Source organism: Phyllobates terribilis, unplaced genomic scaffold (assembly GCF_046119375.1).
Source record: "Phyllobates terribilis strain yellow unplaced genomic scaffold, ASM4611937v1 Scaffold_2__4_contigs__length_985480577, whole genome shotgun sequence".
NCBI lineage: Eukaryota > Metazoa > Chordata > Amphibia > Anura > Dendrobatidae > Phyllobates > Phyllobates terribilis.
Genome location: NW_027362762.1, coordinates 737853897 through 738142254, shown reverse-complemented (window position 1 = coordinate 738142254; position 288358 = coordinate 737853897).

The window sequence follows — 288358 nt, the reverse complement described above, 5'->3', positions numbered from 1 at the left end:
AGCAAATTTTTTTTAAATCAGAAAAGTTCGACGAATTTGTGAATACAGGACAACCTTGGCGTTTGAACAGTTTTGTTAGCATAGTGCAAGTGTATGATGAGCGGTGACATGTGCCAGGTGAGTGTGGGGGCTGTGGAGAGCTTAGAACAGGTCAGATCAGCGGCGCACTGTTTTTTTTTTCTTCCTGTGGGCAGTAACTTTAACTGAGGAAAGCACGGCCAGCCAATCATAGAGTAGGAAGCATCTACACTGTCCAGACATAAGGGCTTCTGCAATTGGCTACAGAAATTACATGTACTCTCAATATAAAAAGCGGCCATGTTCCCTGAGCGCCATTATATCCATGTCACAGCTGGAGACAGACGCAGCTCAGTGTTCTCCTGTGTAATGAGAGATATTAGCTAGATAGATGGGCACTTGTGTGGTAGTCAGATAGTGTAGATAATTCCTGGCCTGTGTACCTCTGCAACCACTGATGCAGCACATTTTTGGTGTTCTTGTGCAAGTACTGAGATTCTGACAGAAACAGAGGGCCCATGCCATACAATAGTGCTGTGCACCACTGGTATAGAGCTCCATGTCTCAGTATACCTTGAATCTTTCTTTGCACTTGCTAATGTGATCAAGCAAGCACAGTGCAACTTTTCATTTAGTGGGGTTGAAATTGTCCTCTGCGCAGTCTGCAGTGCTTCTTATTGCAGAGCACAAAATCTGTTGTTTTTTTCTGTTGCTATTGTGATATTGAAGGCTGTGTGCACTAAAAAAATTTTTAGTGTCAGATACTATTTTAGTGGAGTTTAACTTCAGATGGTTTCAGAGTAAAAAAAATAATTTTTTTCTCTTGCTACGCCCAGTCCAAAAAATATTTTTTCCTGTGCCAAAAGTGTTGGCATATACAACAGATTAGGACTTATTATAAGTGAAAGGAGGACTTTATACTAACCAGACAGCAGATGGCGATAGTGTATAAAGTTTTATGCTTGATGTAATGGGGGAGAAAAGCTCTCAATTGATGGTTGTTCTTACTTCCTGTGTTTTTTCCTTTTTTCCTGGATGTGTTATGTAAGCAGCACACGGACTGTGTGACACTGAATTGTATCTCATGTTTAACCAGTATGAAGTAAATACTGTTTACTCAAGATATCTTGCTGATTGAAGCTCTCGTAAGTACAACGGTGACTGTAAGAAGATGCACTCTGTGACAGGTTATGGGCCCAGGCCGGAACCCAGACACTAAAGCCCAGACACTACAGGCCCACACTACAAGAGGATCCTGTAGAAGCCCTGAAGATGGGAGTTCGAAACGCGCGTCGGGGCATTTCACTTCACGTGTACGCTCCCCCAACGGGTCCCTTGGTCTCAGGCCACCTAAATAGAACCTCGCTTGAATCCCTGGTATGTATTGACATTTATTACTCTCTACAGGGATTGGATATGGAAGGGGGGTTGATGAGTTACTACCTCCTGTTTTACTCTTGGTGGTTCTTTGAGGTGATTTACTTGATTACCATGAATGTATTTACTGATTTTGATTGCCAATTGCTGTTGCTATGATTACAACAGCTTGGTGCTTCCTTAGCATGAGTAATATGACTGTACAAATTAGAATATGTGGGGTTCGTTGGGGTAGTGACAGTGTTTTGTGAGAGGCTTTTTTATATTACTATTGCTCTTAGGTTCACTTCTCCCCTACCTTTGTGCCTTCTAAAAAAATCTTTTTTAAATAATAAACTTTATACATTTTTCTAAAGAAAACCTTTGGTAGTCCCTCTTTCGTTATATGCTCTGTTTTTTGGTGTTAAGTAAACGATGGGATTCAATTAGTCCATTTATGATAGTGCTTCTGGATATTCATACGATTGATTAATACTAAGTATAATAGATCCCAGTTGGGACACATGCACTATCGTGTTCTATGAACTGCTATAGGAACTATCAGCAAGAAGAAAAAAAACAGGAGAATATCTTCAGTACAACTCTCTAAACAAGTAAGACTATATAAAGATGATGAGTAACACAGAACTGAAATTCACAGTAGCTAAACTGAATAGTGAAAATTATCAGTTATGGAAATTCAAAGTAGAGATGTTGTTATCTAAGGATGATTTATGGGAAGTAATTGTTACAGAAAAACCAGATCAAGATAATCAGACATGGGATAAGAAGAATAGACAAGCGAGAGCCACCATTAGCTTATTAGTGGATGATGCTCAATTAATACATATAAGAAATGAAGAAACAGCTAAAGGAATGTGGGAAGAATTAAGAGAACTGTATGAAAGACCTAGCTTGAATCACACATTATTTTTATTAAGAAAGCTTTACAGTATGAGATTGACTGTAAATAACGACATGCAGAAGCACATATTTTCAATGATGGAAGTGATATCACAGCTAAGATCTAATGGTGAAGACATTAAAGATAGTCATGTAGCAGCCATATTATTGTGCAGTTTACCAGATTGGTATACAGCCTTGATAAATGCCCTTGAGACGAGATCAGAAACTGACATTACATTAGATTTTGTGAAAACAAGACTAATAGATGAATATCAGAGAAGAAAAGAACTAAGAAATGATTCTTCTACTGAAAAGGACAGTGAAAACGCTCTTAAAGCTCCAGAATTTAAAAAAACGTATAATAAAGAAACAAGAGAATGCTTCAGATGTAAGAAAAAAGATCATTTAAAGAAAGATTGTACCATATGGAAACCAGAACAACAAAAATTACAACATAAAAAGCATACACAGAAAGTAAAAAACACAATTTCCGATTCATGTGAGAATAATTGGAATGGCACATTTAAAGTAACAGACAAGAAATCATCACTTGGTTGGTTTATTGATTCAGGAGCAACGAGTCATATGACAAGTGACAAGAATTTCTTTACAGATCTTGATTTAGATAAGAAAGAAGCCATTTATCTTGCAGATGGAAGCAAAATAACCGCAGAAGGTATCGGACAAGGTATGCTAAATTGTTCAAACAAGTTCGGACAAGATTCAAAGATACTTGTACAGGATGTGTTGTATGTTCCAAAATTGGAAGGCGGATTATTATCTGTGAAACGTTTAACAGCAAAAGGACTTACAGTAAAATTCAAAGACAATGAGTGTGCAATTATTGCAGGAAGCAAGGTGATCACCAAAGTCAAGGCAGATGAACAATTATATCATTTGACACACCAAAGGAACAGATGAAGGTATGTACACATGATCACAAAAACTGTATTCACATGTGGCATAGACGTCTAGGACATAGACACCCTGACAGTATAAGGGAACTACAGAGAAAAGAATTGACAAAAGATTTAAAGATATCAGATTGCTCAATTACCGTAAGATGTGAATGTTGTATAAAATCCAAAGCCACAAGGATATCTATTCCAAAAGAAAGTGAGATGAAAAGCGAAAGACCACTTGATTTGGTGCATACTGACGTATGTGGACCCATGAAAGTGACTACATCAGGAGGCAATAGATACATGTTGACTTTTATAGACGACTACTCAAGATACACAGTCACATACTTAATTAAGAACAAAAGTGAAGTTTTTGATAAACTTGTAGACTATGTAACAAGATCAAGTAACAAATTTCAAAGGAAGCCAATTGTCATCAGAAGTGATAATGGAGGTGAATTTACAGGTCACAGAATAGAAGACTACTTAAGACAAAATAGAATAGAACACCAGAAAACTGTTCCATACACACCTGAACAAAATGGAGTAGCAGAAAGGAAAAACAGAACTCTAACAGAAATGATAAGATGTATGCTGACGGATTCCAAACTAGCAGAGAAATATTGGGGTGAGGCAGCAATGACAGCTACATATCTACAGAACCGACTTTTTTCCAGAAAACTGACGAAAACTCCATATGAACTGTGGCAAGGTATGAAACCAAGTGTCAATCATTTAAAAGTTTTTGGATGTAAAGTTTTTATATTCATTCCAACTGAAAAACGTTCCAAAGTTCACAACAGATCCATGGAAGGAATATTCGTTGGATATAGTGAACATTGCAAAGGATATAGAATCCTAGATCCCAAAACAGACAGAGTTACGGAGAGTAACAGTGTGACATTCCTTGAAGATTTAAATGAAGACATTATGATTTCAGTTGAAACAAAAAATGAGAAAAACAATAGTGACATAACTGAAGAAATATCTGATGCGAAAAAAGTAGAAATTAATGAAGAACAAAATACTGAAAGTGAAGAATCACAACTACAAACAGACACAGAACCAAGACGTTCAATGAGAGAGAACAAAGGAAAACCACCAAAATGTCTCTCATACAAGACAAGCATAAGAAAAATCTATGAGCCTACCTCTTGGGAAGACATGTCTAAACTTCCTGAAGAAGAAGCTAATAAATGGAAAGAAGCAACAGAAACAGAAATTAAATCCATGCATGATTCAAATACATGGACACTAACAGATTTGTCAGAAGGAAGAAAAGCCGTAGGATGTAAATGGATTTTTAAAGTAAAATACCAAACAGATGGCACAGCTGAAAGATACCGAGCAAGACTCGTAGCTAAAGGGTATTCTCAAAAATATGGAGAAGACTATGATGAGACATTTGCTCCAGTTGTCAAACACACTACAATAAGAACTTTACTTACAGTTGCAGCAATGAAACAGATGGAACTGAGATATCTGGATGTAAAGACAGCTTTTCTGAATGGAGATTTAACAGAAGACATTTACATGGAACAACCTCCAGGATTCAAAGATGAAAGAAATCCAAACAACGTTTGCAAACTACAGAAAAGCATATATGGTTTAAAGCAAGCTGCTAAAGCGTGGAATGACAAAATCACGGAAGTACTTACATATGAAAAATTTCAAAGAAGCAAAGCTGATCCATGCTTGTACACAAAAAGGCTGATTAATAGATGGATTTATGTACTCATATATGTAGATTACATTTTCATTTGTTTTAACCAAGAAAGGGATAAAGAAAACATTCTAAAAATCCTGAAGCAACATTTCAAAATCAAAGACTTGGGAAATGTGAAACAATACCTAGGAATACAGGTAGGAAGAAAAGAAGACGGAAGTTTCCTACTGAATCAAAATCACATGATTCAAGACATAACAGAAAAATTTGGATTAAAGTATACAAAAACAGTAAAGTCTCCAAAGGAAACTAATTATCTCAAAGAGATGAAAAGTGAAAAAATATGCTACCAAATAATGAAGAATACAGAACAACAATAGGAAAACTACTGTATCTAGCGACCGTTACAAGACCAGACATCGCAGCAGCAGTAGGAATCCTAAGTAGAAAGGTATCAAAACCAAATAAAGCTGATTGGAATGCCTTGAAAAGAGTGATGCGTTATTTGAAAGGAACTAGCAATGTTAAGCTGAAATTACCCACAAGTGATAATTGCATTTTAACAGGATATGTTGATGCAGATTGGGCTGGAGATCCAACTGACAGAAGATCTACCAGTGGACATATTTTTTTTCTCTCAGGTGGACCAATAAGTTGGACAAGTAAGAAACAGTCAATTGTGACACTGTCTTCAACAGAAGCAGAATATGTTGCCGCAGTACATGCGAGTCAAGAAGTACTGTGGTTAAGACAATTGTTGACAGAATTAGGACAACCACAGTTGGAACCAACAAAATTGAAAGAGGACAATCAAGGATGTCTTGTTCTTGCTCAGATGGAAATATCATTTCTTGAGAGATCATCAGGAACAAGGAGTCTTGAAGTTAGAGTATTGTCCTACTGAAGAAATGACAGCAGACATCTTCACGAAGGCGTTGAATGCTGATAAACACCAGAGACTAATAAAAAAGTTGGGTTTGATTGAATAAGTCCTTACTGTTGAGAAAGGGTGTTGGCATATACAACAGATTATGACTTAATTTAAGTGAAAGGAGGACTTTATACTAACCAGAAAGCAGATGGCGATAGTGTATAAAGTTATATGCTTGTAATGGGGGAGAAAAGCTCTCAATTGTTGGTTGTTCTTACTTCCTGTGTTTTTTCCTTTTTCCTGGATGTGTTATGTTAGCAGCACACAGACTGTGTGACACTGAATTGTATCTCATATTTAACCAGTATGAAGTAAATACTGTTTACTCAAGATATCTTGCTGATTGAAGCTCTCGTAAGTACAGCGGTGACTGTAAGAAGATGCACTCTGCGACAAAAAGTCACACAGTGCTATAAGCCAGCTACTACGTTAGTGGCGGTTAAATTCAGCTTGTACGCAGAGCTTATTCAGAGTAACCCAAAAATATTTTTTGCTCTGAGTAAAGTGATACAGCAGGCTAGATCTGAGTTTGAAATATTTTGGAGCATATATTCTATGTCATACTGGCCTCATCCACATTCAAAAAATAAATTTCTTCTGTTCCTAAAGTAATACAGCAGGGGACATCTCAGTTTGAAATTGTTTGGAGAATATCTTGTAGGTTTTATCGGCCTCATGCACACTAACAAATTTCTTTTGTCTGTTAGTAACGTTATACGGCAGGCCATATCTTACCTTGTCATTTTGTCATTTAGAGTCGCTGAAATTCAGGTGTGTGCTGAGCTATTGCACAGGAAAAAACATATTTTTCTTTAGTTAACTGTGTGCTCCTACCACTGTATCTGACCAACCTGAGTGGGAAAAAGAGAGGACATGGTGGAAGGGGGAATAGGTTTGGTGTTCAAGGTGTACATGGGGTACGTGGTAATGTTAGTGAAAGCACTAGTGAACCAACACAAACAGGTCCTATCCAAAGACAACTGACAACTTATGTTAGTGGACGGCCTACTGCACGCCTTTCCTTTGGCCACCACACAGCGATACGCCTTGTTGATAAGGCCCAGAAAGAGCAAGTGCTCCAGTGGATGGCAAGCTCTGCTTCCAGTGCCCTCTCATCTTTTTCCTCCTCCTCATCATCACACGCAGTACAGTCCACAGAAGTGGCACCCCAATTACCCATGCTTCCCCCCGCATCACAACTGGCCAACTGCCCAACTGACTGTAGCGAACCACAGATGGGCGAATCTGTAAACCTCTTCACCCATTCTACACCCTGGGTATCAGAAGTGTACTCCAAACAGTCACAGAGTCAAGGGGAGGAAAGCATCTGCACCGATGTCTAAAATTTTTAGCTTGGATTCGGAGCAGGATGAAGTAGGGTCTGAGCAAGTTCCTGACCCTCGTCACCAGACGTTAACCGCAGGGGAGGGAGGTGATCCCGATGAGATTCAGATACCTGAGGCTCATGCTGACTGTACTGTGCTGTCAGGGCAACAAGTGGAGAGGGATCACTCTGAGGGGGAGGAATGGGATAACACATGGGATGGTGACGAGGTTGAAGATCCTACTTGGTGTGAACCCAAAGTCATGCAGCCGAGTAGCTCATCTGAGGAGGTGGAGGAGGAAGACGAGGAGGTTACATTTCGCAAGCACGAGGAGCACTGCATCCTTATCCACAACCGTGGATGTGGCCAGCAGCGGTCACGGGTCTGCAGTTCGCAGGGGCAGCAAGAGTTGCCTAGCATGGGCCTTTTTTGTCACTTAAAAGGATGAGCCAACTCACGTTATTTGCAAATTTTGGGATAAAAAACTCAGTAAAGGGAAAAACTCCAATAATTTGACAACTACAGTTATGATCTACAAACAAGTACTAAGGAAAGAAGGGGAAAGCTTTCCCTACAGTAAGACTAAGCTGAATCCTTACGATGTAGCGGGCTGCCTGTTCCTAGCGAACAGACCCGCCTTAGTCCTAGGCTAGTCTGAACGAAGACCTATAGAATGAAGGGAAGGGGTCCCTAAAAGAACTAAGGACTGGAACAAAAATGGGTCACCTCCTGAACAGAGAAAGTTGTTGCAAAACACAAAAAATAAACTGACAAAAAGGTACTAGAGGTCCCTAAAGTACCAAGCGAACTGAGAGATAGGCACAGAAGCACCTGGCTAGCAAAACAGTCAAACAACACTGAAGTCCAGCACAGCCAAAAAGGAGGATCTTGAATATAAAGGCAGATGGTCACGTGACTGCAAAACATAAGATGGAAAAAACAAACAGGAGGATTCTAACAGTACCCCCTCTTTTAAGAGGACCCTCCGGATCCTCCAGGCCCAGGCCTGTCCAGATACCTCTTGTGGAAAGCTCTAACAAGCCAAGAAGCAGAGACATCATCCGCCCTTACCCAGGAGTTATCTTTGGGACCGAAACCCTTCCAGGAGACGAGATACTGTACTCTCCCTCTATGCCATCTAGAATTCAAGATACGTGAAATTTCATGTTTGCCGTCTTCCACCACAGGAGGAACTGAGACAGTGGCATCCCTATCAGATACATCTGCCTTTTTCAACAAGGAAACATGAAACACTGGATTAATATTCCAGGAAGTAGGAACATCCAACCTAACCGTAGACGGGTTAACAACCTTAAGTACTTTAAATGGACCCACAAACTTAGAACTCAGTTTTTTAGAGGGAATCCTCAACCGCAGGTTCCTTGAGGACAACCAAACCATGTCACCCACATTAAACAAAACCTCCTTTCGTTTCCTGTCAAAATACTTCTTGGACTTCTTTTTAGCCTCTTGAAGGTTGCAACGGACATTAGTCCAAACTCTCTCCAAATCACCGGAAAAATTCTCCTCCTCCGGCACCGCAGACCCCAATTTGGAGAATGAACCAAATGACGGATGTCTCCCAGTACAACAAAAAAAAGGAGAACACCCAGCTGAGGAGGATGTATGATTGTTAAGAGCAAATTCTGCGAGAGGCAGAAACTCAGACCACACCTCTTGATTGTCCGCCACAAAACATCGCAAAAACTGTTCTACATCCTGGTTCTTTCTTTCAGTCTGTCCATTAGACTCAGGATGATACCCAGACGAAAATGACAAATGGACTCCCAACCTGTCACAAAAAGCACGCCAAAAGCGAGCCACAAACTGAGGTCCTCTATCAGAAACAATATCCATGGGAACGCCATGAAGCTTGACAATCTCCTTAACAAACGCCTTAGCAGGTGTCTTGGCGCTGGGCAACTTAATGAATGGAACCAAATGACACATCTTACTAAAACGGTCCATGACCACCCAGATGACAGTAAAACCCTCGGACACGGGTAGATCAGTAATAAAATCCATTGTGAAATGCGGCCAAGGCGCACTAGGAACCTCCAGAGGGCAAAGCAACCCGCAGCAGGAGTATGTGAAGCCTTTGACCTAGCACACACCGTACATTGACGCACCCACTTGATGACTTCTTTCTGCCATCCAGGCCACCAAAAACTGCGACTGATAAGTCTCTTAGTCTCAGAAATTCCTGGATGACCTGCCAACCGAGACTCATAACACTCCACAAACAAGTCTCTCCTAAAGGTTCTAGGCACGAACAACCTCCCATGGGGAGTGTTAGATGGAGCATCGTCTTGAGCATTTAGAATCCCATTCTCCAAAACGGAGTCCAATGCCTCCACCACAATTCCTTTCTGTAATTTGCTCTCCTCCTCCTCGGCACCGACCGCAGAAGATAAGCTGTGAGATAAAGCATCGGCTTTAACATTCTTAGTACCAGGGAAATAGGTAACAGAAAAACGAAACCGAGAAAAAAAAAAGTGCCCACCTAGCTTGACGGGCAATCACACGCTTGGCAGCATCCAGATAGATCAAATTTGTATGATCTGTGAAAACCTGAATAGGAAATCTAGCGCCTTCCAAAAAATGACGCCAATGTTCAAACGCGAGTTTAATAGCCAGGAACTCCCGATTTCCAACATCATAATTCAATTCGGTTTCCGAATTTTTTTTCGAAAAGAAAGCACAAGGATGTACTCCATCCCTGTTCTCCTGAGACAAAACTGCTCCGACCCCCACCGATGAAGCATTGACCTCGACCAAAAATGGCTTGGTCTCATCAGGCTGCATAAGGATAGGGTCTGAACTGAACCTCTCTTTGAGATACTTAAACGCTTCAATGGCCTCAGTAGTCCATTGGACCTTATTCACACATTTCCTGGTGAGATCGGTTAGAGGCTTAACAATTACAGAAAAATTCTTAATGAATTTCCTGGAATAATTGGCAAAATCCAAAAATCTCTGTATAGTTTTCAAACCAATAGGCCTAGGCCATTCCTGCACAGCCTGAACCTTCACCAAGTCCATCTCAAAGCCCTCCCTGGAGACAATGTAGCCCAAAAAACTAATTTTCTGCACAGCGAACTCACATTTCTCCAGCTTAGCAAAGAGTGAATTATCACTCAATAACTGCAAAACTTCACATACACTCTGCCAATGGGACTCCAGATCTGGCAAATAAATCAAAATGTCATCCAAATACACAACCACATTCTTACCAATCAAAGGTCTCAAGATGTCATTAATAAGGTTCTGAAAAAATGTAGGTGCATTGGTAAGACCAAAAGGCATAACCAGATTCTCAAAATGACCTATCGGAGTGTTAAAAGCAGTTTTCCATTCATCACCATCCTTCACTCGTAACAAATTGTATGCCCCCCGGAGATCAATCTTAGAGAACCAATTGGCCCCCACTAACTGGTTAAACAAGTCAGAAATTAACGGCAATGGGTAGGAATTGCGTACGGTAATCTTATTAATTTCACGAAAATCCAGACATGGACGCAAACCCCCGTCCTTTTTTTTAACAAAGAAAAATCCAACTGCCACAGGCGATTTAGAAGTAGTGTTGAGCCACCCCCGTAGTGTTCGAGTTCGGTTCGGTTCGTCGAACACCCGTGTGTTCGCCGAACTGTTCGTCGAACTGTTCGTCGAACACCTTCGAACACCGTTAAAACCAATGGCAGGCAAACAAAAACACATAGAAACACATAGAAAACACCTTCAAAGGTGTCCAAAAGCTGACAAACTGCTCAGAAGACACAACTAACACATGGAAAATTGACAAGTACATATAGTCATGCGAAAAGAAAAGAGGTGGAGGAGTAAAAGGAGGGGGAGACACAGATATAGGCATGTCATGCCCTTCTAAAATCCAAAAAGTGAGAAGCCGAGACGGCCAGTCCGCTCCTGCCCGTGCCACCTCCGTGTCGCCGGGTTTGTGCCAGAGCCGCGGTGAACCCTGACAGCCAGCCCCCCTCTCCCAATACTGGTGCCTGTCCGCTGGTGGGTCGAGAGAGCCCCCCTGTGGTGGAGGCAGCTCTAAGCTTTTTAATTTAAATTGTCCCTCTAATTTGAATGAATACACTTTAAATCCATTTACAAGGATCTATTGGAGGGCAAGTCTCATGCCAGCAGCCGCGTAATTCCAGCTCCAGTAGCGTCCACTAAAGCTGCTGCAGTTAAAAAGCTTTTATAAGGATCGAGCTCGGCTGTCCACCGCAAGGCATCCTAGTGCCAGTCCCAGCCCCTATGCCTTGGGGTGCCTCCTGATGCTCTTCACTAAGTATCCCGTGGTCCCGAAGCATTTCCTTTGAAAAAATTAAGTGTCCAAACTACAGGTGGTGTAGCTTGCTTAACAGCCGGGATAATCCGCTGACTAGCAGACACTGCTACTAGGCACAAAGTATTTCCTGGGCTAGATGCAGTTAAAAATTTGTAAGTAGATACTCTCGTTGGATGCTGAGAAAGCATTCCATAGAGTCTCCTGGCACGCCATATATGATTCTCTTAAAAAGCTTGGGGTAGGGGTCTAGGGGACCCTTTTATAGCCAAAATCACGGCCCTGTATCACAATACGTCACCTAGGCTGAAGATAAATGGAACTGTAGCACCGAGGGCTCGGTTGCTACAGACGTATTGCACCTCACCCAGAGGTGTGATATCTCACTCTCAGATAAGGATGGAGTGTGGATCAGGACCCGACACCTGCATGCATTACACCACATTGCCGTGGGGCAGGGCGACCAATATGCCCCTGAGATGGGCACGACAGTCCCTGTCCCTGGCTGGAGTGGGGGGAGGGAACACTGAGGAAGGGGAACCCTGCAGTGCAGGAGCAGGGAGGAAGCAGTTCCTGGGTGCATTGAGAAGGGAGTATAAAAGGTGGGCACCATCTTAGTTCAGTGCAGAGAAGTCTGAGCAGAAGTGGCAGGGAGCAGGGGCTCTGCATGAGCTCTGCTCCGGAGGCGGGCCTAGTAACAGAGGCCCAGGCCTGCAAGAAGGAGAAGGAAGGAAGAGGAGCGGAGAAGGCTCCAGGAACGAGGAATGAAGGGATCCCAGGGGTGCGGACGGGCGAGTCGCCACCACACGCCCGAATCCACCTGCGTGGAGGGGTCAGGCCAAAGGGGGAGACCGGTCCCCGAACTAGTGGAGGCAGGAAACGACCCTCAGCTAGAAACCGGAGGCTCTGACATTTTATGTGGCGCAGCCCCTTGCCCCACCCGCTAGGAAGGCACCACATAGGGTCAGGGAAACTGGCACCAAGTTTACCAAGAGGAGGCCCGAGGCAGCCGGACAGAAGTGTTGGTAAGAAAGGCCAGACAAAGGACACACAAAGGGGGTCCTGTGAAGCGCTCCAAAGTTATCTGGGAGTTGTCTGAGCCCCTCACCTGGTGAGCACAGTACGACGTGGGCAGCCGTTACCTGCAGACGTGGTCTGGATAATAAGAACTGTGAGTAAAGGCCCTGAACTGCATCACTGACTCCGTGTCGTTACTGCTGCTGCCCTGCACCATCACCCCCATCCTCCGCATACACTGCCCTGAGGCTATACTCCTCCCGTGGGGAGTTATGCTACGCTCTGCTGCACCCACAACACCAGCCTTAGCGGTCTGCCCTGTAGCGGCGGTTCACTCTGACCGCAATCCACGGGTGGCGTAGTCGGACATTTAAACATCAAAACCACATAAATAGTTCCGCCACTGGTTTGACCGCCCTGAGCCACGGAACCGGATCGCCGCCACGAAGACTACAACCACCAGCATCCACCAAAAAGGGTCCGGCTCCGGGTGTCCCAAGGCCCAGGGGGTGCGTCAGAACATTTTCATCACCTTTCACAATCACCAATGGGACAAGGCAGGGATGTCCTCTGTCCCCTCTCTTATACATCCTAGTGACGGAGCACCTGCTCTCATCAATTCGCCATAACCCCAATATTAGGTGGATTGAGGTGGGAGGCACCGAGTACAAGTGCTCTCTATTTGCTGATGATGTCCTAGTATATATCACTCAATCACATATATCCATCCCTGCTGTTATGGCTGAAATAGATCACTTTGTTACATGGTAAAATTTTAAAATCAATGCAGCGAAGTCTGAGGCCCTCGATGTCTCCCTCCCCAAATCCATATAGGATTCCATCCAGTCCAACTTTCCCTTTGCCTGGCCCTCACAGGGTATCAAATACTTAGGAATTCCTATTCATAGAGACCTCTCCCATCTATGTTATCTTAATTTTGGGCCCTTTATTGAACAATTCCATACAGACCACGGTTGGCAAGTTAGAACTGTAAGATTCACTACGTGAACCACTGGTGTTTTGTGGAAAAGCACATGTACACCGCGTTCCAAATTATTATGCAAAAAGTGTTTAGGAGTGATAAGGGAAGAATTTGTTTGTTTGTCAGTTAAACTCATTGATGGTGATGTGTGTCAGGGCTCTTTATATCACTGTAAGCAATTGCAGACACCTGTGCTAATTAGTTTGGCAGGTGTGTCCAATGAAAGGCAAGACTACTTAAGAAGGCTCTCTCACATTATTAAGCAGCCTACATTTTCTGCCAAAATGGGAAAGAAAAAGGATGTGTCGGCTGCTGAGAAGCAACAAATTGTGGAGTGTTTAGGTCAAGGCATGACTACAATCAACATTGTGCGATGATCAGGATGAAGTGTCTTGGCAATCAAGAAGTATGTAGCTGATTCACAGTACACACGTGTGCGTGCTGATAAGGGAAAATTGAGGACTCTTTCCTACAGGCAATTACGTCAGGTTGAAAGAGCAGCGGCAAAAAAGCCTTGTCATAGCAGCAGACAAGTTTTTGAAGCTGCTTGTGACTCCAACGTCCCCCGAACAACAAGATGCAGGGTCCTTCAGAGGTTTGCAGCTGTGCATACGCCATCCTGTCGACCTCCTCTATCCACTTCACACAAGCAGAAACGGCTCCAGTGGGCCAAACATTACATGAAGACTGATTTCAAAACTGTTTTGTTCACGGATGAGTGCCGTGCAGCGCTCGATGGTCCAGATGAATGGAGTGGAGGATGGCTGGTTGATGGACACCCCACGCAAACACGGCTACAGCGCCAACAAGGAGGAGGTGGAGTAATGTTTTGGGCTGGAATCATGGGGAGAGAGATTGTCGGCCCCTTTAGGATCCCTGAAGGCGCTAAAGATGAACTCCATAATGTATGTGGATTTTCTCAAACAGCACTTCCTGCCATGGTTCAAGAAGAAGAACCGTGTATTTCACAGCAAGATCATTTTTCTGCATGATAATGCACCATCTCATGCTGCACATAAAACATCTGCATCTCTGGCTGATATGGGCATAAAAGGGGACAAACTTATGGTGTGACCCCCATGCTCCCCTGACCTCTACCCCATTCAGAACCTTTGGAGCATCATTAAAAGGAGTGTCTATGATGGCGGGAGGCAGTTCACATCTAAGCAACAGCTCTGGGAGGGTATTCTGTCCTCATGCAAAACAATTGAAGCAGAAACCATCCAAAACCTGACAAATTCAATGGACGAGAGAGTTCAGAAGCTCCTTTCGAACAAGGGGTCCTATGTGAAAATGTAACATCACCTAGAATAAAGTTTTGAGTTGAAAACTGTTTGATTTCAGTTTCTAACAACCTGCTAATGCTTATAATTTCAAAAATGACCATTTTTTTGGTCTTTATTAAAATGAAAAGGTTGATCGAAAAGTTTGGGGGATCTAAGAGTGTGGCAACCCAGTAGTCATGATTACTTCGAATTCTGACAATATGAGGGTCATGCTGCAGGTAGTGCAGCAAGAAGGCACTTATGTGTCTTGCGCATCTCGGAGCCCCAAAATTATTTTCCGGGCTAGATGCAGCTAAAAATTATTTTTAATTTTAAATCTGGTGAAGCTTATTATAGATGGCCTAATAGGATCAGTGCTGCACACTGCTACAAAGCCCAAATTATTTTCCAGTCAAGATACAGATAAACATGATTAGTAATTTGAAAGCTTAAAACGGTTGGTAGGGTGATTTTAACCAATCATCAAGCTTTTACTCTCCCCAGGATGACACAGGGGTAGAAAAGTCGTTTCGGATCCATGATTTGTTCATCTTTATGAACGTGAGTCTGTCTACATTATCAGTGGAGAGCCGCGTGCGCTTATCTGTCAGCACACCACCAGCAGCGCTGAACACACGTTCAGACAGAACGCTGGCTGCGGGGCATGACAAGATCTCCAAGGCGTAAGTGGCTAGCTCCGGCCATTTATCCAGATTGGAAGCCCAAAAAGAGCAAGGGTCCAGTGACACAGTCGTGGCTTCAATGTTTACTTGGAGATACTCCTGTACCATCGTCTCTAGGCGTTGACTATGTGTCAGACTTCTTGTCTCCTGTGGCCTTGCAAAGGATGGGCTAAAAAAGTGGTGAAATGATTCCGCAAAATTGATGTTACCAGCAGATACTGTGGTTCTGTTACGGTTTGAGTGCTGAACACTTGACGGTCCCACGGTTGGCAAGTTGGAACTGTGAGATTCACTACGTGCACCACTGGTATTTTGTGGAAAAGCACATGTAAGATTCTGCAACAGTCTCTGCTGATACTCCTGCATGCGTGCATCCCTTTCTATGGCAGGAATAATTTCTGCAAATTTACTTTTGTACCGGGGACCTAACAGTGTGGCAACCCAGTAGTCAGGATTATTTCTAATTCTCACAATTCGAGGGTCATGTTGCAGGTAGTGCAGCAAGAAGGCACTCATGTGTGTTGCGCATCCAGGAGCACCAAGTCCCTGTTGTGTTGGTGGCGAGGTAACAATCATGCTTCCTTCCTCTGTCCTCTCCCCCCAACCTCGCACAACAGAAATGTGATCAAGGTCTCCCTCATCTGATGAGTCTTCCATCAGTTCGTCCTCCACTTCTTCCTGGGCTCCTGCACCTTCCTCACTAGTTTGGCTGCTACCATGCGCCCTGGTAAAATCATCTCCCCCACCCTCACATGCCTGCCGTCCTGGTGCTGCCGACCGTCTGGACCTTGCAGATGTTAGCCCTTCCGCATACAACTCCTCCTCCTCTACTTCCTCCACCTCCTCTTGTGCCACCACCTGACTCCGAATTCTGTTTAACATGTGCTCCAGCATGTAAATCACCGGAATAGTCATGCTGATAATGGCATCGTCAGCACTAAACATCTTCGTCGCCATTTCAAAACTGTGCAGAAGGGTGCATAGCTCCCTGATCTGAGATCACTCCTCCAGCGTGATTTGCCCCACCTCTGAATCTCGTTGGCCCAGGCTATACGTCAGAACGTATTGCACCAGGGCTTGTCGGTGCTGCCACAGTCGCTGCAACATGTGCAGAGTTGAATTCCACCGGGTAGGCACATCGCATTTTAGCCGGTGAAGTGGCAGGCCCAACGACTTCTGTAGAGATGTAAGTCGCTGAGCTGCGGGATGTGAACGGCGGAAGTGAGCACACAGCGACCGTGCCCTCTGCAGAAGGCCATCTAGTCTGGGATAGTGGGCTAAAAATTGCTGGACAACCAGGTTCAACACGTGAGCCATACAAGGCACGTGTGTGACATTGCCCCGGCGAAGGGCCGCACCCAGGTTTGCAGCATTGTCGCACACGGCCTTCCCTGGTTTCAGGTCCAGTGGAGACAACCATTCATGAAATTGGTTCTCCAGAGCTGACCACAACTCCTCAGCTGTGTGACTCACATTTCCCAGACATTTCAATGTAAAAACCGCCTGATGACGTTGAGCCCTACTGCCAGCATAGTAAGGAGGTATGCAGGATCCCTTCTGCGCAGTTAGAAAGCTTGTGGCATGACCAGACAGGCTTTGGGTGCAGGTGGAAGACCGAGAGGAGGTTGAGGAGGCAGAAGCAGTGGAGGAAAAATGACATAAAGAGGATTGACGCACAACTCGTGGGGACGGCAAGACTTGGACAGCAGCCCCTTGTCCTGCTGTCACCATAGTTACCCAGTGCCCAGTCAGCGACATGTAACGCCCCTGTCCATGCCTACTCGTCCAAGTGTCTGTGGTGAAATGCACCCTGTCACACACAGAGCTTCTCAAAGAAGCGGTGATGTTGTGTGCGACATGCTGGTGGAGCGCAGGCACACCTTTCTTTGAGAAGTAGTGCCGACTGGGCATCTGGTACTGGGGCACTGCGACGGACATAAGGTCTCGAAAATCCTCTGTGTCCACCAGGTGGAAAGGCAGCATTTCTGTAGCCAAGAGCTTGCAGATGGTGAAATTCAAACTGCCGGTCTGTGAGGAAGATGCAGGCGGACATGTTAGGTTGCCTTGATCCAAAGGTGGTGCAATCGATGTCGGACAGCGCTCAAGACCAGCTGGTGTTACCACCTCCAAAGAAAATGATGACCTGCCAATCACGCTGGCTGTTGCGGGTAAAGAGGTGGCAGGTCTGCGCCCCAAAACAGGTGTGACTGCTGTCCCCCCAGTCACAGAGGATGAAGAGGCCGCGGATGCACAAGATATGGCAGACGGTGGTTGGCCCGGCCGGCTAGACCGCATTGTAGCACACTGAGCTTCCCACTGCAACTTATGCTTCATGTCCATGTGCCGGTTCATGCATGAAGTACTCAAACTATGTATTTTTTGGCCTCTACTTAGCTTTTGCTGACAAATGTTACAGATAACACGAGTTGGGTCATCTTTATCGATCTGAAAAAATGCCCAGGCTATGCAAGGCTTAGCACCCATGCGACCTGAAGAGCCACCACGACTTGTGGTGAGAGGCAGAGTTGTGTTTGAGGATGCAGTTGTTGACGTGCTTCCAGTACTACGTCTCTGTCCAGGAAGGCGCAACCTGACCTCGTCGTCACTAGCATCTTCCTCCACCTCCTCTGCTGACCTCATCTCTTGGCTGACTGTGGGTTGATAGTAAGTGGGATCTCCGACCTCATCATCATCACCCTGTGCGTTATCACACCCGTCGTCCTCAGAGCCAACCTGTTCCTGCCCTGACAAAAAACTAAAGTTGTCGCTCCAATCAGGTATTTGAGTCTTATCATCGTCTTCCTCATTGTCTCCACCAACAGGAGTTACAGTTTGGGAATGAGGGTCTACATTATGGTCAGAACCTTCTGCGTCTGGTCCTGGATCCGACTCATAAAGATTCTGGGCATCAGTGCAGATCATTTCCTCGTCTGGATTCACAGAAGCGCTGGAGTCGACCTCTGATTCCCAGGCTATAGTATGAGTAAACAGCTCTGCAGACTCAACCATCTGTTCTACCTCATACTCAGACGGGCAGCTGGAGATTTGGGAGCTGTGAGGAAGCAAGTGCGATTTGGGTGACACCTTTGAGGACTGGAGTATTTGTGATGTTGAAGTTGATGTGGAGGAGAGCCCACTTAAAGGAGCACTTGATATCCGTTGAAGCACCTGCTGTTTTTGTGCCTCATCTGGAATTTGTAGCGATTGGCGTGGCCGTAAGAAAGGGATCTTATCACATTGTCCGCTAAAAGAAGTAGACATTTTAGTTTGGCTGGAAGATGGTCTTTCTTCTGCACCTACCCCACGGACAAAACCTTTTTTCCCCTTCCCAACACGCCTATTCCTCTTTCCACCAGCAGCAGGCCTTTTTCCACTCATTTTGGTGGTTAACTAATTCACAACTCTGGAGTTGGTTGCACAAAAAAACAATGGATGGTAACCGAGCAGAGCTGAGTGGCCAAACTGTGGTATTAGGCCAAAACTATTGGCTGGGTTAGATGCAGAAAAAAATTATTTTTAATTTGCAACCTGATGGAGGTCAGTATAGATGGACTAATAGACCAAGTCCCACACACCGCTAGAAGCCCAAATATTTTTTCAGAGCTAGATGCAGAAATTTTTTTTATTCAATTTGCAACCTGATGGAGGTCAGTATAGATGGACTAATAGACCAAGTCCCACACACTGCTAGAAGCCCAAATATTTTTTCAGAGCTAGATGCAGAAAAAAATTATTTTTAATTTGCAACCTGATGGAGGTCAGTATAGATGGACTAATAGACCAAGTCCCACACACCGCTAGAAGCCCAAATATTTTTTCAGAGCTAGATGCAGAAAAAAATTATTTTTAATTTGCAACCTGATGGAGGTCAGTATAGATGGACTAATAGACCAAGTCCCACATACCGCTAGAAGCCCAAATATTTTTTCAGAGCTAGATGCAGAAAAAAATTATATTCAATTTGCAACCTGCTGGAGGTCAGTATAGAAGGACTAATAGAACAAGTCCCACACACTGCTAGAAGCCCAAATATTTTTTCAGAGCTAAATGAAGAAAAAAATTATTTTTAATTTGCAACCTGATGGAGGTCAGTATAGATAGACTAATAGACCAAGTCCCACACACTGCTAGAAGCCCAAATATTTTTTCAGAGCTAGATGCAGAAAAAAATTATTTTTAATTTGCAACCTGATGGAGGTCAGTATAGATGGACTAATAGACCAAGTCCCACACACTGCTAGAAGCCCAAATATTTTTTCAGAGCTAGATGCAGAAAAAAAATATTTTTAATTTGCAACCTGATGGAGGTCAGTATAGATGGACTAATAGACCAAGTCCCACACACTGCTAGAAGCCCAAATATTTTTTCAGAGCTAGATGCAGAAAAAAATTATTTTTAATTTGCAACCTGATGGAGGTCAGTATAGATGGACTAATAGAACAAGTCCCACACGCTGCTAGAAGCCCAAATATTTTTTCAGAGATAAATGAAGAAAAAAATTATTTTTAATTTGCAACCTGATGGAGGTCAGTATAGATGGACTAATAGACCAAGTCCCACACACTGCTAGAAGCCCAAATATTTTTTCAGAGCTAGATGCAGAAAAAAATTATTTTTAATTTGCAACCTCATGGAGGTCAGTATAGATGGACTAATAGACCAAGTCCCACACACTGCTAGAAGCCCAAATATTTTTTCAGAGCTAGATGCAGAAAAAAATTATTTTTAATTTGCAACCTGATGGAGGTCAGTATAGATGGACTAATAGAACAAGTCCCACACACTGTTAGAAGCCCAAATATTTTTTCAGAGATAAGTGAAGAAAAAAATTATTTTTAATTTGCAACCTGATGGAGGTCAGTATAGATGGACTAATAGACCAAGTCCCACACACTGCTAGAAGCCCAAATATTTTTTCAGAGCTAGATGCAGAAAAAAATTATTTTTAATTTGCAACCTGATGGAGGTCAGTATAGATGGACTAATAGACCAAGTCCCACACACCGCTAGAAGCCCAAATATTTTTTCAGAGCTAGATGCAGAAAAAAATTATATTCAATTTGCAACCTGCTGGAGGTCAGTATAGAAGGACTAATAGAACAAGTCCCACACACTGCTAGAAGCCCAAATATTTTTTCAGAGCTAAATGAAGAAAAAAATTATTTTTAATTTGCAACCTGATGGAGGTCAGTATAGATGGACTAATAGACCAAGTCCCACACACTGCTAGAAGCCCAAATATTTTTTCAGAGCTAGATGCAGAAAAAAATTATATTCAGTTTGCAACCTGATGGAGGTCAGTATAGATGGACTAATAGAATGATGCTATGCCCAAAAGATTTTACTTCACTAGGTGCGGTAAAAAAATTGGTATTCTATACACAGGTGGTATATCTTGCAACACAGATAGGCTACTCCACTGACTAACACACTCTGCAATAGGCCAAAAAGGATTAGCTTTGCTAGATTCAGCCAAATGCTGTGAAAAAAACTTGCACAGCACTGGCACAGACCTGCCTGGCAAAAACTGATAGGAACTGATGTAACCTAGTCCTGAAAAGGACTCCAATTACAATTAGTCTTTACTCCCACAATCTATCTATTTAAGAGCACAGACCTGCCTGATAAAAGTCGTAGGAAATGCTGTAACCTAGTCCTTAAAAGGACTGCAATCACAACTATTCCCTACTCCCAAGCTATCTGTATATTTGTGCGAAAATTGGCTTGAAATTAACAAGGTATAGCGCACACAGCAACAGCGGTGCCGTCTAACACGCAGCTGCAGCAGTGAGAAAATGGTGGCGACGGGGAAAATGGCTTGGTCTTATAGGGCAAGGACATGTGACATACACTGCCAATCACACATGCCCTTGCTTGTGTGAAAAAAAGCACTTCGCTCCGTGTGTGCGCTGCTGATAGGCTGACAGATTGCACCTCCCCACTGCAAATGCGGGAAAGAGAAAAAAAAATGGAGATCTTCATTGTTCCTGCAGAGATCCATCCCCTGCCCCTCCCCCCGCCCCGCTGTACACTCAAACTGCGTATTAACATTAATTTTCATCATTACTGAGAAAAAATCCAGTTATGATTTTGGTGCACGAACAGTTATCGAACATAACCTCGAACAGCCGAATTTTTCTCAAATTGTTCGTGTTCGCCGACCGGCTCGAACACCGCCCAAAACAGCTCGAATTTGAGATTGGCGAACAGTTCGAGTAGAACAACGCTCATCTCTATTTAGAAGATCTAATGTGACCAGCAGCTAGGCTAGTCTGTATGTACTCCTCCAAGGCCTTTCTTTCAGGGATTGTTAGATTAAACAAGAGACTCTTGGGAAGAGTAGCTCCCGGAATAAACTCAATGGCGCAATCATAATCCCTATGAGGAGGTAAAACTTGCCACTCCTCCTCCGAAAAAACCCTCCAAAAAATCTTGAATAGGTACAGGTAATTCTCCTTTTCCCACAGCCGCAATGCGACCATTACAACATTTATCCTAGCATTTCGGACTCCAAGACTTTATCATATTAGTAGACCAGTCCAGCAAAGGATTGTGCAGTTTTAACCAAGGCAGTCCTAGAACGACCGGAGAGGGTAAATTATCTAATACAGCCAAGTCCAAAAATTCTTGGTGAAGACCATTGATATTGAGGGGAAATGCAGCAACCTTGTGAGTAATACATTTCAAGGGAGTGTTATCAATTGCAATCACAGAAATAGGTGATGACAAAGGTTTGGATTTCAATTTAAGTTTTTCCAAAAACCCTTTATCAATCACATTAAGTGTTGAACTACAATCCACAAATACCTGAAATTCAATCAAATTTTCCTGCAAAGTAGTACTCCCTGAAAGAAATACTGCTGCAGAGAGTAAACAAGCTATATGGGTGTACCTGACCTTTTTTTTTTCTTTACTTAAACGAAGCTCACAATACTTAATCAAATGGTCAGCTTTACCACAATAAAGACACAATCTCTCGGCGAACCTCCTGTCTCTTTCCTGAGAGCCGAGTGACATCGCCCCAACCTCTATCGATTCTCCACCATCTGAGCAGATTTTCTGGGGACTAGGACCTGGCATTACAGGAGTCTTTACCTCATTCTGCCTAGATCTCAGCCTCCTATCCACACGAACAGCTAATTGCATGGCATCCTGCAGAGTCTCAGGTGCGGGGAATGCAGTTAGCAAATACTTAACCCTTTCACTCAGACCAGCAAGAAATAGACATTTCAGAGCAGAATCATTCCATATGACTTCAGAAGCCCACCTTCTAAAGTGTGTGCAATAAATCTCAGCATCATCTGACCCCTGATTTAAACGCCTGAGTTCTGCCTCAGCAGATGAGATTCGATCAGGATCGTCATATAAAAGACCCATAGCAGAAAAAAACTCTTCTACCGACTTCAAACATGGATCATTAGGTTGAAGAGAAAAGGCCCACCCTTATGGCTCATTGCGCAAAAGTGATATAATAAAACCAATGCACTGTGATTCATTCCCAGAGTACCTTGGTCTCAAACGAAAATATAACAAACAAGCATTTTTAAAGGAAAAAAAATCTTGCTGTCTACCATAAAAAACATCCGGCAGTCCTGCCTTGGGTTCCACAAAAGCGATCCGGAAGAGCTACGCACGTGTTGCTGGAGCTCGGCCACCTCCAGAGTCAACCCCTGCAAGCGTGGAGCCAAATCCTGATGGAAGCCATACTGATCCCAGTATAAATATTTCCTTAATTTTTTGGCCTGGACTTACTGTTATGATCTGCAAACAAGTACTAAGGAAAGAAGGGGAAAGTTTTCCTACAGTAAGACTAAGCTGAATCCCTACGATGTAGCGGGCTGCCTGTTCCTAGCAATCAGACTCGCCTTAGTCCTAGGCTAGTCTGAACGAAGACATATAGAATGAAGGGAAGGGGTCCCTAAAAGAACTAAGGACTGGAAGAAAAATGGGACACCTCCTGAACAGAGAAAGTTGTTGCAAAACACAAAAGATAAACTGACAAAAAGGTACTAGAGGTCCCTAAAGGACCAAGCAAACTGAGAGATAGGCACAAAAGCACCTGGCTAGCAAAACAGTCAAACAACACTGAAATCCAACACAGCCAAAAAGGTGGAGCTGGAATATAAAGGCAGATGGTCACGTGACCGCAAAACACAAGATGGAAAAAACAAGCAGGAGGGTTCTAACAACTACATGCATGAAAGTTCAAATGCTCAAACAACATTCTTTATGCTGGGAATGTTACCACGCTGAAATGTGGACCAGTGCACCTCAACAACCATCAGCTGCCCCATCAAACGCATCCGCTGCTTATTTCTCCTCCTCTATTACCGTGCCAAGTATTGTCACGCAGGTCTCCCATCGCAGAAACTCCGGTTCTTTACCAACTCAAGTCGGACTGAGTGATAGCCCGTCAGCTGTAACGGAAGCGGACACGCCTGCTGTGTTTGTTTCACCGAGCACACCGCATGTTTCTCAATCCACCGTAACATCTGCACCTCACTCACGCGCCAACAGTTTTTACGGTTCACCATACTCCACCCTCTCTCAGCACCTTAGCCAGCCCTTGGTCCCGCAGTTGTGGTCATGTAAAAAATTGTTTCATCCTGTGCAAGGCAAAGCTAAGAGGTTGAACTCCACCATCTCCAATTTGTTGGCCACGGAAATGCTGCCTTTCCGCCTGTTAGATGCAGACGATTTTCGAAAACTGATGTCCCAGTACCAATTGCCCAGTCACCATTACTTCTCTAAGAAATCTGTGCCTGCGCCACACCAGCATGTCGCAGACAACATCACCCGTTCCTTGTCTAAATCTACGTGTGCCAGGGTGCATTTCACCACAGACACCAGGGCGTTACATCTTGATGACTGGACACTGAGTGACTCTGGTGGCTGTGGGGGCAGGCGGGGAAGGGACTGCTCCACAAATCTTGGAATCCCCAAGGCTTGCAGAAGAAACCTCTGTATTTCCCACTTCCTCCGCTGCTTCTGAGTCCTCCACCTCCTTTTGGGCCTCCACCTGCGCACTCAACCTCTGCCTTAACGAGGGTGTGCAGAGAATACACACCACCTCCATACTGTGCAGTCAAGGCTCACCGTAATCAGGCAGTCTTCAAATTAATATACCTTGGAGATCACAGTCATACAGGTGAGGAGTTGTCTTCAGCTCTCCAGGCTCAGTTTGAGCAAAGGCTGTCTCCGCTGAACCTAGAGACAGGGAAGGCCTTGTGCGATAACGGTGTGAACCTGTTAGCGGCCCTAGGTCTAGGCAAGCTCACACACGTGCCTTGCATGGCTCACATCCTCAACCTGGTGGCACAGCGATTTCTCCACCACTATCCTGGCCTGGATGAGCTGCTTCACAAAGTACGGAAGCTGTGTGCTCACTTCCGCCGTTTGCACCCCTCATGTCAACGACTTGCATCAATACAGAGGTCTTTGTCAGTGCCACTTAACAGGTTGATTTATGATGTGCCGACACGGTGGAATTCCACTCTGCACATATTGCAGCGACTGTGCCAGCAGCAACGAGCTCTGACACAGTATGTCATGACATACAGCTTGGGGCAACGCAGTACGGACTTGGGGCATATCATGTTTGCGAAGTGGGAACAGATTAAGGACCTTTGCACCCTTCTGCACAGTTTTGAAATGGCTACTAAACTGGTTAGCGCTGACGATGCCGTCATCAGCATCACTATTCCTGTCATATACATGCTGGAGCAAACTTTGAATAACCTGCAGCGGGAGGTGGTGGCCCCAGAAGAAGAGGAGGATGCGGAAGGGATACCAATGTCTCAAATTTCCAGACTGTCGTCACACAGGTAGATGCCAAGTGATGGTGGATTACAGCAATCGAGGGGGTTTGGTGATACCAGGCAAACTGTTAGTGAAGGTGCAAGAGCCGAGGAACTAAGGGAAGAGGAAGAGGTGATGGGCAAGCAGCTGTCAGAGGATGAAGAGGATAATCGTCCCCTCTCATTTGAACATGGTTGGCAGGAGGATACGGAGGAAAAAATCATCAGTGTTACGCAGCCCACAATACAGCCTGGCTTTGGACCTCCTGGAAGAGCCAGACAAATGAGTGCCTTCTTGATGCACTATCTGCAACATGATCCCCATATAATTAGGATTTGAAATAATGCTGACTACTGGGTTGTCACTCTGTTAGATCCACGTTATGAGAGTCAATTTTGCCAGATGCTTTCCGCCCTGGAAAGGGACCCGCTTATGTTGGAGTATTGAAACAAGCTTTTAAGCAACCTTAATAGAGGTTTTCCCCAACATAACAGTGAGGAACACAGTGTGCATCGCAGCTGTAATCTTTCAACCTCCGGCACGTCAGTTTGTCAACGCCAAAACATTAGCAGCAGCAGCAGAGTAAGTTGCAGAAGCAATTTCTGGGAGTCCTTTCACACTTTTTTTGCACCAGCTCGTGCACCAGCACAACAGAGTACAAGTCTGACACGTGGTGAACGACTGGATAGGATGGTGCAGGAGTACCTAGAGTTCAATATCAATACCATCAGGGAGGGTTTGGACCCTTTTACATTTTGGTCTTCAAAAATGGATGAATGGCCTGAGCTCGCCTCTCACGCTTTGGAGGCTTTATCATGCCCAGCACCCAGCATTCTCTCTGAAAGTGTCTTCAGCACTGCTGGTAGTGTCTTGACAGATAAGCGCACCCGGCTGTCCCCTGAAAGTGTAGACCACCTAACTTTCATGAAGATGAACAAGTCATGGATCTCCAATGACTTTTGCACCCCAATTGCAAACTGTACAGAGTAGGCGATGTTGTTGTTTTGAGTGTGCTGCATTGATCTCTTGAAATTGCAGTCTGTGATATGGCTTCTGTGCCTGCTCTTGCTGCTGCTGCAGGTTTTAGGCTCTAATTTTGGGAAATGTGGAGAATTCAGATTGTGTCTCCATCCATTGGGTTGGCTGTAGCTGGACAGGTTTGGGTCTGCATTAAACTACTTGTAGTCTGATGACATTGATGCAACTTTGGTGGTGTTAGGCCCTCATTTAAGGCAATGTGAACACTCCTGGTTTGGTCTCCATCTCCTGGGATGGCTGTACTGGAACAGGTGTGGGTCTTATTTACACTATTTCTACTGTAGTGAAATTGATTAGACATTGCTAGTGTCTGCCACTAATTTTTTGAAATGTGGATAATCATGATTGGATCTCCATCTATTGGGTTGGCTGTAGTGGAACTGATTTTGGCCTCCTTTGCAATACTTATACTCTAGTGAAATTGATGCCACTTCAGTGGTGTTTGTTAGGCCCTCATTTAGGGCAATGTGAACACTCCTAGTTAAGTCTCCATCTCTTGGGTTGTACTGGACGAGATGTGGGTCTCATTTACACTATTTCTACTGTAGTGAAATTGATTACACTTTGTTGGCGTCTGCTGCTAATCTTTAGAAATGTGTGGAATCCTGAATTGGTCTCCATCCATTGGGTTGACTGTAGTGGAAGAGGTTTTGGTCTCCATGCATTTCTATAGTTATACTGTAGTGAAATTGAGCATTTGGTGAAGATATTATTCTCCCCAAACGGGTACACAAACATGATAAAATCTAAATTGATTTTTAATAAACAACCATCAGCCGCCCCATCAAACACCTCTACGGCTTCATCCTCCTCCTCTGTTACCGTGCCAAGTTGTGTCACACAGGTGTCCGACAGAACCAGCTGTATACCCGCTGCAGTTAGGCTGAGTGATAGGCCATCAGCTGTAAGTGAAGTGGACATGTCTGCTGTGTTTTTTTCTCTGAACACACCACACGTCTCTCAATCTACCGTAACATCTCCGCCTGCACCTCACTCACGGTCTATTGGTTTGTCCATTTCACCGTACTCTGCCCTCTCTCAGCACTGCAGCCAGCCCTCAATCCCGCTGTTGTGGTCACATAAAAGATTGTTTCATCCTACTCTGCCTGCTGCACTCCTGATACAGACTCTGCCTGCTGCACTCCTAATACAGACTCTGCCTGCTGCACTCTGATACAAACTCTCCCTGCTGCACTCTGATACAAACTCTGCCTGCTGCACCATCTAGTCTGTCCTACTGGGTCCAGCAGCTGCGCGTCCATTGGTCTGTCCTGGAGTGGCACCTGGCATTCATCGGGAGCCAAGTCTAACCTTACCATCAGAGGCTCTAGAGAACAGTCCGGTGCTCGCTTAGTCACGCCCCTCCAGGCTCTCCGCATCCGTAGCATAGTGGTTCCACAAACCACGTCCGTGACAGTGCGCCCTCACAGGCAGGGTCCTCTCTCCTGTTGTACCAGTCGGTGACCCCTTTTGACATGTAAAGCGCAACAGAATAAATGTCGCTGTCACAGTAATAATAATTATAGTACATGTACTCTTGGTCAATTGATGGCCCTTCCCTGATGTCTACATCTAATTTGATGTGTTTTGGCAGCTTTTGGTCCCGTTTCTAGGTGTTGTATATGCATTTTTTTGGTTCCCCCATTGACTCCTATGGGATTCGGCGAATAAATTTGGCGAATATCAATTGTTTCGGCGAACTTTTCCGAAACAGAACATTGAAATGTTGGCTCTTGCCTAATTTTGACTTTTAAGCCCAGCACCACCATATACTCCAATTGCCTATAGTGGGTTTTCTTCATTAAGTGCTGTTTCTTTTCATTGGTGGACATTTGGTGCTGCCGACATTTCTACCATTAAAAATTGTTTTCTAAGTAGTGTTCTGCCCATGGGGAAGGAGTACAGGCATTCAGTTGGATGAGCCCCGGCCCATGTAGTCTTTCTAAAGACAGGCAGACCAGTGGACAAGAGCACCCACTGACCCTCGTGTCTCCACACTATGTATACAAAAAAAATCACGATCTCCTATAAATGTCAGCCATGAGCCGGTGTTGACAGGAGTATTGTGATGATAGGCATGGGGGTCTTCAGTAGACCCCCGGCTGTCATGACAACCCATCAGCACCTCATGATCACAAATGGAAAAATGAGCATTAAAAAGATGAAAAATTATGTATAAAATACATGAGGTATTGGTCGATATTTTGGCCAAAAATATGCAAGTTTGCAACCCATGTCAAGGGCCCTCATACTTGCAAGTCCCTAAATTAAAAAATGGCTCACATTTTTTGCAGCATGCATCCAGACCCTTTAGTGTTGGTTGGGTGAATTGGAGTGCCTGTCTTGTGAGGTGATCTGATATAGTTCTGGGCAGCCCCCCTGATCTAGTGGTATGGGCGTCATCCGTATGCAGTAAGCCAGACACTGTGCATCACCTGTGCTTGTGTGACTGGCTCCCTATGCAAGACTCATCTGTGTGCATTTTTAATACTAGGCAAACACCCCTCCATGAATTGGTGGGTGTATGAGTGGTTTCTTTAGTTTAATTAGCATTTTGCACCTGTGTTACCCCCACCTTTATCATAGGGATCTCTTGCATCCTGCTAGTGCATTGGTAATCTGACCTGGAGTTGGTAAGGCTGTTTTTTTTTAGTTTAGGAGGAACAGGCTAGCTACATATGATAGCTGTAGAAAAATACATGAACGGTACATCTGTGGCGCCCCTACAGGTTCAGTCGCCACAGAGGTACTGCATCTCACGCAGAGGTGTGGTATCTCACTCTCAGGTAAGGATGGAGTACTGCCTGGGACCCTAACACCTGCATCCAACTCATTCCACTTCAGTGGGGGCAGGGCGAGATTGCTCCTAAGGGAGAGCACAGTCCCTGGTGCCTAGCTGAAGGGTGGAACCATGTAGTGGGTGTGGGTGGAGGAAGTAGTTCAGGGGAGCACAGGAAAGGAAGTGATATAAAAGAGGGAACCATCTTGGGAAGAGAGGTCAGTCAGATCAGTCAGAGGAGGAGAGTGTGTGGAGCAGGAGCTCAGCAGGAGCTCTGCTGTGGAAGGAGGGCCTGGTGAGAGGCCCAAGGCTGTGAAGGAGAGAGGAGCAGGAGATAAGGCTCCAGGAGGAACGAGGGGATCCCGGGCGCGCATGCGCTCGCTTCCCTCCTGGTCCCGAAGCCTTCTACATCGGGCGCTACCAACACAGGGCTGCTCCCAGTCCCCCTTCAAAGCCCTCCGTCCCCGGGCGTGGAAAGCGACGATCAGTTCCTAGGCCTCCTTGAATATCATCTGTACCTGGGTGTACATGCCCTAGACGTATCTCGGAGCCCAGAACTGTCACCCCCGGACACCAGTGATGCTGGCCCGCTCCTAGGCCCCTTGCAGCAACCAACGCCTCCGACACCTGAGTGGGTGTACGGGCGTCTGCCTTGGGACTGGTCCGCGGAGGTGGAAGATCGTAGTCTCCCGCTGTTACCCGCTCCTGAGCCCGTAGCCATCTCCGGGAGTGAAGAGGACCAGTTTCTGTGGGACAACCCAGGGGGGACCTCATGGGGTTTCCCCGGGAAAACAGAGCAGAGGCTGCATGCCGGGTGGAGCACTGCAAGAGGGAGCTGGCGCAGCTTGAAAAAGAGCGGCACCTCCGGCGGGTGCGCTGGGAGAGACTAGAGGTCCGGAATATGGAGGAGAAGGCCCGGGCCCGCAAAAACAAAGAAACTGCACATGGTCCCCATGCTGAAGGGACCGTAGTAAAGTTTAACCTGGATGGAGGATGGTACTGCATCTCACCCAGAGGTGTGTTATCTCACTCTCAGGTAAGGATGGAGTACTGCCCGGGACCCTAACACCTGCATCCAACACATTCCACTTCAGTGGGGGCAGGGCGAGATTGCTCCTAAGGGAGAGCACAGTCCCTGGTCCCTAGCTGAAGGGTGGAACCATGTAGTGGGTGTGGGTGGAGGAAGTAGTTCAGGGGAGTACAGGAACCGAAGTGATATAAAAGAGGGAACCATCTTGGGAAGAGAGGTCAGTCAGGTCAGATCAGTCAGAGGAGGAGAGTGTGTGCAGCAGGAGCTCAGCAGGAGCTCTGCTCAGGGAGGAGGGCCTAGTGAGAGGCACAAGGCTGTGAAGGAGAGAGGAGCAGGAGAGAAGGCTCCAGGAGGAACGAGGGGATCCCAGGGGTGCAGGCAGTGCTGGAGGCCACCCGTACGCCCGAATCTGCAGGAACGTGGAGGGATCAGGCCGCAGAGAGGGGACTGGCCCCTAAACTAGTGGAGAACTACAGACTCAGCTAGAAACCGGAGGCTTCTGTACTTTTAGGGTGCAGTTGCTACAGCCACAATTACCTCGCCGAAAAGGTGACGTCACGAACTGTATATAAAAACTATAAATCCCCTGTAAATAAATCCCCTTTTGATTGACTGCCCTGGGTCACTGACCGGGTCACCGCCAATGTGACATCTCCCCTAGCAACGACCGGCCCGGCACTGAGTACCCCACAGTCCAGGGGGCGCGTCACATCCAAAAATCATACATTGACCTAATGCTGCTAGGCAAAAATTTACAAAACATGAGGTTCTTAGTTTAAAATTCTGATCAGACTGTAGGAAGCCCACTGACATGACACAGCGAACCTCTCAGTAGGTTCCTAACCTTCATGGTGTGGTGCCATACAAAAACCGCCTCCCCAAAGCTCCCCATGACTCTAGGCCACACCACCACCCGGCACAATACTAAGGCAACAAGGGCTACCACACAGAACCAACTCCAAATGAAGAGAGCTAAAAATAAAACTCACCTTCCGCTTGTTCTGAAACTGTGAACTGATAGCTAAAATATGTGGAACCCCTTTTGCAGTCTCCTGATAATTAAAAAATGCCTGGGCCAAATAGGAGGAGTACTGATTCAAGTAAAACAAAAATAGAGTGGAAGACCATGCAATATACCAAAGTTGGAGGAAAATACATGTACCACACATGCAAAAATCATACATTGATCTAATGCTGGTAGACAAATATTACAAAATTGAACATGAGGTTCTTAGTTTAACATTCTGATTAGACTGTATGAAGTCCACTGCCACGTCACGGCAAGCATCACAGTGGGGTAGGCCTGAGCTATTTGCCTTTATATATCCCTCCCCCATGGCATGGTTCCCACCCGAAGATCTCGTCTCCCAAGATCTCTGTGCAGGCGCCACCTCCGGCGGCCATTTTCCCTGAGTCCACCGCATAGAAAACATGGAAGTGCGGGGGTTCCAGACTTTCACAAAACGTCATCGGAGCCTCCGCACCGCCGAGTATCGCTGAAGACCGTCAAACACCCCCTCCTGCCACCCTGGGACTCACAGCATCGCCCCACAGCATCATATCTCCGGACAACCCCTCCTCCAAGCGCATGATCCGCAGTATTGCCCAACTCCTGCCAATGAGTCTTCTGTGTTTTCATTGGCTATAAGCCATAATCATCAGCATTAACAGAAATAAACACTTGAAATACAGTTATATGAAAAAGTTTGGGCACCCCTATTAATCTTAAGCTTAATGTTTTATAAAAATTGGTGTTTTTGCAAGAGCTATTTCAGTTTGATATATGTAATAACTGTTGGACACAGTAATGTTTCTGCCTTGAAATTAGGTTTATTGTACTAACAGAAAATGTGCAATCTGCATTCAAACAAAATTTGACAGGTGCATAAGTATGGGCACCCTTATCATTTTCTTGTTTTAAATACTCCTACCTACTTTTTACTGACTTACTAAAGCACTTTTTTTGGTTTTGTAACCTCATTGAGCTTTGAACTTCAGAGCCAGGTGTATGCAATCATGAGAAAAGCTACTTAAAGTGGCCACTTGCAAGTTGTTCTCCTGTTTGAATCTCCTCTGAAGAGTGGCATCATGGGCTCCTCAAAACAACTGTCAAATGATCTGAAAACAAAGATTATTCAACATAGTTGTTCAGGGGAAGGATACAAAAAGCTGTCTCAGAGATTTAACCTGTCAGTTTCCACTGTGAGGAACATAGTAAGGAAATGGAAGAACACAGGGACAGTTCTTGTTAAGGCCAGAAGTGGCAGAGAAGGCAGAGAAGAAGAATGGTGAGATCAGTCAAGGACAATCCTCAGACCACCTCCAGAGAGCTGCAGCATCAACTTGCTGCAGATGGTGTCACTGTGCATCGGTCAACTATACAACGCACTTTGCACAAGGAGAAGCTGTATGGGAGAGTGATGCGAAAGAAGCCGTTTCTGCAAGCACGCCACAAACAGAGTCGGCTGAGGTATGCAAAGGCACATTTGGAGAAGCCAATTTCTTTTTGGAAGAAGGTCCTGTGGACTGATGAAACCAAGATTGAGATGTTTGGTCATACAAAAAGGCGTTATGCATGGCGGCAAAAAAACACAGCATTCCAAGAAAAACACTTGCTGCCCACAGTAAAATTTGGTGGAGGTTCCATCATGCTTTGGGGCTGTGTGGCCAATGCCGGCACCGGGAATCTTGTTAAAGTTGAGAGACGCATGGATTCCACTCAGTATCAGCAGATTCTTGACAATAATGTTCAAGAATCAGTGATAAAGTTGAAGTTACGCAGGGGATGGATCTTTCAGCAAGACAATGATCCAAAACACCGCTCCAAATCTACTCAGGCATTCATGCAGAGGAACAATTACAATGTTCTGGAATGGCCATCCCAGTCCCCAGACCTGAATATCATTGAACATCTGTGGGATCATTTGAAGAGGGCTGTCCATGCTTGGCAACCATCAAACTTAACTGAACTGGAATTGTTTTGTAAAGAGGAATGGTCACAAATACCTTCATCCAGGAACTCATTAAAAGCTACAGGAAGCGACTAGAGGCTGTTATTTTTGCAAAAGGAGGATCTACTAAATATTAATGTCACTTTTCTGGTGAGGTGCCCATACTTATGCACCTGTCAAATTTTGTTTGAATGCAGATTGCACATTTTCTGTTAGTACAATAAACCTCATTTCAAGGCAGAAACATTACTGTGTCCAACAGTTATTACATATATCAAACTGAAATAGCTGTTGCAAAAACAACAATTTTTCTAAAACAATAAGCTTAAGATTAATAGGGGTGCCCAAACTTTTTCATATAACTGTAGATCACTCTGTTTGAAAAGACTCTATATAATATATGAGTTTCACTTTTAGTATTGAAGAACTGAAATAAATTAACTTTTTAATGATATTCTAATTTACTGAGAAGCACCTGTATATGTATATGTATATATATATGTATATATATATATATATATATATATATATATAAAAACAGAGCTAGGCAGGCAGTGTATGTGGCAGACTGCAGTGTATAATACAGCACAAGAGGCTCCATTCCAGTTCTGTCTGCTGCTTCTGTTACAGATATTTCTACAAATAGCCCCAGGTATCGGGCCAGGGATAATTATTTTTTTTATCTTAATCTTGATTATTTGGTTAAAAAGCAATCCAGAGAACACCGTTTTTCTGCTCCATTTGCTTGTTGCCACAGCAGAATACAGCCAGATTATTTCCATATTACAGCGATAAAAGTTCAGAAATTTATAGTGAACGTGGAAAATATTGGCCTCCGTGTAAATTTTGTTGCAGTGTGTCAGTGAAGTTATTGACACCAAATCGCTGTGAAAAATAGTAACTACAGGCCAGCTATTTAAAACTGTGGTTTTCCGTCACACCTATCACATACAAGTTTTCTCCAAATTCAGCCATTTCTGGCCCCCATGTAAATTTTGTTGCAGTGTGTCAATGTAGTTATTGACACTAGGTCACTGTGAAAAATAGAACCAAACCTACAGGCCATCTATTTAAAACTGTGGTTTTCCATCACACGTATCACATATCACTGAGGTTCAAATCCAGCCATTTGTAGTGAAGGTGGAAAATATTGTCCTCCATTTAAGATGGGCAAGGCGCATGGCAAGGGACGGGGAAGTGGACGTGATGGTGATGGTGCATGCAGAGGACGAGGCTGTGGGCAAGCAGAAATGCACCACAAAAACACCCACATCTTCTCGCTTTACCTTCCTGTCCCAATTAACCACAGAACAGCACTATTGAACACAGAGCAGTGTGAAAAGGTTATTGGTTGGATAGCAGATAATGCTTCCAGTCACTTAGCCACCACCACCACCACCCTGTCTTCCACATGGTCAAGTATCAGTAGCTGTGAGTCTGGACTGCATATTCCTCACCCTGATCCTCCTTCCTCCCACCATGCCGAATGCCCAGAGACAACTGATGCCACACTTGGACGACACTCCAAAGAGCTGTTCACTTTTCCATTTATAGATTCGGGCCTCTCGCCCGGTCCACTTGAATCGGGGCAAGAAGAGATCGCATGTAGCGATGGCCAAGTGTTTGAGCAGCCACGGTCACATGAAGTCGACGATGGGAAAGTGTCACAAGAGGTGGATGATGATGAAAAACATCACAGTAAAAGATAATGCCTTGCCAACACCAGGTCAGATTACCAATGCACTGCAGGATGCAGCAAGCCTCCATGATAAAGGCGGGGGCAGCACGTGTGCAAAATACTGATGCAGACAGCCACTCACTAACCTACCAATTGGATTGATGGATGATGATGAGATACAATTGCCATAAAGTCAGGAGGAGGACCAGGGTGTGAAAGTTGAAGATGAGGTGGTGGACAATGAAGTCACTGATCTAACCTGGCAAGGTGACATGCAGAACAAGGACAACAGCACACAGGGGGAGGTGTAGCACCACAACAGGCAAAAACAAGCAGGGTGGTGGCCGCAGACAGAAGACTGGCAACTATTCCCTGTAACAACAACACTACGGAAGTTGCCATTACAACTATTAGGTCTTCCCGAGTCAGGTTGTTTTTAAAGACCCTGCTGATAACCCCAAAAAGGCCATTTGCACCACCTGCCAGGCAAATATCAGCAGGGGTAGCAAAACTAGCAGCCTGACCACCACCAGCATGATCAGGCACATGGCAACAAACCGACTAAGTGGGCCGAACCCCAAGGTTCCGCTTTTGTACGTGCACGCCAATCACCTGTCCATGGCGCATGCCAAGATGCCTCAAGCCCTGCACCTGTCATTGAACACTCTCAAGTAGCAACATCAGGAAGCATATCCACGTCCTTGTCACACCTCAGCGTTCAGTTGTCCCTACCCCAGTCCTTTGAACTCAAGTGCAAATACGCAGCTAACGCCCCAAAGGCCACACTACTAAATTCACACATTTCGCTTATGCTTTCACTCGAAATGTTGCCTTTTAGGCTCGTGAAGATGGAAGCTTTCCGCAACCTGATGGCGGCGGCCATCCCTCGGTACTCGTTCCTTTGCCGCCACTATTTCTCCCGGTGTGCGGTCCCCACATTACACAAGCACGTGTCCCACAACATTAGCCGTGCCCTCAACAATGCAGTTACTGGGAAAGTCCACCTAACCACGGACTTGTGAACAAGTGATTGTGGGCAAGGATGGTACATCTCGCTGACGGCACGGCACACTAGGTTAACATAGTGGAAGCCAGGACCCAGTCGGACCTTGGGATGGAACACGTCCTCCAGACGCCAAGGATTGCAGGCCCTGGGTCAATCAGAGTTGCCCCCATATTCTACAGCTCCTGCACCTCTTCCTCCTCCTCTTCAGCATTCATCTCTGAAAATGACAACATCAGTCTCAAGCTGGAAGCACTGCAGCACTGCCTCGGCCAAGCGGCAGCAGGCTGTGCTGAAGTTAGTATGCTTAGGTGACAAACCAACGCTGAAGAGTTGTGGACAGCTCTGAAAGAGCAGGCAGATCTTTGGCTGACACCGCAAAACCTATAGCCAAGCATGGTCGTGTGTGACAATGGCCGGAACTTGGTGGCGACTCTGAGGCAAGCAGAGCTCACACATGTACCATGCCTGGCCCATGTGTTTAACCTCGTGGTTCAGCGCTTTCTCAAAACCTACCCGGATCTGTCGGATCTGCTTGTCAAAGTACGCTGTCTGTGTGCCCATTTTAGAAAGTCAGCAACAGCTTCCGTCGCTCTTGCCGTGATTCAGCTTTTGACGATTCTCTCTCACCGACTGGTGTGTGATGTCCCCACGCATTGGAACTCTACATTTCAGGTGTTGGCACGGATTTGTGAGCAGAAGAAGGCAGTTGTTGACTACCTGCATCAACAAGGCCGTCGGTATTCAGGTCAGACTCTACACATAAAACCTCAGGAGTGGACATGGATGTCAGACATCTGTACCATCCTCCAAAACTTTGAGGACTCCACCAAGATGGTGAGCGGCGATGACGCTATAATTAGCGTCGCCATCCCGCTTCTCTGTCTTCTGAAACGCTCTCTGCTCGCAATTAAAGAGGATGCATTGCTGGCGGAGTACAATGAGATGGAGCAAGGAACCATACAGGGTGATTGCACACAGCCCAGCCTCATCTTATCACAACGTGGATTGGGTGACAATGAGGAAGAGGAGGAGGAGGAGGAAGAACAGGAGCTAGTTTCCTGCACTATATACGGTACTACCTGCACAACTGCCATACCATCTGCTTAGCATGGATGGCCTGAGGATAGAGAGGAGGAGGAAGAGGAGGAGAGCATGGTCAGTCGTCCTCTTGGTGAGGACACGGAAGTCTTGCCTCTTTGCAGTCTGGCACATATGGCTGAGTTTATGTTACGCTGCCTTTCCCGTGACCCTCGCGTTGTCCAAATTTTGGGTGACAGTAATTACTGGTTGGTGACGCTTCTAGACCCATGCTACAGGGAGAACTTTATGTCTCTTATTCCTTTGCAGGACAGGCCTAATAAAATGAGGCAGTAGGAGAAGGCCCTTGTTGCGGAATTAGTGAAAAAATTCCCATCTGAATAATGCTGGCGGCAGAGGTCACAGTTCGTTGGACAACCAAGGAGTACAGGCAAGAGAGCCACAAATGCAATCCAGCAGAGTTAGGGGAACACTGTCAAAGTTCTGGGAGAGTTTTCTCAGACCCTCAAATCACACAGGCCCTCAAGCGGGGGTGGTACTCTCACAAGGAGTGCATAATTTGTGAAGATGTTGAGGGAGTACCTTGCCAACCGTACCAAAATACTCCGTGATTCCTCTATGCCTTATAATTATTGGGTATCCAAGCTGGAAACGTGGAATGAACTGGCTCTTTAAGCCTTGGAGGTCCTAGCCTGCCCTGCCACTAGCGTTTTGTCAGAGCGGGTTTTTAGTGCCGCCGGTGGAATTATAACCAATAAGCGCATCAGCCTGTCAACTGAAAATACTGACAGGCTGACTCTTATAAAAATGAAGAAGGGCTAGATTGGGCCAGACTTCTCAACACCACCGAATGATAGCAGCGTAACATAAACTCAAATACAGTGTGTTTTTTTGGGGAGGTCTAACTCTGTTCCCATGTACCTCTGTTTTCACACCAAGACATGGGTATACGCTTCCTGATTTTGTCTATTTGCTCTTGTCCTCCTCCTTCTCCGCATCCTCATCCTCCACCACCATATCACAACCATATGTACCATATCAACATATCTACGTCTCTTGCAAGGGGCATTGGAGTTCCTCCAAATTTTTGGCAGCTGTTGCTTCGCTGCATAGGCAAACACTATGGAAGACCCACTTCCTAATAATGTGAACATTGTTTGTAGGAGGCTCTCTGACCACTATGTCTCTTGCAACAGGCATTGGAGTGCCTCCAAATTTTTGGCAGCCCTTGCAGTCACTGCATACGCAATAACAGTATAGGAGACCCACTCGTTAATAATGGGAACAACAAAGCATAGCCAACTGCTGGCCCTTTAAGAATAGTAAGGGCCGCCTGATGGCCCTATAAAAATAGGCTTTGTGACTTAGAGTCCCTCCATCATAAATGAAACATTATGTGTCTGATTATGTGTCACATACCACATAAGGTTGTAAAATGTTAAAATTACATTTTCTGGTGAATGCATTTGTCTTGGTTGAAAGCAATGCAAAAGTGCAAAAACGCATCAAAAACACAACGTGTGAACATAGCCCAATGTGTGGAGGAGCATTTTTGTTTTTGGTTATTTATTTTGCCTTATATACAAGTCATTACTCTGGAAAGGATGTTCTTTAACTTATTTCCCAGGAAAATCCATTTTGGTTTCGTTTTTGCATGTTTTATTGTGAGTTTGTAAAAGTTGCCGTAATACTCTGACAACATTGTTCACAGCAGTAACTTGGGAGTCAAATATGCTTCCAGGGGTCTTCCCTATGCTGTTCCCATGTCATTTGAGCACTGTTCCCGTCGATTTTGGCAATTTTTAGGCCCTCTGCAGACCTCTGGGGGGAGCCGCCTTAAAAATGCTCAAGTTTCCCATAGACTTACATTGGGCTCATTACTCGGACCAAGCACTCAAGCATTCCAATTTGCTCGACCCGAGCAACGAGTATCCGAGCATTTTAGTGCTTGCTCTTCACTTCTCACCAGATGTCGGTAACCACCCATCCAATTCACACAGGCAAAGAAATCAAACCATAGCTGTCCATAAATTACGTTATGTGTAATAATGAGAAATGACACAGGGAAAAAAGTATTGAACACGTTTACTGAAATTTATTTCATATTTCGAACAAAAGTCTTTGCTGGTGATGACATCTTCAAGCAGACTTCAGTATGGAGAAACTAGTCGCATTCATTGCTCAGGTATGATCATGGCCCATTCTTCTGCACAAACACTCATAAAATTCTTAAAGTTGTGTGGGCTTCTTCTATGAACTCAGAGCTTTTGATGCTTCCGTAAATTTGCCATTGGATTCAGGTCAGGTAATTGGCTGGGCCATTTTAGCAGCTTTATTTTCTTTCTCTGAAACCAATTGAGAGTTCCTTTGACTGTGTCTTTGGGATCACTGTCTTTCTGAAAAGGTCACCCTCGTTTTATCTCCATCATCCTGGTGGATAACAGCAGATTTCTATCAAGAATGTCGTGGTACATTTTTCCATTCATCCTTCCTTCAATTATATGAAGTTTGCCAGTGCCATATGCTGAATAACAGCCCCACACTATGATGTTCCCACTTCCAAACTTCACTTTTGGTTTGGTGTTTTAAAAGATGTGCACTGCATTTTGGTCTCCAAACGTGGTGTGTATTATGGCATCCAAAGAGTTAAATTTTTGTCTCATCTGACCAGATTATATTCTCACAGTATTTTGCAGGCTTGTCTTAATACTATTGAGCAAACTTTAAATGCCCTTGAGCATGCTTTTTGTTCAGCAATGCAGTCAAGCGTCGTGAGCATGCATACAGGCCATGGAGGTTGAGTGCATTACCTATAATTTTCTTTGAAGCAATTGTACATGCTGATTTTAGATGTTTCTGTAGCTGTCTACAGGTCGACCGCGGCTCTTGGACAACTCTTCTGATAATTCTTTTCACTCCTCTATCTGAAATCTAGTGGGGAGCACCTGGTTGGGGCCAATTTATGGTGAAACAATGTTCTTTCCACTTGCATATTATGCTCATTGGAAGCTTTAGTAATTTAGAAATTCTTCTGTAACCAATGCCATCAGTATGTTTTGCAACAATAAGGTTGTGAAGGTCTTGAGACAGCTCACTGGTTTACCCATCATGAGATGTTTCTAGTGTTCCACCTTGGTAATGTGACACCTTTTTATAGGTCATCAGTTGAACCAGCTGATATTATTTTTCATTAAGTGAAGGATTGCTTTCTAATTACTGATAGATTTTGGTTGGTGTCATGACTTCCCATGGCTTTTTACACCTCTCTTAGGTTCTAGATTTGAATATTGATTATTTGTCCTCTACAAAAATAGGATGAGATAAGAAAAGTTAGGAAGATATATATCCCAAACAGCTGCAGCAGGCCGCTGTATTCAGGACAAGCATTTGTTGATTCTGGAAAAGCAGAGAATTTCATGGACTTTTCTCTGGCAAAAAAGATGAAAACTTTTTTGTCACTCTTTTAAAGTAGAAAGTAGGTGGCAATTTTTTCATAGGAAAAGAGTGCATGCTATCAAAATGGAGAAGGTTATTTCTTACTACTATATACGGTGTTCTAATTTCCACTTTATATTCTTTTTTTAGAACCGAATATAAAATAATGCAGTGACATTTATTTTGTATATCCCAGCACCTCATCTGCTTTATGTTGGTCTCCACCAACAACCACTGACATCTTCACCTTTCCCATTCATGTTGGCAGCCCAACTCATGTCAAATTACCTAGCCAACCACTCAGACGCCGACAGAGACCTGCTTTTTCTTCAGCGCATGAACTGGCTTAGCTCTGACACCTGTCCTCATGGCACTCCCCTTATATGATGCAGAGGCCCATCCTCTGCAACACAGTGCTCTGATTGGTCACTCCTCCTTTTGCTCCTTCCATCAAACCTGACTATTTAAACCGGAGAGTTTGTGCTCACAACCAGTGCCTCTTTATCAATCATTGCGGTGGATACCCATGTCCTATGATCCATGTAGTTCTTCTTGAGCAATCCGGTATTTTACGTTTTGTTGTTATTTCACCTGTGCTACAGTGTTAATACCACTGTTTCACTAATATCACTATTTCCTTCAGCATTGACATTTTTTCTGTCGCATACAGTTAGGTCCATGTATATTTGGACAGAGAAAACATTTTTCTAATTTTGGTTCTAGACATTACCACAATGAATTTTAAACAAAACAATTCAGATGCAGTTGAAGTTTAGACTTTCAGCTTTCATTTGAGGGTATCCACATTAAAATTGGATGAAGGGTTTAAGAGTTTCAGCTCCTTAACCCCTTAATAACATCTGACGTACTAATACGCGTCTGTGCCCTGGGACTTAAGAGCCAGACCCGTATTAGTACGTCATCGCGATCGCGCGCGCACACAGGCTGTGCGGGCGCGATCGCCGCCGGGTGTCAGCTGATTGTCACAGCTGACACCCGGTACTATGTGCAGGGAGCGGTCACGCACCGCTCCCAGCACATTAACCCCCGCGATGCTGCGATCGAAGTCGATCGAAGTCGATCGCGGCATTGCGGGGGCAAGGGGAGGTGATCGGCGATACTCACCTCCTCTTCCGGCTTCCAGCGCAGTCTGCAAAGGCTTCCTGGGTGTTGCCATGACGACCCGATGTCGTCATGACAACATCCGGGTCACCAGAGAGCAGGAAGATTGCTTGGACATGCGCAGTGCATCTCCAAGCAATCTTCACACTGTGCACTTCTGACAGCCTTCATGGAATAGGGATGGTGCTCCATTCCTGTGCCATGCAGGCGATCAGAAAAAAAAAAGTGAAAGTCCCAGAGTGGGACAAAGTAATAAAGTGTATAAACTGTGTGAAAGTGGAAAAAAAAAAAAAAAAATGTGCAAAAATATTATAAAAAAATAAAAAAAATAATACACCAAAAATAAAAATATAATGTACCCATCAATAAATATTATTATAAAAAAAATAAAAAAAAACCAATAAAAGTACACATATTTGGTATCGCCGCGTCCGGAACAACCTGACCTATAAAACTGTCCCACTAGTTAACCCCTTCAGTGAACACGGTAAAAAAAAAAAAAAAAAAACCAAGCAAAAAACAATGCTTTATCACCATACCGCCAAACAAAAAGTGGAATAACACGCGATCAAAAAGACGCATATAAATAAAAATGATACTGCTGAAAACGTCATCTCGTCCCGCAAAAAACAAGCCGCCATATAGCTCCATCAGCCGAAAAATAAAAAAGTTATAGCTCTCAGAATAAAGCGATACTAAAAAATATTTTTTTCTATAAAATAGCTTTTATTGTGTATAAGCGCCAAAACATAGAAAAATGATACAAATGTGGTACCGCTGTAAACGTACTGACCCGAAGAGTAAAGCTGCCTCATCAATTTTACCACACGCGGAACAGAATAAAAAAAAAAAAAAAAAAACAATTCCTGAATTGTTGGTTTTTGTTTATTCTGCCTCCCAAAAATCGGAATAGAAAGCGATCAAAAAATGTCACGTGCCTGAAAATGGCACCAATAACAACGTCAAGTCATCCCGCAAAAAACGAGCCGTCACATGACTGTCTGCCAAAATCTGGAAAAATTATAGCTCTCAAAATATGGCGATGCAAAAACTAGATTTTACAAAAAATGCGTCTTTTAGTGTGTGACAGCTGTCAGTCATAAAAACCCCATATGATTCTGGCATTGCTGTAATCACACCGACCCGAAGAATAAAGTCGTCTAATCACTTATACCGCACAAGGAACGACGTCAAAAATAAACTCTTGAGTTAGGATTGGGCTAGGGTTAGGGCTGGGTTTGGGGCTAGGGTTCTGCTGGGGCTAGGGTTGTGCTGGGGCTAGGGTTGTGCTGGGGCTAGGGTTGTGCTGGGGCTAGGGTTGTGCTAGGGTTAGGGCTGGGGTTGGGATTTTTTTCAAAAGTAAGAAAAAAAGATGACGATATGGCGACTAGTGTTGAGAGCAAGTGCTCGCTACTTGAGTTTGCATCGGGTGCTCTGGTATGCATTTAGTATCGTGGGTATTTGAGTGACATGCTCGAGTCTCTGCCCCATATGCTTCGCGGCCAAAAAACTTTACGGGGATTGCCTGCCATGCACTAGCGATCCCCGCATGTTTTTTTTTGGGTGTCTAATAACCGTGAAACATGCGGAGCAGGGACTCGAGCATGTCACTCGAGCACACGCTGTACATGGTGCATACCTGAGTACCCGATGCAAACTCAAGTAGCGAGCACTTGCGCTCAAGAATAATGAAAACTTATTCAATATGATGACCTAACGTAAACAAATAATGTGCCGTACCTCTGGGTTCAAAATGTTCACTATACACCTTAATAAAATCTTTGAGGGGTATAGTTTCCAAAATGGGGACACTTGTGGTGGAGCTCCACTGTTTAGGCACATCACGGGCTCTCCAAACGCGACATGGTGTCCGCTAACAAATTGAATGGAAAATCGGCTCAAATTGTTAGCGGACGCCATGTTGCGTTTGGAGAGCCCCTGTGTGTCCAAACATTGGAGCTCCCCCACAACTGACCCCATTTTGGAAACTAGACCCTCCAAGGCACCTATCTAGATGCATAGTGAGCACTTAGAACCCCCAGGTGCTTCACAAATTGATTCGTAAAAATGAAAAAGTGAAAATAAAACACTTTTTCATTTTTATGAATTAATTTGTGAAGCACCTAGGGGTTCCAAGTGCTCACTATGCATCTAGATAGGTGCCTTGGGGGGTCTAGTTTCCAAAATGGGGTCACTTGTGGGGGAGCTCTAATGTTTGGGCACACAGGGACTCTCTAAATGCAACATGGTATCCGCTAACAAATTGAATGGAAAATCGGCTCAAATTGTTAGCGGACGCCACATTGCGTTTGGAGAGCCCCTCTGTGCCCAAACTTTGGAGCTCCCCCACAAGTGACCCCATTTTGGAAACTAGACCCCCCAAGGCACCTTTCTAGATGCATAGTGAGCACTTGGAACCCCCAGGTGCTTCACAAATTGATTCGTAAAAATGAAAAAGTGAAAAAAAAAACACTTTTTCATTTTTATGAATCAATTTGTGAAGCACCTGGGGTTCCAAGTGCTCACTATGAATCTAGATAGGTGCCTTGGGGGGTCTAGTTTCCAAAATGGGGTCACTTGTGGGGGAGCTCCAATGTTTGGGCACACAGGGACTCTCCAAATGCAACATGATATCCGCTAACAAATTGTCGGCTCAAATTGTTAGAGGATATCATGTTGCATTTGGAGAGTCCCTGTGTGCCCAAACATTGGAGCTCCTCCACAAGTGACCCCATTTTGGAAACTAGACCCCCCAAGGCACCTATCTAGATGCATAGTGAGCACTTGGAACCCCTAGGTGCTTCACAAATTAATTCGTAAAAATGAAAAAGTGTTTTTTTTTTCACTTTTTCATTATTACGAATCAATTTGTGAAGCACCTGGGGGTTCCAAGTGCTCACTATGCATCTAGAAAGGTGCCTTGGGGGGTCTAGTTTCCAAAATGGGGTCACTTGTGGGGGAGCTCCAAAGTTTGGGCACAGAGGGGCTCTCCAAACGCAATGTGGCGTCCGCTAACAATTTGAGCTGATTTTCCATTCAATTTGTTAGCGGATACCATGTTGCATTTAGAGAGTCCCTGTGTGCCCAAACATTGGAGCTCCCCCACAAGTGACCCCATTTTGGAAACTAGACCCCCCAAGGCACCTATCTAGATGCATAGTGAGCACTTGGAACCCCTAGGTGCTTCACAAATTGATTCGTAAAAATGAAAAAGTGTTTTTTTTTTCACTTTTTCATTATTACGAATCAATTTGTGAAGCACCTGGGGGTTCCAAGTGCTCACTATGCATCTAGAAAGGTGACTTGGGGGGTCTAGTTTCCAAAATGGGGTCACTTGTGGGGGAGCTCCAAAGTTTGGGCACAGAGAAGCTCTCCAAACGCAATGTGGTGTCCGCTAACAATTTGAGCCGATTTTCCATTCAATTTGTTAGCGGATACCATGTTGCATTTAGAGAGTCCCTGTGTGCCCAAACATTGGAGCTCTCCCACAAGTGACCCCATTTTGGAAACTAGACCCCCCAAGGCACCTATCTAGATGCATAGTGAGCAGTTGGAACCCCCAGGTGCTTCACAAATTGATTCATACAAATGAAAAAGTGTTTTTTTTTTCACTTTTTCATTGTTACGAATCAATTTGTGAAGCACCTGGGGGTTCCAAGTGCTCACTATGCATCTAGATAGGTGCCTTGGGGGGTCTAGTTTCCAAAATGGGGTCACTTGTGGGGGAGCTCCAATGTTTGGGCACACAGGGACTCTCTAAATGCAACATGGTGTCCTCTAACAAATTTAACGGAAAATCGGCTCAAATTGTTAGCGACACCATGTTGCGTTTGGAGAGCCGCTGTGTGCCCAAACATTGGAGCTCCCCCACAAGTGACCCCATTTTGGAAACTAGACCCCCCAAGGCACCTATCTAAATGCATTGTGAGCACTTGGAACCCTCAGGTGCTTCACAAATTGATTCATAAAAATGAAAAAGTGTTTTTTTTTTTCACTTTTTCATTGTTACGAATCAATTTGTGAAGCACCTGGGGGTTCCAAGTGCTCACTATGCATCTAGAAAGGTGCCTTGGGGGGTCTAGTTTCCAAAATGGGGTCACTTGTGGGGGAGCTCCAAAGTTTGGTCACACATGGGCTCTCCAAACACAACATGGCGTCCGCTAATTATTCAAGCAAATTTTACAATCAAAAAGTCAAATAGCGCTCCTTCCCTTCCGAGCCCTGCCGTGCGCCCAAACAGTATTTTTTCCCCAAATATTGGGTATCTGCGTGCCCAGGGGAAATTGCACAACAAATTTTGGGGTCCATTTTTTCTTGTTACCCCTGTGAAAATAGAAAAAATTGGGTCTAAATTAACATTTTTGTGAAAAAAGTTAAATGTTCATTTTTTTCTTCCACATTCAAAAAATTCCTGTGAAGCACCTGAAGGGTTAATAAAGTTCTTGAATGTGGTTTTGAGCACCTTGAGGGGTGCAGTTTTTAGAATGGTGTCACTTTTGGGTATTTTCTGTCATAAAGACCTCTCAAACTGACTTCAAATGTGATGTGGTCCCTAAAAAAATGGTTTTGTAAATTTTGTTGGAAAAATGAGAAATCGCTGGTCAACTTTTAACCCTTATAGCTCCCTAACAAAAAAAAATTTTGGTTCCAAAATTGTGCTGATGTAAAGTAGACATGTGGGAAATGTTATTTATTAACTCTTTTGTGTGACATATCGCTCTGATTTCAGGGCTTAAAAATTCAAATTTTGAAAATTGCAAAATTTTCAAAATTTTCGCCAAATTTCCGTTTTTTTCACAAATAAACGCAAGTGATATCGAAGAAATTTTTCCACAATCATGAAGTACAATATGTCACGAAAAAACTATCTCAGAATCAGGGGGATCCGTTGAAGCGTTCGAGAGTAATTACCTCATAAAGTGACAGTGGTCAGAATTGTAAAAATTGGCCCGGTCATTAACGTGCAAACCACCCGCGGGGCTTAAGGGGTTAACATGTGCCACCCTGTTTTTAAAGGGACCAAAAGCAATTGGACAGATTAAATAATTGTAAACAAAATGTTAATTTCTAGTACTTGGTTGAAAACCCTTTGTTGGCAATGACTGCCTGAAGTCTTGAACTCATGGATATCACCAGACGCTGTGTTTCCTCCTTTCTGATGCTCTGCCAGGCCTTCACTGCGGTGGTTTTCAGTTGCTGTTTGTTTGTGGGCCTTTCTGTCTGAAGTTTAGTCTTTAACAAGTGAAATGCATGCTCAATTGGGTTGAGATCAGGTGACTGACTTGGCCATTCAAGAATATTCCACTTCTTAGCTTTAATAAACTCCTGGGTTGCTTTGGCTTTATGTTTTGGGTCATTGTCCATCTGTAGTATGAAGCGACGACCAATCAGTTTGGCTGCATTTGGCTGGATCTGAGCACACAGTATGGCTCTGAATACATCAGAATTAATTCGGCTGCTTCTGTTCTGTGTCACATCATCAATAAACACTAGTGACCCAGTGCCACTGGCAGCCATGCATGCCCAAGCCATCACACTGCCTCCGCCGTGTTTTACAGATGATGTGGTGTGCTTTGGATCATGAGCTGTACCACGCCTTCGCCATACTTTTCTTTCCATCATTCTGGTAGAGGTTGATCTTGGTTTCATCTGTCCAAAGAATGTTCTTCCAGAACTGTGCTGGCTTTTTTAGATGTTTTTTTAGCAAAGTCCAGTATAGCCTTTTTATTCTTGCTGCTCATGAGTGGCTTGCACCGTGTTGTGAACCCTCTGTATTTACTTTCATGCAGTCTTCTCTTTATGGTAGATTTGGATATTGATACGCCTACCTCCTGGAGAGTGTTGTTCACTTGGTTGGCTGTTGTGATGGGGTTTCTATTCACCATGGATATTATTCTGCGATCATCCACCACAGTTGTCTTCCGTGGGTGCCCAGGTCTTTTTGCATTGATGAGTTCACCAGTGCTTTCTTTCTTTCTCAGGATGTACCAAACTGTAGATTTTGCCACTCCTAATATTTTAGCAATTTCTCGGATGGGTTTTTTCTGTTTTTGCAGCTTAAGGATGGCTTGTTTCACCTGCATGGAGAGCTCCTTTGACCGCATGTTTACTTTACAGCAAAACCTTCCAAATGCAAGCACCACACCTCAAATCAACTCCAGGCCTTTTATCTGCTTAATTGAGAATAACATAACGAAGGGATTGCCCACACCTGTCCATGAAATAGCCTTGGAGTCAATTGTCCAATTACTTTTGGTCCCTTTAAAAACAGGGTGGCACATGTTAATGAGCTGCAACTCCTAAACCCTTCATCCAATTTTAATGTGGATACCCTCAAATGAAAGCTGAAAGTCTGAACTTCAACAGCATCTGAATTGTTTTGTTTAAAATTCATTGTGGTAATGTCTAGAACCAAAATTAGAAAAATGTTGTCTCTGTCCAAATATATATGGACCTAACTGTACTATGTTTCTCACACACTACAGAGTTGCGGCTTCTTACCACTTCCCTTCATTTCTGTACACTACTGCACTTTCTGATTCCATTTTCTTTATAATTTATGTTAATCGCTATTTCCTGTTGCATTGTTTCAGACCACAATGTAGCGTTTTTTGCCTTATATTTTCTTGTTTTTTTATACACTTCATCTGGGAATCTTTCTATTGCCTTTGATATTACTTGAGGAGTTTTGTTACCTTTTTTCTAACTTCTAAGTCATAAGCTTTATAATTTTTATTTTTAATTTTTTATTTTATTTTTTTCACTATTGGATGCTGTATATTAATCTTAATGACATGTTTGTATTATCTATCATCACTAAGTGTGGTATATATGATTTCCAGTAAACTGATGAAGGTCTAGTACCTGTGTGGCGCCCCTGAGGGTTCAGTCGCCACAGAGGTGCTGCACCTCACCCAGAGGTGTGGTGTCTCCTTCTCTCAGGTAAGGAGGGAGTGCTGCCCAGAACCCCAACACCCAAATTCAACACTACACTGCTCCAGGCCGGCTGGAAGGGCAAGATGCACTGTGTTCCTGTTGAGCCCTGTCCCTGGCTGGAGAGGGGGGGAACCAAAGAGAGGGGGAAACAGTAGTGGGTGTGGGTGGAGGATGCAGACCAGGGGAGCACTTTTGATAGGAGTATAAAAAGGGAAACAATCTTAGGGTGGCAGTGGAGAGGGTAGAGTGAGTAGCAAGGAGAGGAGGGGAGCAGAGTCTCTTTAGGAGCTCTGTTCCATAAGTGGGACCTAGTAAGAGATGCCCAGGAGGGGAGCAGAGGAGGAAGGCTCCGTTGACAGAAGGGATCCCAGGGTGTACGGTGAGTGCAGGACGGCACCCGTACGCCAGAATCTGCCAAGTGTCAGAGGGATCACGCCGCAAGAAGGAAACCGGTCCCTGGACCAGCCGTGTTACTCCAGGTCTCAGCTGGAAAACCGGAGGCTTCTGCACTTCCATGGTGCAGTTGCCACAGTCTCACCCTAGTCACCGTGAAGGGCATCAAGTAGGTCCGGGAACTCCAGGTTGCCCACAGGGACTTCAGAGCACCCGATCGGGACTGTGTGTGGGGAAGCGCAGGGCAGGAGGGAGAAGACCGTGCGCGAGAAGTCGGTCTAGTAAGGAACATAAAGAAAGCGGGGTTCCGTCAAGTGCTCTTGATATACTTGAGAAAGTGCTGGACCCCTTATCTGGTAGACGCAGTGTGATGCGGTAGGCTGACACCAGTACAGTGTACCTGAGGAACCTGAACAGAACTGTGAGTAAACTCGGATGACTGCACTCCACTGCCTCCGTTAGTTATTTCCGCTGTGCCATCTCTCCTGCACCACAAGCCCCAGCATCACCATCATCTGCACCTACACTGCCCTGGGGCTCACTCCATCTGTGGGGAGCCGTTCCAACTCAGCTGCCCTACCAACCGCCCCAGAGGTCTGAAGCAGCGCTGTTATCTATTACCAGAAACCACAGGTGGCGTCATGAACACTTTCTAAGAATTACAAATCCCATATAAATATATTCAATCCCCCTTTTTGTTGACCGCCCTGGGCCACAGACCGGGCCACCGCCACTTTGACATATCCCTCCCCCAGCATCTACAGGCCCGGCACCGAGTACCCCACGTCCCGGCGGGCGCGTCATCTTGACCGAAACGTTTTTCTCATTCTGGATTGCTATCATATCATCTAATAAAATGTTACTAATTCATCTCATTGGATTACAAATTACATTTTCTCTTGAGTTATGAGACAATAACGTACTTAAGCACCCATTTCCAGAAGTGTCGTGATTTTCTGGAGCATTAGTTTATCTAGATGTCATTTTAACCCTTTTTACGACATGTGACGTATGTATACGCCATAGGTCACCTCTCCCTCTTTAATGTAGGCTCTGGTGATGAGCCTGTATCATTTCAGGCACATGACAGCTGATTTGAGCAGTCACTGGTTAAAGGGATTGTCTGAGATTTAAAAAAAAGAAAATCAACAAGTTTTTGTCTCTACGTACCTTTTGTACCAACTTAGTTTAACTGGACTTAACCTTAATACCAAGCAACAAGAGTGAATCTTATTTCTTATCTCATATAACCTCTTCAAAACAAGAATATAAATAATCCAGATACGGAGAACAGATCTGAATAAAAAAAACCTGATGTACTCAATGACATCAATGAGGAGCTAGATATAGTCCAGGTATGTAATTTTACTGTCACAAAAGTACAATGAGATATTTACAGTCACAGTCATCTCTTGATAAATCTCCTAAGACTAGCTTATTAAAAAGCCATATTGTCCTTGAGATTTTTAATTTGCTGAACACATAACTCATTTTTTAGAAAGTATTTATTTATTTTATTTTTTTGGAATTCATCATCATAAATAAATCAAGAGACTGACAGATTTGGTTTTAACCTGCATTTTATAATATTTTTTGTGTTGTATGCTTTTCTTACTCTCCATTTGCATGGTATATTCATGCAGTAAAATTCACAGTGACAATATGTGTCAAGGGAGCATAAAAAGATTAAAATACCTCATACTTATTATTTTTCTCTACATGTCATCAATTCCCTGTGCGATAACTTTTTCAGTTTCTGCATTTTGATGCCTGCAGTGATGTCTCTTTTGCATGAGAAAAGTTGTTTTTTCACACACAAAATTAGTATTTGGAGATTTTTTTATGAAACAAAAAACATTCAGTTAGTCACTAGAAAAAAAAATCTGTTTGGCACAATACCTCTATAAAATATTTAAGGAAAATTAATTAATCTTCAATATTTATATAACATTATTTGAATTTTTGCCTTCTATTATTTTTTCTCATATGACTATTATGTATATGTACTAATATTGATTATATTACTTACAAACACCTCCAGGCTGTGTAAGGGCTATTTGACCAAGAAGGAGAGTGATGGGGTGCTACGCCAGATGACCTGGCCTCCACAGTCACCAGACCTGAACCCAATCGAGATGGTTTGGGGTGAGCTGGACCGCAGAGTGAAGGCAAAAGGGCCAACAAGTGCTAAGCATCTCTGGGAATTCCTTCAAGATTGTTGGAAGACCATTTCCGGTGACTACCTCTTGAAGCTCATCAAGAGAATGCCAAGAGTGTGCAAAGTAGTCATCAAAGCAAAAGGTGGCTACTTTGAAGAACCTAGAAGATAAGACATATTTTCAGTTGTTTTACACTTTTTTGTTAAGTATATAATTCCACATGTGTTAATTCATAGTTTTGATGCCTTCAGTGTGAATGTACAATTTTCTTAGTCATGAAAATACAGAAAAATCTTTAAATGAGAAGGTGTGTCCAAACTTTTGGTCTGTACTGTATCTATTTTTGCATTTGGACTTCAAAGGAAAGAAATGTCAACCATAGTGATAAAAAAGAAAGTGTGTCTTTTTTGTTCTAGAATGAGGCCATCAGTACAAACATAAAAAATTCTATTATTACAACTGGCACTGTTATTTTCCAATAAATTTGCTAAGTGGGTGGTCTTGTGTATCTCATTAAAAGAGACACATTACCCTGTTTACTCAAAGGCTTCATTTTCCAAGAAAACATTTTCTACCGAGACAACTTGTAAAATGCAGTCAAGTGTGATGAGAACTTTATAAGATTTTTTAACTGTATGCCAAAGCTGAAAAGGTTCCTGGATTTTGATTCTAGACTCTCCCTTACTACTAAAGATGAACGAATTGACACAAATCGAATTTGTGTTGAATCTTATAAAATTCATAGTTCCTCTCGAATTTGAACAATTTGTGATTCAATTTGTGTGACTTGCCCAAAAATTACCCACCACCTTTTTACACACTGAAGATTTCATCCAGCACAGGAGGCTCTCTTGACCGCAGGCAGGACTCCGAGGGGTTCCCCTTCCAGTGATCATATCACATGGTTTAGCATAACCAATCAATTTCATAGACTGTATAAAAACAAGGCAGAGAATGTAAGAACCATTTTAAACTGATTTAGGATAGTGAAAGGACATCAAAGCTCACAGCTAAGCAACAGAGTCCTAGTCCTAAGAAAAAGTCTGTCAATAATAAAGGGATTCAATTGATAAGGGGAGAGAAAAATAGAACAGTTTGCCAGACTCAGTATGTTTGGTTAAAAATATGGTGTGGCTTGCATCTGTCCTTCTGCATCTGAATTACAATTACACATTTTTTCCTTTCATTCTTAATGCACTAGAGACCAGCAGCAAGACAGGACAATATTCCTTACAGAAAAAAAATCTGAAATCAGTGTCAGTTAGATAAGGTGTGCATACTTGTCAAAAGCGACTGTTTTGAGGTTTTAATTCCTTGTGCAATGGTTGATGTGATTGGGCTTTTTAAAGGTACAAAGGAAAATTATTCAAACTACAGGCATTTAACTGCAACTCACAAAGTTGCATAATTATTTTTGCACATCTATTTTATCAGTTAAATTTTATGTCCGTATATGCCACACGAATACATTAACCGGATGCTCTTTGGACGTGTACCTACCTGGTATTTCTATTGCGTAATTTTTTGACACCTAGGCGTTTAACTGTGCATGTCTTTTTATGCAAACTTGTTTTACTAGTCAAATTTGACAATCATACACAGCACACCTATATTGCAGCCTGATACTACAGTTTACTTTTTATATGTTTATCTACCTAGTTTTTCTTGTCCTTTTTGGCAATTGTTAAATAATTATGTTTGAAAAAATTATCAAAAATGTAATATAGTGTTGTACAAAATATATGGTAAAAGAAAAATTGGCAGATGGGGTAATGTAAAAGAAAAAAAATCTATATTACGTCTAAGGGCAGAGACAGACTGCTGTATAACTCTTGCGAAGATCGCATTGCACTGAACAGACTGGCCCGGCACCTCTCCTGACCTGAGCATGACAGTGTGATGTATTTCTATGCAGCTGTCAAGCTCAGGTCAGGAGAGCCGACAGGCAGTATTAGGTTTATGATGCGATTGTCTCACGAGAAATATGGCCGTCTATCTCTGCCCTAAGAGTGTGGGAACCACTAACACAAGCATAAGTATCACCACCACTCGTCCAGGCAGTAGTGCTACCAAATGCAAGCCCCAATTGACCTCCTTTGCTTCTGGCAAGTGTATTACTAAGAGGAAGCAGACGGTGTAATGGATTTTATGGCACATCACTCATCTCAGTTGCAGCAGGATGTTGATACATCAGACAGTTCCATACATAGCTCGTCAATACAGTGTGATTAATGAATACATAAACTTCACTATTGTGGTTCACATTAAAAAGGTAATGGGGTAAGGGACTTAGCGTTTTTTTTAAATCAAAGAGCACACATGGTTTGCATAGCATATTTATGCACCTGCACATTAATTTAATGCAAAAAGTGTATGGGCTCTAGTTTTTTTTGCAGTATACATTGGGGGTGACAGGACCCCCTCTAAAGCTCAGCACCCTTATCTACTCATCCTTCCTAGGCAAGGTTTTAATTGTAAGCTATGCCTAGTTTTTCGTATCCCCCTCCCCTCCACGCTTCTACACCTAGTTTTATTTAATTTCCCCGTTCAGATGAGGCCAGGTTTGGCACATGGAAAGGTAGGGCATTAGTGATAGGAACTATCCATATTTAGAAACTCCTTGATGTGGTTGATTGGCTATTGTGCTCTTTGATCAAAAAACACTAATTATATACCTTATGTTTTTAATATTTACAGAAATATTGGAGTTCATGTATTCATTAATTGCACTCTGCTGATGTGGCGCCCTGCTATGCATAGGTGCCACAGAACCAAGTAGGGTGCATGGATGGACTTCTCCACAAGAGGCCCTCACACATTCACACACCTTCACCCTACCACCTCAGACCAGCAGAGGGAGACCGTTAGGGACATATATAGGTAGGGTGGAGCCAGGCAGCTTAGTTGAGTCTTTAGTCAGAGAAGAAAACGTGCTGACGCTGAGAGCAGCGAAGACCCAGCTCGTCTGCTGCTGCCGTAGTGAGGGCCCTGAGAGTGGCCGACGGCAAAGAGGAAAGGAGAGAGGAGTTGAGGGGGCAGAGGAGCGTAGCAGGCTCACCCCGAACTATACACCGGACACCGGGTCCGTGCCTACCGGGTCCCTTTATACCCAGTAGGGACCACCGGATACCTGGAGGACTACAAGTCCCAGGTCGACCAACGCTGACTACCATACCAAGGCTAGGAGTCACGGAGGCCCCAGCGACCAGGGAGAGTGATCTCCAAGAGAAGGCCCTACCACCAGGTCAGCAGGTGCAAGAGAGAGAGACAGTAATCAAGCCAGGCCTAGCTCCAGGCAGGTCAAAAGCTTAGCAAGTGGAAGCAACGGATCAGGAGGCCTTATACCCACTCACTGGGGAGAGTCCAGAAGTGCACCCTGCCTACCGAGTACCCTGGACCATACCTGCATCTAAACCAGTAAAGGTACCGAAGCGAACCCCCGTGTGAGTGTCTGTCATTTCCCCCTGAACCGTCCTGGCCGTCTCTCCCCTGTACCACCATCCATTACCTCACGCTGCCCTGAGGCCCGCTCCACCTGTGGGGAGCCGTTCCATCATAAGCTGCCCTAACATCTGCCTCAGAGGACTGCTCCGCAGCGACGGCTCCCTCAAGCCGCATTCCACAGGTGGCATCACGAACACTTTACAAATCCCCTATGAATAAATCCCCTTTTTGGTGACCGCCCTGGGCTACGGGCCCGGGAGCCGACCACTGCGACATCCCCAAACCAGGTAAAGGCCCGGGTACCGAGTCACCCCATCCCCTGGGCGCGTCATCCTACTTTTGGCGTCACGAACAGGATTCCGTGCCCATTGCCACTGGGTACTGTGCGCCTTAAAAGACTGTAATACTCACTGTGGTGAAGTTTTCCCGCCAATTGCCGCTGTTTCCCACCATTGTCCGCCATTTTCCTGTCGCCGCGCGGGAAGAAGAGGGGCGTAACCGCAGGAATCGGAGAGGCGTAAACGCTGGAAGTGCGCGAAGCCCAGGACACGCCCCGCCCCTGACTCCAAACCAGGAAGTGCCAGGTCCTGGAAGGAGTCCAGAGGACGTCAGACGTGAGCGACGCAAGGTCCTGGTAGAAGACCGACGCCCGCGGAGCTGCGGCCTACCTGATAGGAATTGAAGAAGGTAGGATATGGTTTACTAGGGGGGCGCAACCATGGCCGATGACCAGCAAGCCGCCGGAGCACCGGTTAACGCTCCTGATGCCCATCCTGCGCCCGGCGCTGAACAGGCCGGAGCGGCCACTCCATCAGCAGGGGTCGTGACTCCGTTAATACCCATGGCCCTGCCGTATATCCCTGGAGTGAAATTGTCTTCCCCAGTATGATGGCAAACCAGACACCCTGCCTGGGTTCAAGAGGAAAATATGCGGTGTACTGGACATGTATTCTATGACTGGTAAGCAGAGAGCCGCTGTTGTGCTGGGACAATTGACTGGTGGCGCAGAGCGGGAAGTTGAAACCTGGCCAGCCGCAGACCATGAATCAGTATCCATCATCTTTAAGAGACTGCAAACTGTGTTTGAAAACCGCACTGAGACGGATCTCCGGATGAGGGTCTACAACTGTATCCAGATACCTGAGGACAGTATCCGGGACTACGCCTGGAGCTTACAGGAAGCCCTGCGGGCCCTGAAACAAGTTAGTCCAGCCAGCATACAAGATGAAAATAAAATGCTGACGGAACAGTTTATCCGGGGGTTAAGATCCCAGGAGGAGAGCAGAACAGTATGGTGGTGGGCCTTAGATCATCCAGATGCCACCTTTGACACCCTGAAGAACAAGGGTATTAAGAGTCTGCAGCCCCTGGAACCATCATATACTGCTATCCAGCGTTACCAGGGCGGGGCCACCCCAGTGCCCGCAGAACCCTTAACACCTGGAGAAGTTGTGCTGAAGCGAAAGAGAAGAAACCACAAGCTTGACGACCAGTGGGAAAGAGAGCCTTACACTGTATTGGATTCCAGGTTCGACAATAGAAAAACCTGTCTAATCAGAAAAGATGGAGGAAAAACAACTGCAACAGTCTCAAGAGACCACTTGACGTTGTACCCAGGTCTATTGAAGCCACGGGAAGAAGTACCTCTTATCGTGACTGAAGAACCTAAAGAAGATGTACTACATACTGTCTTAGGAGATTTCCCGGCAGATTGGCAGATTGGCCTCAACTGGATGGAGCTGTAATAATACCTGTGATGCACTTCTACCAACAGCCAGAAGACCCTCCACTGCAAGTAAGACCTGCAAGTGCCCCAGAAGAGCCTGCTCAGGAAGAATCCCCGGAAGAAGGATCACCGGTAGAAGCAGAGCCAGAAGGCCCAGTAAACAGTGTACTTGCCAGTCCCATCGAGAGGTTAAGACAGTTTTACAATTTGCCCACACATAGATCTGACAGAGTAGCAGACAGTGCAAACACAGACATCAACAACACCCCAGTACTACATAGGTCAACACGCAGTACAAAAGGCCAGGTCCCTGCCAGGTATAAGGAATAAGTTAGAAATACCTGCAGTGTAAATAGTTACCCAGTTGGGTGTTGCGTACTATTATTTATTATGCAAACTGAAATTAAATATGTATTTAGTTACCTGTAAGGGTATACAGAGACTTGTAGGCTGAGGACTGTGAGCAGCCAAAAAACTGTTCCTATACATAGTTGCACTCACTGGAGTGCCCCTTTAGTTGACCACAGAACAAAAACCTGTTTGGCGTGGCCGAAGATGTGGTCCAGCACCTGGATCACTTATGCCCTGTAGCCATGCCCAGGGCCTACGTTGAGGGTTTTTGGACTGGTCCCTCATGCTGCTCATCTTCACCAGTGAGATGGACACCAGTTAATGGATATCACTGAGACTTTAAAGAAGAGTGTTTATTATATGTTTTAAGAAAATGTAATTATTATAATTATTGTTATTATTGTTGTAACCTGTTACAAAATGCTTCAGTCCAGGAGTACTGAATTGTACTAGGGGGGAATGTGGCGCCCTGCTACGCATAGGTGCCACAGAACCAAGTAGGGTGCATGGATGGACTTCTCCACAAGAGGCCCTCACACATTCACACACCTCCACCCTACCACCTCAGACCAGCAGAGGGAGCCCGTTAGGGACATATATAGGGAGGGTGGAGCCAGGCAGCTTAGTTGAGTCTTTAGTCAGAGAAAAGAACGTGCTGACGCTGAGAGCAGCGAAGACACAGCTCGTCTGCTGCTGCTGTAGTGAGGGCCCTGAGAGTGGCCGACGACAAAGATGAAAGGAGAGAGGAGTTGAGGGGGCAGAGGAGCGTACCAGGCTCACCCCGAACTATACACCGGACACCGGGTCCGTGCCTACCGGGTCCCTTTATACCCAGTAGGGACCACCGGATACCTGAAGGACTACAAGTCCCACGTCGACCAACGCTGACTACCATACCAGGGCTAGGAGTCACGGAGGCCCCAGCTGCCCTAATATCTGCCTCAGAGGACTGCTCCGCAGCGGCGGCTCCCTCTAGCCGCATTCCACAGGTGGTGTCACGAACACTTTACAAATCCCCACTGATGCATCGTGTATGTACAGTGAAGAAAATAAGCATTTAATACACTGCCAATTTTGCAAGCTTTCCCACTCTGGTAGAGCTGCTCGCTCTGCTGCACTTGGAGGTAGCTACAAGACGCTGTCTCTTTAAATGACTTCATGGTTTATTGTAAGAAACAGCATAAACCGAGGCCAAGTGCATAACATAAACATGGCCTTTCTGGCATAACAGGAAACAAAAAGGAAAAAAGGTACAGAACAGTCCTTACTTTGACCGAGGTCCGGCCACTCAGGGTTAGAAATAGCACACGGTCCAGTTTAGCACTAGTGTTGAGCCACCCCCGTAGTGTTCGAGTTCGGTTCGGTTCGTCGAACACCCGTGTGTTCGCCGAACTGTTCGTCGAACTGTTCGTCGAACACCTTCGAACACCGTTAAAACCAATGGCAGGCAAACAAAAACACATAGAAACACATAGAAAACACCTTCAAAGGTGTCCAAAAGCTGACAAACTGCTCAGAAGACACAACTAACACATGGAAAAGTGACAAGTACATATAGTCATGCGAAAAGAAAAGAGGTGGAGGAGTAAAAGGAGGGGGAGACACAGATATAGGCATGTCATGCCCTTCTAAAATCCAAAAAGTGAGAAGCCGACACGTTCAGTCCGCTCCTGCCCGTGCCACCTCCGTGGCGCCGGGTTTGTGCCAGAGCCGCGGTGAACCCTGACGGCCAGCCCCCCTCTCCCAATACTGGTGCCTGTCCGCTGGTGGGTCGAGCGAGCCCCCCTGTGGTGGAGGCAGCTCTAAGCTTTTTAATTTAAATTGTCTCTCTAATTTGAATAAATACACATTAAATCCATTTACAAGGATCTATTGGAGGGCAAGTCTCATGCCAGCAGCCGCGTAATTCCAGCTCCAGTAGCGTCCACTAAAGCTGCTGCAGGTAAAAAGCTTTTATAAGGATCGAGCTCGGCTGTCCACCGCAAGGCATCCTACTGCCAGTCCGAGCCCCTATGCCTTGGGGTGCCTCCTGATGCTCTTCACTGAGTATCCCGTGGTCCCGAAGCATTTCCTTTGAAAAAATGAAGTGTCCAACCTACAGGTGGTGTAGCTTGCTTAACAGCCGGGATAATCCGCTGACTAGCAGACACTGCTACTAGGCACAAAGTATTTCCTGTGCTAGATGCAGTTAAAAATTTGTAATTAGATACTCTCGTTGGATGCTGAGAAAGCATTCCATAGAGTCTCCTGGCATGCCATATATGATTCTCTTAAAAAGCTTGGGGTAGGGGTCTAGGGGACCCTTTTATAGCCAAAATCATGGCCCTGTATCGCAATACGTCACCTAGGCTGAAGATAAATGGAACTGTAGCACCCTGAGGGCTCGGTTGCTACAGACGTATTGCACCTCACCCAGAGGTGTGATATCTCACTCTCAGGTAAGGATGTAGTGTGGATCAGGACCCGACACCTGCATGCATTACACCACATTGCCGTGGGGCAGGGCGACCAATATGCCCCTGAGATGGGCACGACAGTCCCTGTCCCTGGCTGGAGTGGGGGGAGGGAACACTGAGGAAGGGGAACCCTGTAGTCCAGGAGCAGGGAGGAAGCAGTTCCTGGGTGCATTGAGAAGGGAGTATAAAAGGTGGGCACCATCTTAGTTCAGTGCAGAGAAGTCTGAGCAGAAGTGGCAGGGAGCAGGGGCTCTGCATGAGCTCTGCTCCGGAGGCGGGCCTAGTAACAGAGGCCCAGGCCTGGAAGAGGGAGAAGGAAGGAAGAGGAGCGGAGAAGGCTCCAGGAACGAGGAACGAAGGGATCTCAGGGGTGCGGACGGGCGAGTCGCCACCGCACGCCCGAATCCACCTGCGTGGAGGGGTCAGGCCAAAGGGGGAGACCGGTCCCCGAAACTAGTGGAGGCAGGAAACGACCCTCAGCTAGAAACAGGAGGCTGTGACATTTTATGTGGCGCAGCCCCTCGCTACACCCGCTAGGAAGGCACCACATAGGGTCAGGGAAACTGGCTCCAAGTTTACCAAGAGGAGGCCCGAGGCAGCCGGACAGAAGGGTTGGTAAGAAAGGCCAGACAAAGGACACACAAAGGGGGTCCTGTGAAGCACTCCAAAGTTATCTGGGAGTTGTCTGAGCCCCACACCTGGTGAGCACAGTACGACGTGGGCAGCCGTTACCTGCAGACGTGGTCTGGATAATAAGAACTGTGAGTAAAGGCCCTGGACTGCATCACTGACTCCGTGTCATTACTGCTGCTGCCCTGCACCATCACCCCCATCCTCCGCATACACTGCCCTGAGGCTATACTCCTCCCGAGGGGAGTTATGCTACGCTCTGCTGCACCCACAACACCAGCCTCAGTGGTCTGCCCTGGAGCGGCGGTTCACTCTGACCGCAATCCACGGGTGGCGTAGTCGGACATTTAAACATCAAAACCACATAAATAGTTCCGCCACTGGTTTGACCGCCCTGAGCCACGGAACCGGGTCGCCGCCACGGAGACTACAACCACCAGCATCCACCAAAAAGGGTCCGGCTCCGGGTGTCCCAAGGCCCAGGGGGCGCGTCAGAACATTTTCATCACCTTTCACAATCACCAATGGCACAAGGCAGGGATGTTCTCTGTCCCCTCTCTTATACATCCTAGTGATGGAGCACCTGCTCTCATCAATTCGCCATAACCCCAATATTAGGTGGATTGATGTGGGAGGCACCGAGTACAAGTGCTCTCTATTTGCTGATGATGTCCTAGTATATATCACTCAATCACATATATCCATCCATGCTGTTATGGCTGAAATAGATCACTTTGTTACATGGTCAAATTTTAAAATCAATGCAGCGAAGTCTGAGGCCCTCGATGTCTCCCTCCCCAAATCCATATAGGATTCCATCCAGTCCAACTTTCCCTTTGCCTGGCCCTCACAGGGTATCAAATACTTAGGAATTCCTATTCATAGAGACCTCTCCCATCTATGTTATCTTAATTTTGGGCCCTTTATTGAACAACTCCATACAGACCACGGTTGGCAAGTTAGAACTGTAAGATTCACTACGTGAACCACTGGTGTTTTGTGGAAAAGCACATGTACACTGTGTTCCAAATTATTATGCAAAAAGTGTTTAGGAGTGATAAGGGAAGAATTTGTTTGTTTGTCAGTTAAACTCATTGATGGTGATGTGTGTCAGGGCTCTTTATATCACTGTAAGCAATTGCAGACACCTGTGCTAATTAGTTTGGCAGGTGTGTCCAATGAAAGGCAAGACTACTTAAGAAGGCTGTCTCACATTATTAAGCAGCCTACATTTTCTGCCAAAATGGGAAAGAAAAAGGATGTGTCGGCTGCTGAGAAGCAACAAATTGTGGAGTGTTTAGGTCAAGGCATGACTACAATCAACATTGTGCGATGATCAGGATGAAGTGTCTTGGTAATCAAGAAGTATGTAGCTGATTCACAGTACACACGTGTGCGTGCTGATAAGGGCAAATTGAGGACTCTTTCCTACAGGCAATTACGTCAGGTTGAAAGAGCAGCGGCCAAAAAGCCTTGTCATAGCAGCAGACAAGTTTTTGAACCTGCTTGTGCCTCCAACGTCCCCCGAACAACAAGATGCAGGGTCCTTCAGAGGTTTGCAGCTGTGCATACGCCATCCTGTCGACCTCCTCTATCCACTTCACACAAGCAGAAACGGCTCCAGTGGGCCAAACATTACATGAAGACTGATTTCAAAACTGTTTTGTTCACGGATGAGTGCCGTGCAGCGCTCGATGGTCCAGATGGATGGAGTGGAGGATGGCTGGTTGATGGACACCCCATGCAAACACGGCTACAGCGCCAACAAGGAGGAGGTGGAGTAATGTTTTGGGCTGGAATCATGGGGAGAGAGATTGTCGGGCCCTTTAGGATCCCTGAAGGCGCTAAAGATGAACTCCATAATGTATGTGGATTTTCTCAAACAGCACTTCCTGCCATGGTTCAAGAAGAAGAACCGTGTATTTCACAGCAAGATCATTTTTCTGCATGATAATGCACCATCTCATGCTGCACATAAAACATCTGCATCTCTGGCTGATATGGGCATAAAAGGGGACAAACTTATGGTGTGACCCCCATGCTCCCCTGACCTCTACCCCATTCAGAACCTTTGGAGCATCATTAAAAGGAGTGTCTATGATGGCGGGAGGCAGTTCACATCTAAGCAACAGCTCTGGGAGGGTATTCTGTTCTCATGCAAAACAATTGAAGCAGAAACCATCCAAAACCTGACAAATTCAATGGACGAGAGAGTTCAGAAGCTCCTTTCGAACAAGGGGTCCTATGTGAAAATGTAACATCACCTAGAATAAAGTTTTGAGTTGAAAACTGTTTGATTTCAGTTTCTAACAACCTGCTAATGCTTATAATTTCAAAAATGACCATTTTTTTGGTCTTTATTAAAATGAAAAGGTTGATCGAAAAGTTTGGGGGATCTAAGAGTGTGGCAACCCAGTAGTCATGATTACTTCGAATTCTGACAATATGAGGGTCATGCTGCAGGTAGTGCAGCAAGAAGGCACTTATGTGTCTTGCGCATCTCGGAGCCCCAAAATTATTTTCCGGGCTAGATGCAGCTAAAAATTATTATTAATTTTAAATCTGGTGAAGCTTTAGTATAGATGGCCTAATAGGATCAGTGCTGCACACTGCTACAAAGCCCAAATTATTTTCCAGTCAAGATACAGATAAACATGATTAGTAATTTTAAATCTGGTGGAGCTTATTATAGATGGCCTAATAGAATCAGTGCTGCACACTGCTACAAAGCCCAAATTATTTTCCAGCCAAGATACAGAAAAACATGATTAGTAATTTGAAAGCTTAAAATGGTTGGTAGGGTGATTTTAACCAATCATCAAGCTTTTACTCTCGCCAGGATGACACAGGGGTAGAAAAGTCGTTTCGGATCCATGATTTGTTCATCTTTATGAACGTGAGTCTGTCTACATTATCAGTGGAGAGCCGCGTGCGCTTATCTGTCAGCACACCACCAGCAGCGCTGAACACACGTTCAGACAGAACGCTGGCTGCGGGGCATGACAAGATCTCCAAGGCGTAAGTGGCTAGCTCCGGCCATTATCCAGATTGGAAGCCCAAAAAGAGCAAGGGTCCAGTGACACAGTCGTGGCTTCAATGTTTACTTGGAGATACTCCTGTACCATCGTCTCTAGGCGTTGACTATGTGTCAGACTTCTTGTGTCCTGTGGCCTTGCAAAGGATGGGCTAAAAAAGTGGTGAAATGATTCCGCAAAATTGATGTTACCAGCAGATACTGTGGTTCTGTTACGGTTTGAGTGCTGAACACTTGACGGTCCCACGGTTGGCAAGTTGGAACTGTGAGATTCACTACGTGCACCACTGGTATTTTGTGGAAAAGCACATGTAAGATTCTGCAACAGTCTCTGCTGATACTCCTGCATGCGTGCATCCCTTTCTATGGCAGGAATAATTTCTGCAAATTTACTTTTGTACCGGGGATCTAACAGTGTGGCAACCCAGTAGTCAGGATTATTTCTAATTCTCACAATTCGAGGGTCATGTTGCAGGTAGTGCAGCAAGAAGGCACTCATGTGTGTTGCGCATCCAGGAGCACCAAGTCCCTGTTGTGTTGGTGGCGAGGTAACAATCATGCTTCCTTCCTCTGTCCTCTCCCCCCAACCTCGCACAACAGAAATGTGATCAAGGTCTCCCTCATCTGATGAGTCTTCCATCAGTTCGTCCTCCGCTTCTTCCTGGGATCCTGTACCTTCCTCACTAGTTTGGCTGCTACCATGCGCCCTGGTAAAACCATCTCCCCCACCCTCACATGCCTGCCGCCTTGGTGCTGCCGACCGTCTGGACCTTGCAGATGTTAGCCCTTCCGCATACAACTCCTCCTCCTCTACTTCCTCCACCTCCTCTTGTGCCACCACCTGACTCCGAATTCTGTTTAACATGTGCTCCAGCATGTAAATCACCGGAATAGTCATGCTGATAATGGCATCGTCAGCACTAAACATCTTCGTCGCCATTTCAAAACTGTGCAGAAGGGTGCATAGGTCCCTGATCTGAGACCACTCCTCCAGCGTGATTTGCCCCACCTCTGGATCTCGTTGGCCTAGGCTATACGTCAGAACGTATTGCACCAGGGCTTGTCGGTGCTGCCACAGTCGCTGCAACATGTGCAGAGTTGAATTCCACCGGGTAGGCACATCGCATTTTAGCCGGTGAAGTGGCAGGCCCAACGACTTCTGTAGAGATGTAAGTCGCTGAGCTGCGGGACGCGAACAGCGAAAGTGAGCACACAGCGACCGTGCCCTCTGCGGTAGTACATCTAGTCTGGGATAGTGGGCTAAAAATTGCTGGACAACCAGGTTAAACACGTGAGCCATACAAGGCACGTGTGTGACATTGCCCCGGCGAAGGGCCGCACGCAGGTTTGCAGCATTGTCGCACACGGCCTTCCCTGGTTTCAGGTCCAGTGGAGACAACCATTCATGAAATTGGTTCTCCAGAGCTGACCACAACTCCTCAGCTGTGTGACTCACATTTCCCAGACATTTCAATGTAAAAACCGCCTGATGACGTTGAGCCCTACTGCCAGCATAGTAAGGAGGTGTGCAGGATCCCTTCTGCGCAGTTAGAAAGCTTGTGGCATGACCAGACAGGTTTTGGGTGCAGGTGGAAGACCGAGAGGAGGTTGAGGAGGCAGAAGCAGTGGAGGAACTTTGACATAAAGAGGATTGACGCACAACTCGTGGGGACGGCAAGACTTGGACAGCAGCCCCTTGTCCTGCTGTCACCATAGTTACCCAGTGCCCAGTCAGTGACATGTAACGCCCCTGTCCATGCCTACTCGTCCAAGTGTCTGTGGTGAAATGCACCCTGTCACACACAGAGTTTCTCAAAGAAGCGGTGATGTTGTGTGCGACATGCTGGTGGAGCGCAGGCACACCTTTCTTTGAGAAGTAGTTCCGACTGGGCATCTGGTACTGGGGCACTGCGACGGACATAAGGTCTTGAAAATCCTCTGTGTCCACCAGGCGGAAAGGCAGCATTTCTGTAGCCAAGAACTTGCAGATGGTGAAATTCAACCTCTTAGCTTTCTCATGGCTAGGAGGAAATGGTCTTTTACTTGTCCACATCTGAGGGACCGAGGGCTGGCTATTGTGCTTAGACGGGGTTGATAAGGGTGTCCCCGGCAAACTGCCGGTCTGTGAGGAAGATGCAGGCGGACATGTTAGGTTGCCTTGATCCAAAGGTGGTGCTATCGATGTCGGACAGCGCTCAACACCAGCTGGTGTTACCACCTCCAAAGAAAATGATGACCTGCCAATCACGCTGGCTGTTGCGGGTAAAGAGATGGCAGGTCTGCGCCCCAAAACAGGTGTGACTGCTGTCCCCCCAGTCACAGAGGATGAAGAGGCCGCGGATGCACAAGATATGGCAGACGGTGGTTGGCCCGGCCGGCTAGGCCGCATTGTAGCACACTGAGCTTCCCACTGCAACTTATGCTTCATGTCCATGTGCCGGTTCATGCATGAAGTACTCAAACTATGTATTTTTTGGCCTCTACTTAGCTTTTGCTGACAAATGTTACAGATAACACGAGTTGGGTCATCTTTATCGATCTGAAAAAATGCCCAGGCTATTCAAGGCTTAGCACCCATGCGACCTGAAGAGCCACCACGACTTGTGGTGAGAGGCAGAGTTGTGTTTGAGGATGCAGTTGTTGACGTGCTTCCAGTACTACGTCTCTGTCCAGGAAGGCGCAACCTGACCTCGTCGTCACTAGCATCTTCCTCCACCTCCTCTGCTGACCTCATCTCTTGACTGACTGTGGGTTGACAGTAAGTGGGATCTCCAACCTCATCATCATCACCCTGTGCGTTATCACACCCGTCGTCCTCAGAGCCAACCTGTTCCTGCCCTGACAAAAAACTAAAGTTGTCGCTCCAATCAGGTATTTGAGCCTTATCATCGTCTTCCTCATTGTCTCCACCAACAGGAGTTACAGTTTGGGAATGAGGGTCTACATTATGGTCAGAACCTTCTGCGTCTGGTCCTGGATCCGACTCATAAAGATTCTGGGCATCAGTGCAGATCATTTCCTCGTCTGGATTCACAGAAGCGCTGGAGTCGACCTCTGATTCCCAGTCTATAGTATGAGTAAACAGCTCTGCAGACTCAACCATCTGTTCTACCTCATACTCAGACGGGCAGCTGGAGATTTGGGAGCTGTGAGGAAGCAAGTGCGATTGGGGTGACACCTTTGAGGACTGGAGTATTTGTGATGTTGAAGTTGATGTGGAGGAGAGCCCACTTAAAGGAGCACTTGATATCCATTGAAGCACCTGCTGTTTTTGTGCCTCATCTGGAATTTGTAGCGATTGGCGTGGCTGTAAGAAAGGGATCTTATCACATTGTCCGCTAAAAGAAGTAGACATTTTAGTTTGGCTGGAAGATGGTCTTTCTTCTGCAGATGTTACTGTTGCTTTAACACCTACCCCACGGACACAACCTTTTTTCCCCTTCCCAACACGCCTATTCCCCTTTCCACCAGCAGCAGGCCTTTTTCCACTCATTTTGGTGGTTAACTAATTAACAACTCTGGAGTTGTTTGCACAAAAAAACAATGGATGGGAACCGAGCAGAGCTGAGTGGCCAAACTGTGGTATTAGGCCAAAACTATTGGCTGGGTTAGATGCAGAAAAAAATTATATTCAATTTGCAACCTGATGGAGGTCAGTATAGATGGACTAATAGAGAAAGTCCCACACACTGCTAGAAGGCCAAATATTTTTTCAGAGCTAGATGCAGAAAAAAATATATTCAGTTTGCAACCTGATGGAGGTCTGTATAGATGGATTAATAGAACAAGTCCCACACACAGCTAGAAGCCCAATATTTTTTCAGAGGTAGATGCAAAAAAAATATATTCAGTTTGCAACCTGATGGAGGTCAGTATAGATGGACTAATACAACAAGTCCCACACACAGCTAGAAGCCCAATATTTTTCAGAGGTAGATGCAGAAAAAAATATATTCAGTTTGCAACCTGATGGAGGTCTGTATAGATGGATTAATAGAACAAGTCCCACACACAGCTAGAAGCCCAATATTTTTTCAGAGGTAGATGCAGAAAAAAATATATTGAGTTTGCAACCTGATGGAGGTCAGTATAGATGGACTAATACAACAAGTCCCACACACAGCTAGAAGCCCAATATTTTTTCAGAGGTAGATGCAGAAAAAAATATATTCAGTTTGCAACCTGATGGAGGTCTGTATAGATGGACTAATACAAGTCCCACACACAGCTAGAAGCCCAATATTTTTTCAGAGGTAGATGCAGAAAAAAATATATTCAGTTTGCAACCTGATGGAGGTCTGTATAGATGGATTAATAGAACAAGTCCCACACACAGCTAGAAGCCCAATATTTTTTCAGAGGTAGATGCAGAAAAAAATATATTCAGTTTGCAACCTGATGGAGGTCTGTATAGATGGATTAATAGAACAAGTCCCACACACAGCTAGAAGCCCAATATTTTTTCAGAGGTAGATGCAGAAAAAAATATATTCAGTTTGCAACCTGATGGAGGTCTGTATAGATGGATTAATAGAACAAGTCCCACACACAGCTAGAAGCCCAATATTTTTTCAGAGGTAGATGCAGAAAAAAATATATTCAGTTTGCTACCTGATGGAGGTCAGTATAGATGGACTAATACAACAAGTCCCACACACAGCTAGAAGCCCAATATTTTTTCAGAGGTAGATGCAGAAAAAAATATATTCAGTTTGCAACCTGATGGAGGTCAGTATAGATGGACTAATACAACAAGTCCCACACACAGCTAGAAGCCCAATATTTTTTCAGAGGTAGATGCAGAAAAAAATATATTCAGTTTGCAACCTGATGGAGGTCTGTATAGATGGACTAATACAACAAGTCCCACACACAGCTAGAAGCCCAATATTTTTTCAGAGGTAGATGCAGAAAAAAATATATTCAGTTTGCAACCTGATGGAGGTCTGTATAGATGGATTAATAGAACAAGTCCCACACACAGCTGGAAGCCCAATATTTTTTCAGAGGTAGATGCAGAAAAAAATATATTCAGTTTGCAACCTGATGGAGGTCAATATAGATGGACTAATACAACAAGTCCCACACACAGCTAGAAGCCCAATATTTTTTCAGAGGTAGATGCAGAAAAAAATATATTCAATTTGCAACCTGATGGAGGTCTGTATAGATGGATTAATAGAACAAGTCCCACACACAGCTAGAAGCCCAATATTTTTTCAGAGGTAGATGCAGAAAAAAATATATTCAGTTTGCAACCTGATGGAGGTCTGTATAGATGGATTAATAGAACAAGTCCCACACACAGCTAGAAGCCCAATATTTTTTCAGAGGTAGATGCAGAAAAAAATATATTCAGTTTGCAACCTGATGGAGGTCAATATAGATGGACTAATACAACAAGTCCCACACACAGCTAGAAGCCCAATATTTTTTCAGAGGTAGATGCAGAAAAAAATATATTCAATTTGCAACCTGATGGAGGTCTGTATAGATGGATTAATAGAACAAGTCCCACACACAGCTAGAAGCCCAATATTTTTTCAGAGGTAGATGCAGAAAAAAATATATTCAGATTGCAACCTGATGGAGGTCTGTATAGATGGATTAATAGAACAAGTCCCACACACAGCTAGAAGCCCAATATTTTTTCAGAGCTAGATGCAGAAAAAAATTATATTCAATTTGCAACCTGATGGAGGTCAGTATAGATGGACTAATAGAATGATGCTATGCCCAAAAGATTTTACTTCACTAGGTGCAGTAAAAAAATTGGTATTCTATACACAGGTGGTATATCTTGCAACTCAGATAGGCTACTCCACTGACTAACACACTCTGCAATAGGCCAAAAAGGATTAGCTTTGCTAGATTCAGCCAAATGCTGTGAAAAAAACTTGCACAGCACTGGCACAGACCTGCCTGGCAAAAACTGATAGGAACTGATGTAACCTAGTCCTGAAAAGGACTCCAATTACAATTAGTCTTTACTCCCACAATCTATCTATTTAAGAGCACAGACCTGCCTGATAAAAGTCGTAGGAAATGCTGTAACCTAGTCCTTAAAAGGACTGCAATCACAACTATTCCCTACTCCCAAGCTATCTGTAGATTTGTGCGAAAATTGGCTTGAAATTAACAAGGTATAGCGCACACAGCAACAGCGGTGCCGTCTAACACGCAGCTGCAGCAGTGAGAAAATGGTGGCGACGGGGAAAATGGCTTGGTCTTATAGGGTAAGGACATGTGACATACACTGCCAATGACACATGCCCTTGCTTGTGTGAAAAAAAGCACTTCGCTCCGTGTGTGCGCTGCTGATAGGCTGACAGATTGCACCTCCCCACTGTAAATGCGGGAAAGAGGAAAAAAAATGGAGATCTTCATTGTTCCTGCAGAGATCCATCCCCTGCCCCTCCTCCCACCCCGCTGTACACTCAAACTGCGTATTAACATTAATTTTCATCATTACTGAGAAAAAATCCAGTTATGATTTTGGTGCACAAACAGTTATCGAACATAACCTCGAACAGCCAAATTTTTCTCAAATTGTTCGTGTTCGCCGAACGGCTCGAACACCGCCCAAAACAGCTCGAATTTGAGATTGGCGAACAGTTCGAGTAGAACAACCCTCATCTCTATTTAGCACACAAACACAAGCTTCTCTCTCTCAGGAGCTAGCTTCCACACACTGAACAACACCTGAGTGAAAAGGCTGGTTATTTAAAGCCCAGACCACACCCTGGGGTGGAGATATGCTGAATGACATCCCGCCCGCGCTATGGTCATTCACCTATAAAACATGCCCTTTTAAATGTCAGATTAACCCTCTCTGCACCTACTATGCAGGAGAAAACTTCCACGTTTCACATCACTGAAGTTAACAGCCTCAGTGAAACATATCTCCCCTCCAGTATTCTGCCAGTGACTTTGTCACATATACCCTCCTCTGCCCAAAGCCGAGCGTTTTGGCACCTTCACTTGCTAAACATGGAAGTCTGGACAGGGTATCGCCGTTACCATGTAGTTTGCCGGGCCTGTGCTTCACTGAAAAACTAAAGTCCTGGAGTGCTATAAACCACCTACTCACCCGGGCATTCTTCCCCATCCTCTCCCTCATCCATCTCAGGGTTGCATGATCTGAAACTAGCCTGAACTTCCGGCTGAATAAGTAGTATCTCAGGCAGTTAATTGCCCACTTGATGGCCAGGCACTCTTTTTCCACAATAGCATAGTTCTTTTCGCAGGCCGAGAGTTTTCTGCTTAGATAAAGAATGGGATGTTCCTCCCCATTTACTTTTTGGAATAAGAAACGTCCGAACCTGATGTCAGCCCCCGGCTCTTGAGCAACCCCACTGATCACAGGCACATTATCAAATGCATTCTCCAAGGTAAGATCTTGCGTTTGAGCAGTACCAAAATTCCCCCCAAGAGACTCTCAATTCAGGAATCTCGGCCTCTTGGGTCACCGTCTGGTCCTCATCACCGGCAAGGACACACAGGGAAAATTCATCCGCCTCTGACTGCGTTGGTAATTCATCATGGTGTAAACGGCTTCTTTCTGAGTCACATGGTACATCTGCTTTCTGCCAAAAGTCCTAGAACAGGCTGAAGTCCCACCCTATTATTACTGGATGTAGCAGGTCCTTAACCACCCCGACGTCATGGGACTCATCCCCACAGTTAATTTGTATGGTCACTTTGGCCACAAGGTAATCATTGGCATCCCCGTGAATACAGCGTACCCCCATGTGTTTCCCGGGATCAACTGGTGGAGAAGTGTGGCCCTAACCAGAGTTACCAGGCTCCCCGAGTCCAAGAGTCCTGTTACCAACACCCCATTTAAGATCACGGGACATGACTGTGGCTCCTTACCGGGCTGATAGTCCACACTGCAGGCGGGTAGGCAAAGTAGGAGCAGTGGTGTCCCAGGCTACAGTCCATTTGCTTAGAGGATAGGGGGCAGCGGGCAGCTATATGGCCTGGGCCATGACACCTCCAACATATAATCTCTCCCACAGGGACCTTGAGCATTACCTCTCCTGTCCCTTTGGACCTTGGATGCCCTACCCCCTTTTGGGCCTCCTCCCCTGGTTGGGACCCCCAATATGGAGAGGGCTGCTTTCCCAAGGAACCATCGGACCCCTGATACCTTTCGACCAGTCCGACCAGTTCATCAGCGTTCCGGGGATCACCCTGGGCAACCCAAGTCTGTATCGGCCTTGGCAGGGAATGCACAAATTGGTCCATCACCACTCACTCTACCATCTGCACCATGGTAGAGGACTCCGGCTGCAGCCATTTCTGGACCAGGCGCAACAAGTCAAACATCTGGGAGTGGGGGGGTTTGTCCCATTAATAAGTCTAGCGGTGGACCCGCTGCACCCTGTCAGTCATCGTCACCCCCAAGCGTGCCAGAATTTCAGGTTTTAGTTTTCCATATTCCTTGGTGTCTTGCAAGGCCAGGGCATAGTAAGCCTTCTGGGGCTACCCCGTCAACTATGGTGCCAGCACCTCTGCCCATTGTTCTGGCGGAAGCTTCTCTCTCTCGGCGAGCCTCTCAAATACTGTCAGAAAGGCTTCTACGTCGTCACCCAGGGTCATTTCAGCACAGCTCCACTTACCGCCTTCCAGATAGAAAAGTTGTCCACTGACCTTAGAGCTAGAGTTGTCGCTGTGCCACGAATCGCCTCAGTGAGCAAATCAATCTACTGCTGCTGTTGTCAGTGCTGGTCCTGTTGCTGGAGCTGGTGCTGCTGCATAAGTCGCTTAGTGGTCTCCTGTTGCGCCACCTGCTGCTGCTGCTCCCTGTGCTGCTGTAGCTGCTGTTGGTGCTGTGCCTGCTGTGTTTGCACCAGATGCTTAATTAGATCTTCCATTTTGTCCAGAATCACTTGTTGGCTTATGGCAGACTTCACTCAGGACATGCAGCACCTCTTGTAACAGTCACACTTGTTCGCTGGGAATGCAGCCCGCAATTCTAACACCACCTGTGGTAGAGTTGCTCGCTCTGCTGCACTCGGAGGTAGATACAGGACACTGTCTCTTTAAATGACTTGGTGGTTTATTAGAAGAAGCAGCATAAACCACGGCCAAGTGCATAACATAAACATGGTCTTTCTGGCATAACAAGAAACAAAACGGGGAAAAGGTACAGAACAGTCCTTACTTTGCCCAAGGTCTGGCCACTCAGGGTTAGAAATAGCACATGGTCCAGTTTAGCACACAAAAACAAGCTCCTCTCTCTCAAGTGCTAGCTTCCACACACTGAACAACACCTGAATGAAAAGGCTGGAGTAAAATTCCTGGAGTAAAAAATTACGGTACTATTGATGAATTTGATGGGCGGGCCTTGCCACTACTTTTCCAGCCTCAGCTCTTCTCCAATTCCGCTCATTTTGTCAAAGCTGTCCTAATTTGGTGTGAAAATGCCAAACTTGCAAGTTTTTTGCACAACTCATTGTCGCGCAATTGTTACATTTACACCAAGTAAAAGCTTATACTTAATTCAAATGTAGTCCAAAACCATGAGGTCAGACAACTTCCAAACTCTAATAACACAAAAGAAGTCTGTAGCGGTACGTAACCGCCAGACAAGAAGAGATTCTGACAAGATGTGAAAATTAAAACTAATATTTATTCAGTTCAAAAATAAAAGATGCATTAAAATTAGACAAGGGAAAAACCTCCAAAAAATGGGGGAATGGAAAACACAGGAAGGTCTACTGCTAGCAAATAAAATACATAAATATGTTTACAGGATAACACCCCTCATATCGTAGAGTACAGGCAATAAGGAGGGGCGGGAGTATGTATATCATTGTTCGGCGTCATTGTTGACGTCATGCAGCCCCGTCCCTCCTCCCAGCGAAAGGGACTTCCGGAATCGCGCTCCGTGGAACGCATGTGGAACGCACAGCGGTCACGAGATCGAGCACTTCCGGGAGTCGCGGAGGATTCGGACCCAGCGCATGCGTACTAACGCCGGACAAGCTGAAAAAATGAAAGTGTCCGAAAAAGACGCGCAACAGAAGGCAAGAACCCCAAATGTAGCCTATAATTGCACAAAAAGAGTGCAGGCACTAGACTGGGTGTGTGTCTAAGGAGAGGGATAATGTCGTGCAGTGCAAAGTTAATCATAAAAAGATAACATGTAATACACTTGACCAAAAATAGGTGCCCACATTCCATATAGACAATTCACATGAGAATAGCATATATTAATAAGATGTACTGTCTAGGGGGCATAAAAACCAAACATAATATTCAATAATAAATAATAATAATAAACACAAAAACAGGGACTTCTATTAACCACTTCGCGCCAGAGCCTGTTTTTGCCTTCGTGACCGGGCCAATTTTTTCAATTCTGACCACTGTCACTTTATGAGGTAATTACTCTGGAACGCTTCAACGGATCCACCTGATTCTGAGATTGTTTTTTTGTGACATATTGTACTTCATGATAGTGGCAAAATTTCTTCGATATCACTTGCATTTATTTGTGAAAAAATCAGAAATTTGGCGAAAATTTTGAAAATTTTGCAATTTTCAAGCTTTGAATTTTCATGCCCTTTAATCAGAGAGATATATCACACAAAATAGTTAATGAATAACATTTCCCACATGTCTACTTCACATCAGCACAATTTTGGAACCAAAATTTTTTTCTGTTAGGAAGCTATAAGGGTTAAAAGTTGACCAGCGATTTCTCATTTTTACAACAAAATTTACAAAAACATTTTTTTAGGGACCACATCTTATTTGAAGTGACTTTGAGGAGCCTTTATGACAGAAAATACCCAAAAGTGATACCATTCTAAAAACTGCACCCCTCAAGTTGCTCAAAACCACATTCAAGAAGTTTATTAACCCTTCAGGTGCTTCACAGGAATTTTTGGAATGTGGAAGAAAACAATGAACATTTAACTTTTTTTCACAAAACTGCTACTTTAGCCTCAAATTTTTAATTTTCACAAGGGCAGCCAGAAAAAATGGACCCCAAAATGTGTTGTGCAATTTCTCCTGAGCACGCTGATACCCCATATGTGGTGCAAAGCCACTGTTTGGGCGCACGGCATGGCTCGGAAGGTAAGGAGCGCCATTTGACTTTTGGAATGGAAATTTGACTGGAATCGATAGAGGACGCCATGTTGCATTTGGAGAGCCCCTGAGGTGCCTAAACAGAGGAAACCCCCAACAAGTCACCCCATTTTGGAAACTAGACCCCTCAAGGAACTTATCTAGATGTGTGGTGAGCACCTTGAACCCCCAGGGGCTTCACACAATTTTATAATGTTGAAGGGTGAAAATAAAAAAACACATTTTTATCACAAAACTGTTACTTTAGCCTCAAATTTTTAATTTTCACAAGGGCAGCCAGAAAAAATGGACCCCAAAATGTGTTGTGCAATTTCTCCTGAGCACGCTGATACCCCATATGTGGTGCAAAGCCACTGTTTGGGCGCACGGCATGGTTCGGAAGGTAAGGAGCGCCATTTGACTTTTGGAATGGAAATTTGACTGGAATCGATAGCGGACGCCATGTTGCATTTGGAGAGCCCCTGAGGGGCCTAAACAGAGGAAACCCCCAACAAGTCACCCCATTTTGGAAACTAGACCCCTCAAGGAACTTATCTAGATGTGTGGTGAGCACCTTGAACCCCCAGGGGCTTCACACAATTTTATAATGTTGAAGGGTGAAAATAAAAAAACACATTTTTATCACAAAACTGCTAATTTAGCCTCAAATTTTTAATTTTCACAAGGGCAGCCAGAAAAAATGGACCCCAAAATGTGTTGTGCAATTTCTCCTGAGCACGCTGATACCCCATATGTGGTGCAAAGCCACTGTTTGGGCGCACGGCATGGCTCGGAAGGTAAGGAGCGCCATTTGACTTTTGGAATGGAAATTTGACTGGAATCGATAGCAGACGCCATGTTGCATTTGGAGAGCCCCTGAGGTGCCTAAACAGAGGAAACCCCCAACAAGTCACCCCATTTTGGAAACTAGACCCCTCAAGGAACTTATCTAGATGTGTGGTGAGCACCTTGAACCCCCAGGGGCTTCACACAATTTTATAATGTTGAAGGGTGAAAATAAAAAAACACATTTTTAACACAAAACTGCTACTTTAGCCTCAAATTTTTAATATTCACAAGGGCAGCCAGAAAAAATGGACCCCAAAATGTGTTGTGCAATTTCTCCTGAGCACGTTGATACCCCATATGTGGTGCAAAGCCACTGTTTGGGCGCACGGCATGGCTCGGAAGGTAAGGAGCGCCATTTGACTTTTGGAATGGAAATTTGACTGGAATCGAAAGCGGACGCCATGTTGCATTTGGAGAGCCCCTGAGGTGCCTAAACAGAGGAAACCCACAACAAGTGACCGAATTTTACAATCTACTCCTCTGTATAAATTAATCTAGTGGTGGGAAAATAAGTAGGTAAATGGTCACTAAACCCATAGATGAATTCCCACAGAGGTGTCATTTCCATAATGGGGTCACTTCAGGGGGGATTATGCTGTTCTGGCACTTTTCAGAGTACCAGAGCTAAAGAATCCCCCCTGAAGTGACCCCATTTTGGAAATGACACCCCTCTGGGAATTCATCTATGGGTTTAGTGACCATTTTAACTCGATGGATGATTTCCAGAAATAAGCACGCAATGGAAGGTTTAGATTCTGGAGACCCCCCCTGGAAATTAAGTGAGCTCTACTCGAATATGTCATTCACTAAATGAACCAAATGTTTGAATGACAAATTGGGATACATTTTTACAGTTTAAAAACGTGGTTCTGTGTGGTAGATTTTAAAGCAGTCAGTGACGCATAAGGCTGGCAATGATGGGCATTGTGGGCAATAGTAGCGGGTATCACGCCTCATTCCTCTCTTAGTACATACACGACATCTTTTCTGGGGGTTCCTTCTTGTTTCCGTTGCTGGAATAAGTGCAATAAAATGTCGCTCAGTGAGTCTTTTCACATCCTCAGATTCTAATGGATGAGCGGTGCTAACACTTTGAAAGACAAGATTTTCAATTACCTTTTCTTGATAATCAAGAAAAGGATCTGAATTTCCTGCTTTTTTGTACAACACAAAAGAATTGTATGTGGCCACCTGAAACAAATAGATAGCCAACTTTTTATACCAGGTATAGGACTTTCTTGATACCTGGTATGGCTGTAGAACCTGGTCTGCAAGGTCCACACCCCCCATGTGTTTGTTGTAGTCAATGACTGACACAGGTTTTTGCTTCAGAGTGGTGGATCCTAGTTCTACAGTGGCCCTTGTGGCATCTGTGTGGATCGAGCTGAGGACAAAAATATCCCTCTTATCCCTATATTTCAGGGCAAGCAGCTCTCCGTTGCGTACAGCCCCTGACTGCCCCTTTTGGAACTTTTGGTTGACCAATGGTTGTGGAAACCCCTGACGGTTTTTACGGATGGTCCCACAAGCCCCGATGTTGTGTTCAACCAGACTTTTAAATAGGGGTATGCTGGTGTAATAATTGTCCACATATAGATTGTAGCCTTTTTGAAAAAATGGACTTATCAGCTCCCAAACAATTTTTGCAGATGTCCCCAGATAAGTAGGGCATCCTGGTGGGTTTAGTTGGCTATCTTTCCCCTCATATATGCGGAAAGCGGATGTGTATCCGGTTGAACTTTCGCACATTTTATAGATCTTTATTCCAAACCTTGCCCTTTTAGATGGGATAAATTGCTTGAGGTGCAGTCTTCCTTTGAATTTTACAAGGGACTCATCTATAGAAATATTTTGTGTTGGGGTGTAGAGGCTTAAGAATTTTTCTGACAAATTTTCAATGATGGGTCTAATTTTATATAACCTGTCATGTTCTGGGGCATTTCTGGGCAGGCATTGACTTTTGTCGTTAAAATGTCGTTAAAATGCCAAAACCGCATGAGCATTTCATAACGGGTCCTAGGCAGAATGACTGAAAACATAGGGGTGGCTTGAACAGGGTGGTTGGACCAGTAGGATCGAATGCTCGGTTTTTTAACAAGCCCCATGGCAAATGTAAGTCCTAAAAATTTTTTTATTTCCGGGACATTAGTTGGTGTCCATAAATTTGCCCTAGCATAGTAAGATCAGGGATTCTGGCTTATGAATTGGGATGCATATAAATTTGTTTGCACGACAATATGCTCTAGCAAGCTGTCTGTAAAAAACAAATTAAAAAAATGAATTGGTCCAAAATCTTCCACCTCCACATTTATACCAGGAGTGGCGTTGAAATCAGGGCTGAATGGAGCAGCCGAATCCGAAGCCTCCCATCTGGGAAATGCTAGATCATGTGGCAAAGCCCCTTGTACACTGGCGTGCGCCAATTCACTAGTAGCAGGGACAGCGCTTGTACTGGGCAGTGTTCCCTGATTTGGAGACGTTTCTCCAGTAGCGCTCAGTGTCGCCGCTACTATAGCCCTCAAAATCCACATCTCCATCTGAGATTGCGCTGTCATCAGTGTCAGAACACAGCAGGGCATACACCTCCTCTGCGGTATAAGTCTGACGGGCCATTTTATTTTTAGATTTTTTGACTGGACTGAACGGACCGAACTGAAAGGACGGGACTGATCTGACAGGACTGACTGACCTGACAGGACTGACTGATCTGACAGGACTGACTGACTGATCTGACAGGACTGACTGACTGATCTGACAGGACCGACTGACTGACAGATCTGACAGGACTGACTGACTGACAGATCTGACAGGACTGACTGACTGGACTGATCTGACAGGACTGACAGATCTGACAGGACTGACTGACTGACAGATCTGACAGCACTGACTGACTGACAGATCTGACAGGACTGACTGACTGACAGATCTGACAGGACTGACTGACTGACAGATCTGACAGGACTGACTGATCTGACAGGACTGACTGACTGATCTGACAGGACTGACTGACTGATAGATCTGACAGGACTGATTGACTGATAGATCTGACAGGACTGACTGACTGACAGATCTGACAGGACTGATCTGACAGGACTGACTGATCTGACAGACTCACTAACCCTAACTCTTACTTTCTTTTTTATTTTATTTTTTTTACTTTCACAGTGGCAAGGCTGACACAGCTCTTGTCACACTGTTTCTCCTCTGCTCTCTCACTGAGATCGGAGGAGAAACAGTGTATTTATCAGGCAGATCGCCCGGGAAAGTTTGTTGCTAAAACAAACTTCCCTGGTGATCTCTCTGATTGGCTGGTGTGACGCTGACATCATCGAGACCTGAGCCAATCAGGTCTCAATGATGTCAGAGGTCACAGCACCAGGATCCCCGTCGCTCCTGAGGTATGTGGGGGGTCCCGATCGCCGACCACCAGCTGTTACTATCTTTTAAATGCCGCGATCGCTATGGATCGCGGCATCTAGAAGATAGGAACAGGTTAACATCATGGGGACCTGATCCATTCAGGTCCCCATGATGCCACATGTCAGAGCTATCGCTCTGAACCGGTACCGCAGCGCTAGCAGGACCCTGGGGGTCCTGAGCGCTGCAGGACCACCCACCGTTTTTAAACGTCGGCGCTGCACAGAGCCCGGGCAGCGCCGACGTTTATGTACAGTGGGCGGTCCTGAACCGGTTAATTGACCCTGAATATAACAATTAAATGTGAATGATACATCCAGGCAAGCATATAATGCAATAAACATCATATCATGGGGTGTGATGTGCAAGGGTCGCGGATAGTAGTGAAAACTACTAAAGTGCAACGTGCCTAGGAAGAAAGAAAGATACAGAAGGGGTGTGAAGCTGAAATATATTTATATTTATTAAAGGGAGCATATTAAAAACATCAAAAGTGCTCAGTGCATTTATTTAAAAGTGCTTCATTAATTAAAAAAGTAAGTGATGCATGTTATTAAACCCTGGGGTGCAAAAGTGCTGTAAACAGCCAGGGATGACTAGGGAAGTGAGGAGATGGGGGCCAAGACCAGACAAAAAAGGGAGGGAAGGGGAAGGGGGGCAAGGGGGGCAAATAGTCTGTCGTCAGTCCATACTATTCGAGAGTGCCACGGGAAAGGGAGCCCAACCACTCTATCAGAGGCAGGAAGGCTACGGGGGGGGGGGGAGGGGGGAAAAAAAAAATTCTTCATCCCGAATTACTTCTCCACATCTTAAATTTGGACGGAATCCAGTTCCTGAACCAGACAAACGGGCTCCCATCAGAACGGCATCGGCATAATATATACCCATGGGTATGTGTACTAGAAATAACAAAATAAGAAAGTCAGACATACAAAACATATATAATAAAAAAAAAAAAAAGTATATACATACCAAAAAATTAAAAACCCCCTCCGAATAGCTACAAAAAGGGCCCAAAGCCAAAGTTCTCATTAAGACCTTGTGGGGTGAGGGTACCTAAACGGTAAATCCATCGGCTCTCATATTGTGCTAGAAGTTTACTTAGATCACCCCCTCTCACTCCCATTGTCACTTGGTCGATACATTTAATCCTAAGGCCAACAGGATTACAGTTATGGTACGTTTTAAAGTGGCGTGGTAATGTTTTTAATGATTTCCAATCCTCTACAGTGTTCGCCTTTTCAATGTCTCTTACATGTTCTCTAACCCTCACTTTTAATTCCCGCGTGGTAAGACCTATATAAATTAGGTTGCATGGACAACTGGCGTAATAAATTACTCCTTTGGATGAGCATGTCAGATGTTTCCTGATCTGGAAATGTTTAGTTCCATTAAAATTCACAAAACTGGCTGATTTATTTAGATTAAGGCAGGCTTTGCATAGGCCACACGGAAAAAATCCCATTTTTGGGGCCTGTTTTTTGGGGTTCTTCATGGGGGCATAATGACTATGCACCAAAAGGTCCTTTAGGTTCTGACTTCTCCTAGCCACCATAGATGGAGTTGGGGAGATAATTTTTTGAAGGGTCGGGTCCGTGTAGAGGACTTTCCAGTGTCTGGATAGTATCTCTCTCAAATCATCCCATCGATCACTATAGGTGGAGATGAAACGCACCAGATTGGATGAACCGGTGTATTTTTTATCCTCGTGCCTACCATAAATCAGTTTCTCTCAGGGTAAATGTCGAGCTCTTTTATATCCTTTGATGATGGAACGTCGACTATATCCCCTGTCTAAAAAACGATTCCCTAGATCCACTGCTTGATTTTCAAAATCCGTATCTTCTGAGCATATTCTTTTGGCTCTTAAAAATTGACCTATGGGTATTCCTCTGATAGTAGATGGAGGGTGTGATGACGTTGCATGTAGGAAAGAATTGGTGGATGTTGGTTTCCTATAAACGTCCGTTATAATCCTACCATCCTGAGAGACCCCAATATTTAGATCTAAAAAATCCAAATTTCTTCCAAATTTGTATGTCAATTTAATGTTTAAATGATTATTGTTTAGCTTTGTCATAAGTACTTCCAAGTCCGCAACTGAACCCTCCCATATGAACCAGATGTCATCAATATACCGCATCCAGCCCTGTATGAGTTCAATCCCCACAATATCATCCCCCTGGAATATGTCCCTCTCCCACGCTCCCAAAAACAGGTTAGCATATGACGGGGCACAACAGGCCCCCATCGCAGTCCCCTGCAATTGGAGATATGTATTATTGTTGAAAGTAAAGATATTGTGTTTGAGGACATACTCCAAGAGGGTGAGAATCAACTCCACCAAGGCCGGACGCAGATTACTGGATTTTAAGTAGAAGGCTGCTGCTCTTAGTCCATCTTCGTGTTTGATGGATGTATATAGGGCCTCCACGTCTGCGGTCACCTTTACCATGTTTGTATCTAGGTAGAGATCTGTATGGGCTGCTGTAGTATCCTGTATGTATGATGGTAGGGAGGGCACCAGCGGTTTTAAATAATGGTCTATGAACTGAGAAATAATCTCACACAAGCCTCCATTTCCGGCTACTATGGGTCTACCTGGGGGGTCAGTGGGGTTTTTATGAATTTTGGGAATAAGGTAGAATGTTGGAAGTTTCGGTTGTAATTTGCTAATACTGTCAAGCATTTTTCTAGGAATAATTCCGTTGTCGAAAGCTTTTTGTAGGATAGATATTAATTCCGATTGAAAGTTGATAAGGGGGTTAAAACTCAATTTTTTATAGCATTGGGGCATATTGAGTAGTGTGTATGCTTGTTTCTCATACATCTGAGTAGGCCATAACACCAGGTTTCCCCCTTTATCAGCTGATTTAAAAATGACATTATCGAGGGATGTTAATTCTTTTACTGCCTTTCTTTCTTGTGCTGTTAGATTGGAGGTCCAACCCGGTTTGTGGCCCAAGGCCTCAATATCTGCCGTTACTAATCTGGTAAATACTTCCACTGCCGGACAAGTGCTTAAAGGTGGAAATTTTTTTGATGATGTGGAAAACAGTGATGTAGGAAAGTTACTCACCTCATCATCGTTACTTTCCTCCAGTAGAGATTCTAATACCTGGATTGCCTCCTTTTCTTCTAAAGTAGAGAGGAAATTACTGGGTTCATGTTTGAAATGTAATTTTTTAAGGATTAATTTCCTTGCAAAAAGATGTAGATCTTTTACCGTCGTGAACGGATCTAAATGAGATGTGGGGGAAAAAGTTAGCCCCTTCTGTAATACTTTTAGTTGGCAGGGAGTCAAAACATGCTCGGACAGATTGATTACCTTTTGACGATCGTCATTGGTCACCTGACCTTTAGATCTAGTGAAGATATCTGGGAGACGTTTGGCAGGTCTACCTCTCACTCCTACCAATTCTGTGCTGGAGCTCTCATTATCACTTGATGACACATCTGTTGCTGATGGATATGGACTTACAGAGGGACTTTTCGCAGAACCCCTCACCTTTTTCACATATGTATTCCTATTACCGGTTTTGTTATCCTTCTTGTTTTGCCAGCGGAAGATGTTACCTCTGTCATAGTCCTTGCTATCTCTCTGATACTTTTTCAGTTTATTGAGACTTATTTCCTGTTCCCATTTGTCTACCTCTTTATTAATCTCTACGATCATTTTAACAAAATTATCAACAGGAATATCTTTTAATAGAGATTTCTCTAGCTCTTCAATTTCTTCATCAAGTTCCTTTAGAGACATAGAGTTCTTATCAATAATGATTTGGATGAATTCCAAGGAACAAGTAGTAGCTGCTGAAATCCACCTTTTAAGCAGCGGTTCTTCATCTAATTCAAATGAAGGAAAAAGCTGTATGCGCAAACCTCTAGGTATAATTTGTTTGTCCATATAATTTTCTAAGGAGGACCTATTCCACCATAACCGTGTCTTCTTGTATAGTACCTTCTTATAGTATTTTATAAGGTCCTTATGATTAGTAGCTACATCAGGAGTGACACCTGAGGCCCCTTGTCTAAACAAATCTGAGGCTTTTGATCGCCAGGAATTCTCTCTGGCTTTAAAGTCCATGATACCAGTACGTCGGACCGTCTGTTTACAAAGAACAGAAAACATCATTAATTCAAATGTAGTCCAAAACCATGAGGTCAGACAACTTCCAAACTCTAATAACACAAAAGAAGTCTGTAGCGGTACGTAACCGCCAGACAAGAAGAGATTCTGACAAGATGTGAAAATTAAAACTAACATTTATTCAGTTCAAAAATAAAAGATGCATTAAAATTAGACAAGGGAAAAACCTCCAAAAAATGGGGGAATGGAAAACACAGGAAGGTCTACTGCTAGCAAATAAAATACATAAATATGTTTACAGGATAACACCCCTCATATCGTAGAGTACAGGCAATAAGGAGATATACTTATAAAAGGACTACAGTATCCTAGTATAGCGCATGTGCGACAAGGGAAGTAGTCATAACTAAATACATCTCAAATTTCCATAAGTAACGCAGGAACCTAGTAGGAAAACATGATTACCTGAATCAGGAAGTGGATCCTGCCAAGCAGAGACCAAAGTGTCCTCCCCCTACACCCGACGGACGCCGTTTCGCAATGTCGCTTCTTCCGGGGCGTGTCATACCAAAGGAGGGTGTGTATGGGGTATAAATGCCGTGATGTAGCCAATGGGGATAGAGAAAAGCCCACCCATCCGGCCAATAGAATCTTACAAGGGGCGGGAGTATGTATATCATTGTCCGGCGTCATTGTTGACGTCATGCAGCCCCGTCCCTCCTCCCAGCGAAAGGGACTTCCGGAATCGCGCTCCGTGGACCGCATGTGGAACGCACAGCGGTCACGAGATCGAGCACTTCCGGAAGTCGCGGAGGATTCGGACCCAGCGCATGCGTACTAACGCCGGACAAGCTGAAAAAATGAAAGTGTCCGAAAAAGACGCGCAACAGAAGGCAAGAACCCCAAATGTAGCCTATAATTGCACAAAAAGAGTGCAGGCACTAGACTGGGTGTGTGTCTAAGGAAAGGGATAATGTCGTGCAGTGCAAAGTTAATCATAAAAAGATAACATGTAATACACTTGACCAAAAATAGGTGCCCACATTCCATATAGACAATTCACATGAGAATAGCATATATTAATAAGATGAACTGTCTAGGGGGCATAAAAACCAAACATAATATTCAATAATAAATAATAATAATAAACACAAAAACAGGGACTTCTATTAATTGACCCTGAATATAACAATTAAATGTGAATGATACATCCAGGCAAGCATATAATGCAATAAACTTCATATCATGGGGTGTGATGTGCAAGGGTCGCGGATAGTAGTGAAAACTACTAAAGTGCAACGTGCCTAGGAAGAAAGAAAGATACAGAAGGGGTGTGAAGCTGAAATATATTTATATTTATTAAAGGGAGCATATTAAAAACATCAAAAGTGCTCAGTGCATTTATTTAAAAGTGCTTCATTAATTAAAAAAGTAAGTGATGCATGTTATTAAACCCTGGGGTACAAAAAGTGCAAAAGTGCTGTAAACAGCCAGGGATGACTAGGGAAGTGGGGAGATGGGGGCCAAGACCGGACAAAAAAGGGAGGGAAGGGGAAGGGGGGCAAGGGGGGCAAATAGTCTGTCGTCAGTCCATACTATTCGAGAGTGCCACGGGAAAGGGAGCCCAACCACTCTATCAGAGGCAGGAAGGCTACGGGGGGGGGGAGGGGAAAAAAAAAAAAAAATACCCATAGGTCAATTTTTAAGAGCCAAAGAATATGCTCAGAAGATACGGATTTTGAAAATCAAGCAGTGGATCTAGGGAATCGCTTTTTAGACAGGGGATATAGTCGACGTTCCGTCATCAAAGGATATAAAAGAGCTCGACATTTACCCCGAGAGAAACTGATTTATGGTAGGGACGAGGATAAAAAATACACCGATTCATCCAATCAGGTGCGTTTCATCTCCACCTATAGTGATCGATGGGATGATTTGAGAGAGATACTATCCAGACACTGGAAAGTCCTCTACACGGACCCGACCCTTCAAAAAATTATCTCCCCAACTCCATCTATGGTGGCTAGCAGAAGTCAGAACCTAAAGGACCTTTTGGTGCATAGTCATTATGCCCCCATGAAGAACCCCAAAAAACAGGCCCCAAAAATGGGATTTTTTCCGTGTGGCCTATGCAAAGCCTGCCTTAATCTAAATAAATCAGTCAGTTTTGTGAATTTTAATGGAACTAAACATTTCCAGATCAGGAAACATCTGACATGCTCATCCAAAGGAGTAATTTATTACGCCAGTTGTCCATGCAACCTAATTTATATAGGTCTTACCACGCGGGAATTAAAAGTGAGGGTTAGAGAACATGTAAGAGACATTGAAAAGGCGAACACTGTAGAGGATTGGAAATCATTAAAAACATTACCACGCCACTTTAAAACGTACCATAACTGTAATCCTGTTGGCCTTAGGATTAAATGTATCGACCAAGTGACAATGGGAGTGAGAGGGGGTGATCTAGGTAAACTTCTAGCACAATATGAGAGCCGATGGATTTACCGTTTAGGTACCCTCACCCCACAAGGTCTTAATGAGAACTTTGGCTTTGGGTCCTTTTTGTAGCTATTCGGAGGGGGTTTTTAATTTTTTGGTATGTATATACTTTTTTTTTTTATTATATATGTTTTGTATGTCTGACTTTCTTATTTTGTTATTTCTAGTACACATACCCATGGGTATATATTATGCCGATGCCGTTCTGATGGGAGCCCGTTTGTCTGGTTCAGGAGCTGGATTCCGTCCAAATTTAAGATGTGGAGAAGTAATTCGGGATGAAGAATTTTTTTTTTTTTTTTTTCCCCTCCCCCCCCGTAGTCTTCCTGCCTCTGATAGAGTGGTTGGGCTCCCTTTCCCGTGGCACTCTCGAAAAGTATGGACTGACGACAGACTATTTGTCCCCCTTGCCCCCCTTCCCCTTCCCTCCCTTTTTTGTCCGGTCTTGGCCCCTATCTCCCCACTTCCCTAGTCATCCCTGGCTGTTTACAGCACTTTTGCACTTTTTGTACCCCAGGGTTTAATAACATGCATCACTTACTTTTTTAATTAATGAAGCACTTTTAAATAAATGCACTGAGCACTTTTGATGTTTTTAATATGCTCCCTTTAATAAATATAAATATATTTCAGCTTCACACCCCTTCTGTATCTTTCTTTCTTCCTAGGCACGTTGCACTTTAGTAGTTTTCACTACTATCCGCGACCCTTGCACATCACACCCCATGATATGAAGTTTATTGCATTATATGCTTGCCTGGATGTATCATTCACATTTAATTGTTATATTCAGGGTCAATTAATAGAAGTCCCTGTTTTTGTGTTTATTATTATTATTTATTATTGAATATTATGTTTGGTTTTTATGCCCCCTAGACAGTACATCTTATTAATATATGCTATTCTCATATGAATTGTCTATATGGAATGTGGGCACCTATTTTTGGTCAAGTGTATTACATGTTATCTTTTTATGATTAACTTTGCACTGCACGACATTATCCCTTTCCTTAGACACACACCCAGTCTAGTGCCTGCACTCTTTTTGTGCAATTATAGGCTATATTTGGGGTTCTTGCCTTCTGTTGCGCGTCTTTTTCGGACACTTTCATTTTTTCAGCTTGTCCGGCGTTAGTACGCATGCGCTGGGTCCGAATCCTCCGCGACTTCCGGAAGTGCTCGATCTCGTGACCGCTGTGCGTTCCACATGCGGTCCACGGAGCGCGATTCCGGAAGTCCTTTTCGCTGGGAGGAGGGACGGGGCTGCATGACGTCAACAATGACGCCGGACAATGATATACATACTCCCGCCCCTTGTAAGATTCTATTGGCCGGATGGGTGGGCTTTTCTCTATCCCCATTGGCTACATCACGGCATTTATACCCCATACACACCCTCCTTTGGTATGACACGCCCTGGAAGAAGCGACATTGCGAAACGGCGTCCGTCGGGTGTAGGGGGAGGACACTTTGGTCTCTGCTTGGCAGGATCCACTTCCTGATTCAGGTAATCATGTTTTCCTACTAGGTTCCTGCATTACTTATGAAAATTTGAGATGTATTTAGTTATGACTACTTCCCTTGTCGCACATGCGCTATACTAGGATACTGTAGTCCTTTTATAAGTATATCTCCTTATTGCCTGTACTCTACGATATGAGGGGTGTTATCCTGTAAACATATTTATGTATTTTATTTGCTAGCAGTAGACCTTCCTGTGTTTTCCATTCCCCCATTTTTTGGAGGTTTTTCCCTTGTCTAATTTTAATGCATCTTTTATTTTTGAACTGAATGAATATTAGCTTTAATTTTCACATCTTGTCAGAATCTCTTCTTGTCTGGCGGTTGCGTACCGCTACAGACTTCTTTTGTGTTAAAAGCTTATACTGTTGAATGTTTTAATTTACAAATCTAGCTGCTGTCAGTTCAGGAAGATTTTATGGTGTTAAGATACAGGTTTACTGTACTTCGCTTATTGGCTGTAAACGTGCATTTTTTGTTAATGTGAACTGCATTTGTAATAATGGATTTAGATCTACAGTAATGCACGGGAAGCTCATTCTGTCTAAGAATAATTGTAGTACTGGGATCCTCTGGAGATTTAGCAATGACTTTCGGTACAGATATTATTACCATGTATGTATGCAGCAGAGCAGGCTTCGACTTTTGCATCAATTAGGTAAACATTGTACAAAAATATACCTAATCTCTACGCTGACATTTCAATCGATTGGAAGAAGGCATCTTTTCACAACCCTCCATAGAAAATCATTCAGAAATAAAATGAAATCATGAAAATATTGAATGTATAGTTATTTAACTGTAATAAAGCTTAGAACAGCACAGCAGTGGAATCGACACACATACAACTGACAAACCTTGTGATGGCGCTATATGCGCTTTTTAACCTTGAAGGAAAAACAAATTAAATTGCTCCTGGTTATATGTCGAAAAGAAAATGAGTAAAGCCAAACATCTATTTTCTCAGTCTGAAACAAGAGAAATCAAGTTTAGCCATGCTAAGGGCGCTCACTGTACAAGTGAAGTTCATAATGGGTTTACTTTTCACCTTTGAAAGTAGAGCGGAGAGAATATAATGCTCTATGTATTTTTATTGTGAGCTCCAATATGTGACATTATTTTTATGTATAGCATAACTATTTGTTTTCAATTTGTATTTTTTTTTGTATTTAGTCTCTGCTATGATGTATTTACAGTAACATAATTCCTCAGATGGTGGAGTGTATCAGAGACTGCTGGAAGCATCTCACACCCACTCCCACCCCATCAAAGAATAAGAACCTAGGATGGAAACCTAGATTAGAGAAGAAAGGGGACATAGCAAGAGCCTCATCATGCCTATTGTTTAAAGCAAATTCAGCCAAGGCCAGGTAAGCCTACCCATTCTCACTGGTTATGAAGGCAAAAACCACCTTAAATATGACTTTGGAGTCAATGGTTGATTCGCCTCTTAGTCAGTGGGTGGTATGCGGATGAAAATTACATGAGCAAAAATAAATACATTCTTAAAACCGTGTGGAATTTTATTTCAATAAAAAACTTTATTCTGGCAGTGTCTTTATTGAAAAAAAGTTGTAAACCTTACTACGAGGTTAGTAATGCAGGCGTCTTATAGACGCCCTCCATCACTAACCTGGGCTTCAAGTCAGCCGCCAATACAAGGCTGACATGAACCCCAACCCTATTACCCCACTCTCCACTGCTACACGGTAGTGGGAAGAGCTAGGCTAAGTGCCAGAATTGGCGCATCTTATGGATGCACCGTTTTTGGGTCCACTGAGGATTGATATTATTAGCCTCGGAGGGGGCCAGGATTCATGGCCCCTTCCCTGGCTATTAATATCAGCTTGCAGCTGTCTGTTTAGCATTTGCTGGTTACATTTTATATGGGGACCCTATGTCAATTTTTTTCTGGAGTCCCCGTGTAATTTAGCCAGTAAAGGCAAAGCTAACAGCTGTGAGGTGTTATTAATAGCCAGGGAACATTTTTGGCTAATGGCCCCCTCCCCGGCTACTAATATCAGCCCCAAGTGGTCGGCTTTACCTCTGCTGGTTACAAAAATAACGCGGGAGCCCACGCCATTTTTTATTTAATTCTTCATTTTATTTAATTTATAGGAAATTACATGCCCACTGTGCTTGTTTTTGATGCTGCGTAAACTCACCCGCAGCATGTCAATTTCTGTAGCGGAGACGCAACGGCTCCTGATCGTGTGCAAATACCCTTAAAGCGATGTCCCACATTTCTTTTTTCAAATATCTTTATTTAGCTCCAAAAAAACATTCATTGCTGTACAAAAACGTATACCTTGTATTGGTGGCTGACATGAAGCCCAGGTTAGTGATGGAGGGCGTCTATAAGACGCCCCCATTACTAACTCCGTAGTAAGGTTTATGACTTTTTTTTCAATAAAGACACGGCCAGAATAAAGTCTTTTATTTAAATAAAATTACACACAGTTTTAAGAATGTATTTATTATTCTCCTAATCCCCGAATTCCTCATCTCCTGTAAAAAATAAAAATAAATAAAAAACAACCATATCCCTCACCTATCCGCTGTCAGGACGTAATCCGAGTGTCCCATGGCGATCCAGGTCACTTCTACAGCAGCCACATCAATCACTAGTGTGACTGCTGTAGAAGACAGCTCTGTACACTGACAGAAGTGGAATCATTCCTGTCAGTGTATAGTGCTGTGCTGCTGGGGCAGAGGTCACTGGAGTTCAAACAGCTGAAGATCAGCTGAGAGCTCCAGGACCTCACTTAGGACATTAGTGCTGCATGGGAAAATTCCCATACAGCACTAATGCCGTAAGTCAGGTCCCGGAGCTCTCAGCTGATATTCAGTTGTTTGAACTCTGGTGACCTCAGCCTGCAGCTTCTCACGATGCACTGCGGGAGCCATAGCTTTCCTGTCAGTGTATCGCTGGCTGCCGCATAGGACGGTCACATCTCCGGATGTGGGCATGCTATCACTGAGATCGTCGTGGGACCCTCGCTTTATGGGCTACGGTGGAAAGGTGAGGATGAGGTTCGTTTATTATTTTACCTTTATTGCAGATGACCATGGCTTCGGGGATTAACTGTAAGATGAGTATATGGTGTTTTTTTTTTTTTATTTTTTACAGGGGACGAGAACATCGAGGTCAAGGTGCAGGTAAGTGGTAGGTGAGTATGATGTGTTTATTACTTTTATTTAAATATTTATTTTAACTTTCTTTTTTTACTTTCACTTTCACTGCGCAAGCGTGCTGATGACAGATTACTTCTCCCATCAGCAGCACTTGTGTACAGTGATAGGAAGCGCTGGATGATGGGGCTAGTCATCCCATCAGCCGGCACCTGTCACCCACGGTAAGCTTTTTACTGCGGGTCACTGTCACAGCTTCGAGGAACATGCTGACACCTATCAGCATCATCCCACAGCACTGTGAGTGGTGGTAGCGATCTGACTGCCAGTCACAGCCCTTGATTCCCGCTTTGTCAAGCAGATGACAGCGTGGGAAACCAGGGATGTTCGTATTCGGGGCCGACTTTTGCGCAAAAGCTCGATAACCCGAACACAAATCCTAATGTGCCATATTCATGCCAAATTTAACTTTTGTGATCAGATTTCAAACACATTTGCTGATCACTAATAGGAATACCATGCAATCATACCACCTGAGAGTGAAACGGATCTACTATCTCCTGAGCATTGGGCGGCTTGGCAAAGGGAGCCACATTGTTTAGAAAAGCAGTCAACTATTACCCAAGCAGTGGTTATACCCTTGGACTTTGGGAGATCAGTTATGAAATCCATAGATATATGAGACAAAAGATGTATGGAGGCTAGGCAGGGATAAGAGCTTCCCTGCCAGGGGGGTGCATGGGACTTTGTTTCTGGTGCAAATTTCACATGCCTTAACATGGGCCTCTATATCCTTACCCACGAACAGCCACCAATACCCTCTGCCTTAAAGATCACAAGTACCCTTGATGCCCGGGTGACACGCAGTGACAGAGTCATAATACTCCCTGAGCAAACCCAAACTCAGGTGCACAGGAACAAACAACTTGTCATGGGGCGTACAAGATGAAGCCAATCTCTGTGCCTTAACCACCTCTCAGACCTTATTGACTGAGCACACCACAACCCCCTTGGGAAGAATGACCTCAGGCTTAATGACCTCACTGGGTGGGAGAAAGACTCCGAAAGAGAGCATCCGCCCATACGTTCTTGGTCCCAAGAAGGTAAGAAAAACAAATGCTTCTCACTAAATTAGAATGTCATCAAAAAGTTAATTTATTTCAGTTCAATACAAAAAGTGAAACTCATACATTTATATAGAGTCATTACAAACAGAGTGATCTATTTCAAGTGTTTATTTCTGTTAATGTTGATGATTATGGCTTACACCCAATGAAAACACAAAAGTCATTATCTCAGTAAATTATAATAATTAACAAAAACACCTGCAAAGGCTTCCGATGCATTTAAAAAGGTACCTTAGCCTGTTTCAGTAGGCTCCACAATTATGGGGAAGACTGCTGACTTGACAAATGTCCAGAAGGCAGTCATTGACACACTCCATAAGGAGGGTAAGCCACAAAAGGTCATTGCTAAAGAAGCTGGCTGTTCACAGAGTTCTGTATCCAAGCATATTAATGGAATGTTGAGTGGAAGGAAAAAGTGTGGTAGAAAAAGGTGCACAAGCAACCGGGATAACAGCAGCCTTGAAAAGATTGTTAAGAAAAGGCCATTCAAAAATTTGGGGGAGATGCACAAGGAGTGGACTGCTGGAGTCATTGCTTCAAGAGCCACCACACACAGACGTATCCAGGACATGGGCTACAAGTGTCGCATTCCTTGTGTCAAGCCACTCATGACCAATAGACAATGCCAGAAGCATCTTACCTGGGCCAAGGAGAAAAAAACCTGGACCAAGGTGTTGCTTTCAGTTGAAAGTAAATTTTGCATTTCATTTGGAAATCAAGGTCCCAGAGTCAGGAGGAAGAGTGGAGAGGCACACAATCCAAGAGCTGCTTGAGGTCTAGTGTGAAGTTTCCACAATAAGTGATGGTTTGGGAAGCTACAGTATGTCATCTGCTGGTGTAGGTCCACTGTGTTTTATCAAGACCAAAGTCAGCGCAGCTGTCTACCAGGAAATTTTAGAGCACTTCATGCTGCCCTCTGCTGACAAGATTTTTGGAGATGGAAATCTCATTCTCCAGCAGGACTTGGCACCTGTCCACACTGCCAAAAGTACCAATACCTGGTTTAAAAACAAGAGTATCACTGTGCTTGATTGGCCAGCAAATTCGCCTGACCTTAACCCCATATGGAGGTATGGGGTATTGTCAAGAGGAAGATGAGAGACACCAGACCCAACAATGCAAACAAGCTGAAGGCGGCTATCAAAGCAACCTGGGCTTCCAAAACACCTCAGCAGTGCCACAGGCTGATCGCCTCCATGCCACGCCACATTGATGCAGTAATTGATGCAAAAGGAGCCCCGACCAAGTATTGTGTTCATTTACTGAACATAAATTTCAGTAGGCCAACATTTCGGATTTTAAAAACATTTTTCAAGCAGTTGTTATAAAGTATTCTAATCTACTGAGATAATGACTTTTGTGTTTTCATTGGCTGTAAGCCATAATCATCAACATTAACAGAAATAAACACTTGAAATAGATCACTCTGTTTGCAATGACTCTATATCAGGGGTCCTCAAACTTTTTAAACAGGGGGCCAGTTCACGGTCCCTCAGACCATTGGAGGGCCGGAATATAGTTTTATAAAAAAACTATGAACAAATTACTATGCACACTGCACATATCTTATTTTGTAGTAAAAAAAATACAGGAACAAATACAAAATTTAAAATGAAGAACAAGTAAAGTTAAATCAACCGGTATTTCAATAGGTAGGTAACTGTACCCAATAGGCAGCATAGGTCCTCAGTAGGCAGGTAAATGTCCCGAATAGGCAGCATCGGTCCTCAATAGGCAGGTAAATGTCCCCAATAGCCAGGTAAATGTCCCCAATAGGCAGCATAGGTCCTCAATGGGCAGGTAAATGTTCCCAATAGGCAGGCTATTTCCCCCTTATAATGCCCCATGCTGGATGCCACCCCCATATAATGCCACATGCAGCATGTCACCCCCCCCATATAATGCCCCATGCTGGATGCCACCCCCATATAATGCCCCATGAAGCATGTCACCCCCCCATATAATGCCCCATGCAGCATGTCACCCCCCCATATTATGCCCCATGCAGCATGTCACCCCCCCATATTATGCCCCATGCAGCATGTCACCCCCCCATATTATGCCCCATGCAGGATGTCCCTTTCCCCCCATATAATGCCCCATGCAGGATGTCCCTTCCCCCCCATATAATGCCCCATGCAGGATGTCACCCCCCATATAATGCCCCATGCAGGATGTCACCCCCCATATAATGCCCCATGCAGGATGTCACCCCCAATATAATGCCCCATGCAGGATGTCACCCCCCATATAATGCCCCATGCAGGATATCACTCCCCTGTCTTTATAATGCCCCATGCAGCATGTCACCCCCCATATAATGCCCCATGCAGCATGTCACCCCCCATATAATGCCCCTTGCAGCATGTCACCGCCCCATATAATGCCACATGAATCATGTCACCCCCCATATAATGCCCCATGCTGCGTGTCACCCCCCATATAATGCCCCATGCAGCATGTCACCCCCCATATAATGCCATATGTAGCATGTCACCCCTCCATATAATGCCACATGCAGCATGTCACGCCCCCATATAATGCCCCATGCAGCATGTCACACCCCCATATAATGCCACATGCAGCATGTCACCCCCCCATATAATGCCCCATGCAGCATGTCACCCCCCCATATAATGCCCCATGCAGGATGTCACCACCCATATCATGCCCCATGCAGGATGTCACCCCCCCATATTATATCCCTTGCAGGATATCACCCCCCCATATAATGACCTGTGCCTACATACATTAAAAAAAACAAATCCAATAATCACCTCACTCCTCCTCACCTGCTGCCGCTGCTCTACTCTGGTCTGGACTCCAGCGTCGCGGCGTCATCGTCCCGCTCTGCGCTGCCTGTGACGGCACTCGGGAGGGCGCAGTGTAAAGACGTCACTGCGCCCTGTGACCTGAGACGTCACAGGAAGCGCAGAGCAGGAAGACAGCGGATCTGCAGAGGCACGGGGAGAGGTAAGTATCCGCCTGCCGGGGCCCTGAGCAAGCGGGGGAGAAGGGCAGGCGCTGGCACCCCTCTCCTCTCCTCCGCCCATAGCCCGGCGGGCCGGATAAAAGTCCTTCGCGGGCCGCATGTGGCCTGCGGGCCGTAGTTTGAGGACCCCTGCTCTATATAATATATGAGTTTCACTTTTTGTATTGAAGAACTGAAATAAATTTACTTTTGGATGATATTTTAATTTAGTGAGAAGCACTTGTCTAACAATTTAATCTGGTAAAGTATAAGGCCCATTGTGCCTGCCTAGAATTTAATCTCTTGGCTTTTTCTAAATAAATCAGGTTCTTATGGTCCGTAAGTACAGTAAACTGTTTAGCCCCCTCGAGGAAATTTACGAGAGAAAAAGCGTATGGCCTCAAATTAATTAGGGTAGGGGATCCCTGGGAGATCACCGCCTCCACCTCCACTTAGGAGGTGTATAGCTCCCCCACAAAAGACCTATTACCCTCTGACTGAGCCAGAACAGGAAAGGAGGAAAAGGCCTTCTTGAGAGTATTAAATGCTTTGATAGCAGCAGGATCCCAGTTAGAGACATCTGCCCCTGAGTAAGATCAGTAAGGGGTTTTACCACCTTGGAGAACCCCCTGATAAACTTCCTGTAATAATTAGCAAAACCCAAGGAACGCTGTAAAGCTTTGAGATTGCATGGTTGGGACCAATTGGGCACCGCCTTTACCTTCACAGGGTCCATGTGAAACCCCTCCGCAGGTGAGCATAACCCCAGGATCTCCAACTCTTGCACTTCAGATATGCATTTCTCTAGTTTGACATACAAGTGATGATGATCTTCTAATCTTTTCAGAACGGCGCCCACGTGGGCTCTATGTGTCGCAAGATCCTTAGAAAAGATGATGATATCATCAATGTAAACAATGACACAGATACCCAGGAGCACCTGAAAAACATAATTAACTAGTCTTTGAAATACAGCTGGGGCATTTCAAAAACCAATGGGCATGACATGATATTCGTAGTGGCCTCCCGGGGTATTAAAGGCTGTTTTCCACTCATCTCCTCTTTTGATGTGGACAAGATTATAGGCTCCCCTGAGATCCAGCTCTGTGAACCAATTATCCCCAATAAGTTAAAGAGATCGGCAATGAGTGGAAGGGGGTACTGGTTATGTACAATAATATGATTAATAATAATTAATACAAGGATGCAAACCCCCATCTTTTTTGAAAAACGAAAAACAGATCCTGCTCACACAGGGGATTTGGAGGAACAAATAAACCCTCTAGCCAAATTCTCCTTAATATAATCTCTCATGGCAAGTCTCTCAGGTTCTGACAAATTAAAAATTCTACCCTTAGGCAATTTCGCCCCCTTATTTAGCTGGATGGAGCAATCATAAGTTCTATGTGGCAGCAGCTTCTGTGTTGTCTCTTCAGAAAACACATGTGGAAACTACGTCAAGTACCAAGGAACCCGCAAGGCAGAGCCCACCACCCGGGACAGCTTGGGCATACAGTGAGACCTATACCTGGAAGACCACCTGACAATATCCCCTCCCACCCAGTCATTAATAGGATTGTAAGCGTGAAGCCATGGAAGACTCAAAACCACTGCAGCGGCTAGGTCCTGTAGGATGAAAAAGGATACCTACTCGCAGAGAAAACAAACATTGGTGAGGGACACAGGCTCCGCAGTATGGAACCCAACAATCTGATTAAGAGAACTATCCAAGTAGGATAGCTTTACAGAAGCATCTAAGGAGATTAGGGGAACTTCCAGTTTCTTAGCTACAGGGGCATCCAAAAAATTTCTCAGCCCCATAATCCATAAAAGCATAATCCTCAAGATGTTTTTCAGAAAAAGAAACAATTGGCTAAAGTATTTTTTTCATATCTAGGGGAACCTGAGAGCCTAGCCAGGGATCCCCAGTTCTGACTAGGCACAGTCATTTCCTGCCGGCTCCAGGCGTGGATAATTACGGACCAGGTGACATGGGGAGCCGCAGAGAAGACATTGCCACTGACGCCATCTTGGATGTTTCAACTCTCGAGAGGTACCCACTCCGCTAATCTGTACAGGTTAAACGATGACCTCCGGGAAAGCAGAGGGAGAGGGTAGATTCCGTCCAGAGGATAATTTTTCCCAAAGCCATTCTCGTCTTCTCCTGTCCAGGACGACCGCTAAAGTCATGGCGGCTTCAAGAGATGCTGGGGGAGAGTAATAGACCAGCATATATTTAACCTGATCATTCAAACCAGTCAGGAATATACTGAGGAGAGAGGCATCATTCCACCCCGTTTCTATAAACCATCACTGAAATTGGGAACAATAATCTTCCACACTGAGGTCTCCCTGGTATAGAGCCCTGAGGTTGGACTCAACTAAAGCTGCACGGTCTGGTTCACCATAATCTGTCCCATGGTCTCAAAAAATTTATTAACCGATAAATGAGTAAGCGAGTCTGGTGGTAATGAAAAGACCCATGACTGAGAGTCCGCTCTGAGGAGAAAAATTATGAAGCCAACCCAAGTTTTTTCGTCTCCAGAGGACACCGGGCGGAATAGAAAATAGAGTTTACAGCTCTCCTTAAAATTAATAAATTGCTTACGATACCTCCCAAAAAGATCAGAACGGGGAACCTTAGGTTCTACAGGGGTGCCCTCTATGGTAGAAATAGGATCAGGAAACTGCTGAGCTGTTGGGACCCCGTGACAGTCAAAAAAAATTTGTGCAAATTTTTAGGTCTCACCCCTGGGAATAATTCCCTTTAGTGTGATTGTAAAATACACTAAATTTCGTAACATTGCAACATTGTTTACTGGTGGCTCAATCATCACTAAACTAACTATTATTTGTAATACAATATATGACAAAGTTTGGGCACCCCTATTAATCTTAAGCGTATTGTTTTATAAAAATTGGTGTTTTTGCAACAGCTATTTCAGTTTGATATATGTAATAACTGTTGGACACAGGAATGTTTCTACCTTGAAATGAGGTTTATTGTACTAACAGAAAATGTGCAATCTGCATTCAAACAAAATTTGACAGGTGCATAAGTATGGGCACCTTACCAGAAAAGTGACATTAATATTTAGTAGATCCTTCTTTTGCAAAAATAACAGCCTCTAGTCGCTTCCTGTAGCTTTTAATGAGTTCCTGGATCCTGGATGAAGGTATTTTTGACCATTCCTCTTTACAAAACAATTCCAGTTCAGTTAAGTTTGATGGTCGCCGAGCATGGACAGCCCTCTTCAAATGATCCCACAGATGTTCAATGATATTCAGGTCTGGGGACTGGGATGGCCATTCCAGAACATTGTAATTGTTCCTCTGCATGAATGCCTGAGTAGATTTGGAGCGGTGTTTTGGATCATTGTCTTGCTGAAAGATCCATCCCCTGCGTAACTTCAACTTTATCACTGATTCTTGAACATTATTGTCAAGAATCTGCTGATACTGAGTGGAATCCATACGTCCCTCAACTTTAACAAGATTTCCGATGCCGGCATTGGTCACACAGCCCCAAAGCATGATGGAACCTCCACCAAATTTTACTGTGGGTAGCAAGTGTTTTTCTTGGAATGCTGTGTTTTTTTGCCACCATGCATAACGCCTTTTTTTATGACCAAACAACTCAATCTTGGTTTCATCAGTCCACAGGACCTTCTTCCAAAAAGAAATTGGCTTCTCCAAATGTGCTTTTGCATACCTCAGCCGACTCTGTTTGTGGCGTGCTTGCAAAAACGGCTTCTTTTGCATCACTCTCCCATACAGCTTCTCCTTGTGCAAAGTGCGTTGTTTAGTTGACCGATGCACAGTGACACCATCTGCAGCAAGTTGATGCTGCAGCTCTCTGGAGGTGGTCTGAGGACTGTCCTTGACTGATCTCACCATTCTTCTTCTCTGACTTTCTGATGTTTTTTTGGCCTGCCACTTCTGGCCTTAACAAGAACTGTCCCTGTGTTCTTCCATTTCCTTACTATGTTCCTCACAGTGGAAACTGACAGGTTAAATCTCTGAGACAGCTTTTGTATCCTTCCCCTGATCAACTATGTTGAATAATCTTTGTTTTCAGATCATTTGACAGTTGTTTTGAGGAGCCCATGATGCCACTCTTCAGAGGAGATTCAAACAGGAGAACAACTTGCAAGTGGCCACTTTAAGTAGCTTTTCTCATGATTGCATACACCTGGCTCTGAAGTTCAAAGCTCAATGAGGTTACAAAACTAAAAAAAGTGCTTTAGTAAGTCAGTAAAAAGTAGGTAGGAGTATTTAAAACAAGAAAATGATAAGGGTGCCCATACTTATGCACCTGTCAAATTTTGTTTGAATGCAGATTGCACATTTTCTTTTAGTACAATAAACCTCATTTCAAGGCAGAAACATTACTGTGTCCAACAGTTATTACATATATCAAACTGAAATAGCTGTTGCAAAAACACCAATTTTTATAAAACATTAAGCTTAAGATTAATAGGGGTGCCCAAACTTTTTCATAGAACTGTAAATGTCCTGCAGCAAAGTAAATGTACAATTTTACAGTAGTTTCATGGTTTCACTTTTTTTAACGAAACGCATTTTATTTGGTTCAGGATAGTTATGGCGATGCTTCTCCACACACTGGAGAATAAACTGTTTCTGGTCTTTTTGAGTGCTCAGTGACGAATGTACTCATGAGTGCAATGAAGCGTTCGGCGGCATCATTCACGATTTTCATTCCGGCGAATTTTGAGGATGCATTGATGTAACTTGCATTAGTGTGGCACAGACAAGGATCTTGATGAAGAAAATCTTGGTTTATTTCCAGTGCAATGAACATCTTTTTCATGTTGGACAACATGAAGTGATGAAGCTTCTTGTGTCACACAAAGTCTTCGGCAAGTTGCACGCGAGTTGAGCAGACATTGTTGCTTCCCTTCTGCAGAGCCAGTGCCATCTCAATCTTTTCTGCGGTTGGAACCTCACTTTCAAACAAAAGCCAGACCCACCTTAATCTCACTAAGGTACCACAGGTGACTGTTGAAAGTTTTTATTGCTGCCTCAGCAACAGGCGCATTGATTACTTTGTATGCTACAAGTTCTTGCAGTAATGTCAAGTCATTTTGCAGCGATGTGGCTGGGATCTGACAGTGAACAAAAGAACAGGAGTGTCAGTGTTAACAATTCCTTGTAATCATTTCTTGGATGGTATTTTGCAGCTGGTTGTGCTAGAACCCTCCTGTTAGTTTTTGCTATCTTGTGTTTTGCCGTCACGAGACCATCTGCCTAAATATTCCAGCTCCGCTCTTCTGGCTTTGCTGGACTTCAGTGTTGTTTGACTGTCTTTCTAGCCAGCTGCTTCCGTGCCTATCTCTGTCAGTTCACTTGGTCCTCTGGGACCTCTAGTACTTTTTGTCAGTTTGTCTTTTGTGCTCTGCAACAACTTCTGTTTAGGAGGTGTCCCATTTTTGTCCCAGTCCTTAGTTCATTTAGGGACCCCTCCCTTAATTCTATAGGTCTTCATTCAGACTAGCCAAGGACTAAGGCGGGTCTGTTCACAAGGAACAGGCAGCCCGCTACATCATAGGGATTCAGCTTAGTCTTACTGTAGGGACAGCTTTCCCCTATCTTTCCTTAGTGCATGTTGCAGATCATAACAGTAAGTCCAGCCCAAAAAAACTAAAAGGAAAGAAATTCGGGGATCAGTATGGTTTCCGTCCAGGAGTTGGCTCAACGCCTGCAGGGATTGTCTCTGGAGGTGGCCGAGCTTCAACAACACGTGAGTAGCTGTCCTGGAGCGCATTTTGTCGAACCCAAGGTAGGACTGCCTGATGTTTTTTATGGTAAACAGCAAGATTTTTTTTCCTTTAAAAATGCTTGCTTGTTATATTTTCGTTTGAGACCAAGATCCTCTGGGAATGAATCACAGCGCATTGGTTTTATTATGTCACTTTTGCGCAAAGAACCACAGGGGTGGGCCTTTTCTCTTCAACCTAATGACTCGTGTTTAAATTCTGTTGGAGAATTTTTTTCTGCTATGGGGCTATTATATGATGATCCTGATCGAATCCCATCTGCTGAATCAGAACTTAGACGTTTGAATCAGGGGTCTGATGATGTTGAAAATTATTGCACACACTTCAGGAGATGGGCCTCGGAAGTTAAATGGAATGATTCTGCACTGAGATGTTTATTTCTTGCTGGTCTGAGTGAAAGGGTTAAGGATTTGCTAAATGCATTCCCTGCACCTGAGACTCTGCAGGAAGCTATGCAGTTAGCTGTTAATGTGGACAGGAGACTGAGGTCCAGGGTTAATGATGTAAAAACTCCTGTAACTTCAGGTTCTAGTTTCCAGAAAATCTGCTCTGACAGCGGAGTACCAATGGAGGTTGGGGCGATGTCACTCCGCTCTCAGGAAAGAGATCGGAGATTCACCGAGGGTTTGTGTCTTTATTGTGGTAAAGCTGACCATTTGATTAAGTATTGTGAGCGTCGTTTAAGTAAAGAAAAAAAAAGGTCAGTTACGCCCGCATAGCTTGTTTACACTCTGCAGGAGTGTTTCTTTCTGGGAGTACTACTCAGGTATTTGTGGATTGTGGTTCAACACTTAATGTGATTTATAAAGGGTTTTTGGAAAACCTTAAATTGAAATCCAAACCTTTGTCATCACCTATTTCTGTGGTTGCTATTGATAACACTCCTTTGAAATGTATTACTCAAAAGACTGCTGCATTTCCTCTCACTATCAATGGAGATCACCAAGAAATTTTTGACTTGGTTGTTTTGGATAATTTGCTCTCTCCAGTTGTTCTAGGATTGCCTTGGTTAAGACTGCACAATCCTTTATTGGACTGGTCTACTAATGTGATTAAGTCTTGGAGTCCGAAGTGCTATGATAAATGTTGTAATGGTCGCATTGCGGCTGTGGAAAAAGGGGAATTACCGGTAACTATTCAAGATTTTTTAAGGGTTTTTTCGGAGGAGGAGTCGCAAGTTTTACCTCCTCATAGGGATTATGATTAGTGTTGAGCCACCCCCGTAGTGTTCGAGTTCGGTTCGGTTCGTCGAACACCCGTGTGTTCGCCGAACTGTTCGTCGAACTGTTCGTCGAACACCTTCGAACACCGTTAAAACCAATGGCAGGCAAACAAAAACACATAGAAACACATAGAAAACACCTTCAAAGGTGTCCAAAAGCTGACAAACTGCTCAGAAGACACAACTAACACATGGAAAAGTGACAAGTACATATAGACATGCGAAAAGAAAAGAGGTGGAGGAGTAAAAGGAGGGGGAGACACAGATATAGGCATGTCATGCCCTTCTAAAATCCAAAAAGTGAGAAGCCGAGACGGCCAGTCCGCTCCTGCCCGTGCCACCTCCGTGTCGCCGGGTTTGTGCCAGAGCCGCGGTGAACCCTGACGGCCAGCCCCCCTCTCCCAATACTGGTGCCTGTCCGCTGGTGGGTCGAGAGAGCCCCCCTGTGGTGGAGGCAGCTCTAAGCTTTTTAATTTAAATTGTCCCTCTAATTTGAATGAATACACTTTAAATCCATTTACAAGGATCTATTGGAGGGCAAGTCTCATGCCAGCAGCCGCGTAATTCCAGCTCCAGTAGCGTCCACTAAAGCTGCTGCAGTTAAAAAGCTTTTATAAGGATCGAGCTCGGCTGTCCACCGCAAGGCATCCTAGTGCCAGTCCCAGCCCCTATGCCTTGGGGTGCCTCCTGATGCTCTTCACTAAGTATCCCGTGGTCCCGAAGCATTTCCTTTGAAAAAATTAAGTGTCCAAACTACAGGTGGTGTAGCTTGCTTAACAGCCGGGATAATCCGCTGACTAGCAGACACTGCTACTAGGCACAAAGTATTTCCTGGGCTAGATGCAGTTAAAAATTTGTAAGTAGATACTCTCGTTGGATGCTGAGAAAGCATTCCATAGAGTCTCCTGGCACGCCATATATGATTCTCTTAAAAAGCTTGGGGTAGGGGTCTAGGGGACCCTTTTATAGCCAAAATCACGGCCCTGTATCACAATACGTCACCTAGGCTGAAGATAAATGGAACTGTAGCACCGAGGGCTCGGTTGCTACAGACGTATTGCACCTCACCCAGAGGTGTGATATCTCACTCTCAGATAAGGATGGAGTGTGGATCAGGACCCGACACCTGCATGCATTACACCACATTGCCGTGGGGCAGGGCGACCAATATGCCCCTGAGATGGGCACGACAGTCCCTGTCCCTGGCTGGAGTGGGGGGAGGGAACACTGAGGAAGGGGAACCCTGCAGTGCAGGAGCAGGGAGGAAGCAGTTCCTGGGTGCATTGAGAAGGGAGTATAAAAGGTGGGCACCATCTTAGTTCAGTGCAGAGAAGTCTGAGCAGAAGTGGCAGGGAGCAGGGGCTCTGCATGAGCTCTGCTCCGGAGGCGAGCCTAGTAACAGAGGCCCAGGCCTGCAAGAGGGAGAAGGAAGGAAGAGGAGCGGAGAAGGCTCCAGGAACGAGGAATGAAGGGATCCCAGGGGTGCGGACGGGCGAGTCGCCACCGCACGCCCGAATCCACCTGCGTGGAGGGGTCAGGCCAAAGGGGGAGACCGGTCCCCGAACTAGTGGAGGCAGGAAACGACCCTCAGCTAGAAATCGGAGGCTCTGACATTTTATGTGGTGCAGCCCCTTGCTTCACCCGCTAGGAAGGCACCACATAGGGTCAGGGAAACTGGCGCCAAGTTTACCAAGAGGAGGCCCGAGGCAGCCGGACAGAAGTGTTGGTAAGAAAGGCCAGACAAAGGACACACAAAGGGGGTCCTGTGAAGCGCTCCAAAGTTATCTGGGAGTTGTCTGAGCCCCTCACCTGGTGAGCACAGTACGACGTGGGCAGCCGTTACCTGCAGACGTGGTCTGGATAATAAGAACTGTGAGTAAACGCCCTGAACTGCATCACTGACTCCGTGTCGTTACTGCTGCTGCCCTGCACCATCACCCCCATCCTCCGCATACACTGCCCTGAGGCTATACTCCTCCCGTGGGGAGTTATGCTACGCTCTGCTGCACCCACAACACCAGCCTTAGCGGTCTGCCCTGTAGCGGCGGTTCACTCTGACCGCAATCCACGGGTGGCGTAGTCGGACATTTAAACATCAAAACCACATAAATAGTTCCGCCACTGGTTTGACCGCCCTGAGCCACGGAACCGGATCGCTGCCACGAACACTACAACCACCAGCATCCACCAAAAAGGGTCCGGCTCCGGGTGTCCCAAGGCCCAGGGGGTGCGTCAGAACATTTTCATCACCTTTCACAATCACCAATGGGACAAGGCAGGGATGTCCTCTGTCCCCTCTCTTATACATCCTAGTGACGGAGCACCTGCTCTCATCAATTCGCCATAACCCCAATATTAGGTGGATTGAGGTGGGAGGCACCGAGTACAAGTGCTCTCTATTTGCTGATGATGTCCTAGTATATATCACTCAATCACATATATCCATCCCTGCTGTTATGGCTGAAATAGATCACTTTGTTACATGGTAAAATTTTAAAATCAATGCAGCGAAGTCTGAGGCCCTCGATGTCTCCCTCCCTAAATCCATATAGGATTCCATCCAGTCCAACTTTCCCTTTGCCTGGCCCTCACAGGGTATCAAATACTTAGGAATTCCTATTCATAGAGACCTCTCCCATCTATGTTATCTTAATTTTGGGCCCTTTATTGAACAATTCCATACAGACCACGGTTGGCAAGTTGGAACTGTGAGATTCACTACGTGCACCACTGGTATTTTGTGGAAAAGCACATGTAAGATTCTGCAACAGTCTCTGCTGATACTCCTGCATGCGTGCATCCCTTTCTATGGCAGGAATAATTTCTGCAAATTTACTTTTGTACCGGGGATCTAACAGTGTGGCAACCCAGTAGTCCGGATTATTTCTAATTCTCACAATTCGAGGGTCATGTTGCAGGTAGTGCAGCAAGAAGGCACTCATGTGTGTTGCGCATCCAGGAGCACCAAGTCCCTGTTGTGTTGGTGGCGAGGTAACAATCATGCTTCCTTCCTCTGTCCTCTCCCCCCAACCTCGCACAACAGAAATGTGATCAAGGTCTCCCTCATCTGATGAGTTTTCCATCAGTTCGTCCTCCACTTCTTCCTGGGCTCCTGCACCTTCCTCACTAGTTTGGCTGCTAACATGTGCCCTGGTAAAATCATCTCCCCCACCCTCACATGCCTGCCGCCCTGGTGCTGCCGACCGTCTGGACCTTGCAGATGTTAGCCCTTCCGCATACAACTCCTCCTCCTCTACTTCCTCCACCTCCTCTTGTGCCACCACCTGACTCCGAATTCTGTTTAACATGTGCTCCAGCATGTAAATCACCGGAATAGTCATGCTGATAATGGCATCGTCAGCACTAAACATCTTCGTCGCCATTTCAAAACTGTGCAGAAGGGTGCATAGGTCCCTGATCTGAGACCACTCCTCCAGCGTGATTTGCCCCACCTCTGAATCTCGTTGGCCCAGGCTATACGTCAGAACGTATTGCACCAGGGCTTGTCGGTGCTGCCACAGTCGCTGCAACATGTGCAGAGTTGAATTCCACCGGGTAGGCACATCGCATTTTAGCCGGTGAAGTGGCAGGCCCAACGACTTCTGTAGAGATGTAAGTCGCTGAGCTGCGGGATGCGAACGGCGGAAGTGAGCACACAGCGACCGTGCCCTCTGCAGAAGGCCATCTAGTCTGGGATAGTGGGCTAAAAATTGCTGGACAACCAGGTTCAACACGTGAGCCATACAAGGCACGTGTGTGACATTGCCCCGGCGAAGGGCCGCACCCAGGTTTGCAGCATTGTCGCACACGGCCTTCCCTGGTTTCAGGTCCAGTGGAGACAACCATTCATGAAATTGGTTCTCCAGAGCTGACCACAACTCCTCAGCTGTGTGACTCACATTTCCCAGACATTTCAATGTAAAAACCGCCTGATGACGTTGAGCCCTACTGCCAGCATAGTAAGGAGGTGTGCAGGATCCCTTCTGCGCAGTTAGAAAGCTTGTGGCATGACCAGACAGGCTTTGGGTGCAGGTGGAAGACCGAGAGGAGGTTGAGGAGGCAGAAGCAGTGGAGGAAAAATGACATAAAGAGGATTGACGCACAACTCGTGGGGACGGCAAGACTTGGACAGCAGCCCCTTGTCCTGCTGTCACCATAGTTACCCAGTGCCCAGTCAGCGACATGTAACGCCCCTGTCCATGCCTACTCGTCCAAGTGTCTGTGGTGAAATGCACCCTGTCACACACAAAGTTTCTCAAAGAAGCGGTGATGTTGTGTGCGACATGCTGGTGGAGCGCAGGCACACCTTTCTTTGAGAAGTAGTGCCGACTGGGCATCTGGTACTGGGGCACTGCGACGGACATAAGGTCTCGAAAATCCTCTGTGTCCACCAGACGGAAAGGCAGCATTTCTGTAGCCAAGAGCTTGCAGATGGTGAAATTCAACCTCTTAGCTTTCTCATGGCTAGGAGGAAATGGTCTTTTACTTGTCCACATCTGAGGGACCGAGGGCTGGCTATTGTGCTTAGACGGGGTTGATAAGGGTGTCCCCGGCAAACTGCCGGTCTGTGAGAAAGATGCAGGCGGACATGTTAGGTTGCCTTGATCCAAAGGTGGTGCTATCGATGTCGGACAGCGCTCAACACCAGCTGGTGTTACCACCTCCAAAGAAAATGATGACCTGCCAATCACGCTGGCTGTTGCGGGTAAAGAGGTGGCAGGTCTGCGCCCCAAAACAGGTGTGACTGCTGTCCCCCCAGTCACAGAGGATGAAGAGGCCGCGGATGCACAAGATATGGCAGACGGTGGTTGGCCCGGCCGGCTAGACCGCATTGTAGCACACTGAGCTTCCCACTGCAACTTATGCTTCATGTCCATGTGCCGGTTCATGCATGAAGTACTCAAACTATGTATTTTTTGGCCTCTACTTAGCTTTTGCTGACAAATGTTACAGATAACACGAGTTGGGTCATCTTTATCGATCTGAAAAAATTCCCAGGCTATGCAAGGCTTAGCACCCATGCGACCTGAAGAGCCACCACGACTTGTGGTGAGAGGCAGAGTTGTGTTTGAGGATGCAGTTGTTGACGTGCTTCCAGTACTACGTCTCTGTCCAGGAAGGCGCAACCTGACCTCGTCGTCACTAGCATCTTCCTCCACCTCCTCTGCTGACCTCATCTCTTGGCTGACTGTGGGTTGACAGTAAGTGGGATCTCCGACCTCATCATCATCACCCTGTGCGTTATCACACCCGTCGTCCTCAGAGCCAACCTGTTCCTGCCCTGACAAAAAACTAAAGTTGTCGCTCCAATCAGGTATTTGAGTCTTATCATCGTCTTCCTCATTGTCTCCACCAACAGGAGTTACAGTTTGGGAATGAGGGTCTACATTATGGTCAGAACCTTCTGCGTCTGGTCCTGGATCCGACTCATAAAGATTCTGGGCATCAGTGCAGATCATTTCCTCGTCTGGATTCACAGAAGCGCTGGAGTCGACCTCTGATTCCCAGGCTATAGTATGAGTAAACAGCTCTGCAGACTCAACCATCTGTTCTACCTCATACTCAGACGGGCAGCTGGAGATTTGGGAGCTGTGAGGAAGCAAGTGCGATTTGGGTGACACCTTTGAGGACTGGAGTATTTGTGATGTTGAAGTTGATGTGGAGGAGAGCCCACTTAAAGGAGCACTTGATATCCGTTGAAGCACCTGCTGTTTTTGTGCCTCATCTGGAATTTGTAGCGATTGGCGTGGCCATAAGAAAGGGATCTTATCACATTGTCCGCTAAAAGAAGTAGACATTTTAGTTTGGCTGGAAGATGGTCTTTCTTCTGCACCTACCCCACGGACACAACCTTTTTTCCCCTTCCCAACACGCCTATTCCCCTTTCCACCAGCAGCAGGCCTTTTTCCACTCATTTTGGTGGTTAACTAATTCACAACTCTGGAGTTGTTTGCACAAAAAAACAATGGATGGTAACCGAGCAGAGCTGAGTGGCCAAACTGTGGTATTAGGCCAAAACTATTGGCTGGGTTAGATGCAGAAAAAAATTATTTTTAATTTGCAACCTGATGGAGGTCAGTATAGATGGACTAATAGACCAAGTCCCACACACCGCTAGAAGCCCAAATATTTTTTCAGAGCTAGATGCAGAAAATTTTTTTATTCAATTTGCAACCTGATGGAGGTCAGTATAGATGGACTAATAGACCAAGTCCCACACACTGCTAGAAGCCCAAATATTTTTTCAGAGCTAGATGCAGAAAAAAATTATTTTTAATTTGCAACCTGATGGAGGTCAGTATAGATGGACTAATAGACCAAGTCCCACACACTGCTAGAAGCCCAAATATTTTTTCAGAGCTAGATGCAGAAAAAAATTATTTTTAATTTGCAACCTGATGGAGGTCAGTATAGATGGACTAATAGAACAAGTCCCACACGCTGCTAGAAGCCCAAATATTTTTTCAGAGATAAATGAAGAAAAAAATTATTTTTAATTTGCAACCTGATGGAGGTCAGTATAGATGGACTAATAGACCAAGTCCCACACACTGCTAGAAGCCCAAATATTTTTTCAGAGCTAGATGCAGAAAAAAATTATTTTTAATTTGCAACCTGATGGAGGTCAGTATAGATGGACTAATAGACCAAGTCCCACACACAGCTAGAAGCCCAAATATTTTTTCAGAGCTAGATGCAGAAAAAAATTATATTCAATTTGCAACCTGCTGGAGGTCAGTATAGAAGGACTAATAGAACAAGTCCCACACACTGCTAGAAGCCCAAATATTTTTTCAGAGCTAAATGAAGAAAAAAATTATTTTTAATTTGCAACCTGATGGAGGTCAGTATAGATGGACTAATAGACCAAGTCCCACACACTGCTAGAAGCCCAAATATTTTTTCAGAGCTAGATGCAGAAAAAAATTATTTTTAATTTGCAACCTGATGGAGGTCAGTATAGATGGACTAATAGAACAAGTCCCACACGCTGCTAGAAGCCCAAATATTTTTTCAGAGATAAATGAAGAAAAAAATTATTTTTAATTTGCAACCTGATGGAGGTCAGTATAGATGGACTAATAGACCAAGTCCCACACACTGCTAGAAGCCCAAATATTTTTTCAGAGCTAGATGCAGAAAAAAATTATTTTTAATTTGCAACCTGATGGAGGTCAGTATAGATGGACTAATAGACCAAGTCCCACACACCGCTAGAAGCCCAAATATTTTTTCAGAGCTAGATGCAGAAAAAAACTATATTCAATTTGCAACCTGCTGGAGGTCAGTATAGAAGGACTAATAGAACAAGTCCCACACACTGCTAGAAGCCCAAATATTTTTTCAGAGCTAAATGAAGAAAAAAATTATTTTTAATTTGCAACCTGATGGAGGTCAGTATAGATGGACTAATAGACCAAGTCCCACACACTGCTAGAAGCCCAAATATTTTTTCAGAGCTAGATGCAGAAAAAAATTATTTTTAATTTGCAACCTGATGGAGGTCAGTATAGATGGACTAATAGAACAAGTCCCACACGCTGCTAGAAGCCCAAATATTTTTTCAGAGATAAATGAAGAAAAAAATTATATTTAATTTGCAACCTGATGGAGGTCAGTATAGATGGACTAATAGACCAAGTCCCACACACTGCTAGAAGCCCAAATATTTTTTCAGAGCTAGATGCAGAAAAAAATTATTTTTAATTTGCAACCTGATGGAGGTCAGTATAGATGGACTAATAGACCAAGTCCCACACACCGCTAGAAGCCCAAATATTTTTTCAGAGCTAGATGCAGAAAAAAATTATATTCAATTTGCAACCTGCTGGAGGTCAGTATAGAAGGACTAATAGAACAAGTCCCACACACTGCTAGAAGCCCAAATATTTTTTCAGAGCTAAATGAAGAAAAAAATTATTTTTAATTTGCAACCTGATGGAGGTCAGTATAGATGGACTAATAGACCAAGTCCCACACACTGCTAGAAGCCCAAATATTTTTTCAGAGCTAGTTGCAGAAAAAAATTATATTCAGTTTGCAACCTGATGGAGGTCAGTATAGATGGACTAATAGAATGATGCTATGCCCAAAAGATTTTACTTCACTAGGTGCAGTAAAAAAATTGGTATTCTATACACAGGTGGTATATCTTGCAACACAGATAGGCTACTCCACTGACTAACACACTCTGCAATAGGCCAAAAAGGATTAGCTTTGCTAGATTCAGCCAAATGCTGTGAAAAAAACTTGCACAGCACTGGCACAGACCTGCCTGGCAAAAACTGATAGGAACTGATGTAACCTAGTCCTGAAAAGGACTCCAATTACAATTAGTCTTTACTCCCACAATCTATCTATTTAAGAGCACAGACCTGCCTGATAAAAGTCGTAGGAAATGCTGTAACCTAGTCCTTAAAAGGACTGCAATCACAACTATTCCCTACTCCCAAGCTATCTGTATATTTGTGCGAAAATTGGCTTGAAATTAACAAGGTATAGCGCACACAGCAACAGCGGTGCCGTCTAACACGCAGCTGCAGCAGTGAGAAAATGGTGGCGACGGGGAAAATGGCTTGGTCTTATAGGGCAAGGACATGTGACATACACTGCCAATCACACATGCCCTTGCTTGTGTGAAAAAAAGCACTTCGCTCCGTGTGTGCGCTGCTGATAGGCTGACAGATTGCACCTCCCCACTGCAAATGCGGGAAAGAGAAAAAAAAATGGAGATCTTCATTGTTCCTGCAGAGATCCATCCCCTGCCCCTCCCCCCGCCCCGCTGTACACTCAAACTGCGTATTAACATTAATTTTCATCATTACTGAGAAAAAATCCAGTTATGATTTTGGTGCACGAACAGTTATCGAACATAACCTCGAACAGCCGAATTTTTCTCAAATTGTTCGTGTTCGCCGACCGGCTCGAACACCGCCCAAAACAGCTCGAATTTGAGATTGGCGAACAGTTCGAGTAGAACAACGCTCATCTCTAATTATGATTGCGCCATTGAGTTTGTTCTGGGTGCTACTCTTCCCAAAAGTCGCTTGTTTAATCTGACTATCCCTGAAAGAAAGGCCTTGGAGGAGTACATACAGACTAGTCTGGCTGCTGGTCACATTAGACCTTCTGAGTCACTTGTGGCAGTTGGATTCTTCTTTGTTAAAAAAAAAGGTCGGCGGTTTACGTCCATGTCTGGATTTTCCTGAAATTAATAAGATTACCGTACGCAATTCCTACCCATTGCCATTAATTCTGAATCCTGACTTGTTTAACCAGTTAGTGGGAGCCAAATGGTTCTCCAAAATTGATCTCCGGGGGGCATACAATTTGTTACGTGTGAAGGAGGGTGATGAATGGAAAACTGCTTTTAACACTCCGGTAGGTCATTTTGAGAATTTGGTGATGCCTTTTGGTCTTACCAATGCACCTGCATTTTTTCAGAACCTTATTAATGACATCCTGAGAGCTTTGATTGGTAAGAATGTGGTTGTGTATTTGGATGACATTTTGATTTATTCACCAGATCTCGAGGCCCATTGGCAGAGTGTGCGTGAAGTTTTGCTGTTATTGAGTGATAATTGACTCTTTGCTAAGCTGGAGAAATGTGAGTTTGCTGTGCAGAAAATTAGTTTTTTGGGCTATATTGTCTCCAGCGAGGGCTTTGAGATGGACCCTGTGAAGGTTCAGGTTGTGCAGGAATGACCTATTGGTTTGAAATCTATACAGACATTTTTGGGTTTTGCCAATTATTACAGGAAATTCATTAAGAATTTTTCTGTAATTGTTAAACCTCTAACCGATCTCACCAGGAAAGATGCGAATACGGCCCAGTGGACTACTGAGGCCATTGAAGCGTTTGAGTATCTCAAAGAGAGGTTCAGTTCTGCCCCTATCCTTATGCAGCCTGATGAGACCAAGCCTTTTTTGGTCAAGGTCGATGCTTCATCAGTGGGGGTCGGAGCAGTTTTGTCTCAAGAGAACAAGGGTGGAGTACATCCTTGTGCCTTCTTTTCGAAAAAATTTTTGGAAACCGAACTGAATTATGATGTTGGAAATCGGGAGTTGCTGGCTGTTAAACTTGTGTTTTAACACTGGTGTCAATTTTTGGAAAGCGCTAGATTTCCTATTCAGGTTTTCACAGATCATAAGAATTTGATCTATCTGGATGCTGCCAAGCGCTTGAATGCCCGTCAAGCTAGGTGGGCACTTTTTTTTTCTCGGTTTCATTTTTCTGTTACCTATATCCCTGGTACTAAGAATGTTAAAGCCGATGCTTTATCTCGCAGCTTCTCTCCTACGGTCGGTGCCGAGGAGGAGGAGAGCATTTTGCAGAAAGGAGTTGTGGTGGCGGCTTTGGGCTCCATTTTGGAGAATGGGATTCTGAATACTCAAGATGATGCTCCATCTAACACTCCCCATGGGAGGTTGTTCGTGCCTAGAGCCTTTAGGAGAGATTTGCTTGTGGAGTGTTATGAGTCTCGGTTGGCAGGTCCTCCTGGAGTTTCGGAGACTAAGAGACTTATCAGTCGTAGTTTTTAGTGGCCTGGATGGCAGAAGGAAGTCATTAACTGGGTGCGTCAGTTTACTGTGTGTGCTAGATCAAAGGCTTCACATACTCCTGCTGCGGGGTTGCTGTGCCCTCTGGAGGTTCCTAGTGCGCCTTGGACGCATCTCACTATGGATTTTATTACTGATCTTCCTGCGTCTGAGGGTTTTACTGTCATCTGGGTGGTCGTGGACCGTTTTAGTAAGATGCGTCATTTGGTTCCATTCATTAAGTTGCCCTGCGCCAAGACACTCGCTAAGGCGTTTGTTAAGGAGATTGTCAAACTTCATGGCGTTCCCATGGATATTGTTTCTAATAGAGGACCTTAGTTTGTGATTCGCTTTTGGCATGCTTTTTGTGACAGGTTGGGAGTCCATTTGTCATTTTCATCTGGTTATCATCCGGAGTCGAATGGACAGACTGAAATAAAGAACCAGGATGTTGAACAGTTTTTGCGTTGTTTTGTGGCAGACAATCAAGAGGTGTGGTCTGAGTTTCTGCCGGAGGAGGAGAATTTTTACGTTGATTTGGAGAGAGTTTGGACTAATGTACGTTGTAACCTGCAAGAGGCTAACAAGAAGTCCAAGAAGTATTTTGACAGGAAACGTAAAGAGGTTTTGTTTACTGTGGGTGACATAGTTTGGTTGTCCTCGAAGAACCTGCGGTTGAGGATTCCCTCTAAAAAACTGGGTCCTAAGTTTGTGGTTCCATTTAAAGTGCTTCAGGTTGTTAACTCGTCTGCTGTTAAGTTGGATGTCCCTACTTCCTGTAAGATTAATCCTATGTTTCATGTTTCCTTGTTGAAAAAGGCTGACGTATCTAATAGGGACACCACTGTCACAGTTCCCCCTGTGGTGGAAGACGGCGAATATGAAATTTCTCGTATTTTGAATTCTAGATGGAATAGAGGGAAATTACAGTATCTTGTCTCCTGGAAGGGTTTTGGTCCCGAAGACAACTCCTGGGTAAGGACAGATGATGTCTCTGCTCCTAGGCTTGTTAAAGCTTTCCACAGGAGGTTTCCTGATAGGCCTGGGCCTGGAGGATCCGGAGGATCCTCATAGAAGAGGGGGTACTGTTAGAACCCTCCTGCTAGTTTTTGCTATCTTGTGTTTTGCGGTCACGTGACCAGCTGCCTATATATTCCAGCTCCGCCTTTCTGGCTTTGCTGGATTTCAGTGTTGTTTGACTGTCTTTCTAGTCAGCTGCTTTGGTGCCTATCTCTGTCAGTTCGCTTGGTCCTCTGGGACCTCTAGTACTTTTTGTCACTTTGTCTTTTGTGCTCTGCAACAACTTCTGTTTAGGAGGTGTCCCATTTTTGTCCCAGTCCTTAGTTCATTTAGGGACCCCTCCCTTAATTCTATAGGTCTTCGTTCAGACTAGCCGAGGACTAAGGCGGGTCTGTTCACAAGGAACAGGCTACATCATAGGGATTCAGCTTAGTCTTACTGTAGGGACAGCTTTCCCCTATCTTTCCTTAGTGCATGTTGCATATCATATAAGGTTGGTGCAAAATTCAATTAAACACTCCTTAAGTGGACCTAGCTCAGTTGAAACCATGTCATCTTTCAATCCAGCTGAAAACTTAGTTTTATCAAGATGATTCCAGAAAGCCGAAAATCTCTTGAACAACTTTATATTTGGACCTGTTGATGCCTGCAATAATTAGCTCGTGAATGTGGTGCCTACAAGGCAAACTCAGTAGTTCTTTCTGCAGTTTCTGTTGCAAGTGGACGCACGCACCGGCCTTTGCACCAGTGTTACTACTGGTTGTGTCGAATGACATAAACTTCACTTTATCCAAGAGCTGCCAATCCTGCAAAATCTCAACTACAGCCTTACCTTGTGCTGCTCCTGTACTGTTGGGTATCTCTGGGACCAACAACAACTTATCAGTTCTTCCTCCTGATGCTAGCACTACCAGTCGCTCAGCAGTTTCATTGCGAGTCTGTCTTGCAAACCTTTTCCCATCCCAGAGTACAGTCAGTGGACCACTGCTATCAAAGTTAGCTTTGATAGCATTTGCTGCAATCTCTCAATGCTAGCGATGAGACACTCTGATATATTCCCTATTCAACATGAGACTGTCTGGATCATGGCCAAGAGACTGAGAAGCAGCAGCATGCAGGTAGGTCGCTGTTCTATCACTGATATTAGTTTTGTCTAGAGCTGCAGCAACTTCCGGAGTCACAATGTTGACAGGTCTTACTGACTTACGTTTCTTGGGACTAAAATGCCCTTTGCCCTCATCACTATCATTGTTGGAAGCGCCGTTGTTAATACAACAGCTACTACTGTTGCAAAGTTCAACTGATGCTTTCGACTTGCCCAAGGAGCAATATGCTGCAATGAATCAAACAGTGCTGGTGCTTACCCATCTTTCTAAGTGCCCAAATGTGTAACCGTAACCCTGATGTGAGTTTCATGTGGGTTTCCTTGGTGGGGGGGGGGGTTGCAAGGAAGCCTAGATGAAACACGCTTCCAGGTTATGGGTACACCTTTAGCCACTTGGTAATATGGGTAAGCGTCAGCACTGTTCTATACATATCTCCTGATGTATGCAGCATTTATCAATTTACAAGATCTTAGATTTATGTTTGAATAATAGTTATTTTTTCTGGTAATTGTATCAAATTTATTTATGCATTCATTTGGATGCCTAGACCAACATATTGGTATTTCTGTCTGTACGACTTTTTAATGAGAAATACCCCTACACTAAAGGGAGCTCTTATTGGTAAGGGACCACCATTAGCACAGAGAAAGAGATTTATAAGATTATATTAAATAAAAAAGGTAAGGGGCAGAGCCGAGAGATATTTAGCATAATATGTATCATCATAACAGCCAAATGTGCATGTTACATGATAAATAGGTTGACTGAATGATAGTCCGAAAGATGCTGAGTCTGAACTCCGAACATTGCAATAGATTTCCGAGAGAAGTCCGTGTTCGGTGGTTAGCACTGGACACTAACTGTCTGGTAGGAACCCCAAACTTAAAGTTTGGGTTCGCTCATTTCAATTTACTATGACTCATGGCTGACACTAGTCACTGTCAAGCTCCAGCTTAAAGATTTTTTACATAGCTTGGTAAATAATATAGTGATATATACTATACAATATATATCACTACATAATATCTTCTTATGAATATGTGTATCTTACTAAGACTTCATATAAAGCATTTAGAATTATATCCAACTCCTTTCAGGTTTTCTCCTGCTGCTCTGCATGTACGGGTACTTACTACAATTCTGACATTATAATTATGAAGTATAATGCCCATTAGGGTGGAGTCACACTTTACAAAAAAATACTTCATTTTTAGCACTGTATTTGGTGGTTTTAGCTGCATTTTATTCAGTAAAACAATGCTGCAGCCCAACATTTATTCTATGTCAATAAAAAAATATGTAACTCTCTACAAAAATTGTGGTTTAAAGTAAGATACTTGGATGTGGCAAATAAAATATGTAAGCTTCAGTACCAACCTATATGTGCTTATTGATTATTCTCATACATATATTCACAAGAAATACAAAGACAAGACCATTCAGTGGAAATAGCAAAAACCCATACAGAAAAAAGGAACAAAAATAGTCAGAAGTATGCATATGATGCAAATTAAAAAATCTTTAATGAATACATGGTTAGGTAAGAGGGTTTCACTGCAGAGACAGGCGCTCACACCTATATACATATAATGGTTAAAATACAAACAGTGTCAACTCAATAAAAATCTAATGGACACAAGGCAAAGTGTATGGTAATAGATTACCCAGAATATAATGCATAAAAGCAGAGAACATAAGTATATAATGATATACCGTATTTTTCGGACTATAAGACGCACCAGACCATACGACGCACCTAGGTTTTAAAGGAGGAAAATAGGAAAAAAAAATGTAAGCAAAAAATGTGGTCATGATGCCCTGTTATGAGGGAGGGGGTCTGCTGCTGACACTGGTATTGGGGTAATATCCCCCAATTCTGTTAATATCCTCCATCCTGGTATATATGGCCCCTCCTTCCTGGTATAAGTGGCCCCCATCCCATCCTGGTATGCATGGCACCCCTTTATCCCCCATCCTGGTATGCATGGCACCCCTTTATCCCCCATCCTGGTATGCATGGCACCCCTTTATACCCCATCTTGGTATGCATGGCACGCCTTTATCCCCCATCCTGGTATGCATGGCACCCTCTGAGCCCCCATCCTGGTATGCATGGCACCTCTTGAGCCCCCATCCTGGTATGCATGGCACCCTCTGAGCCCCCATCCTGGTATGCATGGCACCCCTTGAGCCCCCATCCTGGTATGCATGGCACCCCTTGAGCCCCAATCCTGGTATGCATGGCACCCCTTGAGCCCCCATCCTGGTATGCATGGCACCCTCTGAGCCCCCATCCTGGTATGTAGGGCACCTTCTGAGGCCCCATCCTGGTATGCATGGCACCCTCTGAGCCCCCATCCTGGTATGCATGGCACCCTCTGAGCCCCCATCCTGGTATGTATGGCACCCTCTGAGCCCATTCAGTCTGTTCAATAGCCGGCACACTGTACCGCAGCGCGGCTCCTGCTGCCGCTCTGTGGTCAGTGTGCCTGCTATTAAAGACCATGGATGTTCACTACAACCCAAAATTTTGAAGGAAAAAAGTGCGTCTTATAGTCTGAAAAATACGGCAATAGTTTTTTAATGATATAAAGGTCAGTGGTAATAACACCGTCATAGGATTGTTAAATAGACCTAATATATAAGTGCTTGATGGCATTGACGCGCCCCCTGGGCCATATTCTTTAGGGGGAATATCCGGAGCCGGATCAGATGGGAGTTGTAGTCTTCCGAGTGGCTGTGACCCGGTCCGTGCCCAGGGTGTCAAACTCAGTTGTATGTGGCAGTCCTACAGATGTTATAAAGTTCTTTATTGTCGACTACGCCACCCGTTGTATTGCGGTCACTATGGCCGCCGCTGCAGCAGGGTCCGCTGAGGCTGATGGTGTAGGTGCAGCTTTTGGTGGTATAACCCCCAACGGGTGGGGTATAGCCTCAGGGGGTCAGGTGCAGAGGATGGGGGTTGTGGTGGTGCAGCATAGATGTTAAAGGAAGACAGAGTCGGGTTGTGCAGTTTAGGGTATTTACTCACTGCTGATGTTCCGGTCACTCCAGCTTCAAGTGACCTCCCGAGCCGTGCTGCGTCCACCAGGTCCTGGATCCAGCCAACCCCCAAGCGAGTCCGGAGCGTGACCCTGAGCTCTCCTTCTGTCCTTTCTCTGGCCGTCCCCACTATTGATCCACCCAGGTCCAGCTCCCTCGGGCCTTCTGTTGGGTGACCCTTGGCCTTGGGTTCCCTGACCCTCCACGTGGTATGCCTTCGTGGTGGATGTGGTGGGTGGCCGTGGCAGACGCTGCCCACGGCCTCCGGTCTCTGGCTGGGGTGTGTTTTTGCCCCCACCAGCTTGGGTTCCGGTACCCTAATGCCGACTCTTCACCCGTAGCTTGAATTTGGGTTCTCAGAGTCCTCTCTTTATCCCCTCTCTGGGTCTTTCCTTCTTTCTCCTCTCTCTCTCTCTAGGGCTTCTCTGCTCCTCTTCCTCCTCTGACTTCTCTCTGCAAAAGGCTGACAGACTGACTGACCCTGATCTCTGATGGTGCCCACCTTATATACACCCTCTATGTGTGAACTCAGGTGACCAGCACCCAATGAGCTCCTATCTTTACCCAGGCTGCTCCCCCTATCTGCCCCTACACTACTTGGGATGTTCCACCCCCCTCCCACTCCAGCCAGGAACAGACTCGGTCGTACCTGCACATTTCTAAGTGGGAGTACCGTCGGTCTGCTCCTCGGAAATGGGATGTGTGTAGTGCATGCAGCCTACCGAGCTCAGTTCCACACTCCATCCTTACCCGGGAGTGGAATATCACACCTCTGGATTGAGGTGCAATACCCCTGTAGCAGCCGAATCCTCAGGGTGCTACATTCCCCCCTGGTAAATCACAGCACGTCCTCGGGCTGTAAGACATAACATCCACAAACATACATTTTTTTTTTTCATAAACATAAACATAATAAAACATCATATAAAACTTTTCATATAATCATTCTCGTCGCCTCAGGCTCCTCCTCCGGTCACTGTGCAACGTGTGACCGGGTAAAGTGCGACAGTCTCTCTGGAAAACTGGTTTTCCTATAAAACCGGTAGGGGGCGCTTTAGGACGCGCAACTATTTACAGGGATATGGCCGCTCTCAGTCCTCGGCCAGGTATTGGGGAGGAATGACCGCTCTCAGTCCTCGGTCAGTGGGATTTAGGGGTTAAACGGGTAACAGTTCACACTTGCTGGTCCCAACGGGGACTATTTTTAGCAACAGCAACAGTTTCAGTTTATGGTGCCCCGACGGGCAACTATATACAGCTCCTGCTTCGCTGTACTTAACGACGGCGTCCTCCTGCTCTTTCTTTATTGTTACCTTTGGCTCTAGTTTCAGACCCGTCCGGGTCCTCTTGTTCTTCCTCCTCACACCGCAGCTCTTCCTCCGTCAGACGATGCACATGGAGGGCGTAGGGTCCTTTGGCACACTTGTGCCGGGTGAAAGTGACCTCGTCCCCGATGTAAAGGTCACGACCTCTGTGTCCCTCCGGTAGGTGGGACTCAACGTCTCTCCTGGTCACGAAGACGTCGCCTAGGGTGCGGTGGTCTCGGATGAAGCCCCACCCATGCTGCATATTAAACTTTATCACAGTCCCGGTGGTGCGGGGACTATGCGCTGCACGGGGGTCTCTCCTGGCCTGGCTCTTCTGCTCCGCGCTCCTTACTTGAGCTTGCTGTTCCCGGACCCGCCTCTCTCTCCGCTCCCTCTCAAAGTCCTCGAGCTGTTGGCGGCAGCACTCAGCACGCTCCGCTGCAGCTGCCCGAGTCTCTTGAGTGAACCCCATGAGATCTTCTCCGGTGGGGTCCCACTCGAACTGCGCTTCTGCTAGCGGGGGCGAGATCCTCTTTACGGGCTTTGGAGCCGGGATCAGGGGTTCATCCAGGGGTCTCTCTCTCCGGAGTCGGGGATGGTGGAACTCCGGTGGCCATATAAATGGCTGCCCATCCGGGCACGTATGCTGGGCGTACAGGTCCTCTCCCAGATGCGGCACTTTAGGTCTTATGGGCGCGGTGGTGTTAGCGCCCGGGTTGCCCGGGCCTTGCGGCCAGGCCTGGGGTATCTGGAAGGTGAAGGGCACCGTAAGGACGGCGGCGCCCTGGGCTACTTGGCCCTGCGACCAGGCCGGGGGCTCCGCGGAGGTAGGGGGCGCTGTTGGTATTGCGGCGCCCGGGGGTACTAGGCCTTGCGACCAGGCTGGTGGTACTTCCTGCTTGGTCACGCCCGGGGTCGAGGCGTGTGACGTCACAGGGGTCGCGGCTCCCGTTTGAGGCCTAGTCTGCGGCGGTGACGTTGCAGCGACGGGCACGGCAGGATAGACTTCGGGCTCTGCGACGGGGAGCTGGGGCAGGTTCGCGGTTTCCCGGTTTGGGGTATAGACGTCCCCTTTACCTGCCTCCACTCGTTCGGCTCCCTTCTCGGCGCCGTCTCCGGCCTTGAGTCCTCCCGCGCCATCCTCAGAGGCGGTCTGTCTCCTCGTCTTGGGTGGCGTGCTCCGCTGACGGGTCTCGGTCTGCTGGGCCATCTCACGGCTCCACTCCGCCAACGTCTCTCGCTGCACCCGGGCCATCCTCCTTGCGAGGCCCTCCAGAGCGGTCTGCGCACACTCCCGGTCTCGGGGGAGCTGTGCTAGGACCTCCACTAGGCCTAGTGGGGTCGTTGTTTCCAGCAGGCTCCTGACCAACGGGTCGGTGCTGCTCTGCTCTTCTACAGTTGTTTCCAGCAGGCTCCTGGCCAGCGGGCCGGTGCTGCTCTGCTCTCCCTCTTCTGTTTCTAGCAGGCTCCTGGCCAATGGGCCGGTGCTGCTCTGCTTTCTCGCCATCTCCGGGTAAGCTCCTCCGATATTCTTCTCCAGGCTTCTTGCCTCCGGGTGCGCTCGCTCTAGACTGCTCCAGGCGGCACCCATCTTTGCTCTCTCCTTTCGTCTCCTCCCACCTCGAGGGCGGTCCCGGGGCCACTTGGTGATTGTCAGCTCCAGGGGCTGATCTTTCACGCTGACAGACACCTCTAGCATCACAGTCTCTGTTGGTGGGGGCGGTTTCCACTTTTGGCGCCATTTTCGGTCCTGGCCCACGATGGGAGGTGGCCTCTCGCCACCCTCTGGCACGCCCATAATGGCGTCCGCTCTTCCAAGGCGGGAAACCTTTGGAAATGGCGGGAATCGCTTCCCAGTGGCGGGAAACTCTGCAGATGGCGGGAAAAAGCTGTTAATGGCGGACAACCGGCGGGAATCGACCTGTGATGGAGTCCGATGGCATGGACCCTCCGGAACCGACAGGAGACTTCTTTTTGAGGTAAATTCGTTCTTTTCTTCAGGCACACAGTACCCGGGTGTTGCGGGCACGTAATCCTGCCGACTACGCCAAAGTTGACGCGCCCCCTGGGCCATATTCTTTAGGGGGAATATCCGGAGCCGGATCAGATGGGAGTTGTAGTCTTCCGAGTGGCTGTGACCCGGTCCGTGCCCAGGGTGTCAAACTCAGTTGTATGTGGCAGTCCTACAGATGTTATAAAGTTCTTTATTGTCGACTACGCCACCCGTTGTATTGCGGTCACTATGGCCGCCGCTGCAGCAGGGTCCGCTGAGGCTGATGGTGTAGGTGCAGCTTTTGGTGGTATAACCCCCAACGGGTGGGGTATAGCCTCAGGGGGTCAGGTGCAGAGGATGGGGGTTGTGGTGGTGCAGCATAGATGTTAAAGGAAGACAGAGTCGGGTTGTGCAGTTTAGGGTATTTACTCACTGCTGATGTTCCGGTCACTCCAGCTTCAAGTGACCTCCCGAGCCGTGCTGCGTCCACCAGGTCCTGGATCCAGCCAACCCCCAAGCGAGTCCGGAGCGTGACCCTGAGCTCTCCTTCTGTCCTTTCTCTGGCCGTCCCCACTATTGATCCACCCAGGTCCAGCTCCCTCGGGCCTTCTGTTGGGTGACCCTTGGCCTTGGGTTCCCTGACCCTCCACGTGGTATGCCTTCGTGGTGGATGTGGTGGGTGGCCGTGGCAGACGCTGCCCACGGCCTCCGGTCTCTGGCTGGGGTGTGTTTTTGCCCCCACCAGCTTGGGTTCCGGTACCCTAATGCCGACTCTTCACCCGTAGCTTGAATTTGGGTTCTCAGAGTCCTCTCTTTATCCCCTCTCTGGGTCTTTCCTTCTTTCTCCTCTCTCTCTCTCTAGGGCTTCTCTGCTCCTCTTCCTCCTCTGACTTCTCTCTGCAAAAGGCTGACAGACTGACTGACCCTGATCTCTGATGGTGCCCACCTTATATACACCCTCTATGTGTGAACTCAGGTGACCAGCACCCAATGAGCTCCTATCTTTACCCAGGCTGCTCCCCTTATCTGCCCCTACACTACTTGGGATGTTCCACCCCCCTCCCACTCCAGCCAGGAACAGACTCGGTCGTACCTGCACATTTCTAAGTGGGAGTACCGTCGGTCTGCTCCTCGGAAATGGGATGTGTGTAGTGCATGCAGCCTACCGAGCTCAGTTCCACACTCCATCCTTACCCGGGAGTGGAATATCACACCTCTGGATTGAGGTGCAATACCCCTGTAGCAGCCGAATCCTCAGGGTGCTACAGCATCATGAGAAAAGAAGATTATGTGGCAATACTGAAGCAACATCTCAAGACATCAGCCAGGAAGTTAAAGCTTGAGTGGAAATGGGTCTTCCAAATGGACAATGACCTAAAGCATACTGCCAAAATGGTAACAAAGTGGCTTAAGGATAACAAAGTCAATGTTTTGGAGTGGCCATCACAAAACCCTGATCTCAATCCTATTGAAAAGTTATGGGCAAAGCTGAAAAGGCAGGTGCGAGCAAGGCGACCTACAAACCTGGATCAGTTACACCAGTTTTGTCAGGAGGAATGGGCCCAAATTCCGACCAACTATTATTAGAAGCTTGTGGAAGGATATCCCAAACATTTGCCCCAAGTCATTCAGTTTAAGGGCAATGGTACCAAATACTAATGAAATGTATGTAAACTTTTGACTTTGCAGTAAGTAATAAAAATGCCTTAAAACATTCTCTTTCTCTCATTATACTGGCATTTGGCAAATATTAAAAATGATGGTAATCCTAATTGACCTAAAACAGGAAAGGTTTATTCTGATTTCATGTCAGATATTGAGAAAAACATACATATGTGTCTTTTTATATAGTGTATGTAAACTTCTGGTTTCAACTGCATATAGGTGTGAGCGCCTGTCTCTGCATTGCCACATTCTTACCTAACCATGTATTCATTAAAGGTTTTTTCATTTGCATCACATGCATACTTCTGACTATTTTTGTTCGGTTTTTTTGTGTGGGTTTTTAAAAATTGTGGCTTGTTGAATATATTTTTAATCTTTCTATTACATTTTTTTTTGCATTCCAGCCATTTTTTCCAAATGCAAAAAGAAAAAATGGTATTTTCTGAGCTCACCTTTTTGAGAGTAGATATCTTGAAGATGGTTCATGTGACATGGAGATTTGAGGAGGGTGCAAATGAACATATCCCAGTCGGCTAGTAGATGCTACTATATCCAAAGGCAACAAAAGAAGTTCCAGCATTCATCTTCTAAGTAAAATACTCTGATCTTTTTGAACATGATACTAAACTGCAATATGGTAAAAAAGAAAATTCCAAACATTTCAAGTTCCAAAAAAATTGCAATTTTTGTTTAACATGATGTTTGTAATATTTTATCCTGTGGATCTTAATATCATGTAATAAAGGATCAAAGTTCTTTTTTAAACAAATAGAATAAAAATGCTGGAATTTTTGTTTCTTACTTTTGCTTTTTTTTTTCCAAATGCAGCATACTTTAGATGTGGCGTTTATTCAAGCAATTTCCAATTGACTTCTCCATAGGAAAAAAAGCAAAAAAAAACCTTTATCAAAGCATAAAAAAAAGCTATTTTAAAAAGTAAAAGTGTATAAAAATATATTTTTTTTACAAAACGCTATGTGCAATGGAAATCTAATGAAGCGGTTGTTAAATTTACATGAAGTTATAATTGGTATGAAATGAGAATTCATGTTAACATCACAATGATTGATGAAGTGCACAGCCTAATGATCTTGGATGAAGAGGTAGTCCCAGGTTACAAATAAGTACAACCACTTCCGCCTGCTGTTCTGCTGGTACCAAATCTACAATCTGAATCTTAATGTCTGGGTGCTTCAGAGAGTGAGTCACCCATCAAATCATTAACACGGGATTTTTTCTCTTTTTAATGATTCCAATGGGACATTACAGACTTCTCTAATGCAGGACATGACTCCGCGAGTGCAGGATTTAGTGTATATGCCGGCTCATGTGGGAGATAAGTTACAAAGGGTAAAAGGAATACATTTTTTATTTATTTATTCCCTATATTTGTAATTGCATGCTATGGATGGGAATTGAATGGCTCAGCCTATGTATAGAAGACTATCAATCAAAATAGGAATGAAAATAGTTATTAGAGGAGAATGAGTCAATGTAACTGTCAAAATTGATCCAAACATCAAACAGAAACTAAATGAAACATTAACTACGAATGGAAATAACTTGAGAAATTTCTGTGAGGAAGCCATGAGAATTCTTTTATTAGGCCTATAGCATCTGAGATTGCTCAGTTTCAGGAACCATTTAGGGAACGCAAAAGTCAAATGATATACATATGTAATATTGCTGAGAAAAGAGGCAAAGGAGGTTATTAAATTATATTTAACATTCATGGGAAGAATATCAAAGACAACATGGCTATTGATTGTATCAGTTTGGGAAGAAGTAGCATTGTAATAATAGGAATAAACTGTGTACTGTACGAACATGGAACACAGTCTTAAAACAACAGTTCTGAAAATAAACTAGAGCAATTCTTGGAAATAAGTTATTTTATTTTTTATTTTTTTTGCTTATACTATTTTATTTATTGCCATGTCCAAAATCCAAACTTTTTCCTTGTAAGGGGATAGCGTATCGGAGCCACAGCAAGGCGAATAGCCAGTAACCCAGCTCTGATTTCATGTAGAAATGACCATTTACTTTCCGTCACAAATCAATGCAATTTGGAAATATATAACTAAGAGCACTGATAAGCATAAGGACACATTCAGATGACGTGTCCATTTTTACTCCCTCCAAAAACAAACCCGTTAAAAGCTGATAGCAAGCTTCTGCCTTATGTTATTAGCAAAGCCTTATACATTGAATTGATGACCCAAATTGATGATGCAAATTGAGATTCTGATTTAGCTTTTATCCTAAGTCATATTGCACGACTCGTTAAAGGGTTGATTGTGACTTGTAGGATTGCTGCTTCCAATAGGTGGCGCTAGAGAGTTTAAGTCCTCTTTTTCTCTTAAGAGGCAATTTGCATATTAAATTTCCCAGAGAAGCATTGCACGGTGAATAAGCCTCCTTACCTTGACATGCCAGAGCCGGTATGTCACTCTCCACAAGGAGAAACATTACCCCTTAGACCTTGGATACAATTAAAATCCATGAAAAATACAAAAAAGTACAAAAAGTCACAATACCTTCAGTGGGATTATAGGCATGGGCAAACGCGTTTCAGATTAGAAACCTATTGATTGCCTCTTTTTGCATTTTATTGCAATGTTGTGGCAGCCAAAAGAACATAATTCTCATGTTTCGATTTTTTTTGGTTACACTGTTTACCGATGGGATTAATTTATTTTATATTTTGATAGTTCTGGCATTTCTGAATGCAGCAATACCAAATATGTTTATTTTTTAATTGATTTATTTCAATAGGGCAAAAGAGGAATGATTTGAATTTGTGTTTTTTTGTATTTTTAAAAGGTTTTTTTTACTTTATTTAATAGTCGCCTTAGGAGACTTGAAACTGTGATCGTCGCTTGTATAGCAGAAATCACGATCTCCATTCACAGGAGCATTGTAATGACAGGCACGGGGGTCATCAGCAGACCCCTGAGTGTCATGATAACCCATCTGACCCCCTCAATCACATGACAGGGGCACTGATGAGTGGGATGAATGTCGCGCTTCCGGCTGGTACATGTTAAATCCCTCTGTCAGTGATTCACAGCGGGATGTAGCTAGTTAACAGCCGGGGGCGAAGCACTGCTCCACCCACAGCTGTTGAAAGGCATATGAACATGATGGCTTTTTAAATCAGTTATAATTAGTGTTGAGCATTCCGATACTGTAATATCGGGTATCGGCCGATATTCGCGGTATCGGAATGCCGATACTTAATTCCGATACTTTTACAATATCGGATACCGGAATCGGAAGTTCCCATAATGCCTGCGCTCTGCAGTGTCTGTGAAGGATAACAAGCTGGATGGCAGCGCGATCCAGCCTGTCATCAGAATGCCATCCCAGCGGGGGAGAATTCTCCTGATTGTTTAAAAGCCGGAGGGCGGTAAAAAGCCGCCGGCTTTTAAACAATCACACAGCCCCATACTGCTTCCCCGCAGCCTCCCACCCTGATCCTCCGCTCCCCTCGCCACCTCCCATCCCGATCGTAAGTTAGGACCGGGCGGGGAGCGCAGCTCCAAGGAGCGGGGAGTGAAGGACCCGGGCGGGGAAGCCGGCAGTGAAAAGACTTCACCGCCGGCTTTCCCGTTCTGTGCTGCGCTTTCCCGCCGGTTATTTCAAATGAACAGCTGAGGTATCAGCTGATGCCGATCAGCTGTTCATTTGAAGTCGCCGCGTTGCCCTCAGAGGGTTCATGTAAGTTCATGCTTGACTGCATGAACTCACATGAACTTTCCCACGGCCGCACAGGTCAGCCTCACCTCCCAGACCATCAGCCCGTCATGATTAGTGTGTGTGCGGGGTGTCTGTGCGTGTGTGTGCGCGATGTTTGTGCGGGTGTGCGCGGTGTCTGTGCGATGTGTGCGGGTGTGTGCGGTGTGTGTGCGTGCAGGCAGACATAGGCCGATGTGACACTACTACTCCTATCGGCCTATGTCTGTCCCCCGTCCACTCCTGCCAGCAGGATCAGCTCGATGGGAGCAGTAGTTCCCATCAGACTGATCCTGCTATTTAAATTGCCCTACTGTGTCCCCAATAAATGTTAAATACATGTCATTGGTGGCCAGTGGTTACCTACAATAAATTAGTTCATACATTACCTGTCCCCGCCGATCGCCACCTAAAATAAAGTAAAAAATAAAAAACTACACCTATACTCACCAAGACACCTAATTCCCCGAAGCCATCGATCTCCTGTAATAAAATATAAAATAATAAACCACAACCTTATCCTTACCCCTCCGTAGCAGTCCACGAGTGTCCCACGAAGATCTCCAGTTCAGAGCAGCCACATAGAATGTGACCGCTCTGAACCGCTGCCGCCGCTAGAATGACGGGGCCGTAAGGGTTCACCGGAGTTCAGGCAGCGCTGCTCCGGTTAGCTCCTTTACGGCCCTGCTGTATCGTGAGAAATTCCCACGGTACAGCAGTGCCATAAAGGAGGTCTCCGGAGCTGCGCTGCCTGAATGCACTCCGGTGACCTCAGTCAGTGGCTCCCGCTGCCGGGAGCGGACGTGTTCCCGGCAGCGTGAGCTTACAGCAGCCATGCACAGCTGTCACCATCTCCAGATGTGACAGCTGTGCATGGGAGATCAGCGCAGGAACGTGGACAGGTAACTATTATTTTTAGTAAACTAAGAATTAAATAAAATTGTGTGTTTTATTTCAAATAAATTATTTTTTTCTGGGTGTAGTGTGTTTTTTCTTTTTAACACTTTGTAGGTTAGTAATGGGGGTGTCTTATAGACGCCCATCATTACTAACCTGGGCTTCATGGCAGCTGGCGCTGACATGAACCCCACCACTATTACCCCCTGCCACCGCACCAGGGCAGCGTGGAAGAGCGAGGCTAAGTGCCAGAGTTGGCGCATCCTATGGATGCGCCATTTCTGGGGCTGCTGACGACTGGTGTTTCTAGCCTGGGAGGGGGCCAATATTCATGGCACCCTTCCTGGGCTATTAATATCAGCCCCCAGCTGTCTGCCTAGCCTTTGCTAGCTATTAAAATAGGGGGGACCCCACGTCATTTTTTTGGGGGGGGTCCCCCATTTTAATAGCTAGTAAAGGCTAGGTATTCAGCTGGGGGCTGATATTAGTAGCCTGGGAAGCTCCGTGGGTTTTACCCCCTTCCCAGGCTTCAAACATCTGCCCCAGCCGTCTGCTTAACCTCCGCTAGAGACTAAAATTATGGGGGATCCCACGCTATTTCTTTTTAAAATAAATCCATTATTTTAACACTAAATGACATTTGAGGAGTTAATAAAGATGCAGTCCCTAAATTATTATTTATTTTATAATTAATTTTTCCCAAAACTTTTGACGTGGGCTTCGCCATATTTTTGTATGCCAGCCAGGTACAGCATCCAGCTTCTATGAACGCGCCATTTTCCGGGGCGGCTGCGGACTGCAATTTTCAGCGGGGGGCAGAAAGCTTGGGCCTCCCTGCGCTGCAGATTCCATCCCCCAGCTGCCTAGTTGTACCTGGCTGGACACAAAAATAGGGAGAAGCTCCACGTTTTTTTTTTTTTAATTATTTCATGAAATTCATGGAATAATTAAGAAAAAAAGGGCTTCCCTATATTGTTGTGTCCAACCAGGTACAAATAGGCAGCTGGTGGTTGGGGGCAGCCCGTTCCTGCCTGCTGTACCTGGCTGGACCCAAATATAGTGCAAAGCCCCACGTCAATTTTTTTTAAATTATTTCAGGAAATTCATGAAATAATTAAAAAAAAATTATGTGGGACTTCGCCCTATATTTGTGTCCAGTCAGGTACAGCAGGCAGGAACGGGCTGCCCCCAACCACCAGCTGCCTATTTGTACCTAGCCGGACACAACAATATAGGGAAGCCCTTTTTTTCTTAATTATTCCATGAATTTCATGAAATAATTAAAAAAAAAAATACGTGGGGCTTCGCCCTATTTTTGTGTCCAGCCAGGTACAACTAGGCAGCTGGGGGCTGGAATCCGCAGCGCAGGGAGGCCCAAGCTTTCTGGGCCCCGCCCGCTGCAAATTGCAGTCCGCAGCCGCCCCGGAAAATGGCGCGTTCATAGAAGCGCCATCTTCTGGCGCTGTACCCAACTCATCCAGGGCCCTGGTGCGGTGGCTCACTGGGTAATAAAGGGGTTAAGGCCAGCTTGGCATTATCAGCTGGCCCTAAGCCCGAAATTCATGGGGTCACGCCAATATTAGACATGACCACCATGAATTTCTAGTAAAGTATTTAAAAAAAACACAAACACCCAGAAAAAAGTCCTTTAATTGAAATAAAGACAGAATTCTTTATTGTTCTAAATTAAACCATACTTACAGTCACGCCCATTCCAGCTGAAGCCAACGATCTCCTGCAATAAATGTAAAATAATAAAGCAACCTCATCCTTACCTTTCCATGGTTCCCAGGACAGCTTCAGCTCTGCTACATCGAGATGACAGGCTGGACCGCAGCAGAACGCTGCCATCCAGCCTGTCATCCCGCAGACACTGAGAAGCACAGGCATGTTTGCGCTCCTCAGTGTCTCGCTGTGACGGCATCCAGATAAGCCGAGGTCATGTCCAATGAACTCAGCTCACCTCATGCACGTCACTGACAGCGTGGGAAAATTCTCCTGCACTCAGCGCTTCAGCGTGAGAATTTTCCCACGCTGTCAGTGACGTGCATGAGGTGTGCCGAGTTCATTGGACATGACCTCACCTCATGCACGTCACTGACAGCGTGGGAAAATTCTCACGCTGAAGCGCTGAGTGCAGGAGAATTCTCCCACGCTGTCAGTGACGTACATGAGGTGAGCCGAGTTCATTGTCGGCTCATCTGGATGCCGTCACAGCCAGACACTGAGGAGTGGAAGTATGCCTGCGCTTCTCAGTGTCTGCGGTATGACAGGCTGGATGGCAGCGTTCTGCTGCGGTCCAGCCTGTCATCTCGATGTAGCAGAGCTGGAGCCGTCGTGGGAGCCATGGAAAGGTAAGGATGAGGTTGCTTTATTATTTTTCTTTTATTGCAGGAGATCGTTGGCTTCAGCTGGAATGGGCGTGATGGTAAGTATGGTTTAATTTAGAACAATAAAGAATTGTGTGTTTATTTCAATTAAAGGACTTTTTTCTGGGTGTTTGTGTTTTATTTAAATACTTTACTAGAAATTCATGGTGGTCATGTCTAATATTGGCGTGACCCCATGAATTTCGGGCTTAGGGCCAGCTGATAATGCCAAGCTGGCCTTAACCCCTTTATTACCCAGTGAGCCACCGCACCAGGGCCCTGGATGAGTTGGGTACAGCGCCAGAAGATGGCGCTTCTATGAACGCGCCATTTTCCGGGGCGGCTGCGGACTGCAATTTGCAGCGGGTGGGGCCCAGAAAGCTTGGGCCTCCCTGCGCTGCAGATTCCAGCCCCCAGCTGCCTAGTTGTACCTGGCTGGACACAAAAATAGGGCGAAGCTCCACGTTTTTTTTTTTAAATTCATGAAATTCATGGAATAATTAAGAAAAAAAGGGCTTCCCTATATTGTTGTGTCCGGCTAGGTACAAATAGGCAGCTGGTGGTTGGGGGCAGCCCGTTCCTGCCTGCTGTACCTGACTGGACACAAATATAGGGCGAAGCCCCACATCAATTTTTTTTAATTATAAATTTTGCAATTTTCAAACTTTGAATTTTCATGCCCTTTAATCAGAGAGATATATCACACAAAATAGTTAATAAATAACATTGCCCACATGTCTACTTCACATCAGCACAATTTTGGAACCAAAATTTTTTTTTGTTAGGAAGCTATAAGGGTTAAAAGTTGACCAGCGATTTCTCATTTTTACAACAAAATTTACAAAAACATTTTTTTTAGGGACCACATCTTATTTGAAGTGACTTTGAGGAGCCTTTATGACAGAAAATACCCAAAAGTGATACCATTCTAAAAACTGCACCCCTCAAGGTGCTCAAAACCACATTCAAGAAGTTTATTAACCCTTCAGGTGCTTCACAGGAATTTTTGGAATGTGGAAGAAAACAATGAACATTTAACTTTTTTTCACAAAACTGCTACTTTAACCTCAAATTTTTAATTTTCACAAGGGCAGCCAGAAAAAATGGACCCCAAAATGTGTTGTGTAATTTCTCCTGAGCATGCTGATACCCCATATGTGGTGCAAAGCCACTGTTTGGGTGCACGGCATGGCTTGGAAGGTAAGGAGCGCCATTTGACTTTTGGAATGGAAATTTGACTGGAATGGAAAACGGACGCCATGTTGCATTTGGAGAGCCCCTGAGGTGCCTAAACAGAGGAAACCCCCAACAAGTGACCCCATTTTGGAAACTAGACCCCTCAAGGAACTTATCTAGATGTGTGGTGAGCACCTTGAACCCCCAGGGGCTTCACAGAATTTTATAATGTTGAAGTGTGAAAATAAAAAAACACATTTTTAACACAAAACTGCTACTTTAGCCTCAAATTTTTAATTTTCACAAGGGCAGCCAGAAAAAATGGACCCCAAAATGTGTTGTGCAATTTCTCCTGAGCACGCTGATACCCCATATGTGGTGCAAAGCCACTGTTTGGGCGCACGGCATTGCTTGGAAGGTAAGGAGCGCCATTTGACTTTTGGAATGGAAATTTGACTGGAATGGATAGCGGACACCATGTTGCATTTGGAGAGCCCCTGAGGTGCCTAAACAGAGGAAACCCCCAACAAGTGACCCCATTTTGGAAACTAGACCCCTCAAGGAACTTATCTAGATGTGTGGTGAGCACCTTGAACCCCACGGGCTTCACAGAATTTTAGAATGTTGAAGTGTGAAAATAAAAAAACACATTTTTAACACAAAACTGCTACTTTAGCCTCAAATTTTTAATTTTCACAAGGGCAGCCAGAAAAAATGGACCCCAAAATGTGTTGTGCAATTTCTCCTGAGCATGCTGATACACCATATGTGGTGCAAAGCCACTGTTTGGGCGCACGGCATGGCTTGGAAGGTAAGGAGCGCCATTTGACTTTTGGAATGGAAATTTGACTGGAATGGATAGCGGACGCCATGTTGCATTTGGAGAGCCCCTGAGGTGCCTAAACAGAGGAGACCCCCAACAAGTGACCCGATTTTGGAAACTAGACCCCTCAAGGAACTTATCTAGATGTGTGGTGAGCACCTTGAACCCCCAGGGGCTTCACAGAATTTTATAATGTTGAAGTGTGAAAATAAAAAAACACATTTTTAACACAAAACTGCTACTTTAGCCTCAAATTTTTAATTTTCACAAGGGCAGCCAGAAAAAATGGACCCCAAAATGTGTTGTGCAATTTCTCCTGAGCACGCTGATACCCCATATGTGGTGCAAAGCCACTGTTTGGGCGCACGGCATGGCTTGGAAGGAAAGGAGCGCCATTTGACTTTTGGAATGGAAATTTGACTGGAATGGATAGCGGACGCCATGTTGCATTTGGAGAGCCCCTGAGGTGCCTAAACAGAGGAAACCCACAACAAGTGACCGAATTTTACAATCTACTCCTCTGTATAAATTAATCTAGTGGTGGGAAAATAAGTAGATAGGTAAATGGTCACTAAACCCATAGATGAATTCCCACAGAGGTGTCATTTCTATAATGGGGTCACTTCAGGGGGGATTATGCTGTTCTGGCACTTTTCAGAGTACCAGAGCTAAAGAATCCCCCCTGAAGTGACCCCATTTTGGAAATGAAACCCCTCTGGGAATTCATCTATGGGTTTAGTGACCATTTTAACTCAATGGATGATTTCCAGAAACAAGCACGCAATGGAAGGTTTAGATTCTGGAGAACCCCCCCTGGAAATTAAGTGAGCTCTACTTGAATGTGTCATTCACTAAATGAACCAAATGTTTGAATGACAAATTGGGATACATTTTTACAGTTTAAAAACGTGGTTCTGTGTGGAAGATTTTAAAGCAGTCAGTGACGCATAAGGCTGGCAATGATGGGCATTGTGGGCAATAGTAGCGGGTATCACGCCTCATTCCTCTCTTAGTACATACACGACATCTTTTCTGGGGGTTCCTTCTTGTTTCCGCTGCTGGAATAAGTGCAATAAAATGTCGCTCAGTGAGTCTTTTCACATCCTCAGATTCTAATGGATGAGCGGGGCTAACACTTTGAAAGACAAGATTTTCAATTACCTTTTCTTGATAATCAAGAAAAGGATCTGAATTTCCTGCTTTTTTGTACAACACAAAAGAATTGTATGTGGCCACCTGAAACAAATAAATAACCAACTTTTTATACCAGGTATAGGACTTTCTTGATACCTGGTATGGCTGTAGAACCTGGTCTGCAAGGTCCACACCCCCCATGTGTTTGTTGTAGTCAATGACTGACACAGGTTTTTGCTTCGGAGTGGTGGATCCTAGTTCTACAGTGGCCCTTGTGGCATCTGTGTGGATCGAGCTGAGGACAAAAATATCCCTCTTATCCCTATATTTCAGGGCAAGCAGCTCTCCGTTGCGTACAGCCCCTGACTGCCCCTTTTGAAACTTTTGGTTGACCAATGGTTGTGGAAACCCCTGACGGTTTTTACGGATGGTCCCACAAGCCCCGATGTTGTGTTCAACCAGACTTTTAAATAGGGGTATGCTGGTGTAATAATTGTCCACATATAGATTGTAGCCTTTTTGAAAAAATGGACTTATCAGCTCCCAAACAATTTTTCCAGATGTCCCCAGATAAGTAGGGCATCCTGGTGGGTTTAGTTGGCTATCTTTCCCCTCATATATGCGAAAAGCGGATGTGTATCCGGTTGAACTTTCGCACATTTTATAGGGCTTTATTCCAAACCTTGCCCTTTTAGATGGGATAAATTGCTTGAGGTGCAGTCTTCCTTTGAATTTTACAAGGGACTCGTCTATAGAAATATTTTGTGTTGGGGAGTAGAGGCTTAAGAATTTTTCTGACAAATTTTCAATGATGGGTCTAATTTTATATAACCTGTCATGTTCTGGGGCATTTCTGGGCAGGCATTGACTATTGTCGTTAAAATGCCAAAACCGCATGAGCATTTCATAACGGGTCCTAGGCAGAATGACTGAAAACATAGGGGTGGCTTGAACAGGGTGGTTGGACCAGTAGGATCGAATGCTCGGTTTTTTAACAAGCCCCATGGCAAATGTAAGTCCTAAAAATTTTTTTATTTCCGGGACATTAGTTGGTGTCCATAAATTTGCCCTAGCATAGTAAGATTGGGGATTCTGGCTTATGAATTGGGACGCGTATAAATTTGTTTGCACGACAATATGCTCTAGCAAGCTGTCTGTAAAAAACAAATTAAAAAAATGAATTGGTCCAAAATCTTCCACCTCCACATTTATACCAGGAATGGCGTTGAAATCAGGGCTGAATGGAGCAGCCGAATCTGAAGCCTCCCATCTGGGAAATGCTAGATCATGTGGCAACGCCCCTTGTACACTGGCGTGCGCCAATTCACTAGTAGCAGGGACAGCGCTTGTACTGGGCAGTGTTCCCTGATTTGGAGACGTTTCTCCAGTAGCGCTATTTGCCCCTATTGCTGTACTGGTCCTTGGGCTTGAGGATGGAACAGAATCACTGCTCATTTCTGGGCTCTCAGTGTCGCCGCTACTAAAGCCCTCAAAATCCATATCTCCATCTGAGATTGCGCTGTCATCAGTGTCAGAACACAGCAGGGCATACACCTCCTCTGCGGTATAAGTCTGACGGGCCATTTTATTTTTATATTTTTTGACTGGACTGAACGGACCGGACTGAAAGGACGGGACCGGACTGGACTGACCGGACTGATCTGACAGGACTGACTGACTGATGTGACAGGACTGACTGACTGATCTGACAGGACTGACTTACTGACAGATCTGACAGGACTGACTGACTGACAGATCTGACTGACTGACAGATCTGACAGGACTGACTGACTGACAGATCTGACAGGACTGACAGATCTGACAGGACTGACTGACTGACAGATCTGACTGACTGACAGATCTGACAGGACTGACTGACTGACAGATCTGACAGGACTGACTGACTGACAGATCTGAGCGGACTGACTGACTGACAGATCTGACAGGACTGACTGACTGACAGATCTGACAGGACTGACTGACAGATCTGACAGGACTGACTGACTGACAGATCTGACAGGACTGACAGATCTGACAGGACTGACTGACAGATCTGACAGGACTGACTGACTGACAGATCTGACTGGACTGATCTGACAGGACTGACTGATCTGACAGACTCACTAACCCTAACTCTTACTTTCTTTTTTCTTTTTTTTTTTTTTTTTTACTTTCACAGTGCCAAGGCTGACAGCTCTTGTCACACTGTTTCTCCTCTGCTCTCTCACTGAGATCGGAGGAGAAACTGCATTTATCAGGCAGATCGCCCGGGAAAGTTTGTTGCTAAAACAAACTTCCCTGGTGATCTCTCTGATTGGCTGGTGTGACGCTGACATCATCGAGACCTGAGCCAATCAGGTCTCGATGATGTCAGAGGTCACAGCACCGGGATCCCCGCCGCTGACAGGTATGTGGGGGGTCCCGATCGCCGACCACCGGCTGTCCCTATCTTTTAAATGCCGCGATCGCTATGGATCGCGGCATCTAGAAGATAGGAACAGGTTAACATCATGGGACCTGATCCAATCAGGTCCCCATGATGCCACATGTCAGAGCTATCGCTCTGAACCGGTACCGCAGCGCTAGCAGGACCCTGGGGGTCCTGAGCGCTGCGGGACCACCCACCGTTTTTAAACGTCGGCGCTGCACAGAGCCCAGGCAGCGCCGACGTTTATGTACAGTGGGCGGTCCTGAACCGGTTAATGACCAGGCCAATTTTTACAATTCTGACCACTGTCACTTTATGAGGTAATTACTTTGGAACGCTTCAACGAATCCCACTGATTATGACTGATTATGAGACTGTTTTTTCGTGACATATTGTACTTCATGATAGTGGTAAAATTTCTTCGATATTACTTGCGTTTATTTGTGAAAATATCAGAAACTTGGTGAAAAATTTGAAAATTTTGCAATTTTCAAACTTTGAATTTTCATGCCCTTAAATCAGAGAGATATGTGTAGAACAGGCAAGAAAGCTTGTAAAAGAACTTCAACATGACGTTTCAAGGATGGAGCGAGACTGCCATCTACTGGCCAGATACAGTCAAGCGGAACCAAAATATGCAAGGGAAGTTGCAGGGAGAGCAGGTTCAGACGCTGGACCCGATCAGGTGACTTCCAGGAAGGAGTTGAGGGAGATAAGAGGCCAGCGCGCCAAACCTGAGGTGTCTTTGGCGCCAAGCAGCAGAAAGGAGCAGACGTGCTCTCTGTGTCCTGAGAAACCCCACGTGACAGGCCAAATCCAGAGGCCTGAGAGGTGCTCCAGCCGGACACCGGTAAAAGAGCTCCGGATCCCTCACAGCTGTGACCCGAGTGCTGTGCCTGCTGAGGAGACTAGGAACCTGATCGCGGTGCTGAGTGAGTTCGCGGAACCCAACATCATCCGCCGACAGACGAGGCCTGGACCACCCTATCCAAGGCTCGAGAGACTGCCTCCAACGGCCGAGCAGAGAGGAGCTGCATACGTGAGCAGGGCCATCACTTCCACTGCTCACCCATGGTACCGGGGACAATTGGGTTTAGGTACTCAGGTTGGGAGGGAAACGGTTGGGGCTAAAGTAGCACAACGTGATTTAATTGAATTTATCCGGAAGAGACTCACTGCCTAGCGGAAATAACCGGTGAACCCCGCTAGGGCCAAATGCACAGTTAAAGAACTTGTGTGGTGTCTTCCATGATTGAGGGCATCACCTTACTTTGAAAGATTGCGCCTTACTTTGAGAGACTGCGCCTTACTTTGAGAAATTTCGTATTTTTCTGATATTTCAAACCACTGTTCATTACCCTTGTTGCTAATCCCTTGTTTCAGTATACCTGTTGTATAAAACTGTTTACAAACATCTCTGACTGTTCTCGCCTTGTGTCTCTGTGCGTTGCATTCCGGCACTTGCATTACATATGTCACACAAAATAGTTAATAAATAACATTTCCCACATGTCTACTTTACATCAGCACAATTTTGGAACCCAAATTTTTTTTTGTTAGAAGTTATAAGGGTTAAAAGTTGACCAGCGATTTCTCATTTTTCCAACAAAATTTACAAAACCATTTTTTTAGGGACCACATCACATTTGAAGTGACTTTGAGGGGCCTTTATGACAGAATATACCCAAAAGTGACACCATTCTAAAAACTTCACCTTCAAGGTGCTCAAAGCCACATTCAAGAAGTTTATTAACCCTTCAGGTGATTCACAAGAATTTTTGGAATGTGGAAGAAAAAAATGAACATTTAACTTTTTTCCCAAAAATGTTACTTTAGACCCCAATTTTTCTATTTTTGCAAGGGTAACAGGAAAAACTGGACCCCAAAATTAGTTTTGCAATTTCTCCTGAGCATGCCAATACCCCATTTGTGGGAGCAAACCACTGTTGGGGCGCATGGCAGGGCTCGGGAGGAAGGAGCGCCATTTGACTTTTTGAATGTAAAATTTTCTTGAATAATTAGCGGATGCCATGTTGCGTTTCGAGAGCCCCTGATGTGCTTAAACAGTGGAAACCCTCCACAAATGACACCATTTTGTAAACTAGACCCATCAGGGAACTTATCTAAATGTGTGGTGAGCACTTTGAACCCCCAGGTGCCCTCACAGAAGTTTATAACATTGAGCCGTAAAAATACAATTTTCACATTTTCCCCACAAAAATGTTTTTCAGCCCCCAATTTTGCATTTTCATAAGAGTAACAAGAGAAATTGTGCCATAACATTTGTTGTGCAATTTCTCCTGAGCATGCTGATACCCCATATGTGGGAGAAAAACACTGTTTGGGCGCACAGCAGGGCTCGGGAGGGAAGGAGCGCCATTTGACTTTTTGAATGTAAAATTTGCTTGAATAATTAGCAGGCGCCATGTTGAAGTTGGAGAGCCCCTGATGTGCCTAAACAGTGGAAACCACCCAGAAGTGACCCCATTTAGAAACTAGACCCCTGAAGGATTTTATCAAGGGGTATAGTGAACATTTTGAACCCAGAGGTACGACACAGAATTTGATCACATTAGGTCATCATATTGAATAAGTTGTCATTAGTCTTGAGCGCAAGTGCTCGCTACTTGAGTTTGCATCGTGTACTCAGGTATGTACCAAGTATCGTGGGTGCTCGAGTGATATGCTCGAGTCCCCACCCTGCATGTTTCACGGTTATTAGACAACCAAAAAAAAAACGTGCAGGGATCGCTCGTGCATGGTAGACAATCCCCGCAAGGTATTTTGCTCTGTATAACAGCTGCAAAACATATGGGGCAGAGACTCTAGCATGTCACTCGATCACCCGCGATACTTGGAGCATACCTGAGCACCCGATGCAAACTCAAGTAGCAAGCACTTGCGCTCAAGACTATTTGCCATATTGTCGTCATTTTTTTCTTTACTTTTGAAAAAATCCCAACCCCAATACAACCCTATCCCCAACCCTATTACAACCCCAACCCTAATGCAACCCCAACCCTACTGCAACCCCAACCCTAGCACAACCGCAACCCTAACCCTAGCCCAACCATAATCCTAGCCCAACCCTAACCAGAGCCAGACCATAACCCTAGCCTAACCCTAGCACAATCCTAACCCTATCCCTAGCACAACCCTAGCCCTAGCATAACACTAACCCTAACCCTAGCCTAACCCTAACCCTAGCCTAACCCTAACCCTAGCCCAACCCTAACCCTAGCCAAACCCTAGCCCTAACCCAACCCCATCCTAACCCTAGCCCAACCCTAATCCTAGCCCAACCCTAACCTTAGCCAAACCCTAACCCTAGCCCAACCCTAACCCTACTCTAACCCTAGCCCAACCCTAGCTCAACCCTAACCCTAGCCCAACCATAACCCTAGCCTAACCCTAGCACAACCCTAGCCCTAGCACAGCCCTAGCCCAACCCTAGCCAAATCCTAACACTACTCTAACCCTGGGCCAACCCTAGGCCAACCCTTGCCCAACCCTAACCCTAGCCCAACCCTAACCCTAGCCCAAACCCAACCCTAACCCTAGCCCAACCATAATCCTAGCCTAACCCTAGCACAACCCTAACCTTAGCCTAACATTAACCCTAGCCATAGCACAACCCTAGTCTAACCATAACCCTAGCCCAAACCTAACCCTAGCACAACCCTAAACGTAGCGCACAACCCTAAGCCTAACCCTAGCCCAACCCTAACCCTAGCACAACCCTAAACGTAGCGCACAACCCTAAGCCTAACCCTAGCTCAACCATAACCCTAGCCCAACCATAACCCTAGCCTAACCCTAGCACAACCCTAGCCCTAGCACAGCCCTAGCCCAACCCTAGCCAAATCCTAACACTACTCTAACCCTAGGCCAACCCTAGGCCAACCCTTGCCCAACCCTAACCCTAGCCCAACCCTAACCCTAGCCCAACCCTAACCCTAGCCCAAACGCAACCTTAACCCTAGCCCAACCATAATCCTAGCCTAACCCTAGCACAACCCTAACCTTAGCCTAACATTAACCCTAGCCCTAGCACAACCCTAGTCTAACCCTAACCCTAGCCCAACCCTAACCCTAGCACAACCCTAAACATAGCGCACAACCCTAAGCCTAACCCTAGCACAACCCTAACCCTAGAGTTTATTTTTTACTCCATTTCTCGTGCGATATAAGTGATTAGACGACTTTACTCTTTGGGTCAGTGCGATTACTGCAATACCAGATTCATATAGGTTTTTTTATGTTTGACAGCTGTCACACACTAAAAGACGCTTTTTTTTGCAAAGACTAGTTTTTGCATCGCCATATTTTGAGAGTTGTAATTTTTCCTTATTTCTGCCGACAGAGTCATGTGATGGCTTGTTTTTTGTGGGACAAGTTGACGTTTTTATTGGTACCATTTTCGGGCACGTCACATTTTTTGATCGCTTTCTATTCCGATTTTTGGGAGGCAGAATAAAAAAAAATCCATCAATTTTGGAATTGTTTTTTTTTATTATTTTTTTTATGCTGTTCTGTGTGTGGTAAAATTGATAAGGCAGCGTTAGGCTGCGTGCCCACTATGCATTTTTCAAGCATTTTCTGCAGCGAAAATGCTTAAAAAACGCTTGGTAATACGTGCCCCATGGTCCCCAATGATAATCCGCATGTGATGTGCACATGCTGCGGAAATTTCCGCTGCAGATTATCATTGCGGAAAAATACGCAGCATGTCCATTAATTTTGCAGACACGCAGCATAATTGCCGCCATTGACTTGCATTGAATCGCTTAATATCTGCATGACTACATGTGCACATGCAGATATTAAGCGATTCAATGTGCGAATGGTACCCAGGTCTGGAGAAGAGGAGACTCTCCTCCAGACCCGGGTACCATAGTACCTGTTAAAAAAAAAGAATTTTAAATAAAAAAATACATTATACTCACCTTCTGATGTCCCCCGGTCTCCTGTACGATGCGTCCGGTCTCTTGTACGGCTCGCGATGGTCTAAAAGGACCTGCGGTGACATCATTTAGTCATGTGACCGTGCACGCGACCGCCGACGTCGGAAGGTAAGTATAATGTTTATTTTTTACCATTTTATTCTTTTTTTTAATTATTAACTTGGTCACACTATATAAATCCATGCCGGTAGCATGGATTTATATAGTGTGACCAAGTTGTCAAGCACTTTTCCAAGTGATGATAAAATCGCTTGGAAAAGCGCTTGATAGGGTATGTGCCCACGTAGCGTTTTACAAGCGTATATGCTGCGGAATTTCCGCAGCGTAAACGCTTGTGAAACGCTAGGTAATCCGCCCCCCATGGTCCCCAATGAGAATCCGCAATTTCAATGTCCATGCTGCAGATTTTTCTGCAGCGTTTTTTATGCGCTCAAAAATCCGCAGCATGTCCATTAATTTTGCGTTTACGCATGCGGAATTGCCTTGTCAATGCAATAAAAAACGCAAGGCAATTCCGCATGTCCTAAACGCATCATAAACGCGCGATAAAAGCTTGCCAAACTCCGCAAGCGTTTTTCCGGGAGAGGACATGCAGAAACGAAGCAGAAATTTTCTGCTTCATTTCTGCAACGTGGGCACATAGCCATAACCCGCATGCAGAAATGCATGCAAAAACGCTAGACAAACGCTTCTAACTGGCAGGAAAAACGCATGCGTTTTTCCTACCAGGGAGATGCGGAAAAAATCTGCAGCTTTTCTGCATCATGGGCACTTAGCCTTATTCTTCGGGTCAGTACATTTACAGCGGTACCACATTTAGATTTTTTTTATGTTTTGCCGCTTTTACACAATAAAAAAAATAGAAAAAATAATTTTTTCGTATTGTTTTATTCTGAGAGCTATAACTTTTTTATTTTTTGGCTGATGGAGCTGTATGATGGCTTGTTTTTTGTGAGACAAGATGATGTTTTTATATACATTTGTTTTTTGATATTGTTTTATTCAATTTTTTGTTTGGCAGTATAAAGATAAAGCATCGTTTTTGTTTTTGCTTCATTTTTTTTTTTTACCGTGTTCACTAAAGGGGTTAACTAGTGGAACAGTTTTATAGGTCAGGTCGTTCTGGATGCGGCGATACCAAATATGTGTACTTTTATTGTTTTTTGATTTTTTTTTTCATAATAAATAAATATTATGGGTATAATATATTTTTATTTTTTGGGGGATTATTTTTTTCTTTTATTTTAATGTTTTTACAATTTTCTTTTCACTTTCTGGCGCTTTTTAAACTTTTAAACGTTGTCCCACTATGGGACTTTCACTTTTTGCAGCCTAATCGGCTGTATAGCATAGGGAGCATTTGCTCCCTATGCTATGCAGCCTGTCAGCGCAGCACAGGGAGAAGTTACTGCACATGACCAAAGTAACTTCCTGCTGTCTGGTGACCCGGATGTTGTCATGACAACATCGGGTCACCATGACAACATCCGGGAGCGGCCGCAGACAGTGCGGGACACTGGCAGAGGAGGTGAGTATCGGTGCTTATCTCCCCTTGCCTCCGCAATGCTGCGATCGCCTTAGATCACAGCATGTCGGTGGTTAATGTGCCTGGAGCAGTGCGGAACCGCTCCTGGCACATAGCACGGGGTGTCAGCTGTGACAATCAGCTGACACCCGGTGGTGTCGTCCCGCATCGTTTGTGTGCGGGCGCAATCGTATCACGCGTAATAGTACGTAACTGGCCAAATAGGCCCAGGGTGCTGCTACGTACTATTACTGACAAGGTCGTAAAGGGGTTAAGGTTGTCCAAAAATAGACAAAAGCTCACCTAGCACAGTATAAACACGAAAAGAAACATAAATTACCTATTTATAAAAAAACACAATATTTTATATAACATAATATGGTATATGTCCCTTGATTCTTAATTCAATATATGCTAGTGCTAGTACATTTCTTATTTATGGCCCTGCTTCACATTGTTTGTCTTCCTAGTCCTAATTTTGAAATGTTGCTTGAACCTACTTTAAACTAGTTTCACACACAGTGGTTTTCAGACAAAATGGCATGTTTTTGGTATAAGTGCATTATTTGCATTAGTATTTTACTTTTTAGCTCACTGCCTTGGAACACACAGACAAAAGCATCAGCAACATGAAAAAAATTATACAGCAGTACTTGGCAATGTAGATGTGAATCCAGCTCTGAGTGGAGGTAAAAGACTTGTTAGAAAGCCCTGCATGAATTTTCTTTCTCTCGAAAGCCTGTTTAATCACTCTGCTCCTGCTGCCCCTACCCTCCTACCCTCTCCATAAAGTATAATAGAAGCTGTCACCTGACACCTCACTGTGCTGGTAGTTCCTCTTGGCTCCTGGTCAGACGGATTTGAGCTGTTTTTCAGAGATGAAGGTGAGGTCAGGGGGCAAGGGAAAAAGGAAGAATTGACTCATAGAGAAAAAAGATACCTCTGTGCTATTTATTTATGCAATTTTTTAATATACAGGTCTTATTGAAACAGTTTCTGTATAGCTTTGTAAGGTATGTATTACTTATTCATCAAATATATGACTTTTCTTACCGTGATTACCTACTTGTAAAATGCACAATATACAGTCAATTTTGTTTTGTGGTGTCTAGGTAGTTTGTAAAGTCAGTGGCAATTTTTAGGTTCAGCTGCCTGTTCTTAGCATGGCTTTGTTTTTAACACTGTATATTTTTGTTCTGCAAAAAATACAGCATCTTACAGTTCCGTCAAAATGGATGGTGTTTATATAAATCTCATGCCCTCTGTGCTTTTGCTTTATGCTGCGCAACCTGACTTACAGTGCGTTTTTGAAATCTGCAAAATGTGAATTACTACTGCAGTAAATATGCATTTTATTTGATGAAATGTATGTAAACTTTTGACTTTGCAGTAAGTAATAAAAATACCTTAAAACATTCTCTCTCTCATTATTCTGGCATTTGGCAAATATTAAAAATTATGGTAATCCTAATAGATCTAAAACAGAAAATGTTTAATCTGATTTCATGTCAGATATTGAGAAAAACATGCATATGTGTCTTTTTATATAGTGTATGTAAACTTCTGGTTTCACCTGTATGTAATAAAATGAACTCAAAAACGTAATGAAAATACACAAGTAACCTAATTTAGCTAATATGTGTAGAAACACTGCATAAAATCTGCAACATCAAATACGCACCAAATACTCATCATGGGAAGTAGACTTAATGGGAAAATTCATGTATTCACTATTATAATAGCAAGTTAGTAAGCTTTTATCACAGCTGAAAAACACCAATGCATATCTGTACAGTTCTTCATAAAAGAACCAAGTGTACCACAGTTATAGGGGCCGTGAGGTGGCTCAGTGGTTAATAACCACTGGTTATCACAGTTTCCTTGCAGCACTGGGATCCTGGGTTCAAATCCCACTAAGGACATCTGCCAGGAGTATGTATTGTAAGGAGGCTAACGGACACATAGTCAATGGGAGGTATGTATCACAGAGATGGCTGTCCTCTGTGATGTAACCTGGAACATTGCTCTAGTGTACCTAAGCACTAAGAGGACTGTTTGGTGCACTTGGAGCCAGGTTACAAGCACCTGTGAGAGATGGGCAGGTCTGGCTGCCAACATACCTCACCTCTGGCTGTGGTTAAAATCTAAAATAGAGGCCATTGTTTGGCACATGGTCTGTGTTTGGAGGGAGAAGGCATCCTGTGTGTTGTTTTCTCCAGACTGAGCCAGTGAACAGTGTGTCCACAGGACTGGCTAACCAGTGACTTTGCCTAAATGACTCTTTACTTTGTGTGCCTGAACAGAAAGCTGTTTGTTTTCCTCTTGCTTTTCACTTGGTTTATGAAGTAATAAACCGACATGGACATTTAAAGGAACATGCCTCCTGTTTGACTCCTGACGCACCCAAGTGAGTAGAAACCCCACAGTATGTTCTGCGCATGTTTGTGCGGGTTTCCTCCAACACTCCAAAGACATACTGATAGGGAATTTAGATTGATGTATCTAAAGCACTGTGTAATAAAGCACTATATATACAGTAAGTAAGCATAATAAGTAAAATAACTTATGTATTTATAATACATTTAGTAAATCTTTTCATTGCAACATTTACATAAATTCATTATATTATTAGTAGTGTTGAGCCACCCCCGTAGTGTTCGAGTTCGGTTCGGTTCGTCGAACACCCGTGTGTTCTCCGAACTGTTCGTCGAACTGTTCGTCGAACACCTTCGAACACCGTTAAAACCAAAGGCAGGCAAACAAAAACACATAGAAACACATAGAAAACACCTTCAAAGGTGTCCAAAAGCTGACAAACTGCTTAGAAGACACAACTAACACATCGAAAAGTGACAAGTACATATAGTCATGCGAAAAGAAAAGAGGTGGAGGAGTAAAAGGAGGGGGAGACACAGATATAGGCATGTCATGCCCTTCTAAAATCCAAAAAGTGAGAAGCCGACACGGCCAGTCCGCTCTTGCCCGTGCTACCTCCGTATCGCCGGGTTTGTGCCAGAGCCGCGGTGAACCCTGACGGCCAGCCCCCCTCTCCCAATACTGGTGCCTGTCCGCTGGTGGGTCGAGCGAGCCCCCCTGTGGTGGAGGCAGCTCTAAGCTTTTTAATTTAAATTGTCTCTCTAATTTGAATGAATACACTTTAAAACCATTTACAAGGATCTATTGGAGGGCAAGTCTCATGCCAGCACCTGCATAATTCCAGCTCCAGTAGCGTCCACTAAAGCTGCTGCAGTTAAAAAGCTTTTATAAGGATCGAGCTCGGCTGTCCACCGCAAGGCATCCTACTGCCAGTCCCAGCCCCTATGCCTTGGGGTGCCTCCTGATGCTCTTCACTGAGTATCCCGTGGTCCCGAAGCATTTCCTTTGAAAAAATTAAGTGTCCAAACTACAGGTGGTGTAGCTTGCTTAACAGCTGGGATAATCCGCTGACTAGCAGACACTGCTACTAGGCACAAAGTATTTCCTGGGCTAGATGCAGTTAAAAATTTGTAATTAGATACTCTCGTTGGATGCTGAGAAAGCATTCCATAGAGTCTCCTGGCATGCCATATATGATTATCTTAAAAAGCTTGGGGTAGGGGTCTAGGGGACCCTTTTATAGCCAAAATCATGGCCCTGTATCGCAATACGTCACCTAGGCTGAAGATAAATGGAACTGTAGCACCCTGAGGGCTCGGTTGCTACAGAGGTATTGCACCTCACCCAGAGGTGTGATATCTCACTCTCAGGTAAGGATGGAGTGTGGATCAGGACCCGACACCTGCATGCATTACACCACATTGCCGTGGGGCAGGGTGACCAATATGCCCCTGAGATGGGCACGACAGTCCCTGTCCCTGGCTGGAGTGGGGGGAGGGAACACTGAGGAAGGGGAACCCTGTAGTGCAGGAGCAGGGAGGAAGCAGTTCCTGGGTGCATTGAGAAGGGAGTATAAAAGGTGGGCACCATCTTAACTCAGTGCAGAGAAGTCTGAGCAGAAGTGACAGGGAGCAGGGGCTCTGCATGAGCTCTGCTCCGGAGGCGGGCCTAGTAACAGAGGCCCAGGTCTGGAAGAGGGAGAAGGAAGGAAGAGGAGCGGAGAAGGCTCCAGGAACGAGGAACGAAGGGATCCCAGGGGTGCGGACGGGCGAGTCGCCACCGCACGCCAGAATCCACCTGCGTGGAGGGGTCAGGCCAAAGGGGGAGACCGGTCCCCGAAACTAGTGGAGGCAGGAAACGACCCTCAGCTAGAAACCGGAGGCTGTGACATTTTATGTGGCGCAGCCCCTCGCTACACCCGCTAGGAAGGCACCACATAGGGTCAGGGAAACTGGCGCCAAGTTTACCAAGAGGAGGCCCGAGGCAGCCGGACAGAAGGGTTGGTAAGAAAGGCCAGACAAAGGACACACAAAGGGGGTCCTGTGAAGCGCTCCAAAGTTATCTGGGAGTTGTCTGAGCCCCTCACCTGGTGAGCACAGTACGACGTGGGCAGCCGTTACCTGCAGACGTGGTCTGGATAATAAGAACTGTGAGTAAAGGCCCTGGACTGCATCACTGACTCCGTGTCGTTACTGCTGCTGCCCTGCACCATCACCCCCATCCTCTGCATACACTGCCCTGAGGCTATACTCCTCCCGTGGGGAGTTATGCTATGCTCTGCTGCACCCACAACACCAGCCTCAGCGGTCTGCCCTGCAGCGGCGGTTCACTCTGACCGCAATCCACGGGTGGCGTAGTCGGACATTTAAACATCAAAACCACATAAATAGTTCCGCCACTGGTTTGACCGCCCTGAGCCACGGAACCGGGTCGCCGCCACGGAGACTACAACCACCAGCATCCACCAAAAAGGGTCCGGCTCCGGGTGTCCCAAGGCCCAGGGGGTGCATCAGAACATTTTCATCACCTTTCACAATCACCAATGGGACAAGGCAGGGATGTCCTCTGTCCCCTCTCTTATACATCCTAGTGACGGAGCACCTGCTCTCATCAATTCGCCATAACCCCAATATTAGGTGGATTGAGGTGGGAGGCACTGAGTACAAGTGCTCTCTATTTGCTGATGATGTCCTATTATATATCACTCAATCACATATATCCATCCATGCTGTTATGGCTGAAATAGATCACTTTGTTACATGGTCAAATTTTAAAATCAATGCAGCGAAGTCTGAGGCCCTCGATGTCTCCCTCCCCAAATCCATACAGGATTCCATCCAGTCCAACTTTCCCTTTGCCTGGCCCTCACAGGGTATCAAATACTTAGGAATTCCTATTCATAGAGACCTCTCCCATCTATGTTATCTTAATTTTGGGCCCTTTATTGAACAACTCCATACAGACCACGATTGGCAAGTTAGAACTGTAAGATTCACTACGTTAACCACTGGTGTTTTGTGGAAAAGCACATGTACACTGTGTTCCAAATTATTATGCAAAAAGTGTTTAGGAGTGATAAGGGAAGAATTTGTTTGTTTGTCAGTTAAACTCATTGATGGTGATGTGTGTCAGGGCTCTTTATATCACCGTAAGCAATTGCAGACACCTGTGCTAATTAGTTTGGCAGGTGTGTCCAATGAAAGGCAAGACTACTTAAGAAGGCTGTCCCACATTATTAAGCAGCCTACATATTCTGCCAAAATGGGAAAGAAAAAGGATGTGTCGGCTGCTGAGAAGCAACAAATTGTGGAGTGTTTAGGTCAAGGCATGACTACAATCAACATTGTGCGATGATCAGGATGAAGTGTCTTGGCAATCAAGAAGTATGTAGCTGATTCACAGTACACACGTGTGCGTGCTGATAAGGGCAAATTGAGGACTCTTTCCTACAGGCAATTACGTCAGGTTAAAAGAGCAGCGGCAAAAAAGCCTTGTCATAGCAGCAGACAAGTTTTTGAAGCTGCTGGTGCCTCCAACGTCCCCCGAACAACAAGATGCAGGGTCCTTCAGAGGTTTGCAGCTGTGCAAACGCCATTCTGTCGACCTCCCCTATCCACTTCACACAAGCAGAAACGGCTCCAGTGGGCCAAATATTACATGAAGACTGATTTCAAAACTGTTTTGTTCACGGATGAGTGCCGTGCAACGCTCGATGGTCCAGATGGATGGAGTGGAGGATGGCTGGTTGATGGACACCCCACGCAAGCACGGCTACAGCGCCAACAAGGAGGAGGTGGAGTAATGTTTTGGGCTGGAATCATGGGGAGAGAGATTGTCGGCCCCTTTAGGATCCCTGAAGGGGTAAAGATGAACTCCATAATGTATGTGGAGTTTCTCAAACAGCACTTCCTGCCATGGTTCAAGAAGAAGAACCGTGTATTCCACAGCGAGATCATTTTTATGCATGATAATGCACCATCTCATGCTGCACATAAAACATCTGCATCTCTGGCTGATATGGGCATAAAAGGGGACAAACTTATGGTGTGACCCCCATGCTCCCCTGACCTCTACCCCATTCAGAACCTCTGGAGCATCATCAAAAGGAGTGTCTATGATGGCGGGAGGCAGTTCACATCTAAGCAACAGCTCTGGGAGGGTATTCTGTCCTCATGCAAAGCAATTGAAGCAGAAACCATCCAAAACCTGACAAATTCAATGATCGAGAGAGTTCAGAAGCTCCTTTCGAACAAGGGGTCCTATGTGAAAATGTAACATCACCTAGAATAAAGTTTTGAGTTGAAAACTGTTTGATTTCAGTTTCTAATAACCTGCTAATGCTTATAATTTCAAAAATGACCATTTTTTTGGTCTTTATTAAAATGAAAAGGTTGATCGAAAAGTTTGGGGGATCTAAGAGTGTGGCAACCCAGTAGTCAGGAGTACTTCGAATTCTGACAATATGAGGGTCATGTTGCAGGTAGTGCAGCAAGAAGGCACTTATGTGTCTTGCGCATCTCAGAGCCCCAAAATTATTTTCCGGGCAAGATGCAGCTAAAAATTATTATTAATTTTAAATCTGGTGGAGCTTAGTATAGATGGCCTAATAGAATCAGTGCTGCACACTGCTACAAAGCCCAAATTATTTTCCAGCCAAGGTACAGATAAACATGATTAGTAATTTTAAATCTGGTGGAGCTTAGTATAGATGGCCTAATAGAATCAGTACTGCACACTGCTACAAAGCCCAAATTATTTTCCAGCCAAGATACAGATAAACATGATTAGTAATTTTAAATCTGGTGGAGCTTATTATAGATGGCCTAATAGAATCAGTGCTGCACACTGCTACAAAGCCCAAATTATTTTCCAGCCAAGATACAGATAAACATGATTAGTAATTTGAAAGCTTAAAACGGTTGGTGAGGTGATTTTAACCAATCATCAAGCTTTTACTCTCCCCAGGATGACACAGGGGTAGAAAAGTCGTTTCGGATCCATGATTTGTTCATCTTTATGAACGTGAGTCTGTCTACATTATCAGTGGAGAGCCGCGTGCGCTTATCTGTCAGCACACCACCAGCAGCGCTGAACACACGTTCAGACAGAACGCTGGCTGTGGGGCATGACAAGATCTCCAAGGTGTAAGTGGCTAGCTCCGGCCATTTATCCAGATTGGAAGCCCAAAAAGAGCAAGGGTCCAGTGACACAGTCATGGCTTCAATGTTTACTTGGAGATACTCCTGTACCATCGTCTCTAGGCGTTGACTATGTGTCAGACTTCTTGTCTCCTGTGGCCTTGCAAAGGATGGGCTAAAAAAGTGGTGAAATGATTCCGCAAAATTGATGTTACCAGCAGATACTGTGGTTCTGTTACGGTTTGAGTGCTGAACACTCGACGGTCTCACGGTTGGCAAGTTGGAACTGTGAGATTCACTACGTGCACCACTGGTGTTTTGTGGAAAAGCACATGTAAGATTCTGCAACAGTCTCTGCTGATACTCCTGCATGCGTGCATCCCGTTCTATGGCAGGAATAATTTCTGCAAATTTACTTTTGTACCGGGGATCTAACAGTGTGGCAACCCAGTAGTCAGGATTATTTCTAATTCTCACAATTCGAGGGTCATGTTGCAGGTAGTGCAGCAAGAAGGCACTCATGTGTGTTGCGCATCCAGGAGCACCAAGTCCCTGTTGTGTTGGTGGCGAGGCAACAATCATGCTTCCTTCCTCTGTCCTCTCCCCCCAACCTCGCACAACAGAAATGTGATCAAGGTCTCCCTCATCTGATGAGTCTTCCATCAGTTCGTCCTCCACTTCTTCCTGGGCTCCTGCACCTTCCTCACTAGTTTGGCTGCTACCATGCGCCCTGGTAAAACCATCTCCCCCACCCTCACATGCCTGCCGCCTTGGTGCTGCCGACCGTCTGGACCTTGCAGATGTTAGCCCTTCCGCATACAACTCCTCCTCCTCTACTTCCTCCACCTCCTCTTGTGCCACCACCTGACTCCGAATTCTGTTTAACATGTGCTCCAGCATGTAAATCACCGGAATAGTCATGCTGATAATGGCATCGTCAGCACTAAACATCTTCGTCGCCATTTCAAAACTGTGCAGAAGGGTGCATAGGTCCCTGATCTGAGACCACTCCTCCAGCGTGATTTGCCCCACCTCTGGATCTCGTTGGCCCAGGCTATACGTCAGAACGTATTGCACCAGGGCTTGTCGGTGCTGCCACAGTCGCTGCAACATGTGCAGAGTTGAATTCCACCGGGTAGGCACATCGCATTTTAGCCGGTGAAGTGGCAGGCCCAACGACTTCTGTAGAGATGTAAGTCGCTGAGCTGTGGGATGCGAACGGCGGAAGTGAGCACACAGCGACCGTGCCCTCTGCAGAAGGCCATCTAGTCTGGGATAGTGGGCTAAAAATTGCTGGACAACCAGGTTCAACACGTGAGCCATACAAGGCACGTGTGTGACATTGCCCCGGCAAAAGGCCGCACCCAGGTTTGCAGCATTGTCGCACACGGCCTTCCCTGGTTTCAGGTCCAGTGGAGACAACCATTCATGAAATTGGTTCTCCAGAGCTGACCACAACTCCTCAGCTGTGTGACTCACATTTCCCAGACATTTCAAAGTAAAAACCGCCTGATGACGTTGAGCCCTACTGCCAGCATAGTAAGGAGGTGTGCAGGATCCCTTCTGCGCAGTTAGAAAGCTTGTGGCATGACCAGACAGGCTTTGGGTGCAGGTGGAGGACCGAGAGGAGGTTGAGGAGGCAGAAGCAGTGGAGGAACTTTGAGATAAAGAGGATTGACGCACAACTCGTGGGGACGGCAAGACTTGGACAGCAGCCCCTTGTCCTGCTGTCACCATAGTTACCCAGTGCCCAGTCAGCGACATGTAACGCCCCTGTACATGCCTACTCGTCCAAGTGTCTGTGGTGAAATGCACCCTGTCACACACAGAGTTTCTCAAAGAAGCGGTGATGTTGTGTGCGACATGCTGGTGGAGCGCAGGCACACCTTTCTTTGAGAAGTAGTGCCGACTGGGCATCTGGTACTGGGGCACTGCGACGGACATAAGGTCTCGAAAATCCTCTGTGTCCACCAGGCGGAAAGGCAGCATTTCTGTAGCCAAGAGCTTGCAGATGGTGAAATTCAACCTCTTAGCTTTCTCATGGCTAGGAGGAAATGGTCTTTTACTTGTCCACATCTGAGGGACCGAGGGCTGGCTATTGTGCTTAGACGGGGTTGATAAGGGTGTCCCCAGCAAACTGCCGGTCTGTGAGGACGATGCAGGCGGACATGTTAGGTTGCCTTGATCCAAAGGTGGTGCTATCGATGTCGGACAGCGCTCAACACCAGCTGGTGTTACCACCTCCAAAGAAAATGATGACCTGCCAATCTCGCTGGCTGTTGCGGGTAAAGAGGTGGCAGGTCTGCGCCCCAAAACAGGTGTGACTGCTGTCCCCCCAGTCACAGAGGATGAAGAGGCCGCGGATGCACAAGATATGGCAGACGGTGGTTGGCCCGGCCGGCTAGGCCGCATTGTAGCACAGTGAGCTTCCCACTGCAACTTATGCTTCATGTCCATGTGCCGGTTCATGCATGAAGTACTCAAACTATGTATTTTTTGGCCTCTACTTAGCTTTTGCTGACAAATGTTACAGATAACACGAGTTGGGTCATCTTTATCGATCTGAAAAAATGCCCAGGCTATGCAAGGCTTAGCACCCATGCGACCTGAAGAGCCACCACGACTTGTGGTGAGAGGCAGAGTTGTGTTTGAGGATGCAGTTGTTGATGTGCTTCCAGTACTACGTCTCTGTCCAGGAAGGCGCAACCTGACCTTGTCGTCACTAGCATCCTCCTCCACCTCCTCTGCTGACCTCATCTCTTGGCTGACTGTGGGTTGACAGTAAGTGGGATCTCCAACCTCATCATCATCACCCTGTGCGTTATCACACCCGTCGTCCTCAGAGCCAACCTGTTCCTGCCCTGACAAAAAACTAAAGTTGTCGCTCCAATCAGGTATTTGAGTCTCATCATCGTCTTCCTCATTGTCTCCACCAACAGGAGTTACAGTTTGGGAATGAGGGTGTACATTATGGTCAGAACCTTCTGCGTCTGGTCCTGGATCCGACTCATAAAGATTCTGGGCATCAGTGCAGATCATTTCCTCGTCTGGATTCACAGAAGCGCTGGAGTCGACCTCTGATTCCCAGGCTATAGTATGAGTAAACAGCTCTGCAGACTCAACCATCTGTTCTACCTCATACTCAGATGGGCAGCTGGAGATTTGGGAGCTGTGAGGAAGCAAGTGCGATTGGGGTGACACCTTTGAGGACTGGAGTATTTGTGATGTTGAAGTTGATGTGGAGGAGAGCCCACTTAAAGGAACACTTGATATCCGTTGAAGCACCTGCTGTTTTTGTGCCTCATCTGGAATTTGTAGCGATTGGCGTGGCCGTAAGAAAGGGATCTTATCACATTGTCCGCTAAAAGAAGTAGACATTTTAGTTTGGCTGGAAGATGGTCTTTCTTCTGCAGATGTTACTGTTGCTTTAACACCTACCCCACGGACACAACCTTTTTTCCTCTTCCCAACACGCCTATTCCCCTTTCCACCAGCCGCAGGCCTTTTTCCACTCATTTTGGTGGTTAACTAATTCACAACTCTGGAGTTGTTTGCACAAAAAAACAATGGATGGGAACCGAGCAGAGCTGAGTGGCCAAACTGTGGTATTAGGCCAAAACTATTGGCTGGGTTAGATGCAGAAAAAAATTATATCCAATTTGCAACCTGATGGAGGTCAGTATAGATGGACTAATAGAACAAGTCCCTCACACAGCTAGAAGCCCAAATATTTTTTCAGAGGTAGATGCTGAAAAAAAATATATTCAGTTTGCAACCTGATGGAGGTCAGTATAGATGGACTAATAGAGAAAGTCCCACACACTGCAAGAAGGCCAAATATTTTTTCAGAGCTAGATGCAGACAAAAAATTATTTTTAATTTGCAACCTGATGGAGGTCAGTATAGATGGACTAATAGAGAAAGTCCCACACACTGCTAGAAGGCCAAATATTTTTTCAGAGCTAGATGCAGATAAAAATTATTTTTAATTTGCAACCTGATGGAGGTCAGTATAGATGGACTAATAGAGAAAGTCCCACACACTGCTAGAAGGCCAAATATTTTTTCAGAGCTAGATGCAGACAAAAAATTATTTTTAATTTGCAACCTGATGGAGGTCAGTATAGATGGACTAATAGAGAAAGTCCCACACACTGCTAGAAGGCCAAATATTTTTTCAGAGCTAGATACAGATAAAAATTATTTTTAATTTGCAACCTGATGGAGGTCAGTATAGATGGACTAATAGAGAAAGTCCCACACACTGCTAGAAGGCCAAATATTTTTTCAGAGCTAGATGCAGATAAAAATTATTTTTAATTTGCAACCTGATGGAGGTCAGTATAGATGGACTAATAGAGAAAGTCCCACACACTGCTAGAAGGCCAAATATTTTTTCAGAGCTAGATGCAGATAAAAATTATTTTTAATTTGCAACCTGATGGAGGTCAGTATAGATGGACTAATAGAGAAAGTCCCACACACTGCTAGAAGGCCAAATATTTTTTCAGAGCTAGATGCAGATAAAAATTATTTTTAATTTGCAACCTGATGGAGGTCAGTATAGATAGACTAATAGAGAAAGTCCCACACACTGCTAGAAGGCCAAATATTTTTTCAGAGCTAGATGCAGAAAAAAATTATATTCAGTTTGCAACCTGGTGGAGGTCAGTATAGATGGACTAATAGAACAAGTCCCACACACAGCTAGAAGCCCAAATATTTTTTCAGAGGTAGATGCAGATAAAAAATATTTTTAATTTGCAACCTGATGGAGGTCAGTATAGATGGACTAAAAGAACAAGTCCCACACACTGCTAGAAGCCCAAATATTTTTTCAGAGCTAGATGCAGAAAAAAATTATATTCAATTTGCAACCTGATGGAGTTCAGTATAGATGGACTAATAGAGAAAGTCCCACACACTGCTAGAAGGCCAAATATTTTTTCAGAGCTAGATGCAGAAAAAAATTATATTCAGTTTGCAACCTGATGGAGGTCAGTATAGATGGACTAATAGAACAAGTCCCACACACTGCTAGAAGCCCAAATATTTTTTCAGAGGTAGATGCAGAAAAAAAATATATTCAGTTTGCAACCTGATGGAGGTCAGTATAGATGGACTAATAGAGAAAGTCCCACACACTGCTAGAAGGCCAAATATTTTTTCAGGGCTAGATGCAGAAAAAAATTATATTCAGTTTGCAACCTGATGGAGGTCAGTATAGATGGACTAATAGAGAAAGTCCCACACACTGCTAGAAGGCCAAATATTTTTTCAGAGCTAGATGCAGACAAAAAATTATTTTGAATTTGCAACCTGATGGAGGTCAGTATAGGTGGACTAATAGAACAAGTCCCACACACTGCTAGAAGGCCAAATATTTTTTCAGAGGTAGATGCAGAAAAAAATTATATTCAGTTTGCAACCTGATGGAGGTCAGTATAGATGGACTAATAGAACAAGTCCCACACACAGCTAGAAGCCCAAATATTTTTTTCAGAGGTAGATGCAGAAAAAAAATATATTCAGTTTGCAACCTGATGGAGGTCAGTATAGATGGACTAATAGAGAAAGTCCCACACACTGCTAGAAGGCCAAATATTTTTTCAGAGCTAGATGCAGACAAAAAATTATTTTTAATTTGCAACCTGATGGAGGTCAGTATAGATGGACTAATAGAGAAAGTCCCACACACTGCTAGAAGGCCAAATATTTTTTCAGAGCTAGATGCAGACAAAAAATTATTTTGAATTTGCAACGTGATGGAGGTCAGTATAGATGGACTAATAGAACAAGTCCCACACACTGCTAGAAGGCCAAATATTTTTTCAGAGCTAGATGCAGAAAACAATTATATTCAGTTTGCAACCTGATGGAGGTCAGTATAGATGGACTAATAGAACAAGTCCTACACACTGCTAGAAGCCCAAATATTTTTTCAGAGCTAGATGCAGAAAAAAATTATATTCAATTTGCAACCTGATGGAGGTCAGTATAGATGGACTAATAGAATGATGCTATGCCCAAAAGATTTTACTTCACTAGGTGCAGTAAAAAAATGGTATTCTATACACAGGTGGTGTAGCTTGCAACACAGATAGGCTACTCCACTGACTAACACACTCTGCAATAGGCTAGAAAGGATTAGCTTTGCTAGATTCAGCCAAATGCTGTGAAAAAAACTTGCACAGCACTGGCACAGACCTGCCTGGCAAAAACTGATAGGAACTGATGTAACCTAGTCCTGAAAAGGACTGCAATTACAATTAGTCTTTATTCCCACAACCTATCTATTTAAGAGCACAGACCTGCCTGATAAAAGTCGTAGGAAATGCTGTAATCTAGTCCTTAAAAGGACTGCAATCACAACTATTCCCTACTCCCAAGCTATGTGTAGATTTGTGCGAAAATTGGCTTGAAATTAACAAGGTATAGCGCACACAGCAACAGCGGTGCCGTCTAACACGCAGCTGCAGCAGTGAGAAAATGGTGGCAACGGGGAAAATGGCTGGGTCTTATAGGGCAAGGACATGTGACATACACTGCCAATGACACATGCCCTTGCTTGTGTGAAAAAAGCACTTCGCTCCGTGTGTGCGCTGCTGATAGGCTGACAGATTGCACCTCCCCACTGTAAATGCGGGAAAGAGAAAAAAAAATGGAGATCTTCATTATTCCTGCAGAGATCCATCCCCTGCCCCTCCCCCCGCCCCGCTGTACACTCAAACTGCGTATTAACATTAATTTTCATCATTACTGAGAAAAAATCCAGTTATGATTTTGGTGCACGAACAGTTATCGAACATAACCTCGAACAGCCGAATTTTTCTCAAATCGTTCGTGTTCGCCGAACGGCTCGAACACCGCCCAAAACAGCTCGAATTTGAGATTGGCGAACAGTTCGAGTCGAACAACGCTCAACTCTAATTATTAGTCATTAGACACAATTGTTTGAACCACTTTCCCAATATAGATATATCATAAGAATAGGAAGAAAAGTAAAGGCAGTCTATGATATATCCATATATCATGTAGATAATAACTTCTACGTCATAGGTATCAAAATCAAGGCCCACTGGCCAAATCCGGTCCGCCATGTCATTCTATGCTGCCCACGAGGTGAGGACACACTTCAACACTGCTCTGACTAGCTCTCTGTATGGGGAAAGTGAAGAACTGGTCGGAGTATTGTTGAAATGAGTGCCGGAGGTCAAAATCTAAGATAGCAGCCGCCCCCTCTGCTGGCGTCACCCCCACTACTAATTACTGGGTGCGTTCTATGTTGACATTGCCAGCACTTAGCAGAGGGGGTGAAGCTAGCGCAGGGAGCTGATGAGATCTTTGAATCTGAGCAGATGCAGCAAGCAGTAAAAAGAAGGGGTGGTACTAGCACAAGAAGCAGGTGTCATCTTTGGCAAAGTGAACAGTGCGCGCCTTGAACACAGTCAGCCTGCACAAACGGTGAACACAGTTATCTCAGTCAGCCAGTACCCACAGTGAACGTAATAATAGCAGTCAGCCTATACAAATGGTGAATGCAGTTATCTCAGTCAGCCTGCACAATTGGTGAACGAAGTTATTGCAGTCAGCCTACACAAATGGTAAATGCAGTGATCACAGTCAGCCTGCACAAACAGTGAATGCAGTGATCAGTCAGTCTGCATAAACGGTGAATGGAGAATGCAATCAGCCAGACCAAACAATGAAGGGAGAGACCGCAGCCAGCTAACAAAAAAAGTGAAGGCCGCCATCACAAACGCCGTGAGTATAGTCAGCCAGCACAAAATGGGAAAGCAGTCAACCAGCACAAAAAAGAACGCAGTGAAAGTAGGTGTGTGCAGACACAGTATGATGAGTGAGGGGGGGAATGGGTGCAGACACTGTATTGCGATCAATGTTGGGGTAAATGGGTTCAGATACAGTATGGGGAGTGAGGGGAGATGGGTACAGACACAGTATAAGGAGCAAAGCAGGATAGGTATGGACAAAGTATGGGGCGTGAGTGGGGATGGGTATGGACATAGTATGTGAAGCAAGGTGGGATGGCTGCAGACACAGTATGGTGAGTGAGGAGGATGGGATGGGTGACGGGGGGATATATGAGGAAACAGTACGAGGGGTATGGATGCGAACACAGTATGAGGAGAGAGGGGTGAGGGAGAAATTTGAGGACACAGTAAGATGAGTGAGGGGGGATGGGTGCAAACACAGTATGGGATGTGAGGGGTAGTGTATGAGGGAAAGTATGAGGGGGTAATGGATGTAGACAGAATGGGGAGCGAGGGGAGGATAGGTGCAAACACATAATGGGAATTGTATGTAACATTGAGAGAAATATGAATAGCAGCTTGTCGGCATGTAACTGTAAGTGTGCAAATTGCATATGAATGAGAGATCACATGATGACTACTCAAACCACATCAGAGGGCACAAAACTGAATTCTTGACCACAATGCCAGAAAGCCTAGATATACACCTCTGCATTAGATTTTTCACTATACAGATGGATTCATTCGTTAAAATCTTTAACCTTCAGACCATCATTCTGAAAACAACGCTATCACAGATGTCGCCAAGGTATCGATTCCCATTAGGAAACCAAAAACATATTGCAAATAAAGCAAAAATGTCTCATGTTTATGAAAAACTATTTGAGGCACGGATCTTCAGTTCTTCAATATCCTCAGATATTGGATTTTGCATCTTTACAATAATACTGCAATTGAACCTGCTGTGGTCTATTCGGCACACGCTCCATAAACTATTACAATCTTCACAAAAGCAGCTTGCTATTAGATACAAGTGCTTTTCTGTAGCTGTGATGCTCCTGTTTATTGTAATAGAATCCATGCAGCTATATTTCTGTACTATATACAAGAGATTTGGAGACGTAGTTGGCAGAACAAGCCACAGGATGTCATGTAGTGGTTGGTTGTAATGTAGAATGTGTGTAATATTTATTATCTAAACTGTAGGAAAAGTGTGCAATGTTACACAAAATAAGTCATAATTAGCACCATGTCATTTTATGTCCAGAACTCTGTTTTAATTTCTACATTTATTGCAATACTGAACTTCAAAGTGAAGTGAATATATAGAAACTGGATGGATGAGTATAGTCGGTGCAGGAAATCTAGTGTACAAATTGCATACATGCAATCACATTACTGCCTGCTCACACAGTACTGGGGGATGGTGTCAGCATGTGCATTGTTTGTACAACCTTTTAACTCCTTACTCCCTCAGCCAATTTTTATTTTTAACCAACCCATAAGATATTTTGATTTTTTTGCAGGACAAGTTGTAATTTTGAATGAAAACATCCATTTTTGCACACAATGTACTGAAAAATGGAGAAAACAAATACAAAAGGGATGAAATTAGGAAAAAAATGCAATTCCAACACGGTTTGGGGATTTTATTTTTGCAGAATTTGTTGTATTTACTGTATTCATTTATCACTTTCTAATATTTTCCTTATGTGGCCAGGGGAGAATGAAATGGTAATTTGTTAAAGGTGTGGTCAAAATCTTAGCTCATATAGTTATATAGATAAAAAGGTATCTAATTATTGAAAATAATTTCTTAAAAAAGATTTGATTGTCAAATCAAACATTCTAAGTTATCTGCATAAACATGGAAATTGATATCTAATGCTAAACTCGTGCTACTGTTTGGGACATCTAAGTAGAATATAGGAATAGACAGGCTGCTATATAGGCTGGGTTTCATCAAAGACATTTGTTCCAAAGATAACAATTATGCACATACCACAACAATACTAAAGGATGCACAATGCATAGTAAAGAAACAACTATAACTTAGGGTGCTTTCACATTGTGTCTTGTACACAATCGGGATTTAGACATATGCACCGACGGGGCCATATGACGCAGCCATCATATTAAAATTTTTACTATGTATGGCCCATTTACCTGGCTGAGTTTAAGAACCCTCCTCTAAACAATTCCATTGTAGCATTGTAGCTATGGCAGTTGTGCCATACGCCTTCTATATTTGGATGACGGATTGAACAGTGCTTTGTGAGATGTTCAGAATTTTGGCTATTTTTTATAACCTAACCCTGCTTTACTCTTCTCCACAACTTTATCCCTGACATATGTGGTGTGTTCCTTCATTTTCATGATGCTGTTTTATCCCTAATGTTCTAAAAAGAAAACCTCTGACACCTTCACAGAACAGCTGTAGTTAAACGTGACAGTAAATTGCACACAGGTGCACTCGATTTACTAATTATGTGACTTTTGGAGGCAATTGATCACTCTGGATTTTTTTTAAGGATATCAGAATACAGGGGGCTGAATACAAATGCACTTCACAATTTTCAAATGTCTATTTTTAACATATGTAGAAAACCATGTATCATTTCCTTTCTACTTCGCAAATACTTGCTACTTTGCTAGCAAATAAAATCCCTATAAAATGCATTTAAGTTTGTGGGTGTGAAAAAAAAATGTGGAGTATGAATACTTTTTCAAGGCAGTGTATATAAATGTATATTTTAGTACAGGAAATAGCTAATAGTAATGATGTTTAGGGTCTTAGAGCTGTGATTACTTCTCTAAATATTTCTAAGAAGGTGCTATGAACATGTACATACTCACACTCCGGAAACGCTGCACTTACACCCAACTGGTCCCTGTACAGGCTAGAAATCCCCTATTTACACAACTAAAAACACCACCTCCAACCTAACTCGTTAGAAAGCCATTGAGGGAAGAACCAGAGGAGAGGCCGTCAACATTGCTAACAAGGGGAAAGGAAAGTGTAAAGAAAGATTTGAAAACCCAAGGTGAGAAACTAAGACACATTGATATAAGGTAGAGAGGGAAAGTTAAGGAGAACCAAAAATAAAAGGAACAAGTACAACCTCCCAGAAACCCAACAGTGGTAAAAGGAAAAGGTACTGGGAGGGAAAGCAAACAGACTCACTGCAAGAATACAACTGGAGTTTACCAAGCAAGGTAAACCCCTTAGCTGAAGAGCTGAAACTCTTGAACACACATTCACCAAGAAGTATAGCTAGCAAGGAAGTGCAGTGAAAGGTGAACATATAAAACCCCACCCAGAATGTGATAGGGCAAACCAAAAACAAGAAAATGAGAAACACCTGGAGAGCAACAAACCAAGACAGGAAAACAAAGACAATAGAAACCATCAGCATTTGGAAAGGAAAGAAAGGACAGACAGAGGAACTGACCACTCAGCAACAGGTCACCGGATCGGATCACCAAACTAAACCATGACAGATGGACTGATTATAATATGAATTTACAAAGCAAGTAACAGAGTTGGAATATCGGAGGCCATAGCCAGTTCATTCAGCTGTCACAACAGGCAGCCAATATAACAATATTTTTATATGTAAATCTCTGTGCATATAAACATTCCATTTAATCGGTAATAAGAGCTATGAAGATGATTTCTGAATATATATAAATTGTAGAACAGAAAGTGTTTGATAGAGATAAGGAAAACATTGAAAATTCTCTTTTCTGGCATTTTATTGACTTGCGTGTTTTTTTTTACGAAGACTTATTTGCATTGCATTGGATAATAAAAGCTGAAGTATAGATCAATATTTTATACTTTATTGTCTTCTAGGAGCTCCATAATGGAAAATTACCGAAGGCTCATTCCCTTATCTCAAGTGGCAGCCAGCCGAAGAGTATGACTTAGGAAAAATTGCACTTGGCATTAGACTGGAATGATGGAAATATAGGTGCACAGATGTTCTTAATGTGGGAATATTCTGTAGTATCCTTTGATCCTGCCCTTAGAGGGTTGTGTTAATTCTAATGTATGTCAGTAAACACATTTCTATTCCCCAAAACTGTCACATCTATTTCCAGAGGTATGAACAAATACAAATCCTTTTGTCTTTTCTTTCTTTTGTAACAATTATATCCCAAGCTGCCAGCTATATTGACTTCTATTAAAAACTAAGCTTAAAGAGAAACAACCAGCTGTACCCACTCTTCTTCACTGATGTCACCAGTGGACAACACTATCTGGCATTTTTTGTTTTCCAACCTGAAAACAAAAGCAATTAATTAGGATTATAGCTAGGGTCTATCTGACAGCTTCATAATGAACAAAAGTTTGGTCACTCACGCCAAATCATATCCATCACTGTGATTGAATCACAGAAAGGGGAGACACTCTGAGTGACTGGGTGACTAAAAACCTGCTCCATGAAACTTAATATGGCTGACAATCAGTGGCGTACCACCAATGATGGCAGACCACGCGACTGCTATGGGGCCCGTGAGCTGGGGGGGCCCCATAGCAGTCCAGGAGTGGACATACCGCCGCCGGTGCAGCGGCGTTGGGTCCCCACCATGCAGCTGCACCAAGGGGCCCGCAAGGTGCAGCTGCTCCCTGCACCTGGAGGTCAGTGAGCGATCCCTGGAGCTCTGCCGCTGTCAGGAGGAGAATAGCAGCGGAGCAGGAGGGTTTGTCCTCTGCTTCCTCTCTGACCCAGGCGTGCAGCTTGATGACGTCATCAGGCAGTGCACGCCTGGGTCAGGGAGAAAGCTGCCGGCAACCAGGAGGATGCTGCAGGGGAGCGAGCTGAGGTAAGTTGTTTTGTTTTTTTTGTTTTTTTACTGAAATGCTGGGGAGGGGAGGTGGGGGGGGGAGCCATGGTGGGGTTGGGGAGAGCAATAATGGGGCTGATGGCGCTGGGTAGAATAATGATGTGGCTGGGAAGAGCAATAATGAGGCTGATGGGGCTGGGGAGAGGAGTGATGGGGCTGGGAAGAGCAATAATGGGGCTGATGGGGCTGGGGAAAGAAATGATGAGGCTGGGGAGAGAAATAATGGGGTTGTTGGGCTGGGAAGAGCAATATTGGGGCTGATAGGGCTGGGGAGAGGAATGATGGGGCTGAGGAGAGGAATAATGGGGTTGATGGGGCTGGGGAGAGGAATAATGGGATGGTGGGGCTGGGGAGAGCAATGATGGGGCTGGGGAGAGGAATGACGGGGGCTGGGGAGAGCAATGATGGGGATGGTGGGGCTGGGGAGAGCAATGATGGGATGGTGGTGCTGGGGTGAGCAATAATGGGGCTGGAGAGAGGAATAATGGAGTTGATGGGGCTGGGGAGAGCGATGATGGGGCTGAGGAGAGCAATGATGGGTCTGGGGAGAGGAATGATGGGGCTGGGGAGAGCAATGATGGGGCTGGGGAGAGGAATGATGGGCCTGGGAAGAGCAATAATGGGGCTGATAGGGCTGGGGAGAGCAATAATGGGGATGGTGGGGAAGGGGAGAGCAATGACGTGTTGCTGGGAGAGAGCAATGACGGGGTGCTGGGAGAGAGCAATGATGGGGTGCTGGGAGAGAGCAATGATGGGGTGGTAGGAGAGAGCAATGATGGAGATGCTGGGACAGAGCAATGATGGGGGGCTGGGAGAGAGCAATGATGGCGGTGCCAGGACAGAGCAATGATGGGGTTGCAAGGACAGAGCAATGATGGGGTGCTGGGAGAGAGAAATGATGGAGGTGCTGGGACAGAGCAATGATGGGGGTGCTGAGAGAGAGCAATGATGGGGGTGCTGGGAGTGAGCAATGATGGAGGTGCTATGACAGAGCAATGATGGGGGTGCTGAGAGGGAGCAATGATGGGGGTGCTGGGAGTGAGCAATGATGGGGGTGCTGGGAGAGAGCAATGATGGGGGTGCTGAGAGAGAGCAATGATGGAGGTGATGGGAGAGAGCAATGATGGGGGTGCTGGGAGAGAGCAATTATGGGGGTTTCACTTTGCTTGTACTGTGAAGCCTTGTATGTTTTCCGTGTGCACATAGCCTTACAGTTAATTGAGGAGAGTCACAGAGACTGAATAATTTATATTATTGGCTGGTGGAGATTGTAGTTAATGAGGGGCACAGTGCAGCTTTTCACTTTATATTTTGATTACTAAGTGGCTAATAGTATATTAATGGGGCGGTACATATCTGTATTCGAGGACGCAGAGCGGGAGAGACATATGTATGCATACAATATGTGACCTTGTTATTTTCAAGGCTGGAGATCATCGTCACGGGACTAGTCGTGGCTGGGAGATGTCGACATGAGGGTCTGACCAGATGGAGAAGAAGCAGCAGAAACCGACTCTGATCAGACGAGACTTCAGCGGTAAGTGCCTGGATATAAATATTATTCTGTATCTGCACTGTGTGACTTGGAATGATAATGATATCTGTAAAATCCCTTAGGCCACATTCTCACATTTGTGTGAAATGTCCGTGTGCTGACAGATTTTTTTATAGGATGGTCCACGGACTCGTAAAGTTTTATAGATCCATTCACACATCCATGAAAATCACGGATCTGAGAATGAGATCTAAGAGGGTCAGAGAATGTCCTGTTCTGATCCGATTTTGAGGATTAGAATAGGACATGCTCAATGCATCAGTAAAACAGGGCAGCACACCGACACTGCACACAAATGCAGGAATGTATCCTTATTATGTATAGCACAGTCCCTTAGTATATAGTGTGCTCACTTATTATGTATAGCGCCATCCTTAGTTATATAGTTTCCTCTTTTATTATGTATAACACCCTCCCTTATTATGTACCATCCTCTCTAGCTCTAGGGGCTCACAGTTGGGGGATCATACTGTGTTGGTGTCAGCATACTTTGCCCTGGGAGTTGAGGTGGGGTATAGTAGGGTCATTATACTGCATATGTGGAGGAATTCACCATGGGCGTATCATACTGTGTTTGGGGGGCTCTTTTATTGGCATCACACTTTATGCGGCAATGAAAGAGAGATCTAGGACTTCAGCAGGAGGAAAATTACTATGTAAAGGATGGAAAGTTGTGAGATCTTATCTTTGGTGAACCCGACTATTATTTACATTTTTTTTTGGGGGGGGGGCCCAATTAGAGCTTCTGCTATGGGGCCCCATGATTCCTATGTACACCCCTGCTGACAATAATAAATGTCAGATACTACTCACTGAATCAAAAGAAAAAAGGAGTCTAGAGTTAAAACAGTCGAACTTACAAGAAGAATATTGTACACTATTTATGCACATATGAATTTAAGAAAACAGTCCAGGTTTCATTTTTTTAAAAAGTTTTCTTTTAACAGATTCTTTCCTCTTTGTACAGAGGGAATTTTTCTTGTGTAATCTGAACATAAAGGTATCAGGAAAATCAATTACATAAAAATTATATTTTTAAATACAAGCGCCACATGAAGCTTGATTACAATATATTAAAAAATGCTGAGTGGAGAAAACTTCTTTTTATAAAAGCATTGGTCCCCAAGAACTCCATAATGGATGATTTAATTTAAATGTAATTTCACAATATACAGTGATCATTCAGACGTCAGTGATTTTTCTAGTACGGAAAAAACAAACAAATTTTCTTTGGTATTTTCCATCATATTTTCTTTTCCAATAATTTTTATTAAACTTAGATTTAACAAAGGGAAGGGAATGATAAAGAGGGGAAGGAAAGGGAGGGGAAGGGAGGGGAGGTGAGAAATTAATTTACTTTTTCACAGGACAAGGAAAAAGGAGGAGGGAGGGTAGGGAAAAAGGGAGAACTTAATTTGTTACAAAGTAGATAGTAACAAGAGCAGTATTGCAGTGAACAAATTGAAAAAAAGTGAAAAAAAAACTTTGAGAATTATCATTTGGTTTATACTATATATAATCAATCTTTAAATTACCCACGAGAGTACCAATTGAAAAAAGAGATGTATTCAAAGAACAATGTCAAAGAGAAGAGAATCAAGGGAATTTTGAGGTCCAGTAGTTCCATTTTTTGTGATATTTAGGAAGATAGTTATTGATTAGGGCATATCTAGATTCTAATGAGCTATGGAGAGATTTTTTCAATGATGTCACAAAGTTTAGGAGGTTGAGAATCCTTCCAAAGGGTGGCAATATAATTCTTGGTTACGAGAAAGATGTGTATCAGAAGTTGTCTTTCAAAAGTTTCAACATTTTCTAAATCTAGAGAGAGGAGGGCCATTTGAGGAGTATTTGGGAAATTATTATTGAATAAATTTGTTATCAGAGAAAAAACCTGGCTCCAAAGCGATTTAATTTTGGGGCAGCTCCAAAAAATGTGAAACGGTGTGCCTGGTTGATCGCAGTTTCTCCAACAAAGAGAGGAAATGAGCGAGTCTAACAGGGGTGAGGTACCATCTGGATAAAATTTTGAAGAAAGACTCATGAAGGAGCATAGAGATATTTGAAGAATAGGAGTAATCTATTGCATTCTCCCATTGTGCAGGGGTGAATATTTTGATTAGATCTGTTTCCCACTTGTGCATGTAGGAAAGTTTGAAAAAAGAAGGGTCATCATCATTAAAAGTATTGTAAAGATATTTAGTGCCCCAGAACACCTTGTGATCCCCATCATTAATTAGATTACATGTAACCTCTGATAGAGGAGCTTTGTTAGATAAGATAGTGTTTATGTTATCCTTCAGAGATGTATAATATAAAAAATCAGTCATAGAAAGATTATGTTTCTTTTTTAAATCTTTGAAGGGATTAAAACTGGAGCTATTATAAATATCTTTTATTTTTTTGGAGGCCAACTGAATTCCACGAAGGAAGTGAATGTTGATCAAGAAATAAACTGACAGACAGGAAGGAGAGGTTTTTGATTTGGTCTGATTTTTTTATTTTTTTCCTAGGTTTGGACAATGTTTTCCAAGCAAAGATGGTAGCTTGTAGAATGGAATGGGTTGGTTCGTGAGACTTTGGATTAAGAAAATGTTTAAATAGAAGGTTTCTCAAGGGTTGGTAATTGTTATGAGCTAATTCTAGATCTAGCCAAGCAGTAGTGAATTTAAGGTTAAACCACCCATTACTTTGTTTAACTAAATTAGCGAGGTAGTATGTGTGAAGGTTTGGTAGACTCAATCCTTCATGAAGTTTGTTTTTATACAGAACCTTAGAAGCTACTCTAATTTTTTTATGATTCCAAATAAAGTCGTTTAGTAATTTCTGTAGCTTGGAGAGATAGAACATAGAAATGATAATGGGGAGAGTCCTAAAGATATAGAAGATTTTAGGGAGTATATAGGTTTTGACTACCATTACCCTACCTATCCAAAATAATTCGGAGATGTTAAAAGAGATTAGGTCATTAGAAATAGTTTTAGAAATATTATCCATTTTTGTATGAATAAGGGATTTCAAATTTTAAGTTGGGGAGATTCCCAGATACGGTATTTCCTTATTTTCCCAGTTGAAAGAGGTTAAATTCATGATGTCGTCGATGGAAGAGCTTTTTAGATTAAAGTGAAGAATTTGAGATTTGTCAAAATTGATTTTAAAGTGTGAGACTTCAGAAAAGGCTTTTAGAGTAATTAAAAGTTCTTTTATAGAGGTAACGGGGTCAGTTAATGAGAGAATCAAATCATCTGAAAAAAGTCCGATTTTGAAGTGACAAGTAGGAGTATGGATACCCTTGATAGCAGGGTTATCTCTTATAGATTGGGCTAAGGGTTCTAGAGCAAGGGAAAATAATAGAGGAGATAGGGGGCAACCCTGCCTAGTGCCGTTTGATATCTGAATGGGGTTTGAAAGGTGATTGTTTGCGTATACTTTGGCTTAGAGGAAGAATAGAGTGCAAAAATAGAGGACAGACTTTTATTATTAAACCCAAATTGGCAAAGGTAAGTTTGAGGAATCTCCAATTTAGTCTATCAAAGGCCTTTTCAGCATCTAAGGAAAGAATGATAGATTAGAGGTATTAATTTTATTTATAATATTTAGAAGTCTCCTGGTACCATCGGTCGATTGACGACCCACAATGAATCCTATCTGATTGTTATTAATGAGTTTGGGTAAAGGCCCCGTCACACTTAGCGACGCTGCAGCGATCCCAACAATGATACGACCTGTCAGGGATCGTTGCTGTGTCACTATGTGGTCGCTGGTGAGCTGTCAAACAGGCAGGCTCACCAACGATCAGGGGAGCAGCGACATCGTGGAAAGAATCTTTACACGATGTCCTGCTCCTGGTTACCAGCCTGCTGAAGAAGGAGCAGGCTGGTAACCATGGTAAACATCGGGTTACTAGGGGCATACGCGCACTTAGTAACCTGTTGTTTATCATGGTTACCACTCTGCTACAGTGAGCGGGAGGTTACCGCTCACTTTAGCAGGCTCGTAACCATGATAAACAGAGGGTTACTAGGGGCACACGCGCACCTAGTAACCCATTGTTTATCATGGTTACCACTCTGCTGCAGTGAGCTGGAGGTTACCGCTCACTTTAGCAGGCCCGTAACCATGATAAACAACGGGTTACTAAGTGCGCGTGTGCCCCTAGTAACCCGATGTTTATCATGGTTACCAGCCTGATCGCTGCTCCCGCTGGTCACACACAGCGATGTGTGCTGAACAGCGGAAGAGCAACGACCAAAAAATGGTCCAGGACACTTTGCAGCGATCAGCGACCTCACAGCAGGGGCCTGATCGCTGAAAAGTGTCACACATAGCGTCATCACTGGTGAGGTCGCTGTTGCATCACCAAAACCGTGACACAGCAGCGATCTCGCTAGCGATCTCGCTATGTGAGACGGGGGCTTAAGATTGTTTCTAATCTATTTGCTAATATTTTTGCATATATTTTTAAGTCGGAATTAATTAAAGAGATCGGTCTGTAATTTTTAACCTGGTCAGGATCTCCTTTAGATTTGCAGATGAGAATGGTTGTAGCTTCCAGCATTTCTGTTGGAAAGGAGCCGTGAGCTGAGGCCCAATTAAAGACTGTTGCAAGATGAGGAGCAAGGAGAGTGCCAAAATTTTTATAATACTCATTGTTGAATCCGTCAGAACCAGGAGACTTCATAGATTTGAGTTTTTGTATTGTGGCTAGAATTTCATCAATTGAGAAGGGAAGATTAAGAGATTCTAGGTCTAATGGATTGATTTTAGGGAGAGTAATACTGGAGAGAAAGTTGTTAATGGATTCCTCGTTTATGGGTCTAATGGAATGGTCAGAATCAAGATTATATACAGTTATATGAAAAAGTTTGGGCACCCCTATTAATCTTAAGCTTAATGTTTTATAAAAATTGGTGTTTTTGCAAGAGCTATTTCAGTTTGATATATGTAATAACTGTTGGACACAGTAATGTTTCTGCCTTGAAATTAGGTTTATTGTACTAACAGAAAATGTGCAATCTGCATTCAAACAAAATTTGACAGGTGCATAAGTATGGGCACCCTTATCATTTTCTTGTTTTAAATACTCCTACCTACTTTTTACTGACTTACTAAAGCACTTTTTTTGGTTTTGTAACCTCATTGAGCTTTGAACTTCAGAGCCAGGTGTATGCAATCATGAGAAAAGCTACTTAAAGTGGCCACTTGCAAGTTGTTCTCCTGTTTGAATCTCCTCTGAAGAGTGGCATCATGAGCTCCTCAAAACAACTGTCAAATGATCTGAAAACAAAGATTATTCAACATAGTTGTTCAGGGGAAGGATACAAAAAGCTGTCTCAGAGATTTAACCTGTCAGTTTCCACTGTGAGGAACATAGTAAGGAAATGGAAGAACACAGGGACAGTTCTTGTTAAGGCCAGAAGTGGCAGAGAAGGCAGAGAAGAAGAATGGTGAGATCAGTCAAGGACAATCCTCAGACCACCTCCAGAGAGCTGCAGCATCAACTTGCTGCAGATGGTGTCACTGTGCATCGGTCAACTATACAACGCACTTTGCACAAGGAGAAGCTGTATGGGAGAGTGATGCGAAAGAAGCCGTTTCTGCAAGCACGCCACAAACAGAGTCGGCTGAGGTATGCAAAGGCACATTTGGAGAAGCCAATTTCTTTTTGGAAGAAGGTCCTGTGGACTGATGAAACCAAGATTGAGATGTTTGGTCATACAAAAAGGCATTATGCATGGCGGCAAAAAAACACAGCATTCCAAGAAAAACACTTGCTGCCCACAGTAAAATTTGGTGGAGGTTCCATCATGCTTTGGGGCTGTGTGGCCAATGCCGGCACCGGGAATCTTGTTAAAGTTGAGGGACGCATGGATTCCACTCAGTATCAGCAGATTCTTGACAATAATGTTCAAGAATCAGTGATAAAGTTGAAGTTACGCAGGGGATGGATCTTTCAGCAAGACAATGATCCAAAACACCGCTCCAAATCTACTCAGGCATTCATGCAGAGGAACAATTACAATGTGTCACCCCAGTCCATCCCAGTCCCCAGACCTGAATATCATTGAACATCTGTGGGATCATTTGAAGAGGGCTGTCCATGCTCGGCAACCATCAAACTTAACTGAACTGGAATTGTTTTGTAAAGAGGAATGGTCACAAATACCTTCATCCAGGAACTCATTAAAAGCTACAGGAAGCGACTAGAGGCTGTTATTTTTGCAAAAGGAGGATCTACTAAATATTAATGTCACTTTTCTGGTGAGGTGCCCATACTTATGCACCTGTCAAATTTTGTTTGAATGCAGATTGCACATTTTCTGTTAGTACAATAAACCTCATTTCAAGGCAGAAACATTACTGTGTCCAACAGTTATTACATATATCAAACTGAAATAGTTGTTGCAAAAACAACAATTTTTATAAAACAATAAGCTTAAGATTAATAGGGGTGCCCAAACTTTTTCATATAACTGTAAGTTTGAGTAATATTTGGCGAATGATTCAGCAATATCTTTAGGATGATATTTAATTTCACCTAATGGAGATAGGATTCTATCAATTGTTTGTTTGATTCTGGAATGTTTAATTCTCTGGGACATGAATTTAGATGGTTTGTTTAAGGGAATAATAAGATTTAAATTTACATGATTTGACGTATGTATCTTATGAGGAAAAGAGTTATTTTTTGAGTTCTTGTCTGAGTGTAATTATTTCTTGTTGAAGGGTGGGCGATGTGGAGGCTAAGTTAGATTGTGAGGCAATTTTAACATTAAATTGGGTTTGTAAATAGGAAATTTTTTCTTTGTATTTCTTCTTGTGAATGGAGGATAATTTCATCAGGATACCTCTTATAACCGCTTTATGAGCGTTCCAAATATGGAACGGGCTTACTTCATCGGACGTGTTTTCAATAAAATACAGCTTTATAGATGATTCAATTTCAGATTAGTAGGAGGGGAAATGTTGGAGGGAGGAGTTACATCTCCATAATTGTTTGTTTAGTAGATTAGGACCAATTTGAATTTTTCCTAAAACTGGGGAGTGATCAGAGATGGATTTTTGTAGAAATGAGACCTGTACAAATTTGGAAATAGAGAAGGTGTCGGTAAACAGTAAATCAATTCTAGAAGAGGAGTTGTGGACATCAGAGAAATGTGTGTATTCTCTAGAAGATGAGTTGATACACTGAAAGACATAAAAAAACATAATTTCTTGTCAACCAGGAATTTAGACTAGGGGAGGATTGTCTTTTGGAAGAGGAGGAATGAATAAAGCAATCAGGTATATTAAAGTCACCGAGTAAAATTAGATCTCCTTTTCTTATTAGTTGAATTTTTTTAATAAGTTTATCCAGAAATTTGAAAATTCTTTTGTTAGGGGCGTAGATATTGACAATGGTGCATGGGCAATTATTAAGATAACAAACTAATATGTGGAATCTACCAAGTGATACCCTAATTCCTCTATCAATTTGAAAGGGATAGTGTTCTTTATAATTGTAATAACTCCTGCTTTTTTATTATCATTGAGAGCTTTAAAAATATGGGGAAAGTCTCTTTGATGGAAAGATGGGTGGTAAGATTTACTAAATTTGGTCTCTTGAAGGCAAATTATGTCGGCACGACTATTTTTGATCTCTCTCCAAATTCTGAACCTTTTCATGGGACTGTTTAGGCCTCTGACATTGTGTGAGAGAAAATTGGTACTCATGACGGGGTGTAATGTATTTGTGGGTAAGAGGATATTAATTAAATAATGATGTAACCAAGCAAAATGAAGTCAAACTAAGAGATGGAATATAGGCAGTAAGTGCTGTAAAGAACGGCGAAAGTCTCAGACTGCAGAACAAACAGGTTCTGAATCGCAGAGTGAGACCGCAGTAAGTCACAGCAGTCACGGTGTACAATGGAAATTTATTTAAATATGAACTATAAAATCTTTCTTGAGATATTTAAAAGGAAACAAACATAGAAGAAAAAGTTCTCCTGAAGGAGCACCGCCAAACAAAGGGATCTCTCCTCTTGGTGGGGGAAAGTCCAGTGAAGAGGTCCGCGTGGGACATCCCGATAACTTTTCGGAAGCCTTGTAATGTAATTTGAAATAGAGAAAAATGCAAACAACATATAGCTACAGTGGTGGCCAAAAGTATTGGCACCCCTGCAATTCTGTCAGATAATACTCAGTTTCTTCCTGAAAATGATTGCAATCACAAATTCTTTGGTATTATTATCTTCATTTAATTTGCTTGCAAGGAAAAAACACAAAAGAGAATGAAGCAAAAATCAAATCATTGATCATTTCACACAAAACTCCAAAAATGGGCCAGACAAAAGTATTGGCACCCTGAGCCTAATACTTGGTTGCACAACCTTTAGCCAAAATAACTGTGAACAACCACTTCCGGTAACCATCAATGAGTTTCTTACAATGCTCTGCTGGAATTGTAGACCATTCTTCTTTGGCAAACTGCTCCAGGTCACTGATATTTGAAGGGTTCCTTCTCCAAACTGCCATTTTGAGATCTCTCCACAGGTGTTCTATGGGATTCAGGTCTGGACTCATTGCTGGCCACCTTAGAAGTCTCCATTGCTTTCTCTCAAACCATTTTATAGTGCTTTTGGAAGTGTGTTTTGGGTCATTGTCCTGCTGGAAGACCCATGACCTCTGAGGGAGACCCAGCTTTCTCACACTGGGCCCTACATTATGCTGCAAAATTTGTTGGTAGTCTTCAGACTTCATAATGCCATGCACACGGTCAAGCAGTCCAGTGCCAGAGGCAGCAAAGCAACCCCAAAACATCAGGGAACCTCCGCCATGTTTGACTGTAGGGACCGTGTTCTTTTCTTTGAATGCCTCTTTTTTTTCCTGTACACTCTATGTTGATGTTTTTTGCCAAAAAGCTCTATTTTTGTCTCATCTGACCAGAGAACATTCTTCCAAAACGTTTTAGGCTTTCTCAGGTAAGTTTTGGCAAACTCCAGCCTGGCTTTTTTATGTCTCGGGGTAAGAAGTGGGGTCTTCCTGGGTATCCTACCATATAGTCCCTTTTCATTCAGACGCCGACGGATAGTATGGGTTGACACTGTTGTACCCTAGGACTGCAGGGCAGCTTGAACTTGTTTGGATGTTAGTCAAGGTTCTTTATCCACCATCCGCACAATCTTGCGTTGAAATCTCTCGTCAATTTTTCTTTTCCGTCCACATCTAGGGAGGTTAGCCACAGTGCCATGGCCTTTAAACTTCTTGATGACACTGCGCACGGAAGACACAGGAACATTCAGGTCTTTGGAGATGGACTTGTAGCCTTGAGATTGCTCATGGTTTCTCACAATTTGGTTTCTCAAGTCCTCAGACAGTTCTTTGTTCTTCTTTCTTTTCTCCATGCTCAATGTGGTACACACAAGGACACAGGACAGAGGTTGAGTCAACTTTAATCCATGTTAACTGTTTGCAAGTGTGATTTAGTTATTGCCATCACCTGTTAGGTGCCACAGGTAAGTTACAGGTGCTGTTAATTACACGAATTAGAGAAGCATCACATGATTTTTCAAACAGTGCCAATACTTTTGTCCACCCCCTTTTTTAGGTTTGGTGTGGAATTGTATCCAGTTTGGCTTTAGGACAATTCTTTTTGTGTTTTTTCATTGAAGACAAATTAAATGAAGATAATAATACCAAAAAAATTGTGATTGCAATCATTTTCAGGAAGAAACTGAGTATTATCTGACAGAATTGCAGGGGTGCCAATACTTTTGGCCACCACTGTAAAATTGCATTAAAGACCTGCGTAACAAAAAATATCTAACTACGCAATATTTCAAGTCAAAGAGACTAGGCCTGGAATGCAGTGTTCAACAAGTGAGGAAACAGTGGATTGTCAAAGGTTAGCAATGACATGAAGGGTGTTAACAATACCAAAAATGTTTATAAATGGTGGTGAGGAAGTCCCAAAAAAAAACCAAAGTCTCACTCATGGATTCTGTCGATAGACATGTCTAGGTCTGAAAAGCTCGGAATAGTTTTATGAAATAGGTCTTTGACATAGTTTGTTAAAATTTGCGAGATGTTTTCAGAAATCCCTCGGAGTTTGATGTTATTTCTCCGGTTATGATCCTCTAGATCTGACAGCTTAGATCTAAGTTTAGAAATTTCCTGATACAATTCTTGGTGGGATTTTGACAAATGGTCTGTTTTTTTTCAATGGAAGTAATTCTTATTTCACTAGCTTCAATTCTCTGAGTGATGGCATTAAGAATAAATTGGAGAAGATTTGCTTGCCGTTAAAAGCCTAGTTCCATATTGTTTAAAGCTTTTGTCAATTCCCTCATAAAGTTTTCTGAGGCGTTTTTTATCAGAAGAGTTAATGTCTTCAAAACTGATTGAGGATTTTAGTTTATTACCTGGAGATTGGGAAGAAAAAGTAAATTGATTTTGCCTACGACGATGTCTATCCGAACTTTGGGTGGGAGAGGTGACGTCATCTTCATTCCCAGAAAACCCCTGACAGGTAGAGTCTTTGACTTCTCTGTCATTAGGTTCCTTCCTCTTTGACGATACAGAAAAATCCATTTAATCGACAAGAGGGTCTTCAGTAGCAGAAAGATGGTGTTTGTTTATACCAGATTTAATAGAATTATTAAGATGTGTGTTGGAGTTTGGTCATCCACCATAAGAGGAGTATTGTTTTTGTCTGGAAGAGTCCGGGTTGTTATCTAGTCTCCTTAAGGGAGACCTGGATTTCAAAGGGCTAATCGAGTTAGGGGATTCTTCTGAAGTAGATGATAGAGAAGTGTGTCTAGTGTTTTGAAGAAGGCTCTGATTTTCTTTCTGAGAGCCCATTTTTATGTTGTGTTCAGATTTAATGTTTTTGGAGCTTGTGGATTTAGATTTGGGACCACTTTTGTCCATTTTGGAGGATGGAAAAGGAAGTTGGAAAAGTTTAATAAGATAATTGATGATAAGATCCTGAATAGGGAGGATAAAGCGTAGGTTAGGATTAGGGTTGTATATGATGAGGGGTAATCCCGGATCAGAGACTCCACAAGAAGAGACAAAGTTGTTGCTTACTCCTATAATGGATTCAGATGAGATTTATTATGGATTAGTAGGTAAATTCAGTGCCGAACGTAATAGGTTCACAGAGTAGAGTAAGCCAGTTGTATAATTCAATGGTGATAGATATTGACCAAAGGTACTATAGTGGATAGGTTTATTATTGACTGTGAGAATCTAATGCAGAGGGTATGGCACGGAAATTGAGGGTTTTTTCTTCATTTACAACATCTGATTCAGACAGAGCTTCCACATTTGGTAGATATTGAGTGGATGAAAGCAGAGGTATTATCTATGGTTTTTGTAGTCCATACACACCTAGGATATTAACCACTGAGGGAGCAAGATGAAAATGGTTGCTATGAAGTAATAAACTGCGGAGGGATTTCTTATGAGGTGCTGGGGTTAAACTGTCATTTTTTAGATCGCAATATTTAGATCTGGCCAAAATCTTACAATGTTTTTTTAGGGTTGCTCTCTGTAATAAAAGAAAGAGGAGGGTGATCTGATACTTTAGATTAAATCCCTGGTGTCTGTATGGGGTCTCGAGTCTTCACTTGTAGCGCTCCTCAGCGAGTATGACAAAGCTGGACAGAGACCGCAGGCACGTGCAATGATCTGCAGCAGGGACTTTTCCGGATCATCGCGTCAGATGCGCTCTATGGAAGGGATATTGCTCCGGTGTGACACTTATAGGGGAGGTAGGAGTGGGCTGGGGATGGTCCCCCCCCGATTGTTAGAGGTGGAAGAGATGAATTTTCGGCGTGACCATTGGCAGATGGCCACGCAAATAGACGACAACAGGGGACTATTTTGGGCACAAGGATTTGTACTGCGGCTCTTCTTCACAGACCCCAGCATCCGTACCCGCTTGTTAAGAGCAGTAACCACTCGGGTGTGCCGGCGTATAGGGAGGTGAGGATGATTGAGGCAGTTTATATAAATAAAATAAGCGACCATCACTTGAAGGGCCACACTGGCAGCTGAAAGCGGGGCACTATTTTTTATGGCGCAGGGGTCTGTACTGCGGCTCCACTCACTTGTTATGTCTGTACCTGCCGAGTTTCAAAGTCAATATCTCAGCTGTGCCAGAGTGTAAAATGACACGGGTGGTCATAAAATGATCCAGAGACAAATCTGTATCTTCTCCAAAAGGTTCCAGGCGGGACCAGCTTCTTTTAGTAGAGATATCAGTCGCTTTATAGGGTGTCCTCACAGAGCTCAGAAATCCTGCATCTTACATGACAGGACTTCAGGCCACGCCCCCTTCCATCATATTTTCATAGGTGTCTGCCTTGTGCTTCTCTTACCAATTGCAAAATGACATCCATGTGCTGTTAATGATTTTTACAGACTCATAAACTTGTATGTGTGATTTTCCTTCTTGACTTTAATAAAAAAAATGCATGATTTGCTTTTGAGCATACAGTCCATGAGAAAACATGGACTTGTGAATAAGACCATTGACTATAATGAGTATGTCTTCTATTTGTGAAAAAAAAAGCAAATAGGGCAAGTACATTAAAAACGGATCTCCAAATGAGATATTACTTTCCAATGTAATTTGTCCCTGATTCATCATTGAGTGTTGAAAATACTATAATCTTAAAATGATTAATTTGTTCCATATTAAGAACTACATAAAATTAAAACTCGAAAAAACAGTATGGAAAACAGTTCTTCAGAAGAAAGAAATCTGTCTCTATAGTGCCAACTGAAGATGGCTAGCTTGTAAGCCAAAGTCTTCAGTTATTATTACCTAAACCAGAGAAAATCATCTGTTTTGGTGATTAGAGTAGAGTTCTGTGTTGATGAGCAGAAAGAAACAGGGATGTCTTCAGATGGGTGTCTCAAGGTTCCTTTTAAATAAAAGAGAGCCCAATCCTCGCAGATATATCCGGCATTACGTTGTAGTTTCCACTTGGCGTTTAACTAAAATGCTGGATAGAAATTGATAGAGAAATTGTTCTCATTGTTTTTCAATGGGATCGTCCCATCTGTCCAGGTCCATCACTTGTTTCACTGGGCAGGCCTAGGCATTGGTCTCGAGCCAAGGTCACAATGTTTGGCCCCAAACTGGAGCCTCAGAGAAAAGAGTGAACAGTGGAGATAATGTTGCAAAAGTCTGATGACTACTGAATCTTGTATATTTTTTCTCAACAGTTGTGATCAACTGAGACTGACAAAAGTCTTTTTCTTGAAGCTGCCAGAGAAGCAACTTCAAGAAAAAGAATACTGACGTTTTCTGAAGCAGCTTTACCTAGAAGAACTCGGCAGCTCTGACACCGGAAAGAGGCGTTTTGTACACACACCTATACCTGCCATTGAAGAGACAGTTTTTTCCTTCTAGAATACTGTTATTTTGCATACTTTTCCCATGGAGCAGTGTCTACTAGCTGGACCTCTGCTTAAAGAAGAAATATAATATTAATACTAATAAAATACTCTAAAATAGATTATCTGATTTTGCATTTTGCTCAGAACCTTACAATATCTAAAATATAACAAAAACAGTATATAAATCACACAGAAATGAAATGGTGAACATAAAAAGTTTATCATAATTGCAGTACATGTAATTTGATACTCCATTTAAACTCCTGATTATTTTCGTCTAAGTAAACTGTCCTGCTTTTGATTACTTCACATACTTAGTATAGCTTTCTCTACAAAGGATATAACATAATTGCCATGTTAAAGTAATTTCTGCAATTATTCCTTATGCATTTTTAAAGCTCATCACTATAATAATCCTGAGGATTGATGCAAACTCATTTATCCTATTATGTATCTGCACATGTTAATGAAAAGAGAAAACCATATCAGATTTTGCATTAAAAATATTACAGTTCACCTTCATTATAATGAAAAATAGAGAGAAAGAAAGAAAATAGGAAAGAAAAAGAAAGAAAGCAGACATGAGCAGATCTGACTACTGTAAATTTGGAATTGCCAAATTGTGAGAATTTTTCTGGGAAATTCAATTCACAGCAAATTTATTCACCACAAATTGAATGTCCCTCATTATGATCAGGGGTCTCTGCAGACCCCAGAGCATAATCAAAGTAAGATGTAAAAAACAACAAACAAAAAAACCTATTCTCACCTCACTGCTCACCTTTCTAACCCCCAGCTGCTCACAGCTTGCTGTTTAGTTTTCAGAGCCGCCTCTTCTTTCTAAGCTGTGAGCCACATCTCCTGGCCTTTTAACTCTAAGCAGGGACTTCCATCAGCGACCAGGTCTCAGAGGTCACTGTGCATGATGTCACAGTAGTGACCTGGTCATGGCTAGTAGTCCTGATCTCGAGTGAACAGGCTGAAGAATGAGACCGTTGAGGAATGAATAGTGGACAATGGGAGCACTGCCTGCCATTCGGTCTCATTCTTTCCATTGTCACATCTTTGACCTGTTCACTGTAGGCCTCGCAGGGTATTGCATTTTGCACATCTGTGACATGCGCAGTGACTTCCATGGCCTAGTCGCATCCAGTAGTCCAGACCTAAAGTGAACAGGCTGGGAAATGTGGTTCGCGATGCAGGAAAGAAGAGGTCGGCTTTGAGGACAGGACAGCGAACAGCCAGCAGTGGAAGGGCTGGACAGAGGTGTGGTGAGGTGAGTATACTTTTGTTTGTTTGTTTGTTTTTTTTAAACTTTTGCTATTTACGGTTCAGCAAAATGGTGGGCAGTTGGCCATAAATTTATTGAATCCACGCAAAGTGAATTTAAAAAAAGCCCATATTCTCAAAAATGCAGATTTTTTTTTGCAATAAATTTGCTCATTTCTCATAGATATCAAAATAGATAGATATGAAATGGGTGGATGGATAGACAGCTATGATTGGTAATAGTTAGATGAGATGCATAGGTTATTAATAGAAAACAGAAAGATAGATAGATAGATAGATAGATAGATAGATAGATAGATAGATACAGTAGATAGATAAAAACATAGCTGCACTCTGAAATGCTAAAATGTTACTGGCCAACGTATATGAGCCCAGTAGCCACCGTCAAGGAGTACCTCATTACTGGGTCCCTGTCCTGAAAAGACACCTCTCTTGGAGTAAAAATCCTATAATATATGGGGCAGGAAAGAACTAATTAGCTAATTAAAAACACCTAAGGCTAATGGGAGTAGGCTTTTTAGTCCAAGAGAGGAGTCTTTTCAGGACAGGGACCCAGTAATGAGGTACACCTTGACAATGGCTACTGGGCTCATATACATTTGCCAATTTATGTGCTAAGTACCTTCTTTTTACTAAAAAAATTTTTACAGCAATATTGCAGTTCCATTTTTCCAAAATTCTATATGTACATAATGTAGCACTTATCTATTATCTATGGCAGTAATGCAGTTCCAATGTTCTAAATCCACCATTTTAGCATTTCACAGTGCACCTATGTTTTTTATTACAGCTGTTGTGTTAGTGACGTGCCCAGGGGATGGGGACGACTCGGCGCCCGGGCCTTGCGGTTAGTTTTGGGGGGATGCCACGGTGGCCGGCTCCCGAGGCCGTACCCTGGGGTCACTCTTAAAAGCAAGGAATAATGGGGGAAAGGTGTATGGGAAAGGGGAAAGTTTGTGACGCCACCCATGGTGTCTGGTGAGGATCACCAGCGCTGCTACAGTCCTCTGAGGCCGGTGATCAGGCCGCTTAGTTGGTGCGGCTCTCCACAGGTGGAGCGGGGCCTCAGGGCAGCGTAGGAGAAGGGATGCAGGACAGAGGGGACCCAGCCAGGTCAGAGGAAGAATAGGCACACTCACAACAGTTCACTTCAGTACCTTTACTGGTGGTGTTTCAGGCACGATCCAGGGCACTGTAGGGTGAAGGGTGCATATCGGGACTCTCCCCAGTGAGCGGGTGTGGGGCCTCCTGTTTCTTGCCTTTTCCTGATAAGTTTATGACCTGCCTGGAGCTAGGCCTAACTTGATCTCTGTATTGCACCGGCTGACCTGTTGGTAGGGCCTTTTGATGGAGTTCACACTCCCTGGTCTCTTGGGCCTCAGTGACTCCTGACTCTGGTATGACAGTCAGCTTTTGGTGTTCCTGGGACATGTAGTTTGCCAGGGGTTCCGGTTGTTTCTGCTGGGCCTTAGGGATCCCTGCATACGCGGACCCGGTGTCCGGTAAATGGTCTTGGGGTGAGCTGGCTAAGCTCCTCTGCCCCCTATGTAGCTCGCTTACTCCACTTGCCTTCGGCCGCACTCGGGGCCCTCACTAGGCTTCACACTGGCAGTAGGCCTCACTGCTCTTCACTAGAGATGAGCGTTGTTCTACTCGAACTGTTCGCCAATCTCAAATTCGAGCTGTTTTGGGCGGTGTTCGAGCCGTTCGGCGAACACGAACGATTTGAGAAAAACTCGGCTGTTCGAGGTTATGTTCGATAACTGTTCGTGCACCAAAATCATAACTGGATTTTTTCTCAGTAATGATGAAAATTAATGTTAATACGCAGTTTGAGTGTACAGCGGGGTGGGGGGAGGGGCAGGGGATGGATCTCTGCAGGAATAATGAAGATCTCCATTTTTTTTTCTCTTTCCCACATTTACAGTGGGGAGGTGCAATCTGTCAGCCTATCAGCAGCGCACACATGGAGCGAAGTGCTTTTTTCACACAAGCAAGGGCATGTGTCATTGGCAGTGTATGTCACATGTCCTTGCCCTATAAGACCAAGCCATTTTCCCCGTCGCCACCATTTTCTCACTGCTGCAGCTGCGTGTTAGACGGCACCACTGTTGCTGTGTGCGCTATACCTTGTTAATTTCAAGCCAATTTTCGCACAAATCTACAGATATCTTGGGAGTAGGGAATAGTTGTGATTGCAGTCCTTTTAAGGACTAGGTTACAGCATTTCCTACGACTTTTATCAGGCAGGTCTGTGCTCTTAAATAGATAGATTGTGGGAGTAAAGACTAATTGTAATTGCAGTCCTTTTCAGGACTACGTTACATCAGTTCCTATCAGTATTTGTCAGGCAGGTCTGTGCCAGTGCTGTGCAAGTTTTTTTCACAGCATTTGGCTGAATCTAGTAAAGCTAATCCGTTTTGGCCTATTGCAGAGTGTGTTAGTCAGTGGAGTAGCCTATCTGTGTTGCAAGATATACCACCTGTGTATAGAATACCAATTTTTTTACTGCACCTAGTGAAGTAAAATCTTTTGGGCATAGCATCATTCTATTAGTCCATCTATACTGACCTCCATCAGGTTGCAAATTGAATATAATTTTTTTCTGCATCTAGCTCTGAAAAAATATTTGGGCTTCTAGCAGTGTGTGGGACTTGTTCTATTAGTCCATCTATACTAACCTCCATCAGGTTGCAAACTGAATATAATTTTTTTCTGCATCTAGCTCTGAAAAAATATTTGGCCTTCTAGCAGTGTGTGGGACTTTCTCTATTAGTCCATCTATACTGACCTCCATCAGGTTGCAAACTGAATATATTTTTTTTTTCTGCATCTACCTCTGAAAAAATATTGGGCTTCTAGCTGTGTGTGGGACTTGTTCTATTAATCCATCTATACAGACCTCCATCAGGTTGCAAACTGAATATAATTTTTTTCTACATCTACCTCTGAAAAAATATTTGGGCTTCTAGCAGTGTGTGGGACTTGTTCTATTAGTCCATCTATACTGACCTCCAACAGGTTGCAAACTGAATATTTTTTTTTTCTGCATCTACCTCTGAAAAAATATTGGGCTTCTAGCTGTGTGTGGGACTTGTTCTATTAATCCATCTATACAGACCTCCATCAGGTTGCAAACTGAATATAATTTTTTTCTGCATCTACCTCTGAAAAAATATTTGGGCTTCTAGCTGTGTGTGGGACTTGTTCTATTAGTCCATCTATACTGACCTCCATCAGGTTGCAGACTGAAAATAATTTTTTGTCTGCATCTAGCTCTGAAAAAATATTTGGCCTTCTAGCAGTGTGTGGGACTTTCTCTATTAGTCCATCTATACTGACCTCCATCAGGTTGCAAATTAAAAATAATTTTTATCTGCATCTACCTCTGAAAAAATATTTGGGCTTCTAGCTGTGTGTGGGACTTGTTCTATTAGTCCATCTATACTGACCTCCATCAGGTTGCAAACTGAATATAATTTTTTTCTGCATCTAGCTCTGAAAAAATATTTGACCTTCTAGCAGTGTGTGGGACTTTCTCTATTAGTCCATCTATACTGACCTCCATCAAGTTGCAAATTAAAAATAATTTTTATCTGCATCCAGCTCTGAAAAAATATTTGGCCTTCTAGCAGTGTGTGGGACTTTCTCTATTAGTCCATCTATACTGACCTCCATCAGGTTGCAAATTAAAAATAATTTTTATCTGCATCCAGCTCTGAAAAAATATTTGGCCTTCTAGCAGTGTGTGGGACTTTCTCTATTAGTCCATTTATACTGACCTCCATCAGGTTGCAAATTAAAAATAATTTTTATCTGCATCCAGCTCTGAAAAAATATTTGGCCTTCTAGCAGTGTGTGGGACTTTCTCTATTAGTCCATCTATACTGACCTCCATCAGGATGCAAACTGAATATATTTTTTTCTGCATCTACCTCTGAAAAAATATTTGGGCTTCTAGCTGTGTGTGGGACTTTCTCTATTAGTCCATCTATATTGACCTCCATCAGGTTGCAAATTGAATATAATTTTTTTCTGCATCTAACCCAGCCATTAGTTTTGGCCTAATACCACAGTTTGGCCACTCAGCTCTGCTCGGTTCCCATCCATTGTTTTTTTGTGCAAACAACTTCAGAGTTGTGAATTAGTTAACCACCAAAATGAGTGGAAAAAGGCCTGCTGCTGGTGGAAAGGGGAATAGGCGTGTTGGGAAGGAGAAAAAAGGTTGTGTCCGTGGGGTAGGTGTTAAAGCAACAGTAACATCTGCAGAAGAAAGACCATCTTCCAGCCAAACTAAAATGTCTACTTCTTTTAGCGGACAATGTGATAAGATCCCTTTCTTACGGCCACGCCAATCGCTACAAATTCCAGATGAGGCACAAAAACAGCAGGTGCTTCAACGGATATCAAGTGCTCCTTTAAGTGGGCTCTCCTCCACATCAACTTCAACATCACAAATACTCCAGTCCTCAAAGGTGTCACCCCAATCGTACTTGCTTCCTCACAGCTCCCAAATCTCCAGCTGCCCGTCTGAGTATGAGGTAGAACAGATGGTTGAGTCTGCAGAGCTGTTTACTCATACTATAGCCTGGGAATCAGAGGTCGACTCCAGCGCTTCTGTGAATCCAGACGAGGAAATGATCAGCACTGATGCCCAGAATCTTTATGAATCGGATCCAGGACCAGACGCAGAAGGTTCTGACCATAATGTAGACCCTCATTCCCAAACTGTAACTCCTGTTGGTGGAGACAATGAGGAAGACGATGATGAGACTCAAATACCTGATTGGAGCGACAACTTTAGTTTTTTGTCAGGGCAGGAACAGGTTGGCTCTGAGGACGACGGGTGTGATAACGCACAGGGTGATGATGATGAGGTTGGAGATCCCACTTACTGTCAACCCACAGTCAGCCAAGAGATGAGGTCAGCAGAGGAGGTGGAGGAAGATGCTAGTGACGACTAGTGTTGAGCCACCCCCGTAGTGTTCGAGTTCGGTTCGGTTCGTCGAACACCCGTGTGTTCTCCGAACTGTTCGTCGAACTGTTCGTCGAACACCTTCGAACACCGTTAAAACCAATGGCAGGCAAACAAAAACACATAGAAACACATAGAAAACACCTTCAAAGGTGTCCAAAAGCTGACAAACTGCTCAGAAGACACAACTAACACATGGAAAAGTGACAAGTACATATAGTCATGCGAAAAGAAAAGAGGTGGAGGAGTAAAAGGAGGGGGAGACACAGATATAGGCATGTCATGACCTTCTAAAATCCAAAAAGTGAGAAGCCGAGACGGCCAGTCCGCTCCTGCCCGTGCCACCTCCGTGTCGCCGGGTTTGTGCCAGAGCCGCGGTGAACCCTGACGGCCAGCCCCCCTCTCCCAATACTGGTGCCTGTCCGCTGGTGGGTCGAGAGAGCCCCCCTGTGGTGGAGGCAGCTCTAAGCTTTTTAATTTAAATTGTCCCTCTAATTTGAATGAATACACTTTAAATCCATTTACAAGGATCTATTGGAGGGCAAGTCTCATGCCAGCAGCCGCGTAATTCCAGCTCCAGTAGCGTCCACTAAAGCTGCTGCAGTTAAAAAGTTTTTATAAGGATCGAGCTCGGCTGTCCACCGCAAGGCATCCTAGTGCCAGTCCCAGCCCCTATGCCTTGGCGTGCCTCCTGATGCTCTTCACTGAGTATCCCGTGGTCCCGAAGCATTTCCTTTGAAAAAATTAAGTGTCCAAACTACAGGTGGTGTAGCTTGCTTAACAGCCGGGATAATCCGCTGACTAGCAGACACTGCTACTAGGCGCAAAGTATTTCCTGGGCTAGATGCAGTTAAAAATTTGTAAGTAGATACTCTCGTTGGATGCTGAGAAAGCATTCCATAGAGTCTCCTGGCACGCCATATATGATTCTCTTAAAAAGCTTGGGGTAGGGGTCTAGGGGACCCTTTTATAGCCAAAATCACGGCCCTGTATCACAATACGTCACCTAGGCTGAAGATAAATGGAACTGTAGCACCGAGGGCTCGGTTGCTACAGACGTATTGCACCTCACCCAGAGGTGTGATATCTCACTCTCAGATAAGGATGGAGTGTGGATCAGGACCCGACACCTGCATGCATTACACCACATTGCCGTGGGGCAGGGCGACCAATATGCCCCTGAGATGGGCACGACAGTCCCTGTCCCTGGCTGGAGTGGGGGGAGGGAACACTGAGGAAGGGGAACCCTGCAGTGCAGGAGCAGGGAGGAAGCAGTTCCTGGGTGCATTGAGAAGGGAGTATAAAAGGTGGGCACCATCTTAGTTCAGTGCAGAGAAGTCTGAGCAGAAGTGGCAGGGAGCAGGGGCTCTGCATGAGCTCTGCTCCGGAGGCGGGCCTAGTAACAGAGGCCCAGGCCTGCAAGAGGGAGAAGGAAGGAAGAGGAGCGGAGAAGGCTCCAGGAACGAGGAATGAAGGGATCCCAGGGGTGCGGACGGGCGAGTCACCACCGCACGCCCGAATCCACCTGCGTGGAGGGGTCAGGCCAAAGGGGGAGACCGGTCCCCGAACTAGTGGAGGCAGGAAACGACCCTCAGCTAGAAACCGGAGGCTCTGACATTTTATGTGGCGCAGCCCCTTGCTCCACCCGCTAGGAAGGCACCACCATAGGGTCAGGGAAACTGGCGCCAAGTTTACCAAGAGGAGGCCCGAGGCAGCCGGACAGAAGTGTTGGTAAGAAAGGCCAGACAAAGGACACACAAAGGGGGTCCTGTGAAGCGCTCCAAAGTTATCTGGGAGTTGTCTGAGCCCCTCACCTGGTGAGCACAGTACGACGTGGGCAGCCGTTACCTGCAGATGTGGTCTGGATAATAAGAACTGTGAGTAAAGGCCCTGAACTGCATCACTGACTCCGTGTCGTTACTGCTGCTGCCCTGCACCATCACCCCCATCCTCCGCATACACTGCCCTGAGGCTATACTCCTCCCGTGGGGAGTTATGCTACGGTCTGCTGCACCCACAACACCAGCCTTAGCGGTCTGCCCTGTAGCGGCGGTTCACTCTGACCGCAATCCACGGGTGGCATAGTCGGACATTTAAACATCAAAACCACATGAATAGTTCCGCCACTGGTTTGACCGCCCTGAGCCACGGAACCGGATCGCCGCCACGAAGACTACAACCACCAGCATCCACCAAAAAGGGTCCGGCTCCGGGTGTCCCAAGGCCCAGGGGGTGCGTCAGAACATTTTCATCACCTTTCACAATCACCAATGGGACAAGGCAGGGATGTCCTCTGTCCCCTCTCTTATACATCCTAGTGACGGAGCACCTGCTCTCATCAATTCGCCATAACCCCAATATTAGGTGGATTGAGGTGGAGGCACCGAGTACAAGTGCTCTCTATTTGCTGATGATGTCCTAGTATATATCACTCAATCACATATATCCATCCCTGCTGTTATGGCTGAAATAGATCACTTTGTTACATGGTAAAATTTTAAAATCAATGCAGCGAAGTCTGAGGCCCTCGATGTCTCCCTCCCTAAATCCATATAGGATTCCATCCAGTCCAACTTTCCCTTTGCCTGGCCCTCACAGGGTATCAAATACTTAGGAATTCCTATTCATAGAGACCTCTCCCATATATGTTATCTTAATTTTGGGCCCTTTATTGAACAATTCCATACAGACCACGGTTGGCAAGTTGGAACTGTGAGATTCACTACGTGCACCACTGGTATTTTGTGGAAAAGCACATGTAAGATTCTGCAACAGTCTCTGCTGATACTCCTGCATGCGTGCATCCCTTTCTATGGCAGGAATAATTTCTGCAAATTTACTTTTGTACCGGGGATCTAACAGTGTGGCAACCCAGTAGTCAGGATTATTTCTAATTCTCACAATTCGAGGGTCATGTTGCAGGTAGTGCAGCAAGAAGGCACTCATGTGTGTTGCGCATCCAGGAGCACCAAGTCCCTGTTGTGTTGGTGGCGAGGTAACAATCATGCTTCCTTCCTCTGTCCTCTCCCCCCAACCTCGCACAACAGAAATGTGATCAAGGTCTCCCTCATCTGATGAGTCTTCCATCAGTTCGTCCTCCACTTCTTCCTGGGCTCCTGCACCTTCCTCACTAGTTTGGCTGCTACCATGCACCCTGGTAAAATCATCTCCCCCACCCTCACGTGCCTGCCGCCCTGGTGCTGCCGACCGTCTGGACCTTGCAGATGTTAGCCCTTCCGCATACAACTCCTCCTCCTCTACTTCCTCCACCTCCTCTTGTGCCACCACCTGACTCCGAATTCTGTTTAACATGTGCTCCAGCATGTAAATCACCGGAATAGTCATGCTGATAATGGCATCGTCAGCACTAAACATCTTCGTCGCCATTTCAAAACTGTGCAGAAGGGTGCATAGGTCCCTGATCTGAGACCACTCCTCCAGCGTGATTTGCCCCATCTCTGGATCTCGTTGGCCCAGGCTATACGTCAGAACGTATTGCACCAGGGCTTGTCGGTGCTGCCACAGTCGCTGCAACATGTGCAGAGTTGAATTCCACCGGGTAGGCACATCGCATTTTAGCCGGTGAAGTGGCAGGCCCAACGACTTCTGTAGAGATGTAAGTCGCTGAGCTGCGGGATGCGAACGGCGGAAGTGAGCACACAGCGACCGTGCCCTCTGCAGAAGGCCATCTAGTCTGGGATAGTGGGCTAAAAATTGCTGGACAACCAGGTTCAACACGTGAGCCATACAAGGCACGTGTGTGACATTGCCCCGGCGAAGGGCCGCACCCAGGTTTGCAGCATTGTCGCACACGGCCTTCCCTGGTTTCAGGTCCAGTGGAGACAACCATTCATGAAATTGGTTCTCCAGAGCTGACCACAACTCCTCAGCTGTGTGACTCACATTTCCCAGACATTTCAATGTAAAAACCGCCTGATGACGTTGAGCCCTACTGCCAGCATAGTAAGGAGGTGTGCAGGATCCCTTCTGCGCAGTTAGAAAGCTTGTGGCATGACCAGACAGGCTTTGGGTGCAGGTGGAAGACCGAGAGGAGGTTGAGGAGGCAGAAGCAGTGGAGGAAAAATGACATAAAGAGGATTGACGCACAACTCGTGGGGACGGCAAGACTTGGACAGCAGCCCCTTGTCCTGCTGTCACCATAGTTACCCAGTGCCCAGTCAGCGACATGTAACGCCCCTGTCCATGCCTACTCGTCCAAGTGTCTGTGGTGAAATGCACCCTGTCACACACAGAGTTTCTCAAAGAAGCGGTGATGTTGTGTGCGACATGCTGGTGGAGCGCAGGCACACCTTTCTTTGAGAAGTAGTGCCGACTGGGCATCTGGTACTGGGGCACTGCGACGGACATAAGGTCTCGAAAATCCTCTGTGTCCACCAGGCGGAAAGGCAGCATTTCTGTAGCCAAGAGCTTGCAGATGGTGAAATTCAACCTCTTAGCTTTCTCATGGCTAGGAGGAAATGGTCTTTTACTTGTCCACATCTGAGGGACCGAGGGCTGGCTATTGTGCTTAGACGGGGTTGATAAGGGTGTACCCGGCAAACTGCCGGTCTGTGAGGAAGATGCAGGCGGACATGTTAGGTTGCCTTGATCCAAAGGTGGTGCTATCGATGTCGGACAGCGCTCAAGACCAGCTGGTGTTACCACCTCCAAAGAAAATGATGACCTGCCAATCACGCTGGCTGTTGCGGGTAAAGAGGTGGCAGGTCTGCGCCCCAAAACAGGTGTGACTGCTGTCCCCCCAGTCACAGAGGATGAAGAGGCCGCGGATGCGCAAGATATGGCAGACGGTGGTTGGCCCGGCCGGCTAGACCGCATTGTAGCACACTGAGCTTCCCACTGCAACTTATGCTTCATGTCCATGTGCCGGTTCATGCATGAAGTACTCAAACTATGTATTTTTTGGCCTCTACTTAGCTTTTGCTGACAAATGTTACAGATAACACGAGTTGGGTCATCTTTATCGATCTGAAAAAATGCCCAGGCTATGCAAGGCTTAGCACCCATGCGACCTGAAGAGCCACCACGACTTGTGGTGAGAGGCAGAGTTGTGTTTGAGGATGCAGTTGTTGACGTGCTTCCAGTACTACGTCTCTGTCCAGGAAGGCGCAACCTGACCTCGTCGTCACTAGCATCTTCCTCCACCTCCTCTGCTGACCTCATCTCTTGGCTGACTGTGGGTTGACAGTAAGTGGGATCTCCGACCTCATCATCATCACCCTGTGCGTTATCACACCCGTCGTCCTCAGAGCCAACCTGTTCCTGCCCTGACAAAAAACTAAAGTTGTCGCTCCAATCAGGTATTTGAGTCTTATCATCGTCTTCCTCATTGTCTCCACCAACAGGAGTTACAGTTTGGGAATGAGGGTCTACATTATGGTCAGAACCTTCTGCGTCTGGTCCTGGATCCGACTCATAAAGATTCTGGGCATCAGTGCAGATCATTTCCTCGTCTGGATTCACAGAAGCGCTGGAGTCGACCTCTGATTCCCAGGCTATAGTATGAGTAAACAGCTCTGCAGACTCAACCATCTGTTCTACCTCATACTCAGACGGGCAGCTGGAGATTTGGGAGCTGTGAGGAAGCAAGTGCGATTTGGGTGACACCTTTGAGGACTGGAGTATTTGTGATGTTGAAGTTGATGTGGAGGAGAGCCCACTTAAAGGAGCACTTGATATCCGTTGAAGCACCTGCTGTTTTTGTGCCTCATCTGGAATTTGTAGCGATTGGCGTGGCCGTAAGAAAGGGATCTTATCACATTGTCCGCTAAAAGAAGTAGACATTTTAGTTTGGCTGGAAGATGGTCTTTCTTCTGCACCTACCCCACGGACACAACCTTTTTTCCCCTTCCCAACACGCCTATTCCCCTTTCCACCAGCAGCAGGCCTTTTTCCGCTCATTTTGGTGGTTAATTAATTCACAACTCTGGAGTTGTTTGCACAAAAAAACAATGGATGGTAACCGAGCAGAGCTGAGTGGCCAAACTGTGGTATTAGGCCAAAACTATTGGCTGGGTTAGATGCAGAAAAAAATTATTTTTAATTTGCAACCTGATGGAGGTCAGTATAGATGGACTAATAGACCAAGTCCCACACACTGCTAGAAGCCCAAATATTTTTTCAGAGCTAGATGCAGAAAAATTTTTTATTCAATTTGCAACCTGATGGAGGTCAGTATAGATGGACTAATAGACCAAGTCCCACACACTGCTAGAAGCCCAAATATTTTTTCAGAGCTAGATGCAGAAAAAAATTATTTTTAATTTGCAACCTGATGGAGATCAGTATAGATGGACTAATAGACCAAGTCCCACACACTGCTAGAAGCACAAATATTTTTTCAGAGCTAGATGCAGAAAAAAATTATTTTTAATTTGCAACCTGATGGAGGTCAGTATAGATGGACTAATAGACCAAGTCCCACACACTGCTAGAAGCCCAAATATTTTTTCAGAGCTAGATGCAGAAAAAAATTATTTTTAATTTGCAACCTGATGGAGGTCAGTATAGATGGACTAATAGACCAAGTCCCACACACCGCTAGAAGCCCAAATATTTTTTCAGAGCTAGATGCAGAAAAAAATTATATTCAATTTGCAACCTGCTGGAGGTCAGTATAGAAGGACTAATAGAACAAGTCCCACACACTGCTAGAAGCCCAAATATTTTTTCAGAGCTAAATGAAGAAAAAAATTATTTTTAATTTGCAACCTGATGGAGGTCAGTATAGATGGACTAATAGACCAAGTCCCACACACCGCTAGAAGCCCAAATATTTTTTCAGAGCTAGATGCAGAAATTTTTTTTATTCAATTTGCAACCTGATGGAGGTCAGTATAGATGGACTAATAGACCAAGTCCCACACACTGCTAGAAGCCCAAATATTTTTTCAGAGCTAGATGCAGAAAAAAATTATTTTTAATTTGCAACCTGATGGAGGTCAGTATAGATGGACTAATAGACCAAGTCCCACACACTGCTAGAAGCCCAAATATTTTTTCAGAGCTAGATGCAGAAAAAAATTATTTTTAATTTGCAACCTGATGGAGGTCAGTATAGATGGACTAATAGAACAAGTCCCACACGCTGCTAGAAGCCCAAATATTTTTTCAGAGATAAATGAAGAAAAAAATTATTTTTAATTTGCAACCTGATGGAGGTCAGTATAGATGGACTAATAGAACAAGTCCCACACGCTGCTAGAAGCCCAAATATTTTTTCAGAGATAAATGAAGAAAAAAATTATTTTTAATTTGCAACCTGATGGAGGTCAGTATAGATGGACTAATAGACCAAGTCCCACACACTGCTAGAAGCCCAAATATTTTTTCAGAGCTAGATGCAGAAAAAAATTATTTTTAATTTGCAACCTGATGGAGGTCAGTATAGATGGACTAATAGACCAAGTCCCACACACCGCTAGAAGCCTAAATATTTTTTCAGAGCTAGATGCAGAAAAAAATTATATTCAATTTGCAACCTGCTGGAGGTCAGTATAGAAGGACTAATAGAACAAGTCCCACACACTGCTAGAAGCCCAAATATTTTTTCAGAGCTAAATGAAGAAAAAAATTATTTTTAATTTGCAACCTGATGGAGGTCAGTATAGATGGACTAATAGACCAAGTCCCACACACCGCTAGAAGCCCAAATATTTTTTCAGAGCTAGATGCAGAAATTTTTTTTATTCAATTTGCAACCTGATGGAGGTCAGTATAGATGGACTAATAGACCAAGTCCCACACACTGCTAGAAGCCCAAATATTTTTTCAGAGCTAGATGCAGAAAAAAATTATTTTTAATTTGCAACCTGATGGAGGTCAGTATAGATGGACTAATAGACCAAGTCCCACACACTGCTAGAAGCCCAAATATTTTTTCAGAGCTAGATGCAGAAAAAAATTATTTTTAATTTGCAACCTGATGGAGGTCAGTATAGATGGACTAATAGAACAAGTCCCACACGCTGCTAGAAGCCCAAATATTTTTTCAGAGATAAATGAAGAAAAAAATTATTTTTAATTTGCAACCTGATGGAGGTCAGTATAGATGGACTAATAGACCAAGTCCCACACACCGCTAGAAGCCCAAATATTTTTTCAGAGCTAGATGCAGAAAAAAATTATATTCAATTTGCAACCTGCTGGAGGTCAGTATAGAAGGACTAATAGAACAAGTCCCACACACTGCTAGAAGCCCAAATATTTTTTCAGAGCTAAATGAAGAAAAAAATTATTTTTAATTTGCAACCTGATGGAGGTCAGTATAGATTGACTAATAGACCAAGTCCCACACACTGCTAGAAGCCCAAATATTTTTTCAGAGCTAGATGCAGAAAAAAATTATATTCAGTTTGCAACCTGATGGAGGTCAGTATAGATGGACTAATAGAATGATGCTATGCCCAAAAGATTTTACTTCACTAGGTGCAGTAAAAAAATTGGTATTCTATACACAGGTGGTATATCTTGCAACACAGATAGGCTACTCCACTGACTAACACACTCTGCAATAGGCCAAAAAGGATTAGCTTTGCTAGATTCAGCCAAATGCTGTGAAAAAAACTTGCACAGCACTGGCACAGACCTGCCTGGCAAAAACTGATAGGAACTGATGTAACCTAGTCCTGAAAAGGACTCCAATTACAATTAGTCTTTACTCCCACAATCTATCTATTTAAGAGCACAGACCTGCCTGATAAAAGTCGTAGGAAATGCTGTAACCTAGTCCTTAAAAGGACTGCAATCACAACTATTCCCTACTCCCAAGCTATCTGTATATTTGTGCGAAAATTGGCTTGAAATTAACAAGGTATAGCGCACACAGCAACAGCGGTGCCGTCTAACACGCAGCTGCAGCAGTGAGAAAATGGTGGCGACGGGGAAAATGGCTTGGTCTTATAGGGCAAGGACATGTGACATACACTGCCAATCACACATGCCCTTGCTTGTGTGAAAAAAAGCACTTCGCTCCGTGTGTGCGCTGCTGATAGGCTGACAGATTGCACCTCCCCACTGCAAATGCGGGAAAGAGAAAAAAAAATGGAGATCTTCATTGTTCCTGCAGAGATCCATCCCCTGCCCCTCCCCCCGCCCCGCTGTACACTCAAACTGCGTATTAACATTAATTTTCATCATTACTGAGAAAAAATCCAGTTATGATTTTGGTGCACGAACAGTTATCGAACATAACCTCGAACAGCCGAATTTTTCTCAAATTGTTCGTGTTCGCCGACCGGCTCGAACACCGCCCAAAACAGCTCGAATTTGAGATTGGCGAACAGTTCGAGTAGAACAACGCTCATCTCTAGTGACGACGAGGTCAGGTTGCGCTTTCCTGGACAGAGACGTAGTACTGGAAGCACGTCAACAACTGCATCCTCAAACACAACTCTGCCTCTCACCACAAGACGTGGTGGCTCTTCAGGTCGCATGGGTGCTAAGCCTTGCATAGCCTGGGCATTTTTTCAGATCGATAAAGATGACCCAACTCGTGTTATCTTTAACATTTGTCAGCAAAAGCTAAGTAGAGGCCAAAAAATACATAGTTTGAGTACTTCATGCATGAACCGGCACATGGACATGAAGCATAAGTTGCAGTGGGAAGCTCAGTGTGCTACAATGCGGCCTAGCCGGCCGGGCCAACCACCGTCTGCCATATCTTGTGCATCCGCGGCCTCTTCATCCTCTGTGACTGGGGGGACAGCAGTCACACCTGTTTTGGGGCGCAGACCTGCCACCTCTTTACCCGCAACAGCCAGCGTGATTGGCAGGTCATCATTTTCTTTGGAGGTGGTAACACCAGCTGGTGTTGAGCGCTGTCCGACATCGATAGCACCACCTTTGGATCAAGGCAACCTAACATGTCCGCCTGCATCTTCCTCACAGACCGGCAGTTTGCCGGGGACACCCTTATCAACCCCGTCTAAGCACAATAGCCAGCCCTCGGTCCCTCAGATGTGGACAAGTAAAAGACCATTTCCTCCTAGCCATGAGAAAGCTAAGAGGTTGAATTTCACCATCTGCAAGCTCTTGGCTACAGAAATGCTGCCTTTCCGCCTGGTGGACACAGAGGATTTTCGAGACCTTATGTCCGTCGCAGTGCCCCAGTACCAGATGCCCAGTCGGCACTACTTCTCAAAGAAAGGTGTGCCTGCGCTCCACCAGCATGTCGCACACAACATCACCGCTTCTTTGAGAAACTCTGTGTGTGACAGGGTGCATTTCACCACAGACACTTGGACGAGTAGGCATGGACAGGGGCGTCACATGTCGCTGACTGGGCACTGGGTAACTATGGTGACAGCAGGACAAGGGGCTGCTGTCCAAGTCTTGCCATCCCCACGAGTTGTGCGTCAATCCTCTTTATGTCAAAGTTCCTCCACTGCTTCTGCCTCCTCAACCTCCTCTCGGTCTTCCACCTGCACCCAAAGCCTGTCTGGTCATGCCACAAGCTTTCTAACTGCGCAGAAGGGATCCTGCACACCTCCTTACTATGCTGGCAGTAGGGCTCAACGTCATCAGGCGGTTTTTACTTTGAAATGTCTGGGAAATGTGAGTCACACAGTTGAGGAGTTGTGGTCAGCTCTGGAGAACCAATTTCATGAATGGTTGTCTCCACTGGACCTGAAACCAGGGAAGGCCGTGTGCGACAATGCTGCAAACCCGGGTGCGGCCCTTCGCCGGGGCAATGTCACACACGTGCCTTGTATGGCTCACGTGTTGAACCTGGTTGTCCAGCAATTTTTAGCCCACTATCCCAGACTAGATGGCCTTCTGCAGAGGGCACGGTCGCTGTGTGCTCACTTCCGCCGTTCGCATCCCGCAGCTCAGCGACTTACATCTCTACAGAAGTCGTTGGGCCTGCCACTTCACCGGCTAAAATGCGATGTGCCTACCCGTTGGAATTCAACTCTGCACATGTTGCAGCAACTGTGGCAGCACCGACAAGCCCTGGTGCAATACGTTCTGACGTATAGCCTGGGCCGAGATCCGGAGGTGGGGCAAATCACGCTGGAGGAGTGGTCTCAGATCAGGGACCTATGCACCCTTCTGCACAGCTTTGAAATGGCGACGAAGATGTTTAGTGCTGACGATGCCATTATCAGCATGACTATTCCGCTGATTTACATGCTGGAGCACATGTTAAACAGAATTCGGAGTCAGGTGGTGGCACAAGAGGAGGTGGAGGAAGTAGAGGAGGAGGAGTTGTATGCGGAAGGGCTAACATCTGCAAGGTCCAGACGGTCGGCAGCACCAAGGCGGCAGGCATGTGAGGGTGGGGGAGATGGTTTTACCAGGGCGCATGGTCGCAGCCAAACTAGTGAGGAAGGTGCAGGAGCCCAGGAAGAAGTGGAGGACGAACTGATGGAAGACTCATCAGATGAGGGAGACCTTGATCACATTTCTGTTGTGCGAGGTTGGGGGGAGAGGACAAAGGAAGGAAGCATGATTGTTACCTCGCCACCAACACCACAGGGACTTGGTGCTCCTGGATGCGCAACACACATGAGTGCCTTCTTGCTGCACTACCTGCAACATGACCCTCGAATTGTGAGAATTAGAAATAATCCTGACTACTGGGTTGCCACACCGTTAGATCCCCGGTACAAAAGTAAATTTGCAGAAATTATTCCTGCCATAGAAAGGGATGCACGCATGCAGGAGTATCAGCAGAGACTGTTGCAGAATCTTACATGTGCTTTTCCACAAAACACCAGTGGTGCACGTAGTGAATCTCACAGTTCCAACTTGCCAACCGTGGGACCGTCAAGTGTTCAGCACTCAAACCGTAACAGAACCACAGTATCTGCTGGTAACATCAATTTTGCGGAATCATTTCACCACTTTTTTAGCCCATCCTTTGCAAGGCCACAGGAGACAAGAAGTCTGACACATAGTCAACGCCTAGAGACGATGGTACAGGAGTATCTCCAAGTAAACATTGAAGCCATGACTGTGTCACTGGACCCTTGCTCTTTTTGGGCTTCCAATCTGGATAAATGGCCGGAGCTAGCCACTTACGCCTTGGAGATCTTGTCATGCCCCGCAGCCAGCGTTCTGTCTAAACGTGTGTTCAGTGCTGCTGGTGGTGTGCTGACAGATAAGCGCACGCGGCTCTCCACTGATAATGTAGACAGACTCACGTTCATAAAGATGAACAAATCATGGATCCGAAACGACTTTTCTACCCCTATGTCATCCTGGGGAGAGTAAAAGCTTGATGATTGGTTAAAATCACCCTACCAACCGTTTTAAGCTTTCAAATTACTAATCATGTTTATCTGTATCTTGACTGGAAAATAATTTGGGCTTTGTAGCAGTGTGCAGCACTGATCCTATTAGCCCATCTATACTAAGCTCCACCAGATTTAAAATTAATAATAATTTGTAGCTGCATCTAGCCCGGAAAATAATTTTGGGGCTCCGAGATGCGCAAGACACATAAGTGCCTTCTTGCTGCACTACCTGCAACATGACCCTCATATTCTCAGAATTCAAAGTAATCATGACTACTGGGTTGCCACACTCTTAGATCCCCCAAACTTTTCGATCAACCTTTTCATTTTAATAAAGACCAAAAAAATGGTCATTTTTGAAATTATAAGCATTAGCAGGTTATTAGAAACTGAAATCAAACAGTTTTCAACTCAAAACTTTATTCTAGGTGATGTTACATTTTCACATAGGACCCCTTGTTCGAAAGGAGCTTCTGAACTCTCTCGTCCATTGAATTTGTCAGGTTTTGGATGGTTTCTGCTTCAATTGTTTTGCATGAGGACAGAATACCCTCCCAGAGCTGTTGCTTAGATGTGAACTGCCTCCCGCCATCATAGACACTCCTTTTGATAATGCTCCAGAGGTTCTGAATGGGGTAGAGGTCAGGGGAGCATGGGGGTCACACCATAAGTTTGTCCCCTTTTATGCCCATATCAGCCAGAGATGCAGATGTTTTATGTGCAGCATGAGATGGTGCATTATCATGCAAAAAAATGATCTTGCTGTGAAATACATGGTTTTTCTTCTTGAACCATGGCAGGAAGTGCTGTTTGAAAAAATCCACATACATTATGGAGTTCATCTTTAGTGCCTTCAGGGATCCTAAAGGGGCCGACAATCTCTCTCCCCATGATTCCAGCCCAAAACATTACTCCACCTCCTCCTTGTTGGCGCTGTAGCCGTGTTTGCGTGGGGTGTCCATCAACCAGCCATCCTCCACTCCATCCATCTGGACCATCGAGCGCTGCACGGCACTCATCCGTGAACAAAACAGTTTTGAAATCAGTCTTCATGTAATGTTTGGCCCACTGGAGCCGTTTCTGCTTGTGTGAAGTGGATAGAGGAGGTCGACAGGATGGCATATGCACAGCTGCAAACCTCTGAAGGACCCTGCATCTTGTTGTTCGGGGGACGTTGGAGGCACCAGCGGCTTCAAAAACTTGTCTGCTGCTATGACAAGGCTTTTTTGCCGCTGCTCTTTTAACCTGACGTAATTGCCTGTAGGAAAGAGTCCTCAATTTGCCCTTATCAGCACGCACACGTGTGTACTGTGAATCAGCTACATACTTCTTGATTGCCAAGACACTTCATCCTGATCATCGCACAATGTTGATTGTAGTCATGCCTTGACCTAAACACTCCACAATTTGTTGCTTCTCAGCAGCCGACACATCCTTTTTCTTTCCCATTTTGGCAGAAAATGTAGGCTGCTTAATAATGTGAGACAGCCTTCTTAAGTAGTCTTGCCTTTCATTGGACACACCTGCCAAACTAATTAGCACAGGTGTCTGCAATTGCTTACAGTGATATAAAGAGCCCTGACACACATCACCATCAATGAGTTTAACTGACAAACAAACAAATTCTTCCCTTATCACTCCTAAACACTTTTTGCATAATAATTTGGAACACAGTGTACATGTGCTTTTCCACAAAACACCAGTGGTTCACGTAGTGAATCTTACAGTTCTAACTTGCCAACCGTGGTCTGTATGGAGTTGTTCAATAAAGGGCCCAAAATTAAGATAACAGATGGGAGAGGTCTCTATGAATAGGAATTCCTAAGTATTTGATACCCTGTGAGGACCAGGCAAAGGGAAAGTTGGACTGGATGGAATCCTATATGGATTTGGGGAGGGAGACATCGAGGGCCTCAGACTTCGCTGCATTGATTTTAAAATTTGACCATGTAACAAAGTGATCTATTTCAGCCATAACAGTATGGATGGATATATGTGATTGAGTGATATATACTAGTACATCAACAGCAAATAGAGAGCACTTGTACTCGGTGCCTCCCACCTCAATCCACCTAATATTGGGTTTATGGCGAATTGATGAGAGCAGGTGCTCCGTCACTAGGATGTATAAGAGAGGGGACAGAGGACATCCCTGCCTTGTCCCATTGGTGATTGTGAAAGGTGATGAAAATGTTCTGATGCACCCCCTGGGCCTTGGGACACCCGGAGCCGGACCCTTTTTGGTGGATGCTGGTGGTTGTAGTCTTCGTGGCGGCGACCCGGTTCCGTGGCTCAGGGTGGTCAAACCAGTGGCGGAACTATTTATGTGGTTTTGATGTTTAAATGTCCGACTACGCCACCCGTGGATTGCGGTCAGAGTGAACCGCCGCTGCAGGGCAGACCGCTGAGGCTGGTGTTGTGGGTGCAGCAGAGCGTAGCATAACTCCCCACGGGAGGAGTATAGCCTCAGGGCAGTGTATGCGGAGGATGGGGGTGATGGTGCAGGGCAGCAGCAGTAACGACACAGAGTCAGTGATGCAGTCCAGGGCCTTTACTCACAGTTCTTATTATCCAGACCACGTCTGCAGGTAACGGCTGCCCACGTCGTACTGTGCTCACCAGGTGAGGGGCTCAGACAACTCCCAGATAACTTTGGAGCGCTTCACAGGACCCCCTTTGTGTGTCCTTTGTCTGGCCTTTCTTACCAACCCTTCTGTCCCGCTGCCTCGGGCCTCTTGGTAAACTTGGCGCCAGTTTCCCTGACCCTATGTGCTGCCCTCCTAGCGGGTGTAGCGAGGGGCTGCGCCACATAAAATGTCACAGCCTCCGGTTTCTAGCTGAGGGTCATTTCCTGCCTCCACTAGTTTCGGGGACCGGTCTCCCCCTTTGGCCTGACCCCTCCATGCAGGTGGATTCGGGCGTGCGGTGGCGACTCGCCCGTCCGCACCCCTGGGATCCCTTCGTTCCTCGTTCCTGGAGCCTTCTCCGCTCCTCTTCCTTCCTTCTCCCTCTTCCAGGCCTGGGCCTCTGTTACTAGGCCCGCCTCCGGAGCAGAGCTCATGCAGAGCCCCTGCTCCCTGCCACTTCTGCTCAGACTTCTCTGCACTGAACTAAGATGGTGCCCACCTTTTATACTCCCTTCTCAATGCACCCAGGAACTGCTTCCTCCCTGCTCCTGCACTACAGGGTTCCCCTTCCTCAGTGTTCCCTCCCCCCACTCCAGCCAGGTACAGGGACTGTCGTGCCCATCTCAGGGGCATATTGGTCGCCCTGCCCCACGGCAATGTGGTGTAATGCATGCAGGTGTCGGGTCCTGATCCACACTCCATCCTTACCTGAGAGTGAGATATCACACCTCTGGGTGAGGTGCAATACCTCTGTAACAACCGAGCCCTCAGGGTGCTACAGTTCCATTTATCTTCAGCCTAGGTGACGTATTGCGATACAGGGCCGTGATTTTGGCTATAAAAGGGTCCCCTAGACCCCTACCCCAAGCTTTTTAAGAGAATCATATATGGCGTGCCAGGAGACTCTATGGAATGCTTTCTCAGCATCCAACGAGAGTATCTAATTACAAATTTTTAACTGCATCTAGCCCAGGAAATACTTTGTGCCTAGTAGCAGTGTCTGCTAGTCAGCGGATTATCCCGGCTGTTAAGCAAGCTACACCACCTGTAGTTTGGACACTTAATTTTTTCAAAGGAAATGCTTCGGGACCACGGGATACTCAGTGAAGAGCATCAGGAGGCACCCCAAGGCATAGGGGCTGGGACTGGCAGTAGGATGCCTTGCGGTGGACAGCAGAGCTCGATCCTTATAAAAGCTTTTTAACTGCAGCAGCTTTAGTGGACGCTACTGGAGCTGGAATTACGCGGCTGCTGGCATGAGACTTGCCCTCCAATAGATCCTTGTAAATGGATTTAAAGTGTATTCATTCAAATTAGAGAGACAATTTAAATTAAAAAGCTTAGAGCTGCCTCCACCACAGGGGGGCTCGCTCGACCCACCAGCGGACAGGCACCAGTATTGGGAGAGGGGGGCTGGCCGTCAGGGTTCACCGCGGCTCTGGCACAAACCCGGTGACACGGAGGTGGCACGGGCAGGAGCGGACTGAACGTGTCGGCTTCTCACTTTTTGGATTTTAGAAGGGCATGACATGCCTATATCTGTGTCTCCCCCTCCTTTTACTCCTCCACCTCTTTTCTTTTCTCATGACTATATGTACTTGTCACTTTTCCATGTGTTAGTTGTGTCTTCTGAGCAGTTTGTCAGCTTTTGGACACCTTTGAAGGTGTTTTCTATGTGTTTTTGTTTGCCTGCCATTGATTTTAACGGTGTTCGAAGGTGTTCGACGAACAGTTTGACGAACAGTTCGGCGAACACACGGGTGTTCGACGAACCGAACCGAACTCGAACACTACGGGGGTGGCTCAACACTACTCTTCACCGCTCTTACGGTGTCGACACGCCTTAGGCTCACTAGCCTGAGCTCAATGAGTCTGGGCTGGACTGACAACCTCTCTGGCTGCAGAAGACTTCACACAGACTTCACTGCAGTTTTTGGGCTGCACATAGTCCTCAGCCACAAAGTTCTTTATGTACCCTGATGGTTAACTAGAGGCCACAAGGGAAAGTGTCCATTTCACTTAAATTGTCCATTGCAAGAAAACACAAAGTAATAAATACATATACATGAAAATACACAATATAATACCCCAAGGGCAACTATCTACACTGTCAGAGTTTCCTTCTCTTTTCTCTGTATTTGACAGGGGTCTGACCTCGTGTGCTACATGTCGACCTACCTGGTATTGAGAAGCGTGAGGCTCTAGTGTTTGCACTACCTCCCATTCTGTCAGTTCTAAGTGTTGGGGAACTGCAGGGTTGCCTTAACCTCTCTACAGGACTGGCAAGTATACCATTGGCTGGGCCTTATTGCTCTGCTCCAACCGGGCATCCTTCTTCCAGGGATTCTTCTTGAGCAGGCTCTTCTGAAGCACTTACAGGCTCTACTTGCTGTGGAGGGTCTTCTGGCTGTTGAAAGAAGTGGATCACATGTATGATTACTGCTCCTCCTAGTTGAGGCCAATCCGCCGGGAAATCTCCTAAGTCAGTATGGAGTACTGCTTCTTTAGGCTCCTCCGGTATGGTGAGAGGCACTTCTTCTTGGGGCTTTAGCTGGTCTGGACACAACTTCAGATGGTCTCTAGATACCGTTGCAGTCGTTATTCCTCTGTCTTTGCTAATCAAACAGGTGTTCTTGTTATCAAATCTTGAATTTAACACAGTGTAGGGTTCTCTCTCCCACTGGTCATCAAGTTTGTGGCTTCTCCTTTTCCTCTTTAACACTACTTCTCCTGGTGTGAAGGGTTCTGCGGGCGCACTTTAATTGTAGTGGGCTTCCTGCTTGTCCCTTACCCGAGTGAGACTGTCTTCGACACAGGCCTGTACTCTTCTGTACTGCTCCTGTCTGGTCGTGTCCCAGTCCTCAGTGGACATATCTGCTTCTGGTTCTACTACACCAAACTCCAGGTCCATGGGCAACTTCCCGGGTCTGGCTCGCATGCGATATGCTGGAGTACAATTGGTGGAACTCACAGATATGTGGTTGTACAGATCTACCAGGTCAGGTAGTAGGTCTGGCCACTGATTTCTCTCCTCTAGTGGTAAGGTCTTCAGCAGGTCGATGACGATGTTATTCATCTTTTCACAGAGACCGTTGGTTTGGGGGTGGTACGGTGTAGTCCGGATCTTTTTACACCCGTACAGATGGCAGAACTCCTTGAACAATTTGGCTTCAAAGGCTGGGCCTTGATCTGTCAGCACCTTCTCCTGGTATCCATGGGGCCTGCAGACGTACGCCTGAAACGTCTTCGCCACAGTTTCTGCCGTCAGGTCCTTGACGGGGGCGACCACCAGGAACCGGGAGTAGTGATCCACCATGGTCAGGGCATAGGAATATCCTGACCTGCTGTGTGACAGCTTGACATGATCAAGGGCCACGATCTCCAAGGGACAAGTCATCTTGATGGGTTGCAGGGGTGCCTTCTGGCTGCTGTAGTCTTTTCTTCTGAGGCTACAGGGTCCACAATTCCGGCACCACCTCTCAATGAAACTGCGCATTCCTACCCAATAAAATCGACACTTCAGGAGGGTTTCTAGCTTCTTCCAGCCAAAGTGCCCCGCCTGATCGTGGTAGGCCTCCAACACCATCTGGATGTCTGTCTTGGGCACCACTATCTGCCATACCATCTCATGGGTTTTGGGGTTGACGTACCTCCGGCACAGCTTTTCTCTATAGATGAACAGCCGGCTCTTCTCAATGAACAGCTGCTTGGCTTGTAGAGACACTTCCTTCTCAGGGAGGAACCTTCCTGGGTTATCAGCTCTTTGATATGGCTGACAACCGGGTTGCTGTCCTGGGTCTCCTTTCAGCTGTGGTGAGGCAGGGGGTTTAACGTCTTACCGCGAGGCCTCCTGGAGGCTCGTTGCTCGTGGACCATTCCAATTCGATGAAAGGCAGGTAGTTCAATCTCCTCCAGGTCATCCACTTCTTCTTCAGTGTCCGACTGGTGATGCATCCTGGACAGGGCATCGGCATTGGCGTTCTTGCGGCCCGCCCGGTACTTAATAGTGAATTGGTAGTTTGACAGCCGAGCCATCCATCGTTGTTCCATGGCTCCTAGCTTGGCTGTTTCCAGATGAGTCAAGGGGTTGATATCAGTGAAGGCAGTGAACTTACTGGAGGCTAGGTAGTGCTTGAACCACTCATTGATGGCCCAGACCAGGGCCAAGAACTCCAACTTGAAGCTGCTATAGTTCTCTGGGTTCCTCTCGGTCGGGCAGAGCTTCCTGCTTGCATAGGCGATCACCTTTTCTCAGCCATTCTGCTTCTGACTCAGTACAGCTCCTAATCCTTCGGTGCTGGCATCAGTGTACAGCAGGAATGGTTGGCTGTAGTCAGGGTAGGCTAGGATCTCTTTGCTGCTCAAGATCCCCTTCATCACCTCAAAGGATTCAGCTTGCTCCTTACCCCACTGGAACGGGGGGTTTCTGCCTCTCCCGGACTGTCCTACCAGGAGATCTTGCAAAGGCGCAGCTTTCTTGGTATAGTCCTTCACAAACCTCCGGTAATACCCGACTAGTCCCAGGAACTGACGTACAGTGCTGTGCAAATTAATTGGGACAAAGCATTTTTTAAGTAAAATCATAAGTTGGTTACCAGTCAGTGATTCAAACCAGTTTTAACTGCTTTGAACAGGTGTGAGTGTACAACCGTGAGTAACAAAATGTGGTTTGACTGGTTTTAGTCAGAAAATAACAGCTAGCTGCCCCCTCAGCTTCAGTTGAGAGCTTGTTTCTGTGAGGAGTGGTTTAGTGTACTTTTTCTCCATGCCACAATTCCAAGTGTGTGAAGAAATTCCTGGAAGAAAATAAAGTAAAAGTGCTGGACAGGCCTGGCAATTCACCAGACTTAAATCCTATAGAAAATTTGTGGAGCATTGTGAAGAGACGTCTTGGCAAAATGGACTGTACAACCAAAGAACGCATGATAAACAGTGCCATACAAGTGTGGTTCCATGATGAAGAATTGAAGAATTTATGCAAAAACTTGGTAGAATCAATGCTAAAACGCATTGAAAATCTCATATCTGCTAAAGGAGGACATATTTCTTACTAAAATTAGTATGTAACAGTGCATTATAACATTTTATTATTAAATATTCAAAACTAAGGTTTTTTTAGCTTTGTCTCAATTAATTTGCACAGCACTGTACCTCCTTGAGGCTCTTCGGCTCCGGCCATTTCTGAATGGCAGTGACCTTCTCCGGGTCAGATGCTACTCCCTCTGGACTAACGATGTGCCCCAGGTACTGTACCTTTCGCTTGAGCAGGTGGCACTTTGAGGGGTTCAGCTTCATCCCATACTGGGACAGCGACTCAAGTGGTCCTCATACATTTTGGAGTACACTATCACATCATCCAGGTATAGTAGTACAGTCTCGAAGTTGCGGTGTCCCAGGCAGCACTCCATCAATCTCTGGAACATTCCGAGGGCGTTGAAGAGTCCAAACGGCATACTATTGAACTCGCAGAGTTCCATCGGGGTGGTGAAGGCTGTTTTCTCCCGATCCTCCTCAGCAACAGCTACTTGCCAGTACCCACTAGTGAGATTTAGGGTGGAGATGTAATTTGCAGACTTTAAGGCAGCCAGGGATTCCTCTATATGTGGTAAAGGGTATGCATCTTTATGTGTAATGTGATTTACTTGTCTGGTATCTACACACATTCTCATGCTTCCGTCCTTTTTCCTGACTAGAACTAGAGGAGCTGCCCAGGGACTACAACTATCCCTTACTACCCCTGCCTTCTTCATGTCGTGCAACATCTCCTTCGCCTTCTGGTAGTGTGCTGGTAGTATAGGCCTGTAACGTTCTTTGATGGGTGGATGGTCACCTGTGGGGATATGGTGTTGAACCCCCTTAATACTCCCAAAGTCAAGTGGGTGCTTACTGAATACCTGCGCGTATTCCTGAACCACCTGTTGTACATCCTGCTTCTGATGGGCAGGAGTGGTGTCTGTCCCAACATGGAGCTGTTGACACCAATCCTCCACCTGGGTTGCCGGGTCATTATCCTCCACTTCGTCTGGCGAGGATAAGGACTCCGCTGTGTGTATGGAGTTGCTATTTACTGTGTACAGTTTGGCAACAGTGGCGTAGCATGGTAATCTAACCTCGTCCTCCCCATAGTTTAGGAGGAGTACGGGCACCCTCCCATTGCGTACATCCACTACCCCTCTGGCAGTCAAGAGTGTAGGCCTATGTTCCGAGCTAAGGGGCTCTACTACCGCCTGGTAGCTCCGTCCTTTGAGACCTATTGCTGCTCTACACCAAATCAGCATTTCACTGATCACAATGGGTACTGGGTCTGTCACCCGTACATTACCAATTTCACCACCTGTTAGCTTTACCTGTTGCTGGTACATAAGGGCTCGGATCTCTTTCTGGAGCGCCCTTCTCTGCCCTGGTCTGGCAGTGTCAGTTATCTGTTGGAGCAAGAACAACACTTCTCCCAAACAGTTATTAACAATATTTGTGCCAAGTACCATATACAAGTCTGTATCATCAGGATTAGTCCTTCAGTTCCACTCTTCCCACCTTTACTGCCACATCCTTAACCACAACTAGTTTAAGGGGGAGGCCGTTTGAGGCATACACGGAAAGATTTGGATCTGGTGGATGGAGTTCGTCTATGGACCAGAACCTTTTGTAGAGGACATCAGGCATGATGGTTACCTGAGATCCTGTGTCCAGCAGAGCGGGTGTTGCAATGCCGTCCAGCACAATGGACAGGAAAGGTCTTCCTCCCACGAACCTGCGGTACCAGTTTGATGGGCCTGGGGGGTCTACTCCTGGGTGTCGGCTCTCGGCCCCAGGGTGTGCTCGTTTAAAGGACAGCTCTGGACGGCGTGACCTGTCTTGTGGCAGACAGGGTCCCTCGGCGGGCGGCGTTGGTCGCTGGTCCTCCCAGGGGGTGGCATTGTCCTCCTCCTCCTTCTCATCCAGGGGACATCCTCAGGGCTGTCGGCTAGCAGGATCCTTCCTTCTGCCTCAGGCTCCATCCGCAGCTGCAGGGCACTCAATACAGTGGTCAGAGTTTTGCTCAACTGACGCACTTCAGAGCGCAGGCTGTCCAGCTCACTAGGGAACGTTGCTGGAACCTTGGCTTCAGCAGCCACGGGGGAAAAGGTGGACGCTGCAGGCACTGGGGTGGCCCCACCCTGGTAACATTGGATAGCAGTTGTTTCCAGTGGCTGAAGTCCTTTTATAGCCATGTCCTTAAGGGTGTCAAAGGTGACATCTGGATGATCCAGGGACCACCAACGCACAGTCCTGCTCTCCTCTTAAGACCTCAGTCCCCGGATAAACTGTTCCTTCAGCATTTTATTTTCATTATCGATGCTGGTTGGACTAACCTGTTTCAGAGCTCGCAGGGCCCCTTGTAAACGCCAGGCATAGTCCCGAACACTGTCCTCTGGTTGCTGAGAGCAGTTGTAGAACCTCATCCGGAGGTCTGTCTCAGTATGATTCTCAAAGACAGTCTGCAAGTTTTTAAAGATTGCGGACACTGACTCCTGGTCTGCAGCCGACCAGGTTTCTACTTCTCGCTCCGCAGCACCAGTCAATTGTCCCAATACAACAGCGGCTCTTTGCTTGCCTGTCATAGAGTATATGTCCAGTATACCGCATATTTTCCTTTTAAATCCAGACAGGGTATCTGGTTTGTCACTGTACTGGGGGGAGCCACTTCACTCCAGGGATGTACGGTAGGGCCATGGGTATGACAGGGGTTACAAGCCCTGCTGGTGGAGCGGCTGCTTCGGCCTGCTCAGCGCCGAGCTTGGGTTGATGATCAGCGTTGTGCTGTTCTTCGGACATTCTGGCGCTCCCCTAGCGAACCGTGGCCTACCTTCTTTTCTCTTCTTCCGGTAGGCCGCAGCTCCACAGGTGATGGTCTTCTTCAGGACCTTGCGTCGCTTGCGTCCTACGTTAGAGCATTCACCGGCGCTCCTTTCAGGACCTGGCGCTTCCTGGTTTTACGTCGAGGTGTGGGGCATGTCCGGGGCTTTGCCTGCTTCAGCAGGTATGCCTCTCAGATTCCCGCGGTTACGCCCTTCTTCCCGCTCGGCGGCACAACAATGGCGGCAAACTTCGCCACAGTTAAATATACAGTTTTGATTAAAGGCGCAGAGTACCCGGTGGCAACGGGCACAACACTCCATTGTTGCAGCGGTCACGGAATCCTGTTCGTGACACCAGGAAGAGATGACGCGCCCAGGGGATGGGGATGACTCGGCGCCTGGGCCTTGCTGTTAGTTTTGGGGGGATGCGGCGGTGGCCGGCTCCCGAGACCATACCCTGGGGTCACTCTTAAAAGCAAGGAATAATGGGGGAAAGGTGTATGGGAAAGGGGAAAGTTCGTGATGCCACCCGTGGTGTCTGGTGAGGATCACCAGCGCTGCTACAGTCCTCTGAGGCCGGTGATCAGGCCGCTTAGTTGGTGCGGCTCCCCACAGGTGGAGCGGGGCCTCAGGGCAGCGTAGGAGAAGGGATGCAGGACAGAGGGGACCCAGCCGGGTCAGAGGAAGAATAGGCACACTCACAACAGTTCACTTCAGTACCTTTACTGGTGGTGTTTCAGGCACGATCCAGGGCACTGTAGGGTGAAGGGTGCATATCAGGACTCTCCCCAGTGAGCAGGTGTGGGGCCTCCTGTTTCTTGCCTTTTCCTGATAAGTTTATGACCTGCCTGGAGCTAGGCCTAACTTGATCTCTGTGTTGCACCGGCTGACCTGGTGGTAGGGCCTTCTGATGGAGTTCACAATCCCTGGTCTCTTGGGCCTCAGTGACTCCTGACCGTGCTATGACAGTCAGCTTTTGGTGTTCCTGGGACATGTAGTTCGCCAGGGGCTCCCATTGTTTCTGCTGGGCCTTAGAGATCCCTGCAGACGCGGGCCCGGTGTCCGGTAAATGGTCTTGGGGTGAGCTGGCTAAGCTCCTCTGCCCCCTATGTAGCTCGTTTACTCCACTTGCCTTCGGCCGCGCTCACTAGGCTTCAGACTGGCAGTTGGCCTCACTACTCTTCACGCCTCTTACAGTGTCGGCACACCTTAGGCTCACTAACCTGAGCTCCCTGAGTCTGGGCTGGACAGACAACCTCTCTGGCTGCAGCAGATTTCACACAGACTTCACTCTCTGTGGACTCCAGACTGCATACTCCAGACAGCATACTCCAGACTAGACTGAGCTGCCTAGCTCCACCTTCCCTTTTAATATCCATAACGGGCTCCCTCTGCTGGTCTGAGGTGGAAGGTGGAGGTGTGTGAATGCTATGAGGGCCTCTTGTGGAGGAATCCGTCCATGCACCCCTCTGAGATCTGTGGCACCAATGCGCAGCAGGGCGCCACATTAGCTGGCACTTGTTCACACTAGCTTGGATGTGCTGGTCAGTTTTTCGATAGATAGATAGATAGATAGATAGATAGGTCTTTATGGAACAAATACAGTACAGACCAAAAGTTTGGACACACCTTATCATTTAAAGATTTTTCTGTATATTCATGACTATGAAAATTGTACATTCACACTGAAGGCATCAAAACTATGAATTAACACATGTGGAATTATATACTTAACAAAAAAGTGTGAAACAACTGAAAATATGTCTTATATTCTAGGTTCTTCAAAGTAGCCACCTGTTGCTTTGATGACTGCTTTGCACACTCTTGGCATTCTCTTGATGAGCTTCAAGAGGTAGTCACCGGAAATGGTCTTCCAACAATCTTGAAGGAGTTCCCAGAGATGCTTAGCACTTGTTGGCCCTTTTGCCTTCACTCTGCAGTCCAGCTCACCCCAAACCATCTCGATTGGGTTCAGGTCTGGTGACTGTGGAGGCCAGGTCATCTGGCGTAGCCCTTACACAGCCTGGAGGTGTGTTTGGGGTCATTGTCCTGTTGAAAAATAAATGATGGTCCAACTAAACACAAACCGGATGGAATAGCATGCCGCTGCAAGATGCTGTGGTAGCCATGCTGGTTCAGTATGCCTTCAATTTTGAATAAATCCCCAACAGTGTCACCAGCAAATCACCCCCACACCATCACACCTCCTCCTATATGCTTCACAGTGGGAACCAGGCATGTAGAGTCCATCCGTTTACCTTTTCTGAGTCACACAAAGACACGGTGGTTGGAACCAAAGATCTCAAATTTGGACTCATCAGACCAAAGCACAGATTTCCACTGGTCTAATGTCCATTCCTTGTGTTCTTTAGCCAAAAACAAGTCTCTTCTGCTTGTTGCCTGTCCTTAGTTGTGGTTTCCTAGCAGCTATTTTACCATTAAGGCCTGCTGCACAAAGTCTCCTCTTAACAGTTGTTGTAGAGATGTGTCTGCTACTAGAACTCTGTGTGGCATTGACCTGGTCTCTAATCTGAGCTGCTGTTAACCTGCGATTTCTGAGGCTGGTGACTCGGATAAACTTATCCTCAGAAGCAGAGGTGACTCTTGGTCTTCCTTTCCTGGGGCAGTCCTCATGTGAGCCAGTTTCTTTGTAGCGCTTGATGGTTTTTGCAACTGCACTTGGGGACACTTTCAAAGTTTGCCCAATTTTTCAGACTGACTGACCTTCATTTCTTAAAGTAATAATGGCCACTCATTTTTCTTAACTTAGCTGCTTTTTTGTTGCCATAATACAAATTCTAACAGTCTATTCAGTAGGACTTTCAGCTGTGTATCCACCTGACTTCTGCGCAACACAACTGATGGTCCCAACTCCATTTATAAGGCAAGAAATCCCACTTATTAAACCTGACAGGGCACACCTGTGAAGTGAAAACCATTTCCGGTGACTACCTCTTGAAGCTCATCAAGAGAATGCCAAGAGTGTGCAAAGCAGTCATCAAAGCAAAAAGTGGCTACTTTGAAGAACCAAGAATATAAGACATATTTTCAGTTGTTTCACACTTTTTTGTTAAGTATATAATTCCACATGTGTTAATTCATAGTTTTGATGCCTTCAGTGTGAATTTACAATTTTCAAAGTCATGAAAATACAGAAAAATCTTTAAATGATAAGGTGTGTCCAAACTTTTGGTCTGTACTGTATATGCCTAATCATCATGCAAATACTGAACAAGCAGAAGGCATTTCAAACATCATAAAAAACTTTAAAGATACCTTGAACAGAGATGGCAGATGGTGATACACTGACATGTGGCAAATGCTTGCCAGGGCACTGTGAGCATGATCTTGGGATCATGCATCTCATGTCTGGTACTAGTAACACCACCAGTTCACATTAATTGTTGGTTTTAGCAGATACAAAATACATTTCATTAATTGCATTATACATTTAGAACACACTTTACTTTATGAAATATTACAATTTCTTTAATCTGCATGATGTTTTGTATAAGTAATGTTCTTCCAGGATTCGATTGCCCTGATCCCATTAATGTTTTAAAGCTCGCCTCAAAATCTTATCTCCAGAGTGAATCACAGAGTTGGTATGCCGCTCAGCATCTCGCTGTGTTAACACTCACTTATCTCTCACTTTGTTCAGACACGGTCAATACCTAATCATTTACTTTAAATTCCATCACAAACTGGAAAGCTGGTAAAAACAGCCGACAAAACCATCCAATGATTGCCCTAATTCAATCTACATCTACAATAATACTGTAATACTGAACCCTAAGAAATCTGTGGCTCCCTACTGAGCCTACTATTAATATGATACCTGAGGTGAAAAAATTCATCTTGTGGTTCTTGTGTGATCAGTGTTTGTAGTTCTGAGTTAATGATATGCTCGTGCTCTGGGGCAGGACTGTAGGCACGGTCTTATCCTGGTGCTCTAGGCCAGATCAGCAAGATAAAACCAGCCCACAGGCCTCCCCGAAGCACATGTATGTGTGGCACCCCAGGGGTCTGGTTTCCACAGTAATGCAATGTTATGTCTGAGAGCAGGTGGGAGGTCTCTTGGTCAGGGATCCTATGCATGCCACACCTCCTGCCCAGTCCTGGGAGGGGAAGAACTTCCCCTATATAAACCTAGGGCTGAGGCAGGGTTAGTGAGTAGAGAAGAAGTAGAGAAGAGAAGCAGCATAGGAAGAAACATCAGGAGCTCTGTGGGAGCAGTGCTACAAGGAGTCAGGGGCTGGCAGCTGCAGAGCTCGCCCTGACTGAGAAGCTATCACCGGACCCGGAGTCCGAGGCTGTGGGGACTAACTCCTACCCAGCGGCAGAAACTGACCGGCAGGGGATTTCAGGTCCTCTGGCCAAGAAACCCGAAGGCACGGTCACACGCGTGGGACCAGCACCGCCATCGTGGAGCGGACGCCACTAGAAGGCCCCGAGTCACCGGCCATACGGGTGAGCACCACACGGTACACTCAGGGACGTGGGCTACTTATACCCGCCTCTAGCAAGGTAGCCAGAAGAGTACAGTCAGTTTGGGAGGCCTACAACTCCGCCTGGCCAGGGGAGATCCCATCTGCTCAAGGACTGACCAGGCCCCAATCGCTAGCCAGTACTCCGGGAGGGTCTATCTTTGTCACCAGTAAAGACCCTGAACTACACCGTACCGTCTCCGAGTGGTTCCTGCTACCCCCATCATCCACATCGGCTGCCCTGAGGCCATACCCCTCCCGTTGGGGGTTATACTATCTGCTGCACAATCCTACCACCGGCCTCAGCGGTCTGCCCTGCAGCAGCAGCTCCTTAGCTGTACTCAACGGGTGGCGTAGTCATCCAACATCTACCACTGATACAGCGCCACTTAGTCTGACTCCCTGGGCACGGACCGGATCACCGCCACGAGACTACAACCCTCAACAGATCCGGCTCCGGGTAAGCTCCCGCGTGCGCAACGCTGCGCGACACAGGCCCAGGGGTGCGTCAACTTTTGGCGTAGTCGGCAGGATTTCGTGCCCGCAACCACCGGGTACTGCGTGTCTGGAAAAGACTGTTCAAACTTACCTGTGGTGAAGATTCCCGCCATCCGACGCCATCTTCCGCTTCCTTCCCGCCATCGGTGGAGTTTTCCCGCCATCCGGCGCCATCTTCAGCCTTCTTCCCGCCACACGTGGAGTTTTCCCGCCATTGGACGCCATCTTGAGGACGCCGCGCGGGAAGAAGAGGGGCGTGGACTCCGAAAGCGCGCGAGAACTGAAGCCCCGCCTCACGTCCGGACGTTGCGTAAGGTCCTGGAAGGAGCCCAGCAGACGCCGACGTCACAGGAGCGCGACGGAAGGTCCTCAACCCTGACGATCCACTGCGGAGCCGCGGCCTACGGAAGAGGATCATCGCAAGGTAGGCCACGGTCCACTAGGGGGGAGAAGGATGTCGGATACGGAGGAGAGCTTCACCGCTTCAACCCCCGCCAGCGCCACCGCTGTTGCGATCACGCCTTTCACCATGCCCTATATCCCGGGGGCAGCCTGGCTACCCCAGTACTCAGGAGAGTCACATACCCTGCATGACTTTAGAGAAAAGCTGGATAGCCTCTTCCAGGTGTACCCCCTCACAGAAGAGCAAAAAGTGAGCATCCTGGTGGCCCAATTAACCGGGGCAGCCCAAAGGGAGGTAAAGTACTGGCCACCTGGGAGGAGGACTGTCGCAGAGATACTAACCCGGCTAACCAAGGAGGAGCTGCAGTACTACCAATACGAGGAAAGCCAAGAGGACCCAGACGGGTCTGAGGACTACCCTCTGGAGGGAGCACAAAGAGGACATAGCTACTGAAGGGAAGTAGCGTGAATAAAGAGCTGTACATAGTTACCCGTTAGGGTACAAGGACTGCTGCTAATTAAAATATGGTCCCCGTTGGGATTAGTGAATTGTTCCCCGTGTGTCCCTATCCCTTACCAGGCTGAGGACTGTGAGCAGCCATCCCCTATCCCTTACCAGGCTGAGGACTGTGAGCAGCCAATCCTTATCCCCACTGGCCGAGGACTGAGAGCGGCCATATCCTGTAAATAATTATGTGTTTCTAGTAATTTATAGGAGTCCTTGGTGGATTTACCGGGAATCCTTTGTACAGTTAGTGGAGCGTAACCCAGGATGGACTAAAAGACTGTTAAGGACTCGGGGCAGGACAGACCCCTACCTGGTTACGTCTCCCTGTTTTGGTGAAATGGACACCTTTGTTTCCTTCAAAGACTGCACCCGGTTGCGGACATGCCGTGACCACCTTTATGTGTTTTTCTTATTGTATTATTATTGTTATACCCTGTTATGTCTTTCTAAAAAAATATGTTTAGTCCCGGAGTACTAAATTTCACTAGGGGGGAATGTGGCACCCCAGGGGTCTGGTTTCCACAGTAATGCAATGTTATGTCTGAGAGCAGGTGGGAGGTCTCTTGGTCAGGGATCCTATGCATGCCACACCTCCTGCCCAGTCCTGGGAGGGGAAGAACTTCCCCTATATAAACTTAGGGCTGAGGCAGGGTTAGTGAGTAGAGAAGAAGTAGAGAAGAGAAGCAGCATAGGAAGAAACATCAGGAGCTCTGTGGGAGCAGTGCTACAAGGAGTCAGGGGCTGGCAGCTGCAGAGCTCGCCCTGACTGAGAAGCTATCACCGGACCCGGAGTCCGAGGCTGTGGGGACTAACTCCTACCCAGCGGCAGAAACTGACCGGCAGGGGATTTCAGGTCCTCTGGCCAAGAAACCCGAAGGCACGGTCACACGCGTGGGACCAGCACCGCCATCGTGGAGCGGACGCCACTAGAAGGCCCCGAGTCACCGGCCATACGGGTGAGCACCACACGGTACACTCAGGGACGTGGGCTACTTATACCCGCCTCTAGCAAGGTAGCAAGAAGAGTACAGTCAGTTTGGGAGGCCTACAACTCCGCCTGGCCAGGGGAGATCCCATCTGCTCAAGGACTGACCAGGCCCCAATCGCTAGCCAGTACTCCGGGAGGGTCTATCTTTGTCACCAGTAAAGACCCTGAACTACACCGTACCGTCTCCGAGTGGTTCCTGCTACCCCCATCATCCACATCGGCTGCCCTGAGGCCATACCCCTCCCGTTGGGGGTTATACTATCTGCTGCACAATCCTACCACCGGCCTCAGCGGTCTGCCCTGCAGCAGCAGCTCCTTAGCTGTACTCAACGGGTGGCGTAGTCATCCAACATCTACCACTGATACAGCGCCACTTAGTCTGACTCCCTGGGCACGGACCGGATCACCGCCACGAGACTACAACCCTCAACAGATCCGGCTCCGGGTAAGCTCCCGCGTGCGCAACGCTGCGCGACACAGACCCAGGGGTGCGTCATATGTTCCTTGTCATAGAGACAGACAGAGAGAGACACAGACAGACCCAGAGAGACAGACACACAGAGAGACAGACACACAGAGAGAAAGAGACAGAGACAGACACACAGAGAGAAAGAGACAGACAGAGACAGACACAGAGACAGAGAGAGAGACAGAGACAAAGAGAGAGACAGACAGAGAGAGAGACAAAGAGAGACAGAGAAAGAGATAGAGACTAAGACAGTCAGTATGTCTGTCTCTCTGTGTCTGTCTGTCTCTTTCTGTGTCTGTCTCTGTCTGTGTCTGTCTCTGTGTCTCTCTGAGTGTGTCTCTCTTTGTCTGTATCTGTCTGTCTTTCTGTGTCTGTCTCTATCTGTCTGTCTCTCTCTCTATATCTGTCTCTCTGTGTCTGTCAGCCTCTGTATATGTCTCTCTGTATCTGTCTCTGTCTCTCTGTGTCTGTCTCTCGCTCTGTCTGTCTCTCACTGTCTATCTCTCTCTGTGTCTGTCTCTCACTCTGTGTCTGTCTCTTGCTGTGTCTGTCTCTCGCTCTGTGTCTGTCTCTTGCTGTGTCTGTCTCTCGCTCTGTGTCTGTCTCTTGCTCTGTGTCTGTCTCTTGCTCTGTGTCTGTCTATCGCTCTGTGTCTGTCTCACTGTGTCTGTCTGTGTGTCTGTCTCTCTATCTGTCTCTGTCTCTCTCTCTGTCTCTATGTCTGTCTCTATCTCTGTGTCTGTCTCTCTCACTCTCTGTGTCTCTTTCTCTCTCTGGGTCTGTCTCTATGATGAAGAATATACTTGTGCTTCGGGGCGGCCTGTGGGCAGAACTTTTCTTGTTGATCTGGCCTAGAGCACCAAGATAAGACCCTTCCTACAGTCCCGCCCCGGAGCACGGGCATATCATAAACTCAGAACTGCAAACACTGATTACACAAGAACCACAAGACGGATTTCTTCACCCCAGGTATCATTTTAATCAGTGTAACAGCACTAACATGACAATGCCTGTAGTTTACGTAGCAAAATCCAGCTGACAGCTTTATTTAATTCTGCAAAAGACAGTCAAGAAATGCTCTGACACCCTCTAGGTAATGGGGAGTGTCATAATCCTCTGAGGAGATGACGTGCTCCCAGGGCAGTGGATGCTGGGGGGGAATATGTCACAGTGGCTGGCCTGGTCCGTGGCCCAGGGCGGTCAACAAAAAGGGGATAGTTTATATGGGATTTGTAGTTTAATCGTGACGCCACCTGTGGTTTCTGGTAATTTGTACCAGCGCTGCTGCGACCTCTGAGGCAGTTGATAGGCAGCTAGGATGGAACAGCTCCCCACAGGTGGAGCAGGCCTCAGGGTAGTGTAAAGTTTGATGGTGGGTGGTGATGCTGGGGCTTGTAGTGCAGTCGGGATGGAGCAGCTGAAATAACTGACGGAGGCAACGGAGTGCAGTCATCCGAGTTTTACTCACAGTTCTTATTGAAGGTTCTCAGGTACACTATACGGGTGTCCGCCTCCATGTCACACTGCGTCTACCAGACCAGGGGTTCAGCTCTCCCTCAGATGTGTCAGGAGCGCTTGACGGAACCCCGCTTTCTTTATTTACCTAACTAGACTGACTTTCCGCGCTGGGTCTTCTCCCTCCTGCCCTGCGCTTCCCACACACAGTCCCAATCGGGTGCTCTGAAGTCCCTCTGGGCAACCTGGAGTTCCCGGACCTACTTGACCCTCACGGCGACTAGGATGAGACTGTGGCGACTGCACCATGGAAGTGCAGAAGCCTCCGGTTTTTCCAGCCGAGACCAGGAGTAACACGGTTGGTCCAGGGGCCGGTCCCCTTCTTGCGGCCTGATCCCTCTGACACCTGGCAGATTCGGGGCGTACGGGTACCGTCCTGCACTCACCGTACCCCCTGGGATCCCTTCTGTAGAACGGAGCCTTTCTCCTCTGCTCCCCTCCTGGGCCTCTATCACTAGGCCCCACTTGTGGAGCAGAGCTACTGAAGAGACTCTGCTCCTCAGTCTGCTCACTGACTGTTCTCCACTGACTGCTCTCTCCCTGCCACCCTAAGATGGCTTCCCTTTATATACCTCCTACAATGGTGCTCCCCTACTCTACATCCTCCACCCACACCCACTACTGGTTCCCCCTAACTTTGGTTCCCCCCCACTCCAGCCAGGGACAGGGCTCAGCAGGAGACACAGTGCATCTTGCCCTTCCAGCCAGCCTGGAGTAGTGTAGTGTTGGATGCGGGTGTTGGGGTTCCGGGCGGCACTCCCTCCATACCTGAGAGAAGGAGACACCACACCTCTGGGTGAGGTGCAGTACCTCTGTGGCGACTGAACCCTCAGGGGTGCCACAAATTTATTATGTATGTGGCACGGAAAGAAGAATTAAAGTATAACGCTTAATGTATATTGTATGTACATGGAATCTTGACATGTATACTATCTGTCCTATGTCACACATGTGTAAATGAAAGTATGTCAGAAAAACCACCATCAAATAATTTAATAAGAAGAAACCTTACCTATGTGGCAGGTGAAGCCCCTCAGGGAATGCACAAGCAGAAAGTGCAGAGCCCTACGTACGCACGTTTCGCGTGTTAAACACACGCTTTCTCAAGGGTAAGGTTTCTTCTTATTGAATTATTTGATGGTGTTTTTTTTTTACATACTTTCATTTACACATGTGTGACATAGGACAGAATGTATACATGTCAAGATTCCACCTATCAGTCATAATATCATACCTTCTATACTTGCATGTTGCATGTGTTTGCCCTACCCCAGGTTTTTGCTTGTTGCTATTTCGCCTGTCCTGGTTATTTGTAAGAATGTTTTTAACCAGTATTTAATAAAAAATTATATTTTATACACACTCCTTTTGCTCCTCCTCTTTTCAAGTGTTTATAAAAATACATAAAATAAAAGGGATAACAAAAGAAAATTACTAAACCTGATATCATGGAAATGGCTCAGAGCTTAGCAGAAAGAAGTACTCCTAAGGAGAACAGACAGAACTACAGCAAGCTGTTCCTTCCAGGACTGACAAATGACCAAATCCAATTTCTGCTTTGTATTAGAAAAAAGTTACGCACACATACCTCCCCTTGGTAAGCTCATGTGGGGGCTATTTGTGGGATGTGCTGGGTCTTTCAGAATTTTATGAGATCCCCAACTTACAGGATTTTTTCACCCCTGGAGGTCACAGGTGGTAGATATTGTCGTCATGTTTCTTATCGCGATTTTACCCTTTTGCATAGAGATAAAACATGGCCTAGATAGCATTATCCATCAGACCCGTTATTAAGTTGGAGGGGTGAGAATGGCCTTACAGTGATAAGAGTGAATGCATTATGTTCGTCCCTTCGCTATAACGCTGAAAATATATCTCCCATAAATATTGGATCAATCCAGACCCCAATATTCATCTCTGACAACCGGCTCCGAAGTGTTTCAGAAAGATTCTTTGATTAGTGGATGCTATTTGGTTTGAAAGCATGCCTCCCAGCCTCTGCATAAATGAATCTCAGCATTGGTGTCTTCTTCTCAGCATATCTCCATGCTGTAATTACCAGGTCACTACAGTGGCCCCCTACTTCAATGTCAATACCTCTATGACAAGCGCAAAAAAAGAAATTTGCCCAGTTAAATCTGCAAATGCAAATTATTCATCAAATCCTGCTCCATTACCACATATTTTCCCATCTGTAATGAATCCCTGCCTTATTCCTAATAATGAATATTACTTATTAAACTTACAGCCCCATATGGGATAACTCAGTACTATCAAAGACTGTTTTGTGCTTTCACAGTGTAGCGTTGTCCCCTATGCATGCTTCTTAAGAATTAAAAGTGATTTAATGACTGCTATTGGCAACACTGACACTCTTCCTTTGATCATTTTTTATGAATGATTTTGATGGTATGGAAGTAAATCATTATCGACATTTTTAGAAATGCATTTTTTATGACATGCAATAAAATAAACATTATTACTGGGCAGCTCTAGAGGCCTTTGCTAGGACTCGGGCTATCAAAATAAAACCACCAGACACATGCATTCATGGAAAGGTACTTTTATAAGCACAATTAGTAGCATTGAAGGGGTTAATCACGGTAATGACAGCTCAGTAACCAAGCTGGCTTGGTTATTACTGCATAAATGCCAAGGTAATATCTGCAACAAGAAGATATGGGGAGAATGGACACTGTGAGAGGAGGGAAAGAAATAAGGTTATTCATGTCCCATTAGAGAGCGGCCGCGGTCTGTAGTGTGACGAGAAGTATTTGAGGTAAATGTGCACAATGTCAGAGAGCCTTGGATGCTGAGACCTCACCAGTTGCTAGAACAAAGAAATCTAATTACTCCATGCCCTCAATATATTGATTTGATTTGGAAGAGATGCAATTGACTGTAATGGCTCATGGCCTACTGTCTACTGACACGTCATCAATAGGGCCATAGAGCTGAAATCTCATCTTTATTACAGGCTTTTGGTGGTTTATTACATTTTTAAACTTGAAATTGAGTCTGTCACTCCAAATTTACGTTTCAAATAAACACATAGAACAATAAAAAAAATTATTTTTGTTATTAAATATGCTCCTCCTTTTTCCCTCCCAAAAAAACTTTCTTAAAATATGCAAATGAGGGCGCTCGGTGCATCCTCGGCATGGCTAAATGCTGCAGTGCACTGTTTCACCCATTTATTTAGATTACTGCCACTACTTCTATGTTGATTAACACTGGTGGCTTGCACAAAGCCAAAGGCGTCTCAAAATAATCCACCGTTACGTGATCACTGTCCCTCTGCCTTAGCGAGCACAAAAATCACTCTCTCCTTGCTTCTGACATTGCTCATCTCCTCTTGTGGCACCCCTAAGGGTTCAGTCTTCACAGAGGTACTGCATCTCACCCAGAGGTGTGGTACCCCACTCTCAGGTAAGGATGGAGTACTGCCCGGGACCCAAACACCTGCATCCAACACTACACTACTCCAGACCGGCAGGAGGGGCAAGATGCACTGCTGCGCTGCTGAGCCCTGTCCCTGGCTGGAGTGGGGGGAACCAAGAGAGGGGAACCATGTAGTGGGTGTGGGTGGAGGAAGCAGTTCAGGGGAGCACTTGCAAAGAAGGATCTAAAAAGGGAAGCCATCTTGGGTGTGGGTGGACTGGAGTTGAGATCAGTTTCAGAGGAGGACAGTGAAGGGAGCAGGAGCTCTGCAGGGGCTCTGCTCAGGAGGAAGAGAGACTGAAGAGAGGAGAGGAGAAGGGAGGAAGGCTCCAAGAAAGAAAGAGTGGATCTAGGGGTACGGGAAGTGCTGGGGGCCACCCATACGCCCGAATCTACCAAGAGTGGAAGGATCAAGCCGCAGAGGTGAAAAGCCCCTAACTAGTGAGAATTGCATATTCAACTAGAAACCGGAGGTTTCTGCACTTTCAGGGTGTAGTTGCCACAGCTGCAATTAATCGCCAAAAAAATAGCCGCATAGGATCCAGGGAACTCCAAGTTGCCCACCAAGATCTGAGGTTACCGGCTTGGGACACTGATTGTGAGGCGCAGGGCAGGAGGGTGAGAGCCAGCGCAGGAAGCCGACTGAGAAAGGCACACAGAACGGGGTCCCGTTAAGTACTTATGACATACCTGAGGGATTGCTGAACCCCTGCCTCGGTGAACGCAGAACGACGTGGGTGGTGATAATTGGCCGTTGTAGCCTTGACCAACGTGATAACCATGAGTAAACCCTGAAGACTGCACCCCACTGTCTCTGTGAATTATTGCTGCGTCATCATCCCCTGCACCACACTGCACAACATCTGCCTCATCTAAAATCACCACAGCAACGCCCTGGAGCTTAGCTCTACCTGTGGAGAGCTGAATCAACTCTGCTGCATTACCAACAGCTCCAGAGGACCTGCTCCGCAGCGGCGGCTCCCTTTAGCCACATACCACAGGTGGCGTCACGAACATTAAACATAAAAACTATAATCCTTTTCTTTAAAATCCCTTTAATTGACCGCCCTGGGTCACAGACCGGATCACTGCCACTGTGACATCTCCCCTAGAAACAATCGGCCCGGCTACCGAGTACCCCATGGCCCAGGGGGCACGTCACACTGCTATCACTTACATGACCGATATCTATTGTAAATTCCACAATGGCTCAGAAACCGGCGAATTGCGCCATACAGAATACTGACCCCCATATAACGCTCCATACAGGATACTGGCCCCCATATAACGCTCCATACAGGATACTGGCCCCCATATAATGCTCCATACAGGATACTGGCCTCCACATAATGCTCCATACAGGATACAGGCCCCCATATAACGCTCCATACAGAATACTGGCCCCAATATAATGCTCCATGCCGGCTGTGCCCCCACATAATGCTCCATGCAGGCTGTTCCCCCCACATAATGCCTCATGCAAGCGTTCCACTCACATAATGCCCCACGTAGGCTGTTCCCCACTTATAAAGCCACATGGAGGCAGTTCCCCCATATAATGCCCCATGTAGCATGTCACCCCCCCCCCTTATAATGCCCCATGCAGGATGTCATCACCTCTTATAATGCCCCATGCAGGATGTCACCCCCCTTATAATGCCCCATGCATTATGTCACCCCCCTTATAATGCCCCATGCAGGAAGTCACCCCCCCTTATAATTCCCCATGCAGGATGTCACCCCCCCTTATAATGCCCCATGCAGGATATCACTCCCCCCTCTTTCAATGCCCTATGCAGGATGTCACTTCCCCCCTTCAAATGCCCCATGCAGGATGTCGCACCCCCCCTCCCTTATAATGCCCCATGCAGGATGTCACCCCCCCCCTTTTAATGGCCCATGCAGGATGTTACCCCCCCTCCTTTATAATGCCCCACACAGTATGTCACTCCCTCCCTTTTAATGCCCCATGCAGGATATCACACCCGCCTCCGTTATAATGCCCCATGCAGGATGTCTCACCCCCTCCCTTATAATGCCCCATGCAGTATGTCACTCCCCCCCTTTTAATTGCCCCATGCAGGATGTCACTTCCCCCTTTTTAATGCCCCATGCAGGATGTCACCTCCCCCCCATATAATGCCCCATGCAGGATGTCACCTCCCCCCACCCCTCCCATATAATGCCCCATGGAGGATGTCACACCTCCCCATATAATGCCCCATGCAGGATGTCACCCCCCTCCCTTATAATGCCCCATGCCTCCATACATTAAAAAAAATCCTCTTCTCACCTCACTTCTCACCTGCTGCCGCTGCTCTAGACTCCACCATCGCCAGCGTCTTCCCCGTCTGCGCTGTGACGGCTCAGTAGAGAGCGCGGTGGAAAGACGTCATTGCACCCTCTGACCTGAAACGTCACAGTGCAGCAGCCGTGGAAGATACCGGAGCTGCTGCGGAAGCATGGGGGAGAGGTAAGTATTGTTTCGCCGGCTGCCGGGGCCCTGAGCAAGCAGGGTAGGGGGGGGGAAGTGGCGCTGACACCACTTTCCTCCGCTCACGGGTCACATAGTGCGGCGGGGTGCCCAACGACGAGTGGGCCCCCCCCGCCTGCTCAGGGCCCCGGCACTTGCCCAGTTGCGCCAGGTGCTGACGCCGGCCCTGCTCGGGTATATATGTCCAATAAGGGTAACAGATCCAACTTCCAGTTGGTAAAAACCAAGGTGTTTCGAACACTATAGTGTTCTTAGTCCTAGTACAGGATCCATCCCTAGGGTATAGCTGTGTAGTGATGTCAGCTGCAAAAAGAGAGTGATTGATGTGCTCTCTCTTGCAATAAAATGGTAGAAAAGGAAACAATGTCAGAAGCGAGGAGAGAGTGATTTTTGTGCTCTTTTACTGTACAGAGACAGTGATTACATCACAGTGGGTTATCTTCGGACAGTGCTGGTATTGGGAAAGCCAGTACTGTCAGTCAACACAGAAGCAATGGTAGACATCAAAATAAGTGAGTGGAACAGTATACCAAAGAATTTAGTCATGCCAAAGGTGCACTGAGCACCCTCATTTACATATTACAATAAAGTTGTGTTGTGGGGAAGGAATACACAGGGATAGATTTAAAAAATAAATAATATTTTTTTCTGTTGAGCTTGAACTATAAATTTGGGGTGATAGACTATCCTTAAAATCTTTTCTTTTCTGGTTCGTGTATGTTGAATCCACCCTAACTATTCTATACTCACTTCTTTTTGCGGTGAAAGACTCCTGAAAGATACAGAAGTGGCATTTCTCATCAATGTAAAAAGAAGACATCTAATTTGTTATGTTCACTCTAGTGAATCCTGCCAATAGATTCCTGAGGGTTAGTGATTCATTCTTCCTGTGTCTGATGTGACCTTTCAATGTTGTGGTCACCATGGCAATTTCGAGGTGAAGTAATGTAATATAACATATATACAAATTGTTAATTCCACCTCCACATGACCCTCGTAAATGATAAGAAGTCATCTTTATATTTGATGATTTATGCTGGAAAAGGGGTTGTCTGGCCTTAGGCTATAAGTCACTCTGTGTGACTGCAGACTTGTAAATCCTAACAGAGCGCAGTGCTGGTGCTGGCGCTGAGAGCGGGCAGTCATGTGACCAAAAGTACGCGATTTTCATTTTTCCAGCCACATTCTAACTAGACTGTGTCCATCCTCGCTCAATACACTTGTATTGAGCGAGGCTGCACCCATCTAGTCTGCTCATGACTGCATGCATGATTTTTCACGTCACGCGCTCGCCGATCCAGCGCCCGAAAATCTTCACAACACACAGTGCGCGCAATGTGAGGATTCAGAAATCTGCAGTCAAATAGAGTCTTGTAGAGTCTTGTAGAGTCAAATAGAGTCTTGTAGAGTCTTGTAGAGTCTTGCCGGATAACCCCTTTAAACATAAATCTTAAAGTGAGCTATCCTTAAAAGAAATATACACTCAGAGTGGAGTTGGACACAGTCCTGCTGTCTTACAAATCACCAATCGATACTTAGTGGTGTCTCACAATCAATAAACACTTTCTTAAAGGAAGGCAGAGTGATGATCAGAAAATTGCATGGACTCTGCTTCACCCTAACAATCAGCTTTTATGGCTCAGGGAATGTCTGGCATATGGACAGGGGTTCTGCTCTTTAATGTGGACTTTAGATGAAGCAGAATTCCCAGACTCTGTCTACTTGGTTAAAGCGAGAATGTCAATACAAAATAACTGTTCAAACAAAGCACAAGCACACAGTCCACAATTGGTGTGGCCTAACAGTTCAGTGCATCTCCCCACCAATCGGTTTTCCATCTATGTGCTCCCTTCTTTGACACTTGTAATGCCATAGCTGTTAGTCAAGAAGAAGGACAGAGATAGATGGAAAACTAGTAGGTGGAAAGGTGCACTGAAATACTCAACCACAACAAGGGTGCACCAAGCATTTGTGCTTGGTTTGAACAGTCATTTTGTGCTGACAGACTTGCTTTACACAGATATTCCCATTTAATTGGTGTATCACACCAGCCAATAATAGGAATACATTTACTGGGGTCCTATCAATTTATTCTTGGCGTGCTTGTAGTGCTGTTGTCACCTGTAGCGCAGGGAAGTCCTATACAGCCTCATTTCATTTATTGGTCCTGTTTTGCAGTTCCCAGCATATTGGACAGCTGGGAGTATCTCAGTGCTGGAAAGGTCTGCTAAGGACCTAGACAGCTGCTAATTAATTCTGAGAGATAACATAAATTATCCCCTTAACGCAATATCACATACCTATACATCATTGCGGGGATTCCCTCATGTAGAGATTGCTCAGGAGCTGAGCTCTCTCCACACATTGCAGATACCGGCTATATTTAATCTAACATCTGGGGCCAAAGCTGAGCTTCAGTCACTGCTGTTAACCATTTAAATGCAGCTGCCATCTTTGACATTGGCGCTAAAATCGAATGCACACCAGTACTCATGAGTTTCATCTCTCATAGGACCACTGCAACGCGATCTGCTGAAGGCCCTTGTTTCTGCCAACTTAGTCCTCCTCTGAAGCTCAGCTATATGCTGTGATTTTATGGTATTATAGCATAAGATGAGAAAATATTTTGAAATTCAATTTCTCTGGCCACTGACTATAAGATCTTACACTCTATGGGAAATTAGGAAAGTGAGAGAAAGGAGAGAGATAGAGAGGACCCCCTGACCATAAGAGCTTACACAGTACAGGAGTGATAGTGAAGGTCCTGCAGATCATAAGGCCATGTTCACACATTTAGTATTTCGTCAGTATTTGTAAGCCAAAACCAAGAGCAGGTGAAAAATGCAGAAATGGTGACGTGTTTCTATTATACTTTTCCTCTGATTGGTCCACTCCTCATTTTGGCTTACAAATACTGATGTAAAATACTGACCAAATACTGAACGTGTGAACGTGGCCTAAGAGTTTATACTTCACAGGAGAAAGAGTGAGAGAGGACCCCTCTGATCATAAGACCTAACACACTACAGAAGATAGATACTTACCCAGTGACTCTGGAGATGGGAACTGCTGATCTATGATGGCCCAGGTACTGACCACCACTGTATAAGGTATGATAAACTGCAGGGAGACACACGTGACAACACAGAATTACATTGGCCCACTCTCTGAGGCTTCAGCAGTGTGGAAAATGGTTCCAGGCAAGTTTCTTTTTTGCGAACAATGAATCAGATCTTAAAGTGTTTGTATTCACAATAGCTTGATCCTACATGAATCAATTCACTAAGCTCTATAAGCAATGCTATGGTATTACAATATACAGTATATAGTATAAGTCATCGGATGATTGCTGGTTCAAGTCCCCTGAGAGGACTAAAAACAATAGAAAAAAAATGAAAAAATAATAATTTGGATTAACCCCCTTTTTTCCCTTTTAAAAATAAACATATCTGGCATTGAGTCATGTGTATAACTCAGATCTATCAAAATATACAATAAATAAAACTGATTGGTAAATCCATAATGAGAAAAAAAAAATCGAAACGCCAGTATAGCAATTCTTTTGATCACCCACCCCTTCTTACAAAAATGCAATAAAAACTGTTTAAAGTGCCCTATGTACCTCAAATTGGAATCTATAAAATTGTCAGCTTGTCACAGAAGAAGCAAACATGCAGCTCATTCAAGGAAAAAATATAGTTACAGGTCTCGGAAAATGGTGACACAAACAAAAAATTTTTTTTACAACGTTTACATGTTTTTCCTTCTTTTAAATGAAAAAAAAAATGAGGTTTAGAATTGTCATATTTCTAATGAACTGGGGAATCATGATTCATTTATTTTTACCATAGACTGTATACCATGTAAAAAAAATCATTGCATGGTAAGATAAATGATGCTATCAGTACATTGTATAAAAAATAGATAAATTTAAAGACCACATAAACAAGCTATGGCTATTTCAATGGTAAAAAATAAGTTATGGTTCTTGGAATAAGGGGAAAAAAAACATATGTGTAAAAATGGAAAATTGCCCAATCAGGGGTTCTTGCCACTTGCATCTCATAAATAGACATGTATAAAGTGCACCCCCCCTCAAGAGTGATGCACTTAAAAAACATGACAACTGAAAATGATGTTTTTCTGACCTTCACTTATTTGTGTAATATAAAGTATTGTGTAGTAATTCACTATGCCTGAAGTCTTTTAATAGTTCTATGTGGTAAATAATCAAGAGTTAGAAGATGTTGACCTTTCAGATCAGACCATATGACTAAATGAATTGACTAAGTTATTGCTCCTGGGAAATGCTATTGGATTAGTCACAGCCATTGCGCAGGCAGTGGGCAAGGTACTTGACCAGTCTAAGAATGACAATTTAGGTCACACATGTCGGGTCTGGAGAGCTACAGTTCCAATAAAGTAGAAAGGAAATATTATAACATTTTAAATGTTGTCCTAAATGTTGAGGCATAAGGTTTATTTATCAAGTCTGGTAGGTCTACCACTATCATTACATCAAAGCATAATGTACTAGCCTTAGGCAGCGCATTCTTTTCTAGCAATATTCCTCAGTTTTTTCAGCCAGAGCAACAAGAGTCCAGTATATTAAACATGGTTGTGAAAACCATACACACATACAATATATTTAATGAATATTGTTAAATTCATCCCTTGCCCAACATTACAACATAGGTTTGGACAAACCATGAATTAATAACACAGTCAACAATGTAACCTCACGTGAACAACCTAGACCAGGGGGCAATAAAATAAATTTTCCCCAGGGGCCACATGAAAGACCATGACTGTTGTAGAGGGCCGAACCAATAGGCTGAAATTAATTCTGCTCAATATTAATTAGAATTATTTTACATTAATTATATCACTTAATATTGAGCAGAATCAATTATGCTGACACCCCCTATATACTGTATGAGCCCCTACCTAGCCCCCTTATATACAGTATGAGACCCCACATAGCTTCACTATATACAGTATGAGCCCCAACACAGTTCTCTTATATACAGTTTGATCCCTCACATAGGCCCTAATATACAGTATGAGAACTTACATAGCTCCCCTATAAAAAGTTTGAGCCCTCACATAGCCTCCCTATATACAGTATGAGCCCTAAACACAGTCCTCTTATATACAGTGAAAGCCCTCACATAACTCCTATATACAGTATGAGAACTCACATAGCTCTCCTATATACAATATGGGTCCCAACATAGCCCCTATATACAGAATGAGCCCTCACATAGCCTCCCTATATACAGTATGAGCCTCCACAAAGCCTCCCTATATACAGAATGAGCCCCCAAATAGCCTGCCTATATACAGAGTGATCCCCTACATAGCCTCCCTATACATAAGTAAGTATATATACATAAGTATATACACTGCTCAAAAAAATAAAGGGAACACTCAAATAACACATCCTAGATCTGAATAAATGAAATATTCTCATTGAATACTTTGTTCTGTACAAAGTTAAATGTGCTGACAACAAAATCACACAAAAACCATCAATGGAAATCAAATTTTTTAACCAATGGAGGCCTGGATTTGGAGTCACCCCCAAAATTAAAGTGGAAAAAAACACTACAGGCTGATCCAAATTTGATGTAATGTCCTTAAAACAAGTCAAAATGAGGCTCAGTATTGTGTGTGGCCTCCACATGCCTGCATGACCTCCCTACAATGCCTGGGCATGCTCCTGATGAGGTTGCAGATGGTCTCCTGTGGGATTTCCTCCCAGACCTGGACTAAAGCATCCGCCAACTCCTCGACAGTCTGTGGTGCAACTTGACGTTGGTGGATTGAGCGAGACATGATGTCCCAGATGTGCTCAATCGGATTCAGGTCTGGGGAACGGGCGGGCCAGTCCATAGCTTCAATGCCTTCATCTTGCAGGAACTGCTGACACACTCCAGCCACATGAGGTCTGGCATTGTCCTGCATTAGGAGGAACCCAGGGCCAACCACACCAGCATATGGTCTCACAAGGGGTCTGAGGATCTCATCTTGGTACCTATTGGCAGTCAGGCTACCTCTGGCGAGCACATGGAGGGCTGTGCGGCCCTTCAAAGAATTGCCACCCCACACCATTACTGACCCACTGCCAAACCGGTCATGCTGAAGGATGTTGCAGGCAGCAGATCGCTCTCCACGGCGTCGCCAGACTCTGTCACGTGTGTCACATGTGCTCAGTGTGAACCTGCTTTCATCTGTGAAGAGAACAGGGCGCCAATGGCGACTTTGCCAATTCTGGTGTTCTGTGGCAAATGCCAAGCGTCCTGCACAGTGTCGGGCTGTGGGCACAACCCCCATCTGTGAACGTCGGGCCCTCATTCCACCCTCATGGAGTTGGTTTCTAACCGTTTCTACAGACACATGCACATTTGTGGCCTGCTGGAGGTCATTTTGCAGGGCTCTGGCAGTGCTCCTCCTGTTCCTCCTTGCACAAAGGCGGATGTAGCGGTCGTGCTGCTGGGTTTTTGCCCTCCTACGGCACCCTCCACGTATTCTGGTGTACTGGCCTGTCTCCTGGTAGCACCTCCAGCCTCTGGACACTACGCTGACAGACACAGCAAACCTTTTTGCCACAGCTCGCATTGATGTGCCATCCTGGATGAGCTGCACTACCTGAGCAACTTCTGTGGGTTGTAGAGTCCGACACCAAGAGTGTGAAAGCACAACCAACATTCAAAAGTGACCAAAACATCAGCCAGAAAGCATTGGTGCTGAGATGTGGTCTGTGGTCCCCACCTGCAGAACCACTCCTATATTGAGGGTGTCTTGATAATTGCCAATAATTTCCATCTATTGTCTATTCCATTTGCACAACAGCATGTGAAATTGATTGTCAATCAGTGTTGCTTCCTAAGTGGACAGTTTGATTTCACAGAAGTTTAATTTACTTGTGGTTATATTCTGTTGTTTAAGTGTTCCCTTTATTTTTTTGAACAGTGTATATAGTCTAGGGTATGCTTCCAAACAAAAGTACAATATAAATATATCACACACTGAACAAGCACAGGAGATGTTTGAGAGCATCTAGTGGCTGTGGCAGCCATAGCAACTGTGCAATATATAATAGGACAAGCCTGGAGATGTCTTGCAGTGTAGGGCCAGCAACAGCAGTCCAGGCAGCAGCAGTCCAGTAAAGCAGTATAATGAACAGTGGGCAGTCAGGTGATGTGTGGCTGGCATGGCTATGCAGTAGCAGAAGCCAGCTAGTACTGTATAAAAATGTGACAGGACAGACAAGGAGATGTCTAATAGTGTAGGAGCAGTGGATGATTGGCTGAGCATATGCAACTACTGCTTCTACTACACTACTGACACCAGCAGTGTCGAAGACGACAGACAAGGAGTTATATGGCCGATCTAATCATTGGCATCAGCCATAGGTGAATGAAAGTTGGGACTGAGCCATTCCTGATCAATTTTGAAAAATGTAAGGTTTTCCACGCTTGCAGAGAATAGCTTGGTCTGCTTGGATGTGATAAAGCCACGAACCGTGCTGAATACCCTCTTTGACAGTTCACTGAAGGCGGGACATGACAGTATGTCCAAAGCAAACTGGGCCAGTTCTTGGCACCGGTTCAATATACTGAGCAATTGGATCATAGCTCGGCTATCTGCCCGAGAAAGGACACAGTCTAGGTACAACTGAACCTGCCTGTTATGTCAATTTATCTCTGTTTTAAAAGTATAGCTATCAAATAGTTATCCCTTTTCTTAATTGTAAAGTGCTGCGAAATATGTTGCCACTATATTATTATTTGTTTTATGTCATCACACAAGCATTCTAGCATACATAAGCAAAAAACTGGCCAAATAAATAATGCTAGATGAACCATAGTACTGAGACAAGGTGTCAAGCACTAAGTTCGTGTTGCCTACTCATTAGTTATATGCAAGAAGAGGAGAGCAAGGGAGTAACATGGCAAAAAGAGACAAAATTTTATTAGTTATAAATTTCCAAAGTGGAAAGGGTTTTACAAAAAATCACAAAAGCAAGGGGATGAGGTAAGAAGGTGCCAGAGACGGGGCAATCCCTGGAAAACAACACAGGACAAACCAACACTATGGGTACATGGAGACATTAGTATATAAAAAGTGGGAAGTAGTATAAATATATAAAAAGATAAAAGGAATATGGACATGCGACAAATGGGAAAATTACCCCCTTGTAGGACAAAAAACACCTCGGTGTGGACAGAAATAAATGAATAAATATCATGTGCAAATTGCAAGTACTAAATACTGACCGAGATGAAGTCAAAACATTTGGTTAAGTATATGCATAATACACCATATTAACATAGAATGCAAAGTTTATACAATATCCAATGGGTACCCAAGGTATGAGTTAAATAACTCACCCAAAGTGAAATGACACAAGTGAAGGAGAGCCCGCGGATACCAGGAAGACCCCAGAGAGTACTGCCAGTGAGGAACGCGCCCCGATGCGCGTTTTGCCGATCTTTGTCAAGAGGCGCCTCTTGTCCACACCGAGGTGTTTTTTGTCCTACAAGGGGGTAATTTCCCCATTTGTCGCATGTCCATATTCCTTTTATCTATTTACATATTTATACCTCTTCCAACTTTTTATATACTAATGTTCCATGTACCCACAGTGTTGGTTTGTCCTTTGTTGTTTTCCAGGGATTGCCCCGTCTCTGGCACCTTCTTACTGTACCTCATCCCCTTGCTTTTGTGATTTTTTGTAAAACCCTTACCACTTTGGAAATGTATAACTAATAAAATGTTGTCTCTTTTTGCCATGTTACTGCCTTGCTCTCCTCTTCAAGCATTCTAGCATGCAGCTTCCACGCTAGCCACCATGACTGAGAGCCTCATTGGTTTGCTTTTCACACACTGCTGCAATGGTTGGTTGCCACTGTTGTCCTACTGACAAATTTTTTAGCCTTTCTGAATGGATTTAGTAAGTGATGCATGCATCCCTCATTAGCTACCAATGACAAATTTCAAAATAGCCTACCCTCCGGTATGGCTGTAGCATGATATATTCCCTCACCATAGTAATCTATACGTACAGATGTCCCAACAATGCAGCAGTGTCAGCGGGTTAGGATGTAGCATATCAGGTAGCACTCTCTTGCAAAGCCAGGAGGGAGTGCTTTGCCACTTAAGAACTTTTGAAATGAGCAGACACTTTCCTGTCCATAATCATCACCTTCCTCAAGCGGGAATATTTCTGAAATAAATATAGCATAATTAAATTCAGAATATGTGCCTTGCACGGACAGTAAGTAACATTTCCCAAATAAAATGCAGTCAGAATGTTCTGATCATTGTTGCTCATAACTATAACAGTTCCCAGCTGCAGTTAATAGGGAGCTATCCAGTGTGAGATATGCTGATTGATGCACAGAAGAAACTGGTCTGCTACAAGGTTTTTGTCCCTGATGCTTGGCAGAGCTGTAGTAGCGGCAAGAGAGCCTTTAAGAGAATTCTTACAGGATGCTTCAAAGATGGAGAGAGATTGCCATCTGCTGGTCAGGCACAGTCAAGCGGAACCAATATGTGCAAAGGAAGTTGAAGAGGGAGCAGATTTAGACGCTGGACCCAGTCAGGTGACTTACAGGAAGGAGTTCCTGGGTATAGGAGGCCAGCGTGGCAAGCCTGAGGTGGTTTTGGCGCCAAGCAGCAGAGAGGAGCAGACGTGCTCCCTACGTACTGAGAAGTCCCGAGTGGCAGGCCATGGCTTGAGAGACTGCCTCCAACGGCCAGGAAGAGAGGAGTTGGGAGACGGCTGCACCAGAAAAGTCACGCCAGTGAAAGCAGAGGAGCTGCATACGTGAACAGGGCCGCCACTTCTACTGTTTACTCACGGTACTGGGGCCAGTTGGGTTTAGGTACTCAGGTTGGGAGGGGAACAGTTTGGGCGGAAGAAGCAAAACGTGATTTAATTGACTTTGTCCGGAAAAGACTTTCGCCTAGCGGGAATAACCGGTGACCCCCGCTAGGGCCATATACAGAGTTAAAGAACTGACGAGGTGATTCCCATGATTGGATGCACCACACTACTCTGAGAGACTTCGCATTTTATTAATATTTCAAATTACCATTCATTACCCCTGTTGCCATTCCCTTGTTTAGAATACCTGTTATATCTATATATAAACTGTTTATATTCATCTCTGACTGTCCTCGCCTTGTGTCTCTGTGTGTTGCATTCTGGCACCTGCATTTCATTTGGCATAGTCAGCAGGATACAACGTTCAGACGCAGAGATGACGGATCAGTCTGTGGCTGGGTCCGGCCGGAGCCATATACCCCTGAGGGCTATGCTTAGGCATCTTCCCAAGTTCACGGGGGATGGCATGTCACTGTGAAACTGGGTAGAAAGACTGAGAAGTATGCTACGTATGTATCCCCTCGATCCCCTAGCCCTCCTAACCCTTGATGGAGAGGCCCGGCAAACTGTGATGTACCACCCACCTGGGGACCGTGACACCGTGGACAAAGTGATAAAAATTCTAGAGGACATGCATGGTGACACCACGGATCTGGGACACTTGCGCCTACAGTTATTTCAAAGGGAAAATGAAATCATAAATCAGTATGTTAATGCATTACAGGAAGTGTTGGCCCATTTCATTACGAAGGCTCGAGATGAGAACCGAGAACTGGGACCATTGGATGAAGTGTTGCGTGACCAACTGATTGCTGGCTTGAAAGACCCTTCCCTGAGGCAGATCTTGAAGGAGCGTCTGCGCTTGAGCCCCGATCTAGGCTTCCTGGAGGTTGGGGCTGATGCTAGAGTCCTGGAGAAAGAAGTTCCTGTTCTCAAGGCCACAGTTAGAATCAATTTACCCTGGATTCACCCACAAAGAGCCTGATTGGGTAGGGGAGATACGCCAGGAAATTCAAGATATTCGGGGTGAGCTGAACACTGTTACAAAGACCCCTGCTGCCCCTTGCCGATGGACCATACTGCCCCACGTGGACGGAGACCAGAGCGAGAAAGACGTTCCTACCAGGCCCCAGCACATCATGTTCCCGACCTATTGGTAGAACGAGGACCAGAGTGTTGGACCTGCGGCAGTAGGGGGCATATCTCCAAAGACTGTCCAAACCGAGAGAAGAAGAGGCGGGGGCAGCCGTTAAACTAAGATGCCCCACAGTTCTGGAGCATACCGTGGGGTCTCGAGTTTCAGAGAGTGGAAGAGGGAGTTCTGAAGATATTGTCTCCGAGAGGCCCATCATCTGGGCTGAATTTAATGGGCCGCAGATCCGCTGTCTAATGGACACTGGGTCTCAGGTGACCACTATGCCTGAGACATATTTCTAAAGTCACTTTCCTGAAATTGCTCGTTCCTGGTGGGAACCCACTGCCAAACTGGTGGCAGCTAATCAACTACCTATCCCAGTAGCGGGAGTAGTATGGATGTCTGTCCAGGCATGCGGAAAGGACCTCGATCGAAAAGGGATAGTACTGACCACAGGGTCCGGAGGCGATGGGCCCATTGTAACCCTGGGCATGAATGTGCTGAAGGAGGTCGGACGGTTCCTGGCTGAGGGCTCTAACAAAAACAACTGGACCCACACCACTTGTGACCCAGCTAACAAGAGGGTATTCTAGCATCTCGTGCGAGTCAGTCAAATTCAAAAATTGCCCGCTACCTCTCAGTACCTTGGTAAGGTATCGATGCCGCCCGAAGCCACAATGACACTGCCAGTGGGACAGACTGTACTCACTTTACCAGTACTGGCACATGTGTCCTTAGAGGGCATGGACATTCATATTGAACCAATGGAGGGAGAGGAAGCGCCCTCTGGACTCCTGGTTGCTCGGACCCTGGCCACTGTGCGGCAGGGCCGAGTGCCCGTGTATTGCATCAATCTAAGTTGCACAAGTTTACAGTTGTTGCCCCGACAAGAGGTGGCGCGAGTTTGCATAATAAGAAAAGGCGTTCTGAGCATTGAAAATGGCGCTAACGGATGCCCCAATTCTGTCCTCTGCTGACTTTTCGCAGCCTTTCATGTCATACACTGATGGAAGCTTGCATGGACTGGGAGCAGTGCTGGCTCAAGCGCAAGGAGGAAAAGAGCGGGTGATCGCGTATGCCAGCAGGTCGCTCAGAGATACAGAGAAGAATCTGGACAACTACAGTTCATTCAAGCTGGAGCTACTGGCACTGGTGTGGGCCATGACCGAGAAATTTGCTGAGTACCTGTCGGGGTCAGAAGTGCAAGTGCAGACAGAAAACAACCCTTTGGCCCACTTGGAGAACGCCAAGCTGGGCGCGTTAGAGCAGCGGTGGGTCGCAAGGATGTCCAAATACCAGTATAACATCACCTCTCGGTCCAAGGCAGTGAACACTCATGCAGATGCCCTGTCCTTTGTCACTCAGACGGGGCAGAAGAAGGACAGAGATAAGGAGCTCGAAGGCGACGAGATTCCGAATTTCAGCCAGTTCACCACTGCCGTGGTCGACGCCCAGGATTCCAGAGAGGGGCCGAGGCCCACTCAAATTCTGGGCCGCTAAAGAGACTAGTGGATACATCTGCAACAATCCGACCCAGAGCTGGCAAAGCTGAGAGAATGGGTCGCCCTTGGTCAAAGACCCGACCAGGAAGCCAGGGCCGCTTCATTTCCAAGTACCCTACAAATCCTAGGCCAGTGGGAGAGGCTCTTCCTGAAGGATGGCTTGCTATGCCGAAGAATCCAGCTACCTCGAGAGTTTGATGTTACCTGGCAAGTAGTAGTTCCAGAAGCACTGGTAACGCAGCTAGCCCAGGAAGCTCATTGAAGTGGTGCTCAGTTCGTTGTGGAGAAGAACTTTCGGTGGTTACAATGGCTGGTGTATTGGCCTCAACTGCGGCAAGAAGTCGAAGGGGTCTGCCGAACATGTCGCCAGTGTGAGTTGAATAAGCCCCCGGAACAAAGAGCTCCCATTCAGACCATCCCAACTTCTGCACCCTTAGAAGTCCTGATGATTGACTACCTTGGAAGTCCTGAAGATCGGAACTTCATACACTGGTTACAGACACTGTTTGGTAATGACTAGTGATGAGCGAGCACTAAAATGCTTGGGTACTCGTTGCTCGGGTTGAGCAAATTGGAATACTCGGGTGCTCGACCCGAGAAACGAGCCCAATGTAAGTCTATGGGAAACTCGAGCATTTTTCAGGTGGCTGCCCCGGCGGTCTGCAGAGGGCCTAAAAATTTCCCAAATCGATGGGAACAGTGCTCAAATGACATGGGAACAGCATGGGGAAGACCCCTGTAAACATCTCTGACTCCCAGATCACAGCTGTCAACAACGTGATCAGAGTATTAAGCCACTTTTACGGACTCATAAAAAAACATACAAAAACAAAACCAAAATGGATTTTCCTGGGAAATATGTTAAGGAACATCCTTTCCAGGGTAATGACTTGTATATAAGGCAAAATAAATAGCCAAAAACAAAAATACTCCTCCACACCTTGGGCTATGTTCACACATAGCGTTTTTGATGCGTTTTTGCACTTTTGCATTGCTTTCAAACAAGACAAATGCATTCACCAGGAAATGTCATTTCAACATTTTACAACTTTATCTGGCCATGTGGTGTGTGACACATCATCAGACACAAGCATACAGTGCTGAAAAGACATGGGAACAGCATGGGGAAGACCTCTGGAAGCATCTCTGACTCCCAGGTCACTGCCTAAAAGTGTGCCGATCATAAGTGATCCTTGGCGCATGCGAAGATGCCTCCCGCCATGCACCTGTCATTGCAGACTTGCAACAATCACCATCCACGTCCTTGTCCCACTGCAACATTCAGTTGTCCCTACCCCATTCCTTGGAATGTAAGCGCAAGTATGCAGGCAGCCACCCACCCACCCACAGGCTGCAATACTATACTGCCAAATTTCTGACAGCTGCTTGCACTTGAAATGGGGCCTTTTAGGTTCGGGGAGGCGGAAGCTTTTCATAACCTCATGCCGGCGGCGGCCGGGTGTCCATACTCGGTCCCCAGCTGCCACTATATTTCCCAGTATTGCCTCCGCCGTCCACAAGCACGGGTCCCACAACATTACCCGTGCCCTCCCCAGTGCACTTACTGGGAAGGACCGCCTAACCACAAACACGTGGACAGGTGAATGTGGCCAGGGACGGTACGGAGCCAGTCCACAACTTTTTTTGCTGAGAGCTGTATTTAGCTCGGTGAAAGGACTGGCATAGAGGGAAACCGTATCTATCCTGCGTGTCATTTCTCCCAGGAAGTCCTCTAAAGCTGCTTGCACTTGAAATGTGGCCTGAACATTACTGCTGGTACTTTTCTGTGGGAATTTGCTTGCCTCCTACCTGCCTGGAATATTTTCAGCAAACTATGGTATGACACCATGGTATTAGCACTGCCCCCAGTACCAGTAGCGAAGCCATCCCCAATTTCCTTCTCAGGAATTTTATTTGGTAGACTGAGTGGCTGCCCAAATACATTTTCTCACAAAGTAGCTGAAGATAGAGTGGCAGCAGGTGCAAGTTTCTCCCGCCTGTTAGATATTAGAGAGTAAACGGCAGCACATTGGATCAGTGGTTAGCACTGAAGGCTTGCTAGCGCTGGGATCCTGGTTTCAAATCCCAGCAAGGATAACATCTGCAAGGACTTTGTATGTTCTCCCCGTGTTTGCATGTGTTTCCTCCTCAGTAAAAAAGCAGCCATAGAGTGTTCGGGAACCTTCCCACACACTTTTCTTAGCCAGGACTGCTTCTCGGCAGGCTTGGATGGTCTCACCAGAGAATCCTCGGGTGGGCCTTGGCTTCTACCGCAGAAGAGTTCATGATAGCACAAACTTTGCAGCTGCTATGGAGCTCTTGAGTGGGTGAGAAAGGTTAGCCCTCAGAATCAAATCCTCTGGAGGCTACAATGTTTTTCAATCTGAAACAGCTTCTCAGTGGGAGTTGTATTTCACCACAGCCATATTCTTTAGCTCGGTGAAAGGACTGGAATAGAGTGAAACCGTATTTACCCCGGCTGTCATTTCTCCGTCACCAGGTTCTGCCCATTGTCACACACGACCATGCCTGGCTGTATGTTCAGAGGTGAGAGCCACAGATCAGGCTGTTGTGTTACAGCTTTCAACAACTCTGCAGCGCTGGGCGGTTTGTCAATTAAACATTAAGCATGTTATCTTCAGCACAGCCTGTTGCCCCTTGGCCAAGACAGTGCTGCAGTGCTGTCAGCTTGTGACTGATGTGGTCATTTCGGAGATGGAGGAGGAGGTGCATGAGCTCAACAATGTGATTACATTGAGGTTAAATTGGTGACGCAGTTTTTTATACTAAAGAAAGATCCTATTGTTTTGTTTTTTTTTACCTTATTTTTTAAGACAAATGCATTCATCAGGAAATGTCATTTTTACATTTTACAACCTTATCTGGCAATGTGGTGTGTGACACATCATCAGACACATCCTGTTTTATTTATGATGGAGGGACTCTTAAAGTCATAAAGCCTATTTTTATAGGGACATCAGACGGCCCTTACTATTCTTAAAAGGCCAGAAGTCGGTCCTAGCTATTGTTAGAGAGCCATCAGCCGGCTATGCTTTCTTGTTCCCATTATTAACAAGTGGGTCTCGTCTCCCTTACTGTCATTACATATCCAGTGACTGCAAGGGCTGCCAAAAATTTGGACGCAACCCAATACCCCTTTGAAGAGACACGGAGGAGGGTCTCAGTAAAAAAAATGTTCCCATTATAAAGGAGCGGGTCTCCTATAGTGCTAATGCCCATTCTGTGACTGCAAGAGCTGCCAAAATTTGGGAAAAACCCCACTATGAATTTAAAGACACGTAGAGCAGGGCCACAGTAACAAGGTATGACATGTTCCCATTAGAAAGGAGAGAGTCTGCTATAAAGTTATAGGGTGTGCAGTGAGTCCAACAGCTGACCAATTTTAGGAAAAACCCCACTAAGAATTTAAAGACACATGGAGCAGGGCCACAGTAACAAGGTACTACATGTTACCATTAGAAAGGAGAGGGTCTGTTATACAGTTATAGTCTATGCAGTGAGCCCAACGGCTGACCAATTTTAGGAAAAACCCCACTAAGAATGTAAAGACACACGGAGCAGGGCCACAGTAACAAGGTACGACATGTTCCCATTAGAAAGGAGAGGGTCTGCTATACAGTTATAGGGTATGCAGTGAGTCCAACGGCTGACCAATTTTAGGAAAAACCCCATTAAGAATTTAAAGACACACGGAGCAGGGCCATAGTAACAAGGTACGACATGTTCCCATTAGAAAGGAGAGAGTCTGCTATACAGTTATAGGGTATGCAGTGAGTCCAGCGGTGGACCAATTTTAGGAAAAACCCCACTAAGAATTTAAAGACACACAGAGCAGGGCCACAGTAACAAGTACGACATGTTCCCATTAGAAAGGAGAGAGTCTGCTATACAGTTATAGGGTATGCAGTGAGTCCAACGGCTGACCAATTTTAGGAAAAACCCCACTAAGAATTTAAAAAGACACATAGAGCAGGGCCACAGTAACAAGGTACGACATGTTCCCATTAGAAAGGAGAGGGTCTGCTATACAGTTATAGGGTATGCAGTGAGTCCAACGGCTGACCAATTTTAGGAAAAACCCCACTAAGAATTTAAAGACACACGGAGCAGGGCCACAGTAACAAGGTACGACATGTTCCCATTAGAAAGGATAGAGTCTGCTATACAGTTATAAGGTATGCAGTGAGCCCAACGGCTGACCAATTTTAGGAAAAACTCCACTAAGAATTTAAAGACACATAGAGCAGGGCCACAGTAACAAGGTACGACATGTTCCCACGGCTGACCAATTATAGGAAAAACCCCACTAAGAATTTAAAGACACACAGAGTAGGGCCACAGTAACAAGGTACGACATGTTCCCACGGCTGACCAATTATAGGAAAAGCCCCACTAAGAATTTAAAGACACACGGAGCAGGGCCACAGTAATAAGGTACGATATGTTCCCATTAGAAAGGAGAGGGTCTGCTATACAGTTATAGGGTATGCAGTGAGTCTAATGGCTGACCAATTTTAGGAAAAACCCCACTAAGAATTTAAAGACACACAGAGTAGGGCCACAGTAACAAGGTACGACATGTTCCCACGGCTGACCAATTATAGGAAAAGCCCCAGTAAGAATTTAAAGACACACGGAGCAGGGCCACAGTAATAAGGTACAACATGTTCCCATTAGAAAGGAGAGGGCCTGCTATACAGTTATAGGGTATGCAGTGAGTCCAACGGCTGACCAATTTTAGGAAAAACCCCACTAAGAATTTAAAGACACACAGAGTAGGGCCACAGTAACAAGGTACGACATGTTCCCACGGCTGACCAATTATAGGAAAAACCCCACTAAGAATTTAAAGACACACGGAGCAGGGCCACAGTAACAAGGTACGACATGTTCCCATTAGAAAGGAGAGGGCCTGCTATACAGTTATAGGGTATGCAGTGAATCCAACGGCTGACCAATTTTAGGAAAAACCCCACAAAGAATTTAAAGACACACAGAGTAGGGCCACAATAACAAGGTACGACATGTTCCCACGGCTGACCAATTTTAGGAAAAACCCCACTAAGAATTTAAAGACACACAGAGCAGGGCCACAGTAACGACAAATTCCCATTAGAAAGGAGAGAGTCTCCCATAGTGTTGGCCTATGCAGTGAATGCAAGGGCTGCCAAAAATTTGGAGGCACTTCAATGACCCTTGGAAGAGACGTGGAGGAGGACCTCATAAAAAAATGTTCCCATTAGAAAGGAGCTGGCCTCCTATACTTGTAATGCCCATGTACTAAGTGTATGGGCTGACAACCATCTACCCCTGTGGGTTATACATGAACATACTGTATAAAATATTTTTTTTACGGGCATCATAAACACCCTTTAAAAAAATTATGTGGATGCTACATCACGGACCACGGTCACCCTGGTAATATGGTGGTGGAGGATGAGGAGAAGGAGGAGGACAAGAGCAAATAGCCAAAATCAGGAAGCGTATACCCATGTGTGGGTGTGAAAAGGTGCATGGGAATACACCTCTCAAGAAAAGACACTGGATTGGAGTTTATGTTACGCTGCTATCATTCGGTGGTGATGAGAAGTCTGGCCCAATCCAGCCCTTGTTCATTTTTATAAAAGTCAGCCGGTCAGCATTTTCAGGTGACTGGCAGATGCGCTTATCAGTTATAATTTCACCAGCGGCACTAAAAACCCGCTCTGATAAAACGCTGGCGGCAGCGCAGGCCAGGACCTCCAAGGTATAGAGAGCCAGTTCATTCCACGTATCCAGCTTGGATACCCAATAATTATAAGGCACAGCGGAATCATGGAGGACGTTGGTACGGTCGGCAAGGTACTCCCTCAGCATCTTCCCAAACTTTGCACTCCTTGTGAGAGTACCCCGCGCCTCAAGACCCGTGCGATGGGAGGGTCTGAGAAAACTCTCCCAGGACTTTGACAGTGTTCCCCTGCCTCTGCTGGATTGAAGTTGTGTCTCTCTCGCCTGTACTCCTTGGTTGTCCAACGAAGTGTGCCCTCTGCCACCAGTGTTTTCAGATGGGAATTTTTTTAATAGTTCTGCAACAAGAGCCTTCTGGTACAGCCCCATTTTTGTAGACCTGTCCGCCTCAGGAATAAGAGATATAAAGTTCTCCTTGTAGCGTGGGTCTAGAAGTGTCACCAACCAGCAATGACTGTCACCCAAAATTTTGAGAACGCAAGGGTCATGGGAAAGGCAGCGTAACATAAACTCAGCCATGTGTGCCAGACTACTAACAGGCAAGACTTCCGTGTCCTCACCAAGAGGATGACTGACCATGCTCTCCTCCTCCTCCTCCTCCTCCTCTCTGTCCTCTGGCCATACATACTGAATAGACGGTATGACAGCTGTGCATGTAGTACTGTCTATAGTGCATGAAACTAGCTCATGTCCTTCCTCCTCCTCCTCCTCCTCTTCCTCATTGTCACCCAATCCATGTTGGGATGAGATGAGGCTTGGCTGTGTGTAATCACCCTGTATGGTTCCTTGCTCCATCTCATCGTGCTCCGCCTGCCATGCATCCTCTTTGATTGTGAGCAGAGAGCGTTTCAGAAGACAGAGAAGCGGGATGGCGATGATAATCATGGCGTCATCGGCGCTCACCATCTTGGTGGAGTCCTCAAAGTTTTGGAGGATGGTACATATGTCTGACATCCATGTCCACTCCGGAGGTCTTATGTGTGGAGTCTGAACTGAATACCAACGGCCTTGTTAATGCTGGTACTCAACAACTGCCCTCTTCTGCTCACAAATCCTTCCCAACATCTGCAGTGTAGAGTTCCAATGCATGGGGACATCACACACCAGTCTGTGAGCCGAAAGCTGCAAACGCTGCTGAAACACGGCAACGGCGGCGGAAGCTGTAGCTGACTTTCTAAAATGGGCACACAGGCGACGTACTTTAACAAGCAGATCCGGCAGCTCCGGGCAGGATTTGAGAAACCGCTGAACCACGAGGTTAAGCACATGGGCCAGGCATGGTACGTGTGTGAGCTCGCCTCAGAACCGCCACCAGGTTCCGGCCATTGTCACACACGACCATGCCTGGCTGTAGGTTCAGCGGTGTGAGCCACAGATCTGCCTGCTCTTTCAGAGCTGTCCACAACTCTTCAGCATTGTGCGGTTTGTCACCTATGCATATTAGCATCAGCACAGCCTGTTGCCGCTTGGCCTAGGCAGTGCTGCAGTGCTTCCAGCTTGTGACTGATGTGGTCATTTCGGAGATAGAGGCTGAAGAGGAGGAGGCGGCTGAAGAGGATGAGGTACAGGAGCTGTAGACCGTGGGGGCAACCCTGATTGACCTAGGGCCCACAGTCCTTGGCGTTGGGAGGGCGTGCTCTGTCCCAAGGTCTGACTGGGTCCTGGCTTCCAGTGTGTTCTCTGGATTGCTTTTTAAGCAAATAATGAGGATTAAGATCCAAAGAAAAGTATTCATGGCCCCTGAGACCTGGGACTTTGTATAGAAATATCTAACAGCAGCAGAAGGCAGAATTGGAATGGAGCCTCTTGTGCTATATGCACTGCAGTCTGCTATATACACTGCCTGCTAATACACCGCCTGCCAATACACCCTGCCTGCCTGATATCTCTGAAGATGGATTAGTCCTCAGAAGGACTGTTTGTTAAGATGGATATGTGTAATGTACGGTTTTTCTCTCTACACTACCTAATACACAAACAAATCTGTCTCTGACGCAGCAGCAACTCTCCATACACAAGCAAATTGCGCAGAAAAATTGTGTTCTCTGGATTGCTTTTTAAGCAAATAATGAGGATTAAGATCCAAAGAAAAGTATTCCTGGCCCCTGAGACCTGGGCCTTTGTAGAAGGCAGAAGGCAGAATTGGAATGGAGCCTCTTGTGCTATATGCACTGCAGCCTGCTATATACACTGCCTGCCTATACACCCTGCCTGCCTGATATCTCTGCAGATGGATTAGTCTTCAGAAGGACTGTTTCTTAACATGGATATGTATAATGTACGTTTTTTCTCCCTACACTACCTAATACACAATCAAATCTCTCCCTAACACAGCAGCAGCTCTCCCTACACTGTCTGATACGAAGTGACTGTGAGGAGCATGGCGGCGCCAGGTCTGATATAGACCTGATGACGCTGTGCAGCCAGCCAATCACTGTAATTCCCACAACCAACATGGCTACGGCATTACAGTGCATGGCAGGCAATCCCTGCATGTTTATTGGCTCTCTAAAGAGTGCCAAACATGCAGGGAGGGGACCCGAGTTCCCACCCGAGCAACCCGGAAATACTCGGAGCAGTGAGATGCTCGGGCGAGAACCGAGCAGTAGCGAGCATGCTCACTCATCACTAGTAATGACTGATCACTTCACCAAGTTCGCAGTGGTGACGCCTACCCAAGACCAGACAGCAGAAGCCACAGCTAAGGCCATCTGTCAGTATTTCATCCGGATTTATGGGTGCCGGAAGCGAATACATTCTGACCAGGGGGCCTGCTTCCAAGGACAATTGATGGATGAACTATACCATATCTATGGGATCGACCGATCCCGAACAATGCCCTACCACCCTCAAGGGAACGACGCATGTGAGCGTTTCAACCGAACCCTGTTGCAAATGTTGCAAACGCTGGAAGGGGACAAAAAGATGAAGTGGCCCGAATTCGTGTATGAGCTGTTGTGGGTGTATAATCGAGTTCATGCGACTACTGGCTACACCCCTTACATGTAGCTGTTTGGAAGGAGTGGACGAGAAATTACTGAACTAGAGCTAGACTCAGAAGACTCTGGCCCGGGCAGTAGCCCAAGTACCTGGATTCGAGAACACAAGCGCCGGCTTCATACAGTGAGAAGATTGGTTGCGCAGAAGTTTCAGGAAGTAGAGTATGCAGATCGGCCCCCGACCTCGGGTGGATCACTCCAGCCAGGAGACCGTGTGCTGGTAAGAGTCAAATGATTTGGGAGTAAACTGGACCATTGTTGGGAGGCAATACCATATCGGGGGTGAAGAAGATTCACCCAGACAACTCAGTCTACGAGGTTAGGCTCGAAGGGGATAACGCCGCGACACCCACGGTGTTGCACTGCAATATGCTGTGACCTTTCTCCTCTGAAGCCGAGGCCTGTAATGGAGTTGGGCCTTCAAACGAATTGGCTGAAGTGCCACATACAGGAACCTTGGGGGATGAAGAAGGATGGGCCACAATGCAGTTGGGCCCATCAGAACCGTCGATGCCAACCCCGAGTAGGACCCAGAATGAATCGGGAAGTGACTTGCAATCCCCAGTGGTTGATTCATAGGATATCCCAGAATCACCTCCGCAGGAGGAGCCCCACAGAACTAAGCGGGCTCATGCCGGAATTCCTCCTAACCGGTATGCTCAAGAAGAGTTTATATGGTCTCAGTTCCAACAGAAAATGGAGGAGTGTGCCCAACTTCTGTCTGACCTTGCATTGCCTGGAAAGAGAAATCAATCCCGAAAGAAATCCACTCGCCCGAGGACTGGCGAACAAAACAGGGAGAGGAATGTAGTAGAGGCAAGAGAGCCTTTAAGCGAATTCTTACAGGATGCTTCAAAGATGGAGAGAGATTGCCATCTGCTGGTCAGGCACTGTCAAGCGGAACCAAGATGTGCAAGGGAAGTTGAAGGGGGAGCAGATTTATATGCTGGACCCAGTCAGGTGACTTCCAGGAAGGAGTTCCTGGGTATAGGAGGCCAGCGCGCCAAGCCGGAGGTGGTTTTGGCACTAAGCTGCAGAGAGGAGCAGACGTGCTGAGAAGCCCCGCTTGGCAGGTCTAAGTCAGAGGCCTGCGAGGTGCCACAGCCGGACACCGGTGGATGAGTCCGGATCCCTCACAGATGTGCCCCAAGTGCTGTGCCTCCTGAGGAGAGTCAGAACCTGCTTGCGGTGCTGAGTGAGTTCGCGGAACCCGACGTCGCCCACCGACAGACGAGGTCTGGACCCCCCTATCCACGGCTTGAGAGACTGCCTCCAACGGCCAGGAAGAGAGGAGTTGGGAGATGGCTGCACCAGGAAAGTCACGCCAGTGAAAGCAGAGGAGCTGCATACGTGAACAGGGCCGTCACTTCTACTGTTCACTCACGGTACCGGGGCCAGTTGGGTTTAGGTACTCAGGTTGGGAGGGGAACGGTTGGGGCGGAAGAAGCTAAATGTGATTTAACTGACTTTGTCTGGAAAAGACTTTCTGCCTAGCGTGAATATCCGGTGACCCCCACTAGGGCCATATACAGAGTTATAGAACTGACTTGGTAACGCCCATGATTGGGTGCACCACACTACCTTGAAAGACTTCGCATTTTATTAATATTTCAAATTTTCGTTCATTACCCCTGTTGCCATTCCCTTGTTTAGAATACCTGTTATATCTATATATAAACTGTTTATATTCATCTCTGACTGTCCTCGCCTTGTGTCTCTGTGTGTTGCATTCCGGCACCTGCATTACAGAGCTTTACCTTACATGAACAAAAAGAATAAGGGCAGTGTCTGTGTAATCAATGCTGCGCTCTGTTGGCATTGGTGATGGGGTCATGTCTGTTAAATAGGATATGAAGGAGGCGTAGGATGAGAAAGACAACCACGTAGTTACCAGTCTAAGAGTATTCACCACTTGTCCTGATTGCAGTGGTGAATTGCACCACTCAAGGCATTCACCCACTAGGCCATGAAACTTATGTATAGTCCCTGCCCACAGCTGCTGCTACAGGTGTGCACACTGCAGTGCACTCTGGTGAAAGACAAGTAAAGAAAGCGACTAACACTTCCCTGCAATGTGGGACCACATGTAACATCCCTGGCGGCATGCTGGTATGGCTTACCACCTCCCACCATGCAAGACCGCCATCTTACCTATCAGTCCAGGCTGCACACTTTGCTCCAGTACCTGCTGTGTCTCTTGTCCGATTGCTTAGGGCGGCGGCGCGGTTACTGCCTGATTCTTATAGTTATTGTGTGCGCACTCCTAATGCGTCCCCAGCCTATTGCTGTGAGTCACTGGATACTTAAACCCCCTCCACCCAGTAGGAGGGGCCTGAGCAACACTTTCTTTCAGTGTGTTCTGTGCAACTGAGTTGCCAGGTCCTGTCCTGTATCTTGTCTGTTCCGCTACCCTGGGGGCTGTATACCCAGGCCCGTTATCTGTATCTGTGACTTCTAGTCTGTTCCGCCACCCTGGGGGCTGTATACCCAGGCCCGTTATCTATATCTGTGACTTCTAGTCTGTTTCCGCCACCCTGGGGGCTGAATTCCCAGGCTCGTTCCTGTATCTTGTTCCGGGTTCAGTACCTATCTGAACTGTGTCCTAGCCCGTTACCTGTTTGTCTTTATGTCCGTAACTGCCCTTTTCCTGCAGTGTCTGAACCTGCACCTAACTCCAACTCGTTGTTACTGTACTTCTGTTTGTGAGTTTTGTGTCCACTCGCTACTTCATTGCAAGTACCTTGTGTGCATCTGGTTCTGCTTGTCCCGTTTCCCTGCCTCCGTATCTCCCTCCTGTGTTCTAACTATCTTCCTGTATTTTCCAGTCTGTTCCATGTGAACAGAGCCCTGTCCTGTCTGCCTGCACATTCTTCTCTGCTCTGCTTGTCCACCGCATCTGCGGTTTCGCTCTGCTCTGCTTGTCCACCGTATCTGCGGTTTCGCTCTGCTCTGCTTGTTCACCGCATCTGCGGTTTCGCTCTGCTCTGCTTGTCCACCGCATCTGCGGTTTCGCTCTGCTCTGCTTGTCCACCGTATCTGCGGTTCTGCTCTGCTCTGCTTGTTCACCGCACCTGTGGTTTCGCTCTGCTCTGCTTGTTCACCGCACCTGCGGTTTCGCTCTGCTCTGCTTGACCACCCCATCTGCGGTTTCGCTCTGCTCTGCTTGTCCACCGCATCTGCGGTTTCGCTCTGCTCTGCTTGTCCACCGTATCTGCGGTTCTGCTCTGCTCTGCTTGTTCCCCGCACCTGTGGTTTCGCTCTGCTCTGCTTGTTCACCGCCCCTGTGGTTTTGCTCTGCTCTGCTTGTCCACCGAATCTGAAGTTTCGCTCCGCTCTGCTTGTCCACCGCACCTGCGGTTTCACTCCGCTCTGCTTGTTCACCGCACCTGCGGTTTTGCTCTGCCCTGCTTGTCCACTGCACCTGCGGTTTCGCTCTGCTCTGCTTGGCCACCGCACCTGCGGTTTCGCTCTGCTCTGCTTGTCCACTGCAGCTGCTGTTTCGCTCTGCTCTGCTTGTCCACCGCACCTGCAGTTTCGCTCTACTCTGCTCCGCTTGTCCTCCGCGCCGGCGGTTCTGATCTGCTAGTCCACCGCATCCCCGGCTCTGTTCCTGTATCCCAGTCTGTACAGGTCCCTATCCAGCCTGCGTTCCTACCTGCCAGTGTCTGCCAGTCTGCATACCAGCCGTGCCTGCCAGCACCCGCCTGTCTGCATACCAGCCGTGCCTGCCAGTACCCACCTGTCTGCATACCAGCTGTGCCTGCATTCCCCAGTGTGGGTCAACAGCTGTGACCAGGGTCTGACCTGGAGTAGCACCTGGTCCCTCTGCTCGGTTCCCCCCTGGTTCACGGAGTCGACTGAGCCGCCGTGTGACCTTGGTCGGACCGAGTTGATACTTAGTCACGCCCCTCCAGGCACTCCTCGGTTCATGGTCCAGTGGGATCACTAACCACGCTCACGCCAGTCATTCCAGGCGTGTGCGTAACACCACAGAGCAGGTACCCTTTTCTGTGAGACATAATGGCGCTCAGTCTTCCAGTAAGACTGAGTGCATGACATATTTTCTCGAAAGGCAGTCGAGGTTTATTTTCCTCCTATAGAGCTTGTAGACTGCCAAAGACTCTTTTGGGTTCAACATGCAAAAGAACTTCGAAACATAAGACACACACACAAAACTTGGCACCACCAGAGCTTTTAGGCACTCTTGAGCCTCCTCCACAGCACATGTGGCATCTGTCACGCAAGGTGTGGGAAAGACTTAGTGCAACACAAAGGGAAGAGGAAAAGGGAGCCCAGACTCTAGGGAAAGGGGGGAGTGGAGACCTCCTAGACTGATCTAGCATGACTCTGTCTCCCCTAATGACCCTATATTGACTCTTCAACAATTGCCGCACGCGTACCTCGCCCTGTCTTTCTCTGGCATTTGGCCAAGGCTAGGGAAGGGAGGAGATGAGCACTAGTCGATCCCCATTGAACACTCAAGACAACAAGGGAGGACAAACAGGGGGAAATTGCTTAGCTTTAGATGACTTCAGACCAATGGGCATACTTCCTCAAGCTCCAGAGAGGAAGAAGAACTTCTCTTGCTAAAGCCTTCACAAGGAGTAATGAATATCGCCGGCACCTCCCTCTGGAACACAGCAGGTATTTATACACCCAGGCCAGGGTGTTGATTAACCAGAGGAAGGTAGCCTCTGGGTCCTAGAGACAGCCTCTAAGAAGGTGTCTGCAATGCCAAAAGTGGAGATTTCCTGCAACCCACTGCAGGGCGACTGTCTGTCACTTCTGACACACCTGTGACAGCATCACCTGATCCACAGCTCAAGAGTTGACGCAGAATAAGCAGATTTTGCCTGAGAGGATCTTTAAGCTTTCTGCTTCCTCTGTATATTGCTGAGGCCTACATCCTCCTCCTTGGCACCCAGGTCTTGTCATTCAGAGATTCATCATCATTTTTATCCCTGACTCAGCTGAGAGTTGCCTGTGAGGAAAGTGTCCTAAGCTCCTAGCAATCTCATCAGATTCCTACCCCTGATTTGCTCTTGCTCAGAGTATGACTACTACTTCCATAGCCACTGCCACCACTGCCCAGTCATCAGCACAGCTACGTGTTTGAAATGTCTCCTACATCACCTCTGGCTACATGCCATTCAAGTACATATGCAGAATTGTTCATCTCTTCCAATTAATCAACTAGATGAAGTTATTCTGGTGAAGTATAGACCAAGTGATGTGATAGCTGTAAGACATTATGGTGAAGACCTGGCTGCCATGCCTGATGTCATATGTGCCCTCTTCATTAGTAATGAGGGAGCACTAAAATGCTCGGGTACTCGTTCGGGTCTAGCAAATTGGAATGCTCGAGTGCTCTGACCGAGTAACGAGCCAAATGTAAGTCTAAGGGAAACTCGAGCATTTTTCCGGCGCCCCACCGGCGGTCTGTAGAGGGCCTAGAAATTGCGGAAATCGATGGGAACAGTGCTCAAATGACATGGGAACAGCATGGGGAAGACCCCTGGAAGCATTTCTGACTCCCAGTCACTGCTGTGAACAATGTTGTCAGAGTTATTATGCCACTTTTACGGACTTACAATAAAACATGCAAAAAACGAAACCAAAATGTATTTTCCTGGGAAATATGTTAAAAAACATCCTGACCAGGGTAGTGACTTGTATATAAGGCAAAATAAATAACCAAACACAAAAATTCTCCTCCACACCTTGGGCTATGTTCACACGTAGTGTTTTTGATGCGTTTAAGCCCTTTTGCATTGCTTTCAACCAAGAGAAATGCATTCACTTGGAAATGTCATTTTAACATTTTACAACCTTATCTGGCCATGTGATGTGTGACACATCATCAGACACATGCATATAGTGCTGAAAAGACATGGGAACAGCATGGGGAGGACCTCTGGAAGCATCTCTGACTCCCAGGTCACTGCCTAAAAGTGTGCCCATCATAAGTGATCCTTGGCGCAAGCGAAGATGCCTCCCGCCATGCACCTGTCATTGCAGACTTGCAACAATTACCGTCCACGTCCTTGTCCCACCACAGCTTTCAGTTATTCCTAACCCATTCCTTGGAATGCAAGCGCAAGTATGCAGCCAGACAAACAGCTTGCAATACTATACTGCCACATTTTTGGACAGCTGCTTGCACTTGAAATGTGGCCTTTTAGGCTCGTGGAGGCGGAAGCTGTCCAGAACCTCATGGCGGTGGCAGCCGGGTGTCCATACTCGGTCCCCAGCTGCCACTATTTCTCCCGGTATTGTCTCCGCCTTCCACAAGCACGGGTCCCACAACATTACCCGTGCCCTCTCCAGTGCACTTACTGGGAAGGACCGCCTAACCACAAGCACGTGGTCAAGTAAATTTGGCCAGGGACGGTATGGAGCCAGACGACAGCTTTTTTTGCTGAGTGTTGTATTTCACCACAGCCATATTCTTTAGCTTGGTGAAAGGACTTGGAAAACCGTATCTACTCCAGCTGTCATTTCTCCCAGGAAGTCCTCTAAAGCTGCTTGCACGTGAAATGTGGCCTTTTAGGCTCGTGGAGGCGGAAGCTGTCCACAACCTGATGCCGGCGGCGGCCGGGTGTCCATACTCGGTCCCCAGCCACCACTATTTCTCCCGGTATCGTCTCTGTCTTCCACAAGCAAGGGTCCCTGAACATTACTGCTGGTACTTTTCTGTGGGAATCTGCTTGCCTCCTACCAGCCTGTAATATTTACAGTGAACTATGGTATGATGCCATGGTATTAGCACTGCCCCCAGTACAAGTAGTGAAGCCATCCCCAATTTCCTTCTCAGGAATTCTATTTGGTAGACTGAGTGGCTGCCGAAATACATTTGTTTCTCACAAAGGAGCTGAAGATAGAATGGCAGTAGGTGCAAGTTTCTCCAGCCTGTTAGATATCAGAGGGTGAACGGCAGCACATTGGCTCAGTGGTTAGCACTGAAGCCTTGCAGCACTGGAATCCTGGGTTCAAATCCCAGCAAGGACACCATCTGTAAATATTTTGTATGTTCTCCCGGTGTTTGCGTGGGTTTCCACCTCAGTAAAAAAGGAGCCATAGAGTGTACAGGAACCTTCCCACACACTTTTCTTAGCCAGGGCTGATTCTCAGCAGGGTTGGACAGTCCCACCAGAGAATCCTTGGGTGGGCCCTGGCTTCTCCATCAGGAGAGTTCATGATAGCGCAAACTTTGCAGCAGCTATGGGGCTCTTGAGCTGGGGAGAAAGGTGAGCCCTCAGAATCAAATCCTCTGGTGGGCCCAATGTTTTTCAGTTTGAAACTGCTTCTCAGTGGGAGTTGTATTTCACCACAGCCATATTCTTTAGCTCGGCGAAAGGACTGGCATAGAGGAAAGCCGTATCTAATCCGGCTGTCATTTCTCCGTCACCAGGTTCCGCCCATTGTTACCCACGACCACGCGTGGCTGTATGATCAGCGGTGAGAGCCACAGATCAAGCTGCTGTGTTACAGCTTTCAACAACTCTGCAGCGGTGGGCAGTTTGCTACCTAAGCATTAAGCATGTTATCATGAGCACAGACTGTTGCCACTTGGCCAAGGCAGTGCTGCAGTGCTTTCAGCTTGTGACTGATGTGGTCATTTTGGAGATGGAGGCCAAACTGGAGGAGGAGGTGCAGGAGCTGAACAATGTGATTACATTGAGGTTACATTGGCGAGTCTGGTTTTTATACTAAAGATCCTACTGTGATTTTATTTATTTATTATTTTACGTTATTTTTTAAGACAAATGCATTCACCGGGAAATGTAATTTTAACATTTTACAACCTTATCTGGCCATGTGGTTTGTGATACATCATCAGACACATCCTGTTTCATTTATGATGGAGGGACTCTGAAAGTCACAAAGCCTATTTTAATAGGGCCATCAGGCGGCCCTTACTATTCTTAAAGGCCAGCAGTCAGCCCTCACTATTGTTAAGAGAGACATCAGCAGGCTATGCTTTGTTGTTACCATTATTATCGAGTGGGTTATTGCGTATGTAGTGACTGCAAGGGCTGCCAAAATTTTGGAGTAACTCCAATGCTCCTTGCAAGAGGCGTAGATATCAAAGAGTCTCCTTAAAACAATGTTCCCATTATTAGGAAGTAGGTCACCCATAGTGTTTGCCTATGCAGTGAAGCAACGGCTGCCAAAAATTTGGAGGAACTCCAACGCCCGTTGCAGGAGACGTAAATATGTTGATATGGTACATATGGTGGTGATATGGTGGTGGAGGATGAGGATGCAGAGTAGGAGGACAAGAGCAAATAGACAAAATCAGGAAGCGTATACCCATGTCTGGGTGTGAAGAGAAGACAGAGGTGCATGGGACTAGAGTTAGACCTCCCCAAAAATAGACACTGTATTTGAGTTTATGTTACGCTGCTATCATTCGGTGGTATTGAGAAGTCTGGCCCAATCCAGCCCTTGTTCATTTTAATAAGAGTCAGCCTGTCAGCATTATCAGTTTACAGGTGGATGCGCCTATCAGTTATAATTCCACCGGCGGCAGTAAAATCCCGCTCATACAAAACGATAGCAGCAGGGCAGGCCAGGACCTCCAAGGCATAGTTCATGCCACGTGTCCAGCTTGGATACCCAATAATTATAAGGCACAGAGGAATCACGGAGGACGTTGGTACAGTCAGAAAGGTACTCCCTCACCATCTTCTGAAACTTTGCACTCCTTGTGAGAGTACCCCTCGCCTCAGGGCCTGTGCAATGGGAGAGTCCGAGAAAACTGTCCCAGAACTTTGACAGTGTTTCCCTGCCTCTGCTGGATTGCATTTGTGGCTCTCTCGCCTGTACTCCTTGGTTGTCCAACGAACTGTGACCTCCACTGCCAGCGTTTTCAGATGGGAATTTTTTTCAATAATTCCGCAACCAGGGCCTTCTTGTACTGCTCCATTTTATTAGGCCTGTCCTGCAAAGGAATAAGAGACATAAAGTTTTCCTTGCAGCGTGGGTCTAGAAGTGTCACAAACCAATAATGACTGTCACCAAAATTTGGACAACGCGAGGATCATGGGAAAGGCAGCATAACATATACTCAGCCATGTGTGCCAGACAGCAAAGAGGCAAGTCTTCCGAGTTCTCACCAAGAGGACAACTTACCATGCTTTCCTCCTCCTCTTCCCCCTCCTCCCTGTCCTCAGGCCATCCACGCTGAATAGCTGAATAGACGGTATGACAGCTGTGCAGGTAGTACTGTCTATAGCGCAGGAAACTAGCTCCTGTTCTTCCTTCTCCTCCTCCTCTTCCTCATTGTCACCCAATCCACGTTGGGATGAGATGAGGCTGGGCTGTATGTAATCACCCTGTATGGTTCCTTGCTTCATCTTATCGTGCTCTGCCTGCAATGCATCCTCTTTAATTGAGAGCAGAGAGCGTTTCAGAAGACAGAGAAGCGGGATGGTGATGATAATTATGGTGTTATCGCTGTTCACCATCTTGGTGGAGTCCTCAAAGCTTTGGATGATGGTACATATGTCTGACATCCATGTCCACTCCTCAGGTTTTAGGTGTGGAGTCTGACCTGAATACCGACAGCCTTGTTAATGCTGGTAGTCAACAACTGCCCTCTTCTGCTCACAAATCCTTCCCAACATCTGCAATGTAGACTGTGGGGACATCGCAGATCAGTCAGTGATCTGGAAGCTGCAAACGCTGCTGAAGCACGGCAAGGGCAGCGGAAGGTGTAGCTGACTTTCTAAAATGGGCACAGAGGTGGCGTACTTTGACAAGCAGATCCGACAGATAAGAGAGAAACCACTGAAGCACAAGGTTAAGAATATGGGCCAGGCATGGTACGTGTGTGAGCTCGCCTCACCTCAGAGCCGCTTCCAGGTTCTGGCCATTGTCACATACGACCATGCCTGGCTGTAGGTTCAGTGGTGTCAGCCACATATCTGCCTGCTCTTTCAGAGCTGTCCTTAACTCTTTAGCATTGTGCGGTTTGTCACCTGAGCATATTAGCTTCAGCAGATCCTGTTGCCGCTTTGCTGAGGCAGCGCTGCAGTGCTTCCAGCTTGTGACTGATCTGGTCATTTCGGAGATGGAGGCTGAGGAGGAGGAGGAGGAGGAGGTACAGGAGCTGTAGAATGTTAGAATGTGGGGGCAACTCTGATTGACCCAGAGCCCGCAATCCTCGGCGTCGGGAGGACGTGTTTCGTCACAAGGTCCTACTGGATCCCGGCTTCCACTATGTTAACGCAATGTGCCATCAGCATGATGTACCGTCCCTGCCAACAACCACTTGTCCACGTGTCCGTGGTTAGGTGGACTTTCCCAGTAACTGCATTGTTGAGGGCACGGCTAAAGTTGTGGGACACATGCTTGTGTAATGCGGGGAAGGCACATCGGGAGAAATAGTGGCGGCTAGGGACCGAGTACCAATGGACGGCCGCCGCCATCAAGTTGCGGAAAGCTTCCGTCTCCACGAGAAAAAAAGGCAACATTTCGAGCGCAAGCAGTCGCGAAATGTGGGAATTTAGTAGTGTGGCCTGTGGCACATTAGCTGCGTATTTGGGCTTACGTCCAAGGACTGGGGTAGGGACAACTGAACACTGCACTGGGACAAGGACATGGACGTGCTTGCTGGTGGTGCTAGTTGAGAGTGTTCAATGACAGATGCAGGGCGGAAGGCATCTGTAACATCCCTGGCGGCTTGCTGGCATGGCTTACCACCTCCCACCATCCAAGACCGCCATCTTACCTATCAGTCCAGGCTGCACACTTTGCTCCAGTACCTGCTGTGTGCATGTCTCTTGTCTGATTGCTTAGGGCGTCAGCGCGGTTACTGCCTGTTTCTTATAGTTACTGTGTGCACAGTCCTAATGCGTACACAGCCTATTGCTGTGAGTCACTGGATACTTAAACCCCCTCCACCTAGTAGGAGGGGCCTGAGCAACACTTTCTCTCAGTGTGTTCTGTGCAACTGAGTTGCCAGGCCTGTTACCTGTATCTGTGACTTCCAGTCTGTTCTGCCACCCTGAGGGCTGCATACCCAGGCCTGTTACCTGTATCTGTGACTTCCAGTCTGTTCCGCCACACTGGGGGCTGTATAACCAGGCCCGTTACCTGTATCTGTGACTTTTAGTCTGTTTCTGCCTCCCTGGGGGCTGAGTTCCCAGGCTCATTCCAGTATCTTGTTCCTGTCTGAACAGTGTCCTAGCCCATTACTTGTTTGTCTCTATGTCCGTATCTTCCCTTTTCCTGCAGTGTCTGAACCTGCACCTAACTCCAACTCGTTGTCTCTGTACTTCTGTTTGTGAGTTTAGTGTCCATTCGCTACTTCATTGCAAGTACCTTGTGTGCATTTGCTCTGTTCTGCTTGTCTACCACACTTGCGGGTTTTGCTCTGCTCTGCTTGTCTACCACACCTGCGGGTTTGGCTCTGCTCTGCTGGTCTACTGCACCAGCGGGATTTGCTCTGCTCTGCTTGTCTACCGCACCTGCGGGTTTTGCTCTGCTTTGCTTATCTACCGTACCTGCGGGTTTTGCTCTGCTCTGCTTGTTTACCGCACCTGCGGGTTTTGCTCTGCTCTGCTTGTCTACCGCACCTGCGAGTTTTGTTCTGCTCTGTTGTCTACGGCACTTGCGGGTTTTGCTCTGCTCTGCTTGTCTACCGCACCTGCTGGTTTTGCTCTGCTCTGCTTGTTTACCGCACCTGCGGCTTTTGCTCTGCTCTGCTTGTCTACTGCACCTGCGGGTTTTGCTCTGCTCTGCTTGTTTACCGCACCTGTGGGTTTTGCTCTGCTCTGCTTGTCTACCGCACCTGCGGGTTTTGCTCTGCTCTGTTGTCTACCGCACCTGCGGGTTTTGCTCTGCTCTGCTTGTCTACCGCACCTGCGGGTTTTGCTGTGCTCTGCTTGTTTACCGCACCTGCGGGTTTTGCTCTGCTCTGCTTGTCTACCGCACCTGCGGGTTTTGCTCTGCTCTGCTTGTTTACCGCACCTGCGGGTTTTGCTCTGCTCTGCTTGTTTACCGCATCTGCGGGTTTTGCTCTGCTCTGCTTGTCTACCGCACCTGTGGGTTTTGCTCTGCTCTGCTTGTCTACCGTACCTGCGGGTTTTGCTCTGCTCTGCTTGTCTACCGCACCTGTGGCTCTGTTCCTGTATCCCAGTTTGTACTGGTCCCTATCCTACCTGCTTTCCTACCTGCCAGTACTCACCTGTTTGCACACCAGCCGTGCCTGCCAGTACCCACCTGTCTGCATACCAGCCGTGTCTGTCAATACCCACCTGTCTGCATACCAGCTGTGCCTGCCAGTACCCACCGGTCTGTATTCCAGCCTAACCTGTCTGTTCCTGCATTCCCCGGTGTGGGTCAACAGCTGTGACCGGGGTCTGACCTGGTGTAGCACCTGGTCCCTCTGCTCGGTTCCTCCCTGGTTCACGGAGTCGACTGAGCCGCCATGTGACTTTGGTCGGACCGAGTTGATACTTAGTCACGCCCCTCCAGGCACTCCTCGGTTCATGGTCCAGTGGGATCACTAACGACGCTCACGCCAGTCAGTCAGGGCATGTGCGTAACAGTTTGCTCAGGCCATGGTCCCCGTTGAGCCCCACGGCCCTTCGCTCTCAGAGACATTTGAATTCTTGTCTGGCGAATACGTGCACCAAGGAAAACATTTTTCTCAAGCTGAGGTCCAGGCGATTTACGCACCAGCCCAAATGGAGCTATCAGCACTCGTTCCAGCAGATCCACCACGGTACTACGGTGATCCAAAACAAAGCCATGTGTTTGTGGAGCAATGTATGTTGCATTTCAAATTCTATGCTCACTATTTTCCCACTGATCGGGTTAAAGTAGCATTTATGATGTCCTAGTTAGCGGGTGATGCCTTGAATTGGATCACCCCCCTATGGGAAGCATGGGATCCTATCGTCTCTGACCTGCAGGCCTTCCTGGTGGCCTTTCTAATGGTCTTCGATAACCCTAACCCTGAGGCTTCTGCTAAAGCTTCCCTTCCCAATATCCTGGAGCAGTCCCGATGGGTGATGCGTGTAGGTAGCCCACCAGCTCTCCAGCCTGAAGAGACTGCTGCCCACACAGAATCCACACAGGATGACAATGCTCCACAGAATACCTCTCTTCCCAACCTCAAGAGGCAGTCCAGACGTGCAAAGCGTAGAGGTAAACCATCACGCCAGGTTCTGTCCTCCCAAAGACCTCCTGTTCCCCAGCCTGTAGAGGCAGCTACCCACACAGGATCCATGAAGGATGACCATGTTCGTCAAGCAAAGCAGAGGCCGGAACTCAGTCACAAAATCGGATTGCGGTCCCGCTGCGGTTGTTTGGGACATCCTGACGGTCTCTGTCCAGCGAAGGTAGGAGAATCCCAAGACATTAGGCCTGTAGGAAAGGCTGCCCTTGGCGTTAGTGTTTCCTCTCCACAGATGACTGTGACTGTCTCCGTGGCAAGTGAAGGCCTCGGATTAACCAGAAGTTTCGGGCGTAAAGCCTTGAAGAGTCGGTGTCTGATTCCCGTCCGACAACTCCAGAATCCGGTTTGGGCATTGTCAGCGGAAGGACGAGCCCTACTTAGAAACAGTCAAAATATGTCTGTACAAATTAAGCTCCAAATTGGAGCATTACACATGAAGAAGTTCACATTCCAGGTGCTGTCTGGTTTACCCACAGGTCGTCCAGAGCCGAGAGATTTAGTGCCCGCTCAGGTCTGGAGATCCTGCATGGTGTTTCCTGGGGGACTGATGAGGTACAAGGGGTGTCCAGTCCCAATATCTTCAGGACAGTCAGCTGTGTCTTCTTCCTCTTCTACTTCACCAGATCTGCTAGTCTCTGACTCGCTGTGCGCTGAAGTCTCCGAAGGAAGGGAAGCAGAGGCATTGTCCCCACACAGTCCCGACAATTGTACCAATGATCTGGCTTTAGGCACCACCCCGCCTCGCAGACGTGTCATCTCAGAAACCAGACTGAAGTTGGTCCCTAAGCAAGGATCATCCATCTCTAACAAATCTGGCAATAAGTCCATCAAGGCGGTGGCTACCTCCAAGTCTCTGCACTCCTGCAACCAGGCGGAGGACCTCCAGTTGCCTCCTGAATCCACCAGGGTGCTACCTGATAACAAATGGAGAGAGACTTTTCTGCACCCTGTACCTGGTACTTCGCCCACTTCATCCAGTAAGCTTGGCAAAGTGTATGTCAAGGCGGTGGTTACCCCCGAGTCTCTGCTCCCCTTCAACCCGGTGGAGGATCTCCAGTTGTCCCATGAATCCTTTGGGGTGCTACCCGATATAAACAAATGGAGAGAGACTTTCCTGTGTCTTGTTCCTGGTATTTCACTGACTTCATCTGTTGCTGAGGATGGCTCGATGGGAGGAAGCATCCTAGTCACCAAGATGGTGAGACCAGTTTCGTTCCCTTTAGTGGACAGAAGAGGTAATCTTCTTGAAGAGAAGGATCGGCCTCCAAATTCTCTGAAAAAAATCCTTGCAGGCTTTAAGAAGAGGGGGCGTAAAGGGGGGGGTACTGTAACATCCCTGGCGGTGTGCTGGCATGGCTTACCACCTCCCACCATGCAAGACCGCCATCTTACCTATCAGTCCAGGCTGCACACTTTGCTCCAGTACCTGCTGTGTGCATGTCTCTTGTCTGATTGCTTAGGGCGGCGGCGCGGTTACTGCCTGTTTCTTATAGTTACTGTGTGCACAGTCCTAATGCGTCCCCAGCCTATTGCTGTGAGTCACTGGATACTTAAACCCCCTCCACCTAGTAGGAGGGGCCTGAGCAACACTTTCTTTCAGTGTGTTCTGCACAACTGAGTTGCCAGGTCCTGTCCTGTATCTTGTCTGTTTCCGCCACCCTAGGGGCTGCATACCCAGGCCTGTTACCTGTATCTGTGACTTCTAGTCTGTTCCGCCACCCTGGGGGCTGTATACCCAGGCCCGTTACCTGTATCTGTGACTTCTAGTCTGTTTCCGCCACCCTGGGGGCTGAGTTCCCAGGCTCGTTCCTGTATCTTGTTCCTGTCTGAACAGTGTCCTAGCCCATTACTTGTTTGTCTCTATGTCCGTATCTTCCCTTTTCCTGCAGTGTCTGAACCTGCACCTAACTTCAACTCGTTGTCTCTGTACTTCTGTTTGTGAGATTAGTGTCCACTCGCTACTTCATTGTAAGTATCTTGTGTGTATTTGCTCTGCTCTGCTTGTCTACCGCACTTGCGGGTTTTGCTCTGCTCTGCTTGTCTACCGCACCTGCGGGTTTTGCTCTGCTCTGCTTGTCTACTGCACCTGCGGGTTTTCCTGTGCTCTGCTTGTTTACCGCACTTGCGGGTTTTGCTGTGCTCTGCTTGTTTATCACACCTGCGGGTTTTGCACTACTCTGCTTGTCTACCGCAACTGAGAGTTTTGCTCTGCTCTGCTTGTCTGCCGAACCTGCGGGTTTTGCTTTGCTCTGCTTGTCTACCGCACCTGCGGGTTTTGCTCTGCTTGTCTACCGCACCTGCAGGTTTTGCTCTGCTCTGCTTGTCTACTGCACCTGCGGGTTTTGCTCTGCTTGTCTAATGCACCTGCGGGTTTTGCTCTGCTCTGCTTGTCTACCGCACCTGCGGGTTTTGCTCTGCTCTGCTTGTCTACCGCACCTGCAGGTATTGCTCTGCTCTGCTTGTTTACAGCACCTGCGGGTTTTGCTCTGCTCTGCTTGTTTACCGCACCTGCGAGTTTTGCTCTGCTCTGCTTGTCTACTGCACCTGCGGGTTTTGCTCTGCTCTGCTTGTCTACCGCACCTGCGGGTTTTGCTCTGCTCTGCTTGTCTACTGCACCTGCGGGTTTTGCTCTGCTCTGTTTGTCTACCACACCTGCGGGTTTTGCTCTGCTCTGCTTGTCTACCGCACCTGTGGGTTTTGCTCTGCTCTGCTTGTCTACCGCACCTGTGGGTTTTGCTCTGCTCTGCTTGTCTACCGCACCTGCGGCTCTGTTCCTGTATCCCAGTCTGTACTGCTTCCTATCCTGCCTGCGTTCCTACCTGCCAGTACCCACCTGTCTGCACACCAGCCGTGCCTGCCAGTACCCACCTGTCTGCATACCAGCCTTGCCTGTCAATACCCACCTTTCTGCATACCAGCTGTGCCTGCCAGTACCCACCTGTCTGTATGCCAGCCTAACCTGCCTGTTCCTGCATTGCCCAGTGTGGGTCAACAGCTGTGACTGGGGTCTGACCTGGAGTAGCACCTGGTCCCTCTGCTCGGTTCCTCCCTGGTTCACGGAGTCGACTGAGCCGCCGTGTGTCCTTGGTCGGACCGAGTTGATACTTAGTCATGCCCCTCCAGGCACTCCTCGGTTCATGGTCCAGTGGGATCACTAACCACGCTCACGCCAGTCAGTCCGGGCGTGTGCGTAACAGCATCTTGGCTTGTGCCATGGACAGGGGATTGGCATGCACGCACAACAGCGGAACAAGCAGTGGTGTCACCCGCAGACACTGTTGCTGGACCCTGGGAGTCGGCCCACTTAGTCGGATGCTTTGCTGCCATGTGCCTGATCATGCTGGTGGTGGTCGGGCTGCTAGTTTTGCTACCCCTGCAGATGCTGGCCAGGCAGGTGGTGCAAATGGCATTTTTGGGGTTATCGGAAGAGTCTTTAAAAAACAACCAGACTTGGGAAGACTTAACAGTTGTACTGGCAAATTCTGTCGTGTTGGCGTCATGAGGAACACTTTCCAGCCTTGTGTCTGCAGGCACCACACTGTTTCTTCCAGCCTGTTGTTGTGCTACGCCTCCCTCCCCCTCTGTATTGCTGTCCTCGCTTTGTGTGTCCCCCTGCCAGGTTGGGTCAGTTACTATATCATCCACTACCTTGTCTTTCTCTTCCGCACCCTGGTCCTCCTCCTGACTTTCTGGCAATTGTGTCTCATCATCATCCACCTCTTGTGACAGTTTCCCACCGTCGCCTTCGTGTGATCTTGGCTGCTCAAATATTTGGGCATTGCTACATGCAATCTCCTCTTGCCCTGCTTCAAGTGGACCTGGTGAGAGGCCCGAAGCTATAAATGGAAAATTGAACAGCTCTTCGGAGTGTCCAAGTTTGGGATCAGTTGTCTCCGGGCACTCGGCATGGTAGGAGGAAGGAGGATCAGGGTGAGGAATATGCAGTCCAGACTCACGGCTACTGAGAATTGACCGTGTGGAAGACAGGGTGGTGGTGGCTAAGTGACTGGAAGCATTATCCAACCAATAAACTTTTCACACTGCTCTGTGTTCAATAGTGGTGTTCTGCGGTCCCGTATTAATTGGGACAGGAAGGTCGAGCGACAAGATGTGGGTGTTTGTTATGGCACAATTTCAGCTTGCCCATCGCCTTGGCCTCATCCTCTGCATACACCATCACCATCACGTCCACTTCCCCGTCCATTGCCACACGCCTTGCCCATTTTAAAATGGAGGACAATATGTTCCACGTTCACTACAAATGGCTGGATTTGAACCGCAGAGATATGTGATACGTGTGACTAGTTTTCACAGCGACCTCGTGTCAATAACTTCACTGACACACTGAAACAAAATTTAAATGGAGGCCAGAAATGGCTGAATTTGGAGCTTACTTATATGTGATATGTGTGACGGAAAACCTCAGTTTTAAATAGCTGGACTGTAGGTTACTATTTTTCACAGCGACCTGGTGTCAATAACTTCACTGACACACTGCAACAAAATTTAAATGGAGGCCAGAAATGGCTGAATTTGGAGCTCACTTATATGTGATACGTGTGATGGAAAACCTCAGTTTTAAATAGCTGGCCTGTAGGTTACTATTTTTCACAGCGACCTGGTGTCAATAACTTCACTGGCACACTGCAACAAAATTTAAATGGAGGCCAGAAATGGCTGAATTTAGAGCTCACTTATATGAGATACGTGTGACGGAAAACCACAGTTTTAAATAGCTGGCCTGTAGGTTACTATCTTTCACAGAGACCTGGTGTCAATAACTTCACTGGCACACTGCAACAAAATTTAAATGGAGGCCAGAAATGGCTGAATTTGGAGCTCACTTATATGTGATACATGTGACAGAAAACCACAGTTTTAAATAGCTGGCCTGTAGGTTACTATTTTTCACAGCTACCTGGCATCAATAACTTCACTGACACACTGCAACAAATTTTAAATGGAGGCCAATATTTTCTACGTTCACTACAAATTTCTCTATTTTTATCACTGTAATATGGAAAGAATCTTGCTGTATTCTGAAGTGGCAACAAGCAAATGGAGCAGAAAAATTGTGTTTCTGGATTGCTTTTTAAGCAAATAATCAGGATTAAGATAAAAAAAAATATCCCTGGCCCCTGATACCTGGGGCTATTTCTAGAAATATCTGTAACAGCAGCAGCAGAAAGAACTGGAATGGAGCCTCTGGTGCTGTATTATACACTGCAGTCTGCCACATACACTGCCTGCCTGCCTAGCTCTGATATATACACTGCTCAAAAAAATAAAGGGAACACTCAAATAACACATCCTAGATCTGAATTAATGAAATATTCTCATTGAATACTTTGCTCTGTACAAAGTTGAATGTGCTGACAACAAAATCACACAAAAATCATTAATGGAAATCAAATTTATTAACCAATGGAGGCCTGGATTTGGAGTCACCCCCAAAATTAAAGTGGAAAAACACACTACAGGCTGATCCAACTTTGATGTAATGTCCTTAAAACAAGTCAAAATGAGGCTCAGTATTGTGTGTGGCCTCCACGTGCCTGTATGACCTCCCTACAACGCCTGAGAATGCTCCTGATGAGGTTACGGATGGTCTCCTGTGGGATATCCTCCCAGACCTGGACTAAAGCATCCGCCAACTCCTGGACAGTCTGTGGTGCAACTTGACGTTGGTGGATGGAGTGAGACATGATGTCCCAGATGTGCTCAATCGGATTCAGGTCTGGGGAACGGGCGGGCCAGTCCATAGCTTCAATGCCTTCATCTTGCAGGAACTGCTGTCACACTCCAGCCACATTAGGTCTGGCATTGTCCTGCATTAGGAAGAAACCCAGGGCCAACCGCACCAGCATATGGTCTCACAAGGGTTCTGAGGATCTCATCTTGGTACCTAATGGCAGTCAGGCTACCTCTGGCGAGCACATGGAGGGTTGTGCGGCCTTCCAAAGAAATGCCACCCCACACCATTACTGACACACTGCCAAATCGGTCATGCTGAAGGATGTTGCAGGCAGCAGATCGCTCTCCACGGCGTCTGCAGACTGTCACGTCTGTCACATGTGCTCAGTGTGAACCTGCTTTCATCCGTGAAGAGCACAGGGTGCCAGTGGTGACTTTGCCAATCCTGGTGTTCTGTGGCAATTGCCAAGCGTCCTGCATGGTGTTGGGCTGTGAGCACAACCCCCATCTGTGGATGTCAGGCCCTCATACCACCCTCATGGAGTCGGTTTCTAACTGTTTGTGCAGACACATGCACATTTGTGGCCTGCTGGAGGTCATTTTGCAGGGCTCTGGCAGTGCTCCTCCTGTTCCTCCTTGCACAAAGGCGGAGGTAACGGTCCTACAGCTGGGTTGTTGCCCTCCTACGGCCCCCTCCACGTCTCCTGGTGTACTGGCCTGTCTCCTGGTAGCGCCTCCAGCCTCTGGACACTACGCTGACAGACATCAAACCTTCTTTCCACAGCTCGCATTGATGTGCCATCCTGGATGAGCTGCACTACCTGAGCAACTTCTGTGGGTTGTAGAGTCCGTCTCATGCTACCACGAATGTGAAAGCACAACCAACATTCAAAAGTGACCAAAACATCAGCCAGAAAGCATTGTTGCTTCCTTAGTGGAGAGTTTGATTTCACAGACGTTTGATTTACTTGGAGTTATATTCTGTTGTTTAAGTGTTCCCTTTATTTTTTTGAGCAGAGTATATATAGATATATATATATGTTGTGAAATACCTAGACTAACAGGACGTTCAATGGACCCTCTTGCTATATACACTGCAGTCTGCCATATACACAGCCTGCCTGCCTAACTCCTGCTATCGCCACTGAATATATGCAGCTGGATTAGTCCTCAGAAGGACTGTTATTTCAGATGGATATTATAGATATATGTTGTGGAATACCTACACTAACTCTAAACAAGAAAATCTCTCCCTAGCTCAGCAGCACCTCTCCCTACACTGCCTGATTCCGGAGTGACTGTGACGACCATGGCGGCGCCCAGTCTTATATACTTATATACACCTGATGATGCTGTGCAGTCAGCCAATCACTGTAATGCCCACAACCAACATGTCTACGGCATTACAGTGCGTGGCAGGCAATCCTGCATGCTCATTGGCTCTCTAAAGAGCGCCAAACATGCAGGGAGGGGACCTGAGTTCTCGCCCGAGCAACCCGGAAATACTCGTCGTGCGCTGAGCATCTCAAGCAGTGAGATGCTAGGGCGAGTACCGAGCAGTGATGAGCACTTTCGCTCATCACTACTCTTCAGCAATGTGTAAATAAGTCCTGGGTGGTTTTTTTTTCGATATTTGTGAATCATATTGCAAGTTGTTTAACTTCTCCATGAACTTCTCTTTTTAGTAACTTCGATTTGCAGCGGATCAATTTTAACATCATTAATTGTATTTTTACAACAACACCAGTGAAGCAAATTTATGAAAGTGTCTAAAACAAAAAATGTAGGTTTCATTTTACTACAGCAAAATATAAAATCAAAGCTGTGCAGTGATTGGTTTCTATGAGCAACAAAGAAGTTTTATTTTTCTTTCAGTGTCATCAATTTTCCCCACTGTGCATAATGTCTTTCAGTTTTATTACCGCATTAATTATCTCTGAAGTGTGAGATCCCTGCATGCATTAGCTCTGTGCTGTAACATCAATGAGTTTATTACTATTATTAATAATAATTATAATAATATTATATTTAACCCCTTAGTCACAGATCCCATTTTGGCCATGAGGCATGTGCTCACAGGCTTTTTTGATTTGTTCAAAAACTAGGAGTTTTCTAGTGGAAACCACTTTATGAAACATTCCTTTTTGGGGGAGTTTTTTGAGGAGCTTTTTGTTTTGTTTACTGCAACAGTTTTGAAGAGTTTTTTCAAGCGGTTTTGGGGAGTTTTGATTGGACAGTCCCTAATGTTGAGCATTTTCCATCATGAGACACTAAAAAAGTGACATACTCTTGTTTTTCTCTCATTTTTTTTTTAATTGAACCAGAAGAAAAATGCTTAAATGACTGATCGTATAACCAGCAAGTCATTTTATAATAGAAATGAAGAGGAAGAGTCTTTGAGGTGTTTTTTAACAATTTTTCAAGTGTTTTTTCATGCTCCAAAACACTCCTGAAAACAATCCATGTGCATATACCCTCAATGACCACACTTTCTGAAGGCAAAAAAAAACATTGCTAACTCATCGTATGAATACTGCCTTAAACCAGATAGTGATACTATACAAAAAAGTTAATAAATAGCATTTATTATATGTCTACTTTACATCTTCATTAATTTTCAAACATCCTTTTACTTTGTTAAGATGTTAGAAAGATTAAAAGTGTATCAGAAATTTTTCATTTTTTCAATTAAATTTTTTTACGGCCTTAATCAGTTTTTAAGTGACATCAAAGAGCCTGAATGTTGGAAAAAACCCAAAAGTGATAGCATTTTTAAAACTAATTGTACCCCTTACATTATTTAAAACTTCTTTCAGGATGTTTGTTCAGGTGCTTCACAGGAATTATCACAAAGGGGAATGAAAAAATGAAAAATTAGATATTTTTCCGCTAAAATATCGCTTTAGCCCCAAATTTTTCATTTTCTCAAGAGGTAATAGGAGAAAATAGAGCCCACAATTTAAGACGCAATTTCTCCCACATGCAGTAAAACCCCATATTTGGTAGAAAACGACTATTTTTGCACATAGCAGGACTCAGAAGGGAAGGATCGCTATTTGATTTTTTGAGTGCAATTTTGGATAGACTGCAGACATCATGACATACAGTATTTGCAGAACACCTAAGATACCAAAGAAGCGAAAAACCCAACAAGTGACTCTATTTAACATCTCAAGTATTTCATCTGTTGATGTTTTTGCAGTAAAACATTGCTTTAGCCCCCAATTTTTTAGTTACCAGAAAGGGTAATAAGAAAAAAATGGAATGCACAATTTGTTATGCAATGTCTAAGCATTTTCCAACTATTTGGCTTTTGGAATAGATTGTGGGCACAATTTTCAGATCCCCTAAGCTGCCAGGGCAGCAAAAACAAGTTACCCCATTTTGGAAATCATCCCTCTAAAAATTCAACTGGGGGTGTAATGAGTAATTTGAATCCACAGGGACCTAACAGAGTTTTATACCATTGTTCTGTGGAAATAAAAAAATATGTTTTTTACCACTAAAATGTTATCTTGACTAAAATATTTTTATTTTACAAATCAGTAATGGGTAAAAATGGCCCCTATAATTTGTTATGTGATTTCTCCCAAACATTACGATCAGCCTTATGTCATTGGAAACTATTGTTTTGTTGGTGCAGATGGCAGGGCTCAGAAAGGAAGGAGAGCCATTTGACAATTGGAACACAGATTTTGCTAAATACAGATGGCATTTATAGAACAGTGGACAGAAAAAGTCTTTACTTACACACATTACACACAAAAATTGCATGGCTTGTTTTGAGCTTGCCAAAAGACATGTGGGAGACTCCCCAAATGTATGGAGGAAGGTGATGTGGTCAGATGAGACGAAAATTTAACTTTTTGTCCACCAAGGTAAACACTATGTTTAGCACTAAATCAACACAGCGCATCACCCCAGGAATATCATCCCCACAATGAAACATGGTGGTGGCAGCATCATGCTATGGGGAAGCTTTTCGGCAGCAGGGACAGGGAAAATAGTCCAAGTCAAGGGGAAGATGGATGGTGCGAAATACAGGGATATTCTTGAGCAAAACCTGTTTCAGTCTGTCAGTGATTTGAGACTGGGATGGAGATTCACTTTCCAACAAGACAAGGACCCAAAGAATTCTGTTAAAGCAACAGTCAAGTGGTTTAAGGGGAAAGGTGTAAATGTTTTGGAGTGACCTAGTCAAATCCCAGACCTTAATCCAATTGAAAATCTGTGGTCAGATTGGAAGATTGCTGTTCACCAGAGGAAACCATCTAACTTGAAGGAGCTGGAGCAGTTTTGCTTTGAGGAATGTGCAAAAATACCAGTGTCAAGATGTGGAAAGCTCATAGAGACTTATCCAAAATTACTTTCAGCTGTAATTGCCGCAAAAGGAGACTCCACAAAGTACTGACTTTAGAGAAGTGAATAGTTATGCACTCTGACGTTTTCAGTTATTTTGTCCTATTTGATGCTTGCTTCACAATAAAAAGAAAACCAAATGTTCACGGTTGTAGGCATGTTCTTAACATGAACTGATACAAACCCTCAAAAAAACCTGTGAAATTCCAGGTTGTGCGAGCGCCATGAGAACTTTGTCATGCTCGCGCTGTCGTCAGTGAGGTAAATGGAGTTCATTGGCTATGAACTCCTCTCACCTTATTCCTGTCACCGCAAGTCACTGATGCTGCACTAGCACGTGTAGCTTAGTGTCTCTGCTGGATGCCAGGCTGAATGGTCGCATCATGCAACCGTTCATGCATCATCATGAATGGTCATCATGAATGCATCATCAAGAATGGTCGCATCATGCAACCATTCAGCAAAGCATCTATATGTAGCAAAGAAATGGATTATCTTCTCGTCGGACAGGTGAGGAATATGGTGGTTTATTATTTTTCCTTTTTCCATAATAAATGAGTAAAAGAGGGACAGGGAGTGTTTATTTCAATAAAGGAGTCTGTGTCATTATTTCAAATAAAGGACTTTATTCTGGGTGTTTTTTATTTACAAAATGACTATAGGGTTAGTAATGGGGCAAAAATCCAAAGACGACATCAACCCCAATACAATTACTCCACTTGCCAAAGCACAAAGTCAAGTGGGAAGAGTGGAGGCTAAGCACCAGAATTGACACATCTTATGGATGCGCCATTTCTGTGGCGGCTGAGAGCTAATGTTTTTAGTCTGGGAGGCATCCAATATCCATGGCACCTTCCTAACCTATTAATATCAGCCCACAGCTGTCTGCCTAGCCTTTGCTGGTTATTAATTATTAGGGGGACCCCATGTCATTTTTGGGGGGGTCCCACATTGTAATAACCAGTAAAAGCTAAGTATACAGCTGTGAGCTGATATTAATAGTCTGGGAAGCTCCATGTGTATTACCCCCTTCCCAGGCTATAAACATCTGCCCCCAGCTGTCGGTTTTCCCTCAGCTGGTTAATAAAAATTATCGGGGACCCCATGCCATTTTTTTCATTTATTTATTTTTTATTACTTAAACACATGTACAGTGAGCTACACACGCAAAGCACTAATTATATATCTCACTCACATATTTCCACCTGTCTTTCTATCTATTTATCTCTCTATCCGTATGTTTTTAAGAATATTTAAGTTGAAAACTATCTTTAACCCTAGAACGCATACCTGGGGCCTCGCAGGCCCGCCCTGTTAATTGTTTTCTATTTTCTGCAAGATTACTTTAGTTAGAATTTTGAAACTCTAGGTATTCCTCAGGTATATAGTTGTTTGTCATTTTTGTTTGAGTTATTCCATGTTATTTGCACACGGGCCTAAAAGGCCCCAGGTATGTGAAAAAGTAGATGTTTATGGTCATGCGTTCTAGGGTTAAATGACATACAGAATTACTCTAGGTAAAAGCTAGTTTTAAAATCGCATTGCTTACGGATTGCATTCGGATTTCATTCGGATACTAGGTGAGAAAAATCACATTGTAATCGCATTACACTTGCATGACACTCATCCAACTTTTCAGGAACAACATCAGACCGATTTTTTTAATGGTGATGGGTATGAGCCCTTAGTCACATGCTGTGGGAAAACCAGTGATATCTTCTCTTCTACAGCTCTGGCAAAAATTAAGAGACCACTGCAAAATTTTCAGTTTCTCTGATTTTTCTCTTTATAAGTATATTTTTGAGTAAAATGTACATGGTTGTTTTAGTCTATAAACTACTGACAACATGTATCTGAAATTCATAGCTAAAAATTTTGTATTTATTTGCAGCAAATGATAAAGCATCAAAATACTAAAAAAGAAACGGTGCTTTCAGACCTCAAATTACTCATGTTTTAACTGTGAAATCAATATTTGGCAATATTTGGTGGACTAACCATGATTTTTAATCACAGCTTTCATTCGTCTTAGCATGCTTTCCACCCGTCTTTCCATGCTTTCCAATAGAAAACTGTTCAGTGGTCTCTTAATTTTTGCCAGAGCTGTATATATGCTGGCTTGCTAGCTTGACTATTCTGGTAATGTCAGCTATAGTTTGTCTATTCTGATCTGGAGAGGTGGACATATCCAGACTTATTGGTGGTTATTTCTAAGTTTGTTGTGAGCGGATTTTGGTGTAGTTTTTCCTTTCCCATTGGTGTCTCTGTGTTGCTTCTTTGCCTCACTGGCTTTACACTTTTGTTCCTTAGTGTTTACTACTGTGAGAGTGCTGTATGACTGTGCTTCTGTTATATCCTGACTATGTTGTTTGTGTTTTCCCATACAATTCTGTTCTACCTCCCTGAGAAGGTGGAGGGGACAGACTAGCATTATTTAGGAGCATAGCTAGGAATGAGACCCAGATGTCCCCACCATCAGGGGTAATCCTGGGGACAGGGATAGCCAAGGCTCCCCTAGCCTAAGGAACAGAATAGGAGCCCATTGTCCCTTGCTATTTCACAGTCACACCGTGACATTTCCACAATTTTTTTCATGTTTTTTTAACATCTACAAATTTCATTGAACTTTTTTTTTAATGTTGTACTTAGTTCCCTATGGGACTTGAAAATTTTATACTTTGATTTCTGGCCTGATACACTGCAATACATCTGTACTGCAGTGCCTCAGAACTGTCAGTGAGTGTTACACCAAAACTTGAGCTATTAGATTCTGCTCATGGCAGGGCCTTTTCAGGCAACTGTTGCTGGAAGATCTCAAGTCTATTAATTGGCTTTGGGATGCTATGGCAACCATTAGAACCCTACGATTATGTAGTTCTGATTAAGTTGAAGAGGGAGTGTCCCTTTGTCCTTCTATTAACCATCTAGATGCTGCTGTCAATGATGACAGGGGGGTTACACAGCCATAAATGGTGCTAGCACCAATCAATGCAGCAGGGCGTCAGCTATGAAAATATAGCTGACATCCACTACATTGTCACCCGTTGCTGGCTAGTATACACTTACTTCTCAGCACAGTAAAAAGGAGGCGCTGAGGAATAAGGCCCCTTAAAAATGCAAACTGGCGATCATTAATATTATTGTGCTGTGTAATCACTGTTGTTCTTCACCTCTACCAATTGAGAAAAGCATTACCATAAATTCAAAATTCGAAACTATATAACTAAACTAGCCTCAAAACAATAAAGAAGTAGGTCGTTCTTCTAAAGTCCAATTTGGAGAACCCAAAACATTGTCAGCTGGTTCAATACCTAGCTGAGAATACCCCAAAAGAAGAAATCAACCGTAGTTCTTTCCTTCCATTGAACTAGTAATTTAAAATTCACAGTGCTGTCACTTCACATGAAATCAATCTGTTTCACACGTTAAAGGGATGGAAGTAGGTATCCCACAATATTAAACTACATCTCCTTATGGGTTCTCCATGCAAGACATCTATTTTACTTACATTAAAATGATTTTACAGTGTGCATGATTGTTTGGCCCGACTTGAGTTTCACCTGATGGCTTCACACCCTGGATGTCATACACTAAACATGCTAGTAATAACATTTAACCAGATTATTACCATTGACAAAAGTACACTCAAGTACTGTATATACATGTGTTTTCCAGCTCCTGGATGTAATGTATATAGTGAATAGTAGAGGATAGATGTACAATATTGATACTGATTGATAGTGACAGAGTGGATTTCCAGTGTTAATTTGCTAAGCTAAGCAATATGTCAATCAGTGTACTGCAATGTCAAGCGTTTGCCAATGTAAAGTAAATGTCTATATTTGTTTAATGGCTAAAAAGGGACGAAAATCCTATACTCATAAATACACAGGAGCAACACCATGTTACACATTGTTCAGAGGACATCAAATTTATGACATTACAGACTTGAAATTTCAGTAAGCCAGAGCAAATGCCATGGTAAAACTGAATAAAACAGATCACTATCAGATAATAATATCAATTAAAAGGGTTTTGTACTTTTATATTTACTCATAAAACGAGTACAATATGTTATTACTAGTGATGAGCGAGCACTAAAATGCTCGGGAACTCGTTGCTCGGGTCGAGCACATTGCAATACTCGGGTGCTCGACCTGAGCAACGAGCCCAATGTAAGTCATTGTTACACACGACCATGCCTGGATGTAGGTTCAGCGGTGTGAGCCACAGATATGCCTGCTCTTTCAGAGCTGTCCACAACTCTTCAGCATTGTGTGGTTTGTCACCTAAGCATATTAGGTTCAGCACAGCCTGCTGCCGCTTGGCCGAGGCAGTGCTGCAGCGCTTCCAGCTTGTGACTGATTTGTTCATTTTGGAGATGGAGGCTGAAGAGGAGGAGGAGGCTGAGGAGGATGAGGTGCAGGAGCTGTAGGCCGTGTGGGCAACCCTGATTGACCTAGGGCCCACAATCTTTGGCGTCGGGAGAACGTGTTCTGTCCCAAGGTCCGACTAGGTCCCGGCTTCCACTATGTTAACCCAGTGTGCCGTCAGCGAGATGTACCATCCCTGCCCACAAGAACTTGTCCACATGTCTGTGGTTAGGTGGACTTTCCTGGTAACTGCGTTTTTGAGGGTACGGCTAATGTTTTGGGACACGTGCTTGTGTAATGCAGGGACAGCACACCGGGAGAAATAGTGGTGGCTAGGGACCGAGTACCGAGGGACGGCCGCTGCCATCAAGTTGCGGAATGCTTCCATCTCCACGAGCCTAAAAGGCAACATTTCGAGCGCAAGCAGTCGTGAAATGTGAGAATTTAGCAGTGTGGCCTGTGGGGCGTTGGCTGCATATTTGCGCTTGTGTAGCACCCCTGCGGGTTCAGTCGCCACAGAGGTTCTGCATCTCACCCAGAGGTGTGGTATCCCACTCTCAGGTAAGGAGGGAGTACTGCAGGGAGTACAGAGGGGATCCCAGGGGCAAGGGAAGTGCGGATGCCACCCGTGCGCCCGAATCTACACGAACGTGGAGGGATCAGGCCGCAGAGGGGACCGACCCCTAACTAGTGGAGAACTACAAGGCTAAGCTAGAAACCAGAGGCTACTTTACTTGCAAGGTGCAGCCTCCAACCACCACAATTACATCGCCGAAAAGGTGGCCACAGAGGGTCCAGGGGACTGCAGGTCGCCCGACAAGATCCGAGGCTACCGGCTTGGGACACTGATTGTGAGGCGCAGGGCAGGAGGGTGAGAGCCAGCGCAGGAAGACGACCGAGGAAGACGCATAGAACGGGGTCCCGTTTAAGTACTCCTGAGTTACTTGAGAGATTGCTGAACCCCTTCCTAGGTGAACGCAGGACAATGTGGGAGGTTACCCTGGTACTGGTAACCTGGAGTTCAACAACTGTGATTAAATCTTGAACACTGCACCCCACTGTGTCCTGGAATTATTATCTGTGCCATCATCTGCACTACACTGCACAGCAACATCTACCTCATCTATAACATCACTGCACCGCCCTGGAGCTAAGCTCTACCTGTGGAGAGTTGAACCAACTCTGCCGCATCACCATCAGCTCCAGAGGATCTGCACCGCAGCGGCGGCCCCATATAGTCGCATACCACAAGTGGCGTCACGAACATTAACTATAAAAACTTTATTCCCCTTTACTATAAATTCCCCTTTTTATTGACCGCCCTGGGTCACGGAGCGGGCCACTGCCACTGTGACATCCCCCCAGCACCGACCGGCCCGGCTACTGAGTACCCCACGGCCCAGGGGGCGCGTCACTTGCGTTCCAAGGACTGGGGTATGGACAACTGAACGATGCGCTGGGATAAGGACATGGACGTGCTTCCTGATGCTGCTACTTGAGAGTGCGCAACGACAGGTGCAAGGTAGGAGGCATCTTCACATGCACCATGGACAGGGGATTGGCTTGCATGCACAACAGCGGAAGAAGCAATGGTGCCACCTGCAGACACTGTTTCTGGACCCTGGGGTTCGGCCCACAAAGTCGGGTGCTTTGCTGCCATGTGCCTGATCATGCTGGTGGTGGTCAGGCTGGTCATTTTGCCACCCCTGCTGATGCTGGCCTGGCAGGTGGTGCAAATGGCCTTTTTGGGGTTATCGGCAGAGTCTTTAAAAAACAACCAGACTCGGGAAGACATAACAGTTGTACTGGCAACTTCCTTTGTGTTGGTGTTACGGGGAACGGTTGCCTGCCTTCTGTCTTCAGCCACCACACTGCTTCTTCCAGCCTGTTGGGGTGCTCTGCCTCCCTCCATCTGTGTGCTGCGGTCCTCGCTCTGCATGTCCTCCTGCCAGGTTGGGTCAGTTACTATATCACCCACCACCTCGTCTTCCACTTCCGCACCCTGGTCCTCCTCCTGACTTTCTGGCAATTATGTCTCATCATCGTCCACCTCTTGTGACACTTTCCCACCATCGCCTTCGTGTGACCGTGGCTGCTCAAATATTTGGGCATCGCTATCTCCCCTTGCCCCGCTTCAAGTGGACCAGGCGAGAGGCTCGAATCTATAAATGGAAAAGTGAACAGCTCTTCAGAGTGTCCGAGTGTGGGATCAGTTGTCCCCAGGCACTCGGCATGGTGGGAGGAAGGAGGATCAGGGTGAGGAATAACCGGTCCAGACTCACGGCTACTGAGACTTGACCGTGTGGAAGACAGTGCGGTGGTGGTGGCTAAGTGACTGGAAGCATTATCCGCTATCCAACCAACCAACAACCTTTTGACACTGCTCTGGGTTCAATAGTGGTGAGCTGCGGTCCCCTAGAAATTGGGACAGGAAGGTCAGGCAAGAAGATGTGGGTGTTTGTTGTGGCACAATTTCAGCTTGCCCACGGCCTTTTCCTCGGCCTCTGCATGCACCATCACCATCACGTCCAGTTCCCCATCCCTTACCACGTGCCTTGCCCATTTTAAATGGAGGACAGTATCTTCCATGCTCACTACACATGACTGAGTTTGGAGCGAACTTATATGTGATCCGTGTGACGGAGAAAACAGAGTTTTAAATACCTGGCCTGTAGGTAAGTAGTTTGAACAGCAAACTAGTGGGAATTGCTTCACTGACACACTGAAAGAAATTTTTAATGGAGGCCAGAAATGGCAGTATTTTCTGACAATGTATATGTGATCCGTGTGACGGAGAAAGCAGAGTTTTAAATACCTGACCTGTAGGTAAGTAGTTTGAACAGCAAACTGCTGTGAATTGCTTCACTGACACACTGAAGGAAATTTTTAATGGAGGCCAGAAATGGCAGTATTTTCTGACAAAGTATATGTGATCCGTGTGACGGAGAAAACAGAGTTTTAAATGCCTGGCCTGTAGGTAACTAGTTTGAACAGCAAACCGGTGTCAAAAATTTCGCTGACACAGTGAACAAAAAATTGGAATGGAGGCCAAAAATGGCAGTATTTTCTAAAAACGTATATGTGATCCGTGTGACGGAGAAAACACAGTTTTAAATAGCTGGATTTCTAGCGCTGTAATATGGAAAGGACCTGGCTGTATTCTGCAGAGCCAACAAGCAAATGGCACAGAAAAACAGTGTTCTCTGGATTGCTTTTTAAGCAAATAATGAGGATTAAGATCCAAAAAAAAGTATTCCTGGCCCCTGAGACCTGGGCCTTTGTATAGAAATATCTAACAGCAGCAGAAGGCAGTATTGGAATGGAGCCTCTTGTGCTATATGCACTGCAGTCTGCTATATACCCTGCCTGCCTGCCTATATACACTGCCTGCCTGATATCTCTGCAGATGGATTAGTTAGTCCTCAAAAGGACTGTTTGTTAAGATGGATATGTGTAATGTACAGTTTTTCTCCCTACACTACCTAATACACAAGCAAATCTCTCCCTGACGCCGCAGCACCTCTCCCTACACTGTCTGATTCCAGAGTGACTGTGACGAGCATGGCGGCACCAGGTCTGATATAGACCTGATGACGCTGTGCGGCCATCCAATCACTGTAATGCCGCAACCACCATGGCTGCGGCATTACAATGAGCGGCAGGCAATCCCTGGATGTTGATTGGCACTCTAAAGAGAGCCAAACATGCAGGGACGGGACCCGAGCTCCCGCCGAGCATTCCCGGAAATACTCGACGAGCGCTGAGCATCTCGAGCAGTGAGATGCTGGGGCGAGCACCAAGCAGTAGCGAGCATGCTCGCTCATCACTAGTTATTACATTTTGCACTACATCTCAAATTCAGTTTGGCGTTCAGGCTTAGGTCTCGGAAGCACGATTATATTGATATGCTGTGTTTTACATGCTCTATGGACAAATAGTAAATTTATGGATAAGTTGTTGCCTTACAGATGTGTAAATAATTCACAACACAAGGATACATTTTTATAGAAAACAGATCCCTGGTCAATGAAGAAAATGAAATTCACAACCTGGCTTCTTTCCTATTTTGGATTCAAATAAACGTTTAAACATATATTGCTTAACAAGTCCTACTTCAACCCTTTCACCCCGAAGCCTGTTTTCACCTTCCTGACCAGGCCAATTTTTTAAATTCTGACCAGTGTCACTTTATGAGGTAATAACTCTGGAACACTTCAACGGATCCTAGTGATTCTGAGATTGTTTTTTCATGACATATTGTACTTCATGATAGTGGTAAAATTTATTTCATATGACTTACGTTTATTTGTGAAAAAATCAGAAATTTGGCGAAAACTGTGAAAATTTTGCAATTTTCAAACTTTTAATTTTTATACCCTTAAATCAGAGAGTCATGTCATACAAAATAGTTAATAAATAACATTTCACACATGTCTACTTTACATCAGCACAATTTTGGAAACATATTTTTTTTGACCAGCAATTTCTAATTTTTACAACAAAATTTATAAAACCATTTTTTTAGGTACCACATCACATTTGAAGTGACTTTGAGGGGTCTATATGACAGAAAATATCCAAAAGTGACACCATTCTAAAAACTGCAACTCTCAAGGTGCTCAAAACCACATTCAAGAAGTTTATTAACCTTCACCTAACCAGATGCTTCATAAGAATTAATGGAATGTGGAAGGTAAAAATAAACATTTAACTTTTTTCAGAAAAATGTTACTTTAGACCCATTTTTTTAATTTTCACAATATTAACAGGAGAAATTGGACCCCAAAATTTATTGTTTGATTTCTCCTGAGCACACCAATACCCAATATGTGGAGGAAAACCACTGTTTGGAAGCACAGCAAGGAAGGGAATGAGCGCCATTTGACTTTTTGAATGTAAAATTTGCTGGCCTAATTAGCGGACACCATGTCGGGTTTGGAGAGCCGCTGATGTGCCTAAACAGTGGAAACACCCCACAAGTGACACCATTCTGGAAACTAGACCCCTCAGGGAACTTGTTTAGATGTGTAGTTAGCACCTTGAACCCCCAGGTGCTTCACAGAAGTTTATAATGTTGAGCCAAGAAAATGAAAAAAAATCACATTTTTGCCATACAAATGATTTTTAGCCCCATATTTTGTATTTTCCCAAGGGTAACAGGAGAAATTGCACGATGCAATTTGTTGTGCAATGTCTCCTGAGTCCACTGATACCCAATATGTGAAAGAAAACTACTGTTTTGGCCCACGGCAGGCTTGGAAGTGAAGGAGCACCATTTGACTTTTTGAATGCAAAATTGGCTGGAATAATTTGTGGATGCCATGTTGCGTTTGGAGAGTACCTGATGTGCCTAAACAGTGGATACCCTCCACAAGTTACTCCATTTTTTAAATTAAACCCCTCAGGAAATTTATCTAGATGTGTGGTGAGCACCTTGAAACCCCAGGTGCTTCACAAAAGTTTATAATGCAGAGCCGTGAAAATAAGAAAAAAAATCTAAATTTTTACGCAAGAATATATTTTATACCCAAATTTTGCATTTTCACAAGGGTACCAGGAGAAAATGGACCACAAAATAGTTTTGCAATTTTTCCTGAGCATGCAGACACCCCATATGTGGTCGAAAACTACTTTTGAGGTATAGTGGAAAGCTCAGAAGGGAAGAAGCGCCATATTGGAGTTCAGATTTTGCTGGACTGTTTTGAGGGTGCCATGTCACATCGGTAGAGCCCCTGAGGTGCCAGATCAGCCAAACCCTCCCATAAGAGACCCCATTTTACAAACTACACCTCACAATGAATTCATCTAGGGGATCATATTTGCACCACAGGTGTGTCACAGCATCTTATACCATTGGGCAGTGAAGAAAAAAAAATTACATTATTACCACCAAAAATGTTGTTTTAGCCCCAAATTTTACATTTTCACATTGGGAAATGGGTAAAAATGGCACCAAAATCTGTTCCACAATTTCAGCTGAATTAAGAAATACCTCATATGGGGCTGTGCAGTACTGCTTAGCCATACAGCGAGGCTCGGGAGGGACTGAGCGCTTTTTGCCTCCTGGAGCACAGATTTTCCTAGAATAGTTTGTGGACTCCATATACAGAGCACCTACATGCTAAAAGAGCAGAATCCCCCCTCAAGTGACCCCATTTTGGAAATTATACCCCTTTGTGAATTTATCTACAGCTGTTGTGACAATTTTGACTCCATGGGTGTTTTCCAGAAACAAGCAGCATTGGATGTTGCTAAGTGAAGGTGGGAAACTCCCGTTGTAGTGACCAATACATTGTAGTGACCAGTACATTGTAGTGACCAGTACGTTATGCCAAGCTCATGCTTCTGGAGTCACGCACCTGTAAATTAGGTAGGCTCTCATCACTGAAGGAATGCCAAATGTGTGAAAGATAAGTGCAGTTTAGGCACACTGTGGAGCTCAGAAGAGAGGGGGGACATTTGGATTTGGGAGTGCAGAATTCACTGGATTTCTTTTGGAGGGCGAGGTGCCATTTCGTGTTTTTAGCCTTTGTGCTACCAGTAACGTGGAAGCCCCCTATATTTCCTTTAACAGATGACGGACCTGAGTGGGGACTTGCTTTTTTTGTGAATGGAGTTGAACTTTTATTGGGAACATTTTACATAACATTTGAGATTACATTTATCCTGCGCTCTGCTGAGCACTTATATCGGGGTTTCCATTTAAATCTCCGAGTGACGTGATTCACATGAAACTCTCAAGAGATCCATTCACTATAATGAGGAAGCAGAGTTACTCTGGACTCTGTCTGGCCTTTGTTCAGCATCGTCCTTCATTTCTAAAGTGTACAAAACTGTGGCCGACGACACTTTTATGCACGCCTAATAAAACTACAGACACCGCCGGATCATAGGCCAGATGGTGTCCACAGTGCCCCCATCAGCCTCATTATAGGGAATCTTCCGACGGAGGATCCATCTGAATCACATATTTCAGAGATTTACACGGAAACCCTGGTGTAAGCGATCAGCATAGAGCGCAGAATAAATATGAGCTGAGCCTTACTGCGATCTTTGGGAAGCAGAATTAATAAATCAACAGAAGGTAAAGAATTAGTTTTATTTATTTTTATGCCATTCCTCATGCAGTATAAGTGATTGGACGACTTTATTCTTCAGGTCGGTGCGATTACAGCGATCCCAGATTTATCGGGTTGTTATGATTGGCAGCTATCACACAGTAAAAGATGCTTTTTATTGTAAAAACTAGTTTTTGCACCGTCATATTTTGAGAGCTATAATTTTTCCATATTTCTGCCGACGGAGTCATGTTTTGGCTTGTTTTTTGCGGGACAAATTGAGTATTTTATTGGTACCAATTTTTGGCAAATGACATCTTTTGATCGCTTTCTATTCTGTTTTTTGGGAGGCAGAATGAGTAAAAAACAGCAAGTCAGGAATTGTTTTTTAGGGATTTTTTTTTAATGCGATCCGCGTGTGGTAAAATTGATAAGGCAGCTTTATTTTTCGGGCCACTATGATTACAGCGATACCACATTTATATTGTTTTCTTATGTTTTGGCGTTTTTACACTATAAAAACTTTTATAGAAAAAAATATTATTTTTGCAACGCTTTATTCTGAGAGCTGCAACTTTTGTATTTTTCCGCTGATGGAGCTGTGTGTTCTTGTTTTTTATGGGACAAGATGACCTTTTTAGCGATACCATTTTTATTTACATTCTTCATTTTGATCGCGTTTTATTCCACTTTTTGTTCACCAATTTGACAATAAAGCATAGTTTTTTGCCTTGTTTTTCATTCATTTTTTTATGGTATTCACTGAAGGGATTAACTAGTGGGACATTTTTATAGATTGGGTCATTCCCGACATGGCAATACCAAATATGTGTACTTTTTTTGTTTATTTTTCTTTATACAGATAAATGTATTTATTGGATTAATATATATTTTTTGCTCTTTATTTTGTGATTTTTTTAATATATTTTTATTATATTTATTAACTTTTTTTTTACTTTATAACATTGTCCCACTATGGGACATCAACTTTCCCTGCCTTGATCACTGATCTAATGCTCTGCAGTGCATCTGCACTGCAGAGCATTAGATCAGTGTCTGACTGGCAGGAAGGACGCATCTCAGCTCCTGCTCTCTGAGCAGGCACTGAGTAGCCACCTTCTTGCAGGACCCTGAAGGACCCCGCGGCCATCTTGGGACCCATGGGTCACCATGGAGACATTCAGCACAACGCCATCGCATCGTTGTGCTGATGGAAGGAGACAGGGAGCTCACTGTGTGATGCCCTGCAATGTCGCTGTCACTATTGACAGCGGCATCACAGGGGTGAAACGCCCGCAATTGGTGCTAGCACCGATCATGGGCATTGCTGCCCATTGCTGCTATCTCGATGGCACTCAGCATGAGCCCGTGTGATCGCGGCGCTTTGCGAGAAGACAGCTCCCACAATGCCTTATATATACGCCGTATGTCGGGAAGGGGTTAAAGACAAGAAAACAACACAATTTTGAAAAAAGTAAAAGTAAAATATACAATATTAGTCCAATATTGTGTACGTCCTCCCTTGCTGAAAAAAACTTGTGACCCATCAAGGGTCTGAGCTCAACATCACTTCTGAAGGTGCTTTGTGGTATCTGGCACCAGGATATTAGTAAGTTAAAGTGGGAGCTGGGGCCTTCAAGGACCGGTCTGCAGTATTTAGAGGTGCATCTCACTAAATTAGAATATCATCAAAAAGTTAATTTATTTCAGTTCTTCAATACAAAAAGTGAAACTCATATATTATATAGAGTCAATACAAACAGAGTGATCTATTTCAAATGTTTGAGCTGTCACTAAAATAAATTAACTTTTTGATGATATTATAATTTAGTGAGATGCACCTGTAGGTAGGTGGTACTGTATGTGTCTAACATTCACATGAATGACAGGACAGTTGCCCAGAACAAGGTGTACTTTGTCTTTAAAGGATGTATCTGGTTTAGAGACCTTCAATACAGATGATTCATTAATATGTTATAAACTACTTTAAATGGGAAATTTCATTTTCAAGACCCTCATATAATAGCAAAAGTTGCTATGTAGAATATTTCTTATGCTTGAGAGCCTGGCCCATCCATTCATTGCAAAGAAAGTCACTTGGTTTCAATGAACACTGTCTGTGTAATGCATTATTTTCCCTGCGATGGTGCTGCAGGGAATTATTGCATTTGTTACTTGATTCCCTTGTAGACTGCAATTGATCGTTGGTGATGCTTATTGCTTCTTATCGTTTGAGAATCTTCAGAAAAAAAGTAGTTACCCATAGTAAAGAATCCTCTTAAGTCCAAAATGTACAACTTTAAAGTGGCCTGCACAAACTATGAGTTCATAACGACATAGTTGGCAGTGTCAACTTTTAATCCATGGACCGAGAATCAGGATATGTGCATAGCAAAACCAAAGAAATGAGCCGGACTATGAGCTGGTATATGTGCAAAGTGTAAGAGCACGTTCACACAGTGGCTATTTCATTGTAGCCATTGTGGATATTTACATGTACTATTACTATTTACTTATTTATTTGCTGTAGGGTATATGTGTAGCACCCTGAGGATTCGGCTGCTACAGGGGTATTGCACCTCAACCCAGAGGTGTGATATTCCACTCCCGGGTAAGGATGGAGTGTGGAACTGAGCTCGGTAGGCTGCATGCACTACATACATCCCATTTCCGAGGAGCAGGCCGACGGTACTCCCACTTAGAAATGTGCAGGTACGACCGAGTCTGTTCCTGGCTGGAGTGGGAGGGGGGTGGTACATCCCAAGTAGTGTAGGGGCAGATAGGGGGAGCAGCCTGGGTAAAGATAGGAGCTCATTGGGTGCTGGTCACCTGAGCTCACACATAGAGGGTGTATATAAGGTGGGCACCATCAAAGAACAGGGTCGGTCAGTCTGTCAGCCTTTGCAGAGAAGTAAGAAGCAGAGGAGCAGAGCAGCCCCAGAGAGAGAGAGAGGAGAAAGCAAGAGAGACCCAGAGGGGGAAACAGAAGAGAGGACTCTGAGACCCCAAATCCAATCCACGGGTGAAGAGTCGGCATCAGGGTACCGGAACCCAAGCTGGTGGGGGCAAAAACACACCCCAGCCAGAGACCGGAGGCCGTGGGCAGCGTCTGCCACGGCCACCCACCACATCCACCCCGAAGGCATACCACGTGGAGGGTCAGGGAACCCAAGGCCAAGGGTCTCCCAACAGAAGGCCCGAGGGAGCTGGACCTGGGTGGATCACTAGTGGGGACGGCCAGAGAAAGGACAGAAGGAGAGCTCAGGGTCACGCTCCGGACTCGCTTGGGGGTTGACTGGATCCAGGACCTGGTGGATGCAGCACGGCTCGGGAGGTCACTTGAAGCTGGAGTGACCGGAACATCAGCAGTGAGTAAATGCCCTTAACTGCATAACCCGACTCTGTCTTCCTTTAACATCTATGCTGCACCACCACAACCCCCATTCTCTGCACCTGACCCCCTGAGGCTATACCCCACCCGTTGGGGGTTATACCATCAATAGCTGCACCAACACCATCAGCCTCAGCGGACCCTGCTGCAGCGGCGGCCATAGTGACCGCAATACAACGGGTGGCGTAGTCGACATTAAGAACTTATTAACATCTGTAGGACTGCCACATACAACTGAGTTTGACACCCTGGGCACGGACCGGGTCACAGCCACTCGGAAGACTACAACTCCCATCTGATCCAGCTCCGGATATTCCCCCTAAAGAATATGGCCCAGGGGGCGCGTCAACTTTGGCGTAGTCGGCAGGATACCGTGCCCGCAACACCCGGGTACTGCGTGCCTGAAGAAAAGAACGAGTTTACCTCAAAAAGAAGTCTCCTGCCGGTTCCGGAGGGTCCCCGCCATCGGACTCCATCACAGATCGATTCCTGCCGGTTGTCCGCCATTAACAGCTTTTTCCCGCCATCTGCAGAGTTTCCCGCCACTGGGAAGCGATTCCCGCCATTTCCAAAGGTTTCCCGCCTTGGAAGAGCGGACGCCATTATGGGCGTGCCAGAGGGTGGTGAGAGGCCGCCTCCCATCGTGGGCCAGGACCGAAAATGGCGCCAAAAAGTGGAAACCGCCCCCACCAACAGAGACTGTGATGCTAGAGGTGTCTGTCAGCGTGAAAGAACTGCCCCTGGAGCTGACAGTCACCAAGAGGCCCCGGGACCGCCCTCGAAGTGGGAGGAAACGAAAGGAGAGAACAAAGATGGGTGCCGCCTGGAGCAGTCTAGAGCGAGCGCACCCGGAGGCAAGAAGCCTGGAGAAGAGTATCGGAGGAGCTTACCCGGAGATGGCGAGAAAGCAGAGCAGCACCGGCCCGTTGGCCAGGAGCCTGCTAGAAACAGAGGAGGGAGAGCAGAGCAGCACCGGCCCGCTGGCCAGGAGCCTGCTAGAGACAACAGTAGGAGAGCAGAGCAGCACCGACCCGTTGGTCAGGAGCCTGCTGGAAACAACGACCCCACTAGGCCTAGTGGAGGTCCTAGCACAGCTCCCCCGAGACCGGGAGTGTGCACAGACCGCTCTGGAGGGCCTCGCAAGGAGGATGGCCCGGGTGCAGCGAGAGACGTTGGCGGAGTGGAGCCGTGAGATGGCCCAGCAGACCGAGACCTGTCAGCGGAGCACGCCACCCGAGACGAGGAGACAGACCGCCTCTGAGGATGGCGCGGGAGGACTGAAGGCTGGAGACGGCGCCGAGAAGGGAGCCGAACGAGTGGAGGCAGGTAAAGGGGACGTCTATACCCCAAACCGGGAAACCGCGTACCTGCCCCAGCTCCCCGTCGCAGAGCCCGAAGTCTATCCTGCCGTGCCCGTCGCTGCAACGTCACCGCCGCAGACTAGGCCTCAAACGGGAGCCGCGACCCCTGTGACGTCACACGCCTCGACCCCGAGCGTGACCAAGCAGGAAGTACCACCAGCCTGGTCGCAAGGCCTAGTACCCCCGGGCGCCGCAATACCAACAGCGCCCCCTACCTCCGCGGAGCCCCCGGCCTGGTCGCAGGGCCAAGTAGCCCAGGGCGCCGCCGTCCTTACGGTGCCCTTCACCTTCCAGATACCCCAGGCCTGGCCGCAAGGCCCGGGCAACCCGGGCGCTAACACCACCGCGCCCATAAGACCAAGAGTGTCGCATCTGGGAGAGGACCTGTACGCCCAGCATACGTGCCCGGATGGGCAGCCATTTATATGGCCACCGGAGTTCCACCATCCCCGACTCCGGAGAGAGAGACCGCTGGATGAACCCCTGATCCCGGCTCCAAAGCCCGTAAAGAGGATCTCGCCCCCGCTAGCGGAAGCACAGTTTGAGTGGGACCCCACCGGAGAAGATCTTATGGGGTTCACTCAAGAGACTCGGGCAGCTGCAGCGGAGCGTGCTGAGTGCTGCCGCCAACAGCTCGAGGACTTCGAGAGGGAGCGGAGAGAGAGGCGGGTCCGGGAACAGCAAGCTCAAGTAAAGAGCGCGGAGCAGAAGAGCCGGGCCAGGAGAGACCCCCGTGCAGCGCATAGTCCCCGCACCACCGGGACTGTGATAAAGTTTAACCTGCAGCATGGGTGGGGCTTCATCCGAGACCACCACACCCTAGGCGACGTCTTCGTAACCAGGAGAGACGTTGAGTCCCACCTACCGGAGGGACACAGAGGTCGTGACCTTTACATCGGGGACGAGGTCACCTTCACCCGGCACAAGTGTGCCAAAGGTCCCTACGCCCTCCATGTGCATCGTCTGACGGAAGAAGAGCTGCGGTGTGAGGAGGAAGAACAAGAGGACCCGGACGGGTCTGAAACTAGAGCCAAAGGTAACCAAAAAGCAAGAGCAGGAGGACGCCGTCGCTAAGGACAGCGAAGCAGAAGCTGTATATAGTTGCCCGTCGGGGCACAGTAAACTGAAACCGAAACTGAAACTGAAACTGAAACTGTTGTTGCTAATATAGTCCCCGTTGGGACCAGCATGTGTGAACTGTTACCTGTATTTCCCTTAATCCCACTGACCGAGGACTGAGAGCGGTCATTCCTCCCCAATACCTGGCCGAGGACTGAGAGCGGCCATAATCCCTGTATATAGTTGCGCGTCCTAAAGCGCCCCCTACCGGTTTTATAGGAAAGCCAGTTTTCCAGAGAGACTGTCGCACTTTACCCGGTCACACGTTGCACAGTGACCGGAGGAGGAGCCAGAGGCGACGAGAATGTTTTATATGAAAAGTTTTATGCTAATATATGTTGTTTTATATGTTTCATATGTTTATGCAAAAATTTGTATGTTTTGGTGTTATGTCTTACAGCCCGAGGACGTGCTGTGATTTACCAGGGGGGAATGTAGCACCCTGAGGATTCGGCTGCTACAGGGGTATTGCACCTCAACCCAGAGGTGTGATATTCCACTCCCGGGTAAGGATGGAGTGTGGAACTGAGCTCGGTAGGCTGCATGCACTACATACATCCCATTTCCGAGGAGCAGGCCGACGGTACTCCCACTTAGAAATGTGCAGGTACGACCGAGTCTGTTCCTGGCTGGAGTGGGAGGGGGGTGGTACATCCCAAGTAGTGTAGGGGCAGATAGGGGGAGCAGCCTGGGTAAAGATAGGAGCTCATTGGGTGCTGGTCACCTGAGCTCACACATAGAGGGTGTATATAAGGTGGGCACCATCAAAGAACAGGGTCGGTCAGTCTGTCAGCCTTTGCAGAGAAGTAAGAAGCAGAGGAGCAGAGCAGCCCCAGAGAGAGAGGGAGGAGAAAGCAAGAGAGACCCAGAGGGGGAAACAGAAGAGAGGACTCTGAGACCCCAAATCCAATCCACGGGTGAAGAGTCGGCATCAGGGTACCGGAACCCAAGCTGGTGGGGGCAAAAACACACCCCAGCCAGAGACCGGAGGCCGTGGGCAGCGTCTGCCACGGCCACCCACCACATCCACCCCGAAGGCATACCACGTGGAGGGTCAGGGAACCCAAGGCCAAGGGTCTCCCAACAGAAGGCCCGAGGGAGCTGGACCTGGGTGGATCACTAGTGGGGACGGCCAGAGAAAGGACAGAAGGAGAGCTCAGGGTCACGCTCCGGACTCGCTTGGGGGTTGGCTGGATCCAGGACCTGGTGGATGCAGCACGGCTCGGGAGGTCACTTGAAGCTGGAGTGACCGGAACATCAGCAGTGAGTAAATGCCCTTAACTGCATAACCCGACTCTGTCTTCCTTTAACATCTATGCTGCACCACCACAACCCCCATTCTCTGCACCTGACCCCCTGAGGCTATACCCCACCCGTTGGGGGTTATACCATCAATAGCTGCACCAACACCATCAGCCTCAGCGGACCCTGCTGCAGCGGCGGCCATAGTGACCGCAATACAACGGGTGGCGTAGTCGACATTAAGAACTTATTAACATCTGTAGGACTGCCACATACAACTGAGTTTGACACCCTGGGCACGGACCGGGTCACAGCCACTCGGAAGACTACAACTCCCATCTGATCCGGCTCCGGATATTCCCCCTAAAGAATATGGCCCAGGGGGCGCGTCATATGCTCATTATGTTTTTTAAGTTTTTTTATTAGGATCTGTGCATATATGCATATTTGTGCATATATCTGCAACGCCTGCAGCCTCCACCTCAAAATGAATGCTCAGAATAGACCACTCATTAAACCCAAGAGGAGACTGTCAGCAGCTCGGAGAGCAGGAACCTGTTGTGCAAATTGTCAAACAACGACCACAACCTTATGGCAATGCAATGGAAATGGAGACCCGGTGTATAACGCCTGCGGACTGTACTACAAATTACACAATGTAAATAGGCCCCTGACCATGAAAAAGGATGGAATTCAGACCAGGAATAGGACAATGTCCAACTAGTCCAAGAAAAACAAGAGAGGCTCAGAGTATTTTGAGAAACATTCCAAGTGTATGCAGGAAAAAAACTGGCCCTGGCCTGCCACATGGTTCCAATGGGGCACTTGCCTCCGTTCAGCCACTCGGGCCACATTTTGCAAATACTGACACCAATCCACCCTTTCTCCAGTTTGTCCTTTGTGCACCCACATCAATCCAGCATGGTGACAGCAATGGGATTAATATAATTCCTATAGAGACTGTGTAAGAGCACGTGGGCATTGCCTGGGTTGGCGCCCGGAGACCTCCAAAAAGACAATGTAGAGTTGGTGTTTACATTGGACTTTAACAGGACTCCATGGTAAGCACTTTCCTCCTCCCTCCCTCCGGACTGGAAATAGGAGTAATCTGTTTTTCCACTTGCCAACCAAAGCGCAGTGAAGGTAATAAGGTGGATGGACATAGTGAGATCTTATATTGTTACTTTTGTTTCTAAATTACTGTGAATATTGTAAATACGTGCAGCATGCTGACTCATTGGTTATTTCTGCAGCCTTGCAGTGCTGAGGTCCTGGGTTCAAGTCCCACCAAGGACAACATCTGCAAGGAGTTTGTATGTTCTTCCCGTGTTTGCCTGGGTTTCCTCCGGGTTCTCTGATTTCCTCCCACACTCCAAAGACATACTGATAGGGAATGTAGATTGTGAGCCTCCAATGGAGACAGTGCCAATAATGTCTGTAAAGTGCTGTGAAATTAATAGTGTTATATAAGTGAGTAAAATAAATAAATATATGCAAAGAACTAGAATTCCCCCAATATTCTAGTAATAACACAATATATAAACATTAACACAGATACAAACCCTTTTATGTCTATATTATGCCATTTGTAATGTTTTGGTTAATTTCATATTCATCAACTACTTCAGATAAAACTTTTCAGGAAATTACAGCCAGCAAAATAAGGCTGGATAATGAGTCACATATGTACTTGTCACCAATATAAACTCCAGATCTTGGTCATTAAGGCACAGGACACACTGGCACCAGTATTTGGATGCTTGGTGAACAACTAAGCTAATTCATCTCCAGAACTCACACTTTTTGAACTTTCATAATGTAGTAAAATGTAGTGAGTGAGAGGAATGAGTTCATTGCATGTTGTCACTTTAGAATAAAATTAGACTTTTGAGTTGTTAAAGAGCAATACCATATGAATAGGGCTCTGTTCACATCTTGCCAGAGCATTATGTCTGAAATAAACACTGGAAGTTTTCTGTGATGGTGCCTGCGACAGAAGGCATGGACGTGTGCAGTGGCATAACCAAACAGTGGTACATTAGTCACAATATTAAAATAAACATATACTGTACCTTCTAAGATACACACTGTTAGGCTTTGGGCTGCTTTTGGATTTGAAATGGGTCCAGAACCTTCTGTGGTCTTCTATGCCAGTCCAGCTGGGGTTGATGCTGCTCAGCATCGTCGTCAGCCTCAACGCCTACCTGGTCCACGAGATGCACAGATTGTCTCTTGGGGATTTGTGCCTAGCAATGTTAAGCATAGGTTGCAGAGGGAGACAGGGCTCTTGGTGTCTAAGTCCAGGATTCGCCGCAATGAGCATGCCCGTGACCTAGCGGACCGTGATTGGTGGTTTGGCAACCACCTGACCCGGTGACCTGGCACCGCCTTTTTCGTCCATGGGTGGCGTCACCAATGGTGCGACGGTGGGCAGGGCTTAGTCTTTAAAAGGCCCGCCCACAAACATGGCGGCATGCTCTGATCATTGAGCAAGTGATGCTGTTGTGTGGACGACTGTGTTCCACTTAGTTTCCATAGGCAGGTGTAGTGGAAATAGGCAGGCTAGTGGAAATAGACAGGTAGCTTCGTTTAGCAGTCTGGCTCTGCCAAAGGGGTCCCCGAACACCCAGAGGAGCCTCTCGTGCTGCTAACGGAAATAGTGCAAATTGCTATACCCTTTCCAGTGTGCAGTAACACGGAAGGGTTTATCATTTAAGTTGGTTGCTTTCCTTTTCACCCGGAAAGTGTTCGGCAGCAGTCCACCAGGCTGCATCGCGGACCCCGGGGTCAGTTGCGTTCCATTATAATAAAGTTGTTTGCAACCGCCCTCCTAACAGTATCAGAGCGCCAGGGTCTTGCTGAACATGGCTGACAACCAGCAGCTGCAGCGCTATATCCAGCAGCTTGAGACCAGACTTAGGACTCTGGAACAAGCTGACCCGGTAGCTCATATCACTGCAGTAGCTACCTAGGCGGCTTCTCAAGCAGCCAATCTGGTTAACTCGGCTGTGGTGAATGCTGCGACAGCTGCAACTGCCCCATTACCCCATTTTGCTCTCCTGGAAAAATTTTCTGGAGACAGTAAATCCTGCAGGGGTTTTATTAATTTATGCTCCATTCAGTTGGAGATGATGGAGGCACGGTTCCCCTCCGAAAGAGCCAAAGTGGGTTATGTCATCTCATTACTCTCCCACAGGGCCCTGGAGTGGGCTACTCCTCTATGGGAGCGGAATGATCTGGTTGTAGCAAATGCGGGTCTTTTCCTTAAGACCCTAAAAAGTATATTCCTAGGTCCTGAGGTCACGCATGATACGGCTCTTAAGCTTCTTGCGTTGATCCAGGGTTCGGCCACCGCCAGCCACTATGCCATCCAGTTTAGAACCCTAGCGGCTGAACTGGATTGGTCTGAGCGGTCGCTTATCCCGGTGTTCAGGAAGGGTCTGGCTGGGCATATTAAAAATGCTCTATCTACCAGAGAGAGTCCAACCTCCCTGGAGGAGTTAATCTCTCTTGCTAACCGAATTGATTTGCGACATGCAGAACACAAATTAGAGTTGGAGGTTCCCAGACCTCAGTATCGGTTGGCACCGTCCTTCTCTAGACCCGTTTCCAAAACCACGACTCCCGACCCGGAGCCTGAGGCTATGGATATATCCCGGACTGAGTCTAGTCCCTCTCGTTCCTGACCTGCACATCTCTTGGAGTACCCCGTAAATAAGGGCTCCAAGCAGTCGGGAGAACGAGTAGGTCTTACCACCGTTGGAGGAGGTGTGTTAGATTCTGGGTCTTCTTCCTCCAAATTATTATATAAGGTGACATTGTCCTTTGGTACATCTGCAGTTACTGCCAAGGCATGGGTGGACTCCGGGGGTGATGGCAATTTTTTGTCATCTACGTTTGCCCAGAGGCATGCCATCCCTATAGAGTTACTGCCAAGACCAATGAACATTAGAGTAGTCAATGGTTCACTCCTGGACACGCAAATCACCCACCAGTCGATTCCCCTCACCATGTCATTTCCTCAGGGCCACCGGGAGGTCATCTCATTTCTTATTATTCCCGGTGGATTAGACGAGGTGTTATTGGGTCTCCCCTGGTTATGTTGTCACACTCCACACATTGACTGGAATACGGGGAGAATTTCTTCCTGGAGTGAGAATTGTGTGTCTCAGTGTATGGTCACAGTCACCCGGAGGGTAGTCTCTGATCCCTCTACCGTTGTGGCTTTCGGTACAGATTCTTTGTCTGTCCCCAGGACCTGGGTCTTGTCAGACTATGTCAAAAATAACTCTCAGGCAGAGATGGTGGCTGCAGTGTCTTCTAACCAGGTTCCATCGGGGAGGACGTTTGTTTCCCCTAATTTACAAAATGTGGTGCTCTCCTGGGCTCATGCCCCTAAGATCAGAGCTCATCAGAGGGTCAAACGTACCACTAAGTCCCTTCAACGGTCCTATTGGTGGCCCCGGTGGCGCCAGGACGTCAAGGAATTTGTTCTCACGTGTGCCTTCTGTGCAAGAGATAAATCATTCCGTCAAAGTCCGGCTGGTCTTCTCCATCCGTCACCCGGGATAGACTCCACAGATAGAGAGTCGGTTGACACTTCTCGTCGTCCTGCCCCTGTATTCTATCCAGGCGACAGAGTGTGGCTCTTGGCTCGCAATACTAAATTATGCGGGAGATCTGCCAAGTTTGCTCCTCGCTTTATTTGTCCGTTCAAAATTTTGGCCCAGGTAAACCCTGTAATGTACTGGTTGCAGTTACCACAACACCTGTGGGGTCACGACACTTTCCATGTGTCGCCCCTTAGACCCGTTCACCTGTCAAAACTCGCTGAACCCCAACCTGCTACAGACACCAGGGGTGATAATCTCGAGCTTCAGGCTATTATGGGGTCTAAGATGGTTCGTGGAAAAAAAGGGTACCCTGTACACCGGAGGGGTCACGGATCTGAGGATCTTCCCTGTGAATCGGTGGACCACATTCATGCTCCCCTGCTCCTTGAGGAAAATGAGTGTCAAGTGGAGGGAGAATAATGTTAAGCGTCAGGCTGTTGCCAGATTTGAAATGGGTCCAGAGCCTTCTGTGGTCTCCTATTCTGGTCCAGCCAGGGCTGAGGCTGCTCAGCATCATCATCAGCCTCAACGCCTACCTGGTCCACGAGATGTACAGATTGTCTCTGGGGTATTTGTGCCTAGCAATGTTAAGCATAGGTTGCGGAGGGAGACAGGGCTCTTGGAGTCTAAGTCCAGGATTCGCTGCACTGAGCATGCCCGTGACCTGGCAGACCATGATTGGTGGTTTGGCAACCACCTGACCTGGTGATCTGGCACCGCCTGATTGGTCCACGGGTGGCGTCACCAATGGTGCGACGGTGGGCAGGGCTTAGTCTTTAAAAGGCCCGCCCACAAACATGGCGGCGTGCTCTGATCATTGAGCAAGTTATGCTGTTGTGTGGACGACTGTGTTCCACTTAGTTTCCATAGGCAGGTGTAGTGGAAATAGGCAGGCTAGTGGAAATAGGCAGGTAGCTTCGTTTAGCAGTCTGGCTCTGCCAAAGGGGCTCCCCGAGCAGCCTGCAGACGTCCTATCCACGGCTATCGCCTGTCAGCCACGTGGAATAGTACCCTTCAGTCTGGTAGCACGCCGGCTGGAGGCACGTGTACCCGTCGGCGTAGTCACACACGCATCCTAGCTCCGCCACTGTAGTCCCTATGCTGTAACAGGACTACAGATAGTTTTTCACCGCATATCTCTCGTGCTGCTAACGGAGATAGTGCAAATTGCTATACCCATTTCAGTGTGCAGTAACTCGGAAGGGTTTATCTTTTAAGCTGGTTGCTTTCCTTTTCACCCGGAAAGTGTTCGGCAGCAGTCCACCAGGCTGCATCGTGGACCCCGGGGTCGGTTGCGTTCCATTATAATAAAGTTGTATGCAACCGCCCTCCTACCACACACACATATATATATATATATATATATATATATATATATATATATATATATATATATATATATATATATATATATATATATATATATATATATATATATATATATATATATATATATATATATATATATATATATATATATATATATATATAGTACAGACCAAAAGTTTGAACACACCTTCTCATTTAAAGATTTTTCTGTATTTTCAGGACTATGAAAATTGTACATTCACACTGAAGGCATCAAAACTATGAATTAACACATGTGGAATTATATACTTAACAAAAAAGTGTGAAACAACTGAAAATATGTCTTATATTCTAGGTTCTTCAAAGTAGCCACCTTTTGCTTTGATTACTGCTTTGCACACTCTTGGCATTCTCTTGATGAGCTTCAAGAGGTAGTCACCGGAAATGGTTTTCACTTCACAGGTGTGCCCTGTCAGGTTTAATAAGTGGGATTTCTTGCCTTATAAATGGGGTTGGGACCATGAGTTGTGTTGTGCAGAAGTCTGGTGGATACACAGCTGATTGTCTTAGTGAATAGACTGTTAGAATTTGTATTATGGCAAGAAAAAAGCAGCTAAGTAAAGAAAAACGAATGGCCATCATTGCTTTAAGAAATGAAGGTCAGTCAGTCCGAAAAATTGGGAAAACTTTGAAAGTGTCCCCAAGTGCAGTT